Here is a 288,358-nt window from a genome sequence, read left to right as displayed (position 1 = left end):
GCAACACGCAACCTGAATGGAGACCCCAAAACTTGCTCGCGACACTGAAAACTGCATTTTTCAAGCACCCTGGCCTGAACCTCCTTGCACCCTGCTGTCCCGGGAGGTGGGACCAGAGCGCCCAGCGCCCTAGTCCTTCAGGACCAGGGCGCCCAGCGCCCTGGTCCCTGGGTCCTATTTTGGGCCCGGTCTCCTAAGGGGCTCGGGTCTTTTTGTTTGCAATTTGGAAATTACATTTCCTGGTCGGCCTAAGGTCGAGAAAATCAGTCTATCAGCCCTAATTGACAAGTATATAAACTACATTTTCCTCTCTCATTTGGGTAGATGGAAAAAAGGCGAAAGCAAGATTCAAACATTCAAGCATTCAAGCATTCAAGCATTCCTTCTAAGTCTCCATTCAAGGCTAAGTGTTGCATTCAAGTCAAGGATTCAACCATTGAAGAGGAGATCACATACTACATATTACAACAACATACAACATCTATACCTTCGCACATAAGGATACAAACATCCTTAGAACAAGGTATTAGTACTTGTTTTACAGTCATTTACATTTACAGCTCTTGCTCATTTCTTGGTTAATTCCAAAACCGGGGTTTGACCTAAAGGCAAACCCCTAATCCCTAACCCCCCAATCGTCTTCGCTTTTCTGTGTGTAGGTTGCAAGTACGCGGCTGAAATTGAAGATCTGGAATCCTTGTGCAGAGACGAACCGATCCCCCTTCGTTTGACGGATTTTTCGGAGGACCGTGGCGCTGGGCGCCATCGTCCCGACAACTTTTTCTCAAATTTGCAGGACAGCGCCGTATCGACATTTTACTGCTAATTCCAGGTCCGCAGCTTCATACTATATTCCTATCTCAGTTTATAAGCGAATCTTTGTCACTTTCTATGTATTCCTAGCTTAATTCTTCTATGCACATTCTTTACAAAAGAGGGTAGCCTTGCTTTCTTAACCCTTGAAACACATTTAGCATCCAATCTTGCATTGCGTGGGATTGGATCTTGTGGGTTTCAACCCCTCTTTTGAATGTAAAGTCTCTCCCCTAAGTGAAAACCATCGAATCCTAGCGAACCTCCCTTCTCTCTCCTCGGAGTTGGAAGAGGGGAGAACAACTAGGGTTCGATCGCGATTTTCCGCTTTACAATATATATGAGTACTCTCTCTCTCTCTCTCTCTCTCTCTCTCTCTCTCTCTCTCTCTCTCTCTCTCTCTCTCTCTCTCTCTCTCTCTCTCTCTCTCTATATATATATATATATATATATATAGAGAGAGAGAGAGAGAGAGAGAGAGTACTCTCTCTCTCTCTCTCTCTCTCTCTCTCTCTCTCTCTATATATATATATATATATATATATATAGAGAGAGAGAGAGAGAGAGTACTTGCTTATGTATGTGCATATATAGGTTTTTTTTTGTATGCATGTATACATATATACATTATTATACATGTTTGTTGTTTTGCATGTGTATATATACATATATATGTACACACACTCTTTATATATATATATATATATGTGTGTGTGTGTGTGTGTGTGTGCTTTAATTTTTATTTTATTTATTTATTTTTATCCTTATAGGTCTTTTTTATTGTTAATTTAGTTTTGTTGTTTTGGGTTTGCAGCCTTTGTTTTCTCTTATTATTATTAGTTTTTTTTAATTTCTTTTCAACGTTGTGATCTTGGTCTTTTCATCCTGTGGTCTTGTCAATTCAATAACTTTTCCTATCTTGGGTTGCCACTTGTCCTAACCTAGTACCCTCACCCTCTCTCTGTCCACCTCTTCTTATTGTGTCTAGGTTTGCAACATTATCCATTTTCTCCTTGTGCTCTCTCTTTGCTTTCATCCTAATGATGGATCACAGAGTGTGATTCGAAACATTGATGCAAAAAATCTCACACAATCAAATCTAGAAGCTCATATAGACATACAAATGGATTGTGGAAATCTAGTGATATTGAAGAAAGAATGTGTTGAGGAGATTAGTTTTTACAAATACAGGGAGATTTGAGAGGCCATTGAAAGGCCATATTGCAAATGTGTTGCAGATGCATGTCTTTTTGTTTTGGATATGAATGTCCAATTATATGTTGAGTGCATTTGTTGTCATGTGAAATATTCATCTCGTGTGTAGAATTAAATTGGTGAGAAGAGGTTATCTACCTTTGAGAGTTTGAGAGATGTTAGTATTGTGTGTTAAGACAGGAGGGCTCAGATTTCCTCTTGTGTCACATAGAAAGTCACAAAACCCAAATTAATAATTAGTGTAATACAAAACTTGCAATAACTATTAAATGTTATCATTTTGATTTATCTATTGCTAGACAACACAAAATAGAAGAAATTGTTCTTCAAAATGTAAAAGGAATCTCTCTGAGATCTTATTAGTAAAAGATTCTATGGAGATCTTTGCATAAGTGTAAATGTCTAGTTGACAATGTTTTTGCCTCAGATGCAAGTGTTGGAACATGAACAATCAAGGTTTGAAATGACATTTTTAAGCTATCAAACACAATAAATTCAACTTCTTATTGACTAAATTAGACTATAGTATTTGGTTGCAACAAAAATATTTGAATAGAAAAAAATATAAAAAATTCTAATAGCTCTATTAGAAAATATACACATTAATAGATAATGTTTAAACAAATGAACATCAAATAAATTGCTAATTAGTATAACAAACACTGCTTAATGAATAATATGTATAAATCAAAAGTTTGACAAAGTTAATTTAATTTACTTAATAAAATTATAAATAATTTTAAAAATTAATTTCTATTGAACAATAATTTTTGCAACATAAGTTTGACTTCAATCATCATTATATTTATGTGCTTAGAACATTTATTTGTAAATTCTTAAGAAGTATATTTTAAGCATAAAATATTAAAATATTTTCAATCAAACCTCATTTTAAAACCACCCTCATTCCAACTATTGCAAAGAGAAAATAAACATCCCCAATACTCTAAAATAGCTTTATTCCTACTTTAAAATTGCTTTAGATCCCTAATATAGGTCACCTATAACAAGGAAAAATCATAATTCAATATGTTTTGCTTTAAAATCGTAACTTGGTATTGGAAACCTATAGTTAATGATTTTGAGTTTTAAGGTGGCAATGCCACTTAAAAAACACAAAATTTCTTTAGTATGTATATTGTAATGTGTTGGAGCGCATAGGGGAACAACCTACAAACCAAACATGTCACACATAAAGAGAAGCAACACCCACAATACTATTTCACTAAATAAGATTGAGATGATTACAAATGTACAAACACCCTAAATATATAATGAAGGTGTGAATCTGAGGTAAACATAACCTCCAACTAACTGCTAGTTGAAAATATCAAATGCACCAAAATATTATGAAATAATAAATAACTAATAACTAATAATGTGATATGTCAACCACCTAAATAAACTTAAGTAAATGTGAGTGGAATAAAACCACTTTCTCACCAACACCCCCTTAAGTGCAACTTAGAGAGTAATATTATCATGCAATGAGATGCAAGATCAGTCCCAACAACAATGATATGTTAGATACCCATGCACAATTACAATGCAATGAAATCTCTGACAAACGGAGAAAAGGAGCAAAACCCTATGGGAGAATCTGCTCTTTAAAATAGAATGTGAAGGACTAACAAGCCTCCAAAACAAGAGGAACATGATAAAAACAACATTGAAGCACAAAGAAGCTATAGAAACCTATTGAACAAAGATTGATATGGTGTTGTAACTGAAGAACCTCCTTTGAAATAAGATGATGATCAAGATTAAGAAGACAACAATCTGCATGTGTGCCCCAAATGATACTAATCGAACAATAAAAAATATAGATGGCACATGAATTTGCACAAGTGGCCCCAATGACACTACGCAACCAATGAAGTTGCATGAGTGGTCTCATCAACACTACTCAATCAATGCAAGTTGAAAATACATGTGTAATAGTCATGATCAATTGTGATCCACAAAATAGAAATGCAAGAGTGTATCAACCCACTCCAAGTGAAACCAAGGAAGCATTAGCATAAACAATATAATACTCCCCATAATGTTGACTAGGGAGAGGAATGATAGGTCCATGAAAACTATCACCAAGCAATGCATGAAGGAGAAGATACAACATCTAAAGTGACCAAGATAGCGTACCTGCAACTGAAAAAAGGGTGTGCACCAAGACTACACACACATGGGACAAGAATCATGGAGATCCTATAGTTGTCGTGGAGGGATGCTCACTTAACAAAGTTGTGATTGACAAACAACAAAGGCACTACACAACCCCCCATGACACTTTACAATATAGTGCGAGTACAATAAAATGGTATAACATTTGTGCAAAATCTCCAAAATACATTAACAAGATGTGACACTCTATCTTAATGTGTCTACAAAAGAAAGTTCTTACAAAAGATGCTCAAATGATCCATGAGGACAAAAATGACATATGTACATATGATACAGCCAAATAGAAGCCAACCCATGCAAACAAAATGTTTCCAAGTGCCAAAACAACCAAGCAATTAACTTGAGAGTCAAAACACAAAATATTGAATTAGTTATACTTGGAGAAAAATCTTGAAAAAAGTACATGGATAGACTGAAAGTGCTATAAAAGACCTTTCCCACACCACAAAAATTGTAAAAATGAAAAAAAAATGGACAAAAATTATGAGCTTGGGAGCCCAAAACATACTTCTAACTTTGATGGGCTACAAAATGCACCAACAACAAAAAACTACAAAAATGACTCACACCACTGGAGTACACGAAACCACCTATCTAAGAATATCTCATTTGCCAAAAACTAATGTCGTACATCCAAGTTATGGCTAGTTGAAAAAAAAATGCCCATATGAAACCCAAAAGTGATTAAAAAAAAAAAAGACTCGTGCTCCCCTTAAGCACCTGGGAGCTAGGGTATGGTCACCCATGTGACCTCGACTAAGTAGTGCAAAAGAAAAATGGGTATGTGGGTGGTGTTGGTGCCCAACCCACATTACCCATTACACACAAACCCATGGAGTACTCCAAGCAAGCCACCCTAGTCAAAGCAAAAAATGCAATGTAGGTAGCAATTGCTCCTTCAATGTGACCACCTCGAGCATGAGAGCAAAAAATGGGGCTAAGTAGATCTTGATATACGAGGGTTTGGCGATAGACCCATGCCACACCAATCACTTTTAAGTCAAGATCCAATCACAAAGTCAACACAATGTCCACAAGTTTGAGTACACGAGGTTGAATGCGCAAGTCACCAAGCCACCACAAAAGTGTTGCATCACTGTAAGCACTCAACTCACAAGGTTGGAGTGGAAAGGTATATAAAGAACAAGAGAGCATACTCCATGGCCAATGTATATCCTCGTTCCAACGGCTAATCTCCACACAAAATGACACTGTAAAAAATTTTCCAGATCTACAAAACACAGTGTTTTTTTACTTGATTTTTTGTGTCCTTACGACAATGGGGATGCAAATCATGAAGATTTAGCTACTGAAAATTTTGTGAAATTCCATTGTATTTTATGAATTTTTAGAAACTATACAAAATGTTATTTTATGTAGAGATTAACCACATACTATCCTCATGAATAATGCTCACGACTTGCTTCAACACGAGCCCACCACTCTTTGAACATTGTGCATAGATAAAACCCTAAACGACAACAAATCAAATTTTTTGCACGAACTTTAGAATGTATAAAGTCTAAAGAGAAAAAGAGATCTAGCTAATACAAGAAAAAAGACACGACAACCTGAACAAGCAAGATGAGCTAATGCAACAAATCCCGAAACCAGTGACAGAAGCCGCTCAAATGAATGCCAGAGCTCACACAATAAAGCACCGAGCAATATGTGAAGTGCGGATTTGAACTGGAAACCCCACTCCAAATATATATATAAGCCAATAGAAGGTGAAAAACTGCCAGCCACGTGCAACAAAACTCGCCACACAATATACCCATCATGCGGGCCTTGCTAATAGAAGTTGGGCCAATCAAATTAGTGATCACAAAATGAAACCAGCGAGGAAAATTGAGCACGAGCCTCCACATGGGCCTACAAGCAATATGAACTCGCTGCTAATAGCCTTAGTATTCAGGCTGACCACATAAAAGTGCTGACAAAAAGAAACAAATCCTCATGGAGCTGAGAACTCAATCGCTATAGAAATTCTATTGCAGTCACTAATTATTAATCTCCTATCTCATAAAAATTATTTAACTGCTGACAATAAATTTACAGCTGAATATCGAAAAATAACACAACTGCAACTTCACTAAAAATACGGAAAGAAATAAGCAACACAAGGACACAATATTTTTGGACAATAGTCCCTGGAAAAACCCCTAAGGGAAAACCAGTTCTACAGATGGAAAATATATTAATCTTCAGCAATATAAGAATTACAAAAGAATTTCATGCCTCTTACTGGCAGAACTCCGACAAACTCCTAATATCTCCTGCTGATATCCTCCACTGCTATATCAACGCTATCACTACGCCTCTTGCTAACACTGCAAGACTATTTGCTATCACTGCAAATTCTTCTCAAGACTTCATATTTTCCAAATGACCCATGACCCCTTTTTATACTACTCTGTTGGAAAACCAATAGCCGAGATTAATTCAAACCAACGGCTGAGATTAAGACAACTCAATAACCAATAACTAATTTTGGCTATGAGGTGTCACCTAAAAAGAGCCACTATTAAATAACAATTGTTTTTATCCTAACAATACTTGTTTGAAAAAAACAACCATTTTCTAATTCTAGGTCAGGACAAACAACTGTCCAAAACTACCCATAACTAATGCTGTTATTTTTGGGTAAGGACGAACAGCTGTCCAAGCTACCCATAATTAACACTCCCTCTTAGTGAGGAAGCTGTTCTGCACGACACCCATCTTATCTCTGAAGAAGATGAATTTTGCCTTCCCCAATGCCTTTGTTAGAATGTCTGCTACCTGCTCCTCTGTAGGTATGTACTGTAGCTGAACAATCCCCCTCTATACACAATCCCTGATGAAGTGATACCTGATGTCTATATGTTTCGATCTATCGTGAAACACTGGATTCTCAGTCAACTTGATGCAACTCTGACTATCGCAGTGTATCACCGTAGTCTCAACCTTCTGACCAAACAAGGCTACTAGCAACTTTTGAAGTCATATAGCTTCACACGTCGCCATGCTAGCTGCTATGTATTCTGCTTCTGATGAACTCAAGGCCACAGATTTTTGCTTCCTACTGAACCAAGAAACAACTCCTGATCCCAAGCTGAAACAACATCCTGAAGTACTCCTTTTGTCCGCTGTGCTGCCTGCCCAATTTGTGTCAATATAGCCTATCAACTTGATACCTTCACCTCGAACATATCTGATCCCGTACTCAACTATACCATGAAGATAACGCAGCACATGCTTAGCTGCCGTCCAATGCACTCTCTTTCGCTCTACCATGAATTGACTAAGAGAGTTTACTGCAAAGGCTATATCTGGCCTGGTGTTGACCAAATACATGAGCGAACCAATCAGCTGCCTATATAGGGTGGGATCAACATCCTTTTCCTTGGATGCATCTACCTTCCTCCAATTAGTGATCATGGGTGTAGACATGGCTTTGCAATCTTCCATCTCGAATCTCTTCAAGATTTCAATGCAATATTTCCCTTGACCAAGGAAAATCTCTCCATCAGTCTATCACACCTCCATGCCTAGAAAGTAGTGCATAAGTCCCAAATTTTTCATCTCAAACTCTTCTACAAGGTCCCTCTTGCAATCCTCTATGAGCCCTAGCGCACCAGTAAGAAACAAGTCATCCACATATAGAACAAGAATGAGAACCTCACCCCCAACCACCAAGTAGTAGAGGTTCGCATTAGCCTCACTCTTCACAAAGCCTATTTCCTGCAAGTATGTATCAATGCACTCATACCACGCTCTGGGAGCTTGCTTGAGTCCGTATAAGGCTTTCTTTAATCTACACACGTGGGTCTCTTTGTTGTGTGCTACAAAGCCTTCTGGTTGTTCTATGTATACCTCCTCCTTCAATTCTCCATTAAGGAATGTTGTCTTGACATCCATTTGATGGATCTGCCATCCCATCTGTGCTACAAATGAGATTACAGCTCGTATAGAAGTATACCTGGCCATAGGAGCAAATGTCTCCTCATAGTCTATTCCCTCCTTCTGAGAGAACCCCTTGGCCACAAACCTCACCTTATATTTCTCGATGCTACCATCTGCACCATGCTTTATCTTGAAGATCCAGCGCGATCCAACTACTACTCTATCAGTTGGTCTAGGCACTACCTCCCATACATCATTCTACATTATTGAGTTATATTCCTCAACCATAGCATCTCGCCATACCTGATGCTTTGCAACTTCCTGATAGCTAGAAGATTCACTATATACCAACTGGCTGACTAATGCCACATAGTCATTGAACTTGGTTGGTTGTCTCCTATGTCTTGTACTCTTCCTAGGAGCTCCCACAGACTCCTGAGTATCCCTTTGTATGTCTTGAACCTCATGGTTCCTACTGCCAACTGTAGAGGATGAAATATCAACCTCTATATCATCTAGATGCATATCATGTTGCACCAGTTGCTCCATACTCTATGAATCTTCACTACATGAGTCTATGCTTGTACTAGTAACTATACTTGAGCTTTGATGTCCTTGACTTGGACTTGGAGCTTTCGTTGGCTGCTCACTCCGATCATCTACTGGCAACTCTCTGGACCTTCTAAACGCCTTGTCCTCCATGAACTTGACATCACGTCTGACAATAATTCTTCTGGTCCCTAGAATGAACATCCTATATGCCTTTGAAGTTTCACTATACCCAACAAAGTACCCCTTCTCTGCAGTCTGATCTAACTTGGTACGTGTGTCTCCAGGAATAAGGCAATATGCCAAACTCCCAAATATCCTGAAGTGACCAACATCTAGCTTCTTCCCCGTGAAAGCCTCCTCTGGTGTCATTTTCCCTAGTACTTTGTGTGGAACCCTATTCTGAATGTAGACTGTTGTACTACATGCTTCTGCCCATAAGTAGCGAGGCATGTCCTGGTCATGTAGCATAGCCCTTGCTGCCTCTGAAATAGAATGGTCCTTCCTCTCAGCAACTCCATTCTGCTATGGATTGTAAGGAACAGTCCACTCTCTCTTGATTCCTTCTCTGGTACAGAAATCCTGGAAGTCATTTCCTTTGTACTCGCCTCCATTGTCTGACCGAAGAACCTTTATCTTCCTTCCTGTCGAGTTCTCCACAAGAGCCTTGAACTCTTGGAAGCGACTGAAAACCTCATCCTTAGTCTTCAAGAAGTATATCCAGGTCTTCTTGGAGAAATCATCAATAAAGGTAACATAATACTCATATCCTCTGAGAGACTTTGTCGACATTGGTCCACATACATCTGAATGTACTAGATCAAGAACACCCGTAGATCTGATGTCACTCCTTGGAAAAGATGCTTTCGCAAACTTTCCCAACACACATCCCTTACATACATCATCATGCTCCGTGCTCACCTCTGGAACACCAGTCACCGTCTCACGAAGCAATCTAAGTGCTCCATGATGAATATGGCCCATCCTCCTATGCCATAGCTCTCCAAGATCTCTAGGGTTACTGCTGCTCATGAGTGCCTTAGGAGTATCAAACTGCAACCTATAAAGGCGACCACTCCTAACTCCAATAGATACGGGTGATTTCCAATCTTTATGCTTAATCAAAACATGCATCCCTCTAAAGAGAACATTATACCCTTTATCCTGAAGGACAGATACAGAAACCAAATTCATACCTAAGCCTGGCACATGCAACACATCATGAAGAGGAATTACTTTTCCATTCTCCCTCTGAAGCTAAACAGTCCCTTTCCCAACTGAGTTGAGCTTGGACAAGTTCCCCATAGAGATCTGGATTCCGGTGTTCTCCTCCTTGTAGTTGGAGAAGTACTCTCGAACTCCTGTCATATGAAATGACACCCCACTGTCTATATACCAGACACTCTGTGAGGTTGAGCTAATCATACAAGCTATGAGTGCAAACTCATCCTCCAATCTACTAGAGAGCTCCTCTACACTTGCTGAAGCTGCCACTTGGTTCTTGCCCTTCTTATCTTTCTTCTTGTGTGGGCAATCGCTGACATAGTGGCCAAACTCGTGACATCCAAAGCATTTGATCTTAGACAGATCCTTCTTCTTCTTTTCAATTTGTGAATCTGCTCCTTTGCTAGATCCCTTCTTTGTTTTCCCCTTTCCCGCTAGGGCAACATTTTCTTGTTCTACCTCACTTTTCTGACTCTTATTGTTGGCTCCATTAACAAGGCTTAGTCTAAGCTCCTCCTGAGTGAAATCACTCCAAAGTCGATCCCAACTTGGTAAGGTGTCTCGTCCATTAATAACTTGAACAAAGACATCCCACTGCTTAGAAAACCCATTTAGGGCTATTCTTACTAGCTCATCATCATTTGGTTTATCTCCAATAGCTGCTAACTCATCCTTGACAAGTCTAAGCCTGGTGAGGTAACATGTAATGTCTTCTCCCTTGTTCATCTGAGTATTCCTCAACTTTTCTCTGAGAATCAACTTCCGGTTAGTGGTAGCATTCTGGTACAGATTCATAATGGCGTCCCACATCTTCTTCACTGTATCTAACTCTATGATATGTGGAACAACATGGTCCTTGACACCATCAAGGATTATCCTCCTCACCTTGGCATCATCCTTCTTGTATGCTGCAATTTGTACTAGATCTGTAGGTACAGCTACAGTACTGGTAACATATTCCTTGATACCATTCTCTTCCAGCAATAAAGAAATTCTAGCTTTCCAGACACCAAAATTTGAGGCACTGTCCAATCTGTCCTGATCTCTCAAACCTGTTGAGGCCATCTCAAATAAATAAAGGAAAACAATAACTCGAAAGAGGTCAAACTCAAATTTCTTTCCTTTGCTTAGGGTAAACCTTTTCTACCCTCAACAAAGCTCTGATACCATGTAGAAATTCTATTGCAGTCACTGATTATTAATCTCCTATCTCATAAAAATTATTTAACTGCTGACAATAAATTTACAGCTGAATATCGAAAAATAACACAACTGCAACTTCACTAAAAATACGGAAAGAAATAAGCAACACAAGGACACAATATTTTTGGACAATCGTCCCTGGAAAAACCCCTAAGGGAAAACCAGTTCTACAGATGGAAAATATATTAATCTTCAACAATATAAGAATTACAAAAGAATTTCTTGTCTCTTACTGGCAGAACTCCGACAAACTCCTAATATCTCCTACTGATATCCTCCATTGCTATATCAACGCTATCACTGCACCTCTTGCTAACACTGCAAGACTATTTGCTATCACTGCAAATTCTTCTCAAGACTTCATATTTTCCAAATGACCCATGACCCCTTTTTATACTACTCTGTTGGAAAACCAATGGTCGAGATTAATTCAAACCAACGGCTGAGATTAAGACAACTCAATAACCAATAACTAATATTGGCTATGAGGTGTCACCTAAAAAGAGCCACTATTAAATAACAGTTGTTTTTATCCTAACAATACTTGTTTGACAAAAACAACCATTTTCTAATTCTAGGTCAGGACTAACAGTTGTCCAAAACTACCCATAACTAATGTTGTTATTTATGGGTAAGGACGAACAACTGTCCAAGCTACCCATAATTAACAATCACCTCTATCAACAATATTGCCAACTCAACAATAAATTGAAATCGATGCACTTGCCACCAACAATGAATGTGGGCATGCAAAACGGAATGTGCAATGAAGGAAAGGAATTGCAGTCCAAGAAAATGAGAACCGCAGATGAACACGACCTGCCAAATGTGAAATGAAAAAGGTTCGTGCCAAAATCCTCGCTGTCGATAACCAAAAGATGATGCAGATATCCTAGGACAAAATTATCACTACAACACAAAGAATTCGGCCAAAGGGAAAATCTTGGCCATCAAGAAAGAACGCCCTTTGCCAAATAGAGTGATAAAATCCACACGACCTATCAACCATAGATTGACACAAAGAAAATGTCACATAAGTGCCTGTAGAATAAAGGAATCCAACCACAAAAACCAAGTGTCAATCCAATTCAACCTACAGACTGAAAATAACCCCGAGACCTCAAACACTACATACTAGTGAAAAATCTCAACAAGGGGTTGCCAAGTCACTTACTCTGATATCATGTTGGAGCAACCAGGAGATCAACCTGCAAACCAAAACACATCACAAACAAAGAAAAGCAACATTCATGAGGCTATTTTACCAAAAAAATATTGAGATGAGAACAAACGTATGAATACCCCAAATATATAGCAAAGGTGTGATGAGGTAAAGATAACTCTAGCTAACTATCATTTGAAAATACTAAATGTGCTAAATCAGTAATAAATACTTACTAATAACTAATAATGTGATATGTTGGTCACCTAAGTAAATGTGAGTGGAATAAAACCAGTTTTATGCCAACATAATGTCTTATTTTCAAGAATAATTGTTTTGTGAACAATTAGTCTATTTTTCAAGATTTTTATAGGCTAATTGTTTTTTATTAAGGGTAAAATAGGTTTTAAAGGGACCCAAAACCCTAAACAAACAAATTTTACCTAGGATTTGAAACCCAATAAAATAATGTTGCTAAAAGATAGAACACGAGCAAACAACAACCAACCAACAACAAGACAAAAAGGTTTTGAAGGGTATCTCAAACCCTTAACAAAAAGCCGAAGAGCAAAAAGATGGAAACTAAACCATCTTTGAACCCTTCCGATCACTACGAGCACCCTTAACTAGGGAAATAGAAGAAAGAGAAGTCAGATTATGCTTCAGAAAACCTCTCTTCCTATGTTGCACAACCGTCCAAGAAATATCATCCTCAAAATGTAAAGAGCACAAAGAGGTAGGAGGATAATCAACCAATTGCTCTGACAAACTAGCAGCATGCAACAAACCGTTAGCCAAAGGAGCAACCAATGGGCCCAAACTAGCTTGTGGCGAACTAACAACAACAGTCAACAATGATTGAGCAACATGAAGAGACAACAAACAAGTAGCCAACAGGTCTGAACTAGCCTGCAATGAACCAACTGTCGTCGGTGCATCAGGAACAACTACTTGCTTGACCCTAGAAACACCAATAGGAATCACTAAAGTAGTTGTTGCAGCCACATTCTCATCCCCCAAATCATCCTCAAAATCATAAAACTTTCCCATAGTAAGATGTTGTCGATAAGCATTTTTCCACCAAGTCACATCAGTACACCAAGATTTTTGACAATTAGCTGCAAGGTGACTAGTAGCAAAAGATCTCCTATAGTGAAAAGGGAAACCCTTGTAATCAAGAATATGAGACCAAGGTCTATCGCCAACAATCAAGATAACCTTACTAGAATTTTTTTTGAGTTATCTATGTCAACAACAATGCAGACAAAGGTAGGATGATCAAAGACTAAAGAACAAGCATCAATCATAATAAACCTCCCAATAGCATTTTCAATAGATTCAAAGTAAGACATCCCAATATTGAAGGGGTAGATTAGGAAGTCTAATCCAAGTAGGAAAAACACTAACATATTTAGGAAGAGAGTTGAACACAGGCAACCAAGGCCAAGGGAAAGTGAATTCTTATCCCACAAGAAAACACCACCTTCAAGCACTCATGCTCTTTCATCCTTAGATTGAAAGGTTGCCATAGAAAAACCCCAAGCAATAGGATGAAGTTCAATCCTATCTTCAATAATGGGTTGTCAAGAATTTGAAACCCGTTTGTTCAAATCAAGAAGGGGAAGCCATTATAAGTCATTAAACCTACAAATAAGAGCAACATGGGAGAAGGGTAAAAGTACAAAGTTGTGTCACACTTTTATAAAGGAAATCGCCAATGTTGATTCAACTTTTTAAATTGAATCAATAGAAAGTGAAATATATGTTTTGAATTTTGAAATGATGTAAACAAATAAAATGTATATTCTTTTGTTTATTTTATGTTTGTAATTTTTATAAAATTTTAAAAAACTATTTGAATATAGTTTTGTATAAAGTAAACACTATAATTTAGTTGTTGATAAAATGTTAAAATTGAAGTTACACAAGCCGCCACACTTTATTTAATAAAATTTACCTTTTTTTCTTTCAATTTTTTTGTGTATATTGATAACTTGAAAATTTAGTGCATGGATATATTTTTTACTATTTTTTATAAATATATATTTTTCAATAAATTTGAAAAGTTGAGTGTACTGAAATATAACTCTTTCTATTTTCCGCCACCGATTTTATTCATTATTTATCCAAATTAGAAAAGAATTATATCATCTTGACACAAATTCTTTTCTCTAGTGCATCATATTTTTTGCACTTTTTAAATAAATTTTAGTATTTTTTCTTCTCAAGATAATCAATCTTATATTTAAGTGTTGATGACCTACTTTAAATAAAAATAAAATATAAAATATAAAAAATAATTAAAATATTAAAAGAGATATATTTTGGAATACTCACTTGTAGATCTATAAAAGGATATTTTTACATTTCAAAAAATATATATATTTATATGAGTAAGATTTGTTGAAACTATTAGAATTCGTGAAGTGCGAATCCCACAAGCCCATTTATCTTTTGCAAGAATACCTGTCACACATAAAGGGAGAATTGAACAACAAAATAATTGAAGACAATAATAATGAAATTGATTGAATTGCTTGAGTTACAAAGAAGGAAATGACATCCTTATAAATAAATCTAACTCTAAAGATAGAAACCCTAAATGGTGGAGTTTACAAGATAGACTGAGAGTTAAAACAGAATGCATGAATCAGTGATGTATGCACAAATAGCATAATAGACTAATTAAATGCATGAAACTCTCAAAATCTAAACATAGTTTATTTTTTCTGGTCTGCATTATGCATGGAGTTAAATATTAATTATCCCTAATGTAATAACCCACCTTAATTAACCCAACAAAATTGACCATTCTTTTTTTTTGTTTAATTTAATCATTGTGTTTGATTCAATTGCATACTTTGGGCATCCATCCATTTGGATTAGGCATTCATCCATCCGGGATGAGCATCTAACCATACGGGTTAGGCATCGGTCCATACGAGACATAAGATTTCATATATCCAATACGGGATAGGCATCTACCCATACGGGGTAGGCATCGATCCATACGAGACATAAGATTTCATCTATCCAATACAGGATAGGTATCTACCCATATGGGGTAGGCATCTATCCAATCGAGATAGGAGGTGCTCTGGCCAGAGACTTAGGCTCATCAGGACCATTCGGGTCCTGAGCCACTCACTAAGTACTACACTCTTCTAACAGAAGTGCATCGAGGTCACCGTCCTTAGGAGTGATTAATAACATAATACAAGCTTGAATTCCGCCTCGGAATTTGGCTTAAAGCCACGGGAAGTCAAGTGAATCCATACGGGATTCCTTTTGAGTATGCATTGAATTACTTTTTTTCCATTTTAATTATCTTTCAAATTAGGATTCTATTCAATCCCTCTATACCAAGCCTAGACACCACCCACAAACGCCTGAGTACGAGGGACAACTCCGTCCCAAGACTGCCTACATACCCGCTTCGACACAGGATCAAGGCGTAAAGTATGTAGTTCTATTTTCTACTCTATGGTTTGATGTAAACTGATTAGTGGGTACACAACCCTTTCTAGGGTCAATGTCCCAGACAGTTTCTCTGCGGTTGCTACCCACAATGGTAGCGTTTAAGCAAAGGCTCAAGATGGCCTATTGCTTGTGGCCTAAAACAACTAGATCCTAATTCTTGTCATGAGCATCACCCTTGACCAATTGTCAACCGACAATAATTCTTCGAGATTAAATCAATTTTACAAAAGCATTTCTCTCATCATCCCTATAGGGGTTTACTATAGTTTAACTCAGTGAATGAAAGATCGTTTTAGAATTATCTTATTAAATTATCGATCCAAGGGGGATTACCCGCCCCTTGGATTTTAACTTCCAAGTGTCCCTTATTACTCCCCGACGATTTATAGGGACGATGTCACAGACGTCGTTGATGTAGCTTTATTAGGCGTTAAGTGCAATAGTTCAACACGACGGCATTACCCATAAGCGTGACCCAAAGGCACTGTATATACCGAACGCTACTTGGTTATGGTTTTCCAATTTCCTTTATTTGATTTTTCTAACTTATGATAAACATCATGATTGGAAAATAATTATGAATTGAATGCGTATATTTAGACATTGCAAAGCTCAATTAATTGAAATAACTACTTGATGAATGACATGAAATAGAAATCATAACTAACATTATTTATTATTCGAAACTTGAATTATAACTTTGCATAATAATAACAATTAGGAAACTTGCATAATAATAATTAAACGTGAAACTTGCATGGAGATGGAAACGTCAATAAATGTAATCAATGTGAAGCAATTTGCATGAGGCGAAGGTAGTGTAAGTTACATGCGAGAATATCGCTTATAAAGCCACTAATCCCAAAATAGAATTTAGCTTCAAATCATTTAATAGGGATTAATTGCTAAGTGGATCAAAAAAATCTAATTATAAAATTTGGTATAATTTAATTACAATTTATAAATTGCTAAAACTAATTATAAATTTTTAAAAAATTTATCTAAGTTTAAAATTTTAATAAACTAAAATTATATATAAAAAAGAATTTAATTAACTAAAATTTTATACATATATAAAAAAAAAATCTAACAATATCATTTGCCATAATTTAAAATTTGATTGGCATTAATAAAGGGGTCAAGTGGGAGTGGGACCCCACGGGTCCCCTCCACTACCCTGCGGCCACTGCCGCAGCAGTGACCGCAGGCTAGTGGAGGGTACCGTTACGGTACCACTCCCCCTGCGGAGTATTAACTCCGCCTACGAGCCCGATAGCCCGTACGGCGTGTTGGATACCGTGCACCCAAACAATAAGGAAATTTAATTTGCGAAAAAAATTATAAATACTATATATATATAGTTCCTAGTTTTAATTTATTTAAACACAGAGAGTAAAATTTAACCAGTATATGAGAGATAAAATATTAATGTAAACAATAAGGATTTATTTATAGGAGTGAATAACACAGAGAGTTATTCATTGAGGGATTTATTCCTCAGTTTTAAACTATTATTTCCAGAGAGAAGTAGATAACCAGACACAAAAATATTAATTGAACCAAATGAGAATATCATAGAGAATTATTCACAGCGAAAACTATTCCTCCATTTCAACTAATTTTCATAGAGAGGATATATAACCAGATAATAGAAAAATATTTATGGAATCAAATGAGAATATCACAGAGAATTATTCACAGCGAAAACTATTCCTCCATTTCAACTAATTTTCACAGAGAGGATATATAACCAGATAATAGAAAAATATATATGGAATCAAATGAGAATATCACATAGAATTATTCATAGCGAAAACTATTCCTCCATTTCAACGAATTTTCACAGAGAGGATATATAACCAGATAATAGAAAAATATTTATGGAATCAAATGAGAATATCACAGAGATTTATTCACAGCGAAAACTATTCGTCCATTTCAACTAATTTTCACAGAGAGGATATATAACCAGATAATAGAAAAATATTTATGGAATCAAATGAGAATATCACAGAGAATTATTCACAGCGAAAACTATTCCTCCATTTCAACTAATTTTCACAGAGAGGATATATAACCAGATAATAGAAAAATATTTATGGAATCAAATGAGAATATCACAGAGAATTATTCACAGCGAAAACTATTTCTTCATTTCAACTAATTTTCACAGAGATGATATATAACCAGATAATAGAAAAATATATATGGAATCAAATGAGAATATCACAGAGAATTATTCACAGCGAAAACTATTCCTCCATTTCAACTAATTTTCATAGAGAGGATATATAACCAGATAATAGAAAAATATATATGGAATCAAATGAGAATATCACAGAGAATTATTCACAGCGAAAACTATTCCTCCATTTCAACTAATTTTCATAGAGAGGATATATAACCAGATAATAGAAAAATATATATGGAATCAAATGAGAATATCACAGAGAATTATTCACAGCGAAAACTATTCCTCCATTTCAACTAATTTTCATAGAGAGGATATATAACCAGATAATAGAAAAATATATATGGAATCAAATGAGATCAGGGATTCATTCACAGGAGATATATTCTTCAATTTCAACTGATATTCAAAGAGGAATTTTGATTCAACTATTATTCACAGAGAGATCTATTAAAAGGATGAGATTCAGTTTTCTATTCGAAAAACCAGAGAGATGAATTAGAGGGAGGAAATAAAGATTGATCTAATCTAATTCTCAGCAAGGAATTGAAACAAGATTCTTTTTTTTTCTTTTACTAATCTAATACTCAACAAGGAATTGAAACAAGATTTTTTTTTTTTTTTAACTAATCTAATACTCAGCAAGGAATTGAAACAAATTGATCTAATTCTCATCAAGGAATTGAAACAAGATTGATTTAATCTAATTGGCAGCAAGAATAAGATGCATGATTCAAAATAAAATAAAACTAAATTAAAAGAACCTGGATACTTGCAATTGATGTAGAATCCCCTATGAATCCTTCAATTAGCCTCCCTTGATCCTTCAAGCTTGAAAAAAAATCTTCCAAAGCAACCTTAGCTATTCTCCAAAATGAAATATGACTACCAAAACAATTACTTGAGAGAAGAATTTCTTCAAGGAATAACCAACTCCCATTTTTGAAAACTTGCATATCATTTATAAGAAAAATCCCTTTATTCCACTATCTAGAAATTTTAATTAAAAAAAGAGATTCTTTTCCAATATTGGACTCATGCAAATTGATTAAACTTAGTGAGGGAGTTACATGCAAGGTGGTGGAGATTTGTCTAGAAGCTTCTTATTCTTCCTACAACATGTGCCAAAATTGGGAGTGAAAAATAAATAAATAAATAAAAATAATTATATTTTCCAAGTGTGTGTGTGTGTGTGTTTATTATTATTCTTTTATAACAATTATTCAATCATTTTAAATAGCTTAACCAAAAATATAATAGAATTGTATTTTAAATCCAAAAGTGATAAAGGAGGGTTGTGAAACCTAATTAATTAATTAAATAAATAATAAATTATTTAGTGAATTAATGCAATTAAGTGAATAATTAATATATAAATTATTTATTCCAACACCCCTCCAAATGCACAACTAGGGAGAGAGGCAAAAAAGATGTAAGAAACAAGCATACAAAGATCAATGCAAGATGGGTCTCGACATAAATCCTGATGAGGTACCATGAACAAACATACAAGTTTCTCATAAATGGAGCAAAGGAGAAAACCCAGTGGGAACAAAACTCCTCTTCAACAGAGAAACAAAAGACAAGCATGAAGAAACATTGAAGCATGAAGAAGCTGCAAACTCTGTCGTAGAAAGACTACTATGATGCTAAAAAAATAATCGCCTCTGAAACAAAAGATGATCAAGATCAAGAAGACATTAATCTGCACAAGTGACCCCAACGACACTACTCAACCATGCAAGAGAAAACTACTAGTTGAAAATACAGCTGCCAATAGTCTAAAGAACTGATTGAGTGAAAAATGGAAGGTCGCCTCCAGAAATAGGAATGCAAGAGTGTCCATATGGTAAGTATTCCATCTCACCAAAATTCATGGGTAACCAACCACTGCATCTTCTTAGTACATAAGAACAAGTACTGAATACATAGAACCTCCAACACGAAACTAAGGAAGCATTAACACCAATAGTAAAACCCCCCCATAATGCTGACAAGGGAGAGGGATGACAGGCACTCTAAATTTAAATGCTATTCTCCATGGTGCTAGAAAAAGTAGAGATCTGAGACAAGAAAGGTGGAGCTCGAATAACAGGAAGGGCAAAATAGAACCAGAAAAGACACTGTTGACTTTGGAAGGAAGAGGCGGTGGTCTAGTAAATAGTCTGCAAATATGGACTTGAGATCTGGATAGAGCTTTAAATCATCTTTCCAATGATAGATCGTTTGCGAAAAATAGAGTTCGGATGCACAAGATATGCCCCCAGGAGTGCAAACAACAACTTCTGACTTCAACTAAAAAAAAACCTGCAAAATGGAAAAATTAGAAAAAAAAAAAATACCTCCATATCTGGATCGAGCTCGGAAAGGGCTTTCCAACGATATATGGTTTACTCAATTTCACCTCCATATGCTCAAGTTATGGCCAAAAGATTTAAAAAAACCCTCTTTTAGGGCACAAAGAGGGTCCAAAGGGGCCATGTATGCTGACTTTACCGCCGATGTCATCATGATGTCATGTTGAAGTCAACAATGATGCAAGGTACTTTTTCTATAGAAGGATTGACCTTTTTTTTTAATTAAAAAAAAAAACCTTTTTGTAACATGCACCCACGGTTTTTTGGTTTTTTTTTTAATTTAAAACCTAGCAATCAAATTTTATATTTTTTTTAACCAGCCCATTGATAAAAAAAAAAATCTGACACAGGTACAGTACTGACGCACGTGTAGGTGGTACGGTCGTACGAATTTTTCGTTCCTCGTAAAGCATGCCAATAAAAAAATCATGCCCCGAATGCCCCCATTACCAAAAATAGGCAAATTATATATCAAAATTCATCTCAAAGGCCTTCTAAAGCCAATGGAGAGGTCTGTTTGGGCCCAAAAAGATTTGAATTTTTAGGTACCCTCTGGAACAGAGAAAACCCTCGAACTTCGAACCCTTGCAAAATGGACTCCGTGTATCCAATTTTAGTGAATCAAAAGGTGATTCTGACTTTCTCGAGGCTTTTGGAACTGATTGTGCACTCCATATTAACCCAAGATGAACAATTTGTTGTGCATGCAAATAATCTCCAAAGAAAGAGAACAGGAATCTTCAAACCTGGCTCTGATACCATGTTAGAATTCGTGAAACGCAAATCCCACAAGCCCAATTATCTTCTGCAAGAACACCAATCACACATAAAGAGAGAATTGAACAATAAAATAATTGAAGACAATAACAATGAAATTGAGTGTATTGCTTGAGTTACAAAGAAGGATATGACATCCTTATAAAGAAATCTAACTCTAAAGATAAAAACCCTAAATGGTGGAGTTTACAGGATAGACTGAGAGTTAAAACAGAATGCATGAATCAGTGATGTATGCACATATAACATAATAGACTAATTAAATGCATGAAACTCTCGAAATCTAAACATAGTTTGTTTTTCCTAGTTTGCATTATGCATGTAGATAAATATTAATTAATTATCTCCAATTAATTAAATAATAAATTATTTAGTGAATTAATGCAATTAAGTGAATAATTAATATATAAATTATTTATTCCAACAGAAACATCGATATTTAAAAAATAAAAATAAAAAATTGGTAATTAGACCCAAAGTTATATAAAATATACATTTTAATAGACACTTCCAATTGGAAAAGTTGTGGTCCATATATAACTTATCTATAATAAATCTATATAGGCCATATGTTTGACTAATTTTTTTTTTAGTTAGAAAAACTTAAATTCACTTTTGTTGATAAGTTGGCCTGAAACATGACACAGTATTGTACTTTTACCCAGAAGTAGTCTTCATTCTCCAATATCACTTCTCTACAAATAAGAGTTAGTGCAAGAGAAGAATAGCACAAGGGTTTACCCCTATGAGAGGGATGAGCAAGAGGAGGCCTTTTACTGCCAAAAGAAACAACCACCTTAGCAAAGGAAATAGATGTTATGGAAGAGGTAGGAGTGTCGTTGGCCACTATTGATGCATTTACTGGTTGTAGGTCTAGAAACATTACAATTTTTAATGGGGATGTGACCAAGAAATTGGTACTCTATCATTAAGCTCAATCCCAAATTGATCTAGAACAATCGATTTAGCCTACCCTAGAGGAAGAAGAGCTTGACACTACTTGTAGAATCTCATGACAATGGAAAGAACCCCTATAATGAAAATACAAGATGAGGATTCTATTCTTCCTCAAATCATGCATAATTCCTATGGTCTAGACCCACAACAAGAGGAGTTCCTATCCTATTTAACTTGCCCACTTTATAGATTAATAGATAGAGGAGATCTGTCTACTTCACACATGTTTAATGATGTCTTGGGTCACGATTGCAACCTTAATGTTTTAGGATTGGACATTATCTCAGTCATGATAGTTTCTACTCCAATAGAAGTTTCTCTAGGTACGATGCTTAATATTAGCAATGAATTAATAATGACACAATGTGCTAGCTTGTTGTAGATGTTGCAAGCCCACACTTAAGCATTTGCATGGGATTATCATGATATGAATTGGGCATTTATCCAAGTTTAGGTATGCATAGAAGATATGTTAATGAAGGTTGTAGACCAATGAGGCAACCATAGAGGTGTATGGATCCAACACGCAAAGACATAGTGAAAACTGAACTACAAAAGCTCCTTGATGTAGAATTCATATACCCCATATCACACAATGAATGGGTATCACCCTTTGTAATTGTTCCTAAGAAAGGAGGCAAGTGGCGAGTTTGTGTAGACTATAAGGAATTGAATGTACCTACAAGGAAAAACTATTTTTCATTGCCCTTTATTAATTAAGTTCTGGATTCCTTGGCTAAAAAAAGGTATTTTTCTTTGACAAATAGATTTAATGGATGTAATAAGATCAAGATATCCCCTAAATATCAAGACAATACCACTTTCAGATCTCTATGTGGGATATATGCCTATTTAGTGCTTCCATTTGGACTATGTAACACACCAACTACATTTAAGAGAGTTGTGTTAAGCAGCTTTTTAGACTTTGCTCATGATACCATGGAAATTTATATGGATGATATCACAACCTATGCTAATAATTATGAGGAAGCATTAGTGAATATGGAAAAAGGTACTTTAGTGGTGTCAAGAAAACAATCTCTCTCCCAACAATGAGAAATATTTTATGGTGATGGAGGAGAAAGTTGGTCTTGGACATTTTTTCTCACATAATGGAATAAAAATTGATACAGCAAAAGTTGCAATCACCTTAGAGCTTCTAATGACACCAAAAATTAAAAAGATGTCAAGAGTTTCCTTGGCCATGCTAGGCCTTTCATTAAGGATTTCAATAAAATTGTTGCACCTCTATTCACATTGCTCACAAAGGAGGTAGAGTTTGAGTGGACTACAAGTTGCCAACAATCTTTTGAATCACTCAAGTTTGCTCTCACGAGGTAACAGTGTTCGAGGGACCTAACTGGACTCTTTCTTTTCATATAGATACATATGCCTCTGAATTTGCAGTTCAAGTAGTATTGGGTCAAAAGGAAGTAAATCTTGAATATGCAATCAATTAAATATGAGTCTAGATCAATCTCAAAAAGGTAAGTTGCACCAATTGAATGTCCTTGATGATATGAGAATGGAATAAATGCAACATACTGAAATTGTACAAAAATAAAGGAGCAAATGGCATGATCTAAACATCAAAACCAAAGAGTTCAAGGAGGGGAACTGGGCATTATTATATGGTTCAATATACAAGGACCATAAGGATGAATTTTAGACATGTTGGTTAGGGCCCTATGAAATACAATAGGTGTTCCCCAATGGAGCTATTTAGCTCACCACTATCAACCCAGTCCACTTCAAATTGATGGTAAATGGACATAGGCTAAAGATACATAAGAAGCCTCTAAAGATGAGTTTTTACTCAATATGCACCAACAATTTACACCACCATCTCCATCCATTTCTCCACTGCCTTCCAATCCATCTGCCTCATAGTTCCACATTCACTGCCAACAAATGTGAATAACTCGATGACTATAGATGAACCCTCTAATTCACCTGTAGCCACTACACCTAAATAAGATATTAACTCTAGTCACATGCACACAATACACATTTATTTGCTTATGTTGTTTTTCTTTTTTTCAGTAATACACTAGGATATTCATTCAGGACTTGACACATTGCATCACAGTTGTGAACTAACTAAAAGCGTGAGTATATAACTACAATTTGTATGGTTACAATTTTTCTCTACATTGCATGTAGCCATGTGCAAAATCATTTTGCATGCAACCACTCAATAACTCACATATGTACGTTCCCTTTATTTTTCTAATCACATGCACATACTTCTACCGCTAAAATAAAAATCTTTAATGTGGTGCCATTGCATCACATTTCACTTATCATCATCTTAGTCATTTCCATGAAATCAATCACATCAAATGCTTTTGGCCTACCTTCTCTATCCAACACGCCACTATCTGCCAACTCGTCAAGTGTGTTTTTCATCATGATGACCTTTCTCTAGTTATGATCCACCTTAAATTATCTTTATGACAAATATTGATTACATATTCAATTTTCCAATTCTCATGTGTATATTTATATTTCCATGTCATTTATATACTATGAAATCCAAGTTTTGATCGCTCGTACCTTGTGTTCCTCACATTTAATTTGAGGATAAGTAGCATTATTACTATTTTTGAAAGGGTACCATCATGATTATTTTCGTTAGGGTAGTTGTTATAATTGTTTTATTTATAATTTGTCCAAAATTGGAAATTGTTTTCTTGATTATTTGGTGAAGTCAGGTAGTTCTTGGCAAGTATATACCTTGGTTAGTGAAGTGAACCAGCTCTAATATGACAATTATACAACTTTACCCATGCATTGTTGAGTTAAGGAACTTGAGTTGATTGGAGTATTTGATTGGATAGAGGAAACGATGCAACTAGGTGAGTTAAGGATGACATGAAGAAACTTGAGTTAAAAATTGAGCTCATAATTGAGCTAATGAAAGAGCTAAAAATTAGGTTTAAAATTGAGCTAAAATTGGAAAACATTGCCTTGTTCATTTATGCTAGCTAATTAATGCCTAGAAGTCTCAAGTGTTTTGAGTAATGCATCATTGTTCTACAAAGTCCTTATAAAATTCAACACATATATTTTTTATTTATCGGACTTTGCAAATGGTTTTGAAGTTGTTGTTGGACTTTGACAAGGTTTTCACAACCTATTTGAAACTCGATGAATGTGTGTCTTCACCTTCATTTCCTTTCAAAACTTTCAAAGGATTTTTGTTGCCTTTTCCTTCAATTTCAAAAGTGTTGTTGAACTCCAACAAGGTTTTCATAACCTAGCCAAAGCCCAACAAATTTTTTTTGTCAATGCTTTAAAGTCTTTGTCAGTTTTAGTCATGGTTTTGAAACCTCCATCGGGGATCAATGATGTTCTCACAACTCATCCAAGTTTTGATGAGTCTTTGTTCTATAAATATTTTCAAAATGATCAAAGCTCTTTCTTCTTCCAAAGAGGCAAATAAAAATTGAGTTTTAAAAACTTGGTCAGAAACTGCTAGGGTTTTTACTACTTAGTATTTCTCTATAATCTTTTCTTTCATTACAATGTTTTTTTCAAAAGTGGAAGAAAGAAGAAGAAGAGAAAACCTTTATTAAAGTGGTGAAGATTGAAAGTTCTAAAACAAATGTTGAGAATTGACAAGGTTTCCATAACCTTGTCAAACTTTGACAAGGCATCCAAAACCAAAAGTAAAAAGGACAAAGATTCTTTCATTCAAATAAGAAATAAAAGCTAGTTTTAAACTGAAATGTAGCTTGATATATGTGCAAAACCAAACTTCAAATAACTTATCCAGCATTATTGGTGTTAGAGCTGAGGTAGGTGAAATTAATGATACAATTTGTAATATCCCCAAACAAAACTTTGTCGAGTATTATTAATATTGAAAAAGCTACTTGTATTATCTTTATAAGTGATTATAAGTCTGTGAGACTTAAACAATGATTTAGCCTTACACAACGATTCATTGTAGATAGTGGCAAGACAACATGACATATCAACAATTGGTCGATGGATATCATGAACGATAGAAACAGAGCCAACGATTCACTAATGATCGATAATCCATTACTGTGACATGAAGAGAACAATCAATATTGGGCACTCTATGATCATAGTTGTGATCTCCAACTGCAAGTACCGGGGACATTACAGATTGGGCAAGGATCTCTAACAATGACTTCATATAAAATGTAGCAAGTGCCAAAGAAGATTCATGGTGATGTGACTACAATAGGAACAGTTCGTATATCATTGATAAGCAGTAATTAAGGACCATTGCATATTATATAAGCAATCAACATATACAGCGATCTTATAATGATTAAAAAATGATCATTGAGAAGGCTATGATATTGTTAACAACAATTCATATTAAAGAGCAAGCCCAATAGAATAAAGAAGAGTGCGGCTTGATTGACCAAGTGATCCCATGAGCAGCGATTATACTTTGATGATCAGCCTTTACATTGCCGACTTCAGTGACAATAAAACAAACAACTTAGTTCTTAGTCGACTCCTTAGACTATTGGTGAATGTAAGAACAACACGTTAGTATGCAATTATTACCACTAACTCATTTATGAGTTACAAACAGTGAAGGGCAGCAACAGTGGCTGCTACTATGAGTAGTGATGAATGCAGCATAAAGAATGTGAATACACATCAATCTCTTGACAGAGACCTTTGATATGCTTAAAGCAGTGACTAAAGCAGTGATTACCACTAAAAGCGGCGATTATAATTAGAAGCAAGTTCAATCCTCAAAGGATGCGATTAAGAAACACATTTAAAATATTTATTAAGATATGTCATTTATTATTAGTGTCCAAGGAATACATCACTTCATGAAAAGGTATAAGGAAACATATAAAATCAATATTGATTGTGTGATAGAAAAGTGTATGAAGATTTTATTCTAACATTAAGACCAAGCTTGGCGCTCAGATTGAGCCACAAACTTATAAAGTCATGGATGCACGATTCCAAAGAGATTGTTAAGCAGAAACAACATCACATAAGCAAAAGGAATACATATCATAGGCAACAATACATAACTTCAGATCGGCCATCATTTGAGTTATCACTTGAATCAGATAGTGGATCATCGCATACACAAACAAACAAAGATCAGAAATAACGATATTCATATTGCAGTTCGCTATAATAATTATAATTCTTTGGATTCATATAAGACCCCAAATATATCATATCGATATCCATTATATTTGTAATTTTCTAGCACATATTGTCTTAAGCCTTATCGATATAAGGTTAATATAGTCGATATTTGTTGATCAAAGATAATGTCCATCATAGAGCATTTATACCATCATCGAATCAGTTTATTTCTCTTATTCCCATCCTTATTAGATCTCTCTAGTTGAGCATTGGACCAAGTGTCAATAATCGGTTGCATATAGAACAAGTTTTAAATTAGAGAGGACAGCACCATTGTTGCAAGCTTAATTACAATCATATCTGGATCTTGTGTGAGGAATCATATCTAAATCAGGAGCAACATTTTTAGATCTGCAGACATCATTGATTCTATCAGTCATAGTATATCTCCCATTGTCAAATCATAGTATATCTCCCATTGTCAAATCAGAGAAAGTTATCACGATAAGACTAAACGAAGATAAATCCCAAAAAGGGGACTTTAACACAATTTTAAAGCAAGTTATATGCCTCAAAACCTTGCATTTCAAGCAAAAAAAAATTATTAGAGATTAGCAATTTGAAGAACTCTTGAGATAAAATCAGATTGGGAATTTGTGTGAAGCCCGAGAAAAAAAATCTCAGCTATTTTTGAAAAGTAAGCACTTATTCTTGATCACTTAGAACTTTTGCTGCACTAGTATTAGGGATTTTTCCCTAAATTTTTGCCATAAAATCGACTAAACAAGGGGACACTTTGCCAAAAATTTTGCATAATTTAGGAATATTATCGTAAGGGAAAAATTTATAAACATGAAGTATAAATACCTTGACTATGAGCATCTCTCAGGTTTAGAGAGCTCATTACCTGAAATTAGGGACACTCGACTAGAGCACACAAGTTTGCAAGAATTTTGGGATAGGGTTGATTAGCCAAATAGACATCTAATTACCTAGAGACTTGCAGAGAGTGATTTGGTAGAAGAGGCCACTTTTCTCATTGCCATACAACCTGGTGTTAGAATGCATAAACAAATACGACCCGTAGATAAGAGAGATTAAGGGAAATGATGACAGGGTGGTAATAATGTTGGATAGAGCCACAATTCATAATTGTTTCCAACTTCCATACAAAACCATGTATTTGGATTGTGATTTCACATTGTTGCAAACACATTTCAATGAGAAGAAGACATATTATAGAAATATCATAGCAAAAGAATGGTTCATAGTGCCAAAGAAGGGATAGGCTCAGCTATCGAGAACCATTCACAAGTCTCACCTTAAGGGTGAAATTGTTGACATTGTCATTTTGTTACATAGACTGTGCATGTGAATACACATGATTTTGAAGAATGGATGTTTTTATTTGTCCAAGTTATATGTGCTGGAGAGCAATATCTAGATTGGGCAGGCTTGATTAGCGATAGACTCCATTCTATGATCACAGGGTTTTCTCTGAACAGGTTTTTCTATTTGTCATCCTATTTATTTATGCCCCAGCTCACACAAGGAAATAGCCTGGATTGAAGCATATTGAGAAATTTGATGACAATATTCAAATTTACAATTATTATCTTGATCTACAGTTGTAAAATAGCTATTCAAAGTGTAGGAGAGTTAATGATGCTTTTACAATGAAATTGGTGAGAGAGTTACAAGAAGACTTGGGACAGAGGATTTCACCAAAATTTATTCTATTAGTGAATTAATACAAAAGTTATTTCTTGCAATTTCAACACTTTACCTATGTAAGGATAGGTGGTTTTGATGGCTTCCCACACAAGTTGCCTAAGTACGCCTAAGACAAATTCATCCTAATTGAGGTTTGTAGGCAAGTATGTGAAGTAAATAAAATATGTGCTAAGAGGAAGAAAGCCGATATCCAATTCCCCATTGGACTCAGCTATTGTATTTGTAGAACTCAATCTGATGCCATAAACATTAAAAGGGATTTGGTTAAATATAACATTTCTACTTATGACCGCTACAAATTTCCTTTTGATAGCAAGAATTTTGTTAAGAACAACCCACATTTGGGCCCCTCATTTCATCATGTGGCAGACTTAGAATATTACAAGGCTAATTTTATTGACAACTATGAAGTAGGGAAGAGGAGTTGAATGAGGTTGAGTGTAAATCAAATTATTGAGTATCGGTTGGGATGGGGTGTAGAGGGAGTAGATGATGAGTTTGACTTGGTAGATCTAATTTGTACATTGAATATCCAAATGCAAGCCATAATTCCAATTGATTGGAGTCTATAGGAACACAAAGATCTACAGACTAGGACTATTGTGGCCCTAAAGAGAACTCAGATATGGTTGGCAAAGAAGAAGTTTGAGACATCCAAGGTTGCTCACAAAAGAGGGCCAAAGGCAGGAGGATAGACCAATTCTAACCTAGTAGACACTTCATCATGTCCCAGAAAAGAAAATAGATACTCCAAGGGGAAGTAGAGGTGGAGATGAATCTCTTGAGAAGAAAAAGCTTCTAGAAAAGACATGTAGAGATAGTCCATCGACATATGTGCAGGTGGAAGAGAAAATGAGGAAGACATAGGAAAAGGGAAAGAGAAAGAAGGATATGCAAAAGCAGAAAATATTACTATAAGGGAGCAAGAGCAAATAGTAGAAGTAATCGACATGGATTAGGAGAAGAATCCTCAGAAGGGTCAGCCAGTCTCTTCTTTCCCCTTTAATTTAAGAAATGTAGCAAAAAATCCTCTACTAAAGAGTATTCTTCAATTCACTCCTTACTCTTTGAAGAGTGCCATGTGATCTCTTTCTTCCCCATCTTGGTTAGAGACCAGCCTATCCAACGAGAGGAAAAATAAAACAATAAAACTGTCAGCTGATGATGTAGTCAAGCAATTACTACAAATCTCTCCCAAGGCTAAGAAACTTAAGACCACTTTTAGACTGGTGAAGGATGAAAACATTGAACACTTGTTTTTGGAAATTGCACATCCTTTAGCTCCGAAAGATTCTAGCCAAGTCACTATTGCTGACTTCAACATGACAAGGATATATTTAGGGCCTCCTAGTAGAGATGGTGATTTACATAATTTCCAGGCGACGACCACTATATTAGTGAAAATAACTGAACAAGATAAATACAATAAGCGAGAACTGAAGATGGAGATAAATACAATAAGCAAGAACTGAATATGGTAGTGAGAGTGCTCATTGATTGTTTGAAGTTATTAGTAGATCCATCTGCCTAGCCATCTAGTTCCTCCAGCTTTTCTTTTGATCCAAATTTAGATGTTAGCGAAGAAATGGTGAATAAAGTACAAATTGATAGTATTTTTGGTAGAACTACATGAGAATGTGTCAAGAAAATAAAGGTTAAAGGAATTCCTTTCATTGACAGTATGAGAAGGGTATACAGTGACATAGTCATGACACATAATGGTGTTAATTTTGAAGTCAAAACTACAAAATAAGACGAGGCCACCTGCTTATAGACAGTAGAAGAACTCAAAGAGATTGTAGCAATGGGAATAGGAAATGCTACAGCTGAGAAGATCGTTGCAGATGCTCAAGATAATGGTGCAAAATTTGGATGGAAAGCCTTAAATGGAAAGACACCTTTTTTAAGCAAAATATCAAAGAACAAAGTAAGTTGCTAAGAGATGCTAATTGGATGTTGAATGATATTGCTTAAGAGTTCGTAGGCATTGAGCGTTAGGTTACGAAGAAAGATAATACTGGAGAGGCTATCGCAAATGAACTCAAAGCTGAGTTCGAGAAAACGATTGATACACTTTCGGATCTAAAGGACTTCAATTCCATGAAGCAAACCTAAATAGATGAGCAAGGATCGATTCGACATTGAGTTGGTATGCAAAGCATGCGAAGACTTATGCTACTAGGAATGAAGCATTCTAGTCTAACAGGGCTCTATGGAGGTTGAGAATTCAGAATGCCCTCATTCCAAATGAATAAGGAATTCCAACAGTATTGTAGGTACTCATGGATTACAAGGCTCGAGCGCTGACTCAACAACCAACTCAGTATGATGGTGCCAACATGGACCAGTCGCAAGTGCCACCTCAGGCTTCTTTTTATTTGCAAAGTTTAAATATTTATTCTGTTAAAAATCAATTTCAAGAACTATTGAGCAGTTACTTATTTGGATATCATAAATATATGATTAATGGACTATTGAAAGGTTCTAATTTTTATCCCCATTACATTGTGATGAAAGAGTGCAAATTAATTAAATTGGAAAATCAATAGAAATTTTGTGGTTTTCTAAGATTTTCTTTGTCTTTGTGTAGTGAAATTGAAAGCGTGTTCATATTTTGTTTAAACCTGTGAACTTAAGAGTTTGAGTCATTTCATTTGAGAACATTAGCTTTCATGTAGCAAAGTTTAGATATCAAATTTCACTTTTTTATATTGATATAATCTATGTGTGTTAACATCAATAATGGTTTATTCTTCAAAAAGTTTTAGTGGTATGTGAACCTTGAAGTTGGTAATTTAGATTTATTGTTTTATTTTCATTTTGTTCTCTTCACATTTGTTGTATGGTGATGTGCAAATGTTAGATACCTTTCCTAATTTTGGGTTAAAAGTATACCCATCTTTAATTTTTTCTTGAGAAAAATTAAAGTCAAAAGTGTTCTATCATAAGAAAGGAGTTGTACCTTTACAAAATTTAAAATGAAACTAATTCATAGTTTACCAAACTGTTAGCATTTTTGTCTCCATTTTAGGCAAACAAGAGTTAGTTACCTATTATTTCAAATGAACAAATTATCTGTTAACTAACATTTTCCATAACACATATTTTTTTTACAATAAAGATGAAACTATGAATACTTAAACATAAATTGTTAACACCAATATCTAGTGCACATTTTTTCTAAATATTTTTTTGTTGAATACTTTATTATTATTAATTTTTTATGTGCGATTATTTATAATTTAAACAATTTTATTCCATACTAAATAACTTTTTTATTCTGTAATGGTGCAAATTTGGAAATTAGGGTTTCAATGATGAAACCACAAACAATCCCAAATTGACCAAAACAATGGGAAAGAGGGGTGAACCTAATAGATCTAGCCTGAATCCCATTGAGGAAGGGTTGATAATTTTGATTAGATTCACTTGGATTAGGGTTTGACTTCCTCTTTCCAAGGATTGAATTGGATTGTTGAAAATTAGGGCAAAATAGGTGATAATTGAAGTATTCTGACAAAAACAATAAGCTATAGATGTCCCACAAAGCCATTGACTTGGATTTGGGCAAAATAAGATGTCTGGAATCTGTTCTCAGAAGTTTGGCCTGATTTTTTGGGACTAGGGAGTATCAATTTGCCATGGCCCTCCGATTTTTTTGTCGTCGAAAGTTGAACCTATTCATCTTTGTGAACTCTATCAATCCTCCCAAGTACAGCTCCGCACTTATTTCTTGCACACAGAAAGAAAGGGAAATATGTTGGGGATAGGGGTTTGCCTAAGTCAAACCCTAGTTTAGGAATTAGCCTTGAATGAAATAATGCAAATATTGAATAGGTATACCTCATATCTGCAATTGTTGATGATGATGCAATGCTCTTTGAATGTAATCACAAATTTTGGATGTAATGGCATGACAAACACATGAACATGAAAACCCCTAATCACACACACAGGCTTGCACAAGATTGATGTGATTTTTGCTTCACAATGCTTGAATGATGAATATGCAACCTTGAAGATCTCTAAAAATACTTGATTATGAATACCCCATGGATGCACAAATATTAAGGATAGATAATAGATGAAGTCTTAGATCTAAGATTAATTGATATGATGTCTTTATATAGGTTTCCCTAATTAATTTACTAATTAGGCTGACCTCCAATGGTCATGTGTAGGCATGGGGATCAATTTTCATTAGGGAGATATATTACACCTACCCCAATTCAAATTAGGGCCCCATTGAGAGGGACCATGGCATTTTAGGGTGCCATGGTCCAGACCATGGCATTCCACGTCTTGGTCCCTCTACAAACAGGACCAAGATAAGGCACAAGGGGGAAGGATACCTCACCATGGGACCCACCAATGGGCGTTCATTTCTTACAAACATGAGGTGTAAATTGGACCGGTGACAATTTACGACGCTACATATTCATCTCCAAATTAACTTTATTTTGTTGAAGCATGGACACCAATATTATAGTATATAGATATGTTTCTCTATTTTTCTATTTTCCATGTGTTGGAAACTAAGACCCCAATATTTGGTGAAAAACCTATGTTCACTAGAAAATTATAAAAAAAAAAAAATTAACTTAAGTATAATCAAAATTATACTTTTTGGAAAGTTTACTTGGAGGGCTACAACTAACAAATTATCCTGTTATGTTGATTTCATTTGTTGGTCCAACCCAAGTCTTAAAATAAAAATATTTGAGGAAAAAATGAGGACCAAAGTGGAAAGGTCCATCCGAGGACCTTTAAATGATGTTAATTTCATTTGAAGGAATAAAGGTCCCTTTAATGACTTAAATATTTTAAAATATTAAAAATCTATAAACCTTCATTAGAAGGTGATTATGTAGTCATCTTCGAATGAAGATACCTTTGTTCAAAGAGAAACCTTTGAATGAAGGTGTTTGTTAAAAAATTCTCTCCAATTATACAAATTTATATTGTTCACAAGCCTATTCCAAAAACCTTTTACATGGTGTATTTGTCCAACTTGAAAATCACTTGCCTATTCCATGTTTTCATTTCTCTAGTTGTTTCATTATAGCACTTTGAATCCCACTCCACAATGTTAGATGTATGGAAACAATTTGGCACCACCACCTTTCCTAATTGAGGATTGACATATTGCTCATTAGGATAGGGGATTTTCCCATGCTTTACAAAATAATTCTCTTCATAATTACACAACTATTGGTCTCTATTATTTTCTGAATATCTTAAAAGTGATTTATAATTTATCCTTTTTTTCATATCTTATATAATATTTGGATGCCCAAGGGATTGGAGAGCTCACTTCATAGCTTAGGGATCTTAGGATTAGCGACATTAATAACTTACAATAATTTAGGGCTTCTTAGGATTAGTAAAATGAGAATTGTATGCTATCAAATTAACACAATAATTTACACACATTATATAATTGAATTAAAAAGGTCCAATCATAGATTTATAATATGCCCAAACCTTTCCTTCTCATAGATAATTCTACTCACAAAATGATTACAATTTATGATTGAAATATATAAGGCCAAGGAGAGAAGCTTTCAAATTCACCAATGCACACACTAGTAGTTAGTTGTTCATATTTTGGCAATGAAATCGCCAAGGCTCTTTAATCACATGTCATTGCTAATTTGCATGGTGAAAGAACAATAAACTTAAATTTAACTTTAAATGCACTATTCTATCACTTCTTGAAATCTCATCTACTCAAAGGTTCTTGAAAATGTAAAATTTGGGCCCCACTTCAAGTATCATTTTTGAAAATTTATAAGAGTGACTAAGATTTCATGTTCCAAAAGATCAAAAACTTCTTGGAGGATCTATAGGTTGCAAGTAGCTTGTCAATTTGATCGATATATCTATAGGCAATTCACATATGGGTGTCACGTGGCATGATCAAATGCAACTTACAATTATTAATGATTTTAGAAAATTATGATATTATTGGGAGGTATCATATAACCATCCTTAGATCTACATTTATCAATCATATTTCACCATGTAGCATCTTTCTTCAAATTCCTCTTGGACCAACTTTTATTTTCATAATAGATGGTTGAGATTTATTGTAAGAGAGATCAACAACTTCAAAAGTGGTGCAAGGGCACTTAGCAAATTTTTGTAACTTGTTTCCAGGATGATGGAATAATATTTTTAGTTTTGTAATAAGGCCAAGAGGCCATTGAGTGTGTTCTCAAAGGATTCTAAGGGCCCTAAGAGTCTTTGTTTGGCCAATGTTGGCTTGTGAGCTCTTAAGGGTGCCAGGTAGAGCACTTAATAGGATAAGTTATTTTGGGGGGTTTATGTAGGTTGGTTGATGTTGTTTTGAGTTTGTTAAGGTCATGTGAGTCATTTTAAAGTGATCAAGTTTGAATTTGAGCAAAGTCGCTCACCTATGCAACAAATTGCAAAAGTTGCAAAAGTTGCTCACAACACCTTTGCAACATTTTTAGACACCAACGGTTAGTTGGTTGACACAATCAGTTATGAGCGTGTGTAACTACTCCAAGCCCAGTATAAGTCTTGGAAAGACCGATGATAAAAGGTTGTTGTTCAAAGTGGTTGAAGATCTGAAGCAAATAAACAATTTTGGTTTCCCATTTGTTTGTGTTCTTCCAAGTTTTTGTTGTTCTTGTAAGTTGTACAACCTGTACGGATTGAGAATCCCAAAATAGGGTCATGGATTGTTAGACTGGAGTCTTACCTTCATTTTGTTTGTGATTTTGAGTCTTGAAGTGTTGTAGTTTGTGAATAATCTTCATTTTGTTGTAGCTAGGTTCAAGAGCCCTAAAAACCAGGGTTTTGAGAGCAACATGGCTCCAACCTAATGTTCCACGGTGGATACCCACTTTGAAACTTTGTGGAATGTTAGGTTGCAATGCATTCTATGTTTTCTTTTTGGTTTTGAGACAGGGAAAGCCAAATCAAATATTTGCCACCATACCCTAAGCTTGGCATGTTGAGTTGACAAGCATTAGGAAACATGGATAATAGGCCCTAATTGAGTGAATCTGGTGGGTGGAGGTGAAGTATGATTGGTTTTGAATTACATATGGAAATACAGACATCAAACTATCATCAAATTCACACAGGAAATCAGACAGGTGAAGAATTTTTGTTCAATCCCTATTTTTAAGGCCTAGGAAGGGGCAATTAGGCCTAGTTAACTTGTAAGGGTTAGATATGTTAGTGAAAGAACCCACCTCCAGTTTTGAGATATTGTATGTAAACACAAAAAGGGTGTTTGGAATGTAAAATATTTCATAGGGTTGTTCAGGAATTTTAACCAGTAAATGCAGAATACCTAGTTGACACGGCTACTGGAATTAGGTCTCTGGTTAGGCCTAAAAGTGCAGTTTGTTTGTTAAAAACCAAACCAGTAAGTGTCAAAGCTCCTAAGTAAGGAATAGGGTTGGGAATCCTTCCAAAATAATCCATCCTAAAGTGTGTAGTGTGGGGAATGAAGATCCCATGGTAGAGGGGTTGAACTCTCTGGTTGAGTGTGAAAGGGAGTGGGAAAACAAGGTCTCCTAAGCAAGAAAAAGGAACTCACAAAACAACAAGTGCTTATCCTAGCCTAAGGACCTTGGGAAGGTTAGAGAGGGTAAGTGTTGCAGACCCTTGGAGGGTGTGAGGTGTATAATCATTGGATGGTTCTTGTGTAGCTTGGAGGAGATACCTAGTCAAGGTAGCACAAACTAGTGAGAGACAATCCACTCTACATCAGATTGGTATCAGAGCCAATTTATTGAACAAAGTGGTGTATGTCAGACCCAGAGGTAGAGTCAGAAGCCAGCAGCATGCCACCAAAGACAATGAGCCAAGAGGTCATCAGGAAATTGGTCCAAGACATGCTTAGTGAAGCCCGGGAGCAAGAAACCAAGAAAGGCAAGGGCAGGGTCATTGAATGGGGTGATGAAACTAATGATGAAGATGTAGATTTGATAGGAGTCAGAACAGAAAAGAAGGATTTGGACAAATATCAACAGATCTTCTTGGATTCCCTCAAGTCACTCAATAAAGACAACATAGAAGGTTTACCTATCTACAATGGAAGCCTAAATGGAGAAGAGTTATTGGATTGGATAGAAGCCTTGAACAATCCTTTTGAATACAAGGAAGTTGCAGAAGAAAAGAGGGTCAACTTGGCCCAGTCAAGATTGAAGGGATCAACCCTAGTGTGGTGGAACATGATGCAAGAAGAAAGAGAACAAACCGGGAGGAAGAAGATCACCTCTTGGGAGAGAATGAAGATCATGATTAAAACTCAATTCCTACCTGTAGATTATGAGGTGTAGATGCACAAGAAGTTGCATAATTTGAAACAAAGAGAAATGGATGTGAGTACCTATACAAAGGAGTTCAAAAAACATACCCTAAGAGCTAGGAAGCAAGAGGAAGAAGTGGAGAAGGTTGCAAGGTATTTAAATGGCCTTAGACAAAACATTCAAGATGAGATCAACATGATAGCACCTGACACAGTCCATAAATGCTTTTAGTTAGCCTTGAGAGCAGAAGATAAGATAAAAAAGAAAGGTGAGCATAATCAAAGGGGTAGAGGTGGCAGAGGTTACAAAGGAAGAGGCACCTTTGGAAGGGGCTATAACCCTGACAAGAATGAAGAAGGCAATCAATTAGAGAACGGTGGTGATAATCCTAACAAAGGAGGACAATTTAGAGGCAACTCTAGAGGAAGAAATAACTATAGAGGCAGATTTGGCAATTGGGGAAAAGGAACCATAGTCTTCACTGGAAAATGCTACCATTGCCATAAAGTGGGGTATACCATGAGCTGGTGTCTTGAAAAGACTACAAGCTCTCACATGGGAGATAGGAGAACTCAATTAGTGCAAGAAGAAGACTATCAAAGTGTTACCTGACCAATCAGCAAAGCAAGACAAGTCCTAGAAGGAGAGAGCCTGATGCTGGGAAGGACCTTATTGAAGGTACCACAATCCAAAGAACCTACTCAAAGGAAGACACTTTTTAAAACCACCTGCATATCCCATGGTAAGATTTGTAAAGTTATAGTGGATTCAGGGTCTACAGAGAACATTGTAGCAGTTGAGATGGTAGACAAACTAAAATTGAAAAGGTTGCCACATACCACCCCCTATAACGTATCTTGGTTGAATAAAGGTCAGCATGTGCTTGTAGATGAGCAAGCTTGGGTAGAATTTGAAATAGGAGGTTACAAGGATAGTGTGCTATGTGACATATTACCCATACATGCATGTCACTTGTTGTTAGGATGACCTTGGCAATATGATGTCAAAGCCATACATGATGGGGAGAAGAATTCCTATGTTATCACCAAGGAAGGTAGAAAGTTTCAAATGGATCCTTTGATTGATCAGGGTGAATAAAGACATGTTGGATCAAGTGTTATGTTGCTTGGTGGGAAAGAGTTCTTGAAATTGTTGAAGCATGAAGGGAACCAAGGATGTGCTCTTATAGTGAAACCCAAAGAAGAGACAAAGACTAAAACCAAATCAGTGATACCTTGTAATATTCCCCTTAATTTTTTTTTTGTTTTTAGAAATAAGAGTTACAATCAAACACCATAACTCGTTAAGGTTAGAGAAATAATCCAAACTGCTGAAAGGGAACCATTCCACCTTTTGTTCACCGAGAGCCCAATTTGGGAGGGTGAGAGCATAGGGTGTTCCGGGGATCATTAGCACCATAAATCAAACTGAAATTACAATACACGGGAGGCAAGCCAACCCCTTCTTCTTATCCAGTAGGATAGAAACTGAATTCTTGGTGGTAAACTAGCCAAGGGAAATAACAAGAACTGAAACTCAATCACTCTACCACGTATTTTAGTGGGAGGACATTGCATTAAGCTATCACTCTACCGCATATTTTAGAGGGAGGATAATTGCATAAAACTTATCACTCGACCACTTATTTAGTGGGAGGACTAAGTACATAAACTGAATTACAAAGCAAGAAGACGACTAAGCCAGCCTCTTCCACTTATGCAGTGGGAATTACAAATAAGAACAACAAGAATGATTGATCAGTACTACTAAAACAATCTTACAAAATAGAGATATGAGATAAGATAAGAAGATTAATGTTGATCTCAAACAATCCACTATCAAAATCACACCACACTTGAATACTACTGTTGTTCTAATTTTGCAAGCTAGAAAATACACTATCCAGCCACTATCGAAAACACCAAAACACTCATAACTTTCTCAAAACTAACCAGAGTCACACCAAATAAAATGTAAATGACTAATATAACATAGGCAACCAATCCAATACCTCAAACTTGCAACTTGGAAGCCCTGAATATGTTGCACACATCCCAAGGTAAGTCTGAAAATGGCACTATAGCAGCAAACTTTGATTTGCAACCAAAAATTGTGATGATAGCCAAAATCCACACCAAGATAGGAGAATGATTGTCTTCCCAATACGCTTCCAAAGAGACGATACCCAGAACGATGCAATCACTTGGTCAAGAGGTATGAGCAAAATATGGTTTCAGTAACTTTGCAACCAACAACAAGGAAACACTCCAAAATCCACACAAAACTCTCCACAATTTGCAGAACACTCACGAACAACACTGGAATTATAGGAACACTGCTAGGTACTATCTTCCAAGTACAAAACTGAGACTTAGCTAGGAAGCCACACTTCGAAGCTTAGATTTTCAATCGCCAAACTGGCAGCATAACAATGCAATTTCATAAGATGTCCAAATGGGAGGCCAAGCACCTGTATTTATAGTGTTTTCCCTCTGAAATTCAAATGTAAATGCTCTCAAATTCACCTCACCAAATTTTATTTCATTTCACTAATATATGGCGTCCAAATGACATTTCATTTCATTTCCCAAGGTGGGCGCCCATGTTGCATTTTACCCAATAATTAAGAAAGTTTGAACTTGCCTAAGTCTTCAACAATAACTTAATGCATTCTCCAATTTTCAACGCCCAACTTAGGAAAATATAACATTGATATTAGATATAAATATGTCTTTTCCTAAGTCGCCCAATATAACATTAATCAGTAATAAAATAATTAAATATTAAACCTTAGGATAAGGAAATAATATTTAATTAAATCACTTATGACTCTAGTACTGATTATCAACAAAATTCAGGATGAAGCTAAGCAATGAAGACCACTGAATTGCTACAAGATCAGGGCCCTGTCCAAACTGCTAAAAATAGAATTGCTCAATATTGCCACTTACTAAAAATAGTAAGTCATGAAATGCTCCTCCAAAAAAATGATCTTCGCACCTGGAGAAAGAGCTTGGAAAGCTCAGTAAGATAACATCATCCAAACAACCAAACCCTAACTTACTAAAAATAGTAAGTTCTCACTTTACCAAAGAATCAAATGCATGTTATGCCACCCTGGAGCTCATGAAAAACCCAGAAGGAAACCATAGATAGAACTGAAGAATTCCCTCCTGGTAAACCCTATAAAGCTCGTGCAGAACTCCACAAAAGTTGGAAACCCTAATTCTCATTTCCAAATAGGCTATGGGTCTCCGGAATAGGCCAATGGACCACTAAACTTATCACTGTGGAGAAGGGGACATTACAATCCACCCTTCCCAAAATTGTCTGTCCTCAAGCAATGCCATCACAACTCCAGAAAAATTTAAACTGATCCACACCAAAGCAAGTACGATCTGAGGGTCCCATGCCCATCTCAGGAAGAACCCACCATGCTGATGATGAGCCACTCTAATGACATCAGTGAAAACATCACACCAAAGCTGCACTAACCTCCCTTGTAACTCCAAAATGTTACCATCCATGATGCTCAGATTAAAAAATCTTGAAGGACTAACATCAGTATCGTGTACCATCTCATGCCCAAAAAGCTCTAAGTAATCAATATCAATAATGCCACTATCTATCACAAGCCTGTGCAATAGGAAATAAAGTCTACACAACTCACAATAGTAAGTTCTCACTTTACCAAAGAATCAAATGCATGTTATGCCACCCTGGAGCTCATGAAAAACCTAGAAGGAAACCATAGATAGAACTGAAGAATTCCCTCCTGGTAAACCCTATAAAGCTCGTGCAGAACTCCACAAAAGTTGGAAACCCTAATTCTCATTTCCAAATAGGCTATGGGTCTCCGGAATAGGCCAATGGACCACTAAACTTATCACTGTGGAGAAGGGGACATTACAATCCACCCTTCCCAAAATTGTCTGTCCTCAAGCAATGCCATCACAACTCCAGAAAAATTTAAACTGATCCACACCAAAGCAAGTACGATCTGAGGGTCCCATGCCCATCTCAGGAAGAACCCACCATGCTGATGATGAGCCACTCTAATGACATCAGTGAAAACATCACACCAAAGCTGCACTAACCTCCCTTGTAACTCCAAAATGTTACCATCCATGATGCTCAGATTAAAAAATCTTGAAGGACTAACATCAGTATCGTGTACCATCTCATGCCCAAAAAGCTCTAAGTAATCAATATCAATAATGCCACTATCTATCACAAGCCTGTGCAATAGGAAATAAAGTCTACACAACTCACAATCAAACTCCACAACATATCTCCCCAAGGTGTCAAGCGGAGCCATGACTGTAAATGTGGCTTCTCCAAATCTCCCTGCAAAGATGAAAACAATACTTTACAAGAGCTCAACAACCTCATCCACAAAGCTCCACATGAATCTACTAGGCCTCAATTGAATTATTCTGATACAACCATGGAGACTTCTGAAATCTCTTATAATTCCCACTTCAAGCACCTCAGAATGATGAACCATAGAGAGCAAAGGTTTGTTGTCCCAATAATAAGTAGAAGAGAGGGCATAAGAATAACCACTAGTTAGAGCTTGAACACTTCCCTTACATAGATACTGATAGCCCCAACTTTCCATACCTCTCATCTGAGACCATAAACCCGTTCTGCCAAGAGACTGTGAAGTTTGAAAAAGAGTACACCAACAGCCCACCAAGTCTGAAATGATTGACTTGAGATCTGATTTTAAGAAAATCAACATCCAATAAGATGAACATCTTTTGCAATATAGGAAATCGTCATCCAAAACAACACATCTGCTCATGTCCAGGGCTAGAAATATCTTCTCTAGTGACTCCAACTCCACATGGAACTATCCTTTGCTCAAAATATCTTCCCAATTCACTAGTTGATGAGCAAAAGGAACCATCAAATGGATGGTAAAGAAGGGAACAACACCATCAAGTCTGAGAATTTATTCCTTATCCCTCCAAAGATCTTTCTTTCCACATGTAATAAGCTCCATCAGACCATGTTGATGATCTCGATCCTGGACACCCAACCGACAGTGATCTTCAACATACTGAAAAGGAAACTCCAAACATCCCCAAGTGCTAGTAAGAACCAAGAGAATACTTAAGAAATTGACATCTCCTCTAGCAACCCCTTGAAGCCTAACCATGAAAGCTTCAACAACATTGGAGTACTGAACAAGTGTTGCACTCAAATCCAACTCCCAAAATGGACTAGTATGAGCCTTATTATTATTCAACCCAAGAAATGGGTTATCAAGCATGCAATCACCACATTATGGTCCTTTCTCTCCTACTCTGTGAGTAACAAATCTGAAATCTTCACTCCTTGTTGTTGCAATGAAACCTTGGACGACTTCTAAACTGTGTTTAGACAACATCTTGATGCCAAAGATGTTGAAATCATCTAGCACAAAGAGAGGGTTTTCAAGAACTTGGAAGTCATCCCTTTCTTCTTGCTCACTTCCATCTTGTTGATCCAAACCTGCACATGCAACCTTTGTTTTTCTTGTGAAGTTCTCAAGATCAAACTCTTCTTGAAGACTATCAAGCTCACCAATAACTTGCTCCATTTCTTCAGCTCTTTGTCCATTCTCTTGCTCCTTGAAAAATTTTGAAATCAGCAAACTGGTCTTCTAACTCCATTAGAGCCAATTGAGTATTTCCTAACATGTCCTTTGTTGACTCAAACTCAAGAGCAAGCTCTTCAACTTTCATGTCTTCCCCTTGGAATGCACTAGTGGTCTTCCTTCCAAGTTTGAAGGCATAATCTCGATCTTCAATCAAGTGTATGTAATTTGATTTCAATATTTTCAAAGAGTCTTTGATAAGTTGCAGATTTGGGAGAGTAACTTCATCTTTAACCCCATTCCATCTCTCGTCCATTTGATCCTTCCAATAGATTTCTTCAATCAAACTATGTGTGTGATCAAATTGGGATAGAGCTTGGATTTATTTTTCAACAAACACCTTGAATTGACCATCCCACTCATAAGAATGCATAGATGGTGTACTGCTGATAGGCAGCAAGAAAAAATCAGAACTTTGTTTCTTACAATTGTTGCCCCCATAGCTGCTCCAATACTCTCGTCTAACTCCACCAACTAGCTGCAATTGCTCAATATCATGAATAGGATCAAATTCTACTAAATCTTCAACTTTTTTATTACTATCAACTTCATAAATAGGTGAATCAAATTTGCATTTTAGAACCTCTTTAAACTTTCCATCATCAAAAACCATATGGTCCTCTAACTCTACAACACAATCTTCTTTTTGAGCTTCATCGGGATCAAAGGGAAAGTCATCCCACATAGGTTCCTTGTCATCGCTAGGTGCCATCACACCCAGATCCCAAGTGCTAAATGGTTGATCACTTTGTTTAATTAAAAAGTGCTCACCATAGCTCCAAGTATCATCCAACTTAGATCTTGAATCTTCTCTTAATTTCCTCACATTTCTATTCTCACCAAGAGGAATTCTAGAAACAAGTGATGTTTCATCTTCCCACTCAAAAAGTGGATTGTCATATGTTTTCACTATACCCATCTCAAACAATGGGTTATCATTGGAAATCACAAACTGATTTTCCAAAGAAAGTGAACTGCTGCTATGATTAGTACCAAAATTAGAATCTTTGTCATACCTATCAGCAGTGACTCCATGGCTGCCCCAAGTCTCATGTACCTCCTCTTCACAGTTTGTCTCATCATTATTTTTAGTTAATTGGTCAACATCATCATCATAATCATCAAATCCCAAACTATGGTTTTTCTCCTTGCTAGGATGAGGTGAAGGTGATGAAACAATGTTAGACTCATTTAGTGGGTAACCAAAAGAATTCACATCTCCTTGTGGTTGATCTATCATAGCTGGTTCTATAATCTCAATGGCAGTATCCTCTCTAATCTTCATTTTCTCTTCCTTAGCAAACTCAACCCGTACAATAGTTCTACTTACATCTTCTGTGAAGTCATTAGTCTCAAGACCTTCATTGGATAATTCCAAATGAGGTTTCCAGACTGTTGTTTTGTTCTTATTTCCAAATTGATCCTTATCACTACCAACCACATGCAAGTCTAGAGGAGTAATTTGGGGCTCTAACACACACTCCTCATGTCTCAAGGTTTCTCCTTCAAGCTCACGATCATCTTGATGTGTCATGTGCACTTCTCCATTAAAACCTTTGGATTTCACAATAATCCTTGCATATGCCCTTTTAATGTCAAGATCTCACATAAGCATGGTCAATTCTTGTATCAACTTAGATATAGACTTATCTTTTGTAGACACTCTACCAAACTTTGATATGCAACCCCCCAAAAAATCACGATCCAATAGGTTCGCAGGGAGACCTTGTGCTTTGATCAATTGAACACACAAGCTAGCAGGAAAACCAACTCTGATACCACTGCAATATTCCCCTAATATATAAAACACCATAACCCGTTAAGGTTAGATAAATAATTCAAATTGCTGAAAGGGAACCCTTCCACCTTTTGTTCACCGAGAGCCCAATCTGGGAGGGTGAGAGCATGCAGTGTTCCGGGGATTGTTAGCACCATAAATCAAACTGAAATTACAATGAATGGGTGGCAAGCCAACCCCTTCTTCTTATCTAGCAGGATAGAAACTAAACTCTTGGCGGTAAACCAACCAAGGGAAATAACAAGAACTAAAACTCAATTACTCTACCGCGTATTTCAGTGGGAGGACATTACATTAAGCTATCACTCTACCACATATTTCAGTGGGAATACAATTGCATAAAACTTATCACTCGACAACTTATTTAGTGGGAGGACTGAGTACATAAACTGAATTACAAAGCAAGAAGGCAGCTAAGCCAACCTCTTCCACTTATGTAGTGGGAATTACAAATAACAACAAGAATGATTGATCAGTACTACTGAAACAATCTTACAAAATAGAGATATGAGATAAGATAATAAAATTAATACTGATCTCAAACAATCCACTATCAAAATCACACCACACTTGAACACTACTGCTGTTCTAATTTTGCAAGCTAGAAAACACACTATCCAGCCACTATCAAAAACACCAAAACACTCATAACTTTCTCAAAACTAACTAGAATCACACCAAATAAAATGAAAATGACTAATATAACATAGGCAACTAATCCAATACCTCAAACTCGCAACTTGGAAGCCCTGGATGTGTTGCACGCATCCCAAGGTAAGTCTGATAATAGCGCTACAACAACAAACTTTGATTTGCAACAAAAAATTATGATGACCATCAAAAGCCATGCCAAGATAGGATACTGATTGTCTTCCCAATACGCTTCCAAAGAGTTGATACCCAGAACGATGCAATCACTTGGTCAAGAGGTATGAGCAAAATATGGTTCCAGCAACTCCGCGACCAGCAACAAGGAAACACTCCAAAATCCACACAAAACTCTCCACAATTTGTAGAACACTCACGGACAGCAATGGAATTATAGGAACACAGCTAGGTACTATCTTCCAAGTGCGAAATTGAGACTTAGCTAGGAAGCCACACTTCGAAGCTCAGATTTTCAATCGCCAAACCGACAACATAACAATGCAATTTCATAAGATGTCCAAATGGGAGGCCAAGCACATGTGTTTATAGTTTTTTCGCTCTAAAATTCAAATGTAAATGCTCTCAAATTCACCTCACCAAATTTCATTTCATTTCACTAACATATGGCGTCCAAACGACATTTCATTTCATTTCCCAAGGTGGGTGCCCACGTTGCATTTTACCCAATAATTAAGCAAGTTCGAACTTGCCTAAGTCTTCAACAATAATTTAATGCATTCTCCAATTTTCAATGCCTAACTTAGGAAAATATAACATTGATATTAGATATAAATATGTTTTTTCCTAAGTCGCCCAATATAACATTAATCAGTAATAAAATAATTAAATATTAAACCTTAGGATAAAGAAATGATATTTAATTAAATCACTTATGACTCTAGTACTGATTATCAACAAAATCTAGTATGAAGCTAAGCAATGAATACCATTGAATTGCTACAAGGTTCAGGACCCTGTCCAAACTGCTAAAAATAGAATTGCTCAATACTGCCACTTACTAAAAATAGTAAGTCATGAAATACTCCTCCGAAAAACATGATCTTCGCACACGGAGAAAGAACTTGGAAAGCTCAGTAAGATAGCATCATCCAAACAACAAAATCCTAACTTACTAAAAATAGTAAGTTCTCACTTCACCAAAGAATCAAATGCATGTTATGCCACCCTGGAGCTCATGTAAAACGCAGAAGGAAACCATAGATAGAACTGAAGAATTCCCTCATGGTAAACCCTAAAAAGCATGTGCAAAACTCCACAAAAGTTGGAAACCCTAATTCTCCTTTCCAAATAGCCTAGGGTCTTTGGAATAGGCCAATGGACCATTGAACTTATCACTGTGGAGAAGGGGACATTACATACCTCAAGAAGTGCAAACCTTTCTAGACCAGTACAAAGACATAGTTGTCAATGAGATTCTGGATGCCTTAGCCCCTAAGAGAGATGTTAACCATCAGATAGACCTCATACCTGGTTCAACTTTGCCAAACAAAGCTTCTTATAAAATGACACCTACTCAAAATGAGAAAATAGCAAAGCAAGTGCAAGAATTGCTAGATAAGGGGTTGACAAAGAAGAGTTTAAGTCCATGTGTAGTGCCTACATTTTTGGCAGCTAACAAAGATGAAAATTGGAGAATGTGCACTGATTCAAGGGCCATAAACAAAATCACAATTATACACCGGTTTCCAATACCGACGATTGAGGATCTAATGGACTACCTAGGTGGAGCTTGCTACTTTTCTAAGGTGGATTTGAAATCAGGTTATCATCAAATTAGGATCAGACCTGGTGATGAATGGAAGACAACCTTTAAAATAAATGAGGGGCTATATGAATGGTCAAAGGAGGAGCATATCAAATATCTGAATCAAGTTTTGAGGAAGTTACATCAAGAAAAGTTGATGATCAGCTTGGATAAATGTGAGTTTTTCAAAAATGAATTGGTGTATCTTGGTTTTGTAGTTTCTCAAGGTTGTTAAAAAGTGGATCCATCAAAAGTGGAAGCAATAGTGAATTGGCCTACTCCTAAGTCATTAGGAGATGTAAGAAGTTTCCATGGTTTAGTTTCTTTTTATAGGAAATTCATTAGAGGTTTTAGCCATGTGTGTGCACCTATGTTGAACAGGAGTCACCAATAAGGTAGCAGATGCCTTAAGTAGAAGGGTTCTAACCATCCAAGAAGTGCAGCTACAAAGTGTGGGGTTAAATGACCTCAAAGACCTCTACCAAGGTGACAAAGATTTTGGTGAAGCATATGATGTTTGCTCAAAGTTTGCTAATGCTTATCATGTTGCCTATTTTGATTTTATGTTGCAGGAAGGATTATTGTTTAAAGGACACCTACTTTGCATACCACGGTGCTCTATGAGAGACAATATGATCAAGGAGAAGCATCAAGGCAGTCTAAGTGGACATTTTTGGTCTTGAACAGACCTTAGAGTAGGTTGGCAGGTTCTACCATTGACCTAGACTACAGTCAGATGTTAGGAATTTTGTGGAGCAATGTGCTATTTGTCAAAGGGCTAAGGGTACTTCCAGATTTGTGGGTTTATATCAGCCTCTTGTCATACCAACAAGGCTATGGGAATGTGTGAGTATGGACTTTGTTCTTGGTTTACCTAGAACTCCAAGAGGATATGACTTTGTGTCTATGTCATAGTGGATAGATTCAGCTCAGCAAGATGACACACTTTGTGCCTTGCAAATGCACTAATGATGCCTCCTACATAGAAGGGTTGTTCTTCAAAGAGATTGTAAGGATCCATGGTTTACCTCTTAGCATTGTGAGTGATAGAGAGACAAAATTTATCAGCCACTTTTGGCGAACCTTGTGGAAGAAACTTGGTACTAACCTTTCTTTTTCATTTGCATACCATCCATAATCTGATGGTGAAACTGAAGTAGTAAATAGGTCCTTGGGTAATTTACTGAGATGTCTCACCAAACAACATGGTCAAGTTTGGGATCTAGTATTGGGACAAGCAGAGTATGCCTACAATGACTTTGTCAATAGAAGCACATGTCGAAGTCCATTTGAGATTGTATATGGATGTCATCCAAGGGGTATCTTATAACTCAGAGATCTCAGTTCTATGGACCATAGGAGTGCTCAAGGTGAAAACTTTGTACAGAATATGAAGGAGATCCATGAACAAGTCAAGAAAACATTACAGCAGAACAATGAGAAATACAAGACACAAGAAAACAAAACAAGAAGAGAAGTACACTACAAAGTAGGTGATCTAGTTATGGCCTATCTGAGAAAGGAGAGACTTCCTAAGGGGCATCCTAGCAAACTATGCATGAAGAAGATTGGACCTCTTAAGGTTGTGCATAAGTATGACAACAATGCCTATGAGGTAGAACTACCACCAAACTTGGGTATATCACCAATCTTTAATGTATGTGATTTGTTCTAGTATAAAGAAACTCAGTCAACTACAAACCAAGCGGAGTCTACTGCTACTAAAGATGTAGATTGGATACAAGACCTACCTCCAAGCCAATCGATGACATTGGACTGCATTTTGGACTCCAAGATTGTCAAAAGGACTAGGAAATGAGTCTACAGAGACTACTTAGTTAAATGGACAGGTCTCCCTGAATCTAAAGCTACATGGATGTCAGAAGGAGATATACTGAAGCATGGAACCATTGTTCAAGCCCTATCCACTCAAGGGACTTGAGTTCTTCCTACCCCGGGAGTATGGTGCAGGGGAACTTATAAAATTTTGGTAACTTGTTTCCAGGATGTTGGAATCATGTTTTTAGTTTTGTAATAAGGCCAAGAGGCCATTGAGTGTGTGCTCAAAGGATTTTAAGGGCCCTAAGAGTCTTTGTTTGGCCAATGTTGGCTTGTGAGCTCTTAAGGGTGCCAGGTAGAGCACTTAATAGGATAAGTTATTTTTTTGGGTTAATGTAGGTTGGTTGATGTTGTTTTGAGTTTGTTAAGGTCATATGAGTCATTTGAAAGTGATCAAGTTTGAGTTTGAGCAAAATCGCTCACCTATGCAACAAATTGCAAAAGTTGCTCACAACAACTTTGCAACATTTTCAGACACCAATGGTTAGTTGGTTGACTAATAGGGAGATTGCTAGGTAAGTGCTCAAAAAGCCAATTTTGGTCAAAAAGGTACAATAGGAAGCAAAAAGTCTTGTTTATATCTGCTCCTTATATTTGCAATATCAAGATTAGTTACAATTGGCAGACCTTTCTTCTAGACTTCACCATCAACCTCCCTTCTTGGTGAAAGCTCACACCCTTGCTCAAACTTACTCCAATTCCTTACTTCACCCATCTACACATTTCTCAATTCCCTATTTTTTTGACATTCAACTTACTATTTTTAGTATGCATTAGGCAATTCCAGCATGGTCATGTAGAAACAACAAGGTTTACTAAAAAATTTGACAACCAAAACTTAGTTTAAGGTTCATAGCCTTTAGCTTACTCAACTCACCAACCAAGGGTCAAAACCTCCAAATGAGACTATACACTGTCCAAGTTCCAAAATGTAACTTGTTTCACTATTTCATAATGATCACACAAGGTTTCATAACTTCCAAACTCCTCTATGCAATCGGGTTCATACATTTTTGATTAAAACAGTAAAAAAGGGCTACTAGCCTGTGAAGGCCTAATTGGCCTAGTTTTGCTCACCCTGCCCAACGATGGGCTTCCTGACCATGGGAGATGATTTGGACAGTGAATAATAAGTCATAGCAAATAGATTTTTGTGGTTTTAGGCTCAGAGAAGTAGTTTTACTATTTCACCTCATTTTTAGGCATGAAAGTAGGGTTTTGGAGTATAAACACTTTGTTTGCATCCTTGTTCACCAATACAAGTGCCTAGATCTTCATAGAACCTCTGTCATAACTAAAAAATGTGTCCCCTTCCTCTCTCACACAAAAATTATGCCAAACACTTGGCAACAAACTGAGAAAGGAGTGCAATGCCACTGTCACAGTCAAAAACCACTGCCCTTTACCAGCCAACTGTTGCTACAACTTTTGGTCTCCTTAACAAGGAGTATTAACTAGAAATACACCTTAATAAGGTCTACAAAACATCAATGAAGTTTCCTATTACATTTCCTCCACAATTACAAGGCTTGGATAATGCTCTTGAAGCATTTCTTGAGTTATTTGACAAAACAAATCACAAAAACAGTGAACTTGCTGCCAAATACAAAGAAACTAATACAACTTGCAAATTAAAAACTTTTCAACTATTACAATTGAATCAAGCTAAATTATAACACTTCTCAGACCCCTTGCTTGGCATCTTTATCACTTCAATGCATTTTGATTACAAGAATTTGAGTTTTCAAGAAGGATATTAGTCAAGTTCCAAAACTTGTCTAATCTTCACTCAAGTTTGTCCTCCAAGCGTAATTATGACTCAAAAAGAAACATATATACAATGTAAATGCATAAAAAAACTTGACCCAATCCATTTGGTGGGAGCCCAGGCCTGGATTAGTCAAGTTGTGGCATTTTGAAACCTCAAACCCTTGACAGGGCAGTGAGCACACAAAATGAAAAGATTTTTATTTCACCAACTTGCAAAAAGGAAAACCAGTGTAATGATCAATTGAATAGCATTGGGAAACCAATATGTACACTTCCCAAGAGGTACAGTATGGACCAAATGGGCTACAGTACAGACTGCTTCTCTAAAGGAGAGAAAAACACATTAAAAGCCAGAATTTTGCACTTCTTTATTGATAAAAACTTAGTTTCCACATTTGCTAACCCTATACAAATAAGAGGGTGGCCTATTTAAAAATTTAGTGAGTTAGTTAGGGTGTCCTGTATGGACAAAGAGCTATAGGATTGCCTTTTTACATTTTTGACTTCAAAAAGCAACTTTTCAATAAGGAAAAGCAACTTTTGTTGCCCAATAAGACAATTTTGAGCATCTTAGCTAAACCAACATATCTAAACACCTAAGTGTGATTTGAAAATACTTCAACAACATCACTCAATGTTTTTTCAAGCATTCCTAAACCTATAAAGTACATTTCACCATTTTTCCCATTTTTGGCCTAGAAGGCAAAACTAGACAACTTAACTCATGAAAATAAAAACTTGATCTCTCAAGCACAAAATGAGATCAAAACCATGAGATAGGACACATAACAACCTAAAACAACAACACAAACCTAACACAAGACATTACAAACATGAAAGCATGAAATACTCAAAAATGAAAGTTTTTACTCAACTAGGTGCTCCTGCACCATTGACACAATCAGTTATGAGCATGTATAACTACTCCAATGCTAGTATAAGGCTTGGAAAGACCGATGATAAATGGTTTTTGTTGAAGGTGGTTGAATATTTGAAGCAAATAAACAATTTTGGTTTCCCATTTGTGTGTGTTCTTCCAAGTTTTTGTTGTTCTTGCAAGTTGTACGACCTGTACGGATTGAGAATCCCAAAACAGGGTCATGGATTGTTATACTAGAGTCTTACCTGCATTTTGTTTCTGATTTTGAGTCTTGAAGTTTTGTAGTTTGTGAATAATCTTCATTTTGTTGCAGGCGGGTTCAAGAGCCCTAAAAACCAGGGTTTTGAGAGCAAAATGGCTCCAACCTAATGTTCCACGATGGATACCCACTCTGAAACTTTGTGGAATGTTAGGTTGCAATGTATTCTATGTTTTCTTTTTTGTTTTGAGACAGAGGAAGCCAAATCAAAGATTTGCTACCATACCCTAAGCTTGGCACGTTGAGTTGGCAAGCGTTAGGAAGCATTGATAACAAGCCCTAATTGGGTGAATCTGGTGGGTGGAGGTGGAGTATGATTGGTTTGGAATTACATATGGAAGTATAGACATCAAACTATCATCAAATTCACATAGGAAATCAGACTGGTAAAGAAGTTTTGTTCAATCCCTATTTTTAAGGCCTAGGAAGGGGCAATTAGGCCTAGTTAACCTGTAAGGGTTATATATGTTAGTGACGGAACCCACCTCCAGTTTTGAGATATTGTATGTAAACCCAAAAGGGTGTTTGGAATGTAAAAGAGTTCATAGGGTTGTTCAAGAAGTTTAACTGGTAAATGCAGAATACCTCGCTGACAGGGCTACAAGAATTAGGTCTCCGGTTAGGCCTAAAAGTGTAGTTTGTTTGTAAAAAACCAAACCAATAAGTGTCAAATCTCCTAAGTAAGGAATAGGGTTGGGAATCCTTCCAAAATCATCCATCCTAATGTGTGTAGTGTGGGGAATGAAGATCCCGTGGTAGAGGGGTTGAACTCTCCGGTTGAGTGTGAAAGGGAGTGGGAAAACAAGGTCTCCTAAGCAAGATAAAGGAACTCACAAAACAACAAGTGCTTATCCTAGCCTAAGGACCTTGGGACGGTCAAAGAGGGTAAGTCTTGCAGACCCTTGGAGGGTGTGAGGTGTAGAATCACTGGATGGTTCTTGTGTAGCTTGGAGGAGATACCTAGTCAAGGTAGCACAAACCAGTGAGAGACAATCCGCTCTACATAAAAAAGATTGACAAAATATAATTGCTTGGGTGAATTTGTAGAACTTTTGATGTTAATTGTTGGTCAAACACCATCCAACACATGACCTACCATATTGATAAACATTTTAGGGGAACATATAACTAGACAAATGACAAATATTTTATACAATTGCAACTTTAAAAGGCTTATTATATAGGGACCCCTTACACTAGAACATTAACACTACAAGATTGTCTAAGATAATGAAGGCAAAATAAAACTTGCAATGTGTACAACTACACGACCGAAGTCAATTGTATATATATATATATATACACACACACACACACACACACACACACACACACACACACTAATACAGGGTCACGTCGGCTAAGAGCCAAGGATTAAGAGTTATCCATTTTGTCAAATTCGCTTAGCGCGTGATCTTGACCTCATCCCTTATGATGTCAGAGCCTTGCACTCAACAAGACTTGATCCCTGGTGCGCCCATTTGGAGCCATTCAACTTCACCAATAGACCAAGGGCCCATTGACAACAATTTTTTTTTTTGATCCTAGAGTCGATTTTTTTCTCAAACATACTTACACAAACTTCTAACATTTATCACAATACTTTTCCATCATCAAACCATGGACTAAGTATCACATTTAATTTATTTCAATTCCACATTCAAATTTAATAATTTCCAACTCATTACCATAAGACAAATTTATTTATCATTAGAATTTAACTACTAAGCTTTAACTAATATATAAAAATGTATACTAAAAAAATAGTAGAAAAAATCATATACTAAATCTTCATTCATTCATTAAAAATACATGATCATTGTGTTGTTCTCAATTTCTTGGATCTCACATCATTAAAATTCTTCATTCAATTACAAAAATGTGATTTAGTATATAACTTTTTATGCCTAGAGGCATCTACATTGAGATCAAAGTGTCTGAAAACAAAAATCTCTTTTTTATTATAAGATATCTCTCGACATATTTTACATATACTTTTTAAATATAAATATACTAGTTTTATTTTTTAAATATATGATACAAAACAGTATAAAAAATCACATCCCAAAAATAAAACAGAACTCAGAGGAAAACATATAAAGACAACCAAAAAAAAATTGTTTTAAAATTTGAGTGATGTAAATATATGCATGGGTCTTGTAGCTTTCTTTCATAAAGAAAATGTCTTATTCATAATATTTTATTCATAATAGTTTTTAATGTAAAAATTGGAATGTTAATCAACTTAATCTTTTGTCGAGTAGACATTTATCCCACGGGAGGAAACCTGTGGAAGTAATTTTTCAGAGAGAATCGAATAATAATAACCTTTCAAAGTTAGGCTAGCACGTTGTGAGGGAAGCATGGAATGTACGAGAACAGGAAAAACCTTTGAATTCTCTATCCATATCAAGTAAAATAGTTGAAGTTACACGAACAGCACTTCAAAGCTTCTAAGCACGTGCGGATGGATTGAAATTCACAATAAATGTTTTTAACAAGACTGAAGAATTTAGTCATGGCTACACACTGCATTTTTGCGAGCAGATCAATCATATTAACCTCTTTATCTTCTCAAACGCATTGCTACAAAACACTTCACCAAAGTTTTCCCAGGGCGTTGGGGTTATTACGGACTTCAAAAAATGAGAGGAACTGTTTATCGTTTTCCAAACGGAAAATGGCGAACAGGTTAAGGAGAAGTGACAGTAAAGTTGGAGCAGTTTGTGCAATACAACAGAATGCGATTTCTCTGCCTGCGCTTGGCTCGGGGACGGCCGTTTTACAGAGCTCGCTGAAAGTTTCTGTCAATCTCATTGCAATTTGCAGTAAGTTTATCTTTCTCTATGCCAACATGATGTATTATAACAATTTGGTTTATTATATGTTTTGGAGTGTTCCGATGAATGACACTTTGAACCTGTGGCTATGGAAATTTGTGAATTTAGTGGATTTTTTTTTCCCAATTAAGCTTTGTATTCAAAAATAGGCCATGGAAGAGTGGTAAGAGTATAAAATATTGTACACTCATGCTTCACTTCATAAAATTCAATTTATTAGACTCAAAAATAATTCAGCATTATGTAATTAAGCTGGAATACTTGATTTAGATAATAATTTAGTGAACAAACTATGTTTTAAAAAGATGCAATCAACCAGGGCGCTCTTCCCAGCGAGATTTCTACCGAGCAGATGGGGGAATGAACCAGGGAGCTATCAAGCTTAAACCTTAGTTCAGCAGTACACTAGACACGACTATTCTGTCAAATTCACCTGGGTGGGTGTTAAATAATCAAGAGCAGATAAAAGAATTCGAAACCTAATCAGAAACAATAAACAAGATCAAGAGACGAAACACAAGATAGTGGTTAACCATAAAGGCTATATTCACTTTCAAGCAGGGAACATCTCTTATTTATTGTTTTCAGATGATACATACAACACTAGCTTGTTCTTTATAAACAATTATAATAGCATTATCCCGAATGGGAAGAGCCAAAGATTATTGGAAGGAAACAAGGTACTGTTGGGTTTCACATTCAACAATCTTCAAATTGAAATCCAACCACTGCTGTACACCCTTAGAGACGTTCACATAACCAATAATCTCACAATATGCTACGAAAAAAGATATCCTCTGCATTTTTCATACTTAATCTCACATTGTAATCAGTTTGCAAGTTTTTAACTTCGTGAACGGACACTTCGGATGAGTCTTCTCCAAAGGACATCAGATTTAATAAAACTTAACAGCTGAATGTCATGAAGATTTCACTTTGTTCCAAATGCTTTTCCCCTCACAAGTCCAGCCTTGTCTTTCATATCTGATATCAATTCTTGATACCTTGGAACTATTTGTCCACTTGTTGCAATTGCAATCAACTCCAGTTCCACTCCACCAACCCATCGCACTGCTGACAAGCCCAAGTGCATCAACAAATGATTTGCCTCATCATAAAAAAACCATTGACAGATGACAATAGTTGCCCCTACATCCTTACACCTCTGAATCATTTCATCAAGGTATTGTCGTGCTTGCCTATCTAAAGCTTCAAACTTCTCAATCATATCAATGAGTTGCAGTCCATTATTTTCTGCTAGAGCCATTGTTACAGCATCAAGAGCATCTGCAAATGCCCGAACTGCATATTGTTCAACTCCTGGAATTTTATCAGCAACTACTTTTATAGTAAGGGAACATGAAATTTGAGTTGATCCATCACCATACACATCCCGATTCCTATCACCCGCCTCTGCCTCCATTACCACTTCCAGAACTATATTCCATATCATCAAGGTAGTTATCAAGCAACCACTGACAAAGAAATTTCACATAATCTTCTACACAGTTCATGTCATCCTCCGCTCCACCAAATGCAATAACAATCTCATTACCAAGCATTGAAAAGACTTTATCCATAATTATTGATGAGTCTTCAGTCTCAAAAGTCATCTTGAAACACAACCCTGCAACCCACTGCGTCCTCATGGCAGCTATAATAGCTTGCACCTTCACACAAAAAAAATGGCGTACTAGCCCGGGGATAATAAACCACCTTAAAAGCCTGTCCTGAGGCTGCTAGAGTGGCGGCCTCCACCACATATTTTACCTTAACTCTGCCCTTGTTTCTAGCGAAACCAACCCTCCCAAAAGGATTCTGTGGCGCTCTTGAAAGAAAGTTGCACACATTCTCAACCAAAGTCCGTGGAACCATCTCAAAGTTCTCAGCAAAGTTCTCACTTTTTGGTGCTGCTCAATCATACCCCTTGTTAATAAAAAACAATTCCCAACTTGCAAACAACTCCACGAGCAGAAGCCTCTACTTTGTGTTCCATTGCAGGCTTCGAATTTCTACGTCACCACTTCTCCCACAATTAATGTTCATGCCACCACATTTTTCAATATCAACATGGCCGCCATATTTAGGGCATTTATCCAAGGGTATAGGTAAACATGCCTTCGATATGTCTAACTGCAATCCTGCACCTATCTAAGAGATTCTATCATAACAATTTTTGTCTTTAATAACAACTGTAATTAATGGAAAATTAAGAATTAGGGTTTTACTAAGTAAATCCACTAATTAACCCAATTAACACCATTACATTGAAAGAGGGTTGAACCCAATAGATCTAGGGTCAATCCCAATGGGGAAAGGTTTGAGATTTTGATTGGATTCAATTGGTTTGCATTGATTGTCCCCTTTTTTAGTTGAATTTGTAATGTACTTATGAAATTAGGGCAAAACCATGAATAATTGAAGTAAATTGATAGAAACAATAAGCTACAGATGTCCCACGAAGCCACTAGCTAGGATCTAGGCAAAAGAAGATGTTTAGAACCTGTTCTTAGAAGTTTGGCCTAATTTTTCGGGACTAGGTAACATAGGTCCGCCCTGGTCCTCCAAGTTTTTCGTCATCAAAAGCTGAACATGTTCGTCACTGTTGACGCTGCTGGATTTCCTGAGTATAGCTCTTGCACTTGTTTCCTACACATAGAAAGAGAGGGAAAAATGTTGGGGATAGGGGTTTGCCTTAGGTCAAACCTTGGTTTTGGAATTAACCTTGAAATTGAATTGATAAATGTGATTAAAGACTGTAATGAAATACTTTCCTTTTGAGGGAAACGCTGAAATGCTTGAAACAATAATGTATACCTTGATGAAGTTTTGTTTGACCTTCACACAAAGATTTTAGGGTTTCATATAGAGTGTCTTCATAAAACATTGATCATAGATGTCATCTTCAATACTTGAACTTGACTTCACTGCTGCTCCAATGCTTGATGAATGATTGATTGCTTGCTCACTTGAATTGAATTAGGATCATAAATCTGCCTTTTGAAAATGTTAGGTTTCAAATGAGAGGGGTAGACCTCCTTTTATACTTGTTTGCCCGAAAAACAAATTGAATTTTTTGAACGGGTTGACACAGGATCAAATTTCCTGCTCATTTTAGATGACCGTTGTGAGGCCCCGTTTTAGGGCTTGGATAAGAGGACCGGGGTGTGGGCTGCTCTAGTCCTACTTTAGGACCAAGGCGTACCATGCCAAAATGGGGAGGGAACTGGACAAATGATGAAAATGCAAGATTGGAATAAGGTGTGAGTAGAATCAACACTGCAATTAGGCATCGGAAGCTGGAATGCCAAAGTGAGGCCTAGGTGAGGAAAAAATTGTAAGTGAGTACAATTTAGGATGCTACAACGACAGTAGAAGAAAATCTTGCAACACTGCCAAGTTTTGAACTGTATGGCCTATTTGGAGTGCTAGCACCCCAGGCTCTTTTCTTTGGATTTGTAAGTTCTGCTCTTAGAAGTTTCTCAACTTCACAAGCCACATAAATAAATTTCTTTTGCATTACCTGTCTCTGTTCCATTTGCTTAGCGTTTACCTTCTTTTCATATTCAATAGTTGCCCCAGATTGTATAACTTCTTACTACAATGTATCCAACTCCGCCCTTAATGCAAGGACATGTTGCACGTCAACTTGTGCTCTAGCCATTTCCTATTGTAAAGCTTGAACTTGAACTGCTGGATCTTGTGGGGCAACACTTAGCTTTGGGCATCAGAACGTAATTGCATAACCTTGGCCCTCAAAGGTTCAACTGCACGCAATTTTGCTTCATCTTCATACACTTAGCAACCAATTCTCTAGCTTGGAGGTCTTTGTCAGATTTAACATTTCCCACTATCTAATTTAGATGGTGTATTTCATCTTGAGCAGCAAGTGAGCTTTCTCTACATCTTCAACTCTGTCATTGATAACCGGTAAAAACCTAGGGACATACTTGATCCTATGCCCTCTAGCCACGATGAGTGTTGGAATTGATGACGCCGCAAGGGTAGAAACTGTGTGACCTTTTAGGTTAATAGAAAGATTCCTGACTGATTTGAAGCAGATTGTTTGATTTGGTTTTACCAAATTATCTTTGATCAGCGTATAGGCGACTGATTCGTGTTTGTTTGTTTGTTTTTGGTTTAGAGTCTTTCTTTTGCTTGAGATGTGTAATAAATGAAAATGCTGATCTAGGAAGAATACTTTTAAGAAAACTAATAAACATACATCTCAAAATAAGGAGAATTGATATGTATTTAATTGGAATAGTAACTGATGTACATACTGTAATGTCCCCTTCCTTGTGATGTTGCATTCAGTGGTCCATTGGCCTATCCCGGAGACCCGTAGGCTATGTGGAAAGGTGAATTAAGGGTTCCCATGTTCCTTGGAGTTCCGACCAGACTTGTCAGGGGTGGAATGTGAACTTACTATTTTTAGTAAGTTAGGGTTTGGCTGTCAGGATGGTACAGAGTTGCTAAGCTCGCCAAGCTCTTTCTTTGGTTGCGAAGATAACGATTTTTGGAGCATTATTTCATGACTTACTATTTTTAGTAAGTAGCAGTTTGGGGCATTCTATTTTTGGCAGTCCTGGATTTGGTCCTGTCCCAGCACAATTCAGTGATCCTGATTGCTCAGCCTCATCTGGATTTCGTTAATAATTAGTACTGGAACTATAAGCAATTTAATTAAATATTATTCCTTATCCTAACATTATTATTTAATTATTTTATTACTTATTGATGCTATGGGAAATTGTGCAAAATATGATATTTTTCCTAAGTCATGCCTGGGCGATTTATTTGGAGATTAAAAGGAGACTTCATTCTTTATATTTTAAAAATAGTTTATAATGCCAAAAATCGTGGCCCCTCACCTTGGCGTGATTTTGACTTAGGAAAGTGGGCGCCACTTTGGGTCCACCATGAAACGAAATGCAATTGGAATGAGGCGAAATTGTGAGGCAGTTTCATTTGAATTTCAGATTGGAAAAGCTATATAAACAAAGGTTGGTCTCCTCATTTGAGCATCCAGAGAAAATATATCGTTATGTTGTCGGAATGACTCCAGACATTCTTCGAGGGTGAATACCTCCTAGATCCTTCCTTCCGGTTTCGAGTGTGAGACATCACTCCTAGCTGTGGTGCGTAGTTGTGAGCTTTTTGGGTGTGTTGGTGAAGATTTGTGTGCTGCTGGTTTTCTGGTGTTGCTGGTGTGTGCCGGCTGAAAGTGTATTTTGCTCGTAGCTGCCTGTGTGTTGAATGCATCATTTTGGGTGAGGGCTCGTTGGAAGCGTACCGGAGAGACGATAAGTCTCCTATATTGGCATGGCATTTGGAGAGCTCTCCAATTTTTAGTTGCAAATCGAACTATTCAGCAAAAACGCCATTTCCAGAATTGCATTTGGATGCGTGCATTGCTGTTGGCGTTCTTCAGTTGCAGTTTTGAGGTATTGTTTTGTTTGCTTATGTCATATGCTTCATTTGCTTTTGATTTGGCATGATTCTATGGGGTTTTGAGTGAGTTACAAGCAATTTAGTGGGTTTCGGGATGGTTGGTTCTGCGTTTTCCTTGTATTTGATTTCAGAACAGCAAGTAGTATTATTGGTTAGAATGTGTTAGTGAATTCATAAGATATGTACTTCACTCTATCTCCTTTCACATGTCTATCATTGTAAGAATTGCTTCAGTAGTACTGACCAATTCATTCTATGCTGTATTTCCCGCTGAACAAGTGGAAGAGGATGGCTTAGCCGCTTGTATGTTTGTAATTCAGTTTTGTCCTCCCACCGAGCAAGTGGTTGAGTGATATTGTCCTCCCGCTGAGATATGCGGTTGAGTGATAGTTTCATTTAAAAGTCCTCCTGCTGTATAAGCGGTAGAGTGATTTGGTTCTATTATGCTTTGTTGCCTTGGCTGGTTTACCGCCAAGTTTGTGTTCTTCATCCCGTTGAAAAGTGGAAGGGGCTGGCTTGCCGCCCAGTTTTGTAATTGCATTGTAATTTCCAGCGGATTAGAAAGCTAACGAATCCCTTGTCACCGTATGCTCTCACCTTCCCACATTGGGCTCTTGGTGATCAGAAAGTGGAAGGGTTACCTTTCAGTGGCATTGGAATTATATTTTCTAACTTTAACAGGTGCATTGTAATGTTGTTGTGCTTGAAATCCAAAAAAAAATAAGAGCGAATTTTACAATGGTATCAGAGTTGGTTTTTCCTGCCAGCCTGTGAAGTCAGGGTAAACAGAGTTCTCCATGAGTGATAGAGACGTCCGCTACTACAACAGAGAACAGAGACGCCAACAGTATCAGATTCCTGCAGTGCCTCTTGAAGAGACTTTTTCAGAATTCTTGAGAAACAAAGATAAGGAAGTTGATTCAATGGACTTAGCAGATTCAATGGGGGAAAGACTTTTTGGACAGAGTGAAACAGCTATGGCTGTAGAGAAAATAGAGAAGAAATTTGACACTATGATGGACATGATGTCCCAGATGATAGCCACCTCTAGGCAGAGTGCTGGAGGAGGGCATAGTCAAGATTGAAATCAGAATATGAGTGGTAATAATGGCAGTACTTCCAACTGTAGACGTATAAAAATGACCATATTCCTAAATGAATATTTTATGTTCATTTCTCTATTTAATTAAATCCAATTTAATTAAATTATCCACATTCCTCTATTTAATTAAATAAGTTACTCAATTTATTTAAATTAAATTCACTATACCCATTTAATGAATAAATCATTTTATTCAATTAAATCCCCTATCCACTTTTAATTAAATTCAAATTTAATTAAATAGTTATCCTAAATTGAATAAATCTAATTTATTTAATTTCTCCAAATTACAACCAAATAAAATCATTTAATTCAATTAAATCCTATTATCCCCCCATCCACTTGCAAAATCCCAAACCCCTTCCTAATCCCTTCTAGAATCTTCTAATCGCTTCTAATTAACCTAACCCTCCTCTAAATTTTGTCACATCCCTAAGCAAAGGGAAGTCACTTCTCAAGACCCTTAAAGTCTTTGATAACCATTAAAGGTTTTCAACCTTCAACCACCAAAACCCTTAAAGTCTTTGAAAACCATTGAAGGCTTCCAACCTTCAACCACTTAATCCCCAAAGTCTCCAATAACCATTAATGGTTAATTCAAACCTTCCCACATGGTTAAAACATTTGTTTTGACTCAACCTCTATCCAACCCAAGGGTCTCATCAGGTCATTAATGCTTTGACCATGATTATCTCTTAATCATTTGCACAAAGGTTTATCCTTGGATTAACTCTTAATCCAGTGGGTAAGCCTAACTTAGACTTGACCCTCAGCCTTTAGATAACCATGAGGTCTTCTCAGGCCTTTAATGCCTCCAACCTCTTCTCTCAACCCAATCCTATGTTGACACTTGTCACAATTTCATTGGTGCAAATTGTGCACATGGATCCCCAACTTTCAAACCTGGCCCTTGATTGAACCTTTCAATCCTGACCATCCATTGCCCTATTTTTTCTATAAATAGAGCCCTCATTTCTCCATTCTTAACAATCATCTTTCAAATTTGAAGCATTATACTTATGCTCAAATACTTTCAAGCTTTTTCATCATCTTTATGCTCTTCATTTAGCCTCTTTTAGATCAAATATGCATGCTTAGATTACTTTCTTTATCATTTTAGTTCAATCATAGACTAAATATAGTATGCTAGGATAGTATTCATACTAACCTCGTCATCTTATCATCTAGTTTATTGCATTTTTAGCATCATACATAGCTTCATATCTATTTCATACTAAATCAATCAAAAGCATCTCTCGTTCTCATATTTGCCATCCCTAAACCATTTTGCTCAGTGATCTGAGAGCAAAAACGTTGGTTTGAGGGACATTGTGAGATAGAGAACCATGGGACCCTCCTTGGGAAGCTGAGTAACACTACGTTACTCCATAGTTTGCATCAAGAAGTCCTGTGTGTGTGTGTGGACTAGTATTCTAACATATTTTCATATATTAAGTTTTATCAGCCCACTTTTCCCGCATACATTTCTGGCGCCCACCGTGGGGCTCTACCCCAAATAACAAATCGTTTTTTCAAATTGATCACTTTTGCAGGTCCGCGGGAAACAGGAATCAGCGCGTCGAAAACATACAGTAGCGCATCCGCTTAACAGTCTAGTGCTTCTAGCCTACTGTTTAGCGCGTGGGCTCTTTGTTTTAGTGCGTGAAGTCCATTTCTTAGCGCATGAGTCTGTTTAACAAATTTTTCTTGTAGGTCTCGACGCGGGCAAAACACAGAGCAGCGCATCGAGCTGACAGATTAGCGCATCCAAACTCCATTTTAGCGCTTGTAATACATAATCCAGCGCTTTGAACTCAAACATTAGCGCATCAGATTTAAAATTTCCTTGCAAAACTGTTCGCAGAAAAAAAGACAAACACAGAGTAGCGCTTCCAACACCCAGATCAGCGCATCCAGAGAACAGAGTAGTGCGTCTACCATAAAGTTTAGCGCATCGCACATATATTGTAGCGTGTACAGTTTGTTCTGTAGCGCATCAAAAAAAAAAACAAAAAAATAAAATTATTGTAACCGAATTAAAATTTTAGACTTGTAGAAGTCCTCCAGAATCACCTGACATTTTATCTTTTTGTTTGTTTGCAGGGTTCTAACGGTTTCTTGCAGGTAGAGCGAGGAATTTTATTTTTACAAACAACAAAAAAAAAACGATTTCTTTTGTTGACCTCCAAAACGAAAAATTTGCTTTGTTGACCATTTCCATTTTTCTAGATCAGCAAATCTTTCTTTAAGATTAAAAAGAACATCATGTTTTTGTGGAGCAACATCTCTACATAGGTTAGCAAATCACTGAATTGGAGGTTTAAAAAGAACAATTGATTGCTCTGTCTCGAAAGTGGTAGGAATATGCTCTCCCCTTAACCTGGTGATCAAAAATCCAGACCACTCTTACTGCTTTCAGTTATTTCAAAGTATATACATCCTTTAGCAGGCCTGCCTTCCCGAGGAGTTGCAATCAACTCTTAAAGCCATTTATGGCCGGTGTGAAGGGAACGACCTAAGTGGGGAACGGCTTTGATGCCAAGAATTCCAACCCACTATAATCAAATGTGGAAAGTGACGAAAGTCCTTTTCAACGGTTGCGCGCAGTGATTAGTCTTCCCCCAGTATCCTCGAGATACGTAAAGCCTTTGTTCTAAAGGTTGGGAAGCCTCCTGAGGGAGTTTATCACTGACGGCCGAACGGGAAGCCTGATTACGAACCATAGAATTAGAAACTTTGAGCCGAGTCAGTAACCAAACATTGTAACATCATAGTGCAAGGGTGGGGAAGAATCCGCCCCCAAGATTACTCACCATATATCTCCCAAGATAACTACTCAATTGTGAAGCAATTCACTTTGGGTTAACTTCTGGCAAAAGGCAAAAAAACGGGCGCCCCCTAGGGGGTGACACGGCTGTTTGAGCTGACGGAGTATCGAGACTAGTGGGCTATGATGTTATTGATGACCCTTGAATAAAGAGTCTTTCTGAAGTGTCTTACTTGTATCCAAACTTGTTAAAACATTGGGGATTTGAACACATCCTCGCAAGAATATACACTTTCTGTTAGATTAAGCAAAATGATTGTACTTTGTGTGCCGTGCTTACATTTGTTATTTCAGAAAATCATCCATCACACTTGAAAATTTCTCAACAAAATTCAAAATCCACAAAACAATCTCCTAAACGGAAAAATCAGGGCAGTATAGCGCATTAGAGCAACATCTTAGCGCGTGGAACACATCTATTAGTGCATCCAAACATCAAATTAGCGCGTGCAGTTAAAACAGTAGCGTTTCAATCCTGAGGTAAACCAGTCTACAATCATTTAGCGCATGCACAACACAGTCTAGCGCGTCTCAGCGACCTCTTAGCGCGTGGGAATCAAAGATTACCGCATAAAACAAAACAGTTAGCGCGTCGAAAACCCAATGTAGCGCGTAATTTTTCAAAAATTTGCAAACAGCAATTTTCAACAGTCCTATTTTAGCGCGTGACCGCCACATCCTAGCGCGTAGCATACATACATTAGCGCATCTACTCAAACAACTAGCGCGTGTCAGGCCCAGTGTAGCGCGTAACTTTTTCAAAAAAATTCAACAGCAACTTTCAACAGACCTAACGTTAGCGCGTGAAAGAAACAACTTAGCGCGTAGAAATCATATTATAGCGCATATTCTCCAACAGTTAGCGCATTTAAAGCCCAGTCTAGCGCGTATATTTTTCACAGTCAAAACAAAAATTTTCCAAAATCTAAATTTTAGCGCGTATCTTGGGGCAGATTAGCGCGTGTGCTCTTTCCTTTAGTGCATCAAAGCAATTAAGTAGCGCATCCAATCTCTGTTTTAGCGTGTGATTAAAAGCCGAAAAACAGAAAGTTGAAACTGAGAATTTTTGAAAATTTCAAAAACATTTTAAAAGACTTTTTCATCAAAAATTCATCTTTTTTCAAACCAGAGTGACAAAAACAAACCTTTGAAAACTTTTCTCAAGTTAAATTTGTGTCAAACAAAGTTGTTAGAATCTGAAACGAATCGCACAATAGAGGACGTCTCTCCTATCATAATCCGGAAAATTTTCATCATCAGTCTCAATCAAATCCTTTAACATCTTACGGATTTTTATCTCACAAACACTTGTCTAGAAATTCTCCAATCGTCAAATCTAGTTTCCAGATCGGGAAGCTTTTATCCATATCATTTGACACGTTTTATCGTGAAGGGGCAGCCTTCATTCTGATAAAGTAAGATTTGAAATTTCCAAAACAAGAATCAACTGAATCCAAACCAATCAAAGGAAATCATTGATCACTCTTGCATGACTAATCTCCTTATTCTGAGAAGAAAGAACCTTTATCGTAACATCACGTTGAAGAAACAACAACCTAGCTTTTCCAAATTCATCAAGCGAAATAAGTTTTTATACATCAATCGTCAACTCTTCAAATCTCATCGGGTATTTCTTCATCACGTCAAACGTTATATCCAAAACAAATCTAGCGAATTTGACAAAGAACCCCTGAAAACAAGAGCATACTGTCAAAAGTCTGCTTTTAATCAAAAGATAAACCGAGGTGGGAAAATCAATCCAGCATTCTTACCCGACGAGTGCATCACATATAACACATCTCGACCAGAACCACCAACGCCCGAACGACACATCGAAGAGGCTTTTGTTCCTTTTATCACTGAAAGCTTCTACTAAAATGCCTGTTACTCGCTCTCAACGAGACAAACAAAGCGAGGCACACGCAGAATCAAGTATGAATCGAAGATTATCAAATCCTTTTGAAGTTCCACCCGTAGAAGAACCTGAAATTACCGAAACCCTTCTTAGAGAATGTCAAGTAAATCCCGCCTTCCAAAAACTTGTCGAAAAGCTCATAGAAAATGACAAGGAAAAATATTAGTTGATGCTCACAAGCAAGGGCGTTAAACTTCCGGAAGATTTCGACCCAAATCTTTTTCAAACCGAATCCCGGCAATATGCATCTCAAGAACAAAACCGAGAAGAAGAAACTCACATACCTGAACAACATAACTTTGAACAACACATTCCAGAACAACGCATACCAGAAATGCGTATACCTGAACTAGAAACACCAGAGCAACATATACCATTTACCACTCCCTTTCAGCTGAGAACCAATACAAGGCAAGAACTTTTTCCTCGGCAAGACAATGCACTCTTGATTGCTCTTACTCAACAAATGCAAATGTTACAAAGGCAAATACAGGATATGCAACAAGGGACAACAGTGCGGTACTCTTTAAACGAAATCTGTCCTTATCCATTTGACAGAAGCTTGAACATGGTGCCTTTTCCTCCAAACTTAGACGTTCCCAAATTTGATAAATATGATGGGAAAGGTGATCCTCGGGATCATGTTCGAGAATTTTGCACCATGAGTCTTGAATTTGCTCATGATGACACTTATCTAATGAGGTTGTTCCCAAGAAGCCTGGGAGGACAAACAATGGAATGGTTATCCAAGATTACACCACCTGTCAGATCATTTGACGAATTGGTTAACAAATTCATCACCCACTATTCTTACAACATCCAACATGCCATAACCATGCTAGATGTTTGCAACACCAAACAAAAGAACAATGAAACATTCATGTTGTTCCTTCAGCGTTGGCGACGCATGGTATCCAGATATCCTCGCGATATTCCTGAAAAGGAGAAAATGGAAATCTTCATTGATAACTTAAATGGCGAGATGAGTTACAGACTCAAACTTCAATGCATACCATCCTTTGCCAAATTGATTGAAAATGGCATTCAAGTAGAGGAAGCTTGTGTCAAAAAGGGAACACTCAAATTCTACAAGGAAGGAACAAATTCATCAAACTACAATAACCAAAACAACACCAACTTTGACAAATCTAGATTTTGGACTCGAAACAAAAACGAAAGCAACAATGAACCACATGATCTTAAATCGAAACAACCAGTGCTTGCATTATCTGGAAATCCTCAGAACACGAAAAATGCTAAAAATGCTACTCCCAGTGCTAATACGTATACGCAAAACACTGATCAAGGACAAATCAACACCAACAATACCAACGATAATCGAGGCAAAAACATGAATCCAGGACCTAACAACAATCCACGCAACAATACAAACAATTTCCAAAAGCGTATCTTCACACCACTGGGACAATCACTAGAATCCGCATTCAGAGAACTTTTGGCAAACAAGGTTCTTTCTTTACCACCACTCAACAATTATGAACCCCCAGTCAAACCACCTTGGTGGAATGATTCACACTATTGTGATTTCCATCGCAACAAGGGTCATAGAACAAACGAGTGCATGAGATTGAAACACATAATCCAGGACATGATTGATCGAGGTGACTTAACGGTAGATGGTCTCAAAACAAATAATGATCACGAAGCCTTCAAAAATCCTCTCCCAAATTACAACAAAGATGGAGCATCAACTTCAAATGATACACGCGGAGTTCATATTAATCACATTTACGATAACACTATCAATCATATATCAGCTGAAGATCATCAAGTAAATGTCATCACCATCCGAGATCAGCGTGATCATGAATCTGTCAATGTAACAACCCGCACTCAGAAATATGTCTTGAAGGGACATACTGCACCTACAACTACCACACCTAAAATCCAATATGACTTGGTTAACCAACTACGCAAGACTCCAGCTCAGATATCTATCCTGGAATTATTAAAACTATCACCCAAGCACAAAGACATATTGGAGCAAGCATTATTGGAAACAAATGTACCTCAAAATCTGGATACAGACAGATTTCAAGCCATGGTCGCCCATATGACAGAATCTCATAACCTCACCTTCTCAGAGCATGACAATACCTCATTGAGTCATCCGCATAATACCCCTCTCCATATTGAGGTCATTGTTTGCAAACACCGAGTCAAGAGAGTCCTAATAGATGGAGGAGCCGGCCTTAATATCTGTACTTTAAAGCTTATCCGTGCATTAGGCTTCTCAGAAGAATCTATTGATCCTTGCAAAAAGATTACCATAAAAGCATATGATGATGAGGAAAGGTCCTCTAAAGGCACAATCATATTACCTATTCAAGTAGGCCCAGTACAAAAGGATACTATTTGTCAAGTCTTAGATATTGATCTAACCTACAATATTTTGTTAGGACGACCCTGGATACATGAAATGCAAGCAGTCCCTTCTACATATCACCAGTGTGTCAAGTTTCCTTATGATGCACAAGAAATCTCCATATCTGCTGATCATAATCCATTTCAACATTGCAATGCAATAGGGGCAGCCCAGGACAGTTTGGTTCCTCATAATAGAGAAAAGCAGCAATCTTCAACATCAGATCCATATACAGCAAAATCCAACTCCTTATGGGGAGACTTCAAGCAGAAAATGCAAATCAAAGACCAAGGCATGGGAGAATACTCTTTGGAGCCTTTATGTTTGGCAAAATTGCCCACCTCACCTAGATCGCATGGTTTGCCTACTACATCAACACAACTGGCTACTCAGCCCATCACTAAATTTGATGGTACTTTCATCCAATTGGGTACTCTAGCACATGAATCATAAGACAAAGATATTCTTAGCTGGTTATACAAAGATGAAGAAGAAAATCATAGAGCAGCTGCTCTGGACATTGTTCTACCAACACACATGTATGGAAAAGGCTACTTAATCATGAAGCAAATGGGATATGACGGTAAAGGACCCATTGGCAAACGCAAAGAGGGAGTTACCCAACCTATCGATCTTCCTTCACAACCTAGCAGAAACAAAGCAGGATTGGGTTCTAAACTCACGTTCCTATTAAAGCGGCCGCCTCACCTACCTATCAAACCTCAATGGAAGGAAAAGAAGAAGTACAAAGAAGAATCCTGGCAGGAAGCACTTTTTGAATCAGCAGAAACAATCCGCAAGGCACGGGAACGTCAAGATCAGAAGTTACATCAGGAAAAACTTCTAAGTCATAAGAAGGCCCTATCTGCAGCAGTAGCTCATATTCAAACACCAATATCTCAAGAACAAATCAGGACATCTTCAAATACCGTTATTCCTCCCCGAAGAAGCACAGTCTATGAACAAATCCAACAAGTAGAAGATGGATCTGATACAGAATCAACACAAAATATCAAAATAGTATCTATCATCAAAGATTTGTTTTCACCGTACAACACACCTGTTTACAGCACAGATAGAATCTGGGATGATGCCTATGAAACAGATTCCAATGAATATGAATGGGGTACCTGCTCCGATGCTACTACTGATATCCTGGATGATACTGATTCTATATCCCTTTCTCCGGAAGAACATAACGCAGAGGATAGACCTCTTGAATTTGGACCACAACATATCTATGACGCTCCGGAAAGTGAACAAAAACATTATGAACAAATCTATGTGGAAGACGATACCATCGAGAACCTCGACGCAATCCTAAATTTCTTTAAACCAAAAACCAGCATGATGCAAATTCTATCCTAACACTTACGGTAGCCGAACTTGATCCACCCAACGATTCCTTACCACTTGTCTTTCCTGACCTCATCGACTGGGACGAACCTGAAACAAGTGATATACCTATTTTCCCAAATGATGCATCTATTGTCCATTACCTATGTACTGTAAATCCGGAAACAGGCTCTACCAGTGAACAAAATAATGATATCTGTCAATCAGGGAGTGCCAAGTCTCTCAGTCGCAAAAATGCATCAAATAACGAATCTAATGCTGAAAACCAGTCAATGGCAGCTCTAGATCATAAAAAAGTAAAAATAAAGGACGCATCGGAGGGTGAAAACCTTTTTAAGGCACCTAATGATGGGAGACTTGACACCCTTCCTGAGCACTTTCATGAGCGATCGCTCATATTGATTGAGCCTACTCAATCAATCAACATTGGTACCACAGAAGCCGCCAGAAATATACATCTTGCAGAATCTCTGACAGAGGCAGAAAGATCGGCATTCATCATCTTCTTTAAAGAACAACAAATCAACTTTGCTTGGTCATATGCTGATATGCCTGGAGTAGATCCACACTTAATCATGCATCACTTGTCCATCTCTACCGGAGTTAAGCCAGTCAAGCAAAAGCTACGAAAGATGAATCCACAGGTGGCACTCATGGTCAAAACTGAACTAAAAAAATTATTAGACGTCGGATTCATCCGACCCATTGACTATGCAGAGTGGATATCCAATATCGTTCCAGTATCAAAACCGGATGGTAGTATTAGAATATGCACTGACTTCAGAGACGTCAACAAAGCTTGTCCCAAAGATGACTTTCCTCTGCCAAGTATCGACATAATTGTAGATCTCACAACAGGCCATGCAATGCTCTCACTAATGGATGGTTTCTCAGGCTATAACCAAATCAAGATAGCTCCTGAAGATCAAGATAAAACAGCATTCACCTGTCCTTGGGGGACGTACTGTTGGAATGTCATGCCTTTTGGCTCAAAAAATGCGGGAGCCACTTATCAAAGAGCAATGACAACCATATTCCATGATATGATGCACACATTTATGGAAGACTATGTGGATGATTTACTAGCAAAATCCTTCACCAGAGCTGAACATCTCGGCATCCTAACAAAGATCTTTGATCGATTGCAAAAATTCCAAGTCCGACTCAAGCCTAAGAAGTGTGTCTTCGGGGTTACATCAGGCAAGTTACTAGGCTACATAGTATCAGCTAAAGGTATTGAAGTTGATCCAGCAAAGGTACAAGCCATCATGGACATGCCACCACCAAAGAATATCAGTCAACTTAGATCTCTACAAGGACGACTTCAATCAATCAGGCGATTCATCGCTCAACTAGCAGATAAAAGTCTGCCATTTAACCACTTGCTACACAAAAATGTATCGTTCAGATGGGAGACTAAGTGTGCAGAATCTTTTTACCAAATTAAACAGTACCTGATGAATCCACCGGTTCTAGTACCACCAGTTGCCGGAAAGCCTCTTATACTATATATCTCAACAACAGATATTTCATTGGGGGCACTATTGGCACAAGAAGATCAACAGGGAAAGGAACGTGCCATATACTACATCAGTAGAACATTGAATGGCTATGAGCTCAACTATATATTCATTGAAAAAGCTTGCCTAACAGTAGTCTTTGCATCTCAGAAATTCCGACATTACATGCTAGCACACACCATAAAGCTAGTGGCAAAAATTGATCCTCTCAAATATCTACTCAGCAAAGCTGCTCTTACAGGCCGATTGGCTAAATGGGTCATGATTCTCAGTGAATTCGACATCCAATACACAGAAAGACGAGCTATCAAAGGACAAGCAATTGCAGATCAGTTGGCCGAAGCACCGCTACCAAGCAAACAAACCATGGAGGTTGAATTTCCAGACAGGGATGTACTCACTCTTTCTACTAAACAATGGACCCTATACTTTGACGGATCCTATACTCAACATGGTTCAGGTGCCGGCATTCTGTTCATCACTCCTGAAGGACACTATGCCAAAATCATACAGACTTACGTTTCCATGCACAAATAATGTGGCTGAATATGAAGCACTAATCATAGGCATCAAAATGGCCGTAGAATGGAAAATCACAGAGTTAAAAGTCTATGGAGACTCACAACTGGTCATTAATCAAATTAATAACAACTATCAGACAAAGGACGACAAGCTACTACCTTACAAACGAATGGTGGATGACTTCAAACAGTATTTTGTGCACATCACCTTCGAGCAAATACCAAGGTTGAACAACAAAGCAGCTGATGCAATGGCTACAATCGCTTCACTACTACAAATTCCTGAACAACAGAGTCGTTATGAGTTCCTGGTAGAGCAACTGTTCTCCCCCGCCTATGACCACTCCGAATCCGATGTTATCTATGCCTTGACTGGTTCTGATTCTCCGCTATATGGACCGATATACGACTACCTCAAGCATAATATCTTACCCATTGACCAATCCCGTAACCAAAAACGTAACTTTATCCGACAAGCTGCCCGTTACACCCTTACCGCTGATACTCTATATCGTCGAGGTCTCGATGGTACTCTTCTTCGTTGTCTTGATTGTAATGATTCCGATTTGGCTTTACACGAGCTTCATGAAGGTATTTGTGGCACACATTCAAGTGGCACTACTCTTGCTAAAAAGCTTCTAAGGATGGGATGCTACTGGCCTACAATGGAGAAAGATTCATATCACTTTGCCAAGAAATGTCCTAAATGCCAAATCCATGGTAATCTGATACATGCACCAGCACAGGAAGTGCAGCCCTTTACAACATCCTGGCCCTTTTGTCAGTGGGGACTGGACCTAGTTGGCAAAATTCATCCCTCCTCTTCAAATGGACACAAGTTCATTATAACAGCAACAAAATACTTTACAAAATGGATCGAAGCAGTTCCCATGACCACAGTGACCAGGAAACAAATTGCCTCTTTTATCCTAAATTATTTGATCTGCAGATATGGTATTCCAAGTTCAATCGTCACAGATAATGGACGGCCCTTCAAAAATCAAGATGTCCAAGAACTATGTGAAAAATTCAAAATCCAACATCGGTTTTCTACACCATACTACCCACAGGGAAATGGTCAAGCAGAAGAATCTAACAAGACAATCCTAAAAATCCTCAAGAAAACAGTGAATGATGTAGGCAAAGATTGGCATGTACAACTCAATCCAGCACTTTGGGCATACAGGACCAGCATTCGCACACCTACAGGAGCAACACCATATTCATTGGTATATGGATCAGAGGCTATTTTACCCTTAGAGGTAGAAATTCCATCTCTTAGAGTCTCTTTGAAAGGTTTAATCCCTGATGAAGAGTATCGAGTTAACCGACTGCAAGAACTGGAACTATTAGATGAAAGACGCCAACATGCTTATACTCATCTCAAAGCATATCAGCAACGCATGTGCAGGAGCTACAATCACAAGGTCATTCCTCGCAACTTCAAGGTTGGTGATCTAGTCCTCAAAGAAAATCCAAGAAATCAACAAGATAGAGAAAAGAAAGAGAAATTTGAACCTAACTGGTTGGGTCCCTATGTCATCATATCAGTCTATGGATCAGGTGCCTATCAGCTAACAAATTCTGAAGGAGATGTGCTCGATGATCCAATTAACAGCATTCATCTGAAGAAGTACTATACTTAAGGTAGCCTAGTGCACGGAAAAAGCCAAAAACAAACAAAAAAATCAAAAAATCCAGAAAAAGCAAAAATACAAAATACAATAAAAACAAACGGTGAAAACCTGGTAAACAGGCGCCCTTGTGAAAGACCGGCTTCTCTATCTATATCCATGCCATTTTATCCATCAAAAGACTATCGACCATCGCCCGACACTTAGCATATCTCCATTCAGGACATACTTAGCGTAGTCACTATCCTGGGTTATCCATCTGTATCTATTCTCTTATCGCATACCACCATGACTTGGAATCACTATATGTATTCACAATCAAGAGGCACACTCAGCTAGGGGCATGTAAATCGTATCAATCTTGCAAACATTCAAGACATCAAGACTAGATGCAAAACTCGACAGCATGACATCCAACAAGCACAACTACGCTTCATCACAACAACCAAAACACAAACAATACACAAGAATCTCAAGGATGGATGATTTTCTGAAGTACTAAATGTTGCATTATAGCATCAATGTCTTGATTATTTTGCATTTTGAATTTTTTAAATTATTGGAATCTTCTCCTTATCTCATAAAAAGCTTCAAAGCTAGAGATCATGAGGAACTTCCAATATTTTCTTAGTCTTCTGTCTGGGAGGCGATCACTTGTACTGTGTGAATACATGCCTCGCGACGTGATCCATCGAATATCACTGAAGGCTTGATTCCACTTCACGCATACAAATGATCAAATCTTGTCTGTTTACGCAATACGCACTCAGGTCGTCCTGGTTCAATTATACCTTGACGCTTGTGCTATCTTGCAAAATCAAATATCATGTAAATTTTTCTCAGGTCATTATGGTTCAATTATACCATTATGCTTGTATAAATTTTCAACATATCCAAAAATCAATAAATGCTCCATGATGATATTTACAAAGAAAGCAAATAAATGGTTATATCGGATGGCAAATACAGAATGAGAGATGCTCCAAAGACAATTAGTTGCATATCATTTTACAATTAGTGGCATATCATTTTACAATTAGTTACATATCATTCTTATATCATTCATTACATATCATTTTGCATCATTATTACATCATTTTTTTTTATATCATATCATATTACAATTAGTCGCATATTAAATCATACATCTCATTTTCAAGATACATCTCACAGCATATCAAAGCATACATCCTGCATCATACATTACATCATCTATGTAAACATTACATCATCATATGACAAAGAACTAGCACACATAAACATGCATCCATCTACACATCACATGATAAAAAATGGTGCCATCCATATATCTCAAAAATGATCCAAAATGTACAAAATATGTCAAAACTGTGTCCAGTACAAAGAGTACAATGCTCAAAAATACAACAGAGACCATGTCTCTCAAGTATGACTATCTCCTGACGGAGATGGTCTAGCTCTAGATGCACCCGCCCCTGGATCTCCAGGAGGGTCCTGTCTCGCTCCCGATACACTCGCCCCTGGATCTCCAGGAGGGTCCTGTCTTGCCGGCCCCGTCACTCTTCGGCTCTCAGATCGGGTACCAGTAGTTCGAGATCGACTCGATCTCGACTGTGCAAAGCTCTCCACTCGTCGATCTCGAGGTACTGCTGCCTCATAATGCCGCCTGTAATACTCAACCTCCTGTACTCTCCGTGTCAGCTCTCTCAGGGTGTCTCTCAATGGACCACCCGCTGCTGCTCTCTGTACACTCGCCAAGGCCTCCTCCGCTCGTCCTCGCCGCTCTATCTTAGTATCTCTCTCAGCGGTCAACTGCGAGATCTGTCGCTGATAGGTCAAAATCTGTGCCTGTAGCTGCTGAATGGTAATCTGCAGGGTTCGGATCTGTGCATCCTCCACATGACCTGGCACTCGAACCCGCAGTGGTCCCTGTGCTGGAGGAACCCCTCCCACTCACCCTGTTCTCGGTACTGGAGGTGGGAGTATATCTACCCTCCTCCTCTGAGCTGGTCTCACCATCTCCTCCTCACCCCCCACTGCCGCCAAAACCTCCGTCACTCTCCCCTCTCTCCCGGCTCTGATAGCCAATCCTCCTCTCCCCCTCTCAATCCTCCCCTGCCGTACCGCTCCTCCATCCTCTCCATCATCTCGATCATCCCCCCCGTCTCCCTCCTCCCCATCCGAATCAAACGCTGGCCTCATCTCCTCTGGATCTGAGATCCTCGCCACTGCCCGCGCAGTAAACAAACGGGCGAACTCCTCTGTCATCCTGGCATTCTGTATCTCTGGGGCATAGTCCCAGACCTGCCCAGCTAACCCTGTAAACTCCTCTATCGCCACCGCACTGTCAATAGTCGGCCCCCAATCAGCCACATCCTGCTGCCTCCGTGCATAAAGGCACGCTCCCTGAGGAATCCCCTGCTGGCGCCCGAACTGCCGCAAAACTCGGGTCACCAAAAACCGCTCAATGACGAACGGGGTCCTCCCAATCAGATACCTCGTCATGAATACAAAAGGCATCTCTATCCCATCCTCTGCCCATACCTCGCAATCTGTATACGGTCTCCAGGTGACCGTATCAATATCATCAAAAACCCTCCTCCAATGCTCTAGTTTGCCCAGCTTACACTGGACAACTAGACCTCTATATCCGTAGGCATATGCTGCACCTACAGGCCTGTCTCTATCCGCTAATGGCCTCGCTGCTGGAATGTGCTCCTAGCACCATACCTGTAATAGGGTCACGCCAGCTGATAAACTGCCGTAACCGAGGTATACTACCTCATGAAGGCTCCTGTAAAGATGCGCCAGCATCGCTGACCCCCATGAAAATCTCCGCCCCTGCGTCACCATCTGCTCCAAAACCAGCCCCCATCCCACTGAAAATCCCTTTGACCTGCGATCAGGACAAAGGAATCCCCCAATGAATCCTGCCAATACAGATGGCAGCGGTGCATAATCCAGATCCAAAAACTCCTGCCAGGGGATCTCATATCCACAGACAGTCTCATCATGAAATATGCGGCGCAGTGCCTCTGTGCCCCCCTCCTCTGACTGCTCGTAGGGTAGCAGTGCCCCTACCACAGGAATGCGCAAAATCCGGTAGCAATCCTCCAGTGTCACTGTCATCTCTCCAGTGGCAAAATGAAAGGTGTTCGTGTCGCTATGCCACCTCTCTGCCAACGCTGTCAAAAGTCCCCGGTTCACAGTGAACTGAGGCATATCCAAAAGAGAGGTCAATCCACATCTCTCTATAATGTCCAAATCTGCCTGGGACAGACGTGGTATCAGCGTCCATGGTCTCGGGAATCTCTTCGTCGACTGCACAACCCCCAATCGCTCCTGTTGACAAACAAAAACATATCCAATATCAGTTTCCACATCAACACAAAGATATCAAAATCAAACTTACATCAACAACATGAAACAATTTGCTCATCTACAATCAAAGTTCAAAATCATATCAACTTGTAACACAACTCAAGTTCTTCAAAAACCATATCAAAACTTGTAAAACAACTCAAGTACCAAAATCACATAAACTTGTAAAACAACTCAAGTTTCCCACCCATATCAAAACTTATAAAACAACTCAAGTTTCCAACCCATATCGGCTTGTAAAACAACTCAGGCTTTCCCACACATTGAACTTGAAACAGACCAACGCAAATACATCATATTCTTATCAAAACAACAGCTTGATATCTATACATAACTTGGAAAATTGCACATCAAAACAAGTTATACTAATACTCATCTTGGGTAATGTTGTGACCATTTCACACATCGCCCCATCGCAAATGGGGACCCCCTCTTTTTGCTTGTTTTTTGTTCGTTTTCGCTTTCGTTTTTAGGGTTTTGTTAGTTAGTCGTCTGGATTTAGGGCCAAGCCTTAGGGTTTTAAATATTGCCTTTTCAAGCCAAAATCCAGTCACTTTTGAGAGCTTTTGAGCTTTCTTTTCTAGAATGCAAATTTTGAATGCAATAAATTCGCCAAAATGGTCTAATTTTCAATTGGAATGTTCATGCAGAGCTTAAACTTGTCTAAATGATGACCGTCAATGTGAATTTTTGTCTGATTGAATATTTTGACCAAATTTTGACTTTTTTGAAGTTTGATCCTGGGCATTGGAATTGATTTGTTTTCGCCTCGTGAAGTGTTAAAATGTGAAAAATCTTGTTATTTTGGCCTGTAGGAGCAAAATCGCTCCTGTCCCTCAGTGAAGGACGGGAGCTCATTTTCAGATATCTCATCATTCTTGCAGAGTCCGGACAAATTTTACGTTTGAAGTGATAGAGAACGACAAGATCTTTCATTTGAATATAAATTGAAGATTTTCATGAGCGCGGAAAGGCCTCCAGGAGGAAAATCGCTCCTGTCCCTCAGTCAAGGACCGGAGCTACGATTCAAATTTCGCCATGTCCATGCAAGATTTTGATAACTCAGCAATTGGAGGACGTCCGAAGGAAGATACTTTGCCAAATGAATATAATTTGAGATGCAAAAAATGAAGGAAAATGACCTATATTGACTAAATCGCTCCTGTCCCTCTCCAAGGGACCAGGGCGAGGTACCTTGTAGCTCTCGTCCCTCTCCCAGGGACCAGAGCGATTTCCCTTCATTATGCAAAATCCAGACAAGGGTCAAGGCAAGTTTACGTTCAAAAACGAAGGAGAACATGAGATGAACGCATTGAATATAAATTGAAGATTTTTGGGACGTCCATACCAGCATTAAATGCCTAGTTCGCTCCTGTCCCTCTCCAAGGGACCAGAGCGATTTTTGATATAATTGCCTTTGTTGCAAAATTACAAACAATGTCAAGGCATGGGCGGATAGAGTGAAGAAGGACGACTCCGTTGAATATAAACTCAGAGCATGGCAAAGTAAGATGAAAGCCACAAGGAAAAAATCGCTCCTGTCCCTCTCCAAGGGACCAGGGCGATACAATGGTGAAGATACGTCCCTCTCAAGTTCAAGGTCGTCCCTCCAAGGCTCAAGACCGATCCAAGCCAGGACAAAAGGTGGCGAGGACATTTCAAGGCGCTTTCATCATGCGTAAACACTTAAAGGACGTTAAAATGAAGAAATTGACACCCTATAACATAGATCGCTCCTGTCCCTCAGGAAGGGACCAGGGCGATGTTAGATGCATTGGCCATTTCATGCAAAATTTACGTAAGGACAAGACATTGCAATATTTTAGAGGGTCCATGGTACGACAACAAGATGATAAACAAGAGTTTTGAACGTTAAATAATCACCAAAATGGATCTAGGAACCATATCGCTCCTGTCCCTCCCCAAGGGACCAGGGCGATTTGCTTTGGATTCCTTGTTTGTTTCAAGTTCAAGCTAAGTCAAGACGTCCTAAGATAGCATATGGTCCAAGGCATCGTTTGAAGATAATTCGCAAGGGTTTTGAACGTCCAAACATCGCCAAATAATGTAAAAGCCTCACATCGCTCCTGTCCTTTGGACAAGGACCAGGGCGATCCTATCAAAAGCGCTCATATTCCTCCAAAATCGAAGCAAGGCGAGGTTAAGCAAGACAAAGGACGGCGTTTGGAAAACATCGCAATGATATTTCGAAGGTCAAAAATGCAAGGTGAACGCAAAAACATGGAGATCGCTCCTGTCCCTCTCCAAGGGACCAGGGCGATAATGGTCATGGGACGCACTTGCTCGCACAAGAGAGGCATTCAAATTCGAAGGACCACCAGATGATCGATTTGGGACGTGAAAATGAAGGAGTTGATCGTGAAAAAATGCAAAACCAAGACAAAATAATGGATCGCTCCTGTCCCTCTCCAAGGGACCAGAGCGATGAGGTACGTCCCTTTCATTTACATATTTTTTGGCGCCAAATTAAACAATTTGAATTTTCTTTAAATGCTAAATCAATTTAAAAAAAATTGAAAATCCATTTTTTATTGGCATTTAATATGGCGTTAACATTTATTAATTATTTTTGCCTTTATTAAAATCGAAATTTGCAAATAAAAAACGCAAGGCATTAATAATTAATTATTTAATCAATAAAAAATCGATTTCAAGCGCTCATATATGGAAGTCGGCCTTGTTATGTCATTGCAAATCATTTAAAAATCGTTTGAAATTGTTATATTTCATCAAGTCGGCCAAAGAGATAAATCGATGAGAGCGCTATATATATAGGGGGGTGAAAACTATTATTTTCACATCATTATTTTACCTCTCTACATGCGAATCAAGGAAGACAAAGGAAAGTGTTAAGTGTGTTTAAAGATAGTGCGAATATTATCCAAGGTGGTGCGAGTTTCATTCATCCAAGGGTGGCGCGCTTAGCTATCAAAGGTGGTGCGATTCCAAACCAAAGGTGGTGCGAATTTGAAGATCACGCCTAAGGCGAATTTGCTAAAGACTTGGAGATTTATTTGTGCGAATTTGAAGATCCATTTGAGACCACGTCCAAGGCGATAAGTGAAGATCACATTCTATCCAGAGGTGGCGAAGTCAATCTTGAGGGAATCATATTGAAGATTATCTTATACCTCAAATTTTGCCTAGGCAAATTTTGTTTTTGCATTCTAGAGTTAGCTCTCTGTCGAGGTATGGCGATTTAATTATTATTGTTTTATTCATTCATCGTCATATTTCAAATTTTGAATTTTAAATCTCTTAGCTCAATCGTTGTATTTTAGGAAATGATAACTCTAGGGACTTATCATGAGGTTTCCTAAAATCTATCTCTCTTATCTGCGTTATTTATTGCAAAAATCTATTTCTTATAGTGAAATGTTGTGTAGGTATGGCGACCCCAAAGGCGGGAGCATCCACCAGTCGCTCGGCTCTCATGAAAGAAGATCAGAAGACCGAAGAAGTGGAGACCAAGATCGTGTCCAAGTGGAGCAATGTTGGAGATACAAACTTGGGAAACTTTAGTACAAAGAAGTTCCGAGAGGTCCCTTACATCGGCAAGCCATCACCTGTCGCCCGGAGAATAATAGAAAGTGGCATTATCAAGGCGGCCGGTTTTCCTCCAGCTATTCAGTGCCACGAGTTGATGATCGAGTGTGCTCGTCATTACAATCCACAGTCCAGGACAATTGTGTCCAATGAGGGAAACACTTTGGCGTACCTTTCAGAGGAAGCCATAAGTGAAGCCTTCCATCTTCCAGAGCACAGGGACATGATATATAAGAGCATTGAAGGAGCCAGATCAGTGTACGATGATGATCCAGATGCTTGTCTAAGCATAATCAACAAGAACTGGCTACTCAAGAGTCGTCCCCGTCTGAGCAAAGTACCGAACACACCACACCGGATCGATTTCCAAGAGGAGTACAGAGATTTGATCACCATGCTCAACAGAGTTACAGGAGCACCTCATGCCTTCTATTTTGAGAAATGGATGTTTTATTTCATCCAGGTGATTGTTCAAGGAAAGGGTACAATACATTGGGCTAGGATGATTAGCCATTGCTTAGACGTACAGTTGAGAAGACTCAGGGCTACTAAGTCCTTCCACATGAGTTCATACGTCATTTATGCCTTAATCAGGAGCGTTGAGTACGCAGGACTACCTCACAGAGGAGTGATTGGAAGAGGACCCGGCGAGGTCAGAGTTTGTGAATCCTATACCTACTTGCATCATCCACCAGGGAAGAACTACAAGTTAATCAATGATACTTTCACGATGAACATCACAAGGACGTTGCAAGGAGGGATTCACAACAGATTATCTCAAGATGCCCAGGAATTAATCAAGAGGTACGGTGCTTGGTTCATTCAGTTTCCTAAGTTCACTTACATTAGAGTGTATGGATGTCCTTTACCTCCATATATGTTGCCGAGATACCCGACAGACAGGATTGTGTTACTTGAAGTAACAAGGCAGTTGGCAGCATATGTGAAGGCATTCAGACACAGACATCAGAATGGAGTTCAGGTACCTATTATTTTGGGTAATTCAGTTGAGGTATGTCCCAATGTCTCAGCCATGGATGACGCAGAGAGGGAGTTAGCCTTGTATCCTTTTTCATCTTTTGCTTGGAGGAATAGTTTTGATCCTCATGGACATTTAGAGGAGACAGTCGGTAGAAGATTTAGACATGAGTACCAGATTGAAGATTTTATGATGAATCTCCTAGATGATCTCGAAGTGAAACGAAAGATACATTCTAGATTGCCTCTGGATTTCATCAGGAAATGTAAGATTTACAGAGTAGCCGACCAAGCTCAGGACAACGGCAGGCACATCCAATCTTCATATGATAGAGAAAGCAAAACAATAAGTTTGAATTGGAATGAGCCCGAGGCCGTGGATTTAGATGATTTGATGGCACCAATCTTGTCTTGTACTCGCAGATGGGTAGACATTCAACATCAGAAGTTGAGAGAACAAGGCATAGCCATGTCTTTTACTTTGGAAGAAAAGCCAGCCGAAGGTGGAGCCAGTGTTAGTGAAGGTAATCCTAATCCTAGGAATTCAGGTGAAGGTAACCTTCGATGTACCAGTGAGGGCAATCTCCATTCGAGAGGTTCAAAGAGAAAGGAAAGATCAGAAAAGAAAGACCCTTCCAAGAAAAAGCAAGGTGCTAACAAAGATCAAACACTAGGTACTTCTTCCAGGCCAGAAGATAGAACAGTTCGAGTGGAAGAATCCATGGAATCGATGGTACAGAATGACAGGCAGGAGGAAGAACAGGCACAGCATGTTTCATCCGATGGATCTCTCCAAGACTATGATTTAGATAATGATAATGAAGTAACATCTCCTCCCAGACAAGAAGAAGTAGTACACAAAGAAATTCAAGTTCAAGAGACAAGATCAAATATCCCAGATTGGTTGAAGGAAAGATTGACTAAGGTGATCGTAATTGAGGACGAGGACAGTGCAATCGATCTAGAGAGCCTTGTTGGACGCTCACATATGACAACAGAGAAGAAGAAGGCTACAAAGATGTCCAAGATGATTCGAGATGAGACTGGATCTAGAAAACTGCAGATAGCTACACCGGCAGCAGACAAATATGAGGGTGAGATCTTAGCAGAGGACTATCACATACAGACTATTGAGTTAGGACCATCCACAGCAGAGCAGACTTTAGATGATGCCACCGACACATTTGAGGCATTGAAGGATAAGTTTAGAGAAGAAGTAGAAAAGAATAGAAAGCTCGAGAGAGAGGTCGGTGCATGGAGGACATATTTCAGTCACATCAATGAACCTTTGGGACGTCAGGATCCAGTTAGATCACCATTGCAGGCATTGCCCCTTCAATCAATCAATGAAGCAGAAAGATTCAGGAATATGGTTCAGCGTACATGTAATTGGATGGATAGATCTCACACGGTGGCCATTGAGTTTATTACAAGGATGTCGAAGATCACCCATCAGGCTATCCAAGTCCTTGAGATAATCCACAGACTGATGGCAACAGTAGATGCATTTGCCCATACCAAGGACGTTGTCATTCCTGTCTTGAAAGTTATAAGACATACATCCAGAAGAATTTTAGCACAAGAGAAGATCTTGGAGGGCGATTCTCACAGTTTGTTTCAGTGGTCAACCTTACTCCATATAAAGAGTGTTCTCTTTGAGGACATCAGTATTAGATGTGGTCAAGTTGAGGAGGTGATCAATCCGATCCAGGACAGAGTATTTGAGGTACTTCGTACCATTCTTGGCAGAAGGATCGAGGTCGAGACAGATGTGGATTTACAAGAATTTGAAGATAGAATCAAGATCATCTTTCGCAAGGACGCAGATGTTACAGATGAGCAGTATGATCAGATGTATGCCACCATGCTCCTGATTGATAGAACAAAGGAACTTGAACCTACTTGGGACACAGCTCTTCTAGATGCATTTGATCAAGTTATCCACTTAGAAGAGAGTATCAAGAATCTTCCCGAGATTCCAATCACAGAAATCGAAGGAATTGTGACAAAATTCATTGCATATGCTAAAAAGGAAAATTGGAAAGGGAATAAGATTCTAGATGAAAGGTTGTTACAGATGACATGACATCTTATTTCTCATTAGTTGATACCTCCTAGATTTTTGTGCCAAATTTAATATTTGGCTATGTATTTAATGTTGTTCAGTAAAAAGGAGGTCATTTGTAACAAACCCTAATTAGGGTTTAGGTGTCATGATCTTGTCCATTGATTTACTTTCAATCTGGACCTTTCATTGTAACTGGGGATGCTATTTATACCCCCATTTTTCATTTCATTTGTAACAGAATAGTCAATAGAGAAATAGAGAATAGAGTTGTAAGCAATTTTTATTTTGTAGCAAGATTGAGTCTTGAAGAGAGAAGTTCAAGCAATTGTTGTATATGATGACTTGGAAATCAATAAAATATTGAAGTTATGGTGTTTTGTTGCAAGTTTCTTGAGTTATCTTCATGGTTGTTGGATGTACTTGAATCACGCTCAATCAAAGTAGTTTGTTAATTAGAAAGACTAAGTGTGAGATTTGATATTTGGTAGGATTCGCAATCCAAACCACTAGCTTCTTGCTGATTGTAGGAACGCCTTGCGTGGTCGACTGGAAAACGTTTTGAGTCCTTAACCTTCAAGCATTTTCGCATCTAGGATATGTACCTTCGTAGTAGTGTCCTTGGTCTTTGATGCATTGAACACCATTATTACCTTAGAAGATCGCACTAATTTCAGTTGAGTTGTTATCTTATGGCAAAATTGAAATTGGTTGAGTCTTGCCGAATCTCATTCATGCTAAGTCATTCATAGGATTAGACTAGATTAGATTTACTCAAACCCTGTCCTTTTTTCCTTTTTTTTGAAAGTTCCTTTTAGATTAGTAAAACCTTCGAACTATTGAATCCGTAAGAAGCCTTGAAGGAAACAGCAAATCACATCATACCACTAAAAAGCTTGTCCACACGTGGAGACCCCACTAAAAGAACCTTGGAGTCCACCTAACTGATCCTTTTTGCAGATCTTCAGCAGTTAGAGACTATTTTCTCAAGAGAGGATAAGATGCCTAATGGTATTTTATTCTGTGTATGATTGTGTACAAAATACACGTCAACAGAATTGGCGCTAGAAGGAGGGCTTTCTTTAGTTTCAAAGTTCGAAGTCCGAAGATTTTGAAAAGAGAAAAACATTGCGAACATGATCATGAAGTACGATGGTGTTGCCAGATGAAGGACGGAATCAAGTGGTGCAACCCAATTTGCAAATAGGCAATACCCAAGAAGACATCATTTCCCAATTGAATCAAGTAGCTTGGAACGCAAGGAGAAGCCAAGTCGAATATAACAGAGTCAGGATCGTCTTAGAGCAAGAGGAAGATAGAGCCGAAGAACATCAAAGGGTCATAGCTAGAGATCTTCGCAATCAAAGGAACCCACAATAATCCTTGCAAGACTTCACGCTGGATCGCATTGGTTCATTCTCGCCCGAGAAACATCAAAGGTTGTTGAGGTCCACACCAGGCATCAAAGATCTAAGTGAACTTCAGTTTACTTCCAAAGCAAAGCGAGTTAAGAGAGAGGACACTCCCAAAGAGTTCGAACTAAGATTGGAAGGATCTCCTGAGTCATCACAAGTTCTCCAAGAACAAGTCCAAGCGGCGATCCAATCTAGTATCCAAGCAATTTCACAAACAAAGAGCCAAGCTAGTTCATCAAGTTCAAGTTCAAGGAATACAATGGCTCATCGTGCTCCACCACCACCTCCTCCTCCTCATGTACTCAATGGTGCGACGTGGCTAGTCAACAATCCATCACCGTTGGAATTTGCAGTTTATCATGATATGCCGAAGAATCCAGAACACTTTTGTTCCAAGTTCAATGTTAGTGATTTCCATCGCACGGCAGAAGATCACATCAAGATGTTCGAGGACCTTCTTCGTAACAGACAAATTGAATATGGAGATGTGGCATGTAGGCTTTTTCCCTACTCATTGGGAGAAGAGGCATACTTTTGGTTTATTCATTTGCCTACAGGGTCCATCAGGACTTGGGACGCGATGAAAGATGCATTCATTGCTAAATTTGGCATCCCAACTACACCAGCGGAGTTATATAGACAGTTTGTTGAGGTTCGAAGGAGAGAACATGAACCTATTACTTCCTTCAACGACAGATTTCACCGAGCATACACAATGCTACGTCCTCCTTATCTTATTGCAGATCCAAGGGAAATTTACTATGGAGCCTTAGATCATCTCACAGCCATGTTCGTAAGGACACATCCAACTCCGAATGATCTAAATGCGGCCTATACAAGAGCCATTGAAGTGAGTAAGCACATGGGACAAAACATCACTGGACCACTACTACACATGGGATCCGTCGCAGCACCTAACCAGATGCAAGCAGTTGGCACGGCTTTAGCCAACCAAACTCCAGTCATGAATCCAATCCAGCAAGCGACCTATCCAAATGTACAGCCGACAAATCAGTTGGTCCTTCACCCAGGAGCTCCAATCTCTCAGGCCCCACCCGCTCAACCTGTGTACCTGCAAAATGCCACAAATTCGTCAAGGACACAAGAAGAGAAAGACGAAATGAAAGAACTGATTGAGCAAGTCAAGAAGTTATCAACTGAGGTCACCCACTTGAGGAACCAAAATAATCAACTCCAGAGCATGCAAAGGAGCAATCACAACCAAAATTTCCAAGGGAATAATAATCAAGGATTTAGAAACAACTATCAAGGAAATCAAGGTTTCCAAAGAAGACCATGGAACACGGCTCCAAACAATGGAAATGTGGTGACGCCCTTGGACAATCCACCAAACGCGCAAAGTCAAGAGAACCCCTCTTCGGGCAAAGTGTTTTTAGCCGAAGCAGCCTTATCCAGTTGGTGCAGACTCCACAACACGAACCAACATTCCGAGTTGCAATGTCCTGAGTTTAAAATTGCGGCCGATATTTTCCAACAAGAGATGCGTACCACCAATCCACCTGAAAATCCTCCCACCACAGGGTACGAAATTGTTCCAACCACGCAGTATGGTCAAGCCATGATCGTTGAAACCTGCAGATATTCACAAGAAGAAATTAGTCCAGTACAAAATGGGAGATTTCCTCCAGAATCGGCCAATGGACCAATGGTGCCACCAGGGTCTCAGTTTCCGCCAGCATCTGCAAATGGACCTGTAGAGGATTCAGAATACTATTTCCCACCATTGAACGACAGTGTTTTAGTAGAAGGAATCAAGGAAGTGTTCCACCAATCGTCAGGAGGTGCAAACCAAAGAGTTTATCACAGGAATCAGAGAAATCCCGAACCATTAACAACATCGATTCCTCCAAACAATTTTTCAACCCCGCCGGATCCCCAAGCCAGCAACGTCCCTGAATATCCACAAAACACTCAAGAATACAGACAAAGAAATATTTCACCTCCTGCGGGAAATGAAATGAAAAGATTGGCCGCCTTGGTGTTAGATGAACTCAAGAAAGTCAAGGTAAGTTTACCACTCTATGAGTTGCTCAAAGTGTCTGAAATTAAAGAGGCAGTGATCAATAGTTTGAGTGAACCTAGTGCAACAAGGTCAAATGTTCAAGCCACTATCAATATGACTCAAGAGGAAGCCGATTCTCAAGAACAACCCGAGCAAAATGAGTGCATGGTTCAAACTATAACCTTCCCAGCTAAAAAGGAAGATATGTTGGAAGGAAAAGTATTACTCAAAAGAGGCGAAGCTAAGAAAGCTCAGCCTACAGTCAAAGAGAACCTCACTACTAACTTGGTTCTTCCCGAAAAGGAAGTCACAATCAAGAAAGATGTGGTTAAAAAAGGAAAATCTACAAGCCAAGCTAGTCACTCGAAAGAGGAGAGCCCAGCGAAGGAAGATCACTCAAAGATCAATCAAGTTAAACATCAAGAATCAAGTGAAGGAAATTCAGTGCCTTCTCAAGGAAAGGACGAACCGGCCCCGTTCCTGTTATCAGTCAGAATATTTGGAAAATTATTACACAATTGCCTTTATGATTCCGGAGCCTCAAGCAATGTCATGCCCTTAGCCGTTTGTCAAAGACTGGGAATAACTCCCGCACCTACCAAAAGAAAAGTCACTCAGCTTGACAAGACAGAAGTTCCAGTCATGGGAGAATTGAACAACATTCACATGCAATTGGCCGCAGACCCAAGAGTCCAGAATTTTATAGATATATCAGTAGTGGATATTCCAGATTCATATGGAATGCTCCTGAGTCGAGATTGGTCCCGAAAATTGAATGGGTATGTATCGACCGATTTCGCACACATGTGGCTACCATGGAGAGGAGTCCCGAACCAGATTAAAATTGATAGCACCCCAAGGTTGAGATTGATGATAACTGAATATGGAGAGGACAATGAAGTCCTATTTTTAGAATCCGACCTAGGAACATATAAACCCAAAGTAGAGGAGATCTTAATGATACAAGATATACGAGATGAAAATACCCAACAAGAGGTCATGGAGTCAACCGAGATCGTCATTGAAAGCGATCAAGGATCCGACCAAGAGGACGAAGGGATGTTTGAAAACTTCAGAAGGTTTGTACAAAGAAACATCCAGCAAAGTGTACAACTTGGCAATATAGCATCCGTCCGAGATCTGCTTCTTCCGAATTGGTGTAGAATCCACAATGCCGTCCACTCAGAATTATCTTGTGCTTTATGCCAGACCGCATTGGAACAAGTATACAAAAGGGTCCCACAGACACCAACTATAGAAGAAATTTAGGATTCAGAGAATGAAAGCTCTACAGACACCGAAAGTTCTGTGGAAGATGAAGTTTCGTCCGATACAATAAATGAAAGCTATGAAAGTCCAGAAACAGACAATCAAGAAAATCAAATATGGACCCTAAGGTTCGACGGATCTAAGTCCAAACAAGGATCCGGAGCTGGATATGAATTAATTAGTCCAAAAGGAGAAACATACCTTGCCGCTCACAGATTGCAGTTCCCTTGCACCAACAACGTAGCAGAGTATGAATCTTTGGTTCATGGATTACTGTTAGCCATCCAAAAGGGGGCAAAGATACTGCAAGTATACGGAGACTCAGAAATCGCAATAAGACAAATCAGGAAGCAATATGTCTGCCATGACAAAAGGCTAACTAAGTATAGAAATCGAGTCTGGGATCTGATTGAAAGTTTTGATGCTTTCAATATCAATTCAATTTATAGACATCAGAATCAAGTGGCCAATTCACTTGCACAGGCCGCGAGCTCATTGATTCCATTAGCAATGGAAGGATTAAAGAAGTTTACCATCGAGTTGATATCAGTTCCTTCAGTCCCAGATAACATCACCAATTTCCAAGTTTTCGAAGATGACAAGCACATTCTAGACTTCCTAACCAGCACGGACGTCTTCTTAACACAGATCATAGATGAAGATGAAGTGGGTGAAGCTGAGTTCGATGCCGAAGGAGTCCTGAACTTAAAAACAAACACTATTCCGAAAGGAATGGTCGAATTAGAAAGGATTTTTGATCCTGACAAGTTGAAAGAAAAGAAGAATCACAGTGTAGAAGGCAATATGTGCGACGCGATCAATCTAGGTGACGAGACACAAGTTAAGAATGTTTTCATTGGAAAGTCTTGCACAGCAACTGAAAAGGATGGAATCCTAAAGAACATGAGGGACTTCCCAGATGTCATTGCATGGAGCTATGAAGATCTCAAGACCTACGACACTGCGATTATCACTCACACAATCCCGTTGAAGCCAGGAAGCAAACCGTTCAGGCAAAGACAGAGACCCGTCAATCCTTTGTTGGAACCATTGATATACCAAGAAGTGAAAAAGTTACTCACAGCTAAAATCATCTTCCCAGTAAGACACTCGACGTGGGTCGCCAATCTGGTACCTGTTAGAAAGAAAAATGGAGAGATCAGATTGTGTGTTGATTTTAGAAATCTCAACAGAGCATCAGAGAAAGATAACTATCCGCTCCCATCATTAGATGAAGTACTGCAGATCGTCAATGGATCACAGATGATGTCCTTCCTAGACGGATATTCAGGATACGATCAAGTCCTAGTCGAACCTGAAGATCGAATAAAGACTGCTTTCACCACCAAATGGGGAACATTTGCCTATAAGAGAAGGCCTTTTGGACTCATAAACGCCGGAGCCACATTCCAGAGAGCTATGGATATCGCTTTCAGAGATTTAATTGGTAAAAGCATTATTATATATATGGATGATATCACAGTTTTCTCTAGACAGAGAGAAGATCATGTGGACAATTTGAGAAGAGTCTTCCAAAGATGTAGAAGATACGGTGTCTCCCTTAATCCAAAGAAATGCATATTTGGAGTCACAGAAGGAAAGCTTTTAGGACATGTCATTTCAGAGAAAGGAATATCTATTGATCCTGAAAGGGTGAAGGCCATATCTACTATCAATTTGCCAGCAAGTAAGAAAGAGCTCAAATCATTTTTTGGCAAAATCAACTTCGTCCGAAAATTCATTACTGGATTTGCCGAGATTGTCAGGCCATTGAATGAAATGTTAAAGAAAGATGCAAAGGTCGAGTGGACTCCACAAGCCAGAAGAGCATTTGAAGAAATAAAGGCCGCCATCATGGAAGCACCAGTTTTGATTAGTCCTGATTATCTCAAACCATTTTATTTATATTCCTTCGCTTCCGAATACACTTGTGCCGCCATTCTCACCCAAAGAAGTGAAGAGAGGGATGAAAATCCCATTGCTTTCATGAGCACCCCGTTGAAAGACGCAGAATTAAGATATCCAAATGTTGAAAAGCAAGCATACGCATTAGTAAAGGCAGTTAAAAAATTCAGACATTACCTCCTGAGAGCCAAGATTTATGCAATAGTACCTGATGCGGCAGTCAAGACTCTTCTCATGCAAAATGAATTAGGTGAAAGAAGAGGAAAGTGGGTCGCCATTATCCAAGAATTTGACATCGAGATACAGCCCATGAAACTTGTCCGAGGACAAGCTTTGGCGCAGACATTGGCAATAGATGGGCCAGGATTAGTCCAACAAATTTATGAATTAGAGGATGTCACGCCTGATGAATGGTACAAAGACATTGTGACATATTTGCTTAATCACAGATGTCCTGCTCATATGACACCTACACAAAAGAGAGCATTAAGATTAAAGTGTCAACATTACATGCTTCAAGGATCTGTTTTATACCGCAAGAACTATGAAGGAGTGTACCTGAGATGTGTTGGCAAAGACGAAGCAAAGCAGATAATTGAACATTTCCATTCCAAGTTTGGAACCGGACATGGAGCCAACCTCGCCACAGCTCACCAGATCCTAAGAGCAGGATATTACTGGCCTACGCTTTTTAAAGATACGTTCAATCACATTAAGACTTGCCACACATGTCAAGTCGCAGCTATAAGAGAGAGAAATCCTGCCATGCCACTGAATCCGGTGATGGAAGCCAGACCATTTGCTAAATGGGGAATGGACTTTATTGGTGTTATTAACCCCGCATCCTCAGCACAACACAAGTACATCATTACAGCTACAGATTATTGTACCAGATGGTCAGAGGCACAGGCACTTAAGGTTTGTTCTACTGAAGTTGTAATCAAGTTTCTAGAGGAGAACATAATCACGAGGTTTGGATGCCCTTATGCGTTGGTTTGTGACAATGGATCGGCATTCACATCATTGAGATTCTCAAATTGGGCTTTTGAGTACGGGATAACCCTCAAGTTTTCATCAAATTATTATCCTCAGGGTAATGGATTAGCAGAATCTACAAACAAAAATTTGCTCAGTGTTATCAAGAAATTATTAGAGAGAAGTCCAAGAGAATGGCACACCCAGTTGAGATTTGCTTTATGGGCAGACAGAATCAGAACAAAGAACGCATTAGGCATTTCGCCTTATTTTCTAGTTTATGGCCAAGACCCAGTCTTCCCTATGCAACTCAGGATTCCAACCTTGAGATTCATTCAGGAGTACATGAAAGACACTGATACAGTGCAGGCCAGGTTGACACAGTTGATGAATTTAGAAGAGAAACGAGATCAAGCACTAGAGACCTTTGCTAAACACCAAGGAGTGGTGAAGAGATGGTTTGATCGACAAGCAAGAGTCAAGGCGTTCCGAATTTCAGATCTCGTCCTGTATTGGGACAAAGCACATGAGAAAAGAGGAGAACATGATAAGTTTGATAAGCTTTGGAAAGGTCCTTATCAAATTTCAGAGATATTGGGAGAAAATGCATTTAGGTTGCAGACTTTAACTGGAGAAGACATCCCGTTGCCTGTCAACGGGAGATATCTCAAACATTATTTTCAATCCTAAAATGCCAAGGCCTTCCCTTGTACATAGCTAGTTTAGTTTGCTTTCGTCGTTTTCCGTTTGTTTGTTTTTCTCGCGTTGGTTTGCCTTTTGTTTTTCTTAGTTTAGGTGCTTTTTTTTTTTTTTTAGGTTAGTTGTTTTTGTCCTGAGGGGTATCCATTTGACATTGGGTGATTTTGTTATATAACGCTCTGACTTCCTGCTGGATTGTTAGATGCATTTGGAAAATCATGAGGTCTTTTGGAATTACTAAGGGAGTTTCTTTTAATGAAGCTTTGAGTCAGGACATATTTGCATTGAAGTAGATTAGCTTATTGAACTCACGTATTTTTGTCCTCCAGTTATTATATTTCACACACTTATAATCTCCGAGTCATTATGGTTTACAGGCGAAGCTGTGATCAGTGAAAAATCTAAAGTCTAGCTTCAGCGCCACCGCAATCCTCAAACCCTAGTGAGTTTCGTTACTCACAAGCCAAAGAATTGACAGAACTGAAAAGCAGTATCAAAAGAAAAGTTGAAAAGATGAGAAAAATCAAAAGAAAAGAAATGAGCTAAAAGGAAATATCAAATTGGCTAAAGGGAATATGCGAGTAACTCCATCGGGGCTATAGACGCCTGACTGGCAATGGAGCAATATTCGTGAGCTTGCGGCGATAACCTCGTCGGGACTATGGACGTCTGACTGGCAGCGAGGCTCTATCCAGGATGCTTTTGGAGTTTAGACGAACCATGTAGCTTATCACAGGGGAACTTGGAGATCATGATTGTCTTGTTGAGGGGAATTAACGCATTTGCACACACATGGGTAACTGTGGACTTAATACTTTGTCTCAATATGATGGTCTCTTCTTGTAAGTGTTTCTTAACTCCTGGATTTGTTGAGGGAGGTTTTCTGAGTCTTCCTTTAGAAAGATTGATTCCCAAATGTTTTGCAACATTTCTCAGTGGTGTCGCCAGATGTTGTGACCATTTCACACATCGCCCCATCGCAAATGGGGACCCCCTCTTTTTGCTTGTTTTTTGTTCGTTTTCGCTTTCGTTTTTAGGGTTTTGTTAGTTAGTCGTCTGGATTTAGGGCCAAGCCTTAGGGTTTTAAATATTGCCTTTTCAAGCCAAAATCCAGTCACTTTTGAGAGCTTTTGAGCTTTCTTTTCTAGAATGCAAATTTTGAATGCAATAAATTCGCCAAAATGGTCTAATTTTCAATTGGAATGTTCATGCAGAGCTTAAACTTGTCTAAATGATGACCGTCAATGTGAATTTTTGTCTGATTGAATATTTTGACCAAATTTTGACTTTTTTGAAGTTTGATCCTGGGCATTGGAATTGATTTGTTTTCGCCTCGTGAAGTGTTAAAATGTGAAAAATCTTGTTATTTTGGCCTGTAGGAGCAAAATCGCTCCTGTCCCTCAGTGAAGGACGGGAGCTCATTTTCAGATATCTCATCATTCTTGCAGAGTCCGGACAAATTTTACGTTTGAAGTGATAGAGAACGACAAGATCTTTCATTTGAATATAAATTGAAGATTTTCATGAGCGCGGAAAGGCCTCCAGGAGGAAAATCGCTCCTGTCCCTCAGTCAAGGACCGGAGCTACGATTCAAATTTCGCCATGTCCATGCAAGATTTTGATAACTCAGCAATTGGAGGACGTCCGAAGGAAGATACTTTGCCAAATGAATATAATTTGAGATGCAAAAAATGAAGGAAAATGACCTATATTGACTAAATCGCTCCTGTCCCTCTCCAAGGGACCAGGGCGAGGTACCTTGTAGCTCTCGTCCCTCTCCCAGGGACCAGAGCGATTTCCCTTCATTATGCAAAATCCAGACAAGGGTCAAGGCAAGTTTACGTTCAAAAACGAAGGAGAACATGAGATGAACGCATTGAATATAAATTGAAGATTTTTGGGACGTCCATACCAGCATTAAATGCCTAGTTCGCTCCTGTCCCTCTCCAAGGGACCAGAGCGATTTTTGATATAATTGCCTTTGTTGCAAAATTACAAACAATGTCAAGGCATGGGCGGATAGAGTGAAGAAGGACGACTCCGTTGAATATAAACTCAGAGCATGGCAAAGTAAGATGAAAGCCACAAGGAAAAAATCGCTCCTGTCCCTCTCCAAGGGACCAGGGCGATACAATGGTGAAGATACGTCCCTCTCAAGTTCAAGGTCGTCCCTCCAAGGCTCAAGACCGATCCAAGCCAGGACAAAAGGTGGCGAGGACATTTCAAGGCGCTTTCATCATGCGTAAACACTTAAAGGACGTTAAAATGAAGAAATTGACACCCTATAACATAGATCGCTCCTGTCCCTCAGGAAGGGACCAGGGCGATGTTAGATGCATTGGCCATTTCATGCAAAATTTACGTAAGGACAAGACATTGCAATATTTTAGAGGGTCCATGGTACGACAACAAGATGATAAACAAGAGTTTTGAACGTTAAATAATCACCAAAATGGATCTAGGAACCATATCGCTCCTGTCCCTCCCCAAGGGACCAGGGCGATTTGCTTTGGATTCCTTGTTTGTTTCAAGTTCAAGCTAAGTCAAGACGTCCTAAGATAGCATATGGTCCAAGGCATCGTTTGAAGATAATTCGCAAGGGTTTTGAACGTCCAAACATCGCCAAATAATGTAAAAGCCTCACATCGCTCCTGTCCTTTGGACAAGGACCAGGGCGATCCTATCAAAAGCGCTCATATTCCTCCAAAATCGAAGCAAGGCGAGGTTAAGCAAGACAAAGGACGGCGTTTGGAAAACATCGCAATGATATTTCGAAGGTCAAAAATGCAAGGTGAACGCAAAAACATGGAGATCGCTCCTGTCCCTCTCCAAGGGACCAGGGCGATAATGGTCATGGGACGCACTTGCTCGCACAAGAGAGGCATTCAAATTCGAAGGACCACCAGATGATCGATTTGGGACGTGAAAATGAAGGAGTTGATCGTGAAAAAATGCAAAACCAAGACAAAATAATGGATCGCTCCTGTCCCTCTCCAAGGGACCAGAGCGATGAGGTACGTCCCTTTCATTTACATATTTTTTGGCGCCAAATTAAACAATTTGAATTTTCTTTAAATGCTAAATCAATTTAAAAAAAATTGAAAATCCATTTTTTATTGGCATTTAATATGGCGTTAACATTTATTAATTATTTTTGCCTTTATTAAAATCGAAATTTGCAAATAAAAAACGCAAGGCATTAATAATTAATTATTTAATCAATAAAAAATCGATTTCAAGCGCTCATATATGGAAGTCGGCCTTGTTATGTCATTGCAAATCATTTAAAAATCGTTTGAAATTGTTATATTTCATCAAGTCGGCCAAAGAGATAAATCGATGAGAGCGCTATATATATAGGGGGGTGAAAACTATTATTTTCACATCATTATTTTACCTCTCTACATGCGAATCAAGGAAGACAAAGGAAAGTGTTAAGTGTGTTTAAAGATAGTGCGAATATTATCCAAGGTGGTGCGAGTTTCATTCATCCAAGGGTGGCGCGCTTAGCTATCAAAGGTGGTGCGATTCCAAACCAAAGGTGGTGCGAATTTGAAGATCACGCCTAAGGCGAATTTGCTAAAGACTTGGAGATTTATTTGTGCGAATTTGAAGATCCATTTGAGACCACGTCCAAGGCGATAAGTGAAGATCACATTCTATCCAGAGGTGGCGAAGTCAATCTTGAGGGAATCATATTGAAGATTATCTTATACCTCAAATTTTGCCTAGGCAAATTTTGTTTTTGCATTCTAGAGTTAGCTCTCTGTCGAGGTATGGCGATTTAATTATTATTGTTTTATTCATTCATCGTCATATTTCAAATTTTGAATTTTAAATCTCTTAGCTCAATCGTTGTATTTTAGGAAATGATAACTCTAGGGACTTATCATGAGGTTTCCTAAAATCTATCTCTCTTATCTGCGTTATTTATTGCAAAAATCTATTTCTTATAGTGAAATGTTGTGTAGGTATGGCGACCCCAAAGGCGGGAGCATCCACCAGTCGCTCGGCTCTCATGAAAGAAGATCAGAAGACCGAAGAAGTGGAGACCAAGATCGTGTCCAAGTGGAGCAATGTTGGAGATACAAACTTGGGAAACTTTAGTACAAAGAAGTTCCGAGAGGTCCCTTACATCGGCAAGCCATCACCTGTCGCCCGGAGAATAATAGAAAGTGGCATTATCAAGGCGGCCGGTTTTCCTCCAGCTATTCAGTGCCACGAGTTGATGATCGAGTGTGCTCGTCATTACAATCCACAGTCCAGGACAATTGTGTCCAATGAGGGAAACACTTTGGCGTACCTTTCAGAGGAAGCCATAAGTGAAGCCTTCCATCTTCCAGAGCACAGGGACATGATATATAAGAGCATTGAAGGAGCCAGATCAGTGTACGATGATGATCCAGATGCTTGTCTAAGCATAATCAACAAGAACTGGCTACTCAAGAGTCGTCCCCGTCTGAGCAAAGTACCGAACACACCACACCGGATCGATTTCCAAGAGGAGTACAGAGATTTGATCACCATGCTCAACAGAGTTACAGGAGCACCTCATGCCTTCTATTTTGAGAAATGGATGTTTTATTTCATCCAGGTGATTGTTCAAGGAAAGGGTACAATACATTGGGCTAGGATGATTAGCCATTGCTTAGACGTACAGTTGAGAAGACTCAGGGCTACTAAGTCCTTCCACATGAGTTCATACGTCATTTATGCCTTAATCAGGAGCGTTGAGTACGCAGGACTACCTCACAGAGGAGTGATTGGAAGAGGACCCGGCGAGGTCAGAGTTTGTGAATCCTATACCTACTTGCATCATCCACCAGGGAAGAACTACAAGTTAATCAATGATACTTTCACGATGAACATCACAAGGACGTTGCAAGGAGGGATTCACAACAGATTATCTCAAGATGCCCAGGAATTAATCAAGAGGTACGGTGCTTGGTTCATTCAGTTTCCTAAGTTCACTTACATTAGAGTGTATGGATGTCCTTTACCTCCATATATGTTGCCGAGATACCCGACAGACAGGATTGTGTTACTTGAAGTAACAAGGCAGTTGGCAGCATATGTGAAGGCATTCAGACACAGACATCAGAATGGAGTTCAGGTACCTATTATTTTGGGTAATTCAGTTGAGGTATGTCCCAATGTCTCAGCCATGGATGACGCAGAGAGGGAGTTAGCCTTGTATCCTTTTTCATCTTTTGCTTGGAGGAATAGTTTTGATCCTCATGGACATTTAGAGGAGACAGTCGGTAGAAGATTTAGACATGAGTACCAGATTGAAGATTTTATGATGAATCTCCTAGATGATCTCGAAGTGAAACGAAAGATACATTCTAGATTGCCTCTGGATTTCATCAGGAAATGTAAGATTTACAGAGTAGCCGACCAAGCTCAGGACAACGGCAGGCACATCCAATCTTCATATGATAGAGAAAGCAAAACAATAAGTTTGAATTGGAATGAGCCCGAGGCCGTGGATTTAGATGATTTGATGGCACCAATCTTGTCTTGTACTCGCAGATGGGTAGACATTCAACATCAGAAGTTGAGAGAACAAGGCATAGCCATGTCTTTTACTTTGGAAGAAAAGCCAGCCGAAGGTGGAGCCAGTGTTAGTGAAGGTAATCCTAATCCTAGGAATTCAGGTGAAGGTAACCTTCGATGTACCAGTGAGGGCAATCTCCATTCGAGAGGTTCAAAGAGAAAGGAAAGATCAGAAAAGAAAGACCCTTCCAAGAAAAAGCAAGGTGCTAACAAAGATCAAACACTAGGTACTTCTTCCAGGCCAGAAGATAGAACAGTTCGAGTGGAAGAATCCATGGAATCGATGGTACAGAATGACAGGCAGGAGGAAGAACAGGCACAGCATGTTTCATCCGATGGATCTCTCCAAGACTATGATTTAGATAATGATAATGAAGTAACATCTCCTCCCAGACAAGAAGAAGTAGTACACAAAGAAATTCAAGTTCAAGAGACAAGATCAAATATCCCAGATTGGTTGAAGGAAAGATTGACTAAGGTGATCGTAATTGAGGACGAGGACAGTGCAATCGATCTAGAGAGCCTTGTTGGACGCTCACATATGACAACAGAGAAGAAGAAGGCTACAAAGATGTCCAAGATGATTCGAGATGAGACTGGATCTAGAAAACTGCAGATAGCTACACCGGCAGCAGACAAATATGAGGGTGAGATCTTAGCAGAGGACTATCACATACAGACTATTGAGTTAGGACCATCCACAGCAGAGCAGACTTTAGATGATGCCACCGACACATTTGAGGCATTGAAGGATAAGTTTAGAGAAGAAGTAGAAAAGAATAGAAAGCTCGAGAGAGAGGTCGGTGCATGGAGGACATATTTCAGTCACATCAATGAACCTTTGGGACGTCAGGATCCAGTTAGATCACCATTGCAGGCATTGCCCCTTCAATCAATCAATGAAGCAGAAAGATTCAGGAATATGGTTCAGCGTACATGTAATTGGATGGATAGATCTCACACGGTGGCCATTGAGTTTATTACAAGGATGTCGAAGATCACCCATCAGGCTATCCAAGTCCTTGAGATAATCCACAGACTGATGGCAACAGTAGATGCATTTGCCCATACCAAGGACGTTGTCATTCCTGTCTTGAAAGTTATAAGACATACATCCAGAAGAATTTTAGCACAAGAGAAGATCTTGGAGGGCGATTCTCACAGTTTGTTTCAGTGGTCAACCTTACTCCATATAAAGAGTGTTCTCTTTGAGGACATCAGTATTAGATGTGGTCAAGTTGAGGAGGTGATCAATCCGATCCAGGACAGAGTATTTGAGGTACTTCGTACCATTCTTGGCAGAAGGATCGAGGTCGAGACAGATGTGGATTTACAAGAATTTGAAGATAGAATCAAGATCATCTTTCGCAAGGACGCAGATGTTACAGATGAGCAGTATGATCAGATGTATGCCACCATGCTCCTGATTGATAGAACAAAGGAACTTGAACCTACTTGGGACACAGCTCTTCTAGATGCATTTGATCAAGTTATCCACTTAGAAGAGAGTATCAAGAATCTTCCCGAGATTCCAATCACAGAAATCGAAGGAATTGTGACAAAATTCATTGCATATGCTAAAAAGGAAAATTGGAAAGGGAATAAGATTCTAGATGAAAGGTTGTTACAGATGACATGACATCTTATTTCTCATTAGTTGATACCTCCTAGATTTTTGTGCCAAATTTAATATTTGGCTATGTATTTAATGTTGTTCAGTAAAAAGGAGGTCATTTGTAACAAACCCTAATTAGGGTTTAGGTGTCATGATCTTGTCCATTGATTTACTTTCAATCTGGACCTTTCATTGTAACTGGGGATGCTATTTATACCCCCATTTTTCATTTCATTTGTAACAGAATAGTCAATAGAGAAATAGAGAATAGAGTTGTAAGCAATTTTTATTTTGTAGCAAGATTGAGTCTTGAAGAGAGAAGTTCAAGCAATTGTTGTATATGATGACTTGGAAATCAATAAAATATTGAAGTTATGGTGTTTTGTTGCAAGTTTCTTGAGTTATCTTCATGGTTGTTGGATGTACTTGAATCACGCTCAATCAAAGTAGTTTGTTAATTAGAAAGACTAAGTGTGAGATTTGATATTTGGTAGGATTCGCAATCCAAACCACTAGCTTCTTGCTGATTGTAGGAACGCCTTGCGTGGTCGACTGGAAAACGTTTTGAGTCCTTAACCTTCAAGCATTTTCGCATCTAGGATATGTACCTTCGTAGTAGTGTCCTTGGTCTTTGATGCATTGAACACCATTATTACCTTAGAAGATCGCACTAATTTCAGTTGAGTTGTTATCTTATGGCAAAATTGAAATTGGTTGAGTCTTGCCGAATCTCATTCATGCTAAGTCATTCATAGGATTAGACTAGATTAGATTTACTCAAACCCTGTCCTTTTTTCCTTTTTTTTGAAAGTTCCTTTTAGATTAGTAAAACCTTCGAACTATTGAATCCGTAAGAAGCCTTGAAGGAAACAGCAAATCACATCATACCACTAAAAAGCTTGTCCACACGTGGAGACCCCACTAAAAGAACCTTGGAGTCCACCTAACTGATCCTTTTTGCAGATCTTCAGCAGTTAGAGACTATTTTCTCAAGAGAGGATAAGATGCCTAATGGTATTTTATTCTGTGTATGATTGTGTACAAAATACACGTCAACAGGTAAATTCATCAAAAACACAACAGGCACACAAAACACATTTTCCACTCGGCCAAAACTGCAAAATTTTTCTGATGCGCTAAAACAGATATTCAATGCGCTAAAACACCCCCACGCGCTAGGCTGTTTCTCCTACGCGCTAATCTATCTATTCTATGCGCTAGACTCTATCTACGCGCTACTCTTTTCCTTCACTGCGCTACCTAACCTGTCATATGCGCTAGACTCTGTCTACGCGCTAATATATCTCTCCTAGGCGCTACCCGTTTAGCCCTATGCGCTAGGTTATCCCTACACGCTAAATCCTCTTCCCTAAGCGCTACCATTTTAGCCCTATGCGCTAAGTTATTCCTACGCGCTAAATCCCCTTTCCTATGTGAACCCCGGCGGCTCCTATGCGCTAGGTTAGTCCTACGCGCTAACCTGTGGATGCGACGCGCTACCCGACACTGTACATGCGCTGTTCTACGTGCACGCGCTAACCTAAAAATCCTATGCGCTAACCAACATTTTTGGACGCGACCCCTAAAATTTAAGTTGATGCGCTACTCTACACTGCGTATGCGCTATAACAGACTTTAAACGCGCTAAAACGAAATATCCGAACTTTGAAAATTAAAAAACGCCTAAAAACGACAAAACAAAAAGTCAAAAAGAGGTCAAAAACGTTGACTTACTGGTGGTCCACGCGCTACAGGCCTCCGGTACCTCCGAACGCGCTCAAAACGGTGTCTGTGATAGGGAATCGACATTTTCTCTCCAGAACAAATTCTCTTTCTTCACAATCAACAAAGCACAAATGAACCTAATTTGACCCCTTTTCCCCTTTTATAAGAGGAAAATGAAATTAGGGTTAGCCAACTGGCCCTGTAATATGGTCGCAGTCTCCCCTATACCAAAACAGCTATAACTTATTGGGAGATGAATCAATCTACACACTTTTTTTATACACGACATCCTACACATCATACGAACTTTATCACATTAAATCAAAAATTTTCAAAATTGATTCATCTCCCGAGGGGGCATCACACATCAAATCTGGGGCACAACTTGCAAATAAAAGAGCGACACAAATTGCATTTGATCATAAATCATGATAAGGCATCATTTTCTTTGAAATAACATGTGCACACACGTCACTTCAAAGAGGGGCAAAATGTAGACGTATAAAAATGACCATATTCCTAAATGAATATTTTATGTTCATTTCTCTATTTAATTAAATCCAATTTAATTAAATTATCCACATTCCTCTATTTAATTAAATAAGTTACTCAATTTATTTAAATTAAATTCACTATACCCATTTAATGAATAAATCATTTTATTCAATTAAATCCCCTATCCACTTTTAATTAAATTCAAATTTAATTAAATAGTTTTCCTAAATTGAATAAATTTAATTTATTTAATTTCTCCAAATTACAACCAAATAAAATCATTTAATTCAATTAAATCCTATTATCCCCCCATTCACTTGCAAAATCCCAAACCCCTTCCTAATCCCTTCTAGAATCTTCTAATCGCTTCTAATTAACCTAACCCTCCTCTAAATTTTGTCACATCCCTAAGCAAAGGGAAGTCACTTCTCAAGACCCTTAAAGTCTTTGATAACCATTAAAGGTTTTCAACCTTCAACCACCAAAACCCTTAAAGTCTTTGAAAACCATTGAAGGCTTCCAACCTTCAACCACTTAATCCCCAAAGTCTCCAATAACCATTAATGGTTAATTCAAACCTTCCCACATGGTTAAAACATTTGTTTTGACTCAACCTCTATCCAACCCAAGGGTCTCATCAGGTCATTAATGCTTTGACCATGATTATCTCTTAATCATTTGCACAAAGGTTTATCCTTGGATTAACTCTTAATCCAGTGGGTAAGCCTAACTTAGACTTGACCCTCAGCCTTTAGATAACCATGAGGTCTTCTCAGGCCTTTAATGCCTCCAACCTCTTCTCTCAACCCAATCCTATGTTGACACTTGTCACAATTTCATTGGTGCAAATTGTGCACATGGATCCCCAACTTTCAAACCTGGCCCTTGATTGAACCTTTCAATCCTGACCATCCATTGCCCTATTTTTTCTATAAATAGAGCCCTCATTTCTCCATTCTTAACAATCATCTTTCAAATTTGAAGCATTATACTTATGCTCAAATACTTTCAAGCTTTTTCATCATCTTTATGCTCTTCATTTAGCCTCTTTTAGATCAAATATGCATGCTTAGATTACTTTCTTTATCATTTTAGTTCAATCATAGACTAAATATAGTATGCTAGGATAGTATTCATACTAACCTCGTCATCTTATCATCTAGTTTATTGCATTTTTAGCATCATACATAGCTTCATATCTATTTCATACTAAATCAATCAAAAGCATCTCTCGTTCTCATATTTGCCATCCCTAAACCATTTTGCTCAGTGATCTGAGAGCAAAAACGTTGGTTTGAGGGACATTGTGAGATAGAGAACCATGGGACCCTCCTTGGGAAGCTGAGTAACACTACGTTACTCCATAGTTTGCATCAAGAAGTCCTGTGTGTGTGTGTGGACTAGTATTCTAACATATTTTCATATATTAAGTTTTATCAGCCCACTTTTCCTGCATACACCAACAACTCCGGTGGTAATGGAAATGGCAGCAACAATGGCAGCCATGGTAATGGAATGCCTGTTGGATCGGTGACTAGGCCATTGCAACCTGTTTTCCCTCCAAGGGAAACACCGCCTCCTGAAGTGGAAGTTCCTGTAGCTGAGGAGATTCGGGCCAGCTTTGTGGAGTATGCAGCATTTCCCCAAGAGATTCGAAGTGCTATGTCTCTTGACCAATACATGAATCAAAAGAAGAGAAGGGAAGGGAGATATGATAATCGTTACTCCACTCCCAGGGATTTTCAACAGGCCCTTGGGAAGGTCACTCTAGCACACTTCGATGGAAGCAGTGTGAGCACGGCTAGATCTTGGGTGCAGAAGTTGGACAACTACTTGTCCTTGAGACCCATGCCCGAAGAAGAGGCCATCAAGTTCACCACCTTGCACCTAGATGGAGCTGCTCATGAATGGTGGTACCATGGGTTGATCACCCTTGGTCACAACTTGATCCATACCTATGCTGAATTTACCAACAAGTTGATAGAAAGATTTGATACCAAGGATCCGAAGGTGAAGTTTAGAGAGCTAGCACAACTCAAACAACAGGGTTCTATGGACACCTTCATAACTGAATTTCAGAATCTTTCAGTTATGGTTAGTAGTATCTCGGAGAAAAGACTGGTGGTCCTGTTCACTGAAGGACTTGAAGAACCATTGAGAGGTTGGGTAAAAGCCTTTGACTCGCCCACCTTGGCTGATGCAATCAAGAAGGCTAGAAGCATGGAGTTGGCTGCCCCTAAGTCTAAATTTCAGTCAAAGCCTTTCCCATTTCGTAAAGACAAGAAGAAATTTTCTAATCAGCCTAAGAAGTTCCCTCCCCGGATGGATGATGAGCTCCGTCAAGAACTTCGAAGGAAGAATTTGTTTTACTCATGCAAGGAACCTTAGGTTCCGAGTCATAGATGCCATGGAAAGGGTAATGCTCAACAAATGGAAGCATATTCAGCTGATGGATCAGATTCTGAAAATTTAGAACAACAGCTTGATTAAGAGGAAAGTGAGTATGAAGAGGCTCCAGAAGGGCTTGAAAGTGATCAAGATGGTAAGGGTATAGTTGCCCAACTCTCTAGCTTCCACAAGAATGAATCATTCAGAGTTCGAGGAGCATTGGGAGAGCACCGACTTGTTGCTCTAATTGATACAGGAGCAACTCACAACTTCATTGATGCTAGGATTGTTGCCAAGAGAGGTCTTATCACTATTGATGTTGAAGACTTCAAGGTCTTGGTGGCTGATGGATCAACAATTTGTTGTAAATGGATGGTGTCGAACATGTCAATGAAGCTTGGTAATTATGAAGTCAAGGATGACTTCTATGTTGTCAATATTGGAGGGACCGATAATGTCGTCCTAGGCATTCAGTGGCTGCGATCTCTTGGTGAGATCACTCTTAACTTGCAAACCATGGAGTTAAAGTTCATGGCTAAAGGGAAGAAGGTGCTTTTGCAAGGAATGGCTAATGGAGGTCCTCGGATTGTATCCTTGAAGAGGATGGAGAGGCTGATCCGTCATAACCAAGTAGAGTGGGCAGCAGAATGTGTGTTAATGCCATCAAACCCATTAGAAGACAAGAGCAAGGTCTTTGGAAATCCGCCACTTAGAAGATCTCCTGAGTATATGGTCATGCCATCCCACTCGTCTGAAGAAAGGAGAAGCTATCCTGAAGACATTCAGGCTTTGATTTCCAAGAGGAGCACGGTGTTTGAGACTCCACCCCCAGGTAGGCCGCCTGAGCGCAGTACTGAACACATCATTGAGTTGGAAGAGGGTACTAAGCCTATCATGATTACTCCTTACCGTTACCCAAAGAAGCAGAAGGATGAGATTGAGAAAGCCATAAAGGAGCTCCTAGACATGGGTTACATTAGTCCTAGCAAGAGCCCCTTTGCTTCGGCTGTTGTATTGGTGAAGAAGAAGGATGGGACCATGCGTATGTACGTGGATTACCGAGCCTTAAATCAGAAGACCATCAAGAATCGGTACCCCATTCCGAGGATTGATGAGCTCATTGATGAGCTGCATGGTGCCACGTACTTCTCCAAGATAGATCTCAGATCGGGCTACCATCAAATTAGAATGAGGGCTTCTGATGTGGAGAAGACTGCTTTCAGATGCCACTTTGGGCATTTCGAATATCTAGTCATGCCTTTTGGTTTGACTAATACTCCAGCCACATTTTAGTCCTGCATGAACAAAATCTTTCAGAAGCAGTTGAGGAAGTTTGTGCGCATATTCTTCGATGACATTCTCATCTTCAGTAAGTCTTGGAAGGAGCACTTGCAACACTTAGATGAGATTCTTAGCATTCTGGAGTCTGAATCATTGTTTGCCAAAAAATCTAAGTGTGGGTTTGGAATGAGGGAGTTGCTCTACTTGGGGCACATCATTAGTGCAAAGGGTGTGAAGGTGGATCCGGAAAAGATTAGAGCTATCCTTGATTGGCCACCACCTGAGAAAATAACTCATTTGAAAGGATTCTTGGGTCTATGCGGTTTTTACAGAAGGTTTGTGAAGGGTTATTCTCAGTTGGCTGCCCCCTTCACAGATCTCACTAAGAAAGGAGCCTTTGAGTGGTCTGCAAAGGCACAAACAGTGTTTGATTAGTTTAAGGAAATCATGGGCTCATGCCCGGTTTTGGCCTTACCAGATTTCACCAAGCCTTTTGCACTGCAATATGATGCGTCAGGGGAAGGTGTTGGTGCAGTTCTTATGCAAGACAAGCACCCTATTGTCTTTGAAAGTAGAAAGCTGAGAGGGCCTGAAAGGCTATATTCAATCTATGACAAGGAGATGCTTGCCATAATGCATGCCCTTGCGAAATTCAGGCAGTACCTGGTGGAAAGTAGGTTTGTTGTTAAGACTGATCATAACAGTCTTAAGCATTTCATGCACCAGAAAGATTTGAATGAAAGGCAACAGAAGTGGGTTAGTAAGCTTCAGGCTTATGACTTTGACATTGAGTATGTGAAAGGGAAGAACAACATAGTGGCAGATGCCCTTTCACGGAGACCCATCTAAGCTCTATATGTGAGCTTACTGCTGATTGGAGAGACCTATTGCTTGCTGATTATGCCAAAAATTAGTTTGCAACCAGCATTATTGAAGGCACTTTTCATGATGAAAAGTAGAGTTTGGTTGATGGATTGATTTTGTATAAGGGAAGGATCCTTCTTCTACCTGAATCGAAGTTGAAGGAGAAGGTCTTGCAGACTTTTCATGACATTCCCCTTGTTGGCCACCAAGGTTTTTTCAAGACTTACAAGCATATCCGAGAGAGATTCTCTTGGAAAGGGTTGAAGAGAGATGTCTTGAAGTACGTTAGGGAATGCCATACTTGTCAGAAGAATAAAGATAAACACACAACTGTGATGTCCCCTTCTAGCTAGAGACATCACTCTAGCTTGTGATTAGCCTATCAAAGACCCTCGTAGGCTAGTAGGATTGGATAGAGGGTCACCTTGGCGTGGAGATCTTCCGGGGACAGAGCAGAGTACACTTCTAGGTTGCCAGAGTTTGTTTATGATGAGTTTTGCTTTGAGTTTGGCTTGGCCAGGCTATTTTTAGCAGTTGGAGATGGACCCCTGCTATTTTTAGCAGACATCACAGTCATATGGGTGGTCAACTAGTGAGCTCCAGTTTCAGACGGCATAGCTAAATTCAAAATATTCGTGGAGTTAGACAAGTTTGAATGACTTAGCATTTATTATTAAGTGATTTAATAATAAAGTTATAAAGTGACTTTATATTATAATCACTTAACTTGAGGGTCAACTCATCATTAGACGGGGCCATGTTTTTATTTAAATTATCTGAGCCAGACTATTGAAATATTAAAATTAAATGCCCATTTAATGATTAAAATCGTTTTGACACCCAAAGTGAAATTAAATGAAATTACAAGCAAAATTGTAATTAAGAGGATTAGGGTACGACTTGCAAAAAAAGATATATAGCGTTGAGTTTGGAAAGAAGAGGATGGCTATTTTTATTTGGACATTGTGAAATTGAAAGGGTTTTGCTCTGGAGACTAGGGTTTTCAGCCACCATTGGAGGACGTAGTTGCTTCAATGTTCACCATCTGAGCTGATGAAATATTCAGTGATATTTGGTTTCAGGAAGACTTCATTCAGAGGTCTTATTTGCATCTAATTGCACAGAATTGAAGAATAAATTCATGAGAAATTATTGCAGAATTATTGAAGAAATTTTGGTGATTAACAAGTACGGTACAGATTGCTACAGTACCGCCGTACGGACTGCTACAGTACCGCGTGAACAGTGTCGTCGTACGGACTGCTACAGTACCGTGTGAACAGTAAAAAATTTTAAAAATCAAAATTTGCAGTTTGCAGATTTTTTTCATCTACTGGGACAGCAAAAATCAGGTTTTTATCTTACATTGTAATGACTTTGTTTTTCAGGCATAATGGCCATAACACAGAACAAACATTCCTTTGATAGTCTCGTAAATTAATTTCAGCAGTAATATATTATTGTTTCAGTATTATTTTAAGCATAGGAGTTTATTTCAATATTGTATCATTGCTCATTATTACCAAAAAAAGACAAAAAATCCATAAACATTCAAAAACCAAACAAATTCAAATCTACTGCATTCAAAAGAAACAGTCAGCAGAGGAGAGCCAAGTTGGGCTCTTACATTGGTATCAGAGCTAAATCCTGCCATCCTGAGGGTTTAGCAATCACATGCAGCCGTCTGAGGTTGGCTCTCACAGATATTACACTCGCAGGTGAGCTTTGTTTGACAGGGAACAAGAATTTGACAGGCAGCCGGGCACCATGGGTGACAGGCAAGGGGGTAGCCCACCCAGAGGAGATAGGAATGAGGAGCAAGAAACAAGGGAATTTTTCAGAGCAATGGCTACAGGACAGCAGCAGATGGCTCAGGCCTTGCAGGCACTCACCACCATGATTGAGCGCATGAACCCCCAAGACAGACAGAATCAGGAGCAAGGGGATAATAGGAGTGCAGTGGGGTCACCTAGAGCTCATAGGACTCATTCCAGGACGGCAGACAGGCCTACACGTCCTACCTTCATTAGAGATGAGCCTGAGGTAGCACCTACAGGAGAACCAGGAGAGGAGATGTTCGCAGATATCCTCATGGTTGCGAATGACGAATGGGATCTATTAACTCCACAGGTGCGAGAGAGGATGACATTCGAGAGGTTTGTTAATCAGAGGAGAGAGCATTACAGGTCACTCAGACAGGATAGGAGGCCTAGAGGTCAAAATAGTGAGCTGAATTTGGCCTAGAGGGCAAAATTCGCTCCTGTCCCTCACTGAAGGACCGGAGCTTGAATTCCAAATTTGCATTATCCTTGCAAGATTTAAGTGATTTCGCGATTTGAAGAGGTCAAGGGAAGTATGTTTTGCCCGTTGAATATAATTTGAGTGGTCCACAAGCAAGGAAATATACCAAGATGACAAAAGGCGCTCCTGTCCCTTGCTGAAGGTCCAAAGCGATTTTCTAAAAAGTGCAATTTTCTTGCAAGGACGAAGTAAGTTTTGTGATTGAAACGAATGAAAGAAGGCATTTTTAGCCCGTTGAAGATAGTTTGGAAGGCTAATAAAGGACAGATAAGCTTGGATTTGCAAAATCGCTCCTGTCCCTCACCAAGGGACCAGGGCGAAAATGCCTTAAGGCAAGCTCCTTCCAAAGATCACATGAATTGAACTTAAAGTTCCAGATAAAATGCCATTTTGAACGTCAAGGATGAGGTTTTGAACGTAAAAAATGAAGGATGGAGGACAAAAATGTAGGAGCGCTCCTGTCCCTCTCCAAGGGACCAGAGCGAAGTTATCGAAATTCATTATTTTTTGCCTTATTTTAGCAAATCGCACTAGATGCCAAGTTCGCCAAAAAACTTCGAAATATTTTTAAAAATTCTAATTAAATTGGCATTTAATGAAAATCGCATAGCATTTAATAATTAATTTTGAGCCTTGGAAAATCGTTTTTTTTTTATTAATTGAGGCATTTCGAAATTAATTATTATTAATTTAAAATTTAAAAGAAGAGCGCTTGAGGTATCATTTTTTATTACTTAATTAAGTCGGCCTCTTCCTTTTTAGTTTTATTTATTTTTTTTGGCCTATTTTCATCAAGTCGGCCTATGGGGAGGTGAAATGGTGAGCGCTCTATATATTTGGGGTGTGTTTTTCATTATTCAAATCATCCACTCATTGTTTCAAGTGCGATTTGGAGAAGCAAGGAAGGAGGTGCGAAATGTAGCTTGTGTGGAGCGAATTTCTACCAAGTGTGGAGACTAAGGAAGGCTATATTCATCTTGAAGGCTATTGGAGAGGCGTATTTCTTGCTAGATTGGAGGATAAATTCCAGATGTTTTGAAGGTGTTGAAGGCTAGAGGTGGTGGAGTTGATGCTTGTGAAGACTAAAGGGGGCGCATTTTGCTAAAGGGAGTCTTGATCTACATTTTGCCTAGCGAATTCTCCTATTTTTGCATCATTTTTTTAGAATTAATTCCCAAGTGGAGGTATGGCGTAATCACCTTGGCACCATTTTTGAAGATTTAAATTTTGCTTTGAAAATCCTAAATTAGGAAATGATAACTCAAGATTTATCATGAAGTTTCCTAAATTAGAATCTTGAATCTTCCTTTCTACACTTCAAGATATATTACTAATTTTGAAATGTTGTGTAGGTATCAAGATGGCGACTCCAAGCTCGAAAGATCTACAAGTCGGAAGACTCTCCTCAAGGAAAATCAAGCCAGATCAAGGACGATCAATCAAGGACAAGGGTGACCTCCTCCAGCCTAGCATTGACAGGGACGACCTTCTTCGATCTAGCCTAGCATCGACAAGGACGGCATTCTTTGGACTAACGTCATCAAGGGTGACTTCTCCAATCCAACATTCCAAAGGCGAGGTACATCAATCATCCTGCACATCAAGGACACAAGAAGTTAGAACAAGGGTTCATTGAAGAAGCAGATAGTTCCAAATGAATTAATTAAAGCTAGCTTCTCAACAACATCAAGTTGGATATTTACCAAGTTACAAGTGTCAGACGAGGTGGCATCCTAGTCATCACTTCTCCAGTCAGTGTGGTCCACCTCAGCATTTCTAGATTCAATGTACTTAACTCATGGAAGGTGGCACAAACTCCGATGTACCTACCCCAGCTATCCATTGGTGGAATTTTCTAGAGAGGACATGTGTCCAAGCAATACAATTTTATCATTGGTCAAGCATTAAATGTTATGTAATGGTTGTAACAAACCCTAATTAGGGTTTTCATTGTTGAATCTTGGCCATTGATCTCGAATTGATCTAAGCCATCGAATTGTATTGAGGGCACTATATAAGCCCTGGCATTTCATTTTGTAAAGGGATGGTTAGAATATAATAGGAGATAGATAGAGAGTAGTTAGAAGGTGATTAGCTAGTTGATAGAATAGCAATTAGAGTAGAGTAGAGAGAGAAGGCTAAGATTGTTGCCAAGATGTTGTTGTAAAAGACTTGTAAAAACTTCATTGAAGAAATGGTGAAATTTATGGGTCGATTCAACAATTTGCATGGTCTCTATACTTCTCGTATTTGATTTCATGTTATTAGATGAGTGGAAGAAATGTGCTTGATTGATGGTGAAATTCGCATATCCATACTACTAGCAGTTTGTTGATTGCAGACTTGCCTTGTGTAGTCAACTGGAATCATTCAGCTTAAGCTTAACTTCAATTGTTGCTTCTTAATTGATATGCATCAGCCTGATGGTGTCTATGCCTGCAGTGATGATTTGAACATCATAAAGCTTTCTTTCGAAGATCGCACTAACCTTGTGGAGATGTTCCTGTGATGTCAAAACAAGACTTAGTTAGAATTTCATCAAAGATCATTCATTGCTCTTACATTCTTAGTATTAGGATTAGATTCTTTCCTCGCCCTCATCTTTTTTCCTTTTTTTTTCAAGTCTAAGCTAGTAAGAGCCTGTGTTCCAGCAATATTCAAAGCAGATCAGATGTTCAATCATCAAATGTAAGTCCCCTTGTGATTCCAGCAAATCACATCATACCACAGAGAGCTTATCCACACGTAGAGACCCTACATACAAGAACCTTGAAGTCATCCCGATTGATCCTTTTCGCGACATCTTCAGCATTCGGAGGCTTTACTCAAGAGAGGATAAGGTACCTTTAGGTATTTTATTCTGTGTTTGATTGTGTACAAAATACACGTCAACAACACCCAAAGTGAAATTAAATGAAATTACAAGCAAAATTGTAATTAAGAGGATTAGGGTACGACTTGCAAAAAAGGATATATAGCGTTGAGTTTGGAAAGAAGAGGATGGCTATTTTTATTTTGACATTGTGAAATTGAAAGGGTTTTGCTTTGGAGACTAGGGTTTTCAGCCACCATTGGAGGACGTAGTTGCTTCAATGTTCACCATCTGAGCTGATGAAATATTCAGTGATATTTGGTTTCAGGAAGACTTCATTCAGAGGTCTTATTTGCATCTAATTGCGCAGAATTGAAGAATAAATTCATGAGAAATTATTGCAGAATTATTGAAGAAATTTTGGTGATTAACAAGTACGGTACGGATTGCTACAGTACCGCCGTACGGACTGCTACAGTACCGCGTGAACAGTGTCGTCGTACGGACTGCTACAGTACCGTGTGAACAGTAAAAAATTTTAAAAATCAAAATTTGCAGTTTGCAGATTTTTTTCATCTACTGGGACAGCAAAAATCAGGTTTTTATCTTACATTGTAAAGACTTTTTTTTTTCAGGCATATTGGCCATAACACAGAACAAACATTCCTTTGATAGTCTCGTAAATTAATTTCAGCAGTAATATATTATTGTTTCAGTATTATTTTAAGCATAGGAGTTTATTTCAATATTGTATCATTGCTCATTATTACCAAAAAAAGACAAAAAATCCATAAACATTCAAAAACCAAACAAATTCAAATCTACTGCATTCAAAAGAAACAGTCAGTAGAGGAGAGCCAAGTTGGGCTCTTACAACAACACCCGCTGGTTTATTGCAACCATTGCCAATTCCCAATCAAAAATGGGAAAGTGTCTCTATGGATTTCATCACTGGGTTGCCAAAGGCTAGTGGGAAGGATTGTATCTATGTGGTGGTGGATAGATTGACAAAATTTGCTCATTTTTTTGCCATCACTAGCTCATTTACAGCATCTCAGGTTGCTGATTTGTTCTTCCGTGAGGTGTTTAGGCTACATGGGCTGCCTAAAAATATTGTGTGTGATAGGGACAACAAGTTCCTAAGCTCCTTCTGGCAAGAGATTTTCAGATTATGTGGTACTGTGCTAACCCCAAGCACAAGTTACCATCTCCAGACAGATGGACAAAAAGAGATAGTAAATAAGTGGTTAGAGGGTTACTTGAGGAACTACGTTTCAAAACAGCAGAAGGCTTGGGTAAGATGGCTACATCTTGGTGAATACTGCTACAATTCCACTTATCACATGTCCATAAGGATGTCTCCTTTCATGGCACTTTATGGTTATGAGGCCCCTAGCTTTGCGGATTTGGTGTTTGGAGATAGTAGAGCACCTCAGGCTAGGGGTATGGCTCAGCAGTGTCAGGACATTATGAAGGCATTGAAGGACAACCTCCAGATTGCACAAAACCACCAAAAGTTGTATGCTGATCAGCAGCGTATTGAGCGCTCATTTGAGGTTGATGATATGATCTACCTAAGACTTCAGCCCTTCAGACAGTCTACTCTCAAGAAGAGTGGAGCGGAAAAAATCAAGTCACATTTTTATGGTCCATTCAGGGTCATAGGGAGAGTGGGAGTTGTGGCTTATGAGGTGGAGCTACCAGCGAGTAGTCGAGTACATAATGTCTTCCACGTGTCACGCCTCAAAAAGGCGCTTGGGCACAATGTGATAGTCTCTCCTGATTTGCCTCCTTTGGATGAAGAGGGAGAATTGGTGCTAGTTCCTGAGGCCATCCTTGATGTCAGGGAACGATTGTTGAGTAGGAGAACCATCCAAGAGTATTTGGTTAAGTGGAAGGACTTACCGGTGGAGGATGCTTCTTGGGAGAATGAGGGGGTTTTACAACATCTTGGCTTACGATTGCTTGAGGACAAGCAATTTTGGGAAGGGCGGATTGTAATGTCCCCTTCCTTGTGATGTTGCGTTCAGTGGTCCATTGGCCTATCCGAGAGACCCGTAGGTTATGTGGAAAGGTGAATTAAGGGTTCCCATGTTCCTTGGAGTTCCGACAAGACTTGTCTGGGGTGGAATGTGAACTTACTATTTTTAGTAAGTTAGGGTTTGGCTGTCAAGATGGTACAGAGTTGCTAAGCTCGCCAAGCTCTTTCTCTGGTTGCGAAGATAACGATTTTTGGAGCATTATTTCATGACTTACTATTTTTAGTAAGTAGCACTTTGGGGCATTCTATTTTTGGCAGTCCTGGATTTGGTTCTGTCCCAGCACAATTTAGTGATCCTGATTGCTCAGCCTCATCTGGATTCCGTTAATAATCAATACTGGAACTATAAGCAATTTAATTAAATATTATTCCTTATTCTAAGGTTATTATTTAATTATTTTATTACTTATTGATGCTATGGGAAATTGTGCAAAATATAATATTTTTCCTAAGTCATGCCTGGGCGATTTATTTGGAGATTAAAAGGAGACTTCATTCTTTATATTTTAAAAATAGTTTATAATGCCAAAAATCGTGGCCCCTCACCTTGGCGTGATTTTGACTTAGGAAAGTGGGCGCCACTTTGGGTCCACCATGAAACGAAATGCAATTGGAATGAGGCGAAATTGTGAGGCAGTTTCATTTGAATTTCAGATTGGAAAAGCTATATAAACAAAGGTTGGTCTCCTCATTTGAGCATCCAGAGAAAATATATCGTTATGTTGTCGGAATGACTCCAGACATTCTTCGAGGGTGAATACCTCCTAGATCCTTCCTTCCGGTTTCGAGTGTGAGACATCACTCCTAGCTGTGGTGCGTAGTTGTGAGCTTTTTGGGTGTGTTGGTGAAGATTTGTGTGCTGCTGGTTTTCTGGTGTTGCTGGTGTGTGCCGGCTGAAAGTGTATTTTGCTCGTAGCTGCCTGTGTGTTGAATGCATCATTCTGGGTGAGGGCTCATTGGAAGCGTACCAGAGAGACGATAAGTCTCCTATATTGGCGTGGCATTTGGAGAACTCTCCAATTTTTAGTTGCAAATCGAACTATTCAGCAAAAATGCCATTTCCAGAATTGCATTGGGATGCATGCATTGCTGTTGGCGCTCTTCAGTTGCAGTTTCGAGGTATCGTTTTGTTTGCTTATGTCATATGCTTCTTTTGCTTTTGATTTGGCATGATTCTATGGGGTTTTGAGTGAGTTACAAGCAATTTAGTGGGTTTCGGGATGGTTGGTTCTACGTTTTCCTTGTATTTGATTTCAGAACAGCAAGTAGTATTATTGGTTAGAATGTGTTAGTGAATTCATAAGATATGTACTTCACTCTATCTCCTTTCACATTTCTATCATTGTAAGAATTGCTTTAGTAATACTGACCAATTTAGTCTGTGCTGTATTTCCTGCTGAACAAGTGGAAGACGATGGCTTAGTTGTCTGTATATTTGTAATTCAGTTTTGTCCTCCCACTGAGCAAGTGGTTGAGTGATATTGTCCTCCTGCTGAGATATGTGGTTGAGTGATAGTTTCATTTAAAAGTCCTCCCGCTGCATAAGCGGTAGAGTGATTTGGTTCTATTATGCTTTGTTGCCTTGGCTGGTTTACCGCCAAGTTTGTGTTCTTCATCCCGTTGAAAAGTGGAAGGGGCTGGCTTGCCGCCCAGTTTTGTGATTGCATTGTAATTTCCAGCGGATTAGAAAGCTAACGAACCCCTTGTCACTGTATGCTCTCACCTTCCCACATTGGGCTCTTGGTGATCAAAATGTGGAAGGGTTACCTTTTAGTGGCATTGGAATTATATTTCCTAACTTTAATGGGTGCATTGTAATGTTGTTGTGCTTGAAATCCAAAAAAAAATAAGAGGGAATTTTACACATACCAATTCCACTCTAAAATCCAAAATCAGACTGATACAACAAATGATATTCTTTTCCAGCTCAAAAACATAAAGGCAAAGACTGGTCTCCGATTGAATTTGATACTCCTGCTCTTGTATGACTTATATCAGCTTCATCTCTAGCTGTAACCCCATGTCACACCTTAGGGTTTGATACCCAATACCCTTGAACTGTACAAACAAGGGACTGAATGCTGCAAATGCCTCCTTTGCTGATGCCGATCTGCTGATGGAGTTCAAAAAGTCTGAAATAATGAAATTCCATTCTAAAAACCCTCACGCCCTGCTGGAAAAATGTGTCTTTTTTATGGAATACTACGGCTACTGCTGGTAGACCAATTTTAATGTGATTTGCCTTCAGAAAACTCCAATCTGCAATCTGAAAACAAAGTTTTTACCCTCTGCCAATCTGAAATCAGTTAACTTGCATTGAATTCGAACCCCTTTGTGGATAATTTCTGAACTGTGAATTGCAAACAAAGCTAGGTAAGCTGGGATTTCGTCCAACTACCCAATTCTGCCAAGAGTTTTCGTTGTTGGAAGCCAATCTGCTGTAGAATACTCCTTTCCAGAGCTCCCACCTTTTGTTGATGTAAAAAAAAAACCTGAATATATCTCAAATGGCTACCTTTTCCTTCTTTCATTCACTTTTTTTCTCAGCCCTAACCCTAATTTCGAATTAGGGTTCTCATTTCATGTATTAACAATGTTTTATTTCATATTATAATGCCTTCTCTTGGTTCCAATTAAGCCAAGGGTCTATTTTGTCATAATATAAAATGGACCCATTTTAAGTTATAACTTGGTAAGTTATAACTTTTAGGTAAATGTGCCCCATGGGTACTTTATTATAATATAAAGTGATTATAATAATTCACTTTATAATTATTTATTTAACCGAACTATTTCCCAATTTATTCATAAAATGCTCAAATGAGCTCAAAACTGAAAACTGCTTGTAGCCACTTGACTGTGAAGGATGCCTGAACCTCATAGGCCAACTGGTAGTTCTCCCCTAAAATATTGGGATGCTCCTAAAAAGGAGACTGACCTTGTCAAGCTGAAACTAAACCCCAATGGTCCTCTGCTGTGTGTACATATGGAAGGTGTGTCAGTGAACTGGGAGTTCCTCCTTAAAAATAGGAGCGCCTCCTAAATAATAGGAGATGCACTCAGTCTCCAAAACATTCCCAGAGGTCTCTGAATGCCCCTAAGACCACTCTCAGTCAATCTCTAAAAAATAGGGATCCCTCCTAAATTTTAGGAAACTGCTCCAAACTGCTTGAAAGGCTCATGCATGACTCTCAAAGCCCCTTAGTTGGTTCCCTCCACGCTCTGTTGGCCTACAGGAACTAGATAATAGACTAGCCTTGCTAGAAATGCTGTCACTAAGGGCAAAAATTGGGGACATGACATTAATATTTATTTTCCAGTGCCATTTCCTCCAGATCTTGGTCGTCGTGAACATCCAACCACTGCGGCACATACTTTCGAAGGCTGCCTGACTAGCTCTGTGTGTTCCCCCGTTGGTAACCCTGGATATTCTTGACACAGCTCTTTTGGTTCCCTAGGACTACACAGATGTTCGATGGCCAACTTTCGTGCTCACGACATCCTTATGCTGTTTATTCTTTGCCATATTTGTGTGCAGGAAATTGACGATATCAGGCCTTATATAGGACTTCATGACATCCGACAAGTGAACGGAATATGTAGCCTCATTTTCCAGCGATTGCATTATCACTAGAGGCCCAACTGTTGCTGTTGCCGCCATTGAGAGACTCACATCATAGGCCTCCCACTCCTCATGACTCTTAACCTGCCTGTCCACAACCACTTTGGGCTTCTTCTCACGACTTTCAACCTCTTTTTTACCCTCAATGCTAATTTTCTTTCTCTTCGCCAATTGTGGCTACTATGCCTACATCACTCTTCAGTGTCACGAGTTCATGGTTACTCAAACCATTTCTACTTGCCACAACTGCTTCAAGAGTTGAGAAAGAAACAAATCCAACATCTTCCTTGTAACATGATAAATCTAAGCAACTGAGAATTACATCATTGAATTTGAAATTAACCAGTGTTCCACGGGCGTTGGGGATGGGGGGACGGGGGGACGCGTCTCCAGGACGGGGGGACCAAGGGTCTGAATTTGGGGATGGCGGCAGGGGGTTGGCGGGGTGGTGGTGCTCTTATACTTATATACATATAGTACTTGAAAAACTAGTTTTGGAAAGATGTATAATAGTATAACAGTATAAGAATTAGATTTCAAATGAAACTATAGGAAATACCAAGATTACTTAGATTAGTAATACGAATTGCTAAAAGTAAATAAAATTTGACAAATGAAATTGTCAAATTGGAGATTTCTCATTTCTATCATATGAATATCGAAAAAGGAAAACGAAAATACAAATATCTGATGCCATTGCAAAGTCTATAATAATAGAGATGATTACATGATTCATCATTACAATGGGTAGCCAAATACAAATACGTGTAGCAATAGCATTACAAAAGAGACTAGAGTCAAATACAAAATGACAAAACTCAAAATGTAGCTAATGGAGGCCTCTAATCATCTGCGAACTCCTCCTCATTGGAACTACTGGACTCTTGAAGATTAACGTCCCTCAAGCTCACACCAACTAGCCCTGCATCTGAAGTGGTAGGATCATCCTCATCAATCTTTGAAGGCTTCTCTGGCTCTACATCGTGCCGCTGGACTCTCCTTGTACACAAGTGTCTTGCGGTCCATGAGACGCAAAGCACTGTGTACAGCCACAAGCTTCTCTGCTCTCTTAGAGGTAAGTCTGTTCCTCTTAAGAGAGTGGATGAAGCTATATGTAGACCAGTTCCTCTCAGTAGCTGAAGAACTGGAAACCTGGGATAGCAGACAAATGGCTAGAGTGGTGGTCAAAGATTTCGGGCCATGACAATTCCACCATAAAAGTGGGTCCTCCTGTGCCATGCTGTCTATATCCATCTTTGCCGCATCTGAATAACCTCTAAGAATGACAAATCTTCCCCACTCAGTGCGCATTGTACCAGCATCTCTGGAATCAAACATCTTCTCTATGCACCTAAAGAAACCCGCCTTCACCTCATCATTTTGAATCGGTGTCAGTCTACCCGGTCTAGCCTTGTACCACTTAGGATTCAAGGTAAAGGCAGCCATATGCAAAGGAGTGTTCAACTTGTCCCATCTACGCTGAATGATAGGCTGGATTTGCTCATTGTAGAATGCTAAAGAGGGATCCTTCACTCGCACAACAACCCTCATTTGGTCAAGCATAGAGTCAATGCACTCATACACCTCTCCAAGGTTAGGTGCATCCCCATCCCCATATCTGATCACCTGGAATACTGGAGAAATGATAGAGACAATGTATTTTGCATCAGTCCAAAACACATCACTCTTCACTATCTCCTTCACCCTTATCCCCTGCTCTGTCTTGGCCTCAGCCCACCTATTCCACTCATTAGTCATAACCATGAGTTGCAATGCCTCTTGCAACTCAATCATTCTCTCCAAGAGAATGAAATAGGATGCATATCTAATCTCAACTGGTTTCAAGAACTCCTTCGCGAAGGTCCTGAAGAGTGCATGTGAAGTGTGGTGGTTGCAGATAAACATCTGCACATCTTTCGCATCGGTGACCACTCCTCTAATCCAGTCAATCTTCCCCATGTCCTTGAGTGCATTGTTCATGGCATGCACACAACATGGGGTCCACCAAATGTGTCTATAGGCTGCCTCAACGAGTCTCCTTGCTGTTCTATACACATAGGCTGCATCTGTCACTACTTGGACCACATTTTGTGGCCCAACCTCCTCAATAGCCTCCCTGAGGACCTGAAATGGAATGGAATGCCATTGGCAAAGAAGAACTTGCCAATGGATTCATCTATCTCATCTCTCAGCTGCACATTAAACATATGAGCAATGGGGTTGCTCTGTGGTGTCTGCAACCTACGTTTCCCAGCCCTGGCGGCAGTAGAAGTGGAAGTGGATGGAGATCCAAACATCATTCCTCCCGTCTGCAAAGCATGATAAGTATGTGGCATATTCTGGTTGCCCTGAAGTGCTGCCCTAGCAGACAAAGTAGTAGGCATTGAAATATTTGTGTCATCTGGAACCCCCCAAAGCCTGTTAAACTCAATTCTGTACTGTATATTTTTGACTTCCTCCAAAAACTTACAATGTTTCACGCCTTTTCCTCTCCAAAACAAAAAGTGTGCATTCACACTACTAATGCTACCGAACCATTCTGTGTCACAAATATTGCACTTCCACTTCCTTGTTCCCCCACTTGAATGTGATGTGCCTTGTACTGATATTCGTGAAGCAAACTGTTTTAGAGGAGACTTAGGATCAAAATGACCCTTAGCATATGGTGCCAACAACTCTGAAGGGCAACCTGTACTAGCTGGTGCACTTGCCATAGAACTAGATTGGGCTCCAGGATCAGCCCCATGGTCAGCCCCCTCATTTTCAGGTTCATATTTTGAATCGTTCTCACTATGAGAATGGATTTCCATGTCATCTTCACTCATGCCTTGGGAGCTCATTGTGAAATTGATACTGCATTTCACAAAATAAAAATAAAAATAAAATCAGCCTAGTTTAACAATATATTTTAAAATTTTTTTCCTATTCATCTCAAAATGACATCAAATCTCATTTTGAATCTTGAGATGAATAGGGAAAAAAAATCCAAAAATGACATAGAACAATGAAAATCAAAAAATAAAACAAAAAAAAACAAGAAAAAATTGAAAAACCCTACCTTGTGCTTGAAAAATGTCTCCAAAATGTAGAAGAATCTTCTTCTTCCTCTTCTTCTTGCTTCTTCTAGCTCCTATCACGCTTGCAATCAGCTTTTCTCACCCCTTCAATGAGTCTTCTTCAAGTTTTTCCTCCTCTTCAGCTTGCTGGAAAAAAAATCAGTTTTCCAAAATGAGAGTTAAATCTAAAAGAAACATACTTTTGTGTTGTTTTGGGGGGTTGGGTGGGGCCCACGTCCAATTAGGGTTACCCCTTAATCCCCCAAAAGGCACATGTTTTTTAAAAAATGGCTTTTTCGGTTTGTTTAGACGTGGGAACGCGGGAGACGCCCAGACGTCTCCGAGGAGACGTCTCCACGTCTCCATGTCTCCACGTCCCGGCGGCGTTTGGGTGGCAGTGGTGGGACGGCAAGGGACGTCGTGTCCACGTCCCCCTGTCCCCGAGACGTCTCTGACGGGGGGACGTGCCCAAAAAGGGGGGGGACGCGTCCCTGTGGAACACTGAAATTAACACTCGAGAATTTAGCTAGCATTTTTTTTTGATATAAATGTTGGTGTAAATAAATATTCGTCACGGATATTATTACACTTTACCTAAGTTAACTTAGGATAATGCATCTCTTCGTAGTTTGGATATGAGACACTTAGGGAAGTGTGCACATAGGGATATAGCTTGTAGGAGAAATTCCACCTTTTGTGGTCTTATCTTGCTGTTACACTCCACATTCGGTGGGTCATCCACCTCTTGTGGAATATTATATTATTTCTCCTACCTACCCCTAGTATTTCTTACCTATCCTTGTTTCTCATTGAGCCACATGTCATGATTGTGTGCTCGTATATCCATATGGCCTTGCCTATATAAGCAGACTCATATTCATTGTATTGGTTAATCCAGTTGATCATTGTATATTGATGAGAATACAGTTTGTTCTTGTCATTCTTTTGTCTCTCTTTTATGCTTTTCATTGTGTCCTTGATCTTGGCAAAATCTCACATGGTATCAGAGCTATTGGGGCTTCATTGATTGGTTTTGAGAGACATTTTGGAAGACTTATAATTTTGGATCTGAGGTTCTGCGTGTTTTGGAGGCATCTTAGAGCGTTTTCAACCTCACCATTGCGTCTGGGAGGCCGTTTCCATAAAAATCGAGTATAAGCTCGACCTATTTTGGCGAAAATTGAATTTTGGGTGTAGGAGAAATTTTTTGCCCAATTCGGGTGGTACGGTACGGAATTTTCGGATTTTTTCAAAATTTTTTTTTTTTTTTTGAAAAATAATTTTCCAGTTGAAAATCTTTTTTTTGAAAAAAAATAAAAATTTCTTTTGGGGGTCCGTACCTTCTGCCTAGTCAGCAGCGCACAGTCAACCTGGTCGAGGGGTGCGACGACCATTTTGACGGTCAGACGGCCGTCAAATTTAGCACAGTGTTTCGTTGACGTCAGCATTTTTTGAAAATTTTAGACCCCTCTCCGTTGAGCAGTTTGGATTTTTGGGTCAACTTTGGAGGCTCATAACTTGCTCAATTTTGCTCCTTTTTGGGTGCAATTTTTTTTGATTTGGGCTAATTTTTTGTGCTCTTCGCAGTGGTGTGGTTATTTTCTGATTTTGGTGCACAGGTGTTTTTTAGAATTTTCGGATTCTCTCAGCTGTACCTGTCCAATCCTCAATTTTGCAACTTCAAAGGCTTCGTTTGAGCTCATACGACCTCGTTTTTAGGTGCCGTTTTTTTTGAAAGTGCATATTTTTTCGCTTACTTTCATAATTTATGATCAATTTTCAGAGATTTTGAGTGGATATTGTACTTTCAGAAATTGGTCTTTTTCTGCCTATTTGGTACTTGTAATTTGCTTGGATCTTAGTTTAGATCTCTTGCATTATTAGTTTGAGTCTCCTTTGGCCTTATCAAGGTAGTTGTAAAGTTGAAATTAGAAGTCCACTTTGCCATTTTTTGCAAGTGGCCCATTGTACACGCACTAAGTATAAAGTGCCAAATCATCATTTTAGGGGGGGTTCTTTGATTGCGTGAATTTGGGGGGTGTCTTGTGTGATTGTGCCTCTCTTTCCTTGTGCTCTTTCATTTTTGTTGCAATGAGTCCTCATAAATTTCCACCTTTAACTCCACATAATTATGCATCATGGAAAATTAAAGTATGGAGCAAATTAATGGAAAAAGGTCTCACGCATTACATAGATGAAACAATAGAAGCACCACATGATCCTAAGGTTGATCCTAATGCTCAGTTAGAATGGCTCACTAAGAATTGCATGGCTCTTGGAACTTTGCGTAAGTATGTATCAGATGACCTCATTTTTCACATTGAGAAGTGTACTACAATCAAAGAGGCTTGGGATATGTTTCAGAAATTGTATGGTTAAGTTGATGAAATCAGAGGTTACAAGATTGACAATGAGCTCACCAACTTGGATCCCAAGAGTTTTGATACAATCCAAGATTATGTCACCAAAGCAAATGAGCTAAGAGCAAAGCTTAAAGATTGTGGAATCGACAAAAAGGATGCTCAGTTGATATTCAACTTGTTGGACAAGCTTGCACCAGAATATGCAGCATTTGTTTCAAGCTTCCAAACTCATCGTTTGACAGTGGGGAGTTCCTACATTATGCCTTCATTTGATGCTTTCACAGAAATGTTGATATTGGAACAATCTAAGTTGTTGAACATGGGGCTTCTCAGGTCTTCAAAGTCCAAGGCTTTGGTGGCTAATCAAGGGAGTCAAGGCAAAGATTCCAACAAGAAGAAGAAGCAATCTAAGTCAAAGCCACAGCAGGAAAAAGGGCAATCATCCTCTCCATCACAAGGCGATTTTTCATCCTCTTCCAAGAAGGGGACTCCACCTAAGAAGGATAAACCAACTTGTGCTTATTGCAAGAAGTATGGTCATCGATGCCACACCAAGCAAGTTGAGGAGTTGACAAATCTTCTTAAGAAAAACAACGTCAACTTGCCATCTGCCTACACAAAGAAGGATTCATCTCCTTCCTCTTCCTCATAGTCTAAGGGAAAAGGGCAAGCATTTGTGGCTACAACAGGTTCTTCACAGCAGTGGATACTTGACTCGGGTGCTTCTTATCACATGGGTTCTACAAAGGAGCAGTTTTCTTCATTGGAGCCATCAAAGGTACCTCGCATTTACATAGGTGATGATACACAGGTTGAGGTTGAAGGGAAATGTTCAGTTCACATGGATGATGGAACATTTGAGAATGTTCTCTATGTTCCTAACTTGTCTACCAACCTTCTCTCTATCTACCAAATCACTCACTATGGGAATGGGAAAAAGGTTGAGTTTACACCTGATTCAGTTGTGGTAAAGGAACTTGATGATGATGCCTTGGTAGCAGTGGGACAAGTCAATGACAACTCAAGTCTTTATTCATTCTCCCATTTTGTGCCAAGTTCTCCTTCTAGGGCCTTGCTTACTCATTCAAATTCAGAAAGTAAGCTATGGCATGAGCGATTTGGTCACCTCAACTACCGCTATCTTCAACAGCTCAGCACTAAAGACATGGTCACAAGTCTACCTCGAATCATTTTTTCAGAGGGTGTATGTTCAGGTTGTTCCATGGGCAAGCATCCCGAAGAGAAGTTTGATAAAAGGAAAGCTTGGAGAGCTTTGGAAGTTCTTCAACTTGTTCACAGCGATGTAGCAGGTCCATTTCCAGCACCTTCATTTAGTAAGGCCCACTATGTCCTCACCTTCATTGATGACTACTCCCGCTTCACTTGGGTCTACTTTCTTATTCATAAGAGTGAAGTATTTGACAGATTTTAGGACTTAAAGACTCGTGTGGAGAAGCAATCCGGGAAAGTGGTCAAGATTCTTCGCACAGATAATGGAAGGGAATATGTGAACAAAAGACTTGAGGATTTTTGTACATTTGAGGGGATTGATCTTCAACACTCTGTTGCATACACTCCACAACAGAACAGAGTTGCAGAGTGCAAGAATAGAACTCTCAAGGAAATGGCTAGCTGTATGATACATGCACGTTCTCTTGATCCCGCCTTTAGGGTAGAGGCTATCAGTTGTGCCACACACATCCAGAATTGGGTTCCTCACAAAGCTTTGCAAGGTATTACTCCTTTTGAGGCTTTGGCTGGTAGGAAACCGATTGTGAGACATTTCAGAGTCTTTGGGTGTCCAGCATGGGCTCGCATACCTCCGCAGAAACGCAAGGCATTGGAACCTAATAGTAGGCCTTGTATTTTTGTTGGATACGTGAGGGTGTTAAGGCATATAGATTGATGGATCCTGAAACACATGAGGTGTTCATTGAGAGGAGTGTTCATTTTGAGGAAAGCTCTCCTAGCTTAGCCTCTCTACCTCCTCCTCCTTCCTCCATTGTGGATAGTGATGCTAGTGATTCAGATGATGAGACTCCTTCAACTCCGATTCGTAGGGTTACACCTCCGCAGGGTCCACTTGCCGTTGAGGAGCCTCGTTCTCCACCTCCACCTAGACCTCGTTGGGCTCGACAGACACTCGAGTCAGCGGGTTCTCTTGTTGGGGATCCTTCAGATACACGGAGGACTCGATCACAGCATTAGGACCTTCCACATGCATTCATTGCTACCGCTTCCGATCCACAGACATTTCGGGAAGCATCAAGGGTTCGTGAGTGGGACCACGCTATGGAGGAAGAGTATAGTTCCTTGATGAGGAACAACACATGGGAGTTAGTCCCTCTCCCTAAGGGGAGAAAGATGGTTCGATGTAAGTGGATCTATCGGACCAAGTTTGCCGCGGATGGTAGTGTGGATAAGTATAAGGCTCGACTTGTTTTGAAAGGTTTCTCTCAGGTTCCAGGTGTTGACTATACTGAGACCTTTGCGTCCGTAGCCTAGATGAACTCCATTCGCTTGACACTTGCTATTGCCGCAGCTCATGGTTGGGCTATACATCAGATGGATGTGAAGAGTGCTTTTCTTCATGGGGATCTTGATGAGGAGATTTCTATGGAGCAGCCACAGGGTTTCATCCGGGATCCTTCCTTGGTTTGCAGACTAAGGAAATCTCTCTATGGCTTCAAGCAGGCCCCCAGGGCTTGGTATGCCAAGATGGATTCCTTTCTTCTCTCAGTAGGGTTCACCAGGTGTCATTCCGATCCGAATGTCTACATTTTGCGGTAGGATAACTCACACTTGATACTTGTGCTCTATGTTGATGATTTGATCATTACTGGAAGCATCGCATCCATCATTAGCAGGGTCAAATCTGCTTTGCATGACAGATTTGCTATGACTGACTTGGGTCTTTTGCACTACTTTCTCGGGATAGAGATTTCATTGTCACCTTTCGGGATTACACTATCGCAGCCCAAGTATGCTTTTGATCTACTTGCACGCTTTCATATGGCTGATTGTAAGCCTGCACCGACTCCCTTTCTTTCAGGATTTAAGCTTGAGGCTCAGTGCTCTTCTCCACCAGTTGATGCCACATTATATCGTCAGCTTGTGGGTAGTCTCATCTACTTGACTCACACACGCCCTGATATTTCATTTGCGGTTGGCATGGTTTCCCGCTTCATGCAGGAACCACATGAGCTTCATTGGAAAGCCGCCAAACGCATCCTTCATTAAATCTAGGGTACACATCACTATGGGATTCACTATGCAGCAGGCACAGGACTTCACTTGGTTGGTTACATAGACTCCGATTGGGCTGGCGATCTTGATGATCGTAAGTCTACTTCAAGTTACAGTTTTCACCTTGGTTCAGGCCCCATTTGTTGGCAGAGCAAGAAGCAGCATGCTATTGTTCTCTCTTCGACTGAGGCTGAGTATTGAGGAGTTGTTAATGCAGCAACTAAGACCATTTGGCTTCAGCAGATTCTCACAGAGTTTGGGTTCACCACTCCACGACCGACAGTTCTACATTGCGACAATCGGAGTGCTATTGCTATCTTGAAGAACCCGGTCCAGCATCAGCGGACCAAACACATCAAGATCCATATGCACTACATCCGAGAGCTGATTCAGGAGCAGGTCATTGATTTGCAGTATTGTCCTACAACGGAGCAGGTTGCAGACATATTCACCAAACATTTCACCGAGAGTAAGTTCCAGCAGTTGTGAGCTCTCTTGGGTGTGCGGGATGTCTCATTAGGGGGGGTCTGATGACTTCTCCTTCCTCTCTTATGGGGGGGACTTTTTCCTCTTTGAGGTTTTGTCCTTCTTCTTTGAGAGTCTTTTTGTATATTCATCTCTCTTTTGGGGGGGAGTTTTTTTCCACCGGGTTTTCTCTGTTTCTCCGTTTGTGAGAGATTGCATTGCATAGTTTTGCTTGCCGTTGCATTTTGTACATGGGTACCTATCATGGCCTAGTAGCCATGACCCATCTTGCTTTGTTGACTTGAGTCTTCATTCCCCTAAGTTGCACTTAAGAGGGGGTGCTGGTGTAAATAAATATTCATCATGGATATTATTACACTTTACTTAAGTTAACTTAGGATAATGCATCTCTTCATAGTTTGGATATGAGACACTTAGGGAAGTGTGCACATAGGGATATAGCTTGTAGGAGAAATTCCACCTTTTGTGGTCTTATCTTGCTGTTACATTCCACATTCGGTGGGTCATCCATCTCTTTTATGCTTTTCATTGTGCCCTTGATCTTGACAAAATCTCACAGTAAAAAGAAATGATTGTATCTAGAAAGTATAAATAGCACTTATTCAAGAATGATTTGCATAAGCATAACAAAATAAGAAACATAACTGATAACATCTACTAAACAAATAATTCAAGAGAGGTTTGGTGTTTACAGCTTCTTGGATTCATTCTAACCTTTAAGTAATCTTTGCTATACTTATAAGAGGGAAAGTATCATCAGGGCGATTTTCCGCCCAACCACAGACTAAATAGTCCCTTGCGCCACTTCCAACTGGAAAGGCTTGACCCTTCAAAAGGTAGAAATAGATGTTGGATCTAATGCCATCTGAGATCGGTGTTTGACCCTACACAACCCTAGTCGATCACACACCATAGACAACTCCTAACTAGTATGATCTCTGATTGGGTTGCATATTTGGACCAAATGAACTGACTGATGCGTACACTTTGTAGCGTCACCTTGGCCAAAGGTTTTATAAGTTTGCAACACATTAATGCGTGTGGTCATTGTTCATCACCCTACTCGGCTAGATCAAAACAAGTGAAGATTTCCAAGCCGTCAAGTCTGTCTCTTATGCTAACTGCATACTTGTTGACGTGTTTTTTAGGACTACGTTTAACACAGAATAAAGTTTACCAACGGTCACTCTATTCTCTCTTGATCAAAGTTATACCATGTGCTAAGATTGCAAAAAGTTCAAATGGCTAACTCCAAGGTTCCTTTAAGCCTGGACGTGACTCAGTCAGTTGATGAGTTTGTTGTTAACCTAAGGGGCCTTACGTATTCACTTGAAGAAGATAAACAAATTTGTGCAAGTTCGAGGATTTGATACAAATGATTTAGCTTTGAAAGCAATGTTTTTGCGGGACTTTTTCGCATTGGAATATACTAAAAATAAAATGAGGTAAAGGTTGAGAGAGCTATGCTAAAACTAATCTAGTCCTAAGAACAAAGAGACGGGATCACTTGAGTAGAATCAAACCACGCTTCGGTTTGCTAGTAAAGCACAACTAAGCGAAGGCGGTGCAATCTTCAAAGGATCTGTAGAGGTTTTTCAAATCACCAATGGAGACCATCAATTCGAACAATCTTCACTGATAATTGAAGTTAAGCATACACATATAATGGAGGCTCAGGCTAACTTTGCAAAGTATGCAACAATCAGCTGCACAAAAAAAGTATGAGCTCGGACTCTGCAACAAGCAATCCTATCAAATCCAGTTCTTCTAACAACATAAAGAAAATCTACTTTAAATGAAGAGAGCGAGAACATGCAAGCTTTGAAACAACACAAGAACACACCAACAATCGAACAATGTATTAGGTGTTTGCTTCAAAAACTCTAAGCAGCAATCTCTGAAAACAATCTCTCCGCCCTTACAAATGAGGGGGGTCACCCCTTTATATAGGCCTTGAGCCATAAGAACATGCAAACCCTAATTAAGGTTTCACCCTTAAAGATTCTCCACTCAAGGTGCAACAAGGTGGGAATCAACAATTAATACCCATTAAGCCTACATACAGTAAATTCAAATAATCCCAAAATGGCATCCATTCATGCATTAAATGCACCCCATTACATTAAATTTGCCCAAAATAATGAATATTCCCCATGTAGAAATAAATGCCCCTCATTCTCCATGCGACGGCTACATGCAGAAGGAATCTGTCATAAAATCATTAATATGGCGACTGCATGCAAAAAGATTCTTCATGCATTTAACATGCATTGACCAGGCCCGACTTTTCTTGCTCTGGAGGGAATTTTCCACGCTTTTCAACCATCTCCTATTTTTTAGGAACTTTCCTAAAATTTAGGACCCGGATCCAGGAGAGAGAAATCTCTCAGAGTCCAAATCTGCAAAAAATTTGGAATTCCGATGAGATTTAGTGCCTAAAGATGGAAAGTTTAAAATTTTTCTCGAGGGGATTTCTTGCTTTTCATTCCATTCTTTGATCCTTGGATTTTCATGCCTTAGAAGATTTTCCAAATTAGGCATGGAATTCACTGTGTGGAGGAACTTGTTCAATTTTCCATTTCTTCCATGCCTTAGTCATTTCAACATTTTTCCTTGACTAGGGCGTTGTTTCCTGCATGCCATGGAATTTAGTCTCCTTGGAATTCTCCATGCCTTGTGTGTTTTGGCGCCCTTCATCATTCCTAGGTGAGCATTTTACCTCATTAAGGAATTTCAAGTTTAAGCGATTCTCCTTGTCTTCCTTCATTTTGCGCCCTCTCCCTGGTATGGGCGCAATTTGCATGTGGTGGAGGAATTCAACATTCTTCATGCTTTCCATGCCACCCCTTATCTGGCGCCGTATGACTTTCTTAGGCGAAACTTCATGCTAGAGAAGGAATTTGACATTTTTAAGTTTTCCATGATAGCCTCATTTTGGTGCCCTAATATCTTCCTTGGGCGGAATTTCATGCTAATGAAGGAATTTGACCTTTTTCACACTTTCCAAGACACCTTGTTTTTGGCGCCCTGACTTTGACTATGGCGCATTTTGCACTTGGGGAAGGATTCTCACAATTTTTCGCATTTTCCAAGACCACCTTGATTTGGCGCCCTGGTGGAGACTTGGGCGCCATTCTGCATTAGTCAAAGAATTTTGACTTCTCACTATTTTCCATGGCACTATGATTCTAGCACTCTCCTGGCATGGGTGCTATTTTGCATGGGTCATGGAATTTCACTACTTTGAGGTTGTGATGTCCCCGATATAATTAAATAATAAATCTAATTACTTTATTGTAAGGCCCCAAATTTAATAACAAATCTTTCTGGCCCTTTTATTTAATTAGATTAGGCAAGTTTTGGTTGGTCGTGTCGGCCCGTTTGTAACCCTTCGGGAAGTTTCTCAGAGACCATATATATGTCCGAGTTAGTCATTATTGTAGGTATGAGAATTTGGTATTTTCCCTTTGTTTGTGTGATTCCAGTTGGAGTTCAGCTTGTCTGTCATTTCGGAGGTGAGAGATCCTTCCTACTTGGCATCCGTAGTTTCGGTGGGAGTTCTCCTCACCCTAGTCTGTTTCTGTTCCGGGACTGTGTAATTTGTTGTGCGATCATTATCAATATAATTTCTCTTTGCATGTGCGAATCTTCATCTAAGTCTCGTGTCTGGAATAATAATTTCATTTCTTTGTACGAACTGAGCGTTTGGAGGGCTCGAGGCGGAACTTGGCGGATATTCACTCACCGTACGGCCACTACCGTACACCCAGCTTGCATGACCACATTCACTCACCATACGGTCACGGCAACATACCACCGTACACCTCCTTCAGCGTACAACCTGCCTCACACCACCGTATGACCTGTTTCGCCCACTGTACAACCCTTACACTGTACGACCCCTCACTCCACCGTACAGTCTTCACACTATACGACCCCCCTCTTCTTACCACCGTACGGTCTATCCACCGTACGAACTTCCTCTGCCAGTTCAACAGTCTTTGCCAGTTCACCGTACGGTCAGGGAACATTATAGTGGTATCAGAGCCTGTGATCTTGCCAGCCTGTCGTGTAGTGGATGCAAGTGTACACCAGAAGGAGGTACCATTCGGTCGATCGAATGGGGGAACAACAGGATCTTGGAAGAGAAGTCATGGCACTATTAAGGGAGCTAACCAAAAGCTAAGCTCAGCTCAACGACACCCTAACCAGAGGAGAACAATGACAACAAATCATGGAGGAAACCTTACGACAATTGGCCTTGGGAAAAACGAATGGACAGGGTGATGATTCGGTCACGGGAAGGTCAAATGTCCAGCGCTCACATTCACGACCGCTGATGCTGACTTTTCCTCAGAAATGAGAAGCGCCACGCGAGGAACAAGAGCCCACCTTTCAGGAGATGCAAGCACAATTGAACCAAGATTGGAGGGATGCGAATCTCGAGGGGGACATATCCTTCAAGGATTATGTGGAGCTCCAGATGAAATACTCGGGCGGCAGATGTCGGGGCCATTATGGACACTATAACCATGACCTCAAGCGGAAGGTTGGCAAGATCAACCTGTCATCCTTTGATGGGGCCGGAGCGACCTCGGCACGAGCCTGGGTTCAAAAAGCAGATACTTCCAACTCAACCCGATGCCTGAAGATGAAGCTATCAAGTTTGCAGCACTCCATTTGGAAGGGGTTGCGCACGAATGGTGGCATCATGGAATGGTCACTCTTGGCCATGACCAGATAACCTCCTATGCCGAATTCACAGAGAAGCTCATAGATCGATTTGACGGGAAGGATCGAGAACTCAATTTCAAGGAGTTGGCGCAACTAAAGCAGTCGGGATCTGTGGACGATTACATCACATAATTCCATAGACTATCCGTATTGGTAACTGACATCTCAGAGCGGAGATTGGTGGTCTTGTTCATGGACGGATTGATGGAACCATTGAAAGGTTGGGTGAAAGGGTTAAACCCTAGCAAGCTCACGGAGGCAATAAAAAAGGCCCGTAACATGGCAACATCTTCCTCTTCCAAAAATTTTGCACATACCAAACCACCTTTCGTTCCGAGGGAGAAGGATAATAAACCCTTTCCGAAGGGGTCATCGCTCGATGAAGCCACAAGACATGAACTCAGAAGGAAGAAGCTTTGTTTCACCTGCAGGGAACCATGGGAACCAGGACACCGATGTTTGGGCAAAGGAAAGATTCACTATATTGAAGTGATGTTCGATGGAGAAGAGGAGCATGAGGAAAGCGAAACCCCAAGGGAAGAATCGGCCGAAGAAACCAGTCTGGCTGAGAGAATCTCCACGTTGGTGCGGAGGGGTGGCGTCATTGCCACACTGGCAGGTACCTCAAGGTGCAGTGTATTTAGAGTACGTGGTGCACTCCAAGGGCAGCGAGTTCTTGTTATGCTCGACAGTGGGGCCTCGCTCACCTTCTTAAACTCATCACTTGTCACCCGAAGGGGTTTGTGTACAAAGGAGCATGAAGGGTTCGATGTCAAGGTAGCAGGAGGCAATCTCCTATCATGCACTCACCTGGTTCCACAACTGAGCATCACCATGGGAAATTACACGGTGACCGACGATTTCTTTGATGTAGATCTGGATGACACGGATGTCATATTGGGCATTCAATGGAAGGAGACCCTCGACCAGTACACACAGAGCTTCAAAAGGATGGAGTTCTCATTCGAGGTGGATGGTAGGAAGGTGGTTCTCAGGGGAATGTCGAATGGCGGCCCGAGGGAGATTTCCGCCAAAAGGATGGAAGCCATCTTCAGACATAATGACATAGTCTGGGCAGCACATTGCTTGATCTCAACAAAACCTCTGAAAGAGCAACTGACTTACTCCCGGGGTGAGGGACTTCAGTCGGGTCTAGATGAGCATAGTTTGGTCTTCGTTGATATTCCACCTGGTATACCCCCACACCGAGGGTTTGAGCACACCATCGAGTTGGAGGAAGGAGCAAAACCCGTTATCACCACACCCTATCGCCACCCGAAGAAGTTCAAAGATGAGATAGAGAAAAGGATCCAGGAACTCCTCGATAAAGGATGGATCCGGCCTAGTTCTAGCCCCTTGGCGTCTTTAGTGGTATTGGTGAAGAAGAAGGACGAAACTCTCAGAATGTATGTCGACTATCGTGCACTAAACACGAAGACTATCAAGAATAGGTACCCCATTCCCAGGATCGATGAGCTACTGGACGAACTACATGGCGCAATCTATTTCTCCAAGATTGATCTCCACTCCGGCTACCATCAAATCCGTATGAGGGAGCAAGATGTGGAAAAAACAGCCTTTCGCTGCCATTACAGACACTATGAGTTCTTGGTCATGCCGTTTGGATTAACCAATGCGTCGACCACTTTTCAGTCCTGCATGAACCACATCTTCAACAAGCAACTGCGTAAGTTCCTATTGGTATTCTTCGATGACATACTCATCTACAACAAGACTTGGGAGGAACACATGGGGCATTTGGATGAAGTATTGGGGGTTATGGAATCACAATCACTGTATGCCAAAAGGTCCAAATGTGAATTTGGAATGACTGAGGTCCTGTACTTGGGTCACGTCATCGGCTCCCGGGGGTTACAAGTTCATCAGGAGAAGAGAAGATTCAGGCCATTTTGGATTGGCCTCCACCCAAGACTCTCTCGGAGTTGCGTGGATTTTTTGGTTTGTGCAGTTATTATAGAAGGTTTGTAAAAGGATTTTCACAGCTAGGGGCACCACTGACAGATCTGACAAAGAAAGGATCCTTCCGTTGGAATGCACAAGCGCATCAGACCTTCGACAAATTAAAATAAGTTATGAGTATGTGTCCGGTTCTAGCACTACCAGACTTCACTCGCCCTTTCATCCTGGAGTGCAATGCCTTGGGGGAAGGCATTGGAGTGGTATTGATGCAAGATCGTCACCCCATTGCGTTTGAGAGTCGGAAGCTCTCGAGAGTTGAGCGGTTGTATTCCATCTACGACAAGGAGATGCTCGCCATCCTACACGCACTGACGAAGTTTCGACAGTACCTTGTCGGAGCAAAGTTTGTTGTGCGGACAAACCACAACAGCTTGCGATACTTCTTGGAGCAGAGGGATCTGAATGAACGATAACAAAAATGGGTGAGCAAAGTCCAGGCGTTTGATTTCGACATTGAATATGTAAAGGGGAAGAATAACGTGGTCGCTGATGCCCTGTCAAGAAGGCCTGCCATATGTTCTTTATCTCAGATTTCGGCAGACTGGAAGGAATACCTGTTGGTTGAATACTCCAAGAACACTTTTGCCTACGAACTGATGGATGGTCAAGTGCAGGATGACCAATACAAGGTGGTTGACGACATCATTTATTACAAGGACAAAATTTATCTGGTACCCGAATCCAAGATGAAGGAAAAGATTCTAAAGGAATTGCATGATTCTCCCTTGGCTGGACACTCGAGATACTTGAAAACCTACAGACAGATCCGTGAAAGGTTTTCCTAGAAGGGGCTTAAGAATGACGTCCTGCAGTATGTGCGGGAATGCTCCACCTATCAGCAGAACAAATCTGAGCATAACCTACCGGCCAGATTGCTGCAACCATTGCCGATTCTCGACTAGAAATGGGATAGCATCTCGATGAATTTCATTACTGGACTCCCCAGAGTGCAAGGAAAGGATTGCATTTTTGTCATAGTTGATCGATTGACCAAATATGCACATTCTTTTGCCATCCCCAAAGGATATAAAGCAGTTCAAGTAGCCGAGTTGTTCTTCCGTGAGGTGTTCCGCCTACATGGTTTACCGCGAAACATAGTCAGTGACAGGGATAGCCGTTTTCTGAGTACCTTCTGGATGGGGTTATTTCGGTTGGCAGGAACCGAGTTGTCGCCCAGCACGAGCTACCATCCACAGACAGACGGACAGACCGAGATTGTGAACAAATGGCCAGAGGGTTATCTCAGGAACTACATCTCAGCTCAATAGAAGGCTTGGGTTCGCTGGTTACATTTGGGTGAACACTGTTACAACACCACTTATCATATGTCGATAGGCCTGCCACCTTTCAAAGCACTGTACGGTTATGAACCTTCTTCATTTGTTGACCTGGCATTGGGAGACAGTCGTGCACTGATGGCCAAAGATTGGCTTTAGGAGAGTTTAGACATCCTGACATCTCTCAAAGACAACTTGCAGAGGGCTCAGAACCAGCAAAAGATGTATGCTGACCGACACCGGATTGAGCAGAATTTTGAGGTTGGTGATCTGGTTTACCTCCGACTTCAACTGCACAGACAATCCTCCTTGAAGACAAGTGGTAAGAAGAAGCTGAAGCCGCGTTTCTATGGACTCTACAGGGTGGTGGGTGAAGTTGCCTACGAGTTGGAGCTTCCTGAGGGGAGTCGGATTCACAATGTTTTCCACATGTCATGTCTGAAGAAGGCCATCAGCCAATGCGTCACAGTGTCCAAGGATCTGCCACCCATCGATGAAGAAGGGAAACTAATTCTGGAGCTGGTGGAGATCATCGATGTCAGAGAAAAGAGGTTGAGAACACGCACAGTCAAGGAGTTCCTTGTATGCTGGAAGAATCTACCCATCAAGGATGCCACCTATGAAGGCGAGCAAATTCTAGGGCATCCAAGTCTGCAATTGCTCGAGGGCAAGCAATTTTTGGCCCGGGAGGACTGAGATGTCCCCGATATAATTAAATAATAAATCTAATTACTTTATTGTAAGGCCCCAAATTTAATAACAAATCTTTCTGGCCCTTTTATTTAATTAGATTAGGCAAGTTTTGGTTGGTCGTGTCGGCCCGTTTGTAACCCTTCGGGAAGTTTCTCAGAGACCATATATATGTCCGAGTTAGTCATTATTGTAGGTATGAGAATTTGGTATTTTCCCTTTGTTTGTGCGATTCCAGTTGGAGTTCAGCTTGTTTGTCATTTCGGAGGTGAGAGATCCTCCCTACTTGGCATCCGTAGTTTCGGTGGGAGTTCTCCTCACCCTAGTCTGTTTCTGTTCCGGGACTGTGTAATTTGTTGTGCGATCATTATCAATATAATTTCTCTTTGCATGTGCGAATCTTCATCTAAGTCTCGTGTCTGGAATAATAATTTCATTTCTTTGTACAAACTGAGCGTTTGGAGGGCTCGACGCGGATATTCACTCACCGTACGGCCACTATTGTACACCCAGCTTGCACGACCACATTCACTCACCGTACGACCGAACATCAACCGTACGGTCAAGGCAACATACCACCGTACATCCCCTTCACCGTACGACCTGCCTTCGTCCCACCGTACGGCCTGCTTGGCACCACCGTATGACTTGCCTCACACCACCATACGACCTGTTTCGCCCACCGTACAACCCTTACACCGTACGGCCCCTCACTCCACCGTACGGTCTTCACATTGTATGACCCCCCTCTTCTTACCACTGTACGGTCTATCCACCGTACGACCTTCCTCTGCCAGTTCAACAGTCTTTGCCAGTTCACTGTACGGTCAGGGAACATTACAGAGGTTTATCATGACGTGTTGGATTTGGCGCCCTGACTTGGACTTAGGCGCCTCTTTCACCTTGTGATGGAATTTTGGATTTGGTGACCTTTCTAGACTTGAGCAAATTTTGATCTCCTCCAGACTGAAGTGCCATTTTGGGTTTTGAAGTGGATTTCTCTAGACTTAGATGGTTTTTCAAGCTTTCCATTTCTAGAATGGACTTCCATACTCAGCCAAATTTTGCTCATTCTGTTTGCTTTTTAAATCTTCCGGATTTAGGAATAATCGTGAATGCTCAATCTTCATTGTCTGCCTGAATGGTCTTGTCAAAAATGAACTTTCCAAAAATGGAAACTTTTCAAAATGTCAATGTTAGACCCCAAAAAAGACGCAGGATGACTTACTATAAATAGAAACTTACTAAAAATAATATGTTTGATTTTTGGCAAAATGAAGACATTCCGGGATGCAGTAAAATCCCTAAAAAATAGGAACTTTCTAAAAATAGAAAGTTACTCCGATTTTGCTCAAATTTTATTGGGAGGTTCCTTGAAGGGTCCTGATTCCATTTCTACGTTCAATGTTTCCAAAACCCTAAAAGAAACCCCTAAAATCTAGGACTGAAGGCAAAAACCCTAAAATTAGCAAAACGAGCTCTAGACTTACCAAATTTGCTCAAACGAAAAGCAGACTTAACCAATTTAACCCCCAAACGCTTGCAAAGCAAAGAGACTGACGAGATTGCCACCAAAAGACCCCCCAAAACCAAAACCAAAAGACCGAGAGGGCCTAAAAAGTAGGGGGTCCCCGTTTTGAATGGGGTGATGTGTGATTAGGTCACAACATCTGGCAACTCCACGGGTGAAGTGTTGAAAAACACTTCATGGCTTGAACCTAGAGTATTCATCTTTGATTGCTCAAGTGTGCATATATATTGATTCCATCTCATAAGACCATCTAGATTCCTAGCATCAGTTATGGAAGGCTAATGATATCTATACTTCAAAAGCATTTGGGACATTGCCTCGCTGCCAGTCAAGCATCCATAGCTCCAACGAGGTTGTCTCTGAAATTCCATGAATATTGCTCCATTGCTAGCCGGGCGTCCATAGCCCCAGTGGAGTTATCCGTATATTCCCAAAGCCAATAATTTGATAATTCTTTTCATTTTTCATCTTTTTCTTTTCTTTTGATATTACATTTATTTCCGGCAATTCCTTTGGCTCGTAAGCAGTGAAGCCTACTATGGGTTTGGGCAGAAGACAACGTGGATTAATTGGTTGCACTTAGGTGAGTATTGTTACAATACTACCCACCACATGTCAATTGAGATGAGTCCCTTCAAGGTTCTATATGGATATGAGGCTATTTCTTTTGGGAGTTTGATCATCCAAGATAGCAAAGTACCAGGTGCACAAAACTTCATGTAGCAAAATATATATATTATGAAAGCCCTCAAAGAAAACCTACAACATGCTCAAAATCAAGATAAGGTCTATGCTGATCGGAAGTGCATAGAAAGAACATTTGAAGTTGGAGATTTAGTGTTTTTGCAGTTACAGCCATAAAAACAGTCTTCAATAAAAAGGAGTGGAGCAGAAAAGCATAAGCCCCGATTCTACAAGCCATACAAGGTTTTGAGAAAGATTGGTGAAGTAGCTTATGAGCTAGAACTACTTGAGGGTAGTAAAATCCACAACGTTTTCCATGTATCCAGACTTAATAAGGTTCTTGGACAGCAAGTTGCCCTGTGTGCAGAATTACCACCCCTTGATGACGAGGGACAACTCATTTTGGAACCAGAAATTGTCCTAGATACCAGAGAAAGGAAATTGAGGAATAGAACTATTACAGAGTTTCTGATCAAATGGAGAGGACTACTAGTGGATGATGCTACATGAGAGAAAGAAGAAGTTGTTAAGATGATTGAGGACAAGCAAATTCAGGAAGGGCGGACTGTGATGACCCTTGAATAAATCAAGTTCACATCATTCATGACACTTATGCATCGAATGTTCTTTGTACAAAGGGACGGAGGAAGACTCACGTCAAGTTCTGTAACAACAATCATAATTATTCTGTGGTCTATATAAACATTAATTTGTAAAGGTGGCAATCCATATGACGAGTGATTATATTCTCCAACATACTCGATTCTACAAGAGAAGTATGTAGCGATCTATAAACATACTGGGTATATTCATGTGCCTGATAGTGGACTCATGTGATTGAATATTCAATGTCAGCATATACTGGAGTTCACTTAGTATTAGAGCAGCGATTCTATGTTCCAAGGAACTAATGATAAATAAGTGTTTAAACCGATTCTATGTGACAATCGACCATGTGGCATTAAGGATGGTCAATACGTAGGGATCTGATTATCAGTTAACAAATATGTTTAATAACAGTGTGCAAAAGATGATAATCATTTTGTTATCAAAAGAAACAAATTAAAAGGTGCGTTTGCCATCATGTATGTTAAGAAAACAAGTAATCATATGGCTGCAGTTAGAAAAGGAAAGGACCTGTCTCTTTCCAAGAGATATCTAATTTTAAATAAGTCATGTCTCTTCAGAATTAATGATACATATATATGGAGTATGAATACGTATCAATGGGATAGAAAAGGATATGCACAGAGGATATTATACATTGAAAAAGAACTGATAGAATAGAATTATGAGAAGAACATAAAACATATTATCAGGTCGAAAAGAAGAGTCTAAATACAGATTTGGACTTCGAATCATTTGATCAGCAAATAGATCAGAACTTATTCCTTCTTGCTAATTGGAGGAATTCTCATAGATGATACTCATTTTGTTATCAAAAGAAACACATCAAAAGGTGCGTTTGCCATCATGTATGTTAAGTAAAACAAATGATCATATGGCTGCGGTTAGAAAAGGAAAGGACGTGTCTCTTTCCAAGAGATATCTAATTATAAATAAGTCACATCTCTTCAGAATTAATGATACATATATATGGAGCATGAATATGTATCAATGGGATAGAAAAGGATATGCACGGAGGGTATTACGATAGAATAGAATTATGAGAAGAACATAAGTCATATTAGCAGGTCTAAAAGAAGAGTCTAAATACAGATTCAGACATCGAATCATTTGATCAGCAAACAGATCAGAACTAATTCCTTCTTGCTAATTGGAGGAATCCTCATTACAGTAAGAGTTTACAACAGACAGTAAATAAAGTGGGATGTCAAGGCCATTCCTAATTGGATGGTTGTAATTCCTTGTACGGAATTAAGGCAGAGATTAGACACCTCTGAAGGTGAGTATATACTGTTAGGGATAAATAACATATGCAAATGTAAGGATGGATACACCAAGGTATCGGGTGTCCATAAGGCCTGGGAAGAGATGAATCTCTCCCCAAGGATTATAAGGACCAGGATGGGTACACCGAAGTATAAGTTACCCATAAGGCCTGAGGAAGAGATAAGGCATAATGAGATGGCAAGGTATCTTTAAGGACCGTTCTAGGATAGCCATAAAGGTGACTAGAGCACTAGGAGATCCTTACCCAAAAAGCTATGGTCTCTTCCCAAGGATTAGGTGGGAGTAGGATGGGAAATAGATGGACTTTATATTCTCTTATGATTTTATATATGTTTTGTACAGAATCTTCTAACTCATGTGCAGGTTCATTCATTAAAGCTGGTCGTTAAACAGGCTAATACTTGACAAGAGAGAAGGGGGCAAATTACAATCAACGTGGCCACTTGTACCATTTTGTGTTTTGAAATTACGTGCTCAGGTATGAGAGTTCTACTTCTGAAAATTTGCAACGACTTTGCATTCATATATGGGGCATGCGCCAGGGGTACTGAGGTGAACTTTTCTACCTTTTGAAATGTCTTGACCATTTCCTGAACCTGGCATGGTTCAAGACACTATATTGCCAGTTTTGATGATTTCTCTCCGACTTTGATAACCCCTTCATGGAGCTGCACGTCTCTGCTCTGCATAACCATTTTCTTTTTTTTTATAGACATAGAACAGTCGTGGAGAATGCATTCATCCATCATTTTTGCTGACTGGAAAATCTGTGATGATATCTTTTGATGACTGGAAACTTCAGTGGTGTTTTAATGTGGGAAGACCCTGCTGTTACCTTTTATCATAGCAACCAAATAATGAAAATCTGACTGTTCCAAACTGCTAAGATCGCAACAGCAAAAAATGCCACTCCTCTTCCTTCATGACCTGTTAACATCACACTCACCCTTCCAACTGAAAAATCTGCATGAAAAAAAACCAAACATATTAAAATGAAGGGCTACTCCTATATTTAATGTTTTTGAATCTTTTCACTTAGCCATGTGTGTTCCTCTGACAAGGCATTTGAAATACTTTTGAACTTTGTTCAGTACCAGACATAATATGAGATTTTTCGTGGTGGCACACCAACATTTTTCTTCTAAGCTGACATGTATTGAAAGAATTATTCAGAGCTGTGGATTAGGCCTAAACTTAAGTAACATTTGGATATTTCTTACATTGTATGACTGATGTTTCCATTAATATCAGGCTGTCTCATTTAGCTGATAAAGTCTGGCAGTTTTTGTTGCATGGTTGCAGAAAACAGGACAACTGCCTGCTGATACACCGAGAGTCCTAAGTCAGGTCATTCCCTTGTAATGGTGCCAATTCAACTTTGTTAAAGAAAAAATCGAAAAGAAAATAAACATTCCTTTTGATTTTGTTTTAAGTGGAGTATTACATCCTTCAAGAATGTAAATTATGTGTATTGCAGATTATTGTTTCATTTGTGATTTCTAATTAGCATAGAACTTTCATAGTCAACTCACCAATAGAAACTTTATCTCAATAAAATACAAAATAGTTAATTTTGTACACTTTCTTCTTAGTATTGCTAAGGAAACAGTCTATTGTGCTTAGAAATGAGTTGTGAAATTGCTGAACTAATGTAGATTTTTATAAACATGAAATGAAACAAGACAATAACTTCAGAGACAGAAAAACATACCTCAACACAAGGTATTTTGTCTTGGAGAAACTCTATTCAGGAAAATTACATAGGAGCAATGTCATGTCCCCTTCCTACACATAGGATGACAAAGACCCTTAGCCTTCTTTAATTTTCCCATAGCTTATCTGAATGTTGCAAGGGGAAAAATTACTTAATAATTTAAATTGTCCATAAAAGTAAGTTTATGTTTATTTAATAAAGGATGACTTAGATTTAAATTATTAATTGATAAAGTGTAAAGTATTTTAAAAAGACACTTTGATCAATTTTGGAGAGAAATGTGAGAAAGGAAAATAATATTAAAATCTGTCAAAACATTATAAAAGAGGGGTCTGGGGTACGAGTAATGCTTCCATTTTGAAAAAAAAATTCTTCTTCCAAGATTGAACAACATTCCTTTTTTCTCTTGAGGATAGAATCCCTCAAATTTGGGTCGAGGATGAAAATCCTTCTATCTCTTTATGGTGATTTCATATAGAGGTTACATTTTAGCTAAGATTGCTGATTCAATGTTTGCTTAATTTCTGCATATCACTTGAGTGAAAATTTTGTGATATTGAAGATTGTATAGTTTCTACATAATCTAGTTGCTTTTGTGGGAAATTTCTATTGTTTCTTGAGTGGTGAATAGTGAAACTCTTTGATGCTGATCAAAATAGGGTTTATGGCTGCTATAGAAGAGGATTAATTTGGTCATTTTCTAGCTGAATCCATTCCTCCATCGCTGCTATCCTTTTTCAACAGTTTGGAACTATTTATGAGGGGTCATGGAGCAATTTGTGTGGCATAATGGTCAATTGCTTGTCATTTATGATTGTCTTCCATTTACTGTTGTTTCAGTCCTGTAGGGTTGTTATAGCTCTACCTTTGTAAAAATCCAACAACTTGCTGAAACATGGGATTGATCTTGAAGTGTGTGACCTTGCGAAAGAGATCAAACCTCTAGATCAAGGGCTGGTTCCTTGTCCAACTTAAACGCAAAATGCTAAACCAACCCAACATTGAATATCTCTACTGCTAATCTATCCTATTAACTTGCCAAAAGAAAAGGGGGAAGAAGGAGATTGCAGAAATCTAAAACAAGTGATGCACCCACATTAGAGTGGTTTCTTCCTTGCTCATCATAACATAGAGAAGCAATAGAAATTGCACACGGATTACACAAATCTTTGATTCACAAAATCCTACAACAAGTTTGAAGGCAAGTTGTGTTACTGGGTCCTTCCTTTCAAGGCCTGATCTGAGTGTGGGTGTGGCCCCAAGTTTGCCCAGGGTACTGCCCAGGTGCTCCTTTGGGCGAACCAATGAGTACCCATGTCAAAAGTGACCCCAAAAAAGCGATTTTCAACAAAAAAACATTTATTAATTATTTCAAGCCCCCTAATGATGGATTTCGCCCCAAACTTCTTCCATTTGATGTTTGGAAATCATTTCACAAACACAAAGCAACAAGAATACCATTTTTTGCCTCCAAGTTGGCATTGTTGGGTTTTGAAGGTTGCTTCATTTTTTTTCCAAGGTGAAGGCTACAGAGGAGTAAGATACACACAAAAAGCTTAGGAATCGTTGGACAAAGAAGATTTAGTCATCATTTGTGAGTAAATCTTTTGGTTTTTTCAAGAATTTCCATTTTTTTTTTGAATTCAAGTTTTTATAGTAAGTTCTGAATATTTTTTGAACTTTTTATGCGTAATAAGAGGTGATAATGCTGATTTTAAAACAAATTTCAATAATGTTTTTCATTTTAGGTTCATACATAATGGTTGGAACTGGAATTTCTAGTTTGGTTGTCCAGGGCTGAAATGATCAGAGTCCTTTTAAAATTGATTCAACATCACCTCTTTGGCAATATAAAACAATGATTAAACATATTTCTGTTGGTGGAAATTTTCCTTGGCGATGTAACCATTGTAGCATAGAGTATATGAGCTCATATTTTCGAGTGAAGGCTCACTTACACACCATCTCTTTATAAGGAATAAAAGCTTGTAAGGGGCTAAACAAAAAGGCTTTTCGTAGGATCTAATATTGGCTGATAATAAAGAACAAGAGGAAGCCGAAATGACAAGATATCAAAGATTCTTGCACATCCTCTTACCAAGAAAATCTCACAAAAACCTCCTAGTGGCTTCACACAACCAGTTAGCCCACATCCTTCCATACCGATGCCAATATCTTCTAAAGAAGAGAATGTTTTGGTTTCATGGAAAAGAGGGCCCGTTGGTTGAAAATTTTGTACACTTGGGAAGATGTGCAAAATTGTGGTTTCAACCACAGCGTGTGAGTTTAAACTCTCCTAATTTAAGGGAAGGCTCCCCCTTTTCTACTATTACTAACTAAACACTAATTTAACTTGGGTGGGACAACATCCTTTTCTCTTTTTTCTGAAAAGATGATACTCTTTTCTTTTCCTAGAAAAGAAATAAGAGTTAAGAAAACAAATACAACAACTTAAGGAATTTTGATAAAAACAATACTCTTATACAAAAAGAAGTGAAGTTTCCCTGAAAGCCCAAAGTCTTCTGTCACTTCCCCAGGATGAGAGAATAGAAACAAAGCTCAAAGTCTTTACTCTCTACTATCCTATCTACCTTTCCAAAATGATTAAAATAAGAATAACGTACAACATATAATAGCACTAAGTTTGCTGATATGGTGCACTTTTGAATCACTACAAATGGGAACAACTACAAGCACAAAGTCTTGCAAATCTTCTCAATTTTGAACACTTAATTACAATAATTTAATCCATAATACTTGTAGCACAAAGTCTACAAGAAATCAGAGCAAAGCTCCTTTCAACAATTGCATTATAATCTCAAGCAAATACAGAAAAATATAGCACTATGACACAAGAACACAATGGATATAAGGGTATGACTTCAACACAAAGTCTAAAACTCAAAAGCCTTCTTGATATTACATGAGAAAACAATTTACAAGTATGAAGTACAAAGTCTATGACTGTAAATTTCTGCTGAGTTTTCTTGGTTGCTGAAAAAGAAAAAAATTACAAAGAGCCCCCTCTTGTAAATATAGGAGAGGGGTTGAGAGCAAAAAGTGGGAGAAGTCTAACTAACTGAGACTTTTTCCACAACTAACTATAACTAACTATGACTTATTCAAATTATAGTCCTATTGCTAACCAACTTGTAATTTGTTTACATGCAATTACAAGTTACAAGATTACAATTGATGAAATTACTTGTAATTACAAGTCTCGACACTACATGTAATTTGTCAAAAAGAAAATACATAAAACAAAACTTAAGTGTCAGGTGACACTTCCTATTCTCTTCTATCTTTGGCCATGAAAGATTGAAATTTGTCAATTGATTTTTGCAACTCATTAGGATCTGGGCCCACTATATTTCTTGCAACATCAATAGTCTTATTGATGACAGCGAAATATCTGAATGTCGCTGCTCTATGTTCTTCAAGAACAATTTGCATCTTGCAATTCACAAACCGATGGATTGAAGCCACAATAAACTGTTCTGATTCCAGTTCTTGATGAAGTCTTGACATCAACTCAGAAAGTATCAGATCTTCAGAGAGCAATTCAGTATCTGGACTAAAAATGTTACAAGAAGTCTCAAAATTAGAGATGACATCTTGCTTCACCTCAGTACTCATTTCAAGAGTAACTTGTACATCTTTAATAAGGTCTTTAATAACCAATGATTTATTGACCATAAGCTTCTCAAATTCGATGTATCTCTCCCTATTTGGTATCACCATATTTCTACACAGGGTTTCTAACTTGACCCGATCCATCTCATGCTAGATTTTTAGATCTTTTTCTGTGGGTTCCAAACTTTGGCTAAAAGCTTCCAAAGTCTGATTCAACTTCATTTTTGTTTCCCTTACATTGCTCAACACATGCAATGCTTTCTTCACCACTTGAGTACTTTGATCAACTAATTGATCTACCCAAGAATCAACTGCCTTGGCCTTCTGAGCAGCTCTTTCCAATTGTTTGATAGACTCTTCAGAAGTGGAGGAAGTTAAGGGATCAACCTTTTTTGAAGAATTACCGATCTTTTGGATCACTGTAATATTCCCACTTTTTTTTTTTGATTTTTAAAGCAATATCACAATCACACCAATCGCCCGTTAGGGTTAGAATAATGAAATCGAAACAACTGGAAGGAACCCTACACTTTCTGATCACCGAGAGCCCAGACTGGGAGGGTGAGAGCATACAGTAGCAGGGGATTGTTAGAGATAATCTGCTGAATTGCTGAATACAATAACGGGCGGCAAGCCAACCCCTTCCGCTTATCCAATGGGAAAGCAAGGAACTTGGTGGTAAATCGGCCAAGGGAACAATACTTCAAACGCAAATCACTATACCACAATATTTCAGCGGGAGGACTGAATACACTGAATAAACTCAACTCGACCGCTTATGCAGCGGGAGGATCATTACAACCAATATCACTCAACTGCTTATGCAGTGGGAGGACTGTGTTACAAAATATCAGATATAGGCGGCAAGCCAACCTCTTCCACTTTTCAGCAGGGTATGAAGAATACAATCCAAAAATGGTTAGTAGTACTACTACTTAACCTTACAATAGAGAGGAAAGATAGAGAAGGAGTATAATGTTGAACACATGAGATAACTATCATCAAAATAACTCAACACCTACTTCCTGGAATCTGATATAAAAGTCAGTAGGCTGGAAATGCATAACCAGCAACACATAAACTCACTAAATTGCTCATATCACACTCAAATCTCCTTCAATTCACCCCAAATCACTCCCAAACTAACATTAGACAAGCAGCGACTAAGAACACACCAAAAAGAGCTACTAAACACCCCAAAAACACCTTGCACGCATCCCAATGCACTTCCTAGGAACCACGCCTAAGCTAGAAATTTCGATTTGAAAAATAAAATCTAAAACTCCAAATAAGGGGCTGCAAACTTGCAACATATATCGCCAATAGCATAGAAAAGGTTTGAGCCAGTACCCAAAATGACCAGTCGCTCAGGCAGGGAGGTATGATCGAAAACTTGCTTCAGTCACAACAAACCAGCATCTCCAGAAAACACCCCACACTCCAAAATACTGAAAATACACACTGAAAATGTCACAAGAATACACCACTCAGCTAGGTACTATGTCTCAAGTATGAAACTGGGAATACTAGGGAGCCACACTCCAAAGCTTCAAATCATTCGCCAAACCGGCAGCATAACGATGCAATTTTTCAAGATGCCCAAAATGAGAGCCTGTTGTGACCATTTCACACATCGCCCCATCGCAAATGGGGACCCCCTCTTTTTGCTTGTTTTTCGCTCGTTTTCGCTTTCGTTTTTAGGGTTTTGCTAGTTAGTTAGTCGTCTGGATTTAGGGTCAAACCTTAGGGTTTTAAATTTTGTCTTTTCAGGCCAAAATCCAGTCGTTTTTGAGAGCTTTTTGAGCTTCCTTTTTTAGGATGCAAATTTTGAATGCAATGAATTTGCCAAAATGGTCTAATTTTCAATTGGAATGTTAATGCGGAGCTTGAATTTGTCTAAGTGTTGACCGTCAATGTGAATTTTTTGTCCGATTGAATATTTTGACCAAATTTTGACTTTTTTGAATTTTGATCCTGGGCATTGGAATTGATTTGTTTTCGCTTCGTGAAGTGTTAAAATGTGAAAAATCTTGTTATTTTGGCCTGTAGGAGCAAAATCGCTCCTGTCCCTCAGTGAAGGACGGGAGCTCATTTTCAAATATCTCATCGTCCCTGCAGAGCCCAGACAAATTTCAAGTTGGAAGTGATGGAGAACAGCGAGATCTTTCCATTGAATATAAATTGAAGATTTTCATGAGCACAGAAATGCCTCCAGGAGGAAAATCGCTCCTGTCCCTCAGTGAAGGACCGGAGCTACAATTCAAATTTCGCCTTGTCCTTGCAAGATTTCGAAAACTTAATGATTTGAGGACGTCCAAAGGAAGATGCTTTGCCAAATGAATATAATTTGATATGCAAAAACAAAGGAGAATGACCTATATTGACCAAATCGCTCCTGTCCCTCTCCAAGGGACCAGGGCGAGGTACCTTGTAGCTCTCGTCCCTCTCCCAGGGACCAGAGCGATTTCCTTCATTATGCAAAATCCAGACAAGGGTCAAGGCAAGTTTACGTTCAAAAACAAGGGAAAACATGAGATGAACGCATTGAATATAAATTGAAGATTTTTGGGACGTCCATAACAGTGTTAAATGCCTAGTTCGCTCCTGTCCCTCAGGAAGGGACCAGAGCGATTTTTGATATAATTGCTTTTCTTGCAAGGTTACGGATGATGTCAAGGCATGGACGAATAGAGTGAAGAGGGACGAGTCCGTTGAATATAAACTTGGAACCTGGCAAAGTGAGATAGTGGCCACAAAGGAAGGATCGCTCCTGTCCCTCTCCAAGGGACCAGGGCGATACAAAGATGATAATACTTCCTACGCAAGTTCAAGGTCGTTCCTCCAAAGTTCAAGGTCGACACAAGTCAAGACAAGGTGGCGAGGGACATTTCAAGGCGTCTTCATCATGCGCAAACACTCAAAGGACGTTAAAATGAAGAAATTGACACCCTATAACATACATCGCTCCTGTCCCTCAGGAAGGGACCAGGGCGATGTTAGATGCATTGGCCATTTCATGCAAAATTTACGTAAGGACAAGACGTTGCAATGTTTTATAGGGTCCATGGTATGATAAAAAGATGATAAACAAGAGTTTTGAACGTGAAATGATCACCATTTTGAGCATGGAGACTATATCGCTCCTGTCCCTCTCTAAGGGACCAGGGCGATTTGCTTTGGATTCCTTGTTTTGCTTCAAGTTCAAGCTAAGTCAAGACGTCCTAAGATAGCATATGGTCCAAGGCATCGTTTGAAGATAATTCGCAAGGGTTTTGAACGTCCAAACATCGCCAAATAATGTAAAGCCTCACATCGCTCCTGTCCTTTGGACAAGGACCAGGGCGATATCATTAAAAACACTCACATTCCTTCACGATCAAAGTTAGGTGAGGATAAGCGAGGCAAGGGACATCGTTTGGAAGACATTGCAAAGAAGATTGAAGTTTAAAATTGCCAAGGTTAAGGAGAAAATGGTGAATCGCTCCTGTCCCTCTCCAAGGGACAAGGGCGATGGTCCCTTTAATGCGTCCAAACACTTCGTGCAAACAAATGAATCAAGCGCAAAAGGAACAAGTATGTTATTCGCCAACAATAAAGATCGAAGTTAAAAGATGCAAGATGGACGTAGAAATTTGGAGATCGCTCCTGTCCCTCTCCAAGGGACAAGGGCGATGAACATTCAAGAGGCCTTTAAGTACGCATGCAAGATGATCAAATTCAAAGGGCTCATCATGATGATCGATTTTCAACGCGAAGATGAAGGAGTTGGACGTAAGAAATGCAAAATCAAGACCAAAATCATGGATCGCTCCTGTCCCTCTCCAAGGGACCAGAGCGATGAGGTACGTCCCTTTGTTTTCCAGTTTTGGCGCCAAATTAAACAATTCAAATTTTCCTTAAATGCTAAATCGATTAAAAAATTGAAAATCCATTTTTATTTAGCATTTAATATGGCGTTATCTTTTATTAATTATTTTTTTTGCCTTTATTAAAAATCGAAATTCACATTTAAAAAACGCAAGGCATTAATAATTAATTATTTAATTAATATAAAAATCGATTTGAAGCGCCCAATTAAGCAAGTCGGCCTTGTTATTTTATTGCAAATCATTTAAAAATGGTTTTATTTGTCAAGTCGGCCTAAGGGGTGAAAGGATATGAGCGCTATTTATAAGGGAGTGAAATGTTCATTTTCACATAATCATTTTTACCTTTCTTCATGCGAATCAAGAAGAGGCGAATATAGTGCGAAGTGTGTTCAAAGGTGGTGTGATTTCAAACCAAAGGTGGCGCTAGTATCATCTTGTGTGGAGTGCGAATTGCGTTAAAGACCAAAGGTGGTGCGAATTTCATTCATCCAAGGGTGGCGCTTAGTTATCAAAAGGTGGTGCGAATTTGAAGACCACACCAAGGGCGAACTTGGAGATCCATCTAAGACCACGCCAAAGGCGAATTTGAAGATCATTTAAGACCACGTCTAAGGCAATACTTGAAGATCACGTTCTCTCCAGAGGTGGCGAAGTCGATTTTGAGGAAATCATATTGAAGATTATCTTATACCTCAAATTTTGCCTAGGCGAATTTTGTTTTTGCATTCTAGAGTTAGCTCTCTATCGAGGTATGGCGATTTAATTGTTATTGCTTTATTCATTCATCGTCATATTTCAAGTTTTGAAATTTTTGAATTTTGAATCTCTTGGCTCAATCGTTGTATTTTAGGAAATGATAACTCTAGAGACTTATCATGGGGTTTCCTAAAATTTATCTCTCTTATTTATGTTATTTATTGCAAAATCTATTTCTTATAATGAAATGTTGTGTAGGTATGGCGACCCCAAAGGCGGGAGCATCCACCAGTCGCTCGGCTCTCATGAAAGAAGATCAGAAGACCGAAGAAGTGGAGACCAAGATCGTGTCTAAATGGAGCAACATTGGAGATACAAACTTGGGGAACTTTAGCACGAAGAAGTTCCGGGAGGTCCCTTACATCGGCAAGCCATCACCTGTCGCCCGGAGAATAATAGAGAGTGGCATCATCAAGGCGGCCGGTTTTCCTCCAGCCATTCAGTGCCACGAGTTGATGATCGAGTGTGCCCGTCACTACAATCCACAGTCCAGGACAATTGTGTCCAATGAGGGAAGCACTTTGGCGTACCTTTCAGAGGAAGCCATAAGTGAAGCCTTCCATCTTCCAGAGCACAGGGACATGATATATAAGAGCATTGAAGGAGCTAGATCAGTGTACGATGATGATCCAGATGCTTGCCTAAGCATAATCAACAAGAACTGGCTACTCAAGAGTCGTCCCCGTCTGAGCAAAGTACCGAACACACCACACAGGATTGATTTCCAGGAGGAGTACAGAGATTTGATTACCATGCTCAACAGAGTTACAGGAGCACCTCATGCCTTCTATTTTGAGAAATGGATGTTTTACTTCATCCAGGTGATTGTTCAAGGAAAAGGTACAATACATTGGGCTAGGATAATTAGCCATTGCTTGGACGTACAGTTGAGAAGACTCAGGGCTACTAAGTCCTTCCACATGAGTTCATACGTCATCTATGCCTTAATCAGGAGCGTTGAGTACGCAGGACTACCTCACAGAGGAGTGATTGGAAGAGGACCCGGCGAGGTCAGAGCTTGTGAATCCTATACCTACTTGCATCATCCACCAGGGAAGAACTACAAGTTAATCAATGATACTTTCACGATGAACATCACAAGGACGTTGCAAGGAGGGATTCACAACAGATTATCTCAGGATGCCCAGGAGTTCATCAAGAGGTACGGTGCTTGGTTCATTCAGTTTCCCAAGTTCACTTACATTAGAGTGCATGGATGTCCTTTACCTCCATACATGTTGCCGAGGTACCCGACAGACAGAATTGTGTTACTTGAAGTAACAAGGCAGTTGGCAGCATATGTGAAGGCATTCAGACACAGACATCAGAATGGAGTTCAGGTACCTATTATTTTGGGTAATTCAGTTGAGGTATGTCCTAATGTCTTAGCCATGGATGACGCAGAGAAGGAGTTAGCCTTGTATCCTTTTTCATCTTTTGCTTGGAGGAATAGTTTTGATCCACATGGACATTTAGAGGAGACGGTCGGTAGAAGATTTAGACATGAGCACCAAATTGAAGATTTTATGATGAATCTCCTAGATGATCTCGAAGTGAAACGAAAGATACATTCTAGATTGCCTTTGGATTTCATCAGGAAATGTAAGATTTACAGAGTGGCCGACCAAGCTCAGGACAACGGCAGGCACATCCAATCTTCATATGATAGAGAAAGCAAAACAATAAGTTTGAATTGGAATGAGCCCGAGGCCGTGGATTTAGATGATTTGATGGCACCAGTCTTGTCTTGTACTCGAAGATGGGTAGACGTTCAGCATCAGAAGTTGAGAGAACAAGGCATAGCCATGTCTTTTACTTTGGAAGAAAAGCCAGCCGAAGGTGGAGCCAGTGTTAGTGAAGGCAATCCTAATCCTAGGAATTCAGGTGAAGGTAACCTTCGATGTGCCAGTGAGGGCAATCTCCATTCGAGAGGTTCAAAGAGAAAGGAAAGATCAGAAAAGAAAGAGCCTTCCAAGAAAAAGTTAGGTGCCAACAAAGATCAAACACCAGGTACTTCTTCCAGACCAGAAAATAGAACAGTTCGAGTGGAAGAGTCCATGGAGTCGATGGTACAGAATGACAGACAGGAGGAAGGACAGGCACAGCATGTTTCGTCAGATGGATCTCTCCAAGACTATGATTTAGAAGAAGATAATGAAGTAACATCTCCTCCCAGACAAGAAGAAATAGTACATAAAGAAATTCAAGTTCAAGAGACAAGATCGAATATCCCAGATTGGTTGAAGGAAAGATTGACCAAGGTGATCGTAGTAGAGGACGAGGACAGTGCAATTGATTTAGAGAGCCTTGTTGGATGTTCACATATGACAACAGAGAAGAAGAAGGCTACAAAGATGTCCAAGATGATTCGAGATGAGACTGGATCTAGAAAACTGCAGATAGCTACACCGGCAGCAGACAAATATGAGGGTGAGATCCTAGCAGAAGACTATCATATATAGACTATTGAGTTGGGACCATCCACAGCAGAGCAGACTTTAGATGATGCCACCGACACATTTGAGGCATTGAAGGACAAGCTTAGAGAAGAAGTAGAAAAGAATAGAAAGCTTGAGAGAGAGGTCGGTGCATGGAGGACTTATTTCAGTCACATCAATGAACCTTTGGGACGTCAGGATCCAGTTAGATCACCAGTGCAGGCATTGCCCCTTCAATCGATCAATGAAGCAGAAAGATTCAGGAACCTGGTCCAGCGTACATGTAGTTGGATGGATAGATCTCATACAATGGCCATAGAGTTTGTTACAAGGATGTCGAAGATCATTCATCAGGCTATCCAAGTTCTTGAGATTATTCACAGATTGATGGCAACAGTAGCTGCATTTGCCCATACCAAGGACGTTGTCATCCCTGTCTTGAAAATAATAAGACACACATCCAGAAGAATTTTAACGCAGGAGAGGATCTTAGAAGGTGATTCTCACAGTTTGTTTCAGTGGTCAACCTTACTCCATATAAAGAGTGTTCTCTTCGAGGACATCAGTGTTAGATGTGGTCAAGTTGAGGAGGTGATCAATCCGATCCAGGACAGAGTATTTGAGGTACTTCGTACCATTCTTGGCAGAAGGATCGAGGTCGAGACAGATGTGGATATACAAGAATTTGAGGACAGAATCAAGATCATCTTTCGCAAGGACGCAGATGTTACAGATGAGCAGTATGATCAGATGTATGCCACCATGCTCCTGATTGATAGAACAAAGGAACTTGAACCTACTTGGGACGCAGCTCTTCTAGATGCATTTGATCAGGTCATCCACTTAGAAGAGAGTATCAAGAATCTTCTCGAGATTCCAATCACAGAAATCGAAGGAATCGTGACAAAATTCATTGCATATGCTAAGAAAGAGAATTGGAAAGGGAATAAGATTCTAGATGAAAGGTTGTTACAGATGACATGACATCTTATTTCTCATTGGTTGATACCTCCTAGATTTTTGTGCCAAATTTAATATTTGGCTATGTATTTAATATTGTTCAGTAAAAAGGAGGTCATTTGTAACAAACCCTAATTAGGGTTTAGGTGTCATGATCTTGTCCGTTGATTTACTTTCAATCTGGACCTTTCATTGTAACTGGGGATGCTATTTATACCCCCATTTTTCATTTCATTTGGTAATAGTGAATAGTGTAATAGAGGAATAGAGTAATAGTCAATAGTTGATGTAAGAGAGATTAGAGTTAGAAGCAATTTTGTAGCAAGATTGAGTCTTGAAGAGAGAAATTCAAGCAATTGTTGTATATGATGATTTGGAAATCAATAAAATATTGAAGTTATGATGTTTTGTTGCAAATTTCTTAAGTTATCTTCATGGTTGTTGGATGTACTTGAATCACGCTCAATCAAAGTAGTTTGTTAATTTGAAAGACTAAGTGTGAGATTTGATATTTGGTAGGATTCGCAATCCAAACCACTAGCTTCTTGCTGATTGTAGGAACGCCTTGCGTGGTCGACTGGAAAATATTTTGAGTCCTTAACCTTCAAGCATTTTCGTATCTAGGATATGTACCTTCGTAGTAGTGTCCTTGGTCTTTGATGCATTGAACATTATTATTACCTTAGAAGATCGCACTAATTTCAATTGAGTTGTTATCCTATGGCAAAATTGAAGTTGGTTGAGTCTTGCCAAATCTCATTCATGCTAAGTCGTTCATAGGGTTAGGCTAGATTAGACCTCTCAAACCCTATCTTTTGCTTTTTTTTTGAAAGTCCCTTTTAGTTTAGTAAAATCTTCGAGCTTTAGAATGTGTAAGACCCCTTGGAGGAAACAGCAAATCACATCATACCACTAAAAAGCTTGTCCACACGTGGAGACCCCACTAAAAGAACCTTGGAGTCCATCTAACTGATCCTTTTTGCAGATCTTCAGCAGTTAGAGACTATTTTCTCAAGAGAGGATAAGATGCCTATTGGTATTTTATTCTGTGTATGATTGTGTATAAAAAACACGTCAACAGAGCCCATGGCTCATATTTATAACTTCATACTCCCCCAAATTCAAATGCAAATGGCGCCCAAACCCAACTCAAACTCCTTTCATTTCATTTCATGTCTTCACCCAACGTGGTGCCCCACTTCCCTTCTTCCTAGGCAAAGTTCGAACTTTGCCTTTGGTGACAATTTGCAACATGAAATAATATAACATGAGATGTTTTATCATCCCCAATCGCCACCAAAAATAACGCCATTGACTTAGGAAAATAACATATTGATATCAGATAATTATTTTTCCCTAAGCCATCCTCAATACATATAATCAGTAAATACAAATATTTAAATATTAAACCTTAGGACAAGGAAATAATATTTAATTAAATCATTTATGACTCCCATACTGATCATCAACAAAACCGGGATGAAGCTGAGTAAAGAAGACCACAAAACTGTTGCAGGATCAAGACCCTGTCCATTGCCAAAAATAGAAATGCTCCATACTGCCACTTACTAAAAATAGTAAGTCATGAATTACTCCTCCGAAAAGCATGATCTTTGCACCCAGAGACAGAGCTTGGAAAGCTCAATAAGACAACATCATCCAAATAGCCAAATCCTAACTTACTAAAAATAGTAAGTTCTCGCTTCACCAACGTTTGATACCCTAATTCTCCATTCCACATAGCCTACGGGTCTCCGGAATAGGCCAATGGACCACTGAAAGCACATCATTGAGAAGGGGACATTACAATCATTGAGATGAGTTGTGCGTTCTCCTCCTTGAGCTTATCTTTCTTTGCTAGGAACTCATCGTAACCTTGAACCAATGTAGCCAATGAGTCTTGAGCATCATGCATCATCCCAACGTGTGTTTGTCTTCCTAGCTCCACCCTAGTGAGTCTGTAATCAAATAGCTGCATATCTTTTGGTGGTTTATCAGCTAGAGGTTCTACCACCTTTGCATACTTCATCTTATTGCTGTCCACAACCACTTGCAAGACTGTCTTTTCCTTCTTAGTAGCCCTTGGCTTAGGCTTCCTAAGCTGCTATAAAGCAAAGACATCAGGAGAAATCTGTTGTCCTCATTTTTGGATTTTCAAAAAATGTGACAACCCCTACAATTTTTTGCTTAAAATGCGTCATTTTTGTCTCTAAGGCACACTTTACGAGGTGCAAAATTCACATTTGTTAGTGTCAAATCATCGGGGGTTGTCTTTTCCATCATTGTCCAAGTTTTGGTGAGTTTTGGCCTTTGTTTTCCTAACTTTCTGTGCAATTTCGGGGTTTTAGTCCAATTATTCCAAGTTGGAGATTTTAATTCTAAGGCATGCTTTTCGAGTCAAAATTCTTGCTCCTTTCTGAACTGGACTAATCTTCGGTTGATCCTTGATCCACGTTTCAAATTTCATCGCGTTCTAAGTTCGTTTGCTTGGTCTTTTCTTCAAAATCGGGTTTTTTCCTCTAGATTGCAAGTGAGAAATTTTCCTTCTTTTGCAAGTAAGGAGTCTTTTTAGATTTAAGTTGTAGGGGTTTTTTCAAGCAATTACAAGTGAAAGTTTATAAAAGATGTGTAACTTGTAACTTTCTTTTTCTTTTCCATTTTCCCCTTTTGTCTTTTAAGTTGTTTTGTAGGAACTTTTTGGTCAAACTACAAGTAAATTAAAAAATACAAGTTTATGAGAACTTGTAAGTTCTTTAAAAAGTTCCTATTTTCTTTATTGTGAACTTGTAATGGGGATTTTAAAACCCGATTGCAAGTGTTTTAAGTGCTTTTTGATGTACTCTTGCTTCTCCAAAACCCGATTTTGCAAGATGGAAGGAAAAGTGAGTTTTTAAAACATGTAATGGGGTTTTTAAAACCTGAATGCATCTTTTTGCTCCAACTCTTGTGCCCTTTCCTTGCTATTGAATTTTCCAAACCCGACCACGTTTTTCCTTTGCAAGGGCATTGATTTGTGGCTTTCTTGGTTGAATCCGTTTTCACTTTGCCACGATTTTGGGGGATTCAATGACCCCTTCGCCATGAATGCATGTTAACGTGGGGATCTTTGGCTCCTATTTTTGCTGTTTTAAGCTGCTTGTTTGTAGCTCAGTTGACCACGTATTCCGCCATTGTTGCAAATCGTTTTGCATCCAGCATTCAAAGCAAAGTGTTTGGTGCCAAGTAGGGAACATTTTCTTAAACGTTTTCTGTTCTTTTCCTCCTTTGTATGTGCCGTTTTTTGTGCCTTAATGCTCAGACGTGGAGGCTCCATTGTTCTCTTATAAAGCATCTTGGGCATATCTCTCTTCTTTCATTTTCGCCTAAGGGCATTCTTCAAGCAAGATTTCAGGTTTCTATACGATTTTCCCAAGTTGTTTCGCTCTTTGAATACAACTTGTGAATTTGCAAAGTTTTTCCCTTCATTGCACTTGCAGTCAGCCTTCCAAAACCTGAAATTGGTCCAAAATGTACTCAAGAACACTTGAAAATGAGTTTTAAAGGTCCAAGTACAAGTGCAAACTTGTAGTTGCCCATTACACATAAAGTTGCATGTTCGTTCTCCACAATTGCAAGTCAATGCTCTTGTTTTCCCACACGTAATGCAATCTTCAAAACCCAAAATTGAGCTTTGGTCCAACTTTTGCAGTCCCTTTGTCTCACCCATGTCAGTCTTGTTTGCACACACGACCTACCAAATCAACAAATTAAGGCATGTGCCTTATTTTGCAAGCAGATTTCAAGATTGGAGCAACATGACGGAGCCACACAGGGAGATGGATAAGTGATATGAATGATTGAGAGCATAGAATGCTTTCAAGACAGAGATAGGCTTCTTACTTCAGCCTTGCAAAGAACTTCCCTCTTGAAAAGCTAGTACTACCCCAAACAAGGAGATAAGATTGAAGTTTGTTGGCCAAGGACACAAAGATCATTAAGGATGCAAGTTCTTGTTCTAGTTCAAGATGTCATTTACCTCGATCACAGAGTGTCTTGTAGCAGCATGGAGATTTTCAAAACAGAGGATGATGTAGATAGAGTCGTGTCTTCGGACACAGAGAATAGTTTCAATTGTGTATTTGTAATTTTGTTTTGACAAGTTACATGTAAAAACAAGTTTTGTAATTGCAAGTGTCACTTTCACTTGCACTTTTGTAAAATGTAGTTACGTGTAAGACAACTACAAGTTGAGTTAGATTAGGACTGTAGTTGGAATAAGTCATGGTGGTTGAGAGAATTTCTCAAGTTAGTTGGAATTCTCCCACCTTTTTCTCAAGGCTCCTTTCCTATAAATACTTGAGGGGGTCTATTGTAATCGAGATCTTTTGGCAATGCAACAAGACTCTGCCAGTTTGTATGTACACTCTAAGACTTTGAGCTTAGTTGTAAATCATTTTGCAGTCAATTAAAGGAGGCAAATTGTTTTCAAACTTTGTGTTGATTCAAGGTGTTATGTGACGACATTTTCTAGAGATTGATTGTGAGTTTTGAGGTGTTGTACAAGAGGGATTCAAGCTCAATCTTGCAAACTTTGAGCTACTTATTGTGTTTGGAGTTTTGGATTGGTTTTAAGATTTGATACTATAGACTTTGAGCTACTTGTCACGTTTGAAACTATTGTAGGACGCTCAAGCTAAGGGGGTAACTTGTAGACTTTGTGCTGCTTTTATTTTCTATTTTTGTGTATAAGAGTGCATCATGTAGTTAGATTTCGAGCTACTACATACTGTGCTTAGTTACCAGAAAATCATCTAAAAAGGTTGATAGGAGAGTAGATAGTTGAAGACTTTGAGCCTTTTTTTTGTTTTCTCGTCCCGGAGAAGCAACAGAGGACTTTGTGCCTTTATTTTACTTTGCTTCTTTATTTAGTTTACTTCATTAATCATTTGTGCTTTCAGCTGTGATTCTTTTCTGAAAGAAGAGAAAAGAATAAGTGTCTTCTCTGAAAAAAGAGAACAAGACAGAGTTTCACCTAGATTTAGAATAGATTTAGACTGAGTGTTTATTTTTGAATTGTTGAAGTAGAAAGCAAAGGGGGAGCCTTCCCTAAAGTAGGAGAGTTTTATACTCACACGCTATGGCTGAAACCACAATTTTGCACATCTTCCCAGGTGTACAAAATTTTCAACCAACAAAATCTCGTGCTTCTTCCTTTTAGGAGTGATTGAACTTAACCATGGGGGTAGATCTAGTGAACTCGCATTTGTGACAACAACTGTGGTTTGTGTAGAACAAGGCTCTGCCTGTACCACAATTATCATTCTAGGTGCAACCTCAGTTTGGACAGTGACAAGTGTTTGCTCAGACGGCGAATCATGGCAGGCTTTAGACATGAATCTATCAAAACTTACAACAGAACTATCAATTTCTGGAAGTGATATGTTGGATAGAATAGCATATGAGGGATTTACATCAAAAATGCTCTCCAAGTTGCCATGAGAAGTATCTGCAATTGATGATGACATATTTGTGCAAACAAATGCACTTGGCATGATAGGATCTACATGGATTGTAGAGAAAGAATCCACATCTGTGTCAATTGGAGACATAGGTACATCCAAAGACAATTGGGGAATGATTGTGTGAGGAGAATCTGAGTCCATAGTAGGAGGGGATCCTGTTGTATTTTCCTCATGTGCTTCATCTTTAGGGTCAATAACGTGAATCTGCACTTGAGGTTTCTCTTTTCCCTTCAATGACATCTCTTGTGGAGGAATAACTAAGGCTCTACTCACCCTTATCTTGATCCTAGTGCCCGAGGAAGAAGCACCTTCTTTGGATTTAACACTGACTTCAGACTTCCGCGCAACTAGTCCCGCTGAATCACTTTCTACCTTGTAATATACCCCTTAAATTTTTTTTTTGATTTTCACAATAAGATTGCAATGCAAACACAATAACTCATTAAGGCTAGAGAAATATGCCAAAACAATTGAAAGGGAACCCTTCCACCTTTTGTTCACCGAGAGCCCAATCTGGGAGGGTGAAAGCTTACGGTGTTCTGGGGATCGTTAGCACCATAAACTGAACTGAAATTGCAATGCATGGGCGGCAAGTCAGCCCCTTCTGCTTATCTAGTAGGATAGAAACTAAACTACTTAGTGGTGAACCAACCAAGGAAACAACAAGGAATTTCAACTCAGTCACTCTACCGCATATTTCAGCGAGAGGACAATTCATAAAAACTATCACTCTACTACATATTTCAGCGGGAGGACAAAAACTACCAACTGAAATTACAAACACTAAGGCGGCCAAGCCAGCCTCTTCCACTTATGCAGTGGGGATTACAATGAGCACTTCCAGTTCAATAATAGAGGTTAGTACTACTAACCAATGATACAAATCTGATTACAATGAAGTACTACTAACTTACAACAATAAACTATAGCTGATTTCAAGCCAAAAACATAAAATAACAAGTTTGATATAAAATACCAGCAACTCCAAAACTGGACCAACAACATTGAAATGCACACAACTCCGAAACAGCTCCAAAATGCACACGAACACAGGAAAACCACAGATAAGACCAAGGTGATCAAACAAGGAACTCGAACCAACACCAAGATCACCACACAAGGACGGCATGCAAATCGAGGCAACTCCAGAAATGTACGGCCAGCTAGGAAGTACGATTTGCAATTAAAAATTCAACCCAACATCAAATCCCACGCCCTTCCAGATGAATGGTTGCCTCTCCAAGACGCTTTCGACAAGCCTCTACCCAGAAGAATCAGACGCTCAGGAAGAGAGCTATGAAGAGAAATCCGCTTCAGCCACACCAAAAACCAGCAACACTGAAATCACAGCAGCAAACTCGACACTCCAAAAACCACACTGAGACTGAAAATGCACACTGAAAACTTCACCACAATCCAACACTCAACTAGGTACTATGTTTCAAGTAGGAAACTAGCTAAACTAGGGAGCCACAACTCCGAAGCTCAAGTTCACTCACCATTCCGACAGCATAACAATATGTTCTTCAAGATAACCAAACGAGAGGCCAAGCACCTGTATTTATAGATTTTTCCCTTTGAAATTCAAATGCAAATGGCGCCCAGATTTATTTGAAACTCACTTTATTTCATTTTCATGTCCCCTCAAGACATGGTGCCCACTTTACCCAGTCTTCTTAGGCAAAAGTTCGAACTTTTCCTAGGTGAATAATTTGCAACTTACTATATAATAAACACATGAAATATGCCTCCTTTTTCTAGCGCCACTGACTTAGGAAAATAATAATATTAACAACAGATATATATATCTTTTTTTTTTCCTAAGTTGCTCGCAATAAAATTAATCAGTAATAAAATAATTAAATATTAAACCTTAGGATAAGGAAATAATATTTAATTAAATAACTTATAACTCCAATATTGATTATCATCAAAATCAAGGATGAAACTGAGGAATGAGAATCATTGAACTGAATTGGATCAGAGCCCTGCCCAAGACTACCAAAAATAGCAATGCTCAAATTGCCACTTACTAAAAATAGTAAGTCATGAAATACTACTCTGAAAAACATGATCTTCGCACCCAGAGAAAGTGCTTGAAAAGCTCGGTAAAATTGTACCATCCAGTCAGCCAAACCCTAACTTACTAAAAATAGTAAGCTCACACTTCAGCGTAGAATCAAATGCATGTTATGCCACCTTGAAGTTCTTGAAAAACCCAGAAGGAAACCATAAACATAATTGAAGAATTCCCTCTTGACAACCCCTAAAAAGCTCGTGTAGAACTCCACAAAAGTAGGAAACCCTAATTCTCCTTTCCAAATAGCCTACGGGTCTCCGGAATAGGCCACTGGATCACTGAATGAACATCATTGAGAAGGGGACATTACAGTCCATCCTTCCCAAAATTGCTTGCCCTCAAGCAATTGCGAGCCAGGATGCTGTAAAATCTCCTCATTCTCCAATGTAGCATCCTCAATTGGTAAGTCTTTCCACTTAACCAAATACTCTCTGATGGTCCTCAAAAATCATTCTCTGACATCAAGGATTGCTTCAGGAACTAGCACCAATTCTCCCTCTTTATTCAAAGGAGGCAAATCAAAAGAGACTATCACATTGTGCCCAAGTGCCTTTTTGAGGCGTGACACATGGAAGACATTATGTACTTGGCTACTCGCTGGTAGTTCCAACTCATAAGTCACAACTCCCACTCTCCTGATGACCTTGAATGGTCCATAAAAATGTGGCTTAAGATTTTCCGCTCCACTCTTCTTAAGAGTAGACCTTCTGAAGGGCTGTAGTCTCAAGTAGACCATATCACGAACCTCCAATGAACGCCCAATATGCTGCTGATCAGCGTACAACTTCTGCTGATTCTGTGCAATCTGTAGGTTGTCCTTCAATGCCTTCAGAATATCCTGACACTGTTGAACCATATCCCTAGCTTGGGGTGCTCTGCTATCTCCAAACACCAAGTCAGCAAAGCTAGGGGCCTCGTAACCATAGAGTGCCATGAAAGGAGACATCCGGATGGACATGTGTTAAGTGGAATTATAGAAGTATTCACCAAGATGTAGCCATCTTACCCATGCCTTCTGCTGTTCCGAAACACAGTTTCTCAAGTAGCCTTCCAACCACTTATTTACTATCTCCATTTGTCCATCTGTCTGTGGATGGTAACTCGTGCTCAGGGTAAGCACAATACCACACAATCGAAAGATCTCCTACCAAAAAAGTGCTTAGGAAGTTGCTGTCCCTATCACTTACAATGCTTTTAGGCAATCCATGTAGCTTAAACACCTCACGGAAGAACAAATCAGCAACCTGAGTTGCTGTAAATGAGTTGGTGATAGTGAAAAACTGAGTAAATTTTGTTAATATATCTACCACCACAAAGATACAATCCTTCCTACTAGCTCTAGGCAACCTAGTGATGAAATCCATAGAGATACTTTGCCATTTTTGACTGGGAATCGACAATGGTTGCAACAACCCGATGGGTGCAGTGTGCTCGTCTTTGTTCTTCTGACAAGTATGACATTCCCTGATGTACTTCAAGACATCTTTTTTCAACCCTTTCCAAGAGAATCTTTCTCGGATCTGCTTGTATGTCTTGAGAAACCCTTGATGACCAGCAAGGGGAATGTCATGAAAAGTCTGTAATACCTTCTCCTTCAACTTAGATTCAGGTAGAAGAAGGATCTTCCCCTTGTACATAATCGATCCATCAACCAAACTATACTTTTCATCATGAAAAGTACCTTAAACAATGCTGGTTGCAAACTGATTTTTTGCATAATCAACAAGCAAGAAGTCCTTCCAATCAGCAATGAGCTCACATATAGAGCTCAGATGTGGTCTCCGTGAAATTGCATTTGCCACTATGTTGTTTTTTCCTTTGACATACTCAATGTGAAAGTTGTAAGGCTGAAGCTTACTAACCCACTTCTGCTGCCTCTCATTCAAATCTTTTTGTTGCATGAAGTGTCTAAGACTATTATGATCAGTCTTAACAACAAACTTACTCCCCACGAGATACTGCCTGAACTTCGCAAGAGCATGCATAATGGCAAGGATCTCTTTGTCATAAATTGAATACAATCTTTCAGGTCCTCTTGACTTCCTACTTTCAAAGACAATAGGATGCTTGTCTTGCATAAGGACCGCACCGACACCTTCTCTTGATGTATCACAGTATAGTTCGAAAGGCTTGGTGAAATCAGGCAGGGCCAAAACAAGGCATGAGCTCATAAGTTCTTTAAACTTGTCAAAAACTCCTTGTGCCTTTTTTGACTACACAAAAGATCCTTTCTTAGTGAGATCCATGAGGGGGGCAGCCATCTGAGAGTAACCCTTCACGAACCTCCGATAGAAGCCACATAGACCCAAGAACCCCTTGAGGTGAGTCAAGTTCTCATGTGGAGGCCAATCAACTATGGCTTTGATCTTTTCTTGATCAACCTTCACTCCTTCTGCACTGATGATATGCCCCAAGTAGAGCAACTCCTTCATTCCAAATTCACACTTAGATTCTTTTGCAAACAATGATTCAGACTCCAGAATGTTGAGAATTTTATCTAAGTGTTGCAGGTGCTCCTTCCATGACTTACTGAAAATGAGGATGTCATCAAAGAAGATAAGCACAAACTTCCACAACTGCTTCTGAAAAATCTTGTTCATCCACGACTGGAAGGTAGTAGGTGCATTAGTCAAGCCAAAGGGCATGACTAAAAACTCAAAATGCCCAAAGTGGCATCTGAAGGCTGTCTTCTCAATGTCAGATTCCCTCATCCTGATTTGATGATAACCGAACCTGAGATCAATCTTTGAAAAGTAGACAACACCATGTAGCTCATCAATGAGCTCATCAATCCTAGGAATAGGATACCGATTCTTAATGGTTTTCTGATTGAGAGCCAGATAATCCACGCACATGTGCATGGTCCCATCCTTCTTCACCAAAACTACAGTTGAAGCAAAAGGGCTCTTGCTCAGCCGAATGTAACCCATGTCAAGAAGCTCCTTAATGGCTTCTCATTTTCATCCTTCTGCTTCTTGGGGTATCGATAAGGAGTAGTCATGACAGACTTAGCTCCTTCTTCTAACTCAATAATGTGCTCAGTACCTCGCTCAGGAGGTCTACCAGGAGGTGGATTCTCAAACACCTTACTCTTTTTTATAAGCAAAGCTTGAATGTCAACAGGGTAACTTCTCTTCTCTTCAAGTGGATTAGATGGCACGATCATACACTCAGGAGATCTACCAAGAGGTGGTTTCCCAAAGACCTTACTCTTATCTGTGATTAATACTTGAATGTCTGCAGAGTAGCTACCCTTGTCTTCTAATGGATTTGACGGCATTATCAAACACTCTGCTGCCCACTCCACTTGGTTATGGCGGATCAGCCTCTCCATCCTCTTCAATGAAACAACTCTAAGACCACCATTTGACATTCCTCTCAATACCACCTTCTTCCCATCAGACATGAACTTCAACTCCATGGTTTGCAGATTTAAAGTGATCTCACCAAGAGATCTCAGCCACTGAATCCCAAGGACTGCATCCTTAGTCCCTTCAATGCTAACCACGAAGAAGTCATCTCTAATTTCATGATTTCCCAACTTCAGAGACATGTTGATATCATTCGGTTGCAGGATATAGTGGAACCATCAGCTACCATGACTTTGAAGCCTTCTACTTCCTCAGCCACTAACCCCCTCTTTGCAACAACTCTCTCATCAATGAAATTGTGAGTCTCTCCTGTGTCAATGAGAGCAATGACACGATGTTCTCCTATCACTCCCTGAACTCTAAAAGATTCATTCTTGTGAATGCTCGAGAGTTGAGCAACCACTCCTCTATCTTCCATCAAAAGCTTTAACCCATCCTTTCAAAGGCTCTTCAAGACCTTCTGTGAAAAGAACCACTAGCCTCTTCTCTGAGATGCTGCTGACCATAATTGAGAGGTTTTGGAATTCCGTTATGTAATTGTCCAAGGAGCCTTGCTGTTTGAATTGAGAAAGCTCTCTAAACTTCACCTCCGGGTCCTTAGAATCAAACCTATTAATCAGCTTGTTGGTGAATTCGGCATAGGTGGTTATCAAGCTATGGCCAAGGGTGACCAACCCATGCTACCGCCATTTGTGAGCAACTCCATCCAAGTGCAAGGTGGCGAACTTGATGGCTTCTTCTTCGAGCATAGGCCTCAAGGACAAATAATTGTCCAATTTCTGCACCCACGCTCTAGCTGTACTCTTTCTACTTCCATCAAAATGCCCTAGGGTGACCTTTCCAAGAGTTTGTTGATAATCTCTCCGAGCGGAGTATCGATTATCATATCTTTTTTCCCTCCTCTTCTTCTGATTCATGTATTGATCAAGAGACATAACATTTCGGATCTCTTGGGGAAGTGACACATACTCCACAAAACTAGCCTGGATCTCATCAGCCATGGGGATTTCAACTTCAGGAGGCGGTGTTTATCTTGGAAGGAAAATAGGTTGCAACGGCCTTATCACCGACCCAATAGGCATTCCACTACTATTTCTACTATTGTTGCTGCCATTTCCATTACCACTGGAGTTGTTGGAAGTGCTGGCATTATTTCCACTCATAGTCTGATTCGGATCTTGGCTTTGCCCTTCTTCAGCACTCTGTCTAAAGGTGGCAATCATTTGGGAGATCATGTGTAATATTCCCACTATTATTTTTTGAATTTTTCAAAGCAATACCACAATCACACCAATTACCCGTTATGGTTAGAATAATGAAATCCAAACAACTGGAAAGAACCCTACACCGAGAGCCCGGACTGGGAAGGTGAGAGCTTACAGTAGCAGGGGATCATTAGAGATAATCTGCTGAATTGCTGAATACAATAACGGGCGGCAAGCTAGCCCCTTCCACTTAACCATTAGGAAAGCAAGGGACTTGGCAGTAAACCAGCCAAGAGAACAATACTTCAAACACAAATCACTCTACCGCAATATTTCAGCGGGAGGGCTGAATACACCGAACAAACTCAATTCGACCGCTTATGCAATGGGAGGATCATTACAACCAATATCACTCAACCGCTTATTCAGCGAGAGGACTGAGTTAGAAAATATCAGATATAGGCGGCAAGCCAGCCTTTTCCACTTTTTAGCGAGATATGAAGAATACAATCCAGAAACGGTTATTAGTACTACTACTTAACCTTACAATAGAGAGGAAAGAAAGAGTATGTTGTCCTCATTTTTGTTTCCAAAAATGAAGGACCATTACATGAAATTTTTGTGAAAAAAAAAAAAATTTACTCTCTGGCACGCTTCTCGAGGCAGAATTTCGACTAATCCTTGGACTGACTTAATCCTCAGTCCATCTTCGAACTACATTTCGAATTTCGTCAAATTTTGGGTTCGTTTGCTATGTCTTTCCTTCAATTTCGGGTTTTAAAATCCCGACTGCAGGTGGAGAATTTTCTTCAAACTGCAAGTTTTAATGATATTCATTGTTTTGGTCTTTGTGGGAGAATTTTTGACTTATTACATGTGCACTTTTATTTAAAAGATGTTACTTGTAATTTGTTTTAAATTTCCCCTTTGTTGTTTTTATCTTTTTATTGTTTTTTGGTCTTTTTTAGTTAAACTAGGGATTTTTTGACTCAATTACAAGTAAACTTGCAGTTTGGTCAAAAAACCCCTACTTTAATGGTTTTTGCATGTAATCGGGATTTTAAATCCCCATTACATATGTGCAAGCAAGTATAACTTGTTGTAGGGATTTTATTTCCCATTTACAAGTATTTAAACTTGCAGTTTGCTCCAAAAAACCCGATTTTGCCTTGCAAGTGCATTTTTGACAATTTTTAAACTTGTCATTTGTCCAAAAAATCCCGATTTTGGCTTGGTAAGTGAAAAAGTGAATTTTAAACTTGCTATTTGTCTTAAAAATCCCGATTTTGCCTTGTAAGTGAAAAAGTGACAATTTAAAACTTGCACTTTGGTCCAAAAAACCCGATTTTGCTCATAAAGTGCATTTTTGACATTTTAAACTTGCTATTTGGCCAAAAAATCCCGATTTTGTCCTAACATGTTGAAAAAGTGAAATTTTAAACTTGTCATATCCTCCAAAAAAACCCGATTTTCATTGTTTCATACATTTTAAACTTGCTATTTGTTCCAAAAAACCCGAATTGCAAGGAAAAACATGGTTTTTGAAGATTTTTAGCAAATTTTTGTGAAGATTTTTTGGGAGATAGAAGGCGTTTTGGATTCCTTCCTATTTCCATGTATTTTTAGACACCTTTCACGCCACATGGATGTTAAGATTGCTGGTTTTTAGCTTTATAACAGCAAACACGTTTTTGCCAAAAAACCACGTTTTTCTTCATTAAAAATGCCACGAATCAGCAATGTTATGAATCGTTTTGGCTTGGTATGCTAAGGTATTGAGGTTAGAAAGAGTCTTGGCCATTTTCCATTGCATTTCTCATGCATTTGCTGCCACGTTTTTCAGTTTTGGGCATTTTTTCAAAAACGTGGCTAGGGTTTTGGAATACGGTTAATTTCTTTTTAAGAGATATTCTTCTTTATTTCAAAGATTGATCATCTTTTGGAGAGGCATTTTCACATTGGAGCAAGGTAAGATTTATTTTCTTCTTGTTTCTTTTTTCTTGTTTTCTTGTTTTTTCCTTTCTAGTTGTAAATTTGTAAATGGTTGGTTCTTCCCCAAAAATCAGATTTTGTGAGAGAGATTTTCCCCTTTGTAAAGCAATTTTAGAATTGCATTGTTCTTCCCCATTTTCCCTCTTTACTTGTATTCGGGATTTTAAATCCCGATTACAAGTTGGATGAAAATCATTGTTCTTCCCATTTTTGCATTGGTAAAGTTCCAAGTGATCTTCTTGAAATTCATTTTTACCTATCCGCTTCCAATTCCCTCATCCGTACATACCATTTCATCCGCTCATTTCACACATTCATTCGTTTTCCCCATTTAAAGTCTCCCTGCAATCAGCCATCCAGAACCCGAAATTGGTCCAAAATGCACTCAAAAAACACTTGAAAATGAGTTCTAAAGGTCCAATTACAAGTGGAAACTTGTAGTTACCCATTACACATATGAAGTTACATGTTTGTTCCCACATTTGCAAGTTAATGCTCTTGTTTTTCCCACACATGTAATGCAGCTTCCAAAACTTGAAATTCACTTGTGAGCCCATTTTTGCATCAATTTATCCCTTCCCTTGTCAATCCGGTTTGCACACACGATCTACCAAATCAATGGATTAAGGCATGGGCCTTATTTTGCAAGAAGATTTCAAGAATGAAGGATGATACAAAGAAGAGATACAACAACAATTCATGGTTGAGAGCATAGAATGCTTTCAAGACAAAGATGGTCATGACATGAAAAGAGAAAGGCAACCCTTTCCCTCTTGAAAAGCTAGTACTACCCCAAGCAAGAAGATAAGGATGCAAGTTCTCGTTCCGGTACAAGATGTCTTTACCAATCCAGAATACTTCAACTTCTAGCATCCTGAAGCGACATGAAGATCATCATAGACAAATGATGATGCAGTTAGAGTCGTCTCTTTAGAAACATGGAATAGTTTTAGTTACGCATTTGTAATTTTGTTTTGACAAGTTACATGTAAAAGTATTTTTTGTAAAATGCAAGTTACACATTACTTGCACTTTTGTAATTACATGTAAGGCAACTACAAGTTGTGTCCGATTAGGACTGTAGTTGGAATAAGTCTTAGTTAGTTAGAGTAACTCTTAGTTAGTTAATGAAGTCTTAGTTAGTTAGAGTAACTCTTAGTTAGTTAATGAAGTCTCAGTTAGTTATTGAATGAGTCTTGGTAGTTGAGAGAATCTCTCTTGGTGGTTGAGAGAATCTCTCAAGTTAGTTAGGATCCTCCCACCTTTTTCTCAAGGCTCCTCTTCTATAAATACTGGAGGAGTCTATTGTAATTTTTATCTTTTGGAAAGCAAGCAAAAACTCTGCCAAATTTACAGTAGGAAGCCTTTGAGCTTACGTATGTGGATTGAAAGTTTTTGAAGAATAATAAAGAAGGATTACTCAAGTTTTGAGTCTTTGAGCTACATGTTTGAGTTTGAATCTTTTATTTCTTCTATGCAAAGTGTTTCTAAAGGAGCTTAGTCCAATCTGATTTGATGTCTTTGAGCTGCAAGTAGAGAAGATTAATTAAAATAGGAAACTCTTTTGAAGGAGCAGCAAGTCTTTGAGCTTGCGTCTATTCTTGAGGAAAAATTACTGTTTGATAAGAAATAGCAGCAAGTCTTTTAGCTTGCATTAGTTCTTGTCTTTGTGTTAAAAGAATAGATTATTTCAGTCTTTGAGCTGTTATCTTTTATTCGTTGTAAAATTTAGTAGAGCAAAAGGTAGATAGGACTTCCAATAGTCAAGTCTTTGAGCTTGATATTGCTGTCCCGTCCCGAAGGAAGTGACGGAAGTCTTTGCGCTTTCAGGAAACTTCATTTCCTTTCTCTTATTTCACTTGAAAGTGGTTACTGCTGTTATTCAATCACTATCCTTTTTTGTGAAGAGAAAAGGATATTGTCTTTCTTGAAAAAAGATGAAAGATTGCTGTCCCATCCCATTTTATTTTCCAAGTTGTAGTTAGATAGGGGGAGCCTTCCCTTAATTAGGAGAGTTTTTACTCGTGTGCTGTGGTTGAAACCACAATTTTGTATATTTCCCCAAGTGTACAAAATTTTGAACCAATAGAGTAGAAGTATAATACCGAACACATGAGATAATTATCATCAAACTAACTCAACACAAAAAACAGTAGGCTGGAAATGCATAACCAACAACACAAACTCACTAAATTGCTCGTATCTCACTCAAATCTCCTTCAATTCACCCCAAATCGCTCCCAAACTAACACTAGGCAATAAGTGACGAAGAACAAACCAAATAGAAGCTACCAAACACCCCAAAACACCTTGCACACATCCCAATGCACTCACTAAAACCCATGCCAAGCTAGATAATTTCGATTTGCATAATAAAATCTAAAACTCCAAATGAGGGGCTGCAAACTTACAACATATATCGCCAATAGCATAGAAAATGTTTGAGCCAGTACCCAGAATGACAAGTCGCCCAGGCAGGGAGGTATGATTGAAAACTTGCGTCAGCCACAACAAACCAGCAGCTCTAGCAAACACATCACACTTCGAAAATAGTGAAATATGCACTAAAAATGTCACAAGAATACACCACTCAGTTAGGTACTATGTCTCAAGTACGAAACTGGTAATACTAGGGAGCCACACTCCGAAGCTTCAAGTTTATACGCCAATCCGGTAGCATAACGATGCAATTTTTTCAAGATCCAAAATGAGAGCCCAAGGCTCATATTTATAATTTCATGCTCCCCCAAATTCAAATGCAAATGGCGCCCAAACTCAACTCAAACTCCTTTCATTTCATTTCATGTCTCACCCAACATGGCGCCCACTTCCCTTCTTCCTAGGCAAAGTTTGAACTTTACCTTTGGTGACAATTTTGCAACATAAAATAATATAACATGAGATGTTTTATCATCCCCAATCACCACCAAAAAATAATGCCATTGACTTAGGAAAATAACACATTGATATCAGATAATTATTTTTCCCTAAGTCAGCCTCAATACATTTAATTAGTAAATACAAATATTTAAATATTAAACCTTAGGATAAGGAAATAATATTTAATTAAATCATTTATGACTCCCATACTGATCATCAACAAAATCAGGATGAAGCTGAGCAAAGAAGACCACAAAACCGCTACAGGATCAGGACCCTGTCCACTACCAAAAATAGAAATGCTCCTTACTGCTACTTACTAAAAATAGTAAGTCATGAATTACTCCTCCGAAAAGCATGATCTTCGCACCCAGAGACAGAGCTTGGAAAGCTCAGTGAGACAACATCATCCAAATAGCCAAACCCTAACTTACTAAAAATAGTAAGTTCTTGCTTCACCAACGTTTGCAACCCTAATTCTCCATTCCACATAGCCTACGGGTCTCCGGAATAGGCCAATGGACCACAAAAAGCACATCATTGAGAAGGGGACATTACATCATGTCTATCATAGTGTCAAATTTCTTCTCCATTTTCTCCACAGCCACTGCTGCCTCATTTTGATCAAATAACCTTTCTCCCATTGAATCTGCTGAATCAATTTCTTTGTCCCTGTTCCTCAGGATCTCTGAAAAAATTTCTTCCACTGGCACTGACGGTTTCTGATATTGCTGCCTTCTCTGTTCCTGGTTGTAGTATCTGATATCTCTGTCACTCATGGAACCCTTTAGTCACACAAGCTGGCAGGAAAACCAACTCTAATACCACTGTAATATACCCTTTAATTTTTTTTTGATTTTCACAATAAGATTACAATGCAAACACAATAACCTATTAAGGTTAGAGAAATATACCAAAACAACTGAAAGGGAACCCTTCCACGTTTTGTTCACCGAGAGCCCAATCTGGAAGGGTGAGAGCATACGGTGTTTTGAGGATCGTTAGCACCATAAACTGAACTGAAATTACAATGCACGGGCGGCAAGCCAGCCCCTTCTGCTTATCCAGCAGGATAGAAACTAAACTACTTGGCGGTGAACCAGCCAAAGAAACAACGAGGAATTTCAACTCAATCACTCTACCGCATATTTCAGCGGGAGGACAAAAACTACCAACTGAAATTACAAACACTAAGGCAGCCAAGCCAGCCTCTTCCACTTATGCAGTGGGGATTACAATGAGCACTTCCAGTTCAATAATAGAGGTTAGTACTATTAACCAATGATACAAAGATGATTACAATGAAGTACTACTAACTTACAAGAATAAACTATGGCTGATTTCAAGCCAAAAACATAAAATAACAAGTCTGATATAAAATACCAGCAACTCCATAACTGGACCAGGAACACTGAAATGCACACAACTCCTCTGAAACAGCTCCCAAATGCACACGAACACAGACAAACCACAGATAAGACCAAGGTGATCAAACAAGGAACTCGGACCAACACCAAGATCACCACACAAGGATGACATGCAAACCGAGGCAGCTCTAGAAATGTACAGCCAACTAGGAAGTACGATTTGCAATTAAAAATTCAACCCAACATCAAATCCCACGCCCTTCCAGATGAATGGTCGCCTTGTTGGTTGAAAATTTTGTACACTTGGGGAAATATACAAAATTGTGGCTTCAACCACAGTGTGTGAGTAAAATTCTTCTAATTAAGGGAAGGCTCCCCCTATCTATATCTAATAGTAAAACTAAAATTGGATGAAACAATAGCCTTTCTTCTCTTTTCAAGAAAGCTAATATCCTTTTTTCTTCACAGAAAAGTGATAGCAATTTATGGTAAAACAACAGTAACAACTTTAAAATAAATGAGAGAAAGGAAATGAAGTTTCCTGAAAGTTCAAATACTTCCGTCACTTCCTTCGGGACGGGACAACAATATCAAGCTCAAAGTCTTGAATATGTGAAGTCCTATCTACCCTTTTTTATACTAATGATATCAAGAACAAATTATAGCAGCACAAAGACTAAAATACCTTATTCTTTTCTACATAAAACAGTAAGAACTAGAATGTCATGAGCCATAATTAGATCATGTACAGGTGTATTGCATTATATATAAACTCCTCAAATAGTGCTTTCACATTGGAAGTATAATGTGTACAATAAAGTATTAGAATAAAATAATACTAAAATATTAAAATAAAATAATAATAAATTATTGGAAATAATAAATGAATAATAATGACTATTTAATCAAAATAATAATATGAAGATTGTATTTTAAATAAATAATATTTAATAATAATAAACTTAAACAATAGTATTCAAGTAATATCTAATAAATAACTATTAAAACAAATGTTTAAATATTTAATAAATAGTAAAAGTAAATAAGATTCGAATTATTAAGGAAAGCGAATAATTAATTTAATAAAGCTCATGTCATAAGTTGAAGATTAATAATTGACCATTTATAATAGTCTAACATTCAATAAAGACAAATTAGCATATTATCGTGACCCTTCCCTGTGAGTGCGTGAAGCGGCATGAAGTGCATCCGCACTGATCACGTTGCACCAGCAGAGGAGCGCGACCCTTCCTAAAGGGAACTATATGTGGGCGTCCATGCTAGAGGGGGAGGGGTAGAAAAGGAGGATGGAAGGAAAGGAGAGGGTTTAGAAGAGATAAGACAGAGATCAACGGACATTCGCGGGAATACAGTCGGACCATTTTCCCAGCGAACAATACACATACGCCAGACTAATAGGCACGTATGCATTGGGCTGGATAACTGTCCTATAACCCCATTCATCCACTACGTATTCAACCTGGAAGCATGGTAGAGATTACGGGAGAACTGCCTATCAGGCGACAACAGAACACACAGGCCAGGTATATTACAAATTAAGTAATACCAAATAAATACTTCATAATTATTAATGATCAATCAATATGCAATAAGATTTCAGTTAGCAGAACAAAAAGGATAGTGCATAATTTCTTAAGCAATTCATAGCTAGAATACAAACAGTCAGAAAAGGGACCACTCTTTCATGAATCCATTTACTGTTACACCTAATTAGGAAATCATGATTAATATTCTAAGGATAAACGAATGTAATCAAACCGAACTAATATTAAACCAGTCCATCATAGCTCATTGGGAAAAAAGGAGAGTAGGTAAGAGGGTAAGCGGGTATCTAAGCATGAACAGGGGAGAACCCTAGAACTTAGATTCACCGTGCCAAAGGCCCCACTATGTCTGCCTTAATATCCCTTTATGATGATGAATATATATAAGGAGAAGGCGTGGTTAGAGGAGGGGAGTAGCCCTGAGTTTCCTTGTCCAACTCTGGGATGGCCTGTTCGTAAGGAAGGCATGCTTAGGGATTGGAAAGTAACTATCACGGGTTTCCTGGCCCCCTCTAGTACAGCCTGTTTAAAAGCTTTAATGAATGTTCCTTTCTTTTCCTAACTTAATGTAGAACAACTGAATATCATTACCATTTAATTAAATAGCTGACTTACTTTTCAAGAACTGAATAACCAAACTAGTAGGAACATTACATAGAATAAGCTCAAAGACTCACAGCTATTTCTTACGAAATCTACTTCTAAACACTCTAAGAACAAGTGTAAGCACAAAGTCTTACAACTCCTCTCAAAAAAATATTTATTCTAATTTATATTAACCTCCAATACTTGCAGCTCAAAGACTACAAATCAAATTCGATTAAGCTCTTTATGAAACACTTGCAAGAAAGATAATATGGAACACAAACTCAAGAATGCAGCACAAAGACTCAACACTTGAGCAATCTTCTTCTATTTCTTTCAATTCTTAAATTCACACATAAAAGCTCAAAGACTTCTTTGCTGCAAATTTGACCAAGTTTTTGCTTGCTTTCCAAAAGATCAAGATTACAATAGACCCCTCAAGTATTTATAGGAGAGGAGTCTTGAGAAAAAGGTGAGAGGATCCTAACTAACTTGAGAAATTCTCTCAACCACCAAGACTTTTTCAATAACTAACTATGACTTATTCAAAGTTACAAGTCCTATTCTAAATTGACTTGTTACTCATCTACTTGTAATTACAAAAGTGCAAGTAATGACTTGACTTGCAATTTACAAAATGTTTTTTACAAGTAAACTTGTCAAAAAAAAAACTACAGCTAAGAGATTACAATTTTGAAAATGCAACCAAGTGTTGAAAAACACTTAAGTTCCAGCGTGAGAAGACATGAATCCTTCGAACTTCTGGATGATCATTTGCAGCTCATCAGGATCCGGTTCATTGGTATTTTTGGGCATGATCATGGTTTTCATGATAACATCGCTGCAACGGAGGATTGTGGCATTATTCCTCTCAAAGGAAGACTGGATTTCCTGTAAGTAGGCTTGATAAGTTACTAAGGCTTGAATGGATGCTGCTGAAAATGGTTCACTTTTCCAATCCTGACGGATCTTCAACTGCAGATCTGAGAGAACCTTTTCTTCTGCCAATAATTCCCCATCATGACCCATGATGTTGCAAGAAGCTTTCTCACAATGAGAGATCATATCCTGAAAAACTTCCATTCGCAGCCTCATAGCATCATCAATGCCTTCAATAAGTGACTTGAGAGCAAGGGCTTTGTTCTCCAAGAGCTCCTGATATTCTAAGTACACAACCCTTGAAGGAATTACCTGATGTTCTACAAGAACACTTAACTTTTGCTGAGGAATTTTAAGCCAAGTAGTCATGCTGTCTTCTACCCTTTCCAAGTTCCATTTGAAAGTATCAGAAACTTGGTTCAATTGTTCTTCAATGGTCTTCAATTTGACCATCATTTGGAAAACCTCCTTCAAGACTTGTGCACATAGATTATGAAGCTGATCAACCCAAGATTCCAATGCTTGTACCTTTTGAGCAGCTCTCTCAACTCCTTGAATTGATTCTCGTGCCTCAGTAGAACTTGAAGGATTACTCACTTCACCAGCAGGTTTTGTGATCTTACGAACAGCTGCAATAAGTTGCATATTCTCCTCTTCTAGCTTGTCTTTCTTGGCTAGAAGCTTATGATACCGCTGTACTAGTGAAACTGCAGATTGTTGGGCATCATGCTTGACCACTTCATGCGTTTGTTTACCCAATTCTACCCTTGTGATCTTGTAATCAGCAACTGACATCTCTTCACGTGGCTTATCTGCAAGAGGCTCAACAATTTCAACCACCTTCATCTTATTACCATCAACTGTTACCCTTGAGATTGTTTTGGCTCTTTTAGCAACCTTGGGCCTAGATTGCTTAAGCTGCTGGTAATCAAAGGCATCGGGAGAAATCTCCTGCTTCTTCCTCTTGGGCATGAATGAACTAAGCCATGGAGGTAAAGCCATCAACTCTCCTTCAGTAGCAGCTGCAAGCAAAGGAGAAGCAGTTTCTGTTTGAGCAACCGTGGTCATCCTAGGAGAAATATCTGTCTGGATGGCAACCATGGCTTGCTCGGTAACCAAAGGACATGAAGTTTGTTTCATAAACTCCTCAAAGCTAGAAGTAGAGGTATCAATCTCTGATAGATGAATGCATGCAGGAGTATCCTCGAAGATTTCCGGCAGACTCTCTTGTTGATGATCAATAGGAGGCTCAATTGCTGAAAAAGGAATGGCATCCTGAGAGGACACAGTGGCTACCGTGTCAGGAGGAGATAGAGATAGCTCCATGGGAACTGAGGAGGGAATCTCATGAGATGACTCTGAAGCTAGTGACCTAGGAGCATCATCTGATTGCTGTCCTTTTTCTGGATCATCAGGATCAATCACATGAATGTGAAGCTGGGACTTTTCTTTCCCACGAACTGTCGCCTCCTCAGGAGGAAGCACCATTGCCTGACTAACCTGCAATTTGATCCTTGTGCCGGAAGATGATGTACCTTTCTTGTTATCAATCTAAATCTCAGACTTGCGTCCAAGAGGTCCTGTAGAATCATTTTCCTTTCCAACCTTAATCTTTGTAACGTCCCCTTCCTTGTGATGATGCATTCAGTGGTCCATTGGCCTATTCCGGAGACCCGTAGGCTATGTGGAAAAGTGAGTTAGGGTTTCCATGTTCTTTGGAGTTCCGACCAAGCTTGTCAAGGATGGATTGTGAACTTACTATTTTTAGTAAGTTAGGGTTTGGCCGTCGGTATGGTGTAGAGTTGCTAAGCTCACCAAGCTCTTTCTCTGGTTGCAAAGATCATGATTTTCGGAGCATTATTTTATGACTTACTATTTTTATTAAGTGGCAATTTGGGCATTCTATTTTTGGTAGTCCTAGATTTGGTCCTAATCCAGCACAGTTCAGTGATCCTCTTTGCTCAGTCTCATTCGGATTTTGTTGATAATCAGTACTGGTGTTATAAGCGATTTAATTAAATATTATTCCTTATCCTAAGGTTATTATTTAATTACTTTATTATTGATTGATGTTATGGGGAATTGTGCAAAAAGTGATATTTTTCCTAAGTCTTGCCTGGGCGAATTATTTGATGGTTATAAGGAGACTTTATTTTTTATATACTTCAAAGTTATATCATGCCAAAATCGTGGTCCCTCCTCCTAGGCGCAATTTTTGGACCTGGGAAGTGGGCGCCATTCTTGGGTCCACCACATGAAATGAAATGCAGTTTGAATAAGGAGAATTTGGAGGCAATTTCATTTGAATTTCAGACTTGAAAAGCTATATAAACAGGTGACTGGCTCTGTAATATCCCGGATATTTTTTTTTTGTAAGACCATTAAGAATCATCAACCAACATATACCCGTTAAGGTTAGAAAGCATAAACCCAAACCTTGCTGAAAATGCAACCCTTCCACTTTCTGATCACCAAGTGCCCAATGTGGGAAGGTGAGAGCATACGGTGAAGAGGGGATCGTTAGATCACAAATTTGCTGAAATGATAAAGTAAATACAATACTGGGTGGCAAGCCAACCCCTTCCGCTTATCCAACAGGAAAGCAAGAGGCTTGGTGGTGAACTAGCCAAGAGAACCATACAAGAAACACAAATCTCTCAACCGCAGTATTTCAGCGGGAGGACTGCATTACAAAATACTCAACTCGACCGCTTATGCAGCGGGAGGACCATTACAACCAATCATCACTCGACCGCTTATGCAGTGGGAGGACTGAACTACAATTTTAACTGATGTAGGCGGCAAGCCAGCCTCTTCCACTTTTTAGTGGGATGAGAGATTACAAGCCAAAATGGGTTAGTAGTACTACTACTTAACCTTACAATAACAGAGAGAGTGAGAGTAGAGAATAATGCTGAACATAAAAGATAATAAACATGAAACTCTGCTAACATCAAAACTGTAGGCTGGAAATGCATAACCAATAGCCTATAAATCCACTAAATCACTCATATCTCTCTCAATACTCACCCTATTCACCCAAAATCAATCCTAAACCAACGCTAGACCAACAACGATGAAGACAAACCAAAGGTAAGCTATCAAAACCCCCCACATTATTTGGCATGCATCCCAATGCACCTTCAAAACCCCACGCCTAGCTAAGGAATTTCGATTTTCTTTAATAAATTCAATACTCAATAAAAGGTGCCACAACCTTATAGTGTAAATCGCCAGTAGCAGGAGGGATGAATGAGTCGGTACCCAGAATGACCAGACACTTAGGCAGAGAGGTGTCATAAAAAACGTGCTTCAGCCACAGGGAAACCAGCAACTCCAAAAATCGCTCCAAACACCAAAAAGACTAAGATATGCACTGAAATTATGGTAGATTACAGCACACAGCTAGGTACTATATTTCAAGTACGAAACTGGAAAGCACTAGGGAGTCGCACTCCGAAGCCTCAAAGTTCTGACGCCAATCCGACAGCATAACAATGCAAATTTTCAAGATGTCCAGAATGAGAGGCCAAGGCTCATATTTATAACTTCACGCCTTCCCAAATGCAAATGCAAATGGCGCCAAACTTCTTTCAAATTCAACTTCATTTCACCTTATGTCTCCCCACTAACTTGGCGCCCGCTTACCTTTCCTAGGTAAGTTTGAACTTCCTCATGGTGGCGTCATATTTGCAATAATAACATTAGACCAAAGATGTTTTAGTCCTCTAAATGGCCACCACAAATTCGCCCTCTGACTTAGGAGATAATCAAATGAATATTACTTAATTATTTTTTCCTAAGTCATCTTCACAATTAATTAGTAACTGCAAATATTTAAATATTAAACCTTTGACAAGGATATAATTTTTAATTAAATTACTTATGACTCCCATACTGATCATTAACAGAAACCAGGATGAAGCGGAGTGAAGAAGAGGAAAGAACTGCTGCAAGACCAGGACCCTGTCCACTGCCAAAAATAGAAATACTCCATACTGCCACTTACTAAAAATATTAAGTCATGAACTACTGCTCTGAAAAGAATGATCTTTGCACCCAGTGAAAGAGCATGGAAAGCTCAGTAGGACAATATCATCAAAACAACCAACCCCTAACTTACTAAAAATAGTAAGTTCTCGCCTCATCAATGTTTGAAATCCTAATTCTTCATTCCACATAGCCTACGGGTCTTAGGAATAGGCCAATGGACCCCTGGAAGTATATCATTGAGAAGGGGACATTACAGTCCACCCTCCCCAAAATTGCTTGTCCTCAAGCAACTGTAAGGCTGGATGCAGTAAAATTTCCTCATTTTCCCATGTAGCATCCTTTGCTGGCAAATTTTTCCATTTGATCAAATATTCCTTGATCACCCTTCTCCTCAAAGAACGTTCCCTGAAATCAAGGATAGCTTCAGGAACCAAAAATAGCTCTCCCTCCTCATCAAGTGGGGGTAACTCAGCTGAAGCAACAACATTGTGTCCCAAAGCCTTCTTGAGGCGTGACACATGAAATACATTATGAATCCTGCTGCTTGCCGGTAATTCCAGCTCATACGCCACTTCTCCAATTCTTTTGCTGACTCTGAAAGGCCCATAGAATCGTGGCTTCAATTTCTCAAGCACACTCTTCTTGAGAGTAGACTGTCTGTAGGGTTGGAGCCTCAAGTAAACCATGTCGCCCACCTCAAAGGTGCGCTCTATTCGCTGCTGATCAGCATACAACTTCTGCTGATTTTGTGCATGCTGGAGATTGTCTCTCAGAATCCTCAGAATATCTTGACTCTGTTGCATCATATCCTTCGCCTGAGGGGTTCTGCTATCACCAAATACTAAGTCAGCGAAGCTAGGAGCTTCATAACCATACAGTGCCATGAATGGTGACATCCAGATGGACATGTGATAGGAAGAATTGTAGCAATACTCTCCCAGGTGAAGCCATCTCACCCATGCATTCTGCTGCTCCGAGACATAGTTTCTAAGATATCCTTCCAACCACTTATTCACTATCTCGGTCTGCCCATCAGTTTGTGGGTGATAACTTGTGCTTCGAGTGAGCATAGTACCACATAATCTGAAAATCTCCTGCCAAAAAGCACTTAGGAAGTTGCTGTCCCTATCACTCACAATGTTCTTTGGTAACCCATGTAACCTGAACACCTCTCAAAAGAACACTTCAGCAACCTGAGCTGCTGTAAAAGAGCTGGTGATGGCAAAAAAATGAGCAAACTTAGTTAGTCTGTCCACCACCACATAGATATTGTCCTTCCCTTGAGCCCGTGGCAACCCAGTGATGAAGTCCATGGAAATACTTTCCCACATTTTGAATTCATTTTTGATTGAGGTTGAGAGTCCTTGTTCGCTTGCAATTTCATTTGTGTTTTTCTTCACGATCCCGCCTTTGCTGTCATATATGATCTGCAAAAACAAAAAGAGATTAAATTAGGATTCTAACTTTAAGCTCGAATTTTGAAGGTTTTGACAATAAAATGAGTTCTGACTTTTGTTGTTTTCACTCCAATCCCTCAACATTTAAGTTTTCAACAGGCTGCAAGCACTTAGGAATTTGGGAAAACTTTTAGGGAAACTTGAAACACTCAAACTGATTTGAAGGTTTGGGACTGAAATTTGTCCTCGATTAACCTGAAAATGAACAACTTAGTCCCAAAATCTGTGAAATAAATGTTAAAATCAGACTTGAATATTGGAAAATGATGGGAAAATTTGACCAAGTTGTGAAAATCAGACTCATTTTCCTTGAAGACTCCATCCAAAAACTTGAAAAGCAGATTAAAAATTTCACAAATATGCCTCGAATCCTCATCAAAAGGCAAGGAAACAAACTGTAATACCCCTATCACCTTGAGAATTAGATAGAAAAGTTGGAAAGAATGTTGCTGGGGTCTGAAAATCTTCAATTTGCCTCCCCATCAATGCCTTAGAAACCTTCAAACTGTTCTTGAAACTCTGAAAAAAGGTCTTAGAAAATTTGAAATATTTTGCTCTCCAAATACCTTGCTCTACTAAATGCGAAATGTTTGAATGAGAGAATGAACGATTAATTCATTAAAAGGAAAAACCTTCAAGGAGTTCGAATTTTTCATTTAGAAACCCAGTCAGCCTTTCCAAATTTGAATTTAGCTTGTTTCTATTCTTCCCACATTCATTGAACTTAGTCACAAGTTGAGTTGATCATGTTTCCTTGTTGAGTTCAGCCTTCTTGGGAAGTTTCTAATTTCAATTTTCAGTTAACTTATGAATCGAACTTCAGCTTCTTTCTTTCAAAAAATTGAACTCAATATTTCTTTCTAAAATTGGTTTTGATGGAATCTTTTGCTCTCCAAATCGGACTTCATGAAAATCTTTCCTAGTGCTGGCGAATTTTAATAGTTTCCTTCCTAGCCAAAATCGGACTTTGAGGATATCTTTCCTCTTCAAAAATCGGACTTTACAAAATTCCTTCCCAATAAGGGCGGACTTTGCTAAAAGCTTTCCCTCAATCCAAATCGGACTTTGTCAAGTCTTTTCCCTTCCAAGGCGGACTTTGCCAAACATTTTCCTCTTGTTGGTAGACTTGGTGAATGATTTTCCTAATCAAGGTGGACCTTGAAGATTATCTTCCTTCTCAAATCAGACTTTGTGAATGTTGGCATTTGTGCTGAGTATGTTGACATGATGATATTATGTTGTCATTGATGTCAATATGATTGAAGAGTGAACCAGCAATATGCTGAAATGTGAACCGGTACAATGTGGTGAACTGGTATATGTGCAAAGAAGTGAACAGGTATATTGAAGCCAAACAGTTGGCAAAGTGAACTGGTATAATGATATAAACCGGTATATTGAGCAATAGGTGAAGTGGTATGTTTGTCCAAGAGAACCGGTTGGTATGGCTTAATATGGTATGACTACCGGTTGGTAGTCTTAGCTTAAGGGTTTCCGGTTGAAGTGTTCCAAGCCCGTGTGACTCAACTGATGACATTGTGTGATGAGTTAGCATTGTAATGAAGTTCCGATTGTGTTGCCACGTCAGCTTGAGCGCGTGAAGGATCTTGCATGAAGGAGATCGATCCTATCTACCTCGGGAATATGCGAAATCTCTGTAAATGGTGGAGAACGTGTGATGGGTTACAAGCCACCATGAAAGTGGTGAAGAATGAACGACGGAGAATGTCTTGGGATATGTTCAAGACTTTTGTATTCAAATGCAAAGTGTTCAATGGCCAGGATTGAACCGCCTGAATTGCTTAACCTAAATGTTTAGGGTTTAGGGTTTATGTTACCGACCTATCTGTTTCCTATAAGGTCGATGTTGTGTTTCTTTCTGAGGTTGTTGACAAATGGTGTGTGTGTATCTAAGTGAAAAGATACGTGATTCTTGCCAGACCAGATGAGATAAGAGGATTGATTCCTGCATTGTGTGTGTGCAGAAGGAAGGAACTTAAGTGGATTTGCATTAGGCATTGAGTGCTATTATCAGATCATTGTAATACCTGTTGATCTTTAACCACTTCAACAGTTGGAAAATCCCTTAATCGGGTAGCTTTAATCAGCTTGCTGTAAATCCTTTAACAGGGTGACTCAAACTAATTGAGTTCTTGAAATCCTCTAACAAGGTAACCTTTAACAGGGTTTAACCCTTAACCGGGTGATCCCTAACAGGATTGGTTCCTAGCAGAACCTGTTGTAACAGTCTTTAACCGGACTAGGCTCCTAACAGAGCGGACTTCTAAAGAGTTCAAAAGCAGCTTGTGGGTATTCATCCCCACCATGGTTTTTCCCAGTTGGGTTTTCACGTGAAAAATCAGTGTGTCATGTGTAGTATTTTTCATGTGATGATTTATGTGATTTGTGTCTGAAGGTAAATCATGCTGAGCTAGCTGTTATTATATTTCTGATGATAGATTACCTATTCAAGCATAAGGGTGAAATGGAAGTGTAGTATTAAGTTGAGTGGAAAACTAAGTGATTAACCGATTAACACTTGTTACAGTCATTCCTAGCCTTACCGGTTACATTCTGTTTCAGACCGGCTTTACTGTCTATCAGACATTTGTAGTGTTTGCAGTCAAACCGGTTCGGGAAAAGTTTTTGTGACTGTACTGATTCACCCCCCCCTCTCAATACCGGTTTGGTACTTATTGTTCATCATTGAGTTATCAGTGAAAACTTTTCCTTGCTGCTGGGTGGACTTGACAGTTTTCTTTCCTAGTTTGTGGCAGAGTTGAGCAAAATGTTTCCTCTTTGCAAATCGGACTTAGCAACAATCTTTCCAAGGCTGGGCGGACTTTGAGAACTCCTTTCCTCTTCAAAATTGGACTTTTTGAGAATGTTTCCTCCTCTCATAAAATCATTCCTCATTGCTGATCGGAGTTTGAGCAAAATTCTTTTCCTTACCATGGCGGATTTCATGAAAACTTTTCCTTGTTCAAATCGGACTTTGTGAAAACTTTTCCTTGCCATGATTAGGAGTTTGAAAATTATTTCCTTCATCATGCTTGCGAATCTCCTCAACTCTCCACAAATTTAGGAGATTGATGCCCTTTGAATCAAATTCGAATTTCTGATGAGAATTTCTCATTATTTTCAACCTGGAGACACAAAACTTCATGATCTTTAGCAAGCCAACTAAACCCTAGATCCCCTTTCCAAAAATAGAAAAAAAAAAGATTCCCTAAAAAATAGTAAAAACTTTCTAAAAATAGCCATTTTGGGGATCGGTCCCAAAGTACCAAAAAAAACTTCCTAAGAAATAGGAAAAAGCAGAAAAAGAAAACTTTCCAAAAATAGAAAGTTGTCCAATTTGGCTCAAATCAATTCGTTCTTCGTCCTTTGGGCTCTCTAAGCACTTTGATGGTGTCTAAACACTGTTTCGATCATGACCACCTATTCAAGTTGACGACCTCTCACTGACTTTGGTGCCATGAAATTGCAACGCTCTGACAAAACCCTAAAAATCAAAAGCAAGGAGGGTCCCCATTTGCAATGGGGCGATGTGTGAAAAAGGTCACAACATCTGGCAACTCCACATGGTGAATGTTCTTGAATATTCCTAAGATAAAACCCATTCCAAACCCGGAATCTCAGATTAATTTTAACAATCTTACCTGCCAGCTAAGAAAGGTACTCAAAAAGGAAGAGGAATCCTAAATTGTATCAAGACACCTTATCCTTTAATTACAAGTGTGTGCAAATGCATTCATTTCCATCTCATAAGAACAAGATGACCCTTTGGTTCCATCATGCCAAGTTGCGTAATTTGTCATAACTCCAAAAGCATCCTTGGATAGAGCCTCGCTGCTAGCGAGTGTTTCATAGCCCCGATGAGGTTATTGCTATAATCTCACGAAGATTTCTCTATTTCCGGCAATTTATTTTTTTCTTTTTGAGTTTACACCTGTAGAGATTTCCGCACACCCAAAGCCAAGTATTTTGATCTCATTTTTTTCATTTTTCTCCTTTTGATTTTCTTTTCTTTTCACATATTTCCACATTCTTGCTTGTAGGCAATGAAGCTCACATGGGCTTGAGCATTATAGTGGTGCTGAAGTAAGACCTCTAGTGATTTTTTGTTGTTTCGCCATGACTTCACCTAAGAAACCATAATGACTCAGAGAATTTATTAGGTGGGTAAGATATAATAATCATAAGATTCAATGTCAAGACACAATAGACGACTCCCTTCCTAGTCAAGTACTAATCTTTTACTTTGAGATACTTTAGAAAGAATTAATCTAGGACTCGAAGACTCTTCACAAGCATTTACCAGAAGAATAGTGCGTGGAAATAACATCACCTTTCTTGTCAACTGCATCCCTCTTATTGAAAGCGAAACAAGATAGGAAAGACAACTAATCTAAGAAAAAAAAGACAACTAATCTAAGAAAACAAAGACAACTAATCTAAGGACCCTATTCTAACAATGTACAAACGAGTCCTAGCAAGGAACTCAGGGTAGGAAATAACGTTTCAGAAATTGCTTGTTGACGGGCAACGAGACGTCCTCTCCTTTCAATGTTTTTAGTTTAAATGCATTCTCCTCCAGTATCTCAGAAATCTGGTACGATCCCTTCCATAGGTTGTCAAAATTGTCATGATCTCCCCTCCGTTCATGGGCTTTGTCCCGATAAAGGACTAGATCAGAGATCTTAAAGGACTTAGTTGTAGCACGTTTGTCAAACCATTGTTTAAATCTGATAGCTTTAAACCATTGTTTGACAACCCCTTGATGTTTGGCAAAATTTTCGAGAGCTTGGTCTCTCTGTTCTTCCAATAGTAATAGTTGTGAAAGACTAATTTGAACTCTATCTTCTGGATCCAAGTATTCTTGCATGAACTTCAATGTTGGGATCCTCAATTGAATGGGAAAGACTGGGTCTTGTCCATAAACTAAGTGATATGGGGAGGTTCCCAATGACTTCTTAGCTCTTGTTTTGTCTGCCCATAGAGCAAACCTAAGATGGGTATGCCAGTCTCTTGGATTCTTTTCCAACAATTTCTTAACTACATTAAGCAAATTCTTATTTGTTGACTTTGCCAACCCATTACCCTGGGAATAATAATTTGATGAAAACTTCAAGGTGATCCCGTAGTCGAATGCCCAGTTGGAAAACTTTAGAGAAGTGAAGCAAAACCATTATCACACACTAAAGCATTAGGACAACTGAACCTAGTGATAATGTTCTCTTCTAAGAATTTGATCACCACATTTGTCGTGCAATTCTTTAATGCTTGGGCTTCAAACCATCTGGTGTAGTAGTCAGTTGCAGTCAAAATGTATCTATGTTATGCCGATGAAGGTGGATTTATCATACCGATGAAATCAAGTCCCCACATTGCGAATGGCCTCAATTCTGTGATTGGTTGAAGTGGCATAGCAGGATTCTTTTCACGAATTGCAGTAACTTGGCAGGTGTGACAAGTTTTGACATGCTCATATGTATCTTTGAAAACAGAGGGCCAATAGTACCCTTAGAATTTGGTAAGCTGTTGCCTGACTTCCTCCGTGGCCTGTTCCAAATTTAGAGTGAAAATGATCTATAATTCTTTTGGCTTCATCTTTTCCAACACACCTCAGACAGATTCCTTCGTGATTCTTTCTGTAAAGCATTGACTCTTGAAGCATATAGCGTTGGCACTTAAGCCTGACAGCTCGTTTCTGTGCTGGATTCATTTGTGTAGGATACTTGTGATTTAATAGGTATGAAGTGATATCATAATACCACTCCTTTGGGGAGGTGTCGATCAATACATACGTTTGTTGTACTAGGCCGGGTCCTTCAATGGCCAAGTTAAAGCTTGCCCACAGACTAGCTTCATTGGCTGTAATTCAACATCATATTCCTGGATAGTGGCGACCCACTTTCCTCTTCTCTCCCCTAGCTCATTCTGCATCAGGGGTGTTTTAACAACTGTATCGGGAACGATGGCAAAGACTTTACTCCTCAGGATGTAGTGTCTGGATTTTTTCATAGCCTTCACCAATGCATAGGCCTACTTTTCTATATTGTAATACCTCAACTCTGCATCCTTGAGTGGTGAGCTCATGAAAGCTATGGGGTGCTCATCCTTCTCTTCTGTAAAGAAATAATAATACAAATGATAATGCATACCAGACACGGTAGTAAAATATATCTTTATTCGCACATGCAATTATTACAGAGAAGAAGATCATAGATGGTCGGCCAAGGATTACAATTGACTTGACTATTCCATACCACCTTCCTGGGCAGTACACAACATATTTAAAGAACCTAACGGTTGCCGAGAGGAACACAACTACCAAGCAACTGACACATTAACTACCCAAGAGTGACAACCCACTTAATACAAACAATTAATACATTGGTAGATAACAAATATTATCAAATATAATGATATTCATTTTATGCCAACTACAGAAAGAAGTCCAATTACCCATCTATCACATCAAGCTCTAGCAATACTAAAACTTAAATGAAGTCACACTGACATCTATCTCAAAAAAATGAATAAATCTGAGGAGTTTTCGTCTTTGAAACCAATTACTCCAAAGGGTTTTCATCCTCAAGAATCCTGGGAAGAACTCAAGTTCATTCTAACAGCATAGTGATATCGAATTGACAAGTCTTCTTCAAAATGAGCCCTCAACCTCCTTATATAGCTTTTTGGACAGAAATACTCAATTTGAAAATATAATAAATCTCTTTTTCCTCTCACAGACCTTTTAGAAAAATAAATATTACTTTTCATTAGAAAAGACCCCCAAGCCTAGATGTCCAACTTAATACCTTTCCAATGAGCTATTACACTAAGTTGTTCTTTTAATATTTCCCAAAATTAGACAACTTAAGTGAATTAGTTAAATAATAACTCAATTGCTCACCCAAGCTGCGAAAAACATTAAAATTGCATCGGAAACAAACTTTGATCAGACCGAGATGATATTGAAGATGTAGGATGATTATTAGAGCCAACTAGATGACAAAAATAGATGGCTTCTTTAAGAAGTTTGGAGAACACCTTAAGTGTTGAAAATCACTTCTTAAAGTGTCATATTGATCTATATTGCTAACTGAGCTCGTTGCCAAGAACCAAAGTCATTGCTAAATGCTAACCAACCCAAAGCACTCCTGGAAGTTTGCAGGAGTCCCCAACACACACCAAACTACATATGGAAAATCTTGGAAACTGGAAAATGCTCACAAATCAATATTGCTAAACATGGGGACATTACAGATTGATAGCTACACATGCCATCATTGTGATTACAACTATAAAGAAGTTAATGGAAAGGAAGTCAGAATATTGACATTGTTGTTACCCATCAACTTTCTGGGCAAATGAGTTAAAAATAGGCAGTGAGAAAAGCTATAATACCGTAAAAAATGAACAGAAAATCCGTCTGGTGCAAGATGTTTTACAAATTGGTTAAAAACTTCATTAGCAGTCCTTATTTTTCTCTATATGCAAATAGAAAGCTCAAAAATTGGGCCGTGATTGAAATATACACAATAGATGCAAGATGCCACACTTTGCTCAACTTTTAAAATAATCTGCAATCATAATATCCATACTTACCTCATTAAATTATCTAAAACATTATAGATGCATTTTGTTGCAACATAATATGTAGCTGTTCTCTTTGTAGAACCATAAATTTGCTTTGGATTTGCAAAGAAAGCTAAAATGTGATCATGATTACAAGTCACTAAGACAAATGTAAGTCAGTCTCCTTGGTTGCAAATACCCAAAATTAACCAAATAAAATCTCATACATGCTCAGCAGAGAGGATACAGATGTTGAAATGAATTTTTTATATATTGTTTAAAATTTGTCTACTAAAATATGGTGAAATGCACAAGACAAGAAAGTGTGGTTGGTATAACTCCAGTGTACCCTAATATTCAATAACCTTATAAAGGATACCCTTGGGGTAGGGCTACACCATATAATGCTTTTTAACAAAAGAATCATTCCACAGTATTTTGTTTCTATTGGAGCTGAACCAACCACCAAACTTCAGTATTTTTCGTCTCAAAATTTCATACTCAGATAATCATTCACATTTGCCATAGAGTAAAATTTACAGGTTCTTGCATCTTGAAATTTTTTTTTTCACTTTTTGCAGGTGTCTTTTCGCTTAATAATACCTTGCTTCCTTATGTCAAAGGTAAAACTATCAAACTCAATGTGACATGTTCATATCTACCATATAGACATTAATAGTCGCTGCAAATATTTGAGATATTTAGTTTGCTTCCATCTTTTTTACGTGCTATATATAAAGTTTTTTGTCAATTAAAATTTGTTAGAATCGCTTGCTTTCATGTAGGTCTCCAGAACACTTGCATTTCAACATCAAGGAAATATTCTTATAATTCCATTTATTGGTATAATTGAAGTAAGTTCTTTTTGAATATTTAATGAATACATGATTTTCCATATCTTTGACGTTGTTATGATTAATTTTTTCAATGTAAAGAAATTAGAAGTTTTTTGATATCTATAAAATTGTGTGCTGTCATTTTATTATTTTTTGTTGAAGAAAACAGATATTTGTGGGAGCAATGTTGGGTAAGGCAGCAATCAGATTCATAAGAAAGGATACCTATCTAAAGCGAGTTAATGCTTCAAATGACCCCTCAAGTATAGAAGATCTTACTGCAGAAGATATTAAATTGGCCAAGAACGATGCCCTTGTCATTGCAGCTTGTGCATTTGGCAACACTGTTACCCTCCCATTGGTAAATCTTCCAATATCTGGTTAGTTGTATTCAGGATTGGTCTAGTATTCATTATTTATTTTGAACACATTCACTTATTTGTATGGAATTCCTTTGACTATTATTTAATTATTTTAGGAGCTTGAAATAGAACATACACAAAAAATTCACATCCTTTGGTTGCTGGGTTCATTTTTATTGTTTTGGCTGTTCAGTAATGTAACCCATTGTAGTTTTTTGGACAAACATTAGTTGATGTTTGTTGACGTGTCTAAAGTTGCGGAACTACGACCTCATCCGGCCAACGCAGAATAGAATGCTAAGTATCCTATCCTCTCTTGAGATAAGGGAATCCCTAATGCTGTGTTAAATTGATCAATGGGGATGACCTCAATGTTTTGGTTGTCAGGTCTTGACTGCAGGATAGCTTAGTAGTTGATGTGTTTTGCTGGAAACCCAAAGGGGACTTACGGTTCGACGTTATTGGTTTCGCACAGGTTCCCTAGAATCTTAGATTCCTATTTCATCCAATTTGCTTCTAATTGATGCTACTTCAGCTTGACTTGCGGGCTTCTTTTAATAAAAGAGGGAAAAAAAGTGGGGGATAAGGATAAAGAGTAAATAAGAACAGCTAGCTAATTTAACTAAGACAACATATTTGAACACATAGACGGAAGTCTTAAAATAACTAGAAATTACTTTGCCAGCTAATTAGCACAATTAGGTAAAAACCAGTGCAATCATCTAGGGATTTTGAATTTTCAAGCTACTAAATACAAACGATGGACTCTTACACCCATTCATCCAAATCTAATAACCGAACTTAGCACAAAAATGGGCTCAAACTAACCATGCAGAGGGAATAATAATCAACTATTTCCTAATGGTATGAACCAAGATTTCCATCAAATACATGCATAAATAAACTGTCCGAAAATAAATACAGTTGCAGAAATATAAAATAGATGGAGAAGAGGACCATGCACTCACAGTAAAAAAGACACAGCTTTAACATCCATTAAATTCTATATATATTTTGCGAGAGTTTTTGCAACAATCTTTAACTTTTTGCCTGAAATAAAGGAGAAACTAACTCCTTTATATAGAGTTCTCAAAACGGATGAACAACCAAGATTAAACTTAGACAAGTGGGCCAGATTCATCCTCTATCAAAACTGTCCATACCCATAAATGGGAGGCAAAATATCAACAACAACAAAAGGGGGAAACAATAACTACCAAAAAGGTAATCAATAACTACCCAATAAAAGTGCTCCAAAAAGTGCACATGCACGGAGCTCAAAATTTACAACAGCTTTGGTAGTCAGGAAAGAACTTTATGTCTGAAAAAGTGCATTTTAAGATTTAAAAAGGAACATATACTTTAGGAAAGCACTTTTTCTTTCTCTGCTGTGGACCCTTTTTCCAAAAATTCAGCCTCGCCGTGCAAATACTCCTTCCAGATGTCCCGACCTGCTGTACGCTCTGCTTGAACGTAATCCTGAAATCTGATGCATAGTTGGAACAACACCATGCTTGGGGGCATAGGAGGATGGCGTATTTTGTATTGCATACCCTTTAGGTTTCTATCTACATGTTTCAATCCATCCTTCTAGTCGGATTGATGAGCCTCAAAACTTAATATGTCCGCATGCAGACCACTGGCAAATTCGAGGTCCTCTATGGAGTATGCTACCTTATCAATTCTCAGCCTATCCTCCCATCTTGGTTGTACTTCATTATCGGACATGGTATTCTTCCAGCCAAGGACCATTGATCTGAGGATCTTTCCACCAAGATCCCTCATGTTTGACAAAATTTCCTCGCACTCCTCTTGCTCTTTATTAATGGTATCTTTCGTATCATTTTTCATGTTGGCAGTCTAGTACCACTCCTTGAAAGTGCTGATATCATAGGGATCCAGGATGGTAGGCAATGTGGGAATTTGCGTGTGGGTCCAGAAAGGAGCCCTTATGAGGGGAAGAATCACACCAACCACCTCATGGACCTTGAAACATTCCCTCTTCACTTCAAACATCTTGACGTGAATGGTCTCTCAGTGGTGGGCCATTTCCTTCACATCTTCAATGATCCGTTCTCCCTTTTCTTTAATGTCTCGAATCCATTCCTTGACGGCCTTGGCTTTATCACGCACTCCTTCAAACTCGGTTGTAGTCCTTTGTGCCAATGCCAATGGGGGAACATGGGATTTAGCAACATGTTGCAACGGTTTCAACAGGTGATCAATGTACCCCTCAGCTTGCTCAACACGAGCTCGGTACACGTCTCTCTCAACGGTCATTTCGTCGAGCTGTCTGAGCATATTCTGCACGGAATCTTTGAACTCTTCCCTTTCCATCTCTTTGGTGGCTCGCCCTATTGGGATGGTCGCACTACTATAATCAGCTAATGCAATCTGATCCGTTGGTTTGTCTGTAGGTGGGGTGGCAATATGAATGGTGCGGTTCCTTTGCTCATCCCTAGTGATCCTGGAGTAAATCTTGGGCTTTTTCTTACCTTTGGATTTTATTTCTCCTATGCGAGAGAAGATATCCTCCAAGTTAATAGGTGGCTTGACGTCTGCCTTTCGCTGTGCACGAGCAATTAGCCAGTCCTAAGGGATGGTCTGTCCAGATGTAATTGCCAAATTCCCACTCTGTCCCTTGGAGGCTTCAGCTGGCTCACTGCCTACCTGCAATTGATCGGTCATAGAAGGAACGAATGCATTATCCAATCCCTTAATTATGGTTGAGTTCTCTCCTACCTCGCTGAACAAGTGCCGGGTATCCTCCTGTGATGGTTGCTCTTCAGTTTTGTCGGGTTCCTGAGTCTCATCCTCCTTTTGGTCTCCCTCAACGGTGGTGTCATCCTTGCCATCGCCATTCAATTGCAATTCATGCCTACTTCCCTATGTGAGCTCATGCTTACCAGCCTTGTAATGTTCCTAGTTGGGGATTGGATTATATGGCGTTTAAGTCCTGCAGACATAGGTTAGTAGAACAACAATATGACAGATAATTAATCAAATGTATATATCTATTTATGTGTTTATATAAGAAAGAATGCTATACGCTATTCTACCTATTTAACAACAATGTTAACCAAGCTACCAAGGAAAGGTTACTATACTTAGTAGGACCCTACCTGGATTGACCCAACCCTCTATTGAGAAATATTTCTCAGTTGGGAACAACTCAGGATATTGCCCTCCTAAGGCCCCTATTTGGGATCTCTATTAATGAATGAAATCATTAATGTTCTCAAGCTTGGCAGGGATCCCACCCCTGCTCAAACTTCCCTATCTCTAACATATGCATATGATTCACCACTACAATATATATATTATCTCTAAGAAATGCACTACGAAACTCCCTCTGGATTCTTATACAAAATTTCAACGCAGTCACAGTAACCATGCTCTTAACTTTAGTGCGTAAGTTACCTGTTGATCTTTGTTGATAAATTTGCAGAATCTGGATATTTCGTATGTCTCTTCTCCTTCGTTATTTTTCTCTGGCGTTTGTTGGGTCTCAAATCAACAGATTGGATAGGTTCTAAGGAAATGCCAACTCCTATGATCAAACCCTCCAATTGACTTGGCCAACTTATAGAGTGAACCTATTTAGTTACTAACTCTCTCACTTTAGGCTCTACAGGACCTAGGGGGGTATACCTACTCACTAGTTGTTCCTTCAACTAATGCTTTTTATAGCAGATTTAGTGTCTTAATCTGATGTCTCCTAGTCTCAGAATGGCATAAGTTTCTTAAACAGACTGACTTCAGATGTGTGTATTGATCTATGTATCTTACAAAAGTATATATGTTACACTTTGGCTAAATTACCTTACTATACCTACTCTACTAATCCTAATGCTTAAAAGTAAAGGGTAATTGGGATGGTTAAAGGGTTTGTTTACAAATGATCAGTGCCTTTCCTCATATTTGGGCTACAGAGTCTTATATTTCTTTAGGACTTATTGTGTAAACTTATGAGACAGTTTTTAAACCCACCCCCTCTCGACGAGTCTGTCAGTTACTGTTTCTTATGAGCTCTACTTCAATGTCTATATTGTAAACCGCTTGGATGAATTTAACCCTAACTTTAAGAGACCATCCAAGGAAGAAATACAGGGAACAATTACAATTCACAAGTAAATCTTTTTTGATCCAAATCTACAATATGAAACACAAAATTTCACTGAAAGAACACAAATAACCTTATCTCCTTTAGATAATATCACAAGCAACTGCCTTCTGAAAATATGTTAACTCTCAAGACATATGAGAAAGAAAATGCAACTGGTAATTTTTGATAAAAAGTTTAAAAGTACAAAATTGCCTCCACCTCTTGTCTCTTTATCTTCTGTTTTTCTTCTCTCTTTACATTTTACATCACACATATATATGTGTTTGAATGGTTTTCATACCCCTTTGGGTGAAAAGACACCCCCCTTTTAAATAAAAATAATTCCAAATCCCGAAATTGCCTTAGTTTATGTAATTAATTGTCACTTTACAAGTTGTTTAGGCATATTAGAGGTATTTTAAGGCTATTTTATGGGTATATAATGGATAAATGGTCTTTAAATGATGTAAATACCCCCTTTGGTGCTTCACACTCCATTTTTTATGCCCATTATTGTGTTTATGTTATGGTTTCATATTGTGCAACAAATATAAAATATATTACTTGTACCTATTCAATATATATATATGTATATATATATTTAGAATTTTTCTTGCTCCTTGTCTTGGAATTTGGAATTCTAAAAATTGCAAATTTTAGGGTTCCAACAGCGTTTACATCCATATGTGTTTCCTTTCGCAGTTTTTAGTGGTGACAGCAAGACACAGGAATGACGGCACGCTTCCTGCTTGTCCGTTTGTGTGCTGAGCTGTGCGTTTTACGTGGGGGCTTTTCCTTCCGAAACCCCTTGTTCAGTGGCGATGACTTCTCTTGGTTTACGCGCTGCTCGGCTCTCCTTTCCTCCTCCCCTCTCTGCATTTTACAGACGCGTTATTCATATGCGCCTTGGAGCTCCCTCTGCGGACATGGTTCGGGTCGTGACCTTTGGTAGGTCACGATTTGGAAAGTTTGCTATGTTTTGTTTAATTTTAGACTTTAATGTATCTTTAATTTATTTTCATAGTTTGATTTATTTTATTTTATCATCTTCTTATTCTTCACTTACTTAACCATTTAAATTTCATTTATATTTTAATATTTAATTATTGTAGTATTTATTAATTACTTTATTTTTTATTTTTAAGAGAATCATTTAATTGCAAATAATGATATTTAGTATTTTACATTTATTCGGTTTATAGTAATAATTATTATTTACCATTTATTTCCAACTAATTATATATTATTTTTTTATTTAGTTATTATTTACTTGATTAATAATAATAATAATTATTTAGCAATTACAACTAAAGAGTAATGATTTATCACTTATTATAATAATTATAATAATGTTAATTAACAATGATCAGTGTGCCTTTGATAAATGTAAGTATCGGAATATGTTATTAATCATGGGTCATTACAGTCCCTCCCTCTCGACTTTGCTTGTCCTCAAGCATTTTAAGAGTCTCTTCCTTTTCCCAAGTAGCATCTTCATTGGGTAGTCCCTTCCATCTGATTAGGACCTCTTTCACGGTTCGATTCCTCAACTTTTTTTCTCTAGTATCAATGATGACTTCTGGCTCTAGGATAAGTTGTCCCTCATCATCAATTGGGGGCAATATTTCACATGGTACAACTTGTTGTCCCAAAACTCTTTTTAGTCTGGATACATGAAATACATTGTGAATGTGGCTATCCTTGGGAAGTTCTAATTCATAGGCCACTTCTCCTACCTTTCGTGTTACACGGTAGGGACCATAGAATCGTGGTTTGAGTTTCTCTGTCCCATTCTTTTTGATGAATGTCTGTTTATATGGCTGCAACCGCAAGAAGACTAGATCCCCTATTTCAAATGATCTCTCCACTCGTTTCTTGTTTGCATAGAGTTTCTGCTGATTTTGGGCATGATGTAAATTGTCTCTAAGTGCCTTCATGAGGTCAATATTCTTTTGGATAAATTCTTGAGAGCTGGGTACTTTGCTATCTTGGGTGTTCCATCCTCCGAAAAATGGGGCCTCATAACTGTATAGTGCTTTGAATGGACTCATCCCTATAGACAAATGGTGGGTGGTATTATAACAATATTCTCCCAGATGTAACCATCTAATTCAAATTGTTTGTTGGCCCGTGACATAGTTTCTTAGGTACCCTTCTATCCATTTATTTACTATCTCTGTCTGCCCATCAGTCTGGGGGTGATAACTGGTGCTTGGTGTTAATGTTGTTCTTGTTAACCTGAAGAGTTCTTGCCAGAACTTACTAAGAAATTTACTATGTCTATCACTTACAATGTTTTGGGGAAGCCCGTGGAGGCGGAAAAATTCTCTAAAGAATAGTTCTGCTAGTTGTTGTGCTTTGAACTCTGAGGAGGTGGGGAAGAAATGAGCATATTTTGTGAGTCGGTCTACCACTACATAAATGCTGTCTTTCCCCTGAACTTTGGGTAGTCCAGTTATAAAATCCATAGATATACTCTCCCATTTCTGGTTTGGAATAGGGAGTGGGTGTAATAGTCCCGCTGGATGTGATAATTCTATTTTATTCTGTTGACATGTCATGCATTCCCGTACATATTTGTAAACGTCCTTCTTTAATCCCTTCCATGAGTATTTTTCTCTTATATGTTTGTATGTTTTATAGTACCCTTGGTGTCCGGCTAGAGGGCTGTCATGATACTCCCTTAGAATGGTGTCTTTTATTTTTGATTGGGGGGTTAGATATATTCTACCCTTGTAGAGGATAACATCATCCCATACTCTGAATTCTTCACTGGGCATCTTCCCTTCCATAATCTCGGCGGTCAAGGGATCTTTGGTGTATTCTGCTATTATATCTTTTTTCCAATCCTTTGTAATTTTAGTTAGTGTTGATGTGAGGTCGTCGAGATAAGGCATTTGCGGCCCCGTTATTTACTCCTTTAACATACTCTATATCAAAATCATATGCTTGGACCCTACTCACCCATTTTTGTTGTCTATCATTTAGGTCCCTTTGGCTTAGGAAGAAACGCAAGCTGTTATGGTCTGTTTTCACCAGGAATTTTCCACATACCAGGTATTGCCGAAACTTTGCTAAGGCGTGCATTATGGCCAACATTTCTTTATCATAGATGGAATAATGTTTCTCTGTCCCCGTGAGCATGCGGCTCTCGAAAGCTATCGGGTGTTTCCTTTGCATAAGAACAGCCCCGATACCTTCCCCTGATGTGTGACATTGTAGTTCAAATGGTATGGAGAAGTCAGGAATGGCCAATACTGGGCATGAACTCATGGCTTCCTTGAGTTGTTCAAAGGTTTGTTGGGCTCCTTCACCCCATGAAAAAGCCCCCTTTTTGGTCAAGTCTGTGAGTGGGGCTGCTATCTTGGAGAATCCTTTTACGAATCGCCGGTAATAGCTGCATAACCCCACAAAACCTCTAAGTTGTGTGAGAGTTTTGGGCCTAGGCCATTCCTTGATGGCTCTGATTTTTTCTTCATCCACGCTTATCCCTTCTGCATTAATTTTATGCCCTAAGTAGAGTATCTCCTTAAGGCCAAACTCACATTTCGAGATTTTGGCATATAGTGACTTTGTCTCTAGTATATTCAGTACTTCCTCAATATGTTTGAGGTGTTCCTCCCATGTTTTGCTGTAAATGAGAATGTCATCAAAAAATATTAGAAGAAACTTCCTCAATTGTCGCCTGAAGGTGTGATTCATACAAGATTGAAAAGTGGCTGGGGCGTTCGTAAGTCCAAATGGAAGTACTAAAAATTCAAAATGTCCATAATGACATCTAAAGGTTGTTTTTTGCACATCTTCTTCTCTCATTCTGATTTGATGGTATCCTGACCTTAAATCAATTTTGGAAAAATAACAAGCTCCATGTAGTTCATCCATCAGCTCGTCGATCTGAGGGATAGGATATCTATTTTTTATGGTTTTTTTATTTAAGGCCCTATAATCAATACACATTCTCATAGTTCCATCTTTCTTTTTGACTAACACCACTGATGAGGCAAAAGGACTGCTGCTGGGTTGAATGTGACCCATTTCCAATAGCTCCTTAATGGTTTTCTCAATTTCCTCTTTAAACTTGTGGGGGTGTCTATAGGGTGTGGTAATCACTGGTTTTGCTCCTTCTTCTAATTCAATAGAATGTTCAAAACCTCTTTTTGGGGGAAGACCGGGTGGGATGTCACAAAAAACCTTTTTGTATCTTTCAAGGATGGGTTGGATGTCTATATGGATTTTCTGTTCATCTGAAGGAGTTTTTCCTAGTATCATACATTGAGCTACCCATTCACCTTGATTATGTCTAAGGATTTGTTCAATTTTATTACAAGAGACTAGCTTGGGACACCCATCCGGCATGCCCTTTAAGATCACTTGTTTCCCTTCATGCTCAAAACATATCTCTAAGTTAGGGCAATCCATAACGAATCGCCCTAAACAATTTATCCATGGCATTCCAAGGATAACATCATTTTGTATGTTTGCTACATAAAAATCTCTTTTGATTGTATGTTTCCCCAAAGTGATTTCCACTTGAGGGACTATTTTTGTAGATTGATTGATGGATCCATCTGCGAAGGCGACCTTAAATCCTGGAAAGTTTTGGGTTTTTAGTCTCCTTTTGCCACCAGGTGTTGGCTAATGAAATCATGCGAAGCCCCTGTGTCTACTAAGGCAACCACCTTCTGTCCTTTAAGGGTCCCTTTAATTCGAAAGGGTCTATTCATGTTCTGAGTGATGACTGCCAGTGATCCCTCTGTTTCGTCGGTCCTAGCCCTTTTGTTAAATTCTTCTATTTGGTTTACTCTGCCTCTCTTACATTGATGCCCTCTTTCCCAAGGTTCTCTACATTTGAAACATAAGTTTTTCTTCATTAATTCATCCCTCTTTTGGCATCTATGTTGTGCACTCCATGGCTCCATGCATAAGTAACATGGTTTTTCTAAATTGTTTTTCCTTGAATCATCTCTTCGGTAGGGTGATTTGGAGGGGTAGACCTTTGTTTTTTCTTTGGATTGGTTAGACTCAACCCTTCTTGCTTTCCTGATAGCTTCGGCTAAATTTTGGGGTTCGAATGGTTTCACTACATTTTTGGTTAGGTCTTTGAGCCCCTCTATAAACATATGCGTTAGCTGCTTCTGGGATAGGTCAGGAATCATAACTGATAATTCTTGGAATTTGCTAATAAATTCATCCACTGTGCCAGTTTGTTTGAGGAGTACTAATTTTTGAAAATACCATTCGGAATCTTTTTCGTCAAATCTGCTGGTAAGTTTTTGAGAGAATTCCCCGTAGGATTTTATACTTTGATGACCTAGGGAAATAAGTCCATTATGCCACCATTCGTGAGCTGCTTCTTCTAGATGGAGAATCGCAAATTGGAGGGCGTTCTCTTCTGTCATGGGGCTTAGAGAGAAATAGGTATTTAGTTTTTGTAACCATGCATGGGCTGTGAGTTTCCTTGATCCGTCAAAATTGGGAAGGGATACTTTATTCACTTTGTGTTGAAGTCCTTTATCCTTATGCTTTCGGGGTGCTTCCCTACGTTTGTCCTCACAGAAATCTCTAAAGGATACCACTTCCCTAATATGAGGGTCTAGATCGGCATATGCTCTGGCAATGTCCTCGGTGCTAATTCTGTGTTGTTCTATTCCCTCTTCTTCCTGAGATGGTTCATTGTGAGGTAAAAATTGGGGTTGAGGCACCCTGGACGTTGAGCATTCATTATTATTTTCTGAATGATTAGAGCTAGTAGCTCTTTTATCGGTAGTATGCCCTTTATTGGTTGAGTTCCCCATAGATTTCAAAGCTTGTAGGATGGCCTGATTGGATTCTTTCATCTCCTTAATCAGGGTGTGATTTGTTTGTTCTAGATAAGACCTCATCTCATTGGCGAATTCGTTCATGTTGGGTTTCTTCTTCCTCTGGTAGACTAACATAAACTCCACAGGATGGCAAGATTATGCTCTGATACCACTGTAATGTTCCCAGTTGGGTATTGGATTATATGGCGTTTAAGTCCTGTAGACATAGGTTAGTAGAACAACAATATGACAGATAATTAATCAAATGTATATATCTATTTATGTGTTTATATAAGAAAGAATGCTATACGCTATTCTACCTATTTAACAACAATGTTAACGAGCTACCAAGGAAAGGTTACTATACTTAGTAGGACCCTACCTGGATTGACCCAACCCTCTATTGAGAAATATTTCTTAGTTGGGAACAACTCAGGATATTGCCCTCCTAAGGCCCCTATTTGGGATCTCTATTAATGAATGAAATCATTAATGTTCTCAAGCTTGGCAGGGATCCCACCCCTGCTCAAACTTCCCTATCTCTAACATATGCATATGATTCACCACTACAATATATATATTGTCTCTAAGAAATGCACTACGAAACTCCCTCTGGATTCTTATACAAAATTTCAACGCAGTCACAGTAACCATGCTCTTAACTTTAGTGCGTAAGTTACCTGTTGATCTTTGTTGATAAATTTGCAGAATCTGGATATTTCGTATGTCTCTTCTCCTTCGTTATTTTGCTCTGGCGTTTACATCCGTATGTGTTTCCTTTCGCAGTTTTTAGTGGTGACGGCAAGACACAGGAATGATGGCATGCTTCCTGCTTGTCCGTCTGTGTGCTGGGCTGTGCATTTTACGCGGGGGCTTTTCCTTCCGAAACCCCTTGTTCGGTGGCGATGACTTCTCCTGGTTTACGCGCTGCTCGGCTCTCCTTTCCTCCTCCCCTCTCTGCATTTTACAAACGCGTTATTCATATGCACCTTGGAGCTCCCTCTGCGAACATGGTTCGGGTCGTGACCTTTGGTAGGTCATGATTTGGAAAGTTTGCTATGTTTTGTTTAATTTTAGACTTTAATGTATCTTTAATTTATTTTCATAGTTTGATTTATTTTATTTTATCATCTTTTTATTCTTCACTTACTTAACCATTTAAATTTCATTTATATTTTAATATTTAATTATTGTAGTATTTATTAATTACTTTATTTTTATTTTTAAGAGAATCATTTAATTGCAAATAATGATATTTAGTATTTTACATTTATTCGGTTTATAGTAATAATTATTATTTACCATTTATTTCCAACTAATTATTTATTATTTTTTTATTTAGTTATTATTTACTTGATTAATAATAATAATAATAATTTAGCAATTACAACTAAAGAGTAATGATTTATCACTTATTATAATAATTATAATAATGTTAATTAACAATGATCAGCGTGCCTTTGATAAATGTAAGTACTGGAATATGTTATTAATCATGGGTCATTACAAGCCTCTTGATTAGGTGCAATCTCTCCTTCCTCAACTTGATTCCCAGGTTCATCAGGGTCAACGACCCTTACTTCTGCATCTTGCTCACCTTGTGCTTGAGGATTATTTGCCTCGAATGTATCAATATCACTCTGTTAAGGCGGAGCGGGTATGTAGTCAAGTTCAACCACATCATCCTCTGAACTGGGGTCTTGTTGACGTGTATTTTGTACACAATCAAACACAGAATAAAATACCCAAGGGTACCTTATCCTCTCTTGAATAAAGCCTCTGATTGCTGAAGATGTCGCAAAAAAGGATCAATTAGGATGACTCCAAGGTTCTTCGATGTAGGGTCTCTACGTGTGGATAAGCACCAGTGGTCGTTGTGAATGCTGTTTCATCAAGGGGCCTTACGTTTCCGAATTGTAGGAACAGAATTTCCTAAAACTAACAAGTTCTCAAAAAAGATCAAAAGATAGGGTTTGCAAGAGATGAATTCTATCCTAATCCTAAGAATGACTTGATGTAGGCTAGACTTGGTAAAATTCTACCAATTTCAGTATTGCCAAGGAATTACAACTTTACTGGAATTGATGCGATCTTCTAAGGTGACTAATGATTTTTCAAATCATCAAGAATTATAGACACTACCATGAAGGTACATACCAATAGTTCAATAATGATTGAAGGTTCAAGCAATCCAAATATCTCCAGTTGACCACACAAGGCGTTCTTACAATCAGTAAGAAGCTAGTGGTTTGGAACGTGAATCTCACCAAAGATCAAGCCCAACACTTAGTCCTTCAAACTTAAATACTACTTCGACCGAGAATGATTCAAGAAAGTAAACAACCATGAAAATAGCCACAATAATTGCAATAAAACACCATAACTTCAATATTTTATTGATCTCAAAGCCAAAATAGACAACAATTGCTTGAAATTCTTTCTTCAATGCTCAATCTTGCTACAAAATAACTTTCTTCTCTTCAAAAGCTCAAATCTTCTAACTTCCAACTATCCAATCTCTAATATCTAATTTCTAATCTCTCATCTAATATCTAATATCTCATTTCTAATGACAAAATGAAAATGAGTGAGGGTATATACAGCATCCTCAATTACAATGAACGGCCCAGATCAAAAGAAGATCAACGGCTGAGATTCTGACACCTAAACCCTAATTAGGGTTTGTTACAAAAAGTTCCCTTTTTAGTTGGACAATATTAAATGCATAGCCAAATATTTAATTGGCACAAAAATCTAGGAAACATAGACCAATGATAATTAAGGTGCCACATCATCTACAACAACCTCTCTTCTACAACCTTATTCCCTTTCCAATGCTCTTTCTTAGCATATGCAATGAATCTGGACACAATTCCTTCAATCTCAGCAATAGGAATCTCGGGAAGATTGCTCATTCGTTCCTCCAAGTGGATAACCTGATCAAAGGCCTTGAGAAGAGCTGCATCCCATCCAGGTTCGAGTTCTTTGATTTTCTCAATAAGGAGCATAGTAGCAAACATTTGATCCCATTGCTCATCTGTGATGACATTCTCATCTTTGCAAAAGATGACCTTGACTCTTTCTTCCAACTCTTGAAGATCCACATCTGTCTCAACTTCGATCCTCCTGCCAAGAATGGTACATAACACCTCAAACACCTTGTCCTGAATTGGATGGATGAAGCCCTCAACTTGATTGCATTTTGTGTGGATGTCCTCGAAAAGAACTTCTTTCATTTGGAGTAGAGTTGACCACTGGAGTAAATTATGAGCTCCTCCATCCATTATCTTTTCTTGTGCTAAGATCTTCCTTGGTGTTTGCCTGATCACTTGTAGAACAGGAATGATAACATCTCTAGTGTGGGCAAAAGCGGCTACTGTTATCATTAGGTTGTGGATGATCTCAAGGACCTGGATAGCTCGGTGGATTGTCTGCATCATTCTTGTTGCAAATTCAATGGCAACTGTGTGGGATTTGTCAATCCAAGAGCTCATAAGTTGAACCAAGCTCTTGACTCTCTCTGCCTCGCCAACTGATTCAAGGGGAAGTGCTTGCACAGGAGACACTGCTGGATCTTGACGTCCCAAGGGCTGATTGAGATGGCTAAAGTAGCCTCTCCAAGCATCGACCTCTCTTTCAAGCTTTCTATTCTTTTCCATTTCTTCCCTAAGCTTGTCTTTAAGTGCCTCAAATGAATCGGTTGCCTCATCCAGTGCCTGCTCAGCGGTGAGTGGACCAAGTTCAAAAGTTTCTACATCATACTCCTCTGCAAGGATTTCACCTTCATACTTGTCCACTGTTGGTGTAGCTATCTGTAACTTCCTGGACCCTGTCTCATCTCTGATCATCTTGGACATCTTGGTGGCCTTCTTCCTCTCCGTTACTTCCTGAGAATTCCCTACAAGGCTCTCTAAGTCAATCACATTATCTTCATCCTCAATCACAATCACCCTTGTCAATCTCTCCTTCAACCAATCTGGAATGGCGGATCTTGTCTCTCTGACTTGTATTTCTTTAGGCAATGGTTCTTCTTCTCGGAGAGGAGATGTCACTTCATCATCATTCTTGTCTTCACGTAGCTCATTGACTTGGGGAGATCGACTTGATGAATGTTGAGGTGCCTTCCCTTTTTCAGGTCTATCATTCTGTACTATTGACTCCATGGATTCATCCACCTCAGGCATCGTCATCTCTTGTCCTTCAACTTGATTTGTCCTTTTCTCATGTCGAGATGATGCACTTGATGAGCGATCTCGATTAGCCTCTTGCTTCTTCTTGGAGGGTTCCCTTTTCTCGGGTCTTTCTTTCCTCTTCGCGCCTCTAGGATGAGAATTGTCTTCACTTGCGCTTGCTCCTCCTTCTTCTGGTCTTTCCTCCAAAGTATAAGTCATTGGTATGTTCTGTTCTCTTAACTTTTGATGTTGTACATCCACCCATCTGCGAGTACATGACAAAACTGGAGCCATCAAAGCTCTCAAGTCTGTAATCTCAGGCTCGTTCCAATCTATCTTCACTGCTTTGTCCTCTTTATCATAGGATGACTGGAGATGTCTGCCACTGTCCTGAGCTTGATCGGCCACTCTGTAAACTTTGCATTTCCTGATGAAATCTAAAGGTAACCTGGAATGCATCTTTCTTTTCACTTCTAAATCACTTGAGAGATTCATCCAAAAGTCTTCTACCTGAAATTCGTGCTTGTACTTGCTACCATATGTCTCCTCTATATACCCATAAGGATCAAAATTCTCCCTTGAGGCAAAGATCGTGAATGAATATGAGGCCAACTCCCTCTCTGCATCATCTAAGGCTAGAGCATTAGGACATACCTCAACTGAATTCCTCAATATGATGGGCACGGGAGCTCCATTTCTATGCCTGTGTCTGAATGTCTTCGCATAGTCTGCCAACTGCCTAGCCACCTCAAGTAGCACTATCTTGTCTGTCGGATACCTCGGCAACATGTAGGGGGGTGAAGGACATCCATGGACTCTGATATATGTAAACTTTTGAAACTGGATGAACCAAGCACCGTACCTCTTTATAAGTTCTTGTGCATCTTGAGATAGTCGATTGTGAATCCCGCCTTGTAATATCCTAGTGATGTTCATCGTGAAGGTATCATTGACTAACTTGTAGTCACTTCCTGGTGGATGATGCAAATGAACATAAGACTCACAAACTCTAACTTCTTCGGGTCCTCTTCCGATCACTCCTCTGTGAGGTAGTCCTGCATATTCGAAACTCCTGATCAAGGCATATATGACGTATGAGCTCATGCGGAATGACTTGGTAGCCTTTAGTCTTCTCAACTGCACGTCCAAGCAATGGCTAATAATTCTAGCCCAATGAATCGTTCCTTTTCCTTGAACTATCATTTGGATGAAGTAGAACATCCACTTCTCAAAATAGAAGGCTTGAGGAGCCCTTGTAACTCGATTAAGCAAAGTTATCAAATCTCTGTACTCCTCCTGGAAGTCGATCCTATGTGGTGTGTTGGAAATCTTGCTCAGGCGAGGACGACTTTTGAGTAACCAACTCTTATTGATGATGTTCAAGCAAGAGTCTGGATCATCTTCATACATGGACCTGGCTCCTTCTAGGCTCTTGTAAATCATATCTTTATGCTCTGGAAGATGGAGAGCCTCACTTATAGCCTCCTCTGAAAGGTAAGCCAAAGTGTTCCCTTCCTTGGACACGATTGATCTTGATTGTGGGTCATAATGGTGAGCACATTCGACCATTAGCTCATGGCACTGGACTGCTGGAGGGAAACCGGCCGCCTTGATGATGCCACTTTCAATTATTCTCCTTGCGACGGGTGATAGCTTGCCAATGTAAGGGACCTCTCGAAACTTCTTCACACTGAAGTTTCCCAAGTTGGTATCTCCAATGTTGCTCCACTTTGACACGATCTTGGTCTCGAATTCTTCATTCCTCTGATCTTCCTTCATGAGGGTTGGACGACTAGTGGATGCTCCTGCCTTTGGGGTCGCCATCTTGACACCTACACAACATTTCATAATGAGTAATATATTTTGCAATGTAGAAATATAGAGTAGAAAGGAAGATTTAAGATTTTAATTAGGAAACTTCATGATAAATCTTTGAGTTATCATTTCCTAATTAACTACTCAATTTTCAAAAACTTGAAGTTCAAAACTTAAAACTTCAACGTTGGGACTAGGATGATCTCGCCATACCTCCACTTGAGAATTAATTCTAAAAAATGATGCAAAAATGAGGTGAATTTTGGTTAGGCGAAATGTAGATTGGAATCCTTCCTTTAGAAAAATGCGCCTCCTTTAGTCTTTACAAGTCTCAACTCCACCACCTTTAGTCTTCAACACTTAAGGAAAATTTGCTCCAAATAGGCCAGCTTTCGCACTTCCTTCCTTGCCTCTCCAAATCGCACTTGAAACAATGAGTGAATGATTTGAATAATGAAAAACACACCCCAAATATATAGAGCGCTCACCATTTCACCTCCCCATAGGCCGACTTGGCAAAATAGGCCAAAAATAAATAAAATTAAAAAAAAGGAAGAGGCCGACTTAATAAAATAATAAAAATGATACCTCAAGCGCTCTCTTTTTTAATTTTAATTTAATAAAAAATTAATTTTAAATGCCTTAATAATAAAAAATCGATTTTCTAAGGCTTAAAATTAATTATTAAATGCTATGCGCTTTTATTAAATGCCAATTTAATTAATTCTTTTTTTTCAAATATTTCGAAGTTGATGATTTTGGCATTTCATGTGATTTGGAGGATATCAACGTTGGGATATTGCAAAATAAAGAATGCACATGTTAAGCGCTCTGGTCCCTTGGAGAGGGACGAGAGCACTTTTTCATTTTTAGGCTAGGATTCTCAATTTTTGAAGTCAAACCTTTGTTCACCATGCTTTAGAAGATTCTTGCCATCTCATACAACGTTGCCTTAGCATAATCTCGGAGGGAATTTGTTGTTTTCAAAAAAAGTGGGACGGTCCTTGAGTGAGGGACGGGAGCACTTTTGAGTCCATTGCATGAATTCTTGATCATATTAATCTTCAATTTACCCTCAAGGCGTAGAATATCACATTTCACACCATCTTGAGCCTTGGTAATAAAAATATCATTTCAAAATGCAAGGTAAATGGTCATATTTGGAAAAAGTGGCACGGTCCTTCAGTGAGGGACGGGAGCACTTTTGCCAGTTGTCAAAATTTGCAACTCTCGCATCTCAATTCAACTTCAAGGCATTTTAAACACTTTTTCAAACTTGCGCCTTGGTCTCAATTTGTCCAAAATTGGTGAGAAAGGGAAGATAACATATTAAGTGGCATGGTCCTTCAGTGAGGGACGGGAGCACTTTGAAAAAGTGGCATGGTCCTTCAGTGAGGGACGGGAGCACTTTTGCAATTACAAGCTTATTTGTCCTTTGCTAGCCTTCGAAATTATCTTCAATGGATGAATCTTGCCTTCTCTCATTCATTTCAATTACGCAACTTGCCTTGCCTTTGCAAGAAATTTGTATTTTTAGAAAAGTGGGATGGTCCTTCAATGAGGGACGGGAGCACTTTGTGTCATTTGGGTTGATTTACTCCTTTGTAGACTGCTTAAATTATATTCAATGGACAAAACATGCTTCCCTTAACCTCTTCAAATCATAAAATCACCTTAACCTTGCAAAGATAGTGCAAATTTGAAAAAAGTGGCATGGTCCTTCAGTGAGGGACGGGAGCACTTTTTACCTTCTAAGCCAAATTGTCTCACTTTTCACCTCGAAATTTCTTTGCTAGGGAAGATTTCATCTTACTTCATGCTATGAATAGAAGTTAATGTCCAATAAAGGTCTAAAATTATGCATATAAAGAAAAGTGCTCTGGTCCTTCAGTGAGGGACGGGAGCACTTTTTACCTTCTAGGCAAAAACTTCATCATTTCTTTGTTTTCAATCAAGTCTGGATGCTTTATCATGTTCATTTCGTCCTTCACCATGTCTTTGATGTCTCAATTTAACCAAACAAGGCCAGGAATGTCTCAAATAAGTCTTTTCGCCTTTGTCCTTCTGTGAGGGACGAGAGCACTTTGCCTTGGTCCCTTGGAGAGGGACAGGACCACTTTTTCCTTCAACCTTCAAAATTCACCACTTTTGTGCCTTCAAAAATCTTCAAAAGTATCAAGTCGTGTCCAATTATCATTCCAGAAGACCCTGCACAAAACAAAATACAAAAGTCAGTGACAAATATGCATAAAATAACATTTGTGCTCTGGTCCCTTGGTGAGGGACGGGAGCACTTTTGTCCTTTCTGGCTAAAATATTCAAAATTTAGGTCTCCAATCATTTCACAAGGCATAATTAGGTCATCTTCAAGGCCAGGAATCAGTTATCTTGAAAAAGTGGCATGGTCCTTCAGTGAAGGACAGGAGCACTTTCTCTATTTCAGGCATCATCTTGCCTCCAAAATTTGATCAAAATTTACCTAGGCAAGAATATACAATTTCATCTTCAAAATACTAACACTTAGACAAAATTTGAATTTTCCCTCAAAAAATCCTGACTAGACCTAACCTGAGACATATCTGACTTTCCTGACAGACTAACCTTACTTCAATAATCAATCTTTGGGAGGACGCTTAGTAACTTTCAAAATTTGACTGGACTCAGCTTGAAAAATATCCAAAAGAAACCCCTAAGGCTTAGCCCTAGCCCAGACAACTCACTCACTCACTCACTCAAAACCCTAAAAACAGAGAGAAGAACAGGCAAAAAGCAAAAAGAGGGGGTCCCCATTTGGCAAATGGGGTGATGTGTGAAATGGTCACAACAGGTCTCTGGATGATGAACTAACCTCCGGCCTCCTGATAGGGATCTTTTCTCTCCTTGTTCTTTTTGATGTCCGAGTCCCTCTATTGGCTCTTGCTTTCTTCCTCTTCTTTCCAGGTTTCTCAACCTCTTCTTTTGGTGCGCTTGAGGTTCCTTCATCCTCCGAAGACTGGGAATCGAGACTGTCCATCAGATTGTATGTGAATTGGGTCCCTTCATGGGTCAGTTTCTCAATTTGTTGGGATAGCTAGTAATCGGTATACCTCCTTGGAGCCTCCATGACTGCCTCAAAATCAGTGATTGGGTCCTGAGTCCAATCAATGCCTAGCAAGAGGTTCTTAACTGCCTCAAATTCTCGGACTTGCAAGCAATTACCATAATCTGTCACCTGATCTCGGACCTGGCGGTACTCATAAAGCTGCATCTGCTGGACACTTAGCCTAGGATACTCACGCCGTCGGACTTCAAAGTCATTGGAACAGTTGCTCCAATAATTCTCTATTGACGCCTTTGCGTTGTAGCGCCTACCATAGGCTCTCTTTGCCAATTTATCATGATCGAAGCACTTCCTAGGGAAATGTTCCTGTAGGCCATAGGATGCCAATTCAGCAAATGACTCCTCAGCTTGCACCGAATTTTTGAAATGCACATTAAGGGTACCCAAAATCATGGGGAAGGTGAACCTGAACTACTTCTTATCTCTGAGTAGACTGCTTGCTGGGTGCGCTTGTCTTGCAATTTCCATGAGGACTATTTTATCTGACGGATAGCATCGAAGCCGAAATGGTGCTCCCCCAAAGCCTGCTATGCTGATGTAAGTGAACCTAGGGAATTGGATAAACCATGGACCATATTTCTGGATCAAAATGATAGCCTGTTCTGAAAGCCTTATGTGCAATCCTCCTTGCATTAATCTGACTAGGCGCATTGTAAAGGCATCTGTCATAACCCCTCCTTGGACATTGGATTAAATAAATACGATAATTAAAACATTTATTAATTAAATTGGAAAATCATCTCATTTATGAGACTTAACGATTTTCCTCTAATATATAATTATTAATGTTTATTATTATTTGTTATTATTATTATTTATATAATAACTATCAATGATCATGCACATGAAAAGCCAAACAGCCACAATGGAAAGGATACGATTATGTTAATAAGGAGGTGCAATCAAATGTGAAAGGGTGCGATCTTGTATGAAGACACTAAAAAGAATTACGATTTGTTTTAGTTCGGGGACTGGTCAAAATAAAGGAAATGTTTGATTTATTAATAAACAGTGGTTAATAAGAAGTGAGATATGAGATTTATTTAATAAACCAAAGATCGACTCAACATATGCTCGATTGATATTTTTCTTATGCAGCGCTTTAAATAGAAGTAAATAACAAAGATAAATGAAAGACAAGCGACCAAGAGATTATAAAGGTGTGATTCTATGGCAGCGCGTAGTGTCATCTTGGAAAAGTGCGATTTGAAGATTAATTAAAAGATACAAATACAGATATAATAAAGTTTTGTTTTGACTTTGTAAAATAATATATTATATCTGAAAATGTGATTACCTAATCAACGGTAACGTGTCATGAAGAAATGTAATTAGTTTCAAAGAGATATAACCTCTCATGAATGGTTACGTGAAAGATATATGAGGGGTGAGTGAATAATTCTGAGAAGATAAGGCAGAAAATAAAGAAGTTCTCATACGTGTGAAGTATGGAATTATACAGTGTGAAAAATATATGGAGGCAGTGGTAATTGTGAGAAAGTAGAGTGCAATAAGCATGACACTCATATGAGATATTTAGTGGCAGACCAGATCTGACGCATGTCAGATCTGTCTGTTTTTACAGCCACCCTTATACTAACAATTTATGTTTTAGGCAGTGGTGGTATTAGTGATTTATAGTATATTAATATAGAGTGCAATAAGTATGACACTCATATTAGATATTTAGTGGCAGACCAGATCTGACGCATGTCAGGTTTGTCTGTTTTACAGCCACCTTAATGCTAACAATTTATGTTTTAGGCAATGGCGGTATTAGTGATTTATACAAAAAGGTAATTAGTAAATATATTAATAATTGGTAATTAATAAATATATAAATGATTTATAATACAATATAATGTATTTAGTTGTTTATATATATGATATAATAATACTATATGAATGATGTAATATCAATAAATATGCATATAGATATAAATAAACATATACATATATTTGTAATATAATGCCGTAATTAGACATAAAAATATTAGATTGTAAATAAGAAAGAACTCATAAGATAATAAACAGTAAGAAGAATATTGTTTGGATATAATCCTTGCTACTGCTGTCAATATTCACAAGGATGGGAATTGAGATGTTCCAAAGAAGGGCGGTCTAAATCCAATTAATAGGATGGATCCCAAGACAAAGTAGGGATCAACAACCCATAAACCTTGAGGGCATGGTCCCGAGATAGGTAAGGGCGTGGATCTGTAAATTTATTATGGATGTATGATAGATTAACAATTTATCTATTAATAATTAATTGATCAAGCTGTGGAATATCATTGATTCAATGCACGTTAAGGTGGAATTGTCTCCAAATATATTTAGTTAAGTTATAAATATATTGGAAATCAATTAATTATGGTTAAAACTGTCTTGAACCTAGTTGGGGACATTACAGCATCATTGACATGCTCATACTGACCATTTGCGTAAGCAATGTTATTCTTTTCTCTTTGAGCAATGTCATAATAATGGGTAGCAATCATACAGCTTTACCTGATTCGGCCCATTCCCGATCTCACCTTTCTTGATTAACCCTGTCAGTGGCTGGTGTTGGGCAAACATGTAAATCAAGTAGGAAGTCATGGTAAAGTACTTCTTTTCTTCAAGTTCGATCAGCTGTGTATGGATATTATCGCAGATGATTTGAGCCTAGTCGAACTTGGACTTCCCAGCGAAGACCTGCTCAATAAAGTAGAACATCCATTCCTTAAAAAAAAATGATTGAGGGAGTCCCATGACCCGGCTGAGTAAGGTAACCATATCACCATACTCGTTATGAAAATCACTTCTAGGGGTCTTTTTACTAATCCTAATGCTTGGGGGTGTTCTTTCTTTGTACCATTCTTCGTTTATCAACGTCTTGCATTTAGCAGGATTCATGTCATAAGCGACCTGTGCCTCATCAATAGTTGTAGCAATAGGATTATCTGGAAATGGGATATCAAATGCCTCCCCAATGGCTTTAGGTGTGAAATCAGCTAGGACCATCCCCTCTAGCACCACTAATCTGGTTTCTGGCTGATAATGTCTCAGCCTCAACCACCAGTTCATAATTTTGCACAACCGGAGGGAAACCAGCTGCCTGAGCAATACCACTCTCCATCATCCACTTGGGCTTGCCATAGGCGTTTGGAGAGTATACCCTTGTTGGTTGAAAATTTTGTTCACTTGGGGGAAATATACAAAATTGTGGTTTCAACCACAGCACACGAGTAAAAACTCTCCTAATTAAGGGAAGGCTCCCCCTATCTAACTACAACTTGGAAAATAAAATGGGATGGGACAACAATCTTTCTTCTTTGTTCAAGAAAGACAATATCCTTTTCTCTTCACAGAAAAGGATAGCGATTGAATAACAGCAGTAACCACTTTCAAGTGAAATAAGAGAAAGGAAATGAAGTTTCCTGAAAGCGCAAAGACTTCCGTCACTTCCTTCGGGACGGGACAACAATATCAAGCTCAAAGACTCGACTATTGGAAGTCCTATCTACCCTTTGCTATACTAAATTTTACAACGAATAAAAGATAACAACTCAAAGACTGAAATAATCTATTCTTTTAACACAAAGACAAGAACTAATGCAAGCTCAAAGACTTGCTGCTATTTCTTATCAAACAGTAATTTTCCTCAAGAATAGACGCAAGCTCAAAGACTTGCTGCTCCTTCAAGAGAGTTTCCTATTTTAATTAATCTTCTCTACTTGCAGCTCAAAGACTTCAAATCAGATTGGACTAAGCTCCTTTAGAAACACTTTGCATAGAAGAAATAAAAGATTCAAACTCAAACATGTAGCTCAAAGACTTCAAAACTTGAGTAATCCTTCTTTATTATTCTTCAAAAACTTTCAATCCACATGCGTAAGCTCAAAGACTTGCTGTAAATTTGGCAGAGTTTTTGCTTGCTTTCCAAAAGATGATAATTACAATGGACCTCTCAAGTATTTATAGAAGAGGAGCCTTGAGAAAAAGGTGGGAGGATCCTAACTAATTTTGAGAGATTCTCTCAACCACCAAGACTCATTCAATAAATAAATGAGACTTCATTAACTAACTAAGAATTACTCCAACTAACTAAGACTTATTCCAACTACAGTCCTAATCGAACACAACTTGTAGTTGCCTTACATGTAATTACAAAAGTGCAAGTAATGTGTAACTTGCATTTTACAAAAAATACTTTTACATGTAACTTGTCAAAACAAAATTACAAATAAAGATTACAAAAAGAGGGAAAATCCAACTAAGTGTTGAAAAACACTTAAGTTGTATTTTGTGAAGACACGAATCCTTGAAATTTCTGGATGCTCACTTGTAGTTCCTCGGGATTCGGTTCATGGGTGTTCTTAGCAACAACCATAGTCTTCACAATAGTGTCGTGACAGCGGAGGAGATTGTCTTTATCCAGGATAGAGTGGATCTCATGCAAAAAGGCTTGGTGTTTCATCAATGCTTGAATTGAAGCTGCCGAGAATTGTTCGCTCCTCCATTCATTATGAATCCTCATCTGTAAATCAGCAAGAACTTCTTCTTCTGGAATCAGCTCTCCATCCTGACTTACTATATTGCAAGAGGCCCTTTCACAATGTGAGACAATACCTCGATAGATTTCATCCCGGAATCTCCTTGCATCACTGATCTCCTCAATGAGGGATTTAAGAACAAGGGTCTTGTTTTCCATGAGTTCCTCAAATTCCAAGTACATGACCCTGGAAGAGATGATGGCGTGCTCTTGCAAAATACTCAGCTGTTGTTGGGGCATGGTATGCCAGATTGCCAGACTTTTTTCAACACTTTCCAGATTCTTTTTGAAAGTGTTAGAAGTCTGATCCAGTTTCTCCTCAATGGTTTCCAACTTAGACATTATTTGAAAAATGTCTTTTACCACTTGTATACATTGATCATGAAGCTGATCAACCCAGGAATCCAGTGCTTGTACTTTCTGAGTAGCCCTTTCCACTCCACGAATCGATTCTTGGGAACCAGAAGAACCTATAGAGTTACTCCCTTCAGCAGCAGGTTTTGTGATTTTATGAATGACTGCCATGAGCTGTTGGTTTTCTTCTTCTAGCTTGTCTTTCTTTGCAAGAAGATCATCACACCTTTGCACTAGTGAAGCAACAGAAAACTGAGCATCATGTTTAATGACCTCATGTGTTTGCTTGCCCAATTCTACCTTTGTAACCTTATAATCAGCAGCTGACATTTCATCAAGTGGTTTATCTGCAATAGGTTCCACAATTTCAGCTACTTTCATCTTGTTGCTATCAACAGTTACCCTATAGATAGTCTTTGCCTTCTTAGCAACTTTGGATCTGGACTGTTTGAGTTGCTGGTAGTCAAAGGCATCAGGTGAGATCTCTTGCTTCTTCCTTTTCGGGGTGAAAGAACTAAGCCATGGAGGCAAAGTCATCAATTCACTTCCAGTACCAGCCGTAGGCAAAGGAGAAGCAGTTTCTGTTTGAATTACTGTGGTCACCCTGGGAGGAATATCTGTTTGAATAGCAACCACGGTTTGCTCAATTACCAATGGACATGAAGATTGCCTCATGAATTCTTCAAAACTAGAAGTGGAAGTATCAATTTCTGATAATTGAATGCAAGTGGGATTATCTTTAGGAACTTTCAACACACTTTCTCGTTGTCGATCAGGAGAAGGCTCGTATGCTGAAATGGGAACTGCATTCTGAGGAGACTCATTTATGAGCAAATCAGGAGGAGAAAGAGGCGTCTCAATGGAAATTGGAGGAATGACCTCGTGAGGTGAGTCTGAAACTGGAGACTTAGGTGCATCGTCAGATTGCTGCCCCTCTTTTGGATTATCCAGATCGATCACCTGAACATGGAATCGTGATTTCTCTTTCCCACGAGTAGTCGTCTCCTCAGGAGGAAGCACTACTGCACGACTGACTCGTAACTTGATCCTTGTGCTTGAAGATGAAGCACCCTCCTTGTTATCAATCTGAATCTCAGACTTCCGTCCAAGAGGCCCTGTAGAATCATCTTCTTTACCAACCTTGATTTTGATAAGTCTAACAGCATTACTTTTCAGCCATGCGTTAGTGTTGGCCAAGACAGGCTGAAATCTGTCAAGGATGGAGACACACTCCTTGTGTGACCATTGGATCAAAGGAAGTGGAGCTTCCTCAACCCTTCGTGAAGTGTATTCAGGATCAAGTATATGCCCGTCATCGATCATCCCTTGTGGGATATCCGCCAAGTTCAAGTCAACAATTTGCTCAACAGTGAGCCTGCAGTAATCCATCTTCAGAACTTCAGCTTCCGTGCGGAGATCTACCCAGATGTCTTCAATGTGATGAACATGCACAAAGGATTTCTTGATCTTCTCCTTCATACCTCTATAATCAAAATCAGCTCTAGGTTTGAACCTCTTAAGCTTGATTTCCTGCAATTCAGCCTCCATGGCCTTAGCCTTCACAGATGTGACAAGGGAGTATCGACCAATTTTCAATGTGTTTGTACTAGAGATCCCCATTCCAACCTTGTGTCTAGCAGACTGAAAAGTATGAACAACCATTATCTGTCTTCCCAACTCCATAAGAATTATCTTATCGGTTGGGTATCTTGGAAGCATGTATGGCTGACCATCATAGCATCCAATCCTCATATAGGTGAAGGTGGGAAATTGCAAGAACAAACACCCATACTCAGACACCTTGACCTCTGCCTCATCTGATACTCTTTTGTTCTTGAGATCCATGTCAAACTGACACATGAAATATCCGAAGAATGCATCTTGGACTCTTCTGAAATGCAGTCTGCTGGGTTTCAATGGCAACTGGTCATAATATTCCTAAACTGGTATAAGCGAGCGATCACCCTTGGTAGAAAGACCTGGAAAGTGTCTAAGTGACGCTGCTAAATATACCAAATAAGAATTCATGAAGGTGGTCATAGTGGTAGAAACTGCTGCAAGTTGTTCGCACAAAGCATCGCTGATGATTTCACCCCATGAAATGTGATGCGACTGCCGTATGAACATAATGAATTGATACATCCATGGCTCAAAGACATTGGAGTGCTCAAGGCCCAACATCCTGCTGAGAAGAGTGATGGTGTCTCCTATCTCCCACTTGAAATCACAACAATACAACTTTGCCCATCTTGAGAAGGAAGGATGTGGCTCTTGGATGCACCTATTGATGTGTCGCTTGCAATCTTTTTCCCTTTTCACATAATACTCTACTGCACTTTCTTTGGTGATTTCCATATAAACAGGTGTAGGAGGTATTTTGAAGACCTTCTCGATTGTATCCGCATCAAGACGAATTATAGCTTCACCATCATCATTTTTGATGACTCTTGACTTTGTCAAAATGATGGGTGCATGCAAGAACAAACTCAGGTTCTAGGGCAGCCACTGGGAAAGAAGATGCATGATGGATATGGCTGTCCAACAACTGCTGCAAGTTGTTATCCTGTGGATCTTCTACCCTGTTGATGAATTCTGCCATATCAATGTGCCCTATTTCCGTGTCTCTAATGCGATCCAAAGGAGAAGAAACCTGGGAAGGTGCAACCTCATTCTGGTATTTGTCATATTTGTATTTCATTTTCTTTGGAGTTGGAGATGCTGGCAAATCTGACATTGATTGTGAACCTGGAATGCTGTGATGAAGACTTAAAAGAGTTAAGGCAACATCATAGTTAGCTGCAAATATCATTCTTCCTTCTTCAAATGGGTAAAACTTTGATTTCTGAATTTCACGGTTTCGTGAGAGGAAGAGGGGAGATATGTAGAAATGGGAAAATCTTGACTTTGACCAATTTCGGATCTTGGGAGAATTTTCGCAAGTATACAAGTTGGAAAAGACATACATGCAATCGGGGTTTTAAGACTTGAATACAAGTACACTTGTAAATTCGAAAATGGAGAAATGAACGAAAAATGAGATTTTGACTTGCGAGAAATGATGGAAATGGAAAGTACGGATATGGGGAACATGAATGGATAGAAATGGGAATATCCGGGAAAGTCATTTTCATGAAAATGGGAAGAACTTTTCAACATGTAATCCGGTTTTTAAAACCCGAATTTGCAAGGGAGGGGTATTTCACACTTTTCAAGCTTGGAATTTTAACAAAAAATGATTAAATTCCTTAACCGTAGGGGAAGAACAAGAATTTCCAGCGAACTTGTAATCGAGATTCAAAATCCCGAATACAAATTAAAAGGGAATTTTGGGAAGAACAATGCAATTCAACAATTGCATATTAAGGGGAAGATTTCTTTCACAAAAACCAATTTATAGGGGAAGAACATCACATGCCAAAAATGCAACTAATAATGAAAAATAAAGAAAACAAGAAAATAATAAAATGAAGGGAAGAAAGGAAAGAGAACATACCTTTCTTAAAAATGCAAAATGCTTCTCCAATAAAGCAACAATTCTTGAAATGAAGAAGCAAAACCGGTGAAAAGGAGCAATCCGGGATATCAAACCCTTATCACGTTTTTTGTAAAAATGCCCCAATCTGATAAATATAGCAGCAATCTCAAACTTGGAGGACCAAAATGCCAATGAGAGTGTGCATCCAAGTTTATTAGAGCAAAACGCCTAAGGAGGAAGAAGAAGCAATGATGCCAAATGTTTGAAAACGTTGCCAAAGGGAATCACATGGCCACCATTATAAACTCCAACGGCATCATTAAATGGTGCGAAAATCCTCTCACCCTCCATGCCTAGGTAGAACAAGGCAAAACGATTTAGGAGAGTGGGTTAAAAACGCCCAAAAAGTGGATTAGAAGAACCACGCGTTTGCTGATCTAGGGCAAAAAACCAGTTAATATAACCTCCATTTGGCGTGAAAGATGTTCATGATTGCATGAAAATAGGGTAGAAGCAAAAACGCCTTTCGTCCCTAAAAAATCTCCACAAAAAATTGCTTTGAAATCTTCAACAAATCGATTTTTCATGCAAATCGGGTTTTGGGAGACACATGACAAGTTCGAATTGCCCAAAATGAAGCAAATCGGGTTTTAGAGAGAAAATAACAAGTTTTATTTTCACTTTTTCCACTTTCATGCCAAAATCGGGTTTTTTAAGACAAATGGCAAGTTTAAAAATTCACTTTTTCACTTACCAAGCCAAAATCGGGTTTTTTGGAGCAAACTGCAAGTTTAAAAATACTTGTAAAAGGGAAATAAAATCCCTACAAGTAGTTTGAAACACTTGCACATATGTAATGGAGATTTAAAATCCCTATTACATGTAAAAACCATTAAAGTAGGGGTTTTTTGACCAAACTGCAAGTTTACTTGCAGTTGAGACAAAAAATCCCTATTTTAACTAAAAATGACCAAAAAACAATAAAAAGATAAAAACATCTAAGGGGAAACTTAAAATAAATTACAAGTGACATATTTAAAATAAAAGTGCACATGTAATTGGTCAAAAATTCCCCTACAAAGACCAAAACAATGAATATCATTAAAACTTGCAGTTTGAAGAAAATTCTCCACTTGCAGTCTGGGTTTTAAAACCCGAAATTGAAGGAAAGGCATAGCAAACGAACCCAGAATTGGACGAAATTAGAAACGTAGTTCGAGAATGAACTAAGGGTTAAGCCAGTCCAAGGATTAGTCGAAATTCTGCCTCGGGAAGCGTGCCATAGAGTAATTTTTTTCATTTTTTCATAAAACTTTCCTCGTAGTAGTCCTTCATTTTTGGAAACAAAAATGAGGACAACAACTGGCTCTGACTAGGGAATTCTTTCATTTATCCTTAAAGATTATGAGAGAAAAGAATCCAGAACTCTAAGTGCCTTCCTCTTATCCATTGGGTCATAGAGTCAAACAAAGCAAAAACAAACAAACAAAAGGTGGAAAACAAACAAGAGAAAGACATTATTTACAAGAAGTTACCTCGAATCTTCATTCAAAGTAATGCTTCAAATGCTGACCATTATACGGCAGTGCAAATGGTGTTCCATCATGATAAGCCAAGATAAAACTATCTTCTCCAGCAATACGGTGAATAGTGAAGGGTCCTCGCCAAAGAGAATCAAATTTGCCATGTAAACCTTTCGGTTCCCTTCGCTTATCCCAAAGCAAAACACGATCACCAACTTGGAATCCTTTTTGCTTTGCTTTCTTATCAAAAAGAATTTTGACTTGTTGCTGATGCTGAGCAATTCGGTCTACCACTTGTGTTCTTTGTTCTTCCAGCTGAGAAAGATACATGATCCTTTTGTCTAAAGCATTTTCATAAGTTTGATCCTCAATTGCTTTAGACAACTTGAGAGCAGGAAGTTCCAAAGTGATAGGTATTTCTGCATTGACCCCATAAAGAAGCTGAAATGGTGACATACCAATAGCCCTTTTAGGTGTAATCCTGTCTGCCCATAAAGCATCAAAAAGAGCCTTATGCCAGGACCTTTGATTTTCCTCCACAAGTTTGCGAATAATAGTAATTAAATTCTTGTTACTAGATTCCGCCTGACCATTACCTTGGGGATAATAATCAGATGAATGAGTTAACAAGATATTATACTCAAAGCAAAATTGTGAAATTTCTGAGGAAGAGAAAGTGGCTGCATTATTAGTCACAATTTTGAATGGAACACCAAACCTGGAAATAATATTCTCCTTGAGGAATCTGCATACTACCTCAGAAGTAGCGTTCTTTACTGGTATGGCTTCCACCCACTTGGTGAAATAATCAGTAGCTGTAAGGACATAGGAATGACCTGCACTTGAGGAGGGATTGATCACACCAATGAAATCAATGCCCCATTGCCGGAAAGGTTCTTCAACAATAACTGGCTTCAATGGTAATGCTGCAAGCTTTGGTTTGCCTACAAACTGCTGACAATGTACACACTTACGTACCCACCGGAAAGCATCTTGAAAGAGTGTAGGCCAATAATATTTTGCTCTGAAAATTTTATGAGCGGTCACTGGTGCAGAAAAATGTCCACCACAAGCCTTGTCATGGAATGATTCCAGCAATTTGGTTTGTTGCCCTTTGTCAACACAACGGAGGAAAGTACCGTCAATGGCTTTTTTGTACAAACCAGTATCCCATAATACGAAGTTTGCAGCTTTCAACTTGATACTTCTTTTTTCCTTGAATGTCAAATGTTGTGGACATTCGCCATAGGTCAAGAAAAATGCTATATTAGAGTACCATTCATCAATAGTACTAACAAACAGCACCTTGGGAAGATCTTCTGAATCATCCAATTCTCGCTCCTCCGGAATACCTTCCGCCATCAGCTGACAGAGTCCTCTCCCTCGAACAAGCTTTGTAGGCTTGATCTCCAAGTCATACTCTTGGATTTTTGCAATCCAATTTCCTCTCTTTGTGCCAAACTCCTGTTGTGTTAAGATAGATTTGACTGATGTATCAGGAACTAACACAACAGTATGAGAATTCAAGATGTAAAAACGGAAGTTCTTAACTGCTTTAACCACTGCATAGGCATTCTTCTCAATAGAGGAATACTTGAGTTCATGGGACTTCAAAGGACAACTCATGAAAGCGATAGGAGATTCAATTCCTTCTAAATTTTTCTGCATCAGAATAGCTGACAGAGTATGCTCGGAAGCATAACTATACATAATGAACTCCTTGGTGTAGTTGGGACAAACCAACATGGGTGCATGAGCAATTGCATCTTTGATTTCATTGAATGCCGCTCTTCCTTCAGAATTCCAATGGAAAGAAAACTTTCCTTTCATCATGTCCACAATATGACGAGTCTTCTCCGCAAAGTCAGGAATGAATCTTCGCAGAAAATTAACCTTACCAAAAAAAGAATGAACAACAGTCTTGTTGGATGGCAAAGGGAGATTCTGAATAGATTTAACCCTCTCAGGATCAACTTTTATACCCTCCTTGGAAACAATGTGACCAAGAAGTTTTCCCTCCGTCACCCCAAAAACTGACTTCTTGGGATTAAGAGAGATGCCATGCTTGCGACATCTTTCAAGTACATCTTGTAGATGAAAAAGATGATTCTCATGATCTTTAGAAAAAACAGTAAGATCATCAAGATATACTACAATATACCTTCCCACAATACCACAGAAAGCCAAGTCCATAGCTCGCTGGAAAGTAGCTCCTGCATTGATCAAACCGAAAGGGATTCTGCGGTATGCAAATGTACCCCATGGAGTGGGGAATACAGTTTTATGTTGATCAGGTTCACTAACCTCAATCTGATTGTATCCCGAAAATCCATCTAGCATAGATAGCATCTCGGAGCCTGTCACCGTTTGCAAGACTTGATCCATGATTGGCAATGGATAATTGTCCTTAAGTGATAGCTGATTAAGATTTCTAAAATCCACACAGATACGTATTTCGCCATTCTTCTTACGCACCGGTACTATATTCGCCAACCATGTTGAATGATGGATGGGAAAGATAATCCGAGCATCAAGCATTTTTTGAACTTCAGAAAGAATGGTACCTGAAATCTTCGGATTATACTGGCGTTGCTTTTGTCTAAAAGGTTCCGCGCCAAGCTTGAGAGGAATGTCATGCTGCACTTCCTTGGGTTGGAAGGACTTTAGATCATCATATGAGTACGCCAAGACATCATGGTATTGGTGCAAAAGCTGAATAAACTGATCTCTCTCATCTGAAGTGCAGTTATTGCCAATATTAACAAACTTTGGATCTTCGTCAGATCCAATATTATATTTCTCATATCCTTGGAACAGAGTTAGCCAAAATAGAGGACAACGTTAGCGCATAAAACCAATGATCAACGGGAACATCGAATTTGAAAAAGCATGACGCTTCAATAAAAAGAGCCTGATTATTCGGAAACTAAATGCTATTTGAAGCAGAAAATTAAGTTGGTTTCGTTTAAATTTCGCTGCTTGGAGTGGGTTTCAAAAATGCCACTTTCGATTGATTACGGCGGCAAGGGCAAATGTTCTAGCTTGCGACTTGGGGTTCGAATGCTTTGATGATTGCCAATCTTTCGCACTTGGAACAGAGTTTTGCTTAAGTTCAGATTTAAAATATTCAAAATTTCTCTAAGTCTGAATTTTTTATTCAATGGTTAATTTCCCTAGCTGGTTATTGTTATTGCATGCTATGCTTGATGTTTTCTAAAATCATGACCTACAAAACTTCACTTCCTGATCCACTCTCTATCATCCGCTTAAACATATTGACCAATTTTGCACAAATTAATGATTTGAAGGAGAGAATCGAATCTTACCTGGCGGACTGCCCAACGCAGAATGATCTTCGGCCAAAAACGACCCTCTACAAAGTGCAATTCTTGAAACTTCGGAGACTTGGGCGATTTTGCAAAGTCTAACGCCTTTCCCTTCTCTTCCTTTTACGTGACCTCGGACTGCAAGGGCGTTTTGGCAAGTTTAACGCCTTTCCACTTTCCTTTTTTACGTGACTTCCATTTTTGGGCTGAGGGAGGTTTTTGAAAAACTTAAGAACAATGCCCCCTTTCCCTACACGCGATTTTGTATTTCGGCATAAAAGAGGTGAATGCAAAATTTAACACCTTCACCACACTCTCCAACTTCGTATTTTCGGCATAAAGGAAGGCTCTACAAATTGCGTGAGTTAAATACCTCTCTTTCTCTTCACGCGATCTCAAGCTGGGAGAGGCGCTTCACAAACTTGAATTTGAAAACCCCCCTTTCTCTTCACGCGATTTCGGGCTGGAGGAGTCACTTGAAAAACCTTTTATGTTTAACGCCTTCACTCATTTTCGCATTTTTGGCTTGAAAGAACAAAATGCAAATTTTAACTTTTCGGCTTTTGAGCGTTTTCACGAATTTGGTCTTTTTCGGTTTGAAAAGATAAAATGCAAACTTTAACATTTCGGCTTCTTGAGCATTTTCACGAATTTACACTTGAAGAAGGCTTTTGAAAAGTTTTAGTTTTAACGCCTTCACTTGACTTGCATTTTCGGGCCAAAAGCCCCTTTTGCAAACTCTAAAAATTAAAATACCCTACTTATATCCCATTTTCGGGCTAGAAGGGCTTTATGAAAAGTTTAAAAAAAAAACCACCTTCTCTTATATTTCGCGATTTTCATGTCCATTTTCGGGCCAAAAGCATTTTTTGCAAGCTTTAAAAGTTAAAACGTCCTTCATGTATTCTATTTTAGGCTAGAAAGACCTTTTGAAAATGTTTTAAGTTAACACCTTCCTTGCATTGGCATTTTCGGGCCAAAAGCATTTTTGCAAGCTATTAAAAGTGACACCTAACTCATTTTTGGGCTGGGAGGCATTTTTGAAAAGTTACAAAAATAACGCTTTGCCTCATTTTGAAATTTGGCCTGAAGGGTCACTTTGCAAACTTAGTAAAAAATACTGTCTAACTCCATTTTCGCGATTTCTGGCCAAAGAGGGGTTATGAAAAAGTTCCTTTAAGTTTTACGCTTTTTACCTTTTCCCATTTTTGGGCAAGAAAGGGGGGTTTGCAAACCTTTTAAAATGACGCCTTCCCTTCTATTAGCGAATTTCGGCCTAAAAGGCATTTTCGAAAAGTTTTTATAACGTTAAAGCCAAATTCAGCCTGAAAGGCCTTTTTGCAAAACCCATGGACAACTGACTCCCTTGTGAGAATTTTGAACATTTAAAATTAAGACTCTCTGCAAATTCACCCCTTGGCCCTGCAACTTAAATTAACAGACGCCCCATCTCCTTGTACGGCTCATGATTCGACCCTCTCATCACGGATGGGATTATGCCCGACCTCTTACGAACTCCTCAGGACTTAAGGAACCGGGCAGACTCACTCTCCTGCAGGATCATTTCCTCACTACTACCTGCTGTATCTCAATGGCGGATAAAAAACAAAATCCCACGCCAGGGGCGAGACGAAAATCAGAAAAGAAAAAGCGGGGACCTTGTCGGCGATGGGGAGTGTGTGCAATGCACAACAATGTTTTTTTAAATTTTTTATTTGTTTGCAATCATCTTGATCGTGTTTATCCTATTCAAAATGCAAATTTATTTTTGATGTTTAATGATAACCAAAAATTAAACCAAAAATTATGGGCTCTAATGTTGTGTTATATTTTCCTTTCGTATTAGTCATTGTCTTCCTACTTCTCTAAGGCAGAACTAAGTGCTATCAATTCAATTTATAAAAGTTGTTATTTTTATCTTATGTGCTAAGTGGCAGATCCTATGGTTGGGTACAGCGGTTCACCAATTTTTTTGACCCGGGTTTAGTATGGTTTGTGTTTACAGTAGACAGTTTTTGGATGTATCTTGTATGTTGTAATTCAATTTTCTATGAACAATAATATTGCAATATCTCAAATTAGGGTGTAGGGTTGTGGGAGGATGTAGATTTACAACCAACGTTTGAGATGCTGGTTTTTTTCTGACTTCTATTATTAATAATATGAGAAACTGGGAAATTCTTTAATTGGATGTTCTGGGTGAAAAGTGCTTCTAATGGGTGCTTGATGAATTATCTCCTATATCAAGCTAAGTTGCTAATCTATTGCAATCCACTTGTCAATTTCAATCTCTGTATCTTCTGCTTCAATCCCTTTCTTTGTGAGGAGATCCTTTTTCTAGGTTTTTATAGCTGGACAATATTCAGTACGATGGCCATACCTCTTATAGTACTTTAATATTTCTTTTTATGAATGTTTGTTGACAAAGGCTGGATGAACCTCTGAGATTGTACAATGGACCGAGTCTTAGAAATGGAAGGCTTTACTGAAAAAGAATTTGAATTGCTGAAACTGAAACCTTCTTTTGGAAACTTAGATCTCAGTTTAGGCTCAACAAAATAGTTAATTTATATTTTGTTTCCTAGGAATGTATTCCAAATATAGATATATCTTTTCTATTGGTAGAATCTATTGTCCCTAGATTGTCTCGATACACTACAAGGTAGAACCTACATCTTTGAAGTTGCTTCATTGTGGGATTTGATGATTAAGGTCATCTTTGTCATCAATAGCAGCAAACATGTTCTGACAATTTTCCATCAATCTTAGGTCATTGTATCCCATATGAACATCAGTAGTTTATATCCTGTCAGCATTAGTGATTCCATAAGGTGTGAAAATTGCCTCAAGGATTTGCTGAAGAGAGTTGAGTTTCTCACCTTTGAAGCTACTATCAGTCCTAGGGACCCTATTCTTGACAGCAATTTGAAAACTGCTTTGTGGAGCTTGATTTATTGCTGTTGGAATACTTTTCAACAAAGTTTCTTTAAATTATCTTATTATTTCTTGCAATAGTATGGTTTAGTTATTTGTTTGACTAAGAATCTTATAAATAGTGCCAATCTAATTGGAAAGATCAGTTTGAAAGCATCGGTATTTATAGATTCAATGACTTGTTAGTAGCTTTATGTTTTGGAGGGATAATGAACCAGATTGTGGATATGTCAATTGGATCAAGGATTTATTTGTCCACCCTCTTGATCCTTTCAGTGGGGGCTGAAAGTCACCAACTATGTGCTATTTATAGTGAGTCCATGTAATGTTCCCTTCTTGCACATAAGCAAATTTGTAGCCATTAGCTTCTTTCCCATATTTTTCTATAATTTAGTTGGTGTGAAAAAACTGGGAAAAGTAAATTAAATAATTAAGTCATCAAAAGTAATATTTCATATAATTTTAAATTGTCAGCTTATTTAATTATTTGAAAAGTGAAAAGTGATTTTAAGTTGTGCAAAAAAGAGGCATTAGGCTTAGCAGGGAAAAAGGTGGTCATTTTGCACAGTTAAAAATGCCTTTTAAATATTAAAGTGAATATGGACTGAAAATGAGAAATTTTTATCTTATTCTCCAAGAAAAGTTATAAAAGGAGGAGCTATGAGGAGAAAAGGGTTACCTTTTTTCATATCTGCTATTTGCTCTAGGAGATTTTATGCTTCTTATTTCTGGAGGATGAAACCCCCTTGACAATACCAGTTTCAATGACGAAAGTCCTCGTAGTTGGACTTGGTGATTTCATCTTGAAGTCATTGCTATGCCTGCAAATGAAGTTTTCAGATTTTTTTTTGAAGGTGGACATATTTGATGTATTTTGATGAGTTTGATTTGCAAAGTTTATTTGATGTTTTTTGTGAGTTTCCTTTTTTCTTTTTGAAGTGTTTAGAGGTGCTAGGATGTTCATACTTCTCCTTAGGTTGGCTGTACTTCTTCCTGGATGAGGGACATATTCTTACAACTGACATTTCTCAAACAAAGTGCTCAAACTTGCTATCTCCATTACCTAATCGCCCAAATTGTAGGCCATACCAGATTGGACACATAGCCCTGCCCATACCATTGACATACCTAGCGAGTGACAATCTCCCATAGCACTGCTCATATATGGTCTTGAACTGGCCTAGAGGTGACATCTCTGCTGATGGAACACAGGGGAACTATTTAGTGGTGAGATTTAAGTAATTAGAAGGCAAATAAGGGGTGTTCAAACTGAAAATAACTTGCTATAGCGGAAAACCAGACTTGCGTGAGGTTTAGGGGGCAGACTGCTTGCCTTAAGGGGCTCTTATATGCTGGGTATTTGTCATTAGGATGCTTGAAATCTGTTTGAACAACTGTTAGGGAAAATACCAATTGATGGGAGTGAGTTCTGCCGATTACAGGGTTAACTGATGCATTATCAGCACTGCTAGTTTTACCAAATGTTCTCGGAAAATTATATATCAGTCTATCCTTCCCTAAACAGCATGGTGAATGGTGGTTGAAGGTGCTAAATATATGTTGATTCTGTTTTCAGAGTTTGGGAGAGTGTTAATTGGCTTGGAAATAGCTTGCTGGGTGGACTTCCTTGCTGTTCTAGCTGATACATTGCTATACATGTCCTTTTAAGACCTGCAGCACTTGGGTCTTTCATCCACTTGAGGCATCTTTTTGATGGGTTGCACTTGTTCATTTGCATGTAATAAAGCATCAATTTAAGTATCAATCTTCTAAGAAGACTTGTAACAGCAGTGATTTAATATTGAAAATTCAATCTCAGACTTATGATAGTAGTGAGTTTCCTTATTTGTAAGTTTATATGGTTTGTCACTTATTGCGAAAAATCACAAAAGAAATATTAGGGGATGTTCTTGTTGTCCTCATTTTTGTTTCCAAAAATGAAGGACCATTACATGAAATTTTTGTGAAAAAATGAAAAATTTTACTCTATGGCACGCTTCCCGAGGCAGAATTTTGACTAATCCTTGGACTGGCTTAATTCTCAGTCCATCCTCGATCTACGTTTCGAATTTCGTCAAATTCTGGGTTCGTTTGCTATGTCTTTCCTTCAATCGGGTTTTAAAATCCCGACTGCAGGTGGAGAATTTTCTTCAAACTGCAAGTTTTAATGATATTCATTGTTTTGGTCTTTGTAGGGGAATTTTTGACTTATTACATGTGCACTTTTATTTCGAAGATGTTACTTGTAATTTGTTTTAAATTTCCCCTTTGTTGTTTTTATCTTTTTTATTGTTTTTTGGTCTTTTTTAGTTAAAATAGGGGTTTTTTGACTCAATTACAAGTAAACTTGCAGTTTGGTCAAAAAAACCCCTACTTTAATGGTTTTTGCATGTAATAGGGATTTTAAATCCCCATTACATATGTGCAAGCAAGTATAACTTGTTGTAGGGATTTTATTTCCCATTTACAAGTATTTAAAACTTGCAGTTTGCTCCAAAAAACCCGATTTTGCCTTGCAAGTGCATTTTTGACAATTTTTAAACTTGTCATTTGTCCAAAAAATCCCGATTTTGCCATGCAAGTGCATTTTTGACAATTTTTAAACTTGCTATTTGGCCAAAAAATCCCGATTTTGGCTTGGTAAGTGAAAAAGTGAATTTTTAAACTTGCTATTTGGTCTAAAAATCCCGATTTTGCCTTGTAAGTGAAAAAGTGACAATTTAAAACTTGCATGCACTTTGGTCCAAAAAACCTGATTTTGCTCATAAAGTGCATTTTTGACATTTTAAACTTGCTATTTGGCCAAAAAATCCCGATTTTGCCTAACATGTTGAAAAAGTGAAATTTTAAACTTGTCATATCCTCCAAAAAACCAAATTTTTATTGTTTCATACATCTTAAACTTGCTATTTGTTCCAAAAAACCCGAATTGCAAGGAAAAACATGTTTTTTGAGGATTTCTAGCAAATTTTTGTGGAGATTTTTTGGGAGATAGAAGGCGTTTTGGATTCCTCCCTATTTTTATGCATTTTCAAACACCTTTCACGCCACATGGAGGTTAAGATTGCTGGTTTTTAGCTTTATAACAGCAAACACGTTTTTGCCAAAAAACCACATTTTTCTTCATTAAAAATGCCACGAATCAGCAATGTTATGAATCGTTTTGGCTTGGTATGCTAAGGTATTGAGGTTAGAAAGAGTCTTGGCCATTTTCCATGCCATTTCTCATGCATTTGCTGCCACGTTTTTCAGTTTTGGGCATTTTTTCAAAAACGTGGCTAGGGTTTTGGAATACGGTTAATTTCTTTTTAAGAGATATTCTTCTTTATTTCAAAGATTAATCATCTTGTTGAAGAGGCATTTTCAGTTTGAAGCAAGGTTTGATTTCTTTTTTTTCTTTGTTTCATTTTCTTGTTTTCTTGTTTCATTTTTCTTGTTTTCAAATATGTTGGTTCTTCCCCAAAAAATTGGTTTTGTGAGAGAGATTTTTCCCTTTGTAAAGCAATTTTAGAATTGCATTGTTCTTCCCCATTTTCCCTCTTTACTTGTATTCGGAATTTTAAATCCCGATTACAAGTTGGATGAAAATCATTGTTCTTCCCTTACGGATAAAAGATTTAACCATCTTTTGTTGAAATTCCAAGTTGCAAAGATGAGAAATACCCATCCTTTCAAAATGGGGTTTTTAGAACCGGATTACATGTTGAAAGTTCTTCCCATGTTCTTGAAGATGATCTTCCCAAAATCTTTTCATAGTCATTCCCGTCATTCGTACATACCATTTCATCCACTCATTTCACACCTTCATTCATTTTCTCCATTTAAAGTCTACTTGCAGTCTGCCATCCAGAACTCGAAATTGGTCCAAAATGCACTCAAAAAACACTTGAAAATAAGTTTTAAAAGTCCGATTACAAGTGCAAACTTGTAGTTACCCATTACACATATGAAGTTGCATGTTTGTTCCCCACAATTGCAAGTTAATGCTCTTGTTTATCCCACACATGTAATGCAACTTCCAAAACCCGAGAGCCCATTTTTGCATCAATTTCTCTCTACCCTTGTCAGTCCGGTTTGCACACACAATCTACCAAATCAATGGATTAAGGAATGGGCCTTATTTTGCAAGCAAATTTCAAGAATGAAGGATGATACAAAGAAGAAATACAACAACAATTCGTGGTTGAGAGCATAAAATGCTTTCAAGACAAAGATGGTCATGACATGAAAAGAGGAAGGCAGCCCGTTCCCTCTTGAAAAGCTAGTACTACCCCAAGCAAGAAGACAAGGATGCAAGTTCCCGTTCCAGTTCAAGATGTCTTTACCAATCTATAATACTTCAAGTTCTAGCATCCTGAAGCGACATGAAGATCATCACAGACAAAGGATGATGCAGTTAGAGTCGTGTCTTTAGACACATGGAATAATTTTAGTTATGCATTTGTAATTTCGTTTTGACAAGTTACATGTAAAAGTATTTTTTGTAAAAAGCAAGTTACACATTACTTGCACTTTTGTAATTACATGTAAGACAACTACAAGTTGTGTCTGATTAGGACTGTAGTTGGAATAAGTCTTAGTTAGTTGGAGTAACTCTTAGTTAGTTAATGAAGTCTCAGTTAGTTATTGAATGAGTCTTGGTGGTTGAGAGAATCTCTCAAGTTAGTTAGGATCCTTCCACCTTTTTCTCAAGGCTCCTCTTCTATAAATACTGGAGGAGTCTATTGTAATTTTTATCTTTTGGAAAGCAAGCAAAAACTTTGCCAAATTTACAGTAAGAAGCTTTTGAGCATACGTATGTGGATTGAAAGTTTTTGAAGAATAATAAAGAAGGATTACTCAAGTTTTGAGTCTTTCAGCTACATGTTTGAGTTTGAATCTTTTATTTCTTCTATGCAAAGTGTTTCTAAAGGAGCTTAGTCCAATCTGATTTGATGTCTTTGAGCTGCAAGTAGAGAAGATTAATTAAAATAGGAAACTCTCTTGAAGGAGCAGCAAGTCTTTGAGCTTGCGTCTATTCTTGAGGAAAAATTACTGTTTGATAAGAAATAGCAGCAAGTCTTTGAGCTTGCATTAGTTCTTGTCTTTGTGTTAAAAGAATAGATTATTTCAGTCTTTGAGCTGTTATCTTTTATTCGTTGTAAAATTTAGTATAGCAAAAGGTAGATAGGACTTCCAATAGTCAAGTCTTTGAGCTTGATATTGCTGTCCCGTCCCGAAGGAAGTGACGGAAGTCTTTGCGCTTTCAGGAAACTTCATTTCCTTTCTCTTATTTCACTTGAAAGTGGTTACTGCTGTTATTCAATCGCTATCCTTTTCTGTGAAGAGAAAAGGATATTGTCTTTCTTGAAAAAAGAAGAAAGATTGCTGTCCCATCCCATTTTATTTTCCAAGTTGTAGTTAGATAGGGGGAGCCTTCCCTTAATTAGGAGAGTTTTTACTCGTGTGCTGTGGTTGAAACCACAATTTTGTATATTTCCTCAAGTGTACAAAATTTTCAACCAACAGTTCTTACTGTAGAGCACAGATTTTCTATTGAGAGGAGGGTGGGGTGAATCAGTAGTAAATAACTTTCAAATCTTTATCCAACTTACTTCTTTGATAAGATACTTTTTTAAACTGAAGAATAAGATGAAAATACAGAACTGAAATCTGAAAGTAAACACCATGCGAAAATTTCAAGACACAAGCAAATACGTTGAAACCCAAAATGGGAAAACCATGGTGAGAAATGTTGCTAGGATCTATTGTCCTAATCCAGCCTCACGATTAAAATGTTTTACAAATTTTAGGGCACTGGTGACGTGGCTAAAGTCGCATCGCTGCAACTCTATCCGGCCAATGCAGAATAGAATGATCTCGCCGAGTATCCTATCCTTTCTTGTATAAGGAAGCCCTAATGCTGTTTTTAATCGATCAAAGGGGACAACCTCAAGGTTCCAATTGTCAGGTCTTGACTGTAGGATAACTCAGTGATTGATGTGTTTTGCTGGGAGCACAAGGGGAATTACGTTTTGCAACAAGCTGGTCTGTATCTGATTCTCGGACTACGAAATAAAAAGCAAAGAGAAGGGCTTTAGGAAGCCTAAGGACAAGGATGATAACAGTTGATGCAGCGGGTAGACAAATTTCAATAAACCAGTTCTTGTTTCGCCAGAGACACCCTCACAACTAGACAAAAACGGTGCCAACTCCAAGGGATGAAGGATTTTTCAGACCGAAGACACTCGTTTTAGGCACCCAATTCTGGCACAGCCTAAGACGAACACCTGCAGTTGAACTAAGCACAATTTGGGTTCAGACTAACCATGCATGGTGACCTACAATCAGCAGACCCTAATGGTATGAACCAGAAATGCATCAAATACCCCTCTACACTTCACCATTAAAATCCTTGCACTCTAAAATTAACTAGCTGAAAGAAACCATGCAAACAGAATGAAAACAAAGACAATAAACACCATTTCAATGTTCATATATTTGCTTCAGCTGCCATTACAACAATTTCTGCAACATCTGTATGCTAATGCTAAAATCTAACCTATTCTAACTCTAAAATCCCACTACAAAACTCTAACCCTTTACAATGAGAGGCATCTTGCCTTTTATAGATTTTACATGTCGAACCGGTGGCCGAGATTGACTGCATCCAAGTGCTGCAATTTGCCTTCCAGAAGCTGGCAACTTTAACCCATGCCCACTCAATTTTCAGTTATCTATCCAACCACTATCTCAACTACCGACAATTGTTTGGCTTTAATTCGGTCAATTTGGCAAATAGACATAACTGACTTGTGTCCCCCTTGTTTCAAAATATCTTGAGTGGGGCCCACAGGCAGTTTTACATTAAACAATTTTAGTTTTTAAAACTGAATTTCTGGAATTAATCCAGTTGTGTATTTCTCAAGAATGCATACTTGCTACATTCTAAATGTTCTTCTGTCTTCAGTCTTGTTGATGGTCTTCAACTCGTTGTCCAGGTGGTGTTACAACCCACTTGTGCCCTAGTGATTTTGTGCAGTATTTACGTCCTGATACATGTTAACCCTAGTGCATTTTTGATATACTCGTATGATGTATAATGTGCCTAGTTTTATGCTTTAAATCATAGTTGAAAATCTCGGACTCACCTCGGACTTGGCAAACCAAAAATTTGGACTTGGACTCGGACTCGTGAAAGACTCGGCAAGGACTCGGCAAAAAGAAAAACCGTAGTTTTACAAAAAAAACATAAAGAAATCAATGCATTTAGAGAGCATAGGAGCCATAATTGAAACATTACACATGTCACATACTCATAGTTTCAAACTTTCAACTCTAAAATGTATAATACCAAGATTTCTTCAATGCTAATTATGCTGTTATATGGAGCCTAATCAGACTCGGAGGTTAAATTTTCCCTACTTCCATCAGCGCAGTTTCCCCGAATATTTTTCGACGGGGGTTTGGGGGCAGCGCCCCTTGCGCGCTCCCTGTCGCGATACAGGGCGCGGTCGAGGGGCAGCACCCCGCGAGGCCAAAAATACTTTTATTATTTTATAAAGGTGTCGGGTGTTATTTTTCTTTTATTTTTCACTCCCTTAGTTATGCCAAATGAAGGCAAATTTTTTTTAAAAAAACTCAATTTTAAAGCTTGCATCACTTTTTTTCTGGGTCACGCGAATCCATCTGAAAGACTCGCGAGTCCATGCAAAAGACTCGCGTGAGTCCTTGCAAAAGACTCGCGAGTCTTTCAGATGGACTCGCCAGGACTTGCCTCGCGAGTCCTTGGCAGGTTGACTCGTGGCTCCCATGGACTTGCGAGTCCGTGGCGAGTCCACGAGTTTTAAAACTATGCTTTAAATGATGGATTTGTTCAGATGATTATACGTATGTGAATAATGATAATTATGTTGTCTATGCAAAATTGATGTACTTTGATTTAGTAAATTGAGGAATTTCAGTTAGCAATATGATATCATGTTTCACTTTTATCACGATTTATTAATTGTCAGAACTAGACAAGATTTGATCTAACCGATTTCCGTGGGCCAAGTGTATGCAGGAGACCGTCGTCCTCCACAAAAGGAGGGAAAGTATCATCAGGTCGGGAGGTGAAAGGATGGGAGAACTCAATGCCGTTTGAAAACCCTAGCCTAAGCCAGGTAAACCTAAGTTGATCTTGTCGGACTTTGATTAGCCAGTGCGTTAGGTAACCTAGTAGGTCAGTGCATAGAACCTAGGGGTTGTCGCTTTTAATAATTATTAATTATAAATATTAATAAATTATTTCTTTAATCATTAATTAAGTTGACTGGACTAATGTTACTTTTATTACATAGATATATATTTATGTATATATATGTCACAAATATATCCTATATGAGTACCTGGGTACGGTAGTACGTATATCTGGTCGTATACGTACTACCGCAGTCAGGTATTTGTAGGGAGTATAGGTCGCATGTATATATATAAATATAAATAAATATGTAATTTTATATTAAATTATAAATTGAATGGTAATGTTTATGAAAATTGCCCCTCCTAAAGTTGCTATGTGATTTGACTAAGAATATATTATGGCAATAGTGAGGAATATAAGTTTTAAAATAAACCATTAATTTATCGCTTCTCCTTACACATGATTTTTATCAGGCATAAAGGAGATGAAGGAAAGCAAAGCAAATTTAAAAAAAATAATAAGCATGTTATATCGCACATCATATATATCTTTTATGGAGCCTTTTTGGAAAAAGAGGGGCTGAATAGTTATCGCAAAACTTCATAAGAAGAGAAAAGAGATATTTTCACGGGAAAAGCTTGGTGAAGAAGCCAAAAAAAATTGCTGAGTGTGTGAGGGCTGCAGTTACGGGAATCATAAGGCAGGTTTTAAATTCTGCCTGGTATTAGGGCGTGGTAAGCAGTAATATGTTTTAGGGTGAATACATAAACAAAGGAGGAGGGATTAAAGGGCATTTTTCATCTTCTTCTTGACGGCAGGAAAGAGGGTTTTGCTCTGCTAATTTGTTATTGTTCAACTTAGCCATTACGAAATATAGAGGGTTTTGTTTGAGAAGGGTGTTGGAGTGCATTCTTTGACAAGGTTCTACAATTCTCAGGTCATGTAGTCTGGCTACCCTACGAATTTGATAATTCTTCTTCCATTCTCATTCAAGTTTCTAGAAAAATAGAGGAAAGGAACGAAATGCAGTGTATTCTCCTTTATGTCTTGAAAATTCTGAATTATTTTCATTTAGAGGTGTGAATGTTGAAAAGTATTCTAGAATGGAGAAGGGCAAATCCTTATGCAGTCTTTAAATGACAAAATACGCAATATATCTGCTTATTTCTGTATTAAACCAGATTTACTTGTCGTTCTTGGTAAAATTAGAATGGTTATGAAATTATGAACTGGTTCTCATACCTGCACAGTTAGGGGAAAAATATATATATGCTCATAAATATATATATGTGTACATGGGTATGTGTATATATATATATATTTATGTGTATAGATGTAACTTTGGAATGTGTATGTTATGAAAGGTCAGGAAAATTATTTTAGTGTTAAAAGGCTGTATGGAATTAAACCAGTAAGGTGTTTTTATTCCTTCAGACGTTATAAATCTGGAATTATAGTGGGTAACCCAACACATGCCCAAATTCCTCAATAACATTGTTCTATTTTAAATAGTTTACATAAACAGAGTAGACAACAAGGTCACACTGTTATTAGACCAACATGATTAAGGTTTGCTTTTATGAATGAATATATAAATGTAATTATATCTATAAATACACTATTAGGTGTGTATTATATATATATATATATATATATAAATATAGTTATATTTGAGTAATGATGTGCAGGCCTGGAAATTATGTTTACTCACACCATTCAGCTAACTGAAATCTGAAAATCATAAGAACATAATCAATATTGAGGTGCAGGAAGGCTCCTTTTGATCAAACTTAAACCAGAAAACCATAAAGTTTATAATCAGCAGGTCTAGGTTATAAATTTATTATACACCTTTATGCGAGTACATATATCTCTAAATTAGATATAATTGTGTATAGTCAACTGCAGGTCTATGTGTTAGAGTTACATGTATTCTTCAGCTGAACTATGGACTGAAATAAATCTTATCCTCAGAATCTCTGCCTTCTTGAAATTCATGTATTTGTGATACAAAGGTTAAGGCTATTGTGAAGTCTATCATAAATAAAAATAAGTTGTAAACCTTAGACATCGTGATTACTCACTTGTGCATGTGAAGGGTGGGTACACGTACACATAAGTACAAATACTTGGGCATATACCGGCAAGTATGTACCAGTGAAGTTATAACTGGTAATATTTGACGTATATGCAAGGGTAATTGTACTCACGTGTCCGTGTATGCATATCTTAGCATGCACGAGTAGACATGTTCCAGTATAGCGATGCAGACTTGTACCAAGCTTGGGGTTCAGTCGAAATCTGTTGAAAACATAGTAGTTGTGTGAGGAAGAAATGGTTGTTAACACTTGAAATACCTATACTATAACTATTGAATGCTAAACCCAAGATGATCCTTAGAATTACTTTCGAGTTCAATTGAACTCCTCAACCCAGACTTTTGTCGAGAAGGGTGAGATCATTGACAGCGCGAAGACTCGTGCTTACAGTGTAAAACCTTGGCCAAGGTGGTGCTGTGTAATGCATGCACTAGTCTGATCTTTAGCACCAGATACACCCTTAGTCAGAGCGTCATACTAGTAGGGAGTTACCCTTAGTGTATGACCGACTAAGTGTGTAGGTCCTAACACCAAGTCTTAGATGGCATTGAGTTCTCGTATTCCTTTACCTCCCTGCGAAGGGCCGGGCCAGTCCAGAAGGATATGGCACGGGGAACTAGATAGTCCATGGTTGGGCGGAAAAACGCCCTAATGATACTTTCCCTCCCCACCAGTATCATGACAGAGTTTGAAGTTAAGAAGTTAGCATCAGTTGAAAAGTACTCTCTAAACCCTATCTCTCTTTCATTTCATGCAAGTTAATTAGTTCTTAATATTGCATGTATGCTTAATTTTTAGTTCAATGTACTTAATCTTCAGTTATTGTTATTCGTGTTCCTGTTTTAAATAAAAAAAAATATATCCATCTTGCTATGCTTATGTTAACGGCTATTCTTTTGCAACGGTTAGATTATTTGAATTTAAATTTCTTTCTAAATTCTTAGCATGTTACAGGTGGTTTAGTGGCATGCTTCCCAATGCTTCGTTTTGGCGCTCTGTGATGCGATCCTGCATCTTCTTCTCCAGCTTCCAGCGCCCGACTTCGATTGCGATCCTTCTTCGATTTGCGTTTCAGGCTTTCTCCTGGTTCTTTCCAATGATGTTCTGTAAACAATCAATTTCACCTTTAATCAATCAATTTGAAAAACTAATTAAATTAATCTGACAAATATTAAATCTTTTTAACGACGTCGGGCTTAGTCTCGATGAAGTTTGGGCTTGAGAAGCTCTTTGTGAGATGTATCTTTTAAATGTCGTCTAAAGCCTGTGACGAAATATCTTGTGGTCGAAATGCGAACATTCATTTTGACTAAGTGAATTCGACTTTGCACTTTACCACTTTGTTGGAGGAACTCAACCCTTAAGGTGAAAATACAAACACCTTTCAAAAATTCGGCTTATAATGCCAAAATGCAAGAACTTTAAATGCCTATGTGAATGTCAAAATCGGGTCCCCTAGGCAAATAAATCGACCCCCCCCCCCTCGTATTTTCATTTCATCCTTTTACTTTGTTCTGGAATTCGGGTTATAAGGGGGAAATGTGCGATCTCACTTGGTTTAACTCTAACGTCTTCCTTTCAAATGACGAAATTCGGCCCACAAGGTGAAAATGCAAGAAAAACCCTTTGCCCTCTAAAATGTCTTTTCTTGCGAAATGTTGAAAATGGGCGAGTTTGAGCGATTTGAACTCTTTGTTTATTTCCGACCTATTAGATTTTAGGCCAAATTGATTACTCTACGACTTAAAACAATATACCACATGAGTTTGATCTCCCCGTGAATGATTTCGTGAACTTAAAAAAGGGTTAATGGCGTGATTTCTATTGTTTATTTTCGGCTTGAAAAGACACTTTGTTAACTTTAGACGCTTTTCTTTTGCGGGCAAGTTGAGCCTTTTACAATACGCGATTTTGGGGGAGAGAATGAATTTCGGGCCTTACAGGAGAAATGCGCGATTTCTGAGACTTTTGTGATTTTCGGCTCAATGAGCCATTCTGGCGCGATCTAAACCCTACTAGCCAATTTTGGGAGATTGGTTTACTTTGTGAGTTTTGGAATTTTCGGCCTAAATGCCGATTTCGCGAGTTTGGGGGTTTTCGGCTTAGAAAGCCTATTTGTGCGATTTTCATTTTCTCCTTTTCGGCTTAGATGACACTTTCGCGATTTTGAACTCCTTAATGAAACTCAGCCTTTGTGATGACTTCGCAGGATTTGCAAACTTCGAGCGAAATGATTAAAATGCATGATTTTAAGACTTTCATTTCGTCTTCCTTCTCTGCGACTTCGGGCTTCTAAAGGAGAAATGAGAGATTTTGAGAGATTGATCCTTCGGGAAAATGGTGTATTTTGTGCGATTTTCCTCTTAGTTAAAATCACCTTTTGTGAAATTCGGGCTACTAAGCCGAAATGTGTGAATTTTGTCCATTTGAAGATTTTCGGCTTGTTAAGTCGATCTGTGAACTGTCTAATATTTCGGCCTTTGTCATTTTGGGTACGAAGGCTGGATTTTTGAGTTCGCAATTTGGCCTTAGAGGCCGAATTTGGCTTTAGTAGCGTTTTGACTTGGACTAGGCGAATGGTGTATTTAGAGTTTCGGCCTACACAACAACTTGGGAGATTTAGGCAAATTAGACTCCTTGTGGCCTTTGAAGGCTTAATAGCACGATTTTGAGATTTGACCATGCAGACGAAATTCGGGAATTTCTCCTGTCCTATCGGGCAGACTTAGACCAAAAATGGGGGTCCCTGCTTGAGGAAAATGGGGCGAGGTGTGCATAACGCACAACAGGCACCAACCCAAGGAATCACCGAATCACTTCTGCTTAAGAGCACCAACTCTTATACTCAGAGCACCAACTCCAATATACAGAGCACCGACTCCAAGAAAACTGATCGATTACATTAGATAATCAAACATCACTTCACAAATGTCAACCTATACAATGCAAACTTTGAAAGCTTAAGAATATCATGTCTTTGAGTTTGGATTCATCAAAAGATTTCACTAAAAAACTAGACAACCAACTCTTAATGGTATTCTGAAAAACGAATCCAATTCTGAAAATCAACAAATCTGTGTGTCACTGCACAAAACAACTTGAATCCAATTCTGAAAATCAACAAATCTGTGTGTCACTGCACAGAACAACTTGAAGGTAATCAATCTCTGGAATATCAGCAAATACAATCTTCAGCAACTCTGTTCTCTGTTAAATATTATTCTGAGAGAAGGAACAGCAGTGATACTATCGATATTGTGTCACAAATGACTATGAATGATTTAACCAGCAGCCTTATGAATGTCTAATTCAAAATATTGATATACCTGAAGGTCTGAACAAAGTAAAAACTCTTTTCACATCATACACTTTGCTTTCCAGTAGTTCTGAAAATCTGAAAGGAGAAATAACAGTGACTTCCTTAACAAAATTTCTTCTCTAGTTCCTCACATGAATCTCCACAATTTTTAATGATTTAAAGAATGACTCAGCAATTTATACTCCATCGCATTTCTAGTAGTTTGTCTTCATGTATACTACTTTCACACAAACAAGACTTTTACCTTTCTTGCTCACAGCATATTACAAACACAGAATTCTTTTCTCACATCAATCTTCCTTCAATGCACTCTCAAAAGACTACTTAAGCATCGAACCAACCATGAATACAGTTAGCATCGGTTGGAGCAAGTAGTTATTAGTTATTTGTTATTTTACTTACAAGTCTAACTTCCTTCTAATTCAAACTGCTGTCCAACTACCTCCCAATTCGAACTGCACTTTATTACTTGTTTTGTTAATGTGTAAACAAAGTAAACGGAAGTTCAAGATAGTTATAACTGTTTAGAACCAACCTCAACCAAATAACAATCATCTAACATATGCTGTCAAAAAGTTATTAATATGATGGCGTCTAATCCTGAAAAAGATATGATGCCATTAGGATATTATTTTTGAAACTAAATCTGAAAACATCATCCTGTTCGTTGAGGAAGAAGACAAATGTACACTAAGAAGGTATGTCAGTTCACTGTAAACCTTACAGCAAGCAATCTGATTGTAAATCACAGCATAAAACCTTTAATCGTTGCTGTTTGAACAGGTATAACAACAACCCAACAAAACGTATAGAAACACAACAACCTGTGCAATCTGGAACACCATAACCAGTGCAAATAGCGTCAATTATTTGACATCAATGAAAAATATGCCAACACTTACATCTATCTATCTTCTCAATTGGGCTTGATATCCTTGCAGCATACTTTTCAGGTCTCTTGAAACACATTAGTATACTGTGTTCATTAGGGTAGATGATGCTTTTACCACCTTTGCATCCACCATTCTTTCCTTTCTACTTAGTTTTACAGTTTGCAACTTTTTTGAAGATTTTCTGAGATGTTCTAGGCAACCTTGGTTACCCTCCAGACATCGCCATAGATTTCCCTGGACCAAAATGCTCCACTTTTCTGATTTTTCCATGTTTTTAAGTCCTGGTCACCTTCTTGATTGAGTAGTTTCTCGATGATCCCATTGGTGTAGCTTCTTTTGATCTGATGCTTACATCAGGGAGAACATGAGATTGCTAGTTCTAGAAGCAGCAACCTTTTAAACAAAGAAAGGGAGGTATACATGGAAGTTTATTAGAAAAGAAAGAGATGAAAGCACCCAGAGAATTTACATAAAGAAAAAGTAAAGATATACATTTAACATTATTTACTAGCTCATATGAACATATCTCATTAGCTTGGAAGTGCTTAAGAAAAAGACGAAACATGGTGGCATTTTATTTTAGCTTGTGAGTTCGTTCAGAAACTTGAGATAAAAATTCGTTTTTTTAACTGGGGTCGTAAAGAATTAAGTGTTCTGTATTTTGGTTAGTATTTTTGGCACATTCCTATGGCATTGAATTCTTTGCCATTTTTTATTTCTCTTGAACGATTTCTTAAAAAGCAGCAGCAGATTGAGGGATATGTAGGGGTACAATGCATACAGGTAGTTTGCTAGTTTCTTATCTTGATTTGTTTTCTTCTGACCTGAGATTCTACAGGTGATACTTTCTGGAATACTTTCACCTAAAGATGCTAGTATGGCAAATGCGTAAGTTACATTTTCTTGTTATTCTAGTCTCTAGAATTGCTTAATTCTGCTAGTTTTCAGGTGTCCTCACACTGATTCTCTGTTTTTTTAGGTTTGTGGCCCTTGTTATGATTGGATGGTCTCCTTTTTTATGGAGTTATGGTTATCAAATGTTCAATACTGCATTTGCTGAAAATACTCCATCATATGTGGATACAAAAATATCTTTCCTTCAAATATGCACTATTTGGTTTAAACGTATTACAAATCCTCCTCTCTATGGGGTAAGCAATAGGTCTTTTTGTCACCAACTTGCATGTTCTTACAATAGGAATGGACCTAATCTGATTCCTTTCTGAATTTTATCTCTATAGGCTTTGTTGGGGATCCTTATTGGTGGGACTCCATTGGCACATTTCTTTTTCCCAATCAAGGGAACACTGCCTGGCATTTTTAGAAAGGTGGATGGATCTTTTACTGCCCTCTACATGGGCTGCAGTGGCTTGCTTCAGACAATCTGGGAGGTATTCTCTTCTGGCTTCAAATTTTGCGTTAGATCTATAATTGATAGTGCACATTCAAAAATTTGGAATTAGAGTATATTGTTACTTGTTCGATGGGATTCTACCATCTTAAATCTTTATTTCATAGAAGTCCTTGGTACAATGATTTGTCATTTAGAAAGTCTAAATTTCATTGAGATGAGTGTTGTTTATTCTATGGTACTTATTTTCAAGAGATGGCAGGATTGTTGCTCAAAAGTCGTTTTCAAACATATGTCCAGATATGTTTTCTGAAGAAATGCATCTTATATTACAGCATAGAATATGATAATTAAATTAGTGACTTAGCTTAAGCAGAAGAATGCAATGAAAGTGTTGCTCTATCAACACCATCATATATGATGTGTGTGTGTATATATATATATATACACACTTTTCCAATATAGATATCATATGAACATTATGTGGAGTTTCTTATTGAACTAAATGTTGATTGTGAAATTTAGATACATGAACTGCTGTTATAAAATTCACCAAGGATAGACATGTACATTAAAACTCCAAAATTTCTAAATAACATTAAACAAATTGCTTATTTGAAAAGTACCATAGAGATTTGCTATGAATGAGTTTATCAAATCAGAATACAATGCAAGAGACTGAAGATAAGCAGACTGTTCGGTAGCAGCAGAAAAAAGTAGCCTTTACACACTTGGGAGCCCTTCCCATTGCTCATTCAACACCTCCAGCTGTTGTCAATTGTATGGACATGTTGCCAGCATATTAGACTCTTCAAAGAGCCATTAAATAGCAATTATTCAGGCCTGTTTTTCTCAGAAAACTCGTGAACAGTCAACACCCACAATGCTAGTGCACAAGTGATTTGCCTAGAAAAATAACGGCAGCTTCAAAGACTCCTAAAATCTGTTCCAATCACCTGCAACCTATGCCAAAAGATTAGATGCCACTCCCGTGGTCAATACTCTCCCAAAAACACATTGTTTCCTTTAAAAAGTGCCATGCAAGCCCCAAAATGCAAGTTCATCCAGCCTAGAAGGGCTAATTTAATTTAGAAAATTCATATCTGCAGCTGGACACCCTTAAACATGTGCATAAATGGTTGCTCAGGCAAGGTGGAAATAACCCAGGAAGGGTTTGCAATTTTGTGAGTGTTATCAACGCTTTCTCTTCAAAAACAAGGGGTCTATTGTGACGTTTATCACACATCGCCCCATTGTGAATGTGAAATGTCCCCCTTACTTTTTTTTTCAAATTTTTTAATTTCAAACACCACAATGCACCTGTTAAGGCTAGGAAAAAGAAATACAACACTGCTGAAAGATAACCGTTCCACTTTCTGATCACCAAGAGCCCAGCATGGGAAGGTGAGAGCATACGGTGAATAGGGGAATGTTAGCTCCAAAATAAACTGGAAATTCAATGCTGGGCGGCAAGCCAACCCCTTCCACTTGTCCAATGGGCAAGAACAACTTAATGTAGAATCACTCTACCACTTTTCAGCAGGAGGACAGTTATTACAATTCTGAAAATAAGATCACTCTACCACTTTTCAAAGGGAGGACAGTTATTACAATTCTGAAATAAGATCACTCAACCACTTATTCAGCGGGAGGACTATGAATCCAACTGAGAGAAACAAATAGGTGGCTAGGCCATCCTCTTCCACGTTTTTTAGTGGGAATACAAAATGTAAAATGCAATTAAACAAGGCTGATCAGTACTACTGATTTCTGCGTTACAATGAGAGCATTACTTGCAGATTACAAATAGGAAATTGATATCCGGACACACCAAAATGTTTGGAATTGATCCTCTAACAAATAAGAACTATCCAGCATATGAAAAGTACCTAATCAAGTAAATAACCCAGGTCTGATATGAAAAACAACAATCTGAAAAATACAGACCAGCAAGACTAGAATTCACCTAAATACTCATAACTTCGTCCACACAGCTCCGAATGACGTGAAATCAAATGCAAAGAGGCCCAAGAGACAAGGTGTCCACTCTCAAACGAACAGACCGCTACAACTCAGATCAAATCATCACTTCACACTTTCCAATACATTCTCCATCAACTCCAAAACCCATGCAGCTCATCAAAATGAATCGCCTAACATAGAGGAAGACATAGGAAAAATACCTAGAAGCGGCGACTGGACTCCTAGAGACTTATGAACGAATTTCACTTTCAGCACCCTACACATAACAAACTTCAGAATCTGAAAAATCAAAAGGCATCAAATAAATTCATCTTCATTGAGCTCAATCTGCTCCTCTGAATGAGAAACAATCACAACATTCAACTAGGGGCTATCTTTCAAGCACGGAACTAAAGAAGGCTAGGAGGTAAGCATCCCTCGAAGCGAGAGTTTGAAATGATTTCAGCAGCACTTCGTTATGATAAGCGATAGATAGTCTCAAATGAAGGCCAAGGTACTTATTTATAACTTCCTCCCAACTCGAACCTCCTTTTCCCTCCAATGTGGGACTAAACAATGACATTCAAATTCACTTTTAGTTTGTAATTTGCATTTCATTTCTCTTTTCCCAAAATCGCCCATCACATGGTGGCAAATACACTTTATACAAAATAAATCAATAAAGTGTATTATGGCGTCCAAGGTAATAAAGTGAATTATATCATAAAATTAACTTATTTTCCTCCTAAGGCGTCCATCTTGCCTTAACAATAATTCACTTATAAAATATTTTTCTCAACCATGAATTGCCCAACATATAAAAATGACTTTTTTAATATAACTTAGCAATCCCTTTACTAAAGTGCCCATTTTCGCCTAAGTTATAATTCAACTTAAAACACCATTTTTATCAAATACTAAACTTGCCAAAACAAGCTCCAAGAGTATGGGAGATCAAACTGAGAGAACTGCCCTGCTAGATATAGCCACTGCACTGAGCTACAGAAACCCTGCCAAAAATAGCACTGCTAAAAATAGTGTGTCCAGATGCATTTTAACCACATTCTGAGCAGCTGTCGTAACTTACTAAAAATAGTAAGTCTGAAAAAGTCTTCAAATTCATTTGCATGTCACACCATTGCGAATCTCTCAAAAACCCCCCCAAAACCTAGAGAAATGAGTTATCCTCGCCACCACTTACTAAAAATAGTAATTTACCAAACTCCACTGCTTGCTATGCATGTACCATCATTGCGAAGCTTTCTGAAAACCTAGAAGGAATCTAGAATCAAAACTGTAAAACTCCAACATGCAAGCCACCAAAAACGCCAAGATATCCCCCTAGAAGTAGGAAACCCTAATTTCTGCTTCCGACTAGCCTATGGGTCTTCGGAATAGGCTAACGGCCAACTGAACTGATTACTGCTGAGAAGGGGACATTACAGAATGGAGACCCCCACTTTTTGCTTTCTGTCTTAGATGTTTTAGGTTTAGTTGTCCTTGCTTGGCAATGATCGTGGGTTTTAACCTTTGTTTATGAGAAGGATCTATCTTGTCATTGGGGTAAGTTCCAGATTGGGAAGGGTTTTGAGAAGTGTAATGTGTTAAGGGTTGCTCTATTATCATGATTCTTGATTCAATTCGGTTTTCTTTTTTCGGGTTTGATGAGAGGGAAGAGGCATGGAATGATGGTGAACGTGTGGGAGGACTAGTTTGTGTTCAAGGAAGGCACTCACATTTCAAATGGATAAAATGGCGAGAAATGAAGGAAGCTCAAGCTATCCAAGGAACCAGATGAAGGAATTCAATATCAGCACACTCAAAGTGAAGACAAAGAATCTCAAGGACATCAAATCAAGGCAATGTTCATATTTTAACCGGAATGCACATCAAGAGGGTGAATCAACATCATGATGGACTTGCACATCATTATCCATGCTTCAAGAAAGGATTTTCAAGTTCAAGAAGAAAGGTGCAAGATGTTGTGTGTATTGCACACCCCAGCCTGTTTCAGGGGACCCCATGTCTTTCTGAAATTGAGAGAGGCATTTTGAACCAAGTTCGCATAAACTTGGAGAGATGAGGAGATTGACCAAAATCGCACATTTTGTTTGGCATCCCGAATTCACCGGGCATCCGTCATTCCTCTCAAAGAACCCAAACTCGACCTTGTGATTTGCGAGAAAGAAAACGAACACCAAATATAAATCGCGCAAAACACTTTAGTAGGCCGAAAACAAAAGGGAGAGTTAAGTTCACATTTTAACTTCATTTGGCCGAAAGTAGAAGACAACTCGCCAAATTGGCTAATGAGCCGAAAATGATAGAAGGAAGACATACGCGCGAAGAGGATGAAAGGGCTGAAAACTCAAACTCACAAATTCGGCCTTTAAGCCGAAAATTAGAAAACGAAATTTAAGTCGTGCATTTCTAAAATCGCCGAATTAGGAAGGGCGTTTTAAGGCAAAATCCTCCATTTGGCCCATGTTGCAAGAAATGTAAAATTGCGAGGGCACTTGATGGAAAATCGCGGAGTTCAGCCTAGTCGCCTGAAGCTCGATTCAAAGGCTTCAAGTCCAAAATCGCTAAAGCTTACAATTTCAGCCTTTAGACCCGCATTGCAAGGCTAAAAAGATCGGCCCAACATGCTGAAAATAAAGGATCGAAATTCGCGCAAACCATCTCAAATGCCAAAAGGGGAGGAAATCGCACATTCTGGCCATTTAGGCCGAAAACCACTTAAAAGCTTTCAAATTGGTCTCTAGGGCCGAAAAAAACAAAGGCCCCCCAAAATTGCGCAAACATGTTCATTTAGCCGAAAATTTCAAAAGCCTAAGTTCACATTTCGGCTCAATAAGCCTAAAATCATAGAGAGAGTTAAAATCGCGCGGGAGAGAGTTGAACGGCCGAATTCCCAAAGAAAAAAAAGGGTCATTCATTTCAACTAAAATTATCGAGTTTTATAAAGGGGAAAGTTTTAAAGTTTGGCTATTTCATTAAAATTGTAAAGTGAAATGTAAGTCTTGCTTTTTTCTCCAGAGCCCAGATTTCACCAAGGGTGGTATTAAAATGGAAAGCCAAAATCTCACATTTTAGGTGAAGCATTCGAAATTGGATATGCTTTAAAAAGGCTTAAACTTAACATCTCGTAGTTCACCTCTCGGGCCTGAATTTCGTCTAAGTTGGAGAGCGAATCAAGACGAAGGATCGGATTTCACGTTTGAAGTGGGACATTTAAAAGATACATTTCACAAAGAGCTTCTCAAGCCCGAACTCCATCGAGACGAAGCCAGACATTAAATAAATTTAATATTTGTGAAATTAATTTAATTACTTTTTCAAATTGATTGATTAAAGGTGAAATTGATTGTTTGCAGATCAACGACATCAAGGAGACCTTGATCGCGATCGATGCCGAAAGAGGAAATGCAGGACCGCGCCATAGAGCGCAAGATGAAGCATGGAGAAGCGCGCTACCACCTGGACAACAAGTTGAAGTCCACTAGCCAGACCGAAGACAAAGAACACTCAGAATGCTACAAAATATGCATTCTCAAAAACACACAGCTGGAATTAATTCTAGAAAATCAGTTGCAAAACTGAATTGTTTAATGTAAAGCTACCTGTGGGTTCCACTCAAGATATTTTGAAACAAAGTGGAACACAGGTCAGTTGTGGACAATTATGTCTAACTACCGGATAGACCCAAATTGAAGCCAAATAGTGATAGGTAGTTGAAAATGTGGTTGGGGACATAGATGGACTACTCGCCGAAAACTCGGCGAGTTTTTGAGCCTGGTGAGTAGTTACTACTTCTACTCGCCAAAAAACTCGCCGAGCTTTTGGCAAAAACTCGGCGAGTCCGAGTTAAAAACTCGGCTGCCTGGGTCTCTTAGCCGAAAACGGCAAAACAGTAATGCATTTTTTGTTTTTTGATTGTGTTTTGTGCTGGGAAGGGGGAATTGGAGCTTGTTTGAAGCAATCCACACGAAGAAGAGGAGCAAGTTAGCATAGAAACGGCTCAATGACTTTGTCTACGTGCAATATAATCTTTGATTGCGCGTAAAGAAGGTAGAGGAACTACAAGGTGGTCCAATCGACTTGGATGATATAGATCCTTACAATGATTGGACATCACAGGAGCAGCCTCCATTGTTTTCTGACACTGACATCACTGATTTGGAGAGGTAGGCTATGGAGGAGGGGGGTGTATTTGTTTTTAGGCTGGATGACATTGAGGAGGATGAGGATGAGGATTCATTGCCAGTGCCAGATTCAGGTGGAGACATAGCTTCATCCAGGATGGAGGATGAGTCTCAATCAGCCATACCGAGCGAGGAGGCACAGTCACTCCCAGTCCCACAGCAGACTTATACGACTAGACAGTCTAGACCCTCTAGTTCTACCTCTCCCCAATTTTTTGCTAGAGCTGGGAAGAGGAAGTTGTAATTGTAATTTGTAAGGATGTATTTACTTTTGTTTTTACAAAAACTATTTAGTTATTTACTATTTTGCTTCCAGGCTTCCAGCCATCAGCATTCCTCATGAGGATGCGATTTTGTAGACACTTTGCATTTAAATATATCTAGAATCAGCTTATTTCTTTTGTGTTATCATTTATTGACTCATTGGATGCATCTTCTTATTAAATTTTGCAAAAAAAAATGCATTTTTTACTAAGTTTAAGCGTGTTTTTAAGTTGCCGAGTTTTTCGCCGAGTTTTTCCAAGTTTTTCCCGAGTTTTCCCCGAGTTTTTTTCCCAGGGGCTTGGCGAGTCGAGCCGAGTCGCGAGTAGTTCAACTATGGTTGGGGGGATAACTGAGAATTGAGTGGGCATGGGTTAAAGCTGCCAGGCTTCTAGAAGGTAGATTGCAGCCCTTGGATGTAGTCAATCCTGGCCACCGGTTCGAATTGTAAATTCTATAAAAGGCAGAGGCCTTTCTTTTGTAAAGAGTTAGATTATTGTTAGATTTTTTAGGCAGTTAGGCTGTTAGATTTCAGTTAGAATAGGTTAGAGTTTTGTAGAAGGTTAAATTTTAGTAGTAGCATAGAGATGCTGCAGAAATTGTTGCAATGGCAGCTGAAGCAAATATATGAACATAGAAATATGGTGTTTATTGTCTTTGTTTTCTTTTGTTTGCATGGTTTCTTTCAACAATTTAGATAGATCTTTCTTTTGGGTATGCAGGTATTTGATGGATTCGGGCTCATACCATTGAGGATATATTGATTGTGTGTCCTTGTGTATGGTTAGCCTGAGCCTTTAATTGTGTTTAGTTCAATTGCAGGTGTCTGCTTGAGATGCGCCAGAATTGGGTGCTTAGCCATGCATTTGCAGTCTGAAAATCTTCGAAGTCCCCTTGAAGATTGCACTGTTCCTGCGAGGTTGTGAGTTATTCTGGCCAAGTAGGGATTGGTTATGTTGAATCCATCTACCCGCATACCAGTCTTATTAATTTTAGGTTTCCTAAACCCTTCTCTTTTTCTTTTATTTCCCAGTTTGAGAATCAGATACAAACCAACTTGTTGCAAAACGTAAGTCCCCTTGTGCTCCCAGCAAAAAACACATCGACCGTTGAGTTATCCTGCAGTCAAGAACTGACATTTGGAACCTTGAGGTTGTCCCCTTTGATCAATTAAAAGCAACATTAGGGCTTCCTTATACAAGAGAGGATAGGATACTCGGCGAGATCATTCTATTCTGCGTTGGTCGGATAGAGTTGCAGTGATGCCACTTTAGACACGTCAACACGAGATAGTTGCAAAAGAGGTATAAGGAAGGATACCATTACAACATCTTGAATTTCCTTCAGAATTCCAAGATCCTAGGTTTGACATGTGAATTCATGTCAAGGAAATGAATCTCATCAAAGGTATATTTCACATTCAAGAGTTACACCAAGAAAAGGCGAATTTGTGTCATGATGAACATGAAGGCGAGATAGGGACAAAGCAAGGAGGATTCCCTAACATGAAGATGAAATCCAAAGCATCATGAAGAATGTCCAAGGGAGGAATCAATGTGTCGAAGATCAATGCAAGGTATCGCCAAGGATTCTAAGGATGAAAAGGACATTGCAATATGTTCCACATTAAGGAACTACACCGAGGATTCGAAGTCCAAGATAAGGAATGATAATATCAAATCTCATCAAGTGTAGTCCATGGCATAATGATGATGAAGTTCAAGGCAATGAATTCCCTAACATGAGGATGCAAATGCATCATGAAGAAAGAAAATTCCCAAGCTAGGAGATGAAATTGTGCAAGTGTGATCAAGGAATAGAGATAGTTTCAGAAGAGTTAATTAAAGTTAGAAGACTTGATCACAAAAATTGATGCAATTTGGGAATATGAATCATCACATCGCATTGAGCTTGGAAATGTTTAGTATCAAGAGATATTGCTTGAAACACAAACACTTCTTTGTGATGATCTACAAGATGAGCATGCTAATGTGGTGCCTAGTCATCACCAACCAATCAAGATATCCCAAGTCAAAGTGTCCAAGTTTAATGTACCTGACTCATCTATAATTACACATGTGAAGGCACAAAGTTCCATATACCTAACCTATTGTTTCATTGGTTGGAATTTAAAGGACATGTGTCCATCAATGTTGTAATGATCTTATTGGTCAAGAAAGAGTTTGTCGTAACTAACCCCAATTAGAGTTTTGTTGTCTTAATCTCAACCGTTGATTCACAATCAATCTGAGCCATTCAAATATAATGAGACCTCTATATAAGGCTCAGTCTTCTCATTTGTAAAAATTAATAGTTAATGTTTTAGATTTAGAGAATAGACAATAGTTGTTAGATAGCAATTAGACTAGAATTAGAGTAGGAGGAAGCTTGAAATTGTTGCCAAGACTTGTTGAAATCAATTCAATACTTTCATTGAAATTATGGTGGATGTATGTATTGTGTTTCTACATTTTTCATGGTTCCTTGTTACTTCTCAAGGTTAATTAGAGTCCATTGATTATGGTGGATGCTTATGAAGATATTGTGATGAATTCCTTTGTTCATACTTGTGGTTTGTTGGTTGTAAGCTATAGTGTAAAGTTAGACTAAACCTTGTTATTGTGCTAAGTTCAATTGTGGATACTTGTCTAAGTTGCGTCAGCATTGGGTATTTGGGTGATGCATTCGGAATGTGAAAATCTTTCATTTCCTTAGAAGATTGCATTGTTTGTGTAGTTATTGTCATCATGGCAAAGCAAAGCTTGGTTTGAGGGAATGTGTCTATCTAAGCATCATCCATTGTCATCATTGTTCTTAGGATTAATATAGGATCTCTAAACCCTTTATCTCTTTTATCTTTATTTTTCCAGTGAATTAGTATAGAGTCCATATTCCAGCAAAGTTCATAAAAGTAAGTTCCCTTGTGATTCCATTAAATCACATCAATTTCACCGACTCTATTCTGAGCATTAAGTCACATTGTTCTCATTATAAACCTTGGAGTTTCCTTATTTGATCAGATCATTTAGCATACAAGGTTTCTTTGTCCAAGCGAGGATAGAATACTTGGTATTTTATTTGTTCGAGGTGTCCTAAAAAACACATCAATAGGGTCAACCTCTCCTTAGGCAACCAAATTGACCCAGCAAGAAATCCAAGAAATTTCATGTCAAAGCTACTAAGAAATCTTTGCATACATGTCAGAAAGAAAATCCCAAAATCTGCAATTAAAATACCATGTAAATCCTCATTTCTTGAAACCCCAAAATTTGAAAACTCATGAAAATCAGTATGTTCCTTGAATGAAAACACAAAATCAGCTAAGATGGTTCTTTCACCATCGAAACTAGAGCAGATTGACGAGGGCTTGCATCCTCAATCAACTTCTAGAAAAACTCAATGTTCACTCCGACAATATCTTTGTACGTGTGCAACTCTGAAGGAGAAGAATGAGAGCCAAAATCCCTTTATATAGAGCTGGAGGGGATTAGGTCAATTTAAATTTTGAGACTATATTATTTACCTCAAAAAGGCCCCTTTAGTATTTTAATACAAGTTCCCATTTCCAACTTCCCTAGGTGTCCAACTTGGGGACATAACATCACTTTACAATATTTAAACACTAAAGCTAAAGTGAATATTAAAACATTAGTTTATGAATAATTCCAACCACATTGTGGAATGACCCACCAAAGTATCAAAAACTGAAACTGAACACGCTGAGATATAATTGATGCTGGAGAATGATACAGTCATGTCCCCTTTCTAAAAATAGTACTTACTGTTTAAAATAAGTCCGATTATCCATAAATAGTAAATTAGGACCTATAGATAAATCGGGAAATATTGTCCTTTGTGGTTAAATGATCAAATCAGATTTAATGGTGAATCAATAAATGACATTTGAAATATTTTAGAGGCAAATTATGGAGTGAGAAATTGGAAAGAGCATTTTAGAATGTTAAGTGGCATTTGGAAACTTTTGACAACATGGGCAAGTGTTAAGTTATAAAAGGGAAAGTTAGGAGGTGGAAGATAAGTGGAGAGGGAGTTACATAAATGCAAAGAATATTCCTTCTTGGTTGTGGGTTTTGATCATGCATGTTATTTAGAGGGTTTTGGTTCCATTTTCTCATTCATTCACTTGATATTTTGCTAATCGTTTTGTTGTTCTTCAGAGGTTGTCAAAACTATGGAGGAGATTAAATAATGGAAGTTTGAAGGTTTTCAGGAAGGATAAAGATAGGAGTTTCAGGTTCTTCCATGTGCAAGATCATATAGAGTTTGTCATTGTGCAAATTGGTGTCAGTTTCATTAGTTTACTTTATCAGTTTGTAAGGGTTTGGTTGTGGGTTTGTGTGAGTTTTCATTTTCAGATTTTTTTGTAGCTTTCATAACAGCAAAGAGGATTTATTTTGCTGTTATTTTATGTTTATAACAGATACTTTATAATTACAAACAATTTTTCTAAGTATTTTGAAGTTTCATTCAAAACTGTGTGATTTTGGCTATGCTTGTTGGCACCATTTGCTCTCAGGTTGTATCAATTAATTGTAGATGTATTTTCTGTTCAATATCAGTTTGTGACAGCCAAATATGTGTTTCTCATTGCTGCAAATTTGATTATACATAAATATATCAGTTTGAGACTTCTTTGCAAATCGGGTGTGTTGATTTGAGCATCTTTCTTAGCAATGTTCGATATGCTTTCACTTTCTCAGAAAGGCTTTGATATAAAATTTTAACGAGTTTCCAAATCTGATCTTATATATTTCAAGGGTTATTACAGATATCTAGTGCTGATACGAGCACTTACATTAAATAGCAATGTCCTCCAAGAATTGTGGGGAACAACACAGAAGGGTCAAAATGCTACAAAGAGTGTCACTTGCCAATTGAACTCCCAACCATCACCGGATGCCAAGAAATCCGAGACTGAGCTCTCTAGGAACATTGTAACTCTCCCAGCTCATTTGGAAACCTTTGACAAATCTTGAAAATTGGCCAACGCTCGTAGAACAATATGACAAAGAAATGGGGTCATTACAGTTGTCCTTCCCCAAAGATTGCTTGTCCTTATGCAATGTCAGCTCATAAATTGATTGATTTTGGATAGAACTCAATGTAATTTTAAGATTTCAAATAAGTCTATAAAGTTTGTAGCTGCATTTGCTCGGAGCACTATACTATTGGGCACCTACATAAGTGATCTCCTAAAATGCTCATGTTAGAAGAGCAACCAAACATTGAGAGATCTCAGTCAATTCCTTAGAAAATTTCTCTCCATAATCACAAATCCGCGGCACCATAGGAATCAAAACGAGAAAGTTAATTTTAACTTTATCACTATTAGTTTCCTGCACTTCAACATAATGGCTGCAATTGTAAAAAAGCTCACTGTCCCAACCATAAATGCAGTTTGATAATAAAATGTTACAATTGCTTGGCTTTTGAGTTTTGAGCACTCATCCAATGCCAAACATGGTTAGCCAAACCTATCATTTCATTCATTTGAGGCCATAAAATAACCCTATCAAGAAACTAAATGGTCTGAAAATGCTTACATCTGTAGCAGTTCAAGCCTGATTTTTTAAATTCGTCACCTAGAAAGGAGAACATTTGTTGCAACATTGAAAAATCTTGGCCAAAATGAAATTTCTGATCATTCCCTTGACTGAAAATGGCTTCCCATGAGTCACCAACTCAACAGTATACCAACTTTTGCTCAAAATCTCTCTCCAATCCACTTGTATGAACACAAATGGACTCATAAGATGGCTGTAAAGAGAAGTATCAGCAGAATTCCTTTCCCCTTTTTGATCCATAACCCCCTATGGTATGCCTCTCCTGTCATCTTTAATTCCCAACAACCCATGCATATGATCCTGGGTATAGATACTCAACCCCAAAGTGGTTCCACCACGCTAATGCCCATCAACCTCAAAGTCACAATACTATTCCTCTCCTCGCAGTGAATCCTCAAAGTCATCCATACCATATTCACCCCATCCATCATAATCCATCAGAGGAAGTAGACCATCATTAGGAACTTATTCTTCCCCTAAATTGTCAACATGCATCTCAAAAAGAGGATCATGAAATGATAAATCTACATCCTTATCAAATATGGGATTAACTAGATTTTGAAAATCACAGTTACCTCCTTGTCATGACTTCGTTTTTGACCAATGATCAGATACTCCCTGCATCATTTTGTATGTAGCTATATGGGATCCCTCCTTTTTCATTCCTATCAACACTACCATTCTACCCTCATTTTAAAATTTCTGCTCCATATATTTGAAGTTCAAGGTGATCTCACCAAGAGAACAAAGCTACCGCTTACCAAGAACAACATTCATGCCCCTTGTATTCACAACATAAAGAGCATCATTGACTTTGTAGTGATTCAATAGCTCAATTGTGGGATCTTCCTCATGCAAGACATAGTGTGATCATTTGCAACCACGACTCTGAAACCTCCAAATTTCTTAGTCTTGAGCCCACGTTGTGGCACAATGTCTTCATCAATGAAATTATAAGTAGCTCTTGTATTAATAAGAGCAACAAATTCTGCGCTTTCTATTAATGTTTTGTAGCTTCGGTCAGATTATTCTAACTGATGAAATCAAATGCTTAATTGGCCTATCGACCTTAAGCATTTGACATCTATACTTCACGAGTATTAATCAATTTATTTGCTTTATTTGTTTGATAAGATTCTTGCTTTAATTATTAATCTATGAAATATGATTGTAATTTAATCATATGTATGTATTTAATAATGTATATTTATACATTATTAAATACATACATATAATTCAATTGATTATATTAATCATATTTAATCATATGTATTTCAATATTGAGTATCGATCAGATTATATATTCTAAGTGAATCATATTATTAAAGTGTATCAGTATCAAATGCAAATTGGAATCGATAACAATCGATTAACCTTTGTTATGCATCGGCGTGACTATCACAGCCGATAAGACATATCTACGTAGAGACATGTCTCTATGTGGACATGTTCCACATGTTAAGTTTATTTAAAATTCTGTGATCAAGAAGATAGGAGGGATGGAGATATAACCTGAAAGTTGTATTTGATCTGCTGCAATGTGAATTGAAGGATGTGAACACACTTATTGATTTCGGTGTGTTTGTACTCCTCAATGTATGCAAGTTATATAAGTGGATGAGGGGTTACGTAGTGAAGAGATGTGTCTTCCCACGTGGGAAGACACCTCTCTTCCCTACATACCGTTCACCACAACACTTTAACAAACATTAGAATCATTTATTTGCCCGATCGGGAGGAGCGCGATTTGTTAATAATCGTTTAATCACAACCCAATAACATGTAACGGTGAACCGGTGGTAAATGCAATAAGATTTACTTATTATTTGTTAACGTATTAACATGTAATCAAATTAATGTATCGGAATCATGAAATAGCACGATCGATGTTACAAGAATTTAACACTCCCTCTTAACTAGGGAGGACACATTTCGTGTTAGAAAAAAAAACCACAATTCATCCATTGATTGTGAAGAGAAGAGATATCACACCATAGTGATATTCAGAGATATGGTTCAACAATGAATATCAAGTCTGTTGGTTGTAATTAGGGCCAGCGGATTCCTATTGCCATAGGCAACATTGGAATCTGCCCCCTTCATAGAGGGCTAGGCCCATCACCACTCGGCACTTAAAGGTTGCTCGCCACACACTCAATAAACATGCCTCCTTGATAGGGCCGACCCCATCAAGGTAAATTAAAAGGAAAGAAATAAATGTTTAAAGTATAAAGGAGGCCTACATGTTTAGGGATCTATATGTCACCTATATATGCAACACTTTCCTCTCATTTAGAATAATCAAGTTTTCATATTGATAAAACAATCTTTGGTGAAGAGCGAACTTTCATAGTAGGCAGCGAACTTCCACATAGTGGCAGCGAACTTCAAGCAAGATCAAAGTCTTCCATAGTAGGCAGCGAACTTCATAAGGATTGCTGTAGACTTCAACCAGCAAACAGTGAACCTCACATGTTGTAGCAGACCCAAATAGGAGGGTGCGAACTTGATCAAACAGTAGCAGATCTTACCTTGAAGGCAGCGAACTCCCTTAGAGACAGCAGATCATCATACAACATTGAAGACTCCATTAAAGGGCTGTAATCAGATAAGGAGGACTGTAACCTAATTATTTCTCTCTCATGGTGATTGTAAAACCAGATAAGTGTGTAATTTCCTGTTGAATTCTAAATCATAAATCAGATCTGAGGATCCTTTGGCTGGGTTTTTCCTCCTAGGAGGTTTTCCCAGGGTAACTGTGCATTGTCTTTAGCATTTCAATTCCTTTATTATGTCTAAAGTCTGAAAACAATAAATTAATTAATCTAAATCTAATTTTCTGAGTTTTATGCAATCTGAAAGTACTAAAACTAACAAAGTCTCATGATACTCACCATTAGTCATAGTTATCAAGTAAGGTACGTGCACTGTCATCGAGTCACATGATGCCTACCATACTGATAATGATTTCATGGCATGTCCACGAATATTATGTTCATAATATTCACCATGAAGATCTCTATCATAATTATGGTTTATTTAATGATATCAACCAACTGATATCTACCATAATGTCTTAGAGATATATATACTATCATGACATGTCCACAGATATCAAGTCACATGATATCCATCAAGATAGATAAATTGATAATTGTAAAGTCGTCACCTTACAATATCAATTTGAAACAAGTGTTCATTATTGAAAAGTCGTCACCCTTCAATAATGTTCACAGGGGGGGCCCATGAAGTCATGGATTCACACACATGACAAATAAAAGAGTTTACACATTAAACATCTTAAATATATTAGTATATCATAATAAATGAGACTCTATCTCAAATTTAAATAACATTTTCAACCATACCAAGTTTATCTCTAAAGTGTTCAATCTTGATCTTGGAGAGAGGCTTGGTGAGAATGTCTGCAATCTGATCACCTGTACTAATATAATTCAGTCGGATCACATTCCTTTCCACCATATCTTGAACATAGTGATAAGGAATCTCAATGTGTTTAGACCTGTCATGAAATACTGGACTCATTGAAAGCTTGATGCAACTCTAATTGTCACAATAGATGACAGTAGGATTTTAGGGCTGACCAAACAGTCCTACAAGCAATTTCCGGAGCCATACTGCTTCTCTTGCTCCCATGGAGGCTGCAATGTATTCAGCTTTTGTAGAACTCTGAGCAACTGAAGACTGTTTTCTACATATCCATGAGATCATTCCTGATCCTAAACTGAAGCAACATCCTGATGTACTTTTCCTGTCAACTACGCTTCCAGCCCAATCAGAATCAATGGTCTCTTCCTAGTTTCGGGATAATGTTCTTCTAAAGGTAAGCCTTGAACTTCATGCTTAGCGTTTTTAGGGGTCTCCCTTTGAATCTCAGGGGTGGAATCCTCATCCATGCTTGTAGGAGGATCTTGGTGTTCTAATTCATTAGAGCTTTTGGACCTCCTGAATGCTATGTCTTCTTCAAAGATGACATCTCTGCTTAGTTCAATTTGCCTTTGACCAGGTATGTATACTCTGTAGGCCTTAGAGGTTTCACTGTACCCAACAAATACCCCTTTCTTTCCAAAAGGTTCTAACTTTGATCTCTTTTCTTTGGGGACATGAATATAGACTAGACACCCAAAGATCCGGAGATGACTTATGTCAGGTTTGTTACTAGTAAAGGCTTCTTCAGGGGTTTTATTATCAAGAAGAGAATGAGGACATCTATTTTGGATGTACACAACTGTCCTAGATGCTTCAGCCCAAAATGAGGTTTCTATATTTTGGTCAAACAACATAGCCCTAGCAGCTTCTACTATAGTCCTATTCTTTCTTTCAACTACCCCATTTTGTTGTGGGTTATAAGGTACAGTTAACTCCCTCTTAATCCCAACATTTATACAATAATCTTTAAACATATCAGAAGTGTATTCCCCCCCATTGTCTGTTCTTAAGGTTTTGATTTTCTTACCTGTCATGTTTTCTGCAGGAGCTTTGAATTCCTTAAATTTTGAAAGGATTTCTTCAGACTCTTTGTACCTCAGAAAATATATCCAGGTCTTCCTAGAATAATCATCTACAAATATTACATAATATAAAAATCCCCCTAAGGAGGGAACAGACATGGGTCCACATAGATCAGAATGAACCAATTCTAATACATTTTTGTATTTACTGTTGCTAGAATTGAAAGACCCTTTAGTATTCTTTCCCAAGGCACACCCCTTGCAGGGTCCTTCAGAATTTTGACTTAGCTTGGGTAAGCCAATCACCATCTTTACTATCTTAGGTAGGGCATGGAAATGAAGGTGCCCTAATCTTCTGTGCCAAAGTTCATTCGAATTTGGAGTCTCATGAATCAATGCTAGAGATGGAGTGGTGCAAAGTCTTTAGAGGCTCCCTTGTCTTACTCCAATGGTGTGGGCTTTCTTGATGGTGGAGTTCTTTGGCCAAGCACGTACCTTTCCTTCCATAAAGGTTAATCTGTAACCCTTATCTTCAAGTGCAGAAATTGAGACAAGGTTTCTCTTTATACCAGGCACAAATAGAACTCCAGTCAGCTGTAGGGATATGCCTGACTTTAGGTTGATGTTGTAGGTTCCTATTCCCATAACTGGATAATTTGAGTCATCACCAATTGTCACTTCTTCATTTGAATTTCCCACAAGTGTATCTAGGTGCTCACGAAATCCAGTGATGTGTCGAGATGCTCCGTTGTCAATCACCCATGTGTTGGAACTCGAGGTGACTTGACTAGAGAGGGTTGAGTAGAATACTAGTTTATCGGAATCACTCCCTTTCTTAATTTCTACCATTGAAGCCTGTTGCTTGATCCTGTCTGGGCACTTCATTGCATAGTGCCCATATTGGTCACATCTGAAACATTGTACTTTAGAAATGTCTCTCTTCTTCTTTGAAGACCTCTTTCCATTTGAGCCGTTGTCCCATTTTCTCTTAAAGTTCTTCTTTTCTTTCTTGTGGGAATTAGAGTTTAGAACTTGAATGTCTTCATTACCATTGTTTTGTTTTATTCCTCTTGTGACAAGCCAAGATTCCTCTTGAATGCAATCAGTTTTCAATCTATCAAACTTAGGAAATTTAGAGCGAGCACTGATTCCTTGAATGAACGATTCCCATGAGGTAGGAAGTCCATTTAGGGCCATCATAGCAAGTTCTTTGTTGTCTACTAGATGTCCAATAGTGGATAGTTGATCCCTAAGCTCAGTGATCCTCAAGAAATAGGATGTAATTGTTTCTCCTTTATTCATCTTTATATGGTGTAGTGGATTCTTTAAGGTGAGAGCCCTGCTAGTGTTGTTGATTTCATAAATGTCAGCTAGGGCTTTGAACATCTGAAAAGCTGTCTCATATTTAGAAATAACTGGCACAATGTGGTCTCTCACTGAATCCACAATTATCTTAAGAGCCTTCTCACTGTCCTTGCTCCACTGAATTTTCTCTGTATCATCAGAGGGTTTAGGAATTTCACTCTTGACATGGGAGTCAATTTTATTTTCTTTCAAAACAAGCATGATCTTGAATTTCCAAGATACAAAATTTGATGCTCCATCTAATCGATCTTCAAACCTAACTCCAGTTGTCATTAGAATTATAGGAATGTGATCTACTAAGGGTCGGGTGAAAGTGTATGAGATCATTACAAAATTTTAATATGATCTTCCTTAACTTCACTCTGATACCATGTTAAGTTTATTTAAAATTCTGTGATCAAGAAGATAGGAGGGATGGAGATATAACCTGAAAGTTGTATTTGATCTGCTGCAATGTGAATTGAACGATGTGAACATGCTTATTGATTTCGGTGTGTTTATCCTCCTCAATGTATGCATGTTATATAAGTGGATGAGGGGTTACGTAGTGAAGAGATGTATCTTCCCACGTGGGAAGCCACCTCTCTTCCCTACGTACCGTTCACCACAACACTTTAACAAACATTAGAATCATTTATTTGCCCGATTGGGAGGAGCGCGATTTGTTAATAATCATTTAATCACAACCCGATAACATGTAACGGTGAATCGGTGGTAAATGCAATAAGATTTACTCATTATTTGTTAACGTATTAACGTGTAATCAAATTAATGTATCAGAATCATGAAATAGCACGATCGATGTGTTGACGTGTTTTTTGTACACTATCAAACACAGAATAAAATACCCAAGGGTACCTTATCCTCTCTTGAATAAAGCCTCTGAATGTTGAAGATATCGCGAAAAAGGATCAATCAGGATGACTTAAAGGTTCTTTGCTGTAGGATCTCTACGTGTGGATAAGCTCTCTGTGGTATGATGTGATTTTGCTGGAATCACAAGGGGACTTACACTTAATGACTAAACGTCTGATTTGCTTTGAATATTGCTGGAACACAAGATTTTACTAGCTTTGATTTGAAAAAAGGAAAAAAGATGAGGGTGAGGAAAGGATCTAATTCTAATACTAAGAATGTAGGAGCAATGAATGATCTTTGATGAAATTCTAACTAAGTCTTGTTTTGACATCCCAGGACCATCTCCACAAGGTTAGTGCGATCTTCGAAGGAAAGCTTTATGATATTCAAATCATCACTGCAGGCATAGACACCATCAGGCTGATGCATATCAATGAAGAAGCGACAATTGAAGTTAAGCTTAAGCTGAATGATTCCAGTTGACTACACAAGGCAAGTCTGCAATCAACAAACTGCTAGTAGTGTGGATATACGAATTTCACCATCAATCAAGCACATTTCTTCCACTCATCTAATAACATGAAATCAAATATGAGAAGTATAGAGACCATGCAAATTGTCGAATCGACCTATAAATTTCACCATTTCTTCAATGAAGTTTTACAAGTCTTTTACAACAACATCTTGGCAACAATCTTTGCGTTCTCTCTCTACTCTACTCTAATTGCTATTCTATCAACTAGCTAATCACCTTCTAACTACTCTCTATTCACTAACTTCTCTCTAACTGCCTTTACAAAATGAAGAGCCGGGGCTTATATAGTGCCCACAATACAATTCGATGGCTTAGATGAATTTAAGATCAATGGCCAAGATTCAACAATGAAAACCCTAATTAGGGTTTGTTACAACCATTACATAACATTTAATGCTTGACCATTGATAAAATTACATTTTAAGGACACATGTCTTCTCTGGAAAATTCGACCAATGGATAGCTAGGGTAGATACATCGAAGTTTGTGCCACCTCCCATGAGTTAGGTACTTGGAATCTGGACACGCTGAGGTGGACCAATCTAATTGGAGGAGTGATGACTAGGATGCCACCTCGTTTGACACTCGTAATTTGGTGGATATTCAACTTGACGTTGCTGAGAAGCTAGCTTTAATTAACTCTTTTGGAACTATTTGCTCCTTCAACGAACCCTTGCTCTGACTTCGTTTGTCTTTGATGTGTAGGGTGATGATGTACCTCGCCTTGGAATGCTGGATTGGAAGAGGTTAGTCATGATGATGCTTGACCGAAGAAGGCCGTCTTGTCGATGCTAGACTGGAGGAGGTCGCCCTTATCCTTGCTTGGTCGTCTCTGATGAGAACCTGCCGACTTGTAGATCCTCCGGGCTTTGGAGTCGCCATCTTGATACCTACGCAACATTTCAAAATTAGTAATATATCTTGAAGTCTAGAAATTAAACTTAAAAGGAAGATTTAAGATTTTAATTAGGAAACTTCATGATAAATCTTGAGCTATCATTTCCTAATTAACCCTGCAATACTTAGATTTTCCAAAACAAATGTGTCTAAAAATCAAACCTTGAACAAGGGTGTCAAGATGATTTTGCCATACCTCCTCTTGAGTATTAAACTCTAAGAAATGATGTAAAAATAGATGAATTTCGCTAGGCAAAGTGTAGATCAAAGCCTTCTCTTGAACAAATTGCGCCTCCTTTAGCTTGGAAAAGAATAAACTCCACTTCCTTCTAGCCTTCAACACTTGAAAGAAATTTGCTCCAAGCAAGCCAGATTTCGCTCCTCCAATTAGCTCTCCAATTTCGCACTTAGGAAGTGATTGAATGATTTGAAATGTGAAACAAAACCTCTCCAATATATAGAGCGCTCACCCCTTTGCTTCCTCTAGGCCGACTTGGCAAAAAGGAGGTAAAAAATAAATAAAATCTCAAAAAAGGGGGCCGACTTGGTTGTAAAAGCAAATAAATGTATTTGAGCGCTCAACTTGTAAATTTTCTAATTTATTTAAATTAATTTTAATACCTCTAAGATGCTTATTTTGATTATTTCAAGGTACCAAATTAATTTATTAAATTAAAATGCCTTTAATTTAATGCGAATTTGATTTAATCTTTACAAAGGCTTCGAAGTGAGCAATTTTGAGGATTTTATGGAATATCAACAATCAATAATGTAAAAATGAAGGATATCACCAATTTCGCCTTGGACCTTCAATGAAGGTCAGGAGCGATTTTTCAATCTTGCTCTTAATCCTTCATCTTTTGGATTCCAAATTGCTTCCAAGACATAAAATATCATCTCTTCTTCCTATCCACACAAGATTTGGTCTCAATTCCTCAAATAAAGGAGAGGATCCTGAAAAATCGCTATGGGCCCTCTCTGAGGGTCAGGAGCGACTTTTTGATTTTAAGCTTGATTATCCACCATTTTTTCATTGAAACTTCATTCATCACTTGGCAATGTTCTTCCTTCATCCATCTCATCCAAACTCGCTTTGTTGTTGCAAGGTAAAATGAGGATTTTCAATAATTTCGCTTTGGGCCCTCTCTGAGGGTCAGGAGCGATTTTTCATTTTCTGACCAAAATCATCAAGTTTCAAAGGCAAAACAATATTCATCATGTTTCTGGAGGTCTCTTCTCCTTATCCTAACCTTGCCTTAGCACCATTTTGAAGAAAACATGCATTTTTTGAAAATCTCGCTCTGGACCTTTAGTGAGGGTCAGCAGCAACTTTTTGGTTTCAGGCAAATTTCTTCATATTTTAATCTTCAAATCACCTCCAAGGCATAACACATCACGTTCTCCTCCTGTCCAAGCAAGATTTTATCCCAATTGTTCAAACAAAGGAGAGAAAACTGGAAAATCGCTATGGGCCCTCTCTGAGGGTCTGGAGCGATTTTTGTAATTGCCTTCAAAATATTGATTCTCAATGATTTCTTTTCACTTCAAGGCTTTTCAAACATCGTTTCAAACCCATGCCTAACCTTAGCTTTCCTCAAACTTGGATGAAAAATTCCCATTTTAGGTTTCTCGCTGTGGGCCCTCTTTGAGGGTCCGTAGCGATTTTTCGTTGTGGGCCTTCAGTGAGGGTCAGGAGCGATTTTTTCACGTTGGGTTGATTTCCTCTTGTGTTGATCCTCCAAATTATATTCAACGGATAGAACATGCTTTCCTTCATCCCTTCCAATCATAAAATCACTTTGATCTTGCAAGAATAATGCATATTTGAAAATCTTGCAGTGGACCCTCTTTGAGGGTCAGGAGCGATTTTTGCTACCTGGACCAAAATGTTTCACTTTTCATCTAGAAATCACTTTGCCAAGGGAGATATCATCTTGTTCTTTGCTATGAATAAAAATTCATATCCAAGAAAGGTCCAAAAATGTGCACACAAAGAAAATCGCTGTGGGCCCTCTCTGAGGGTCAGGAGCGATTTTTCCTTTCCTGGGCAAAACTCCTTCAATTTATCATCTTTGATCAAGTCTAGATACCTCATTATGTTCATTCTATCCTTCACCATGCTTTTGACATCTTAAATCGACCAAATAAGGCTAGCAATGACCCTTATAAGATTTCTTGCTGTGGGCCCTCTCTGAGGGTCAGGAGCGATTTTTTTGGTTTCAACAAGGTCCTTCATTATTTCAAGTCAAAACTTCTTCAGGCGGGTGGAGAATGTCATTTATTTTCCATTTATGATCAAAACTTGGTCTCTTTTCCTTGCAAAATGAAGGAAATCAAAATCTCGCTGTGGGCCCTCTTTGAGGGTCGGGAGCGATTTTTCATTTTTTGCTCAAATTTAGCATTTTTCAACCTCCAAAATCTCTTCAAGACATTTCAACTAGGCCCTCTCACTGACTTGCAAACTTAGCTTTTGTCAAATTTTGGGGAAAAGGTGTGTTTTTGGTGTTTTTCGCTCTGGACCCTCAGCAAGGGTCAGGAGCGAGATTCGCTTTGGACCTTCTGAGAGGGTCAGGAGCGACTTTTGACCTTTTGAACTCTCCGTCAGGATAATTTTATGGAATATAACATTTAAGTATTAAGTTATATTCCATATATACTTTCAGGATGTTTGAGATTGGTTTCAGAGCTCCAGGAGTTATATTGCAAAATCTAGTTTTTGGAGGTTTTTCAGTTTTCAGACTTAGTCAAATTTCAGGATCAGGACATTCCAGACTTAGCCAAATTTCAGGATCAGGACTTTCAGACAGCCAAATTTCAGGATCAGGACATTCCAGACTTCATCACTCACCAACTTGACCTAACTTGAGCAGACCCTGCTATCCAGGTGATCCCCTTGGCGACACTCAAAATGCAAAGGCTAACTAACAAAACCCTAAAAGACCTAGAAAACAAACCCTAAAAAGCAAAAAAGCAGGGGTCCCCATTTGCAATGGGGTGATGTGTGAAATGGTCACAACACGATGTTACAAGAATTTAACACCACGTAGAGGCATGCCTCTACGTAGGCATGTCTCCCTCTATATGTAGAGGTGGTCAATCGGTACTTGTGAAAACACAAAAATATTAAGTGTTGATACAAGCCCGACTGCCACCTTCATCACAGCAGCACGTATGCTGGTAAAATCGATAAGTAATATATCGATTGTTACTTTGTTTAAAACAGCACTTGTAGAGAGATCGATAATATTATAAATCGATCATTGGAATAGCAGTTCATATTATAATAAATCAATATTCTTAGTGATTGATAATACTGTAATAAGACTTGGAGATTACATTTTTAAATTTAAAATATCCTATATTCAAATCTGATAAAACTTCAACATGGTATCAGAGCCAGTCTAAGGAAGATCTGATCAGATTTGAGTCTAAAGGCTGTCGAATTTATCATTTGAATCTTTTCCTTTAGAAAAACATATTTCTTCTCCAAATGGCCAACAGTGTTAGGTTCGAGGATTGTCTTGAAGGCGCCTCTAACTTTGTCTCATGGAAATTCAGAATTATGATCACATTAAGAGAGCAAGAGTTAGAAGCTTTTGTAAAAAAAGGAGATAACTATACCAAATGAAGAAGATTAGAAGAGACAAAGGATATAGAATCACCTTTATGGAAGGAAAGGTCTTGGCATGGCCAAAGAACTCAACCATCAAGAAGGCTTACACTATTGGAGTTAGACATGGGTGCCTCTACAAACTTTTTATTTCTTCCTCTCAAGCCCTAATCCATGAGTCCACAAGTACATGTGAAATTTGGCACAAAAGGTTAGGACATCTCCATTTTCGAGCTCTCCCTTCAATTGAAAAAATGGTAATAGGTATACCTAAGCTCAAGCAAAATCATGAAGGGACATGCAAAGGATGTGCCTTAGGAAAAAACACGAAAGGGACTTTTCACTCCAGTGGGAGCAAATCTAAGAATGTACTAGAAATTATTCATTTTGATTTATGTGTACCCATGTTTGTAACCTCTTTAGGAGGATTTATGTATTATGTTATCTTTGTAGATGATTTCTCTAGGAAGACATGGATATATTTTTTAAAATGTAAAGAGTCAGAAGAAATCCTTATGAGATTTAAGGAATTCAAGGCTCTAGTAGAAAATATATTGGGTAAGAGAATTAAAATACTAAGAACAGATAATGGGGGGCAATATACTTCAGATAATTTTTAAAACTTTTGTATAAATGCTGAGATTAAGAGGGAGTATACAGTTCCTTATAATCCTCAACAAAATGGGGTGGTAGAGAGGAAGAATAGAACTATTGTTGAAGCTGCTAGAGCTATGATGTATGATCAAAACTTAGAAACCTCTTTCTGGGTTGAAGCCTTCAATACTGTTGTATATATACAAAATAGATGTCCTCACTCCTTCCTAGATGACAAAACCCCTGAAGAAACTTTTATTGGAGTTAAACTTGACATAAACCACCTAAGAATCTTTGGATGTCCAGTCTATATTCATATACCTAAAGAGAAAAGATCCAAATTAGAACCCTTAGGCAAAAAGGGCATATTTGTAGGATATAGTGAAACATTTAAAGCCTATAGAATCTACATACCTGGACAAAGATAAATTGAATTAAGTAGAGATGTCATATTTGAGGAAGACATTGCTTTCAGAAAATCTAAAAGTACTCGAGAGTTAGAAGATCAAGAATCTTCTTTAAATATGGAAGAGGATCTTGCTCCTGAGATTCAGAGGGAGACTCATGAAGTAATAGAAAATGAAGGACAAAATGAATTCATGGATCCTGCAAATGAACCTAGAGACACTAATGTGAATCGAAAGAGGCCACTTTGGGCAAGGAAAATGATTCAAGAGGCTAAAGACTATGTAGCACCTCAAGGGACCCTCAGGGAAAGCAAAAGACCTCACAGGTTCTCCAGCTATGTTGACTTGAAGAGTGAGATCATCAAATCAGAACCTTCCAATGTCAAGGAGGCCTTTAAAAATCAAGTGTGGAAGGATGCTATGACAGAAGAGTATCAGTCCATCATTAAGAATGATGTTTGGGACATTGTGCCCCGACCTAAAGATAAATCAGTAGTGTCTTCAAAATGGCTTTTCAAAATCAAACATGCGGCAGATGGCAGCATTGAGAAATACAAAGCATGATTTGTAGCCAGAGGTTTCTCTCAGAAGGAAGGGATTGACTATGAAGAGACTTTTGCCCCAGTTGCTAGATATACTTCCAGAGCTGTCATTGTCATTGCTGCATCTAAAGGATAGAAGATTCACTAGATGGATGTGAAGACCGCCTTCCTGAATGGGGTAATAGAAGAGGAAGTATACTTAGAGCAACCCGAAGGGTTTGTCATGCATGGAAATGGTTCTCATGTATGCAAGTTGAAGAAAGCCTTATATGGGCTCAAATAGGCTCCTCGAGCCTTGTATGAAAGGATAGATAAATATCTTCTGGGCTTAAACTTCTACAAGAATGACGCAGATCCAAATTTGTACTTCAAGGTAATTAATGGTGAAATGTTGATTCTCATTTTATATGTTGATGATTTACTAATTACAGGAGAAGATCACCTAATTACAAAATATAAACAAGATCTTGCATTAGAGTTTGACATGAAGGACTTGGGTCCTTTACATTATTTCCTCAGTTTAGAAGTTTGGCAACAAGCAAATAGCATCATCCTAAATCAAGGAAAGTACACTATTGATATTCTGAAAAGATTTGGAATGGAGTGTAAGCCTATGTCTACCCCTATGGAAACAAACTTGCACAAGTTAAAGGAAGCAGCAGCGGAATCAGAATTTGCAAATCCCACCCTATACAGGCAGATAATTGGGTCCCTGATGTATTTGGTTAACACCAGGCCAGACATTTGTTATCCAATTAATGCACTTAGTCAATTTATGTGTGAACCAAAGCAGATACATATGGTTGCAGCTAAGCATATTCTGAGATACCTGCGTGGTACTATTGGGTATGGTCTTAAATACACTAATGTTGACCTAGATCTTCATGGATACACTGATTCAGATTGGGCTAGAAGTGTGGTAGATAGAAAGAGCACATCAAGGTGTTGCTTTAGCTTAGGATCAGCTGTGATTTCTTGGATTAGTAGGAAACAATCCTCAGTGGCACAGAGTTCTACAGAAGCCGAGTATATTGCAGCTTCCATGGGAGCAAAGGAAGCAGTATGGCTAAGGAAACTCCTTGTGGGATTGTTTGGTCAACCTTTGGATTCTACTATCATACATTGTGACAACCAGAGTTGCATAAAAATTTCAGTAAACCTAGGGTTCCATGACCGGTCAAAGCATATTGAGATTCCTTATCACTATGTTAGAGATATGGTTGAAAGGAAAGTGATTCAGCTGAAGTATGTCAGTACAGGTGAACAGACTACAAACATTCTTACCAAACCTCTATCCAAGTCAAAAGTTGAGCATTTTCGGGATAAACTTGGTATGGTTGAAAATGTAAGTTAATTTGAGATTAAATCTAAATTATTTAATTCTGTTGTACTAATATCACTAAAGATGTTTAATGTGTAAACTCTTTTGTCATGTGTGAGACTCCATGACTGCATGGGCCCTGTGAACATTTTTGAAAGGTGATGACTTTTCAACAATGAACACTTGTATTTGGTAACTGGTTGATATTGTAAAGTGACCACTTTGCAATATTTGACATCATTATCATGTTGGATATCATGGAACTTGATATCTATGGACACGTCATGATAGTTAGTATCTCAGTAGACATTAGGGTTGATATCATGAGACTTGATATCAATGGATAACCATAATAGTTGAGATAATCATGGTGAATATTATGTGACGTAATATCCATGGATATGCCATGATTTAATAATCCTATGGTATGTATCATGTGACGTGATGCCAGTGCACATATCATAGGTTCTGGATATATATATATATATATATATATATATATATATATATATATATATATATATGAGAGTCATGGCAAATATCATGTGACTTGATATTTATGGGAAAGCCATATCTCTTAAATATCACAGTGAGGTGATATCATTTATAAATGAATCCATTGTATTCTAGGATAGAATTAATCCTCCCTAGCTAAGAGGGAGTGTTAATGTTTTGTAGCTTCGGTCAGATTATTCTAACTGATGAAATCAAATGCTTAATTGGCCTATCGGCCTTAAGCATTTGATATCTATACTTCACAAGTATTAATCAATTTATTTGCTTTATGTGTTTAATAAGATTCTTGCTTTAATTATTAATCTATGAAATATGATTGTAAATTAATCATATACATATAATTAAATTGATTATATTAATCATATTTAATCATATGTATATCGATATTGAGTATCGATCAGATTATATATTCTAAGCGAATCATATTATTAAAGTGTATCGGTATCAAATGCAAATTGGAATCGATAACAATCGATTAACCTTTGTTATGCATCGGCGTGACTATCACAGCCGATAAGACATATCTACGTAGAGACATGTCTCTACGTGGACATGTTCCACGTAGAGGCATGCCTCTACGTAGGCATGTCTCCCTCTATATGTAGAGGTGGTCAATCGGTACTTGTGAAAACACAGAAATATTAAGTGTTGACACAAGCTCGACTGCCACCTTCATCACAGCAGCCTGTATGCTGGTAAAATCGATAAGTAATATATCGATTGTTTCTTTGTTTAAAACAGCACTTGTAGAGAGATTGATATTATTATAAATCGATCATTGGAACAACAGTTCATATTATAATAAATCAATATTCTTAGTGATTGATAATACTGTAATAAGACTTGGAGATTACATTCTTTAATTTAAAATATCCTATATTCAAATCTGATAAAACTTCAACACTTTCAAGGTACCTCTAACCTGGAATGAATCATTTCTTTTAACATTAGAGAGCCTAGCAAGTATGCTTCCAGTTCCCTTCTATTCCCTAGACTCTTCTGCTTATTCCTCTTTTTCACTTTCCTTTGTTTCAGCTTGCTAGTCTGAATTTTCTGATTCAGATTAACAGCTGAATATGCCTCAAATTGACTATATTTTCCCTTTTCCATGCATTTATGTCTTGGGGCCAATGGTTCCTTGCATGTGAAACAATTTTTTTTTTCCTTAGCTCCTTTCTGAAGTCATCTTCCACCTTCAAAGAGGGCTCTTTGGGTTGAATGTTTTCCTTGTTATCATGTTTCCTACGCTTTTCATCCTGGAAGGTCATGGATGAGAATTTGTTTTTTGTACAGTGAACTCCATATTCCTAGCCTTCCTCATAGCCTCTTACAAAATTGGTGGATCAAAGATCGTAACACATCCTTTAGTGGCTCCATCAGTCCCTCACTAAAAAGGGCTACCGACCTTCTCTCTGTAATAGTAGGACTAGGAACCATAATAGATAAGCTTTGAAACTCTGAAATGTAAGCCTCCACAGTACCATGCTGCCTCAACTGTGCTAGCTCTCCAAAGAGTAACTCTAGATCCTTCTTGTTAAACCTCTCAATGATGTAGTAATTAGATTGTGTCCAACAGTGACCAATTGTTGGACACAATCTATTGTACCACCACTCATGGGCTGTCTTATCTAGATGCAAGGTGGCAAACTCAATTGTCTCATCCTTTGTCAAAGACCTAAGAGCAAAATAGTTATCCAACTTCTGAACCCAAGCATTGGTTGTGTATTTGTCAATACCATTGAAGTGTGGCATGGTAACCTTGCTCAATGCCTGTCGAAAATCCCTCTGAATTGCTAGACCTTTGTTCTCAACTCTTCCACCTCTTTTCTTCCTCTGATTTAGATAATCATTCAATGAAAATGATGATTAATTTCATCCAAAAGAGTATGATACTTTAGCATAAGTAATCCTTACCTCATCAACCAAACAAAGTGGCACTTGGGGAGTAACTTGGACCTCCTCCCTATGTGAAAGTAGGTTGCAGAGGCCTTGGAATAGATCCTGACACTGCTGTAGTTGTGCATCTCTCAGAATTATTCTGTTGGTTTGAAGAACTTGTTTCACCACTTTGACCACTTTGACCATGACTGACTTGTGGAATTCCCTGATTCATCTTAGCAAGCATCTGGGACATCATGTCTAACATTACATCAAATTTCCTTCCAGCTCTAGTGTTTGGGCTTGCTGAACCAGCTCTGTCCTTACCCCTGTCAGTCATGACTCTAGGTGGACTAGATAGATTGGGTGTAGACTCTAGAGAATTGTCATCATTACCAACACCTCCATCTTTAATCCCTGATCTGCTGCAAATGGATTCTCAAATGGAACTTGTGGTTTTGATTTCTTCTGTTCACGAGTATAATACTCTAATTCCCTTTCACTCACCAGTGATGTTCAGTTGAATGCAAAGGTTAAACACAGGCTGGTAGGAGAGACTAGCTCTGATATCATTGTAAGAACACCCCTATATTTTTTTTGAAGTTTTCCAATAGGGATATCATATGAACATCATGTGGAGTTTCTTATTGAACTAAATGCTGATTGTGAAATTTAGATACATGAACTACTGATATTAAATTCACCAAGGATAGACATGCACATTAAAGCGTTAAATTTTTTAAATAACATTAAACAAATTGCTTATTTGAAAAGTCCCTTAGAGACCTGCTACAGACAAGCTTTTCAAATCAGAATACAATGCAGGAGACTGAAGATAAGCAGACTGTTCAGTAGCAGCAGAAAAGAGAGCCTTTACAGACTTGGGAACCCTTCTCATTGCTCATTCAACACTTCAAGTTGTTGTGAATTTTATGGACATGTTCTCATCATAAAAACTCTTCAAAAAGCCATTGAATAGTGATTATTCAGACCTGGTTTTGCTCAGAAAACTCATGGACAGTCAACACCCACTATGCTGGTGTTGGGGCAATTTGCTCAGAAAAATAACAGAAGCTTCGAAGACTCCTAAAATCTGTTCCAATCACCTACAACCTGTGCCAAAAAACCAGGCAGCACTCGCTTAGGCATTACTCTTCCCAAAAACCAATCTTTTCCTTCAAAAAGTGCCATGCAAGCCCCAAAGATGCAAGTTTGGCCAGCCTAGAAGGGGCAATTTAATTTAGAAAATTCATATCTGCAGCTGTACACCCTTAAACCTGTCTAACCATGGTTGCCTAGATAAGATGGAAATACCCCAGGAAGGGTTGGTGAAATGGAAGCGCACAAAATAAAGTTATTATTTTAAAATGAAGCGCTTTTGTTATTTCATCTTGACACCGCTAAAGAGAATCCCAACTCTACCTTGAAATCAATTACTATTTGCTACAATTATTTAAATACTCAAGGTAATTAATTCAAGTTGAACTCATTTTTTGTAGATCAACGCCACCGAAAGGAGCACGCAAGGTCAAAATGATGATCACAGAACGATGTTGATAAAGAACATGCTGCAAAGCCTAACACAGAATAGAACCAACGAAGGACCCCCGCCCCCATTGGTGACAAGTTGAAGGTTAGGACCAAAGTAATATTGTTCCGAGTCTCTTAAAGACGTCAGTGTAACACTCAAAATGCTACAAAAGTCTGCATACTTAGAAAATGCATAGTAGGAAATATCAGAAAATCAATTCATTTGTAAAAGACATTCTTTATTGTAAAGTGACTACTTGTGGGTCCCATTAATGCAATTTAAAACAAGGGGGACACAGGTTAGTTATTTCCCGGCTACTTGATTTGTAAAATTGATGACAAATAGTTGCCGCTAGTTGAGAAAGTGGTTGAAGGAGGTAGTTGGGAAGTTATGAGAATTACTAGGCATAGGCTAAGACTGCCAGGCTTCTAGAAGACAGATTGCAGCCATTGGATGGCTTCAATCCTAGTCATTGATTCAAATTGTAAAGCCTATAAAATTCTAGTGCCTCTCTCTTTGTAAGGGCTAGATTTTAATAGTTAGAAGGTTTAGATAGTTAGATGTTGTAGTAGCTAGCAGATTAGGAGTAGAATAGGACTGCTGGATAGAGATTGATGTAATGGTAGTTGGAACAAATCAATAAACATTGAAGTATGGTGTTTGTCATTTTTTTTTCTTCTGTTTGCATGGTTTCTTTTCATCAGAATAACTAGTTAATGTTCAGTGATTCTAATGGTGAAATGTGAGGGTATCCGATTTGATTTCAGGTTCATACCATTAGGGGCTTCCTAATTGTAGGTCCCCGTGTATGGTTAGTCTAAACCCTTTTATTGTGCTTAGTTCCACTGTAGGTGTTTGTCTCAAGTTGCACCAGAATTGGGTGCTTGAATAAGTACCTCCAGTCTGTTGACGTGGCTAAAATCGTATTGCTACAACTCTATCCGGCCAATGCAGAATAGAATGTTCTCGCTGAGTATCCTATCCTCTCTTGTGTAACGAATCCCTAATGCTGTTTTTAATTGATCCATGGGGACTATCTCAAGGTTCCAAATGTTAGTTCATTACTGCGGGATAGCTCACTGGTTGATGTGTTTTGCTGAGAACACAAGGGGACTTATGTTTGCAACAAGTTGGTCTACATCTGATTCTCAAACTGGTAAATAAAAGCAAAGGAGAAGGGTTTAGGAGACCTAAAATTAACAAGACTGGTATGTGGGTAGACGGATTCAACATAACCAATCCTTGCTTGGCCATAATAACTCACAACCTCACAAGAACGGTGCAATCTTCAAGGGAGACTTAGAAGATTTTTAGATTGCAGGTGCATGCCTAAACACCCAATTTAGGCGCAGCTTAGACAGACACCTGCAATTGAACTAAGCACAATTTTAAAGTCTCAGGCTAACCATACAAAGGGATACACAATCAGCATATCCCAAATGGTATGAACCCGAATCCATCAAATACTGGCACACCAGAAAGGATCTATCTAAACCTGTTGAAGGAAACCATGCAAACAGAAGAAAACCAAGATAACAAACACCATAATTCAATGTTCATATATTGATTTCAGCTGCTATTACAACAATTTCTGCAACATTTCTACTCTATTACTAAAATCTAACCTTCTACAAAAACTCTAACTATCTCTAACTGTCTAACTCTAAAAAATCTAACTAGAATCTAACCCTTTACAATGAGAGGCATCCCGCCATTTATAGATTTTACAATTCTGAATCAAGGCTCAGGATTGACTGCATCCAAGGGCCCTGATCTGCCTTCTAGAAGCCTGACAACTTTAACCCATGCCCATTCAATCCTCAGTTATCCTCCCAACCACTCTCCTCAGCTACCGACCACTATTTGACATCAATTCATGTCTATCCGGTATTTGGAAATAACTGACCTGTGTCCCTTTGTTTTGAATACATTAGGTAGGGCCCACAAGCAGTCGTTTTACAATAACACAGTTTCAGTTTTCGGAAACTGAATTTCTGGAATTAAATCCAGCTATGTATTCTTCTAAGAACACACATTTTGTAACATTCTGAGTATTCCTTGTCTTTGGTCTTGAGGGTGGACTTCGTCTTGTGGTCTGGTGATGGGCTCTCTGTGCTTCGTTGCTTCGACCTTGCGCTCTGCATCTTTGCTTTCCTGGCTTTGATCGCGATCAAGTCTTCACTTTGCGTTTTAGGTTGACGCCTGAGCCTCTCTCGATGTCGTCTTGCAAACAATGAATTCCACTTTTAATAATCATTTTGAAAAATTAATTTAATAATCATATTAAATTTTATCTCTAAATGCCCCTCTTGCATTAATACCAAAACTCTGCCATTTGATTTAAAAGTGCAATTTTGATTTTTAACCCTTTTCGGCTTATGAAGCCTTAGTGCGAGATTTTGATCTATTTGAGTTTTTCGGCTAAAAAGACAATTTTGCGCGAATTAGACTTCTACTTCATTTTCGGCCTACTAGGTGACTCTGCAAACTTGGTCTTCAGTTTTCAGCCAAAATGAGTAAAAATGTGAACTTAGACTCTTTGTTATTTTCCTTCCTTTGGATTGAAATTGCGAACTTTGGTGATTTTCGGCTTAATGGCTCTACTCGTGCGATTTGGTCTCTATTGATCATTTTCGGCCAAATGAAGTTAATTTGCGATGTTCACTTTACATTTTCGGCTTATTGACTCATTTAGCGCGACTTTCTTTTTTTTGGTTATTTTCGACCATTTTGGCCCATTTTGCAAAGTCAGGATGAAATCTCGCGATTTATATCTCCTTTGCCCTAGTAATGTCGGGCGTCTTGAGAGTTTTGAGCAAACTTGGATTCTGCTTCAAGTTGCATGATTTCTTTTTGTTTATTTCGAACCTCCTTCACCCAATGATTTTCGGGCCATTGGAGGAAAATGTGTGATTCTATAGATGGCTTGGGGATTTTCGGCGAATGGAGGAAAGTCGGGTATTTTCGACAAATCGCGCGACTTTGTTTTTTGGTTATGATTCGGGCATTTGGAATTTTGGATTATTTTGCGCGATTTTGGAAGTGTTGGTCATTTTCGGGTTGATGAAGTGTTTGGCGCGATTTGGACTTTTTCCCTTAGTTTTAAATGTCTAATCTTTTGGGCATGCAATCGGCCATTCTAGTTGAAATGCACGAATTTTTGCCTATCTTCCATCTCACCCTCCATCTTAGTGATTTTCCAGTTTTGAGGATTCTCGCAAAGTTTAGGATTTGGTTCAAACGCCCAACCTTGGGAATGAATTTCGGGCAGATTAGTTGCTTTGCGCAATTTGAAGCTCGTGAATTTTGGTCTGAGAAGGTGTTGACGTGGCTAAAATCGCGTTGCTACGACTCCATCCGGCCAACACAGAATAGAATATACTCGTTGAGTATCCCATCCTCTCTTGAGATAAGGAAATCCCTAATGCTGTTTCAATTTGATCAATGGGGACAACCTCAAGGTTTCGATTGTCAGGTCTTGACTGCAGGATAGCTCAACGGTCGATGTGATTTGCTGGGAGCACAACGAGACTTATGTTTTGCAACAAGGTGGTCTGCTGTGATTGTCAGACTACGAAATAAAATCAAAAGGGAAGGGTTCAGGAAGCTTAAGGACAAGGATGATAAGAGCTGATGCTGTGGGTAGACACATTTAGATAAACTAGTTCTTGTTTCGCCAGAGATACCCTCACAACTAGACAAAAACGGTGCAAGCTCCAAGGGATGAAGGATTTTCAAACCGGAGACACTCGTTTTAGGCATCCACTTCTGACGCAGCCTAATACAAACACTTGCGGTTGAACTAAGCACAGTTTGGGTTCAGACTAACCATGCACGGTGACCTACAATCAGCAGACACCCAATGGTATGAACCAGAAATGCATCAAATACCCCTCCACATTTCACCATTAAAATCCTTGCACTCTAAAATTAACCAGATGAAAGAAACCATGCAAACAGACTAAAACAAAGACAACAAACACCATTTTTCAATGTTCATATATTTGCTTCAGTTGCCATTACAACAATTTCTTCAGCATCTCTATGTTATGCCTAAAATCTAACCTATTCTAACTCTAAAATCTAACTATCCGACTCCCAAAATTCTAACTAGAGTCTAACTCTTTACAAAAGAAAGGCTTCTGCCTTTTATAGATTTACAATTTAAATCAAAGGCTAGGATAGACTGCATCCAAGGGCCTGATCCACCTTCCAGAAACTGGCAGCCTTAACCCATGCCAATTCAATTCTCAGTTATCCAACCAACCATAATTCCAACTACCTTTCACTATTTTGGCATTAATTTGAGTCTTTCCGGTAGTTGGACATAACTGTCCACAACTGACCTGTTTCCCCTTTGTTTTCAAAATATCTGAGTGGGGCCCACAGGAAGTTGTACAATAAAACAGTTGCAGCTTTTAAAACTGAACTTCTGGAATTAAATCCAGCTGTGCACTTTTCTCGAGAACGCATAGACTTGCCGCATTTAGAGTGTTCTTCGGTCTTTTGTCTCGGTGGTGGACTTCAACTTTGTGGTCTAGTGGCACAGTAGCATGCTTCCCAATGCTCGGTTTTGATCTCGCGTTGCATTTGTAGCACGCTCCTACATCTTCTTCTTCAGCTTTCAATGCTTGGCTCCTTGACGTTTCAGGCCTTCTCCTGGTTCTTTGCGATGACGCCCTGCGACCTGCAAAGAACTAATCTCATTAATTTGAAAAATTAAAATTAATTTAATTAATCAAACATTAAATTTTAACGTCTGGCTTGAGAAGCTCTCTGTGAGATGTATCTTTTGAATGTTTTCGCTTTGTCGTCTAGGAATTTAGGACTTTTAGGAAAGTTTTGGTTTCGAGTTAAGGGTACCTTTGAGCGAATTTCAAATGCCTTCATTAGATCCTTAGTTGAATTTGAAGTTAGGATGCCTGTACTTTCACCTCCTTCAGTTTTTCGGTTCAGGAAATGGTATTGGCAAACTCAGACTTTAGATTGAGCTATAGGGGCGTGATACCTACAAAGTTCAGTCTTATACATTTTGCATGATTTGAATTCTTTGAAGTTTTCGGCTAAATGATGATTTTTGGCTTAATAGCTTAAAATGCGAACTTAGGCCTTTGAACCTTTCGGCCTGGATGAAGTGTTTGGGCGACTTTGAGCGATGTTTTACAAACTTGTACCTTCGTTTTTCGGCGGTTTAGAGAAATTTGCAAGCTTTAATGATTTTCGGGCAATAAAGACTTTGGTGAGATTTTGTTTTGAACGCCTTTGTTACCCCTTCGAATTTCGGGTCATTCACCCAAAATGCCAGATATTCATTATTTCGGGCATATAGGGTAAAATTTGCGATTTTCGGCCCAAGAGGGGTTTTTTGCGAAGTTTAAAATAAGTGTTTTACATCACGCGATACTTCATATTTTCGGGCTAAAGGGGGGCTTTGTAAAGTTTAAGTTTTAACGCTCTTTTCTTTGTCTCCATTTTCGGGCTAAGAGCCCTTTCTGCAAACTTAAAATAAAACACCTTATGTTATGTTTCACGATTTTACAAAAAGATGCCTGCCCATTTTCGGGTTGGAATGACTATTTGCAAACTTTACAACTTGACGTCTTTCTCCTGCTTGCGATTTGCGTGGATCTGGATTTAGACGCTCTCTTTCTCTCGGCCTAAAAGACCATTTCGTGAGTTTTAGAACTTAACGTCTTTCGGGCCGAATGCTTATATTTCGCTATTTTAAACTCCTTAATCCTTTCGGGTAATAAATGGATTCTGTGAGCTTTGGTCCTTTTCGGTTAAGTTGAGCCTTTTGTGCGATTTTTTGGAGTGAACAGGTGACTTCGGGCTCCATGACAGAAACACGCGATTTTAGTTCTCACAAAACTAGTGAGAATGCTGAATTTGCTGCTTGCCCTTCTCAGGTGAGTTCGGGTTTGAGGATTTTGTCTTAGCATCACATTTCTTGAGCAGGCAAAGGGCGAAAACAAAAATTAGGGTGTCCCCTGTCAACTAATGGGGTGTGTGTGCGAGCACAATAAATGGCGACTCGGCTGGGAAATGTTCCCGAACATTTCAAGGATGACTATCCAGATCAAACCCCAGAATCTCTGGTATATACCCCACAAACCAACCAAACGGCAGAATCCAGATTCAAAACAAAAATGAGGTTACAAACTGAATTAAGTCACCAAACTTGAGAATCAAGTGTGTGCAGTGAAGTTCATTCCGGCTTAAAGAAGGTTGAGATATCATTGTTCAATCAAGACAAGTTACGTAGAGCGACTCTAACTCCAAAAGCAACTTGGATATTGCTTCGCTGCCAGCGAGCGTTCATAACCCCGACGAGGTTATCGCCTGTAAGCTCACAAAGATTGCTCTGTTTCCGGTAAATTTTCTTTTGAATACCGGTAGAGGTGTATGTACTCCCAAAACCAAGCAACTTGATATTTTTTGTTTTTCAGTTTCTTTTCTTTTGATTTTTTTTTTATTTCCACTTTTTCACCTTGGCTGGTAAGCAGTGAAACCTACGTGGGATTGAGCGTTACAGTGGTCGCTGAAGTAGAGCTTCAGAATTTTCACTTGCAATGACTTCCCTTTGATAAAACGACAGACTTAAGTGATTTCAAGCGTTTAAAAGTGCAGTGATCACAACGTTGGCAACAAGATGCAGTAAGCAACTAAATTTTAGAATGACTAAGCCTTAAACCAAATGAGATGACTACGGGGGCAACCGTCAATTAGGCACTCTACCAAAGTCGGCATCCAAGAAATAGACCAACAAAACTTCTTGACTTCGTACACCAATGTTGGGAAAAGAAAACATACCCCTATAAAAACTGACAGGGAGACAACTTCTTCCGAAAGGACACCTACACTACGGAACGCAAACTAAACTAAAGCGGAAAATAGGGAAACTAAACTAAGAACATAAAACAAACTACTCTAAAGCGGAAATAAAATCCTGAACTAAATATATACAAGAAGAAACTGACTGTACAAAATGCGGAGTGTATGCATGCATTCCCGACCCGGGGTGATTTCTCAGTATATGCAACAGTAACAGGGCAACGAGAATAGTTCTTAGTTTGGCTTGTTTGTCTTTGTACTCTAAAAAGAAAATTTTCAATTGGCCATTTTCAGGTTTAACCAGGGCATCTGGCAAAATTATTAGTTGGGGAAGTTCGTTAGGTTCGTGGTTAATCCATTTACAGGTTGTTTTCCCAAAATATTCAGAATTGAATTGAAAAGTTTTAGAATTAACAACAGAAAGGAAAGACACAACCTGGTGCAATTCTGAGTCATGCGAAGCGTCAGGCAGTGGGAGAAAATCTTCGGTAGTTGTATTAGGAGGTCGCAATTGGTGGTGCAACATCTCGATCGCATTTGGTGTATGCAAATCAACGTCAGATGTTTCATCGGATTGCGCAGGCTGAAAATCTATCCCAAAACCGAACTCAAACTTAGGGAAGAGGGGTGCATCATCTGCTGGTGCATCTTTATATTGTGTGAACAATGTAGCCTTATGCACTTCTGTCAGCACGTCTTCAAACAACAGGGAGTCCTTGATTGATCTATCCTCAAAAACATCCTCGACGGACTCATGGACTGCATCGTCCATTCGTGGGGCTGCTACAAACTGCTCTTCAACCTGTGGCTGATCCACAAAGCTCACTTGATTGTCCTCCTGAACACTGTCCTCATCAGTTGCAGGGATAATAAATTCATCTGCTGCCTTAGTCTGATTGACTGGTTCATCTTGCTCAACACTTGATAGCTCCAACTTTTCATCATCAGGTTCATCATCGGGGAGTGCGACGCTGCATTGATTCTGTGATCTTCTGTACTCGTTTGCAGCAAGGTAGGCACTCCACACTTTGTTGGTGATGCTCTCCTCCGATTCTTCCGGCAGTCCAAACTGGGCTTTGACTTGATTGACTGCCTCCATGCATAATGAGCAAGTAAATTCTGAGTGTGGGGTGCAGTGAATTCTACACCACCAAGGTGACAGTAGGCTCTCCAAGCATAACTCCTCTTCAAGAGCAAACTGGCTCTCAATCCGATCCTTAAATCTTGTATGCACATCAGTGCTGGACGGAGGACTGGGGATATCCGGCTCTACGAATTCCTCTGGTTTGGGGATATCCCAAAAGAATATCTGCCCCTGCAATGCGAGCTCGACCCTTGACAAAAATGTCAAGCAATTCAGTTCCTTGTGCGCTGTGGTGCCATGAATTCTGCAGTGATCTGCAGATGCAAATTCGGATAGCTGCCTGGGATATAGCTGCAAACTCAGCCTTTGCTGGATTTGGGAAATTTCGGACGGCACACAGTCTTCATGAAGTGACTGACAATACATTTTGACTCGGAACTTTTTTTTTTTTTTTTTGGTATTTTTCAGATTTTCTGATTTTTGGGATTTTTTGGTTTAACAGGGATCTTGCATATCCTGAATATAGCATTGGAAAGGTCAATTAGACTCAACTTGCTGCAAGGTACCTTTCAAAAGCCCTCCTTCTAGCGCCAATTCTGTTGACGTGGCTAAAATCGCATTGCTACGACTCCATCCGACCAACGCAAAATAGAATGTACTCGCTGAGTATCCTATCCTCTCTTGAGATAAGGAAATCACTAATGCGGTTTCAATTTGATCAATGGGGACGACCTCAAGGTTTCGATTTTTAGGTCTTGACTGCAGGATAGCTCAACGGTCGATGTGATTTGCTGGGAGCACAAGGGGACTTACGTTTTGCAACAAGGTGGTCTGCTATGATTCTCAGACTACGAAATAAAATCAAAAGGGAAGGGTTCAGGAAGCATAAGGACAAGGATGATAATAGCTGATCCAACGGGTAGACACATTTTGATAAACCAGTTCTTGTTTCGCTAGAGATACCCTCACAACTAGACAAAAACGGTGCAAGCTCCAAGGGATGAAGGATTTTCAGACCGGAGACACTCGTTTTAGGCACCCAATTCTGGCGTAGCCTAAGACGAACACCTGCATTTGAACTAAGAACAGTTTGGGTTCAGACTAACCATGCACGGTGACCTACAATCAGTAGACCCCCAATGGTATGAACCGGAAATGCATCAAATACCCCTCCACATTTCACCATTAAAATCCCTGCACTCTAAAGTTAACGAGATGAAAGAAACCATGTAAACAGACTAAAACAAAGACAACAAACACCATATTTCAATGTTCATATATTTGCTTCAGCTGCCATTACTACAATTTCTGCAGCATCTCTATGTTATGCCTAAAATCTAACCTATTCTAACTCTAAAATCTAACTATCTAACTCCCAAAATTCTAACTAGAGTCTAACCCTTTACAAAACAAAGGCTTTTGCCTTTTATAGATTTACAATTTGAATCAGAGGCTAGGATAGACTGCGTCCAAGGGTCTTGATCTGCCTTCTAGAAACTGGCAGCCTTAACCCATGCCAATTCAATTCTCAGTTATCCAACCAACCATAATTCCAACTACCTTCCACTATTTTAGCATTAATTTGAGTCTATCTGGTAGCTGGACATAACTGCCCACAATTGACTTGTTTCCCCTTTGTTTTCAAAATATCTAAGTGGGGCCCTGTTGACGTGTATTTTGTACACAATCATACACAGAATAAAATACCCAAAGGCATCTTATCCTCTCTTGAATAAAGTCGCTAACTGCTGAAGATTTCGCAAGAAGGATCAGTTAGGATGACTCCAATGTTCTTTTTAGTAGGGTCTCTACGTGTGGATAAGCACCAGTGGTCGTTGTGATTGCTGTGTCATCAAGGGGCCTTACGTTGCCGAAGATTTTGCTAAACTAAACAAGCTTTTCAAAAAAATATCAAAAGGATGGGGTTTGCAAGAGGTCTAATCTAGTCTAACCCTAAGAATGACTTGATGTGGACGACACTTGGTGAGATTCTACCAACTTCAATTTTGCCATAAATTAACAACTCAATTGAAATTGATGCGATCTTCTAAGGTAACTAATGATTTTTCAATACATCAAAGATCAAGAACACTACCACGAAGGTACATATCCAAGATACAATAACGATTGAAGATTTAAGTGATTCAAATATCTCCAGTCGACCACGCAAGGCGTTCCTACAATCAGCAAGAAGCTAGTGGTTTGGAAAGCGAATCCTACCAAAGATCAAGTCCAACACTTTGTCCTTCAAATTAACATACTACCTCGATTGAGAATGATTCAAAGGAAATGAACAACCATGAAGATAACCAAGAAAATTGCAACAAAACACCATAACTTCAATATTTCATTGATCTCAAAGCCATCATGTACAACAATTGCTTGAATTCCTTTCTCAAAGCTCAATCTTGCTACAAAAGTAAATTGCTTCTAAACTCTAATCTCTTCTAATAATTTCTAACTCTCTGATTCTCTAGCTATTACAAAATGAAATGAAATGAGCGTATAAATAGCATCCTCAATTACAATGAACGGTCCAGATCAAAAAGAAGATCAATGGTCAAGATCATGACACCTAAACCCTAATTAGGGTTTATTACAAATAGCCCCCTTTTTACTGAACAATATTAAATGCATAGCCAAATATTAAATTTGGCACAAAAATCTAGGAGACATAGACCAATGACAATTAAGGTGCCATGTCATCTATAACAACCTCTCATCTAGAATCTTATTCCCTTTCCAATGCTCCTTTTTAGCATATGCAATGAATCTTGATATGATTCCTTCGATCTCAGCAATTGGAATCTCGGGAAGATTCTTCATTCTTTCTTCCAAGTGGATGACTTGATCAAATGCATCTAGAAGAGCTGCGTCCCATGTAGGTTCAAGTTCCTTAGTCTTTTCAATCAAGAGCATGGTAACAAACATCTGGTCCTGTTGCTCATTTGTGATATTAGCGTCCTTGCAAAAGATGACCTTGATTCTATCTTCCAATTCCTGCAAATCCACATCTGTCTCAACTTCGATCCTCCTGCCAAGAATGGTACGTAGTACCTCAAATACTCTGTCCTGGATCGGGTTAATCACCTCCTCAACATGATTGCATCTAGTACTGATGTCCTCGAAGAGAACTTCCTTCATCTGGAGTAAGGTTGACCACTGAAGTAAACTGTGAGGTCCTCCATCCATAATCTTTTCTTGCGCTAAGACCTTCCTCGATGTTTGTCTGATTACTCGCAAGATAGGGATGATAACATCTTTGGTATGAGCAAAAGCGGCTACAGTTATCATCAAGTTGTGGATGATCTCAAGAACCTGGATAGCTCGGTGAATGGTCTGCATCATCCTTGTTGCAAATTCCGTGGCGACTGTATGAGATTTATCCATCCAAGTGCTCATACGCTGGACCATACTCCTGAATCTCTCTGCCTCACCAATTGATTGAAGGGGAAGTGCCTGTATGGGTGATCTTGCTGGATCCTGACGTCCTAAAGGCTGATTGAGATGGCTGAAATATGTTCTCCATGCACCGACCTCTCTCTCAAGCTTTCTACTCTTCTCCATTTCTTCTCTAAGCTTGTCTTTCAACGCCTCAAACGAATCGGTGGCATCATCTAGTGTCTGCTCGGCTGTGGATGGACCTAGCTCAAATGTCTCTATATCATATTCCTCTGCTAGGATCTCACCTTCATACTTGTCCACCGCCGGTGTAGCTATCTGTAATTTTTTGGATCCAGTCTCATCTCTAATCATCTTGGACATCTTGGTAGCCTTTCTCTTCTCTGTCACTTCTTGGGAATGTCCAACAAGGCTCTCTAAATCAATCACATTGTCTTCGTCCTCGATCACAATCACCTTCGTTAATCTTTCCTTCAACCAATCTGGGATAGCTGATCTTGTCTCTTTAACCTGTATCTCCTTATGCAATGCTTCTTCTTCTCTAGGAGGAGATGTTACCTCGTCATTGTTCTTGTCTTCATGTAACTCGTAATCTTGGAGAGATCCACTTGGTGACCCTTGAGGTACCTGTCCTTCTTTATCATTCTGTACCATCGACTCCATAGACTCTTCCACTTCAAGTGTCTTTTTCTCTTGTCGAGAAGATGTACCGGATGAACGATCTCAGCTGGCCTCTTGTTTCTTCTTGGAAGATTCTCTCTTTCCAGGTCTCTCTTTCCTCTTCGAGCCTCTTGGATGGAGATTGCCTTCACTTACACTTCGAAGGTTGCCTTCACTTGAATTTCTAGGATTAGGATTGCCTTCGCTTACACTTGCTCCTCCTTCAGCTGGTCTCTCCTCCAAGGTGAAAGTCATAGCTATGCCCTGCTCTCTCAACTTCTGATGCTGCACATCAACCCATCTGCGAGTACAAGACAAGACTGGAGCCATCAAAGCATCTAGATCCACAACCTCGGGCTCATTCCAATCTAACCTTACTGATTTGCTTTCTCGATCATAGGATGACTGGAGATGTCTGCCACTGTCCTGAGCTTGGTCGGCCACTCTGTAAACCCTGCATTTCCTGATGAAATCCAAAGGCAATCTAGAATGCATCTTTCTTTTTACTTCAAGATCATCCAAGAGATTCATCATAAAATCTTCTATCTGAAACTCATGCTTAAACTTCCTACCGACTGTCTCCTCTATATATCCATGTGGATCAAAGCTCTCCCTCAAGGCAAAGAATGAAAAAGAATACAAAGCTAACTCCTTCTCTGCGTCATCCATGGCTAAAGCATTAGGACATACCTCAACTGAATTGCCCAATATGATAGGTATGGGAACTCCATTTCCATGTCTGTGTCTGAACGCCTTCGCATAAGCTGCCAACTGTCTTGTTACCTCAAGTAACACTATTCTGTCTGTCGGATATCTCGGCAACATGTATGGAGGTGAAGGACATCCATGAACTCTGATATAAGTAAACTTTGGAAACTGGATAAACCAAGCACCGTACCTCTTTACTAGTTCCTGTGCATCCTGAGATAATCTATTGTGGATCCCGCCTTGCAACGTCCTTGTGATGTTCATCGTGAAGGTATCATTAACTAACTTGTAGTTGTTTCCTGGCAGATGATGCAAGTGAACATAGGAATCACAAACTCTGACCTCGCTGGGTCCTCTTCCAATCACTCCTCTGTGAGGTAGTCCTGCGTACTCAAAACTCCTAATCAAAGCATATATGACGTATGAACTCATGTGGAAGGACTTGGTAGCTTTTAGTCTCCTCAACTGTACGTCCAAGCAATGGCTAATCATTCTAGCCCAATGAATTGTTCCTTTACCCTGAACTATCACCTGGATGAAGTAGAACATCCACTTCTCAAAGTAGAAGGCCTGAGGGGCTCCTGTGACTCGGTTGAGCATTGTAATCAAATCTCTGTACTCCTCCTGGAAATCGATCCTATGTGGTGTGTTCGGTATCTTGCTCAGGCGAGGACGACTCTTGAGTAACCAGTTCTTGTTGATGATGCTTAGGCAAGCATCTGGATCATCTTCGTACATGGACCTGGCTCCTTCTATGCTCTTGTAGACCATATCTCTGTGCTCTGGAAGATGGAAAGCCTCACTTATAGCCTCTTTTGAAAGATAAGCTAAAGTGTTTCCTTCCTTGGACACGATTGTTCTGGATTGAGGATCATAATGACGAGCACACTCGATCATCAACTCATGGCATTGTACTGCTGGAGGGAAGCCGACCGCCTTAATGATGCCACTTTCAATTATCCTCCGGGCGACAGGTGATGGCTTGCCAATGTAAGGGACCTCTCGAAACTTCTTCGTACTGAAGTTGCCCAAGTTGGTATCTCCAATGTTGCTCCATTTAGACACGATCTTGGTCTCCCCTTCTTCGGTCTTTTGATCTTCCTTCATGAGAGCAGGACGACTGGTGGATGCTCCCGCCTTCGGGGTCGCCATACCTACACAACATTTCATAATAAGAACTAGATTTTACAATGTATAACCATAGATTAGAGATTAAATTTAGGAAACTTCATGATAAGTCCTTGAGTTATCATTTCCTAAATACGATCGAGCTATTGGAATTCAAAATTTCAAAATTCAAAATTTGAAGCAATGACGATCAAAATTAAAAAATTTAAAACAAGGGATCACATCGCCATACCTCACTTGAGAGCTAACTCTAAAATGCAAAATAAAGAGAATCGCCTAGGCAAAAATCGATATTTGGTGACTTCAACGTGATCTCTCTCAAGCTAGCAACTTCGCCACCTTTGGGATGCCTTTGACGTAGTCTTTGGCAAGTTCGCCTCACTTGAAACTAAGCTCGCACTCCCCTTTGAAGATGATGTTCGCACCTTCCTTTAATGAAATTCGCACTTCTCCTTTATGAAATTCGCACTTCTCCTTTATGAAATTCGCTCCTTGTAAATACAAATTGCACACCTCTTTGTCTTCTCCAGATTGCATATGAATGAAGGTGAAATGATGATTTGAAAATGAAATTATCACCTTCCCTTTATAGGCGCTTACCTTATGTATTACCTTAGGCCGACTTTGCAAAATAAGGTAATTTAAAACAATTTTTTAATAAAAAATCAAGGCCGACTTTGCAAAAATAAAAGAATTTTAAATCAAGCGCCCCATTTTTATTTAAAATAATAATTAATTCATTTAATGCCTTTGCAATTAATTAATTCGATTTTAAAAAATAGGCAAAATTAATTAATTAAATATCCAAGCGCAATTTTTTAAATGCTATTAATTGATTTATCGATTTTCTAACATTTAATAAAATTTAAAAATTGTTTTAGCGCCAAAATTTGGAGGAGGGAAAGATACAAACCCCATCGCTCTGGTCCCTGGGAGAGGGACAGGAGCGAATTATCCTTTTGACCTTGATTCTTGTGCCTTTGACGTTCGAAACCTCCATCTTCATGTTGAAACTGGCATTTTTGCTAAGAATTTCAAACTTGATTAACTTGGTTTTGTGGATGAGTGCCTTTTACGACCATTATCGCCCTGGTCCCTTGGTGAGGGACAGGAGCGAACTTTATGTTTTCTCCTTGACCTTTGCATCTTCGATCTTCAATCTTCATCATGAGGGAGAAACAATGTTAGTCTTTCGTTCCATGCTTGTTTCACTTGTCTTTAACAAGACATTTTGATGCTTAAATGGATTATCGCCCTGGTCCCTTGGTGAGGGACAGGAGCGAACTTTATGCTCTAGCCAACATTTGCTATCTTTCAACCTTCGCTTCTTGTTCATTGCCTTCAAAATGATATCTTTGATCTTGTGTAGCTTGGCTTTGACGCGATCTTGAAGGATAATGAGTGATTATGTGAAAATCGCCCTGGTCCTTGCCTGAAGGACAGGAGCGATTTAGCTTCTTGGCTCAATTTGATCACCCTTTAACTTTTGGTTTCTTTGCATATCATCTTCTTAAGATCATTTTGACACTTGTGTAACCTTGTACGCCCTTCACTTGGCGTGATTTTGAAAGAACTAGCCAATCTAATGGATATCGCCCTGGTCCCTGACTGAGGGACAGGAGCGAATTTGAGTATTCTGGGCTCATCCTTGCTTGTATCGACTTGCAATCACTTTCACCATGTAGAATGAGGTCCTTTGATCCCTCTTGGACACTCGTAACTTGATAATCATTCAAAACTTAAGCCTTCATAGAAATTTCGCTCTAGTCCCTGACTGAGGGACAGGAGCGATCTTGGATATTTGGTGCAATTCTCTCAACATTGGCGACCTTTGATACTTTGTTCTTCGTCAAGACGCTTCAAAACGTCCTTGCCACCTTTCACCTTGACTTGGAGTGGTTTGAACTTGAGTGAAAGACATAATAACAAACATCTCGCCCTGGTCCCTGACTGAGGGACAGGAGCGATTTGTACTTGTAGGCTCCATCACAACTTGCTAACTTCAAAATTTATCTTCAATGGACTCATTGTGTCCCCTTCCCTTCATCTTTGGCCGGGAGTTTGTTCAAACTTGGTGAGAAATTGTCCTAAGGCAAAAAATCGCTCTGGTCCCTGATTGAGGGACAGGAGCGCCTAGGCCAATTTGAGTCTCCTATTGATGTCTTGTAATCTTCAATTTGTATTCAACGGGTTCATTTCACCCTCCTTTCTTTGCCTCAAACTCAAAACTTGCTTGCTTTTGCTTGAATTTTGCCCTATGAAGAATTTCGCTCTGGTCCCTGGGGGAGGGACGGGAGCTACACTGAATTTCGCCCTGGTCCCTGACTGAGGGACAGGAGCGATTTTGCATTTTTGGTCCATTTTCCTTCACGAAGGCACTTCCAAATTATATTCAACTGATGAAACATATCTCCTTGGTTCTCCTCAAATCGTCAAATTGCTCAAATCCTGGAAGGACAAGGCAATGTTTGATTTTGAGCTTCGGTCCTTCATTGAGGGACAGGAGCGATTTTTACTCCTGGAGCATTTCCGTGTTCATGAAATTCTTCAAATTATATTCAACGGAAAGATCATGCCTCCCTTTATCACTTCTAATTCGAAATTCGTCTTGATCCTGCAGAGACAGTAAGATTTTGAAAAACAAGCTCCGGTCCTTCACTGAGGGACAGGAGCGATTTTGCTCCTACAGGCCAAAATATCAAGATTTTGGGATTTTAATCACTTCACAAGGCAAAAACAAGTCCTTTCCAATGCCCAGGATCAATTATCAAAATTCTCAAAAATTGGTCAAAATTACTCAATCGGACAAAAATCAAAATCTCATCATCAACATTTAGACAAATTCACTCAAAATTCCAATTGAAAATAGACCAACTCACTTAGCCTCTGGCGAATTCACTTTATTCAAAATTGCATCCTGCGAGAGGAAGCTCAAAAAAGCTCTCAAGACTGACTGGACTTTGGCCTGAAAACGACAAAATAGAAACCCTAAGGCTTGACCCTAAATCCAGACAACTGACAAACTACCAAAACCCTAAAAAGCAGAGAAAAAGAACAGGCAACACGAGCAAAAAGAGGGGGTCCCCATTTAAATGGGGCGATGTGTGAAATGGTCACAACAGGCCCACAGGCAGTTTTACAATAAAATAGTTTCAGCTTTTAAAACGGAAGTTCTGGAATTATATCCAGCTGTGCACTTTTCCCGAGAACGCATAGACTTGCCGCATTCAGAGTGTTCTTTGGTCTTTGGTCTCGATGCTGGACTTCAGCTTTGTGGTCTGGTGGCACAGTGGCATGCTTCCCAATGCTCGGTTTTGATCTCGCACTGCATCTATAGCGCGCTCCTGCATCTTCTTCTTCAGCTCTCAACACCTGGCTCCTTGACGTTTCAGGCCTTCTCCTGGTTCTTTGCGATGACGTCCTAGGACCTGCAAACATTTAATCTCATTAATTTAATTAATCAAACATTAAATTTTAATGTCTGGCTCGAGAAGCTCTCCGTGAGATGCATCTTTTGAATGTTTTCGCTTTCTCCTCTGGGAATTCAGGACTTTTAGGCAAGTTTTGGTTTCGAGTTAAGGCTACCTTTGAGCGAATTTCAAATGCCTTCATTAGATCCTTAGTTGAATTTGAAGTTAGGATGCCTGTACTTTCACCTCCTTTAGTTTTTCGGTTCAGGAAATGGTATTGGCAAACTCGGACTTTAGATTGAGCTACAGGGGTGTGATACCTACAAAGTTCGGCCTTATACATTTTGCATGATTTGAATTCTTTGAAGTTTTCGGCTAAATGATGGTTTTCGGCTTAATAGCTTAAAATGCGAAATTAGGCCTTTGAACCTTTCGGCCTGGATGAAGTGTTTGGGCGACTTTGAGCGATGTTTTACAAACTTGTCCCTTCGTTTTTCGGCGGCTTAGAGAAATTTGCTAGCTTTAATGATTTTTGGGCAATAAAGACTTTGGTGAGATTTTGTTTTGAACGCCTTTGTTACCCCTTTGAATTTTGGGTCATTCACCCAAAATGCCAGATATTCATTATTTCGGGCATATAGGGTAAAATTCGCGATTTTCGACCCAAGAGGGGTTTTTTGCGAAGTTTAAAATAAGTGTTTTACATCACGCGATACTTCATATTTTTAGGCTAAAGGGGGGCTTTGTAAAGTTTAAGTTTTATCGCTCTTTTCTTTTTCTCCATTTTCCGGCTAAAAGCCCTTTCTGCAAACTTAAAAAAAAACGCTTTACTTTATGTTTCGCAATTTTACAAAAAAGATGTGTGCCCATTTTCGGGCTGGAATGACTATTTGCAAACTTTACAACTTAACATCTTTCTCCTGGTTGCAATTTTCTAGGTAGGAGACCCTTTCGAAAAGTTTTAAACTTAAACGCATTACTCATATCGAAATTCGGCCTAAAGGGGGATTTTGCAATGTTTTAAAGTTAGTAAAAACGTCCTTTTCACTCGTATTTCGTGTTTTTTGCCCATAAGGCCTTTTTGCAAGGTTTAAAGTTTAAAACGCTTTTTGACCTGTGCGATATTCACCCTTCTGCCGAATTTCGGGGCTAAATGGAGTTTTGAAAAACTTTAAGTGAAACACCCCTTGCAATTTCGGGCTGGAGGGGCATTTTGGAAAGTTTGCGTTTTACTTGTTTTCATGACTGTAATTTTCGGGCGAAAATGAGGGTTTGGATTTTCGGCTCATTGGTTATTTTTTTTTTGCGCGAATTTTCTTTATGTTTTCCTTCTGCCAAACTCGGGCCTATGGGCAAATTGCGATTTTCGAGTGTCTTTGTTTTTCGGCTCTAGAGGTCATTTTGCAAACTCGCACTTTGTAATTTCAGCTTCCAAGCGGACTTTGCGTGAATCTGGATTTAGACGCTCTCTTTCTCTTGGCCTAAAAGACCATTTCGCGAGTTTTAGAACTTACGTCTTTCAGGCCGAATGCTTATATTTTGCGATTTTAAACTCCTTAATCCTTTCGGGTAATAAGTGGATTCTGTGAGCTTTGGTCCTTTTCGGGTAAGTTGAGCCTTTTGTGTGATTTTTTGGAGTGAGCAGGTGACTTCGGGCTCCATGACAAAAACACGCGATTTAAGTTCTCACAAAACCAGTTTGAATGCCGAATTTGCCGCTTGCCCTTGTCAAGTGAGTTCGGGTTTGAGGATTTTGTCTTGGGATCACCTTTCTTCAGCAGACAAAGGGCGAAAACAAAAATTAGGGGGTCCCCTGTCAATTGACGGTGTGTGTGTGCGAGCACAACAGAAGGGTATTTCGGTCTTAAATGTGTGATTTCATCTGTCTTGCCATGAGACAAGAGATGCCGAATATCCATTTTACAATGCCCTTCTCAGGCGAGTTCGGGTTCGAAGACATTGTCCTGGCTTCACCTTTCTTGAGTAGACAAAGGGCGAAAAGAAAGGGGGTCCCCGTCAAGGATGGGTGTGTGTGTGTGACACGCACAACACAGTCTGAAAATCCTTTATTTCCTAGGAGCTTGCACTGTTCTTGTGAAGTTGTAAGGCTATCTCTAGCAAAACAAGAATTAGTTATTTGAAATCTATCTACCCATAACACCAACTGTTACCATCACTGTACTTAGGATTCCTAAACCCTATCCTTTGGTTATTTATTTTTTCCAACTTGAGATCCAAGGCATTGTCAGATGCAGGCCAACTTGTTACATCCGTAAGTCCCCTTGTGTTTACTAGAAAAACACATCACCGCTGAGTTATCCTAAGCTGCCAAGACTTGAGATTTGGAACCTTGAGGTTATCCCTTTTGATCATTTAAAACAGCATTAGGGATTTCCTT

At 38.8% G+C, this 288,358-nt stretch overlaps 1 protein-coding gene across 1 annotated transcript; it reads left to right on the top strand.

Moving 5' to 3' along the window:
- The first annotated feature begins 54,009 nt into the window (after window positions 1-54,009).
- LOC131062829 (uncharacterized) lies at window positions 54,010-264,842 on the top strand. The gene is made up of 11 exons (XM_057996571.1): window positions 54,010-54,556; window positions 139,483-139,547; window positions 186,611-186,652; window positions 186,815-186,883; window positions 187,035-187,226; window positions 237,683-237,732; window positions 237,824-237,995; window positions 238,086-238,235; window positions 248,802-248,981; window positions 262,998-263,377; window positions 264,008-264,842. The coding sequence occupies exons 1-11, from the start codon at window positions 54,217-54,219 to the stop codon at window positions 264,840-264,842; spliced, it is 2,475 nt and encodes an 824-aa protein (XP_057852554.1). The 5' UTR covers window positions 54,010-54,216.
- The last annotated feature ends 23,516 nt before the right edge of the window (window positions 264,843-288,358 follow it).

Source organism: Cryptomeria japonica, chromosome 10, assembly GCF_030272615.1.
Source record: "Cryptomeria japonica chromosome 10, Sugi_1.0, whole genome shotgun sequence".
Taxonomy (NCBI): Eukaryota; Viridiplantae; Streptophyta; class Pinopsida; order Cupressales; family Cupressaceae; genus Cryptomeria; species Cryptomeria japonica.
This window is presented reverse-complemented; position numbering and strand designations above follow the sequence as displayed.

Bases quoted from the DNA above. Each gene is read 5' to 3' on its own strand.
- LOC131062829 (XM_057996571.1), top strand. From the start codon at position 54,217: ATGTTTTTAACAAGACTGAAGAATTTAGTCATGGCTACACACTGCATT. The intron at 186,653-186,814 runs GTAAAACTATCA...GCTTTCATGTAG, and splicing joins CTTGCTTCCTTATGTCAAAG to GTCTCCAGAACACTTGCATT. The intron at 186,884-187,034 runs GTAAGTTCTTTT...TGAAGAAAACAG, and splicing joins CATTTATTGGTATAATTGAA to ATATTTGTGGGAGCAATGTT.